This window comes from Chiloscyllium plagiosum, unplaced genomic scaffold (assembly GCF_037043375.1).
Source record: "Chiloscyllium plagiosum isolate Xiang-an unplaced genomic scaffold, Cpla_swu_hap1 HiC_scaffold_25, whole genome shotgun sequence".
NCBI lineage: Eukaryota > Metazoa > Chordata > Chondrichthyes > Orectolobiformes > Hemiscylliidae > Chiloscyllium > Chiloscyllium plagiosum.
Window position 1 is genome coordinate 3,379,151 of NW_028270163.1, and position 262,336 is coordinate 3,641,486.

At 47.4% G+C, this 262,336-nt stretch overlaps 3 protein-coding genes across 9 annotated transcripts; 1 reads left to right on the top strand and 2 right to left on the bottom strand.

Moving 5' to 3' along the window:
- Positions 1-7,503: 7,503 nt before the first annotated feature.
- LOC122561967 (protein HID1) lies at positions 7,504-136,568 on the top strand. Of its 6 annotated transcripts, XM_088000404.1 has the most exons (20): positions 7,505-7,865; positions 24,100-24,249; positions 32,441-32,611; positions 54,108-54,224; positions 58,037-58,143; positions 59,515-59,631; positions 68,482-68,704; positions 72,020-72,076; positions 76,322-76,462; positions 78,155-78,245; positions 88,899-89,050; positions 97,583-97,661; positions 103,299-103,463; positions 103,841-104,068; positions 105,109-105,248; positions 106,395-106,433; positions 117,282-117,365; positions 121,833-121,924; positions 134,716-134,874; positions 135,894-136,567. In XM_088000404.1, the coding sequence occupies exons 1-20, from the start codon at positions 7,800-7,802 to the stop codon at positions 135,955-135,957; spliced, it is 2,442 nt and encodes an 813-aa protein (XP_087856530.1). In that variant the 5' UTR covers positions 7,505-7,799; the 3' UTR covers positions 135,958-136,567. The 6 variants fall into 6 exon arrangements, with proteins under 6 accessions (XP_087856533.1, XP_087856534.1, XP_087856535.1 ...); XM_088000406.1 differs by lacking the exon at positions 59,515-59,631 and having other exon boundaries at positions 135,894-136,568; XM_088000405.1 differs by lacking the exon at positions 106,395-106,433.
- A 17,223-nt stretch (positions 136,569-153,791) lies between these two features.
- Positions 153,792-189,804, bottom strand: LOC122561909 (proton channel OTOP3-like). Of its 2 annotated transcripts, none has more exons than XM_043714236.2 (7): positions 189,642-189,804; positions 186,310-186,665; positions 183,182-183,318; positions 171,091-171,149; positions 164,032-164,162; positions 158,136-159,058; positions 153,792-154,207 (listed from the first exon to the last, which is right to left on the bottom strand). In XM_043714236.2, exons 2-7 carry the CDS (start codon positions 186,632-186,634, stop codon positions 154,037-154,039), a joined length of 1,746 nt encoding a protein of 581 aa, XP_043570171.2. In that variant the 5' UTR covers positions 186,635-186,665; positions 189,642-189,804; the 3' UTR covers positions 153,792-154,036. The 2 variants fall into 2 exon arrangements, with proteins under 2 accessions (XP_043570171.2, XP_043570170.2); XM_043714235.2 differs by having other exon boundaries at positions 186,310-186,668.
- Positions 189,805-205,808: 16,004 nt separating this feature from the next.
- On the bottom strand, positions 205,809-249,155 carry otop2 (otopetrin 2). The gene is made up of 6 exons (XM_043715211.2): positions 248,795-249,155; positions 247,323-247,459; positions 245,527-245,585; positions 239,092-239,219; positions 215,171-216,078; positions 205,809-205,979 (listed from the first exon to the last, which is right to left on the bottom strand). The coding sequence occupies exons 1-6, from the start codon at positions 249,153-249,155 to the stop codon at positions 205,809-205,811; spliced, it is 1,764 nt and encodes a 587-aa protein (XP_043571146.2).
- Between the last annotated feature and the right edge of the window lie 13,181 nt (positions 249,156-262,336).

The following is a 262,336-nucleotide window of genomic DNA, read 5'->3' on the forward strand; positions in this document are numbered from 1 at the left end:
GAGTGGAAAAGTGGCCATCTTTCAGAACATATCCTCCATAAGACTGAGGTCATCCAAACGTTTGCAGCTGTGTCTTAATTCACACCAAGCACCTAACCCTGTGCCCACTAATCAACATTGGTTCTTGATCAAATAATATCTAGATTTAAACATTTTCAAACTTGTTTTCAGATTCCTCCACAGCCTGGCTCCAGCCATCAGCCTGTCCACCCTCCAACATTTCTACACCCTGGTCCCTTGTGCATCCCCTATTTTAATCTGATATGGAGGTGTCGGTTTTGAACTGGGGTGGACAAAGTTAAAAATCACAAAACACCAGATTATTGTACAACAGGTTTATTTGGAAGCTTTCGGAGCACTGCTCCTTCGTCAGGTAGCTAGTGGGGCAGGATCATTGGACACGGAATTTATAGTAAAAGATCAATGTCATACAACCGATGTGCCTGGTGCCTCAGTGGTTAGCACTGCTACCTCACAGCGCCAGGAACCTGGATTTGATTCCACCCTTGGGCTGTGAGAGGGTTTGTGTATAGTGTGGGGTCACCTGCTGAGTGACATGAACCCAAGATCCCAGTTAAGGCCATCCTCATGGGTACCGAACTTGCTATCAGTCTCTGCTCGATGACTCTGTGTTGTGTATCCCGAAGTCTGTAAATGATACAACTGGGACAAAGTGAGGACTACAGATGCTGGAGATCAGAGTTGAGAGTGTGGTGCTGGAAAAGCACAGCAGGAACCTGATGAAGTGTTTATGCCAGAAACATTGATTCTCCTGCTCCTCAAATGCTTAAGTTATCTCAGGAATGTGACTTGAAAGAAGCTCTGAGATTTACATATGGTGAATTGAAACTTGCATCCCCATTCTAAGTGATTAAAGACTTAACAGCAATCTAGGCTTATTCAATAAATGGCATCAGTTGTATGACACTTTGATCTTTTACTATAAATTCTGTGTCCTATGATCCTGCCCCACTAGCTACCTGGTGAAGGAGCAGCACTATGAAAGCTTGCACTTCAAATAAACCTGTTGGACTATAACCTCGTGTTATGTGATTTTTAACTTTATATATTTAGTTCTTTTTAATTCTTTGCAAAGTAATGAGAATGAATTACATTTCATTTATCGCATTGGGGATGGGACATGACCTTGAAATGCTGTGGACATTTTTAAGTTCTCAGTCCAAAATGTGTTCTTAAAAGAGGACTGATACAGCTGAAATGACTACAGATATAAATTAAGTGGCTACCCAGAGAGAGAGAGAAAAAGAGAGAGAGAGAAAGAACTGTAGATTTTAACATCTACAGATGAAAAGAGAATGTCAAACAGCAGGTCTTCAAAACATGGAGGAGGCAAGCCAAAACAAACAGAACTGTCATCTCTCAGACTTACAAGGATAATGAGGAGCTGATAGTCCCTTGCTCAACAGCACACACTGCCACTGCACAACAAGAGCTTTCTAAGGCAGGCTATATACTTCATAGGGTCCCTACAGTGCAGAAAGAGGCCATTTGGCCCATTGAAGCTGCACCAGACTTCCAAAGAGCATCCCATCTCAAACTGTGCATTTACCATGGCTAATCCATCTAGCCTGCACTTCCCTGGAACACAAAGGGGCAATTTAGCATGGCCAATCTGCATAACCAACAGATCTTTGGACTGTGGGAGGAAACCCACATAGACATGGGGAAAACATGCAAACACAGACAGCTGCCTGAAGCTGGAATTGAACTTGGGTCCCTATGCTAACTGCTGAGCCACCATACCACCCTTTTATTTCCTTGAATATAAGTTGAGTGTAATCTAATCAAGGTGTTTCAGACAATAAAGTAATTTGGTAGGAAAAATAGAAAGCAACAGTTTCAGTGGAGAGTCAAGAACAAGGAAGATAACTTTAAAACTTGATCCAGGTCTTTCATGGTGATGTCACAGAGCACTTCTTCAAACAGGACAGGGTTGGAAATCTGAATCTTTCTCTGTTAAAAAAGTTACCAACAGTTAATGGACTAATTCAAAATGGAGATTCTTACAGTATTGTTAGGCAAGCGTATCTAAGGTTATAGAACTAAGTTGGGTAGATAGATTGGAATCCACACACAGGCTTGAAGGCTGAATGGCCTCACTTGTTACTGTGGAACTCCCCTGTCTCATTGGGTTCTCCTACCTATCTGCTGCTTCCCCTGTCCATGCTACCCTTAAGCTTATTCCCCCGTCTCTCTTTTTCCTTGATTTTCTCTCATTAACTTCACTATTTGCTTTCCCCCCTCTCATTCTCTCTCTCCTCCACCATCCTCTCCTACTCTTTCTTCCCAACAATCTTCTCTTCCTTGTTTGTCCTCTCACTCCTCCCCAGTCTCACTCAATCACTCCACTCACTCCACACTCGTCCACCCCCAATCATTCTTCTCATGTATTCCCCGGCCCATTCCCACGTTTTTTTGCCCCATCCCTCATATTCCTCCCCCTTCCATTCTCCACTCCTTCTTTCCCTAATATTCCCCTCCCTCCCTCATATTTCTCCCTGCTGCCCTCCTATTCCTCCTACATTCTACCCCTCCCTCCCTCAATCTCCCCCCATATTCCACACCTCCCTAATATTCCCCCCATTCATATTTATCCCTCCCTCCCTCATATGCCCTTCCTCCCTACATCATATTTCTCCTTCCCTCCATGCTCCCTCATATTTCTGCCCCTCTCCCTCATATTCCCCCCTCCCTCCATCATATTTCCCCCCTCATACATGCCTACTCCCTTCCTCACACTCCCCTCCCCCATATTCTGCCCCACCCTCATGTTTCCCCATCTCTGATATTTTCCCCTCCCTCCATCATATTTCTCCTTCCTTTCTTTGTATACCTCCTCATATTTCTCCCTGACATTTTTCTCCCTCTCACTTTCATATGCCTTCCTCCATCATACTTCCTCTCACTACCTCATGTTTCTCCCTCCCTCCTGCATATCTCCATCCTCTTTTGTATTCTGCCCTCTTTTACATTCTCTCCCTCCCTCCTATTCTTCCCCCTCAAATTCTCTCCCCTCCCTCATATTCCCCCATCCTTCCCTCATATTCACCCCACTCTCCTATTCTGCACCTCCCACCCTCCTATTTCCTCCTCCCCTCTCATATTCCATCCTTCCCCCATATGGTCTCACCTTCCTTCATATTCCCTTCATCATACTTCCTCCTCCATGTCATATTTCTTCCTCCCTCCCTCATATTCTCTTCCCCATATCCCTCCTCTCCCATATTCCCCCTTCGTCCCTTATATTTCCCCACCCCCTCTCATATTTTCCCCACCCTCATATTTCCGTGTTCCTCCCTGCCTCATATCCCCCTCCCTTATATTCTCTCCTCATATTCATCCACACCGACCCCCATATTTGTCCTCATATTCTGCATCTCACTCGTATTTCCACTTCCTTCATCATTTTTCCTTTCTCCCTCCCTCATATCCCCCCTTCTCCCTCATATTGCCCCCACCATCACAATTCACCCCTCAGATTCCTCCTCCCCATAGTTCCACTTCCCACCGCATATTCCACTCCCTTCCCCCCCTCATATTCCACACCCCCCATGTTTTCCCTCCCTCCATATTCCATCCCTCATGTTTCCCCCACCCTACATCTTATTTCTTCCTCTCTCATATTCGCCCAGTTCCTCCTACATATCTCCCCTTTGTCATATTCATCCTCACCTTCCTCACATACCCCTCAAATTTCTCCCCCGCATTTTCCTGTCTACTTCCACCATATGTCCCCCCTATAATTTCTCTCACTCCCTCATGAGTCCCCCTCCCTCATATTCCCACCCTCTTTCATATTCTACCCTCCCTCATATTCCTGGCCTCATAATTCCCCTGCCTCCCTCATATTTCCCGCTCTCACCCTCACATTCCCATCTTCCCTCCCTCATATTCTCACCTCGCTCCTATTTCCCCCTCCCACCCTCATATTTTCCCCCTTCCTCTCTCCTATTCCCCCTCCCTCGTATTCCTGTCCCTCATATGCCTCCCTCCCTCATAATCCCCTCTTCCTCCCACATATTTTCCTCCTCCCTCCCATCCCCTTCCCTCCCTCATTCCCCCACACTCCTCCCACATATTCTGTCTTTCCTCCCTCCCTCCCTCATATTCTCCACCTTATAATCCCCTCCTCCCTCCCATATTTTTCGTCCTGCCTCCCTCCTATTTCCCCATTCCCCTTTCCCTCATACTCCCCCCCCATATTCCATCCCCCTCCCTCCTAATCTTCCCTCCTCTTCTCCCCTCCCTCCCTCCCTCATATTCTCCCCCCCCCCACCCATAGGAAGGATATTGTCAAGCTGGAGAGGGTTCAGGAGAGATTTACCAGGATGTTGTCAGGTACGGGAAGTTTGAGTTATCAAGAAAGGCTGGGGCTTTTCTCACTAGAGCGTAGGAGGTTGAGGGGTGACCTTATAGAAGTTTATAAAATAATGAGAGGTATAGATAGAGCTTATGGTAATTGTCATTTCCCTGGAATGGGGGAACATTTTTAAGGTGACAGGAGAGAGATTTAAAAAAGACACGAGGGGCACATCTTTTTATACAGAGGGTGGTTCGAGTGTGGAATGAACTTCCAAACGAAGTGGTGGATGTGGACACAGTTACAACGTTGAAAAGACATTTGGGTGGATACATGAAAGGTTTGCAGTGATATGGGTCAGGAGCGGGCAGGTGGACAAGTTTAGTTTGGGAGATATTCAGCATGGACTGGATAGACCGAAGGGTCTGTTTCTGTGCTGTATGATTCTGTGATTCTATGACTCATATTCCACCCCCCCTCATATCCCCTTCATATTACACCTCTCTCCCTCATATCCCCCTTCATATTCCACCCCCCCACTCATATCCCCGTTCATATTCCACCCCCCCACTCATATCCCCCTTCATATTCCACCCCCCCATATCCCCTTCATATTACACCTCTCTTCCTCATATCCCCCTACATATTACACCTCTCTCCCTCATATCCCTGTTTATATTCCCCCCCATATACCCCCTCTTTTTCTCTCTCCCTCATATTTCCATCTCCTATATTCTCCCCCACCACCTATTCTCCTCCTCCTTCCTATCTCCCCCACCCACCCTATTTCCCTGATATGCCTTCTCTCTACTTCTTTTTCCTCACCCTTAATTATTCCACCCCTCTCATATTCCCCCATCCTATTTCCCCTCCTCTCTCCCTCACGTACCCCCCATATTCCTTCCCTCTATCCTCATATTCCCCCATATTCCCCATATCCCTCTGATACTCTCCCCCTCCCTTCCTCATATTCGCCCTTCCTCCCTGATGTTCCCCTTCCTCCCTCACTTTTCTCCCTCCCCATCTTCCTCCCTCCCTCATACCTCCACCCCTCCCTCCCATTCACCCCTCACATTCCTCCTCCCTCATATTCTGCCCCCTACCCCATCCAAAATGTACCAAGAGACCTTTGCACCTAAGATGGCACTATAAGCAGCAACTTGTACACTTTTCACTGTACTCATTTGAATACATGTGACAATAAAGTGTTGCAAAGTTGGGTAGAGAATTTGTAGATTGAGAGGCAGGAAGTTAGAATTTGGTGTTTGTAAAGTGCTGGGGGTGGAGGGAAAGCAATGCATGGTCCCTTTAAAAGATCATGTGCTTTTCCTGTGCTTTAGATTCAAAATGGATGTCTGTGAGCAGCAGCTCGAAAGTTTGCAAGTACACAGAGAGCACCCTCATTTGTATCGAAAGGCAAGCAGTTAGCAGGGCAAGCAACCGTTATTTTTTACCAAGACATCTGGCTTTTGAATGTAGCAAATCAATTTGAACCAGGTACTCAGGTACCAAAAACCTATTAAATTTAAGACTTATAGTTTTGATAACACAGGACCAATCCTATTGTAAGAAATATTGATATGTCATTACGGTAATAAAAAGAAGGGTCAGTTGGACAAAGACCTCAGAGCTAACGGCTGTCAGCTCTCCAGAGAGAATTGCTGGCTCTCACAGCCTCCTCTATGTCTCAGAGAAAGCATCATCCAAATAATAATGGAACCAACAGCACAACCATTTAACATTCCTAATCTAACCTAATCGAATTCCTGACAGAAGAATCAATGTAGAAGGCATGAACGTTGTGGAAGACACGTAACCTGGCTGTAATTCAGAGAGACTAAATTTATTTCTTTATATATGAGTGGGAATTATATTTATTGGAACAGCATACCATTGGAATCTTGCTTTATTCGGAAATTATTAGTAGTCAGTAGGAATTTATTTGGATTTGTTAATTGTTCAGTTAATTTGTTTACTGTTAGAATTAGATAAATAACTTGTTACTTGTTGATTTTAAAGTGAGTGTCAGAGATTTATTTTTATTTAACCAGTAGAAGTTGTTGAAAAGCAGGTTACATCACTTTTATACACGCCTTCTACAGATTATGGCATGAGGTGCTTTTCTTTGGGTGCCTGGTTTTAATTCATAGATCATAGAATCCCTACAGTATGGAAACAGGCCCTTCAGCCCAGCAAGTCCATACCGACCCTCTGAAGAGTAACCCATCCAGACCCATTCCCGTACCCTATATTTATCCCTGACTAATGCACCTAACCTACACATCCCTGAACACTATGGGCAATTTAGCATGGCCAATTCACCTAACCTGTACATCTTTGGACTGTGGGAGGGAACCGGAGCACCCGGAGGAAACCCACACAGACATGGGGAGAATGTACAAACTCCACACAGACGGTTGCCCGAGGCTGGAATCGAACCTGGGTCCCTGGCGCTGTGAGGCAGCAGTGCTAATCACTGAGCCACCGTGCCACCCTGAGAGTTCTCAGAGGGGCGTCAGCTTCCGCTTTGTAACAAAGGCTAATACAATTCATATTCCTCCCCTTTCTCATACTCTCCACTCCCTTCCTCATATACCCCCCATAGATTTTCCTCCCTCATATTCGTGGGTGGCACGGTGGGTGGGTGGCACGGTGGGTGGGTGGCACGGTGGCACAGTGGTTAGCACTGCTGCCTCACAGCGCCAGAGACCCGGGTGCAATTCCCGCCTCAGGCGACTGACTGTGTGGAGTTTGCACATTCTCCCCGTGTCTGCGTGGGTTTCCTCCGGGTGCTCCGGTTTCCTCCCACAGTCACAAAGATGTGCAGGTCAGGTGAATTGGCCATGCTAAATTGTCCGTAGTGTTAGATGTAGGGGAATGGGTATGGGTGGGTGCACTTCAGTGGGTCGGTGTGGACTTGTTGGGCCGAAGGGCCTGTTTCCACACTGTAAGTAATCTAATCTAATCTAATCTAATCTAATCTAATCTAATCTAATATTCCCCCCTCACATAGACCCCCGAACTCATTACCCCTTCCCACCGATTCCCTCTCTCCTCCCATTCCCCTCTTACCACCCTCTCTCTTCTCCCCATTCCACCGTCATCATACTCCACCCTCCCTAATCCCTCTCCTTTCCTTCTGCTTCTCTCTAATTCCCCCTCCACTCCTTCCCTCCACCCTATTCCCTCAAATCCTTCTCCTACCTCCCTCCAACCCACTCCGCCTCACTCCCTACTACCCTCCTCCCTATCTATTACCCCCTTCACTCTCTCTTCCCCACTCCATCCTATTCCCCATCCTTATTTTGTCCTCCCTATTCGCTCCACCCGAACTATCCTTCCCCTCCCCCCGAGTGTGTGGGGGCGGGGCGGCCTGCTCCTGGGCCTGGGCCTCTCCCTGTGTCCCTCCCTCTCCCTCTCTCTCTCCAGCTGCCGGTGTCACTCGGGCCGAGGCGGTGACGGTGGCGGTGGCGGGGCGATGGGGAGCAGCGACTCCAAGCTGCACTTCAGGAAGGCGGTGATCCAGCTCACCACCAAGACCCAGGTAGGCCCCCTCCCCTCCCCCGGCCCGGCCGCGGGACCCCGCTCCGTCCCCGTCCCCGTCCCCACACCGAGCCCGGGCCCGGAGGGAGGGAGGGGGCAGCCGCTTTCAGCCCGAGGCCGGGACAGGGACGGAGGCCCAGTGCCCATCCCCGAGCCCCCTCCATCCCTGTCCCCCCCCCCCCCTACCCCCGTACCCCCCCCCCCCCCGGTGATGGCTGTATCTGGGGGAGGGGGTCACTGTCAGTTCCCCCCCAACTCCATATCTTGGGGAGTCTCCTTTGGCACTTTCTGTCAGTCTGTTCTCCACCTGCTGGCACTAAGGAGTTTCCAAAACATCCTCTCAGCAGGGCCGCCCCAACCCCACTTCCTACAGTCACCCCAATCCCTGCAGTTACCCCAATCCCAGCCCCAATCCCAATCCCGAGTCACCCCAACCCCAACCCAATCCCTGCAGTTACCCCAATCCCAGCCTCAACTCCAATCCTGACAGTCACCCCAACCTCAACCCCAATCCCTGCAGTTACCCCAATCCTCACCCCAACCTCAACCCGAATCCCTACAGTCACCCTAACCTCAATCCCAGTCCCAGCCCCAACCCCAACCCTGATAGTCACCCCAACTTCAACCCCAACCGTCACCCCAACCCCAATCCCTGCAGTTACCCGAACCCCAATCCCAGTCCCAACTCCAACTCCAACCTCAACCCCAATCCCTGCAGTTACCCCAACCCCAATCCCAACCTCAATCCCTACAGTCACCCCAACCCAATCCCTGCAGTTACCCCAATCCCAGCCTCAACTCCAATCCTGACAGTCACCCCAACCCCAGCCCCAATCCAGACAGTCACCTCAACCCCAGCCCCAATCCTGACAGTCACCCCATCAGCCCAACCCCAATCCTAATCCCCCCAATCCCAACCCAATCCTACGGCCACCCCCAAACCCAATTCCTACGGCCATCCCAATCCTAACCCCACCAGTCACCCCAAGCGTCACCCCTGCAGATAGTCCAACCCCAATTACTGATGGGGGAAATCCCTCCTATGCCCTGTCTTTGTTTCTGGTTTAGTGTTATGTCAATGTGAATGGAGCAAGTGATAGCCTTGGTAATGGACTGAGTCAGAGCTGAAAATGTGTTGCTGGAAAAGCGCAGCAGGTCAGGCAGCATCCAAGGAACAGGAGAATCAAAGTTTCGGGCATGAGCCCTTCTTCAGGGCTCATGAAGAAGGGCTCATGCGCGAAACGTCGATTCTCCTGCTCCTTGGATGCTGCCTGACCTGCTGCGCTTTTCCAGCAATACATTTTCAGCTCTGATCTCCAGCAGCTGCAGTCCTCACTTTCTCCTAATGGACTGAGTCAGTAGGGTAGTGGGTTTGAAATGCAATCAAGAGACAGACCTCGTATGAGAGACTGGCGCACCACCACAGTACTGAGGGAATGCTACACTGTTAGAGGTCAGTCTTGTAGATGAGATGTTAAATTGAGGCCCCTGGAGGCAGATGTAAAAAAAAAATCCATGACATAATTTAATGACAAAGTGGAGGAGCCTGTATGGGACTGGGGTGGACAGAGTTAAAAATCTCTCAACGCCAGGTTATAGTCCAACAGGTTTATTTGGAAGCACTAGCTTTTGGAGCGCTGCTCCTTCATCAAGTGGTTATGGAACATATTCTGTGTCTTATTGGACTATAACCTGGTGTTGTGTGCTTTTTAATTTACTGACGAATAGGGGAGTTAATCTTGAACAAACAGATTATGAACATATTACTGTGGAACTTTGTTGTGTGCAAATTGGCTGCTGCTTCCTACAAGTGAGTAAACTTCAAAAGCATTCCATTGAGGACTTGCCTAGATTGTTCTTTCTTTAAACATTAACCTGCTTACCATTCTCTCTCTGTGTCACCTCAGAACCAGGAGTTTGCATCTTCTCCCTTGTATTTTGTGTTCAGATTGGGGGTGGAGAAAGCTCTTCTTAGGCATTGTCAAATCTTCCCAGTTGGTGACCTGCAGCACTTGCTGATGGAGACTATAACCTATTGCGTGCAGACCAATGCCAGTTTAGCAATCCTTTCAGATGTGGTGCGCAGATTCAGTTGATTTGCTGAAACTACATAAACCCTATTAATCATGTGTACACGCTGTGTGTAAACAAAGTATTCAACAAAGTTGTTACTGTGATATCTTAAGTAGTGGCTCTGGGAATTTTCACACTGTGGTCATTTAAATTGTGAAAAATACTCAGTGGCACAATACAGTTTTAGACATCCAGCAAACCTGGATGATGATTGGAGAGAACAGTTTGTGCAGTGGAACAGTGGGGTACAGTATTGGTGGGGATAGGACTGTCACTGTACAATGCTGGGGTACAGTACCGGTGGGGGCAGGTCTGTCACTACAACACTGGGGTACAGTACTGGTGGGGGCAGATTTGTCACTGTACAGCACTGGGGTACAGTATTGGTGGGGACAAGTCTGTCACTGTATAACACTGGCGTACAGTACTGGTGGGAGCAGGTCTGTCCCTGTATAACACTGGAGTACAGTACTGGTGGGGACAGGTCTGTCACTTTATAACACTGGCGTACAGTACTGGTGGGGACAGGTCTAACTGTATAACACGGGTACAGTACTGGTGGGGACAGGTCTGTAACTGTATAACACTGGCGTACAGTACTGGTGGGGACAGGTCTAACTGTATAACACGGGTACAGTACTGGTGGGGACAGGTCTGTAACTGTATAACACTGGGGTACAGTTCTGGTGGGGACAGGTCTGTCACTGTATAACACTGGGGTACAGTACTGGTGGGGCAGGTCTGTAACTGTATAACACTGGGGTACAGTACTGGTGGGGACAGGTCTGTCACTTTATAACACTGGCGTACAGTACTGGTGGGGACAGGTCTAACTGTATAACACGGGTACAGTACTGGTGGGGACAGGTCTGTAACTGTATAACACTGGGGTACAGTTCTGGTGGGGACAGGTCTGTCACTGTATAACACTGGGGTACAGTACTGGTGGGGGCAGGTCTGGCTGTACATTACAGTATGAAGTGTTACCAGTCTGTGTATTTGAAGTAGCAAATGATATGGGTCTAGTAGTTGACAAACTGAGACAGCGATAGGTGCAGACAGTGCTCTGGTCATGAAGTTAAGCCATGAAAATTCTCTGCTGGCTATGTGGTTGAATATTCATTTCATGGTCAGTAGGTCATGTCACAGTTGCAAACAATTTGATTCATCCTCAGATAATTTCATAGCTGTAGGTGAAGATGGTTGGTGAGGGAACAATACCTGTGGCAGGAACGACAGACAATGGCTTTCTCCTTCAGGAATATTTGATTGGAAGATATGTTTGCTCATCCAGTAGTGGATATGGGACAGGCAGTGTGTCAGACCCAAGGCAGCGGACATGTTGAGGGAGGTGATGAGGTGGAACTTTGCTGACCTGGTTGTGGCCTGCCTGTCCCAGTTAATCCTTAACTCCCTTGTTGATGAAAATTACGTTATGAAAACAATGGACAGACTGAGCTTGAAGAGAACGAGTGGGGAAATAAAAAGAAAACTAGACAAAGTTGCAAGCTCAGGGCTAGCCTGGAGAGAACATGAGAAAAAGTTTGGCAGTTTGGGAGAGTGGCAGTGGTAATTGATTGGATGATCTCATTTCATAAATTCCCATTTCCCAATTGTTGGAGAGGGACTGAAGGGGCAGGTAGAGTGGATTCAAAAAGACAGATTGCTATTGAGGAAAGAAGTGGCATTGTGTTTTGTTGTAAAACAGTGAAGACGTCAAACTGAAGTGTTCCTTGATTGGTCACTGTAAGTGTTAGCATTGCTGGTGTGAGAGAGCGCCCAGAAACCAATGTCAATTTGAACAAATCATGTGGCCGTGAAAGTAACCACAGCGAGAGGGAACCTTTCACTTAAAACATTCCCTGTGAGTTGGGAGCTTCAATGAATTTTTCCTTTTTTGTTTCCTCTGTGAAGTGTCAGAGGTTGACTCATTGTGTTAAAACACTTGATAAAATGTAAGGTTTTGATGAATGAGTAATCTGCTTGAATATTGTGGGGACATTATGTTTGCAGTACCCCTCCCTTGATAGGGAGTGAACTGAAAGTGATAATTTATCCTCTGAGGTTTTACTGATGTGATCAGGCCCCACCAGTCTCACCTAGAGTTCTCGGATTCAACTGATGAAGGATATTTACAGTAATTACTACATTATTTAATAATGTATAGATTGTTTATTAACTAACAGGCTCTAGCAAAGGGGAATGGTTAGAGATAGAAAGGGAATAAATGAGATGAATTAGGTGCTAATTATTACCTCAAAAGAAGGCATTTTTAAGTTAACTCCTTCTAATCCATGCCAGAATAAAGATTGAGAGCAAAACTCGGGGCATATCTGGTTTAGTTTCTCTCACAATTACGTCATCCCTCAACCACTATTAACTCAACTGAGCTCAGATAAATTGTCATGGACCTGAAATATAGGATATAAAGCACAGAAACAGGCCATTTGGCCCAACCAGTCCATGCCAGTATTTACACGAGCTTTTTTTAAAATCATTTAAGCCTGTCTAGAGAATCATCAGTTCCCTTCCTTCTCAAATTCTTGCTGTGCCATTTCCCACCTCCCAAAATACATCCATCCCACACTCAACCAACCTGTGGTACTGAATTCCACATTGCTCAAAGAGTAGTGGCATTCTTCTGCATTTCCTGGTTACTGTCTTATGTTAATGGCTTCTAGCTGGGCTCTTCTCCACAAGGAGAAACATTTGTTTGTGAAGTAACTCCACAGAGACCAGTATCGTGACAACAAGCCACCTTTTGTTTCTACCTCGAGTCCTTAACACTGATCCAGCCTAGCTCTGAGTGAATAGAACCTCGGACACTCATGTTTATCCAGGGCTCCCTGATTGGACTAAATTAAGAGCTCCAGTTAGGGAACTTGTATTCCATGAGGTCCACCTGGCTACCTCATTACAATCACTACAGTTTGTATCAATCCTGTTCACTCTGTGGCAGCCTTCTGTCTTATAAGACCCTGTTTTGTATCACAGTGGTCAGCTTTGTCTTAATCATAATCTGGTGTGCCTTCAGAGTCCCAGTCTGGCCTGGCACTTGATGCAGACAATGACAGTGGGCTGAGAGGATGCAGGATATCGGGGAGGCAATGGTGTTGCGGTAATGTCACTGGACTAGCAGTCTGGAACTCCAGGTCAATGCATGAGCTTGAATCACACGTTGACACATGGTGAAATTTGAACTCAAAAATCCTAATGGTAACCATGTTTGATTGTCATTTTTAAAACAAAAACTCCACTTAGTTCATTTCCCCCTTTTGGAGAAAGAAAACCTACTGTCCTTCCCAGGTCTGGTCTACCTGTGACTCCAGATCTACAATGTCGTTGAGTCTTAAGGATGGCCAATAAATGCTGGTCTAGACAGTGACGCCCCCATCCCATGAGGGAATAACCATTTTAATCTTGCCCTCCCATCCTTAAGAGGTTTAAAGTGGTGGGTGGGCTGCTTTCTATCAAGCTTCTTGAGTTTTGTTGAAGCTGCACTCTTCCAGATAAGTGGAAAGTACTTTTTTCATACTTCTGACTTGTGCCTTGTCGATGATGGACAGGCTTTGGGGAGTCAAGAGGTGAGCTACAAACTGCAGAATTTCCAGCTTCTCACCTGCTCTTGTAGCCACAGTGTTTGTGGCGGGTCCTATTCAGCATCTGATCAATGGTAATCCCCAGGACATGGATAGTAGGGAATCCAGCAAATGGTTATGTTCTCTTTCATTGAAGATGGTCACTGCCTGCTACTTCTGTAGCACGAATGGTACTTACCACAGAGGATGTTGTCCAGTTCTTACAGCCAGTTTTACTCTTGTTCTTAAATTGGGTCAAATGCTGCCCTGATGTTCCCTCACCTCTGGAGTTCAGCTCTTTGTGTCGAAGTTTGAGCCAAGACTGTAAAATGGGGGCAGGCATTGAGTGGCCCTGGAGCAACCCAAGGTTAGTGTCAGTGAGCAGATCATTGCCATGCAATTGGTGCTTGATAGCACTGTTAAATGTTCCATCCATCTCTTTGATAATTGAGAGGAGATTGATTGGGCAGTAATTGATTGGTTTGGATTTATCCTGCTTTTTCTGCACAGGACATACCTGGGCAGTTGTTGGGAAGATGCCAGTGTTATAGCTGTATTGGAATAACTTGACTAAGGGACGTAACTACTTCTGCGACACAAATATTCAGTACTCTTGCCAGAATGTTATCAGAGCCCATACCCATTGCAGTTTCCAATGCCTTCAGCTGTTTCTTGATCTTATGTGGAATGAATTGAAATGTTGAAGACTGGCACTTGTGTTGGTGGAAACCTCAGGGGGAGACTAAGATGGAGCGTCCTCATGATAATTCTGGCTGAAGGTTGGTGCAAATGCTTCAGCCTTGTCTTTTGCACTGGTGTTCAAGTGTGGCATTCCTACGGACGTCTGGGAATCACTGGCCCAAGACCGTCCAAAGTGGTGGATGATCATCTGGCAAGGCATCGAGCATCTCGAGACTTGCTGTTGGGAGAAAATGGAAGCCAGGCGAAAACAACGAAAGGAGTGTGCTGCCCCCCCCAATGCCCCACCCACCCCTTCCCGTGACCACAATATCTTCCTCAGAGCTTGTGATAGCTGTATCGGTCAGTACAGCCACCTTACAGAATCACCCTGAGAGTGGAAGAGATTCATCCACGTCACCGAGGGCCTGATAGGGACTAATGTTTTGAGCTCACCCATCACTGAGGATGGGGATATTTGTCAGCCGCCTCCTCTAGTGAATTGTTTATTTGTCCACGACCATTCATGACTGTGGCAGGACAACAGAGCTTAAGCCTAAACTGTTAGTTGTGGGATTGCTTAGCCATGTCTATCACTTGCTTCCTGGTCCATCTTGGACAAACGTTTCCTTCCATCAACAGTTTTTTGAAGAAGTGTTTTTGTCTGAGGTTTCTACTGTCATTTTTCTTTTGTCTTTGTCTTTCCCATAACCAGGATCAATCCGAAACTGTACCACTCCCTATCACCCTGTGTCAATGCAAGCTAATACAATTGCTCTATTCTCTTCTCATCCTTTATCAATCCCAAACTAATCCCTTCCCATTCTGTCCCCAAAGCTCTGCATTAATCCCAAACTAATTCCACTGGCCCTGTCCTCAACCAATAGCCCTTTGTTATTCTTAAACTAAGCCTGGGATTCTACTCTGTCTTCCCCCCATAGCCCTGCATCAATCCCAATCTATCCCACTGCCTACTTCCTCATTGTCAACTCACAGTCCTTATCGATCCTAAACTAACCTCACTTTCCTGTTCTCTTTCCAATAATTCCACTGCCCTATCAGTCTCCTCATGTCTCTGCCTCAATCCTAAAATGTTCACCAGGGTGCGATTAATTTTGATCTTGAGTTCAGTGTTGCTGACAACTATATTTATTCCCAGTAATCTTGAAAAGGTGATGGCAAGCCACTTTCCTGAATCACTGCAGGTAGGAGACTCGAGTGGTGACGATGAAGTCAGATTCCTGTCTGTGATGATTTGGATGTGAGAGTGTTTAAGCCGTTGCTGCTGTTGCCATCTGGGGTGGGGGAGGGAGACTGGTCCCCTTGCAAGGGAGATGTTGGTGAACTCACCCTGGCACGTAGCTGTGCTCTACCCTGTGGATAGTACACCTTATACCCACATTATTACCGGTGATAACGACGAGTCTGGTCTTAAGGTTGGCAGTTAAGCAAACTGCTTTTTAAAAATGTTTTAACGTGTTGAACATTATTGCAGCTGTATAAACATATTTTGCTGCTTGTAATCTGAACCTGAGGGGGTCAGGGGTCAAGCCGCATTGAGCAACTCGTCTCAGCCCTGTTTCTGTAGCCAGAAATTAAATGTAGCCAGGTCATTTATTTTCTCACTAAAAGTGACCCTCAAGATATTCATGGTGGGAACCTTTCCAGCGATAAGTCTCTTGAAGGTCAATGGTTGATTGTTGGCATTTGTCATGTTAAGACCATAAGTCACAGGAGCAGAAGTTAGGCCATTCAGCCCATCGAGTCTGCTCCACCATTCAATCGTGGCTGGTAAGTTTCTCAACCCCATTTCCCTTTTTCTCCCAATAACCTTTGATCCCCATGATACTCAAGAACCTGTCTATCTCAGTCTTAAATGTACTCAATGACCTGTCCTCCACAGCCTTCTATAGCATTGAATTCCATAGATTCACCACTCCTCAGCCTCAGTCTGAATGCTACCCAGCTTCTCTAGACCCTGTGCTATTTCTCTATTAAAGGGAAAACCTCTTTACACAGTGTGTGGTAGTGGCCTGGAACTCACTGCTCACAACTGGGTTGCAAGTGAAGAAAATTTAATGTGTGCAAAGAGAATTTGGAAATGCACTCAAGGGCGAAGGGGATAGCATGGGGGAATAAGGCTGACTGGATTGATGGGCTGAATGGTCTCCAGTGTCAGAATAACTATGATATATGAATGGGATTGGCCATTGTGTGATTGTCAGTGAACAGCTCTAGTTCTGACCTTCTGCTGAATAGAAAAGTTATTGCTTTACCAGCTAAGGATGTTTACACAGGACAATTCCCTGAGGAGCTTCAGCGCTCAGTGCTAGAAAAGGGAAAATCAGCCTTGGTTCCTGCTCTTGACCTCTCCACTGACGCCTGTTTGAAAGGGCATACCTGTTGCGTGTCATAATCTGGTTTAGATGTGATACCTCGTGAATTGAATAGTTGGATACACATGATTTGACATTCTAGTAATTCCTTTAACTGGTGATGTTAAGGTTTGACTGAGTGGAAACTCAACGCTTCACTGTGTGAGGCCTCATTGTGGGTAGTGGGTTATGAGAGGTGCCCACAACTGCTCCTGAAATGTAACCTCGTGAGAGTCAGGAGAGGTCCACAGAAGGAGCAAGAAAATGGAGGCATAAAGCAGCAGGGAGGGGTGCCCCTGTCAGGCTGTACAAGCAGTTTCTGCTGTGCCCCGCTGTGTAAAGGTGCTGTATTTCACACAGTCACAGCAAGTTGCTGGTGCTGTGTGTCAGCTGCTGTTTGGATTGATTGTGTAGTTCTGTGTCACAGACACTGGAGAGCGGAAGGCTGGATGTTATTTAATTAACATCTGTCCTCCTCTCATGACGCAAGGGAAAATTGTACTGTCCTGCCTGACCCTGCCACACATGAAGAGCCTCCCCACCCCCACCCTGGTCTTTATATTCATAAATAGAAGAATAATCCACATCCGAAACCTTGCTGAAATTGTCAGATTAGTTGTCCTGCTCAATCTCTGACCTTCTGCATTAATTTATGTTAGGTTTCTCTAGGTATTGGGTGAATGTCCTGGTGGGTCAGGATGTCTGCAGAGCGCCCCCTCCCCCTGTGGGTGAGGATATGTGAGGGTCTTGCCCCTCCCTCCAGTGGGTGAGGGTCATCTCCAGTGGGTGAGGGTACCCCCTCTCCCTCTCAGAACCAGGCTGTGGATGACACTGGGGAACAATTGACCATTATTCACAGTCCAGCCTGACTGGGCCTCCCAGCTCAGCCAAATGTTGTCATCATTCCTGACCCATGTGAGCAGACTGGGAGGTGAATGTGTTGTTCTGTTCTCCCTCCTCTCCAACACTGACATCAGTGAGAGGGCTTCTCTTGTCAAGTGAGTAACTGTTTAGGTTGCACAATGTGGTGCATTGATTTCTGCTTTGAATTTGCCCACATTGTGCCAGCTGTTTAGCAGCTGCTAGCTGTGTACGTTCTGTCGACTTGGGACAGTCAGTGGGGAGAAAGCTGTGTTTCCACGTGGGCAGCTTCAGAGTACAGCCACTCCATGACCAGAACATGAAGGTGGCTTGAGGTGTTTCTGAGTGCTGGCAGGTCACCTTCACACTGCTGATACCACCTTGTGAGTGGGTGATACCTGCTTTCTTAAGATGTGCAGTTGGATTTACCCACCAGCTTTGTGCTTGCTGATCTATGCAGGCTTGTGATCTGACAGTGCCTCAGTTTTCAAGTTCTCATCCACACATTCAAACTCCTCAAGGTCTCACCCCTTTATCATCTGCTTCAGTTCTGCAATCCTTTCAGATGTCTGTGCTCCCCCAGTCTGCTCTTTTGTGCCTCTGTAATGTTAATGACTATAACATGGCAGGCTACAGCCTGTCAGGTGTGAAGCTGTAGATCTGCCCGTTCTTCATCACTCCACCCAGATTTCCTTCAAGGTGCACCTTTAAAACCATGTTTTTGACCAAACTTGGTCATCTGTCCTTAAACCACCTAATGTGCCTTGGGGTCGCTCTGATAAAGCAAATTAGAATATTTTACGCCATTAAAGACTGGTGTAAGTCCAACTTATTTTTAAACCAGAAACATAACATTAATGATTGAAGCTCTCAGCAAATCCACACTTAGGACATGCTCAATACTGACCCAGTTTCTTCAGTGCTCTGGTTTCTTCCCACAATCTAAAGATGTGTGGGTTAGCTGTGTTGGCCATGCTAAATTGCCCATCGGGTTCAGGGATGTGTAGGTTAGGTGCATCAGGGGTAAATATAGGGTAGGGGGAATGGGTCTGGGTGGATTACTCTTTGGAGGTTCAGTGTTGACTAGTTGGGCCGAAGGGCCTGTTTCCACACTGTAGGGATTCTCTGACCCTCCCATGGGATGATAGAATGTTTATGTCACAGAACAAGGCTGTTCAGCCTGCTCCATCTGGACTGGCTCTCTCCAAGAGCAACTCACCCAGTCCTCCTGACTCAACTTTTCCCCCATAACCCTTTGCTTTTTAAAATCTTTTGATAACTGTTCACTGCTTTGATTGAATCTGCCTCTACTACTCTCTTAAGTAGTGCTTTCCTGATCCCAGCCACACTTTGAGTGGGTTTTTTTCTCGAGTTGCTCCAGCTTCTTTTGGTAGTTGCCTGAAATTTGTGTGCTTAGTTTTTTAACCTTCCGCCGTAGTGTCATGGTTTCTCCATACCTATTCTGTCAGAGAATCACTGAATCCCTGTGGTGGAGAAGCAAGCCATTTGGTCCATTTGAATCCACACAGACTCTCCAAACAGCATCCCACCCAGACCGGCCCCATATCCTGCATTTCCCATAGCTAATTCACCTCACCTACAGATTCTTGGACACTATGGACAATTTAGAATGGCCCATGCAAACATTGGGAGAATGTGAAAACTCCTGAAGGTAGAATGGAACCCAGGTCCCTGGCGCTGTGAGGCAGCAGTGCTAACCACTGAGCCACCTTGTGATGTTGGACACCTCTAACAAAATCCTTTGTGTGTCAGTCAGGACACAATCCTCATTCTTGGAAATATTCTTATGAATCCTCTGTGACCTCTCTATTGCCTTCATTGCGTCTTTCTGAAAATGTAGTGTTCTCGTCTGGATGCTGTACGCTAACTGAGTCTGAATCATTGTTTTGTATAGGTGTACTGTAACATCATTTGTGGTATTGAAAATGCAGAGTCAGGAAGAGATGGAGTGTTGAAGAGAGAGTGTTGGGAGAGATCCATGATCATGAGAAGAGGAGCAGGATGTTCTTCTGTGTATCCTGGCTCATATTTATCTTTCCAGCACATCATTAAACCAGATTATTTAGTAACTGTTATTGGATTATGTTTGTCGTTTTTCCTATATTAAAGCAGTGACTACACTTCCAAAAGCAATTAAGAATTGCTTATTGGCTGCATCTGTGGAACATCCTGTGATCATGCAAGACACTGTAAATAAAAATCTTTCTCTCATTGTTCAGTAACATCATAAAACAAATATACCAGTGGCATGGATTTTACAACAGTGTTAGGCCCTCTACTGTTGTGAATTTTTTGATTCCTACTGATTCTAGATGCAGATTTACTAAGATGAGCACTGAAACTAAACCCCTTCCTGGTGGCTTAGTGGTTAGCACTGCTTCCTCACAGTGCCAGGGACCCGGGTTCCATTCCAGCCTTGGGCGACTGACTGTGTGGAGTTTGTACATTCTCCCCGTGTCTGCGTGGGTTTCCTCCGAGTGCTCTGGTTTCCTCCCACAATCCAAGATGTGCAGGTCAGGTGAATTGGCCATGCTAAATTGCCCGTAGTGTTCAGGCATGTGCAGGTTAGGTGTGTTAGTCAGGGGTAAATGTAAGGTAGGGGGAATGGGTCTGGGTGAGTTACTCTTCGGAGGGTTGGTGTGGACTTGTTGGGCCGAAGGGCCTGTTTCCACACTGGAGGGACTCTAATTGTAATGTTATGTTGGGGATCAGCGATAAAGCCCGTCAGTCCCCTCTTCCCCATCCCTGTATTGTTCTGAATTGGGTGTTAATATGACAAAGCCTTGAGTAGGCCATTTGCTCCTTCAAGCCTGTTAGATCAGTAATCTCCGTGCTCATCTGGTTGCAGTGTCAACTCCACTTTTCAGTCTATCCCTCATAATCCTGACTCTGTCAAAAATCTAACGCCACCTTGTTTAAATTGACATTTTTCTTCTTGGGATGAGCCTTCCATCCCAGGGCTGAGGTGGGGGAGCATTCTCTGAAGTGCTTTGAAAGTAGTTTCAGGGATCTTGGGGTTGAAGTCCATAGCTCCCTGAAAGTATCCACTCAAATAGATAGGATGGTAAAGAAGGCATATAGCATGCTTGCCTTTATTGGTTGGGGCATTGAGTACAAGAGTCAGGATTATATGTTGCAGCTTTATAAGTCTTTGGTTCGGCCACACAAAGTATTGTGCTCTAATCTGGTTGCCACCTTATAGAAAGGATGGTTTTGGAGAGGGTGCAAAAGAGGTTTACCAGGATGCTGCCTGGATTAAAGGGTCTGAGCTGGAAGGAGAGGCTGGAAAGTCTCTGGTTATTTTCTCTGGAGTGGCAGAGGCTGAGGAGAGACTTGATAGAAGTCTGTAAAATTAGGCGGTGCATAGATAGGGTTGACAGTCAGAATCTTTTTCCCAAGGGGCATGCATTTAAGTTGAGAGGGGAAAGTGTTTTTTTAACACAGCGTGGTAGGAGTCTGGAATGCGCTGCCAGGGGTGGTGATGGAGGCACATACGATAGGGGCATTTAAGGGACTTTAGAGAAACACATGAATATGCAAGGAATGGAGGGGTATGGACCAAAGAGAGGGAAAAGAATTAGTTTAAGTTGGCATCTTGTTTGGCACAACATCATGGGGCGAAGGGCCCATCCCAACACTGTACATTTCAGTTTCTATGTTCTTACCTTTTTAAATAAGGAGACCAAAACAGTCCATGGTATTCTGGATGTAGTCTGGCCAATGGTCTGAACAGCTGCAGTAAAATTTCCTTCCTTGATGAAAAACAACAACATTCCATTTGTCTTTGTGAACACTTGTACGTATCTGCATAATAAACATTTGTGATTCATGTATTTGGGCACCCAGGTCCTTCTGAAAGAGTTCTGCAATTTCAATATATCCTGATTTTCTATTCTTTCTGCCAAAATGGACAACTTGAAATGTACCCGAGCTCTGCTCGATCTGCCAACTTTCTGACCAGTCACTGAACCTATCTGTGTCTCTTTGCAGTCTCTCTCTACCTCCTCTCAATAACTTACTTTCTGACCTTTATTTGTGTCGTCATCAAACTGAGGTACCATATACCCTGTAATTAGTTGCTCCATTCACATGCGCATTGTAGATTGTAAATAGTTCAGAAACAAGTGCTGACCCCTGTGGCACTCCACTAGAAGCAGCATGCCACCTTGAGAAAGGCCCACTTATCCCCACTGTCTGCTTCCCGTTGGCCAAACCAATCCTTATACCCTATTACCCCCTACATTAGATTTTAGGTTAGATTAGATTAGATTACTTACAGTGTGGAAACAGGCCCTTCAGCCCAACAAGTCCAGACCAACCCTCCGAAGAGCAACCCACCCAGACCCATTCCCCTACATTTACCCCTTCACCTAACACTACGGGCAATTTAGCATGGCCAATTCACCTAACCTGCACATCTTTGGACTGTGGGAGGAAACCGGAGCACCCGGAGGAAACCCACGCAGACACGGGGAGAATGTGCAAATTCCACACAGACAGTTGCCTGAGACGGGAATCGAACCCAGGTCTCTGGTGCTGTGAGGCAGCAGTGCTAACCACTGTGCCACCGATACATGATGTGCTCTTGAGCCTCACCACTTGAGGAGTCAACTTAACAAATATCTTTTCAAAATCCAAGTACCTTGTGAATATTGCTTTGTCAAAAGACTCTAATAGGTTAGTTATACACAACTTCCCTTTTGCAATGCCATGCTAACTTTGACTGATCAGGATTTGTTTTTTTAAAAATTCTACTATACCCACCTCGATAATGGATTATAGCATCTTCCCATTGACAAATATTAGACAAACTGATTAACAGTTTCTTTTTTCAGGTTCCCCCGTGCCTCCATTCTTGAATAAAGGCATTTAATTTGCAATTTTCTAATCCACTGGAATTCTTCCAGAATCAAAGGATTTTTGGAAGATTGGAACCTGTGCAGCTGCTATCTGTGCTGGCATTGCTTTTAAGATCCTAGGATGGGATTGACAGATTTTTGCATGATTATAAAGGCCATCAGGCCTGGGGGAGGTGTCAGCTTTTAGATCCAATTGCTTTCCTTGCACATTTTTCTCTGGTGTTGGTGATTATTTTAAGATCGTCCCTCCTTATCATCTTTGAAGTTTCGATTATCTTTGGGAGGTTTTTGGTGAATTAACAAGGTAAAGGATTACACAATGAATGGCAATACTCTGGATAGCACTGAGGATCAATGGAACCTTGGTGTGCATGCATGTGGAGCCTTGAAGTCATCAGAATAGGTGGTTAGGATGGTTACGAAGGCATATTGGGTACTTGCATTTATTGGTTGAGGCCTTGAATGCAAGAGCTGGGAGGTTATGAAGGAGCAGTGTAGAACATAGGTTAGTCCACAGCTGGAGTCCACTGGGAGTTTGCACATTCTCCCAGTGTCTGTGTAAGGCCTATGTTATGAACTTTGCACCCTAATCCTCTCCTCTTCTCCCTTTTTAAAACCTATCTCTCTGACCAGTTTGATTTTAGTCCCTGTTGTCATACCTCCTCTTTCAGGTTTCATCGGATTATATTTCCGTGAAGTGACTTAGGACATTGTGAAATGTTAAAGACAAAGTTGTTGCACAGCATTAGGTTGGGCATTGTTGGATTATTTTGGGAGTTTCTTTAGTAAAACCAGTCTTGTTCTGTGTCCAAGGAACTAATTTTAATTTTGAACTGCCTGGGAGGTGTGATTCTGAGAATGTATTGCATACTGCGGCAAATTTATGAAATTGTTTTCCGAAATAATGATGATCGCTGCACTCAAATTCCTCAGTTGGTTGGTGAGTGCAATTGGCTTTGAAACAAGGATCCATTCACAGCGAGTCCTGTTCATCCAGTATTCCTTGGGCAGGTTGACTTACACTGGCTTCTGGTTTAGCTCCGCCTCGATTTTAAGATTCTAATCCTTGCATCCCTTCGTGGCCTCACCCCTGTGCTTACCTTTTCCCAGTCCTCTGGGAACTCTGTGCTCTTTCACTTCTGAATTCTGGCAAGTCCCAAATTTTCAGTTTTGGGGGTCGTGCCTTCTGCTGCCTTGTCTGTAAACTCTGAGATTTGTGTCGCTAAATGTCACTGTTTGTCCAGATTCCTGTCCTTTGTTAAGGTGCTCCTTAATATTGACCTCTTTGACTAAGCCATCTTATTATCACCTTATTCTCCCCAGTGTCAGATTTTATTTGAAGATACTGTTGTGAAATGCCTTGGGAATTCTACTAAAGGAGTAATCTCCAAAACAAGTTATGTTCTTTATTCTTTGTTCATGGGAAGTGGGTGTTGCTGACTTGATCAGCATTTACTGCCAATTCCTAAAGGCCCAGAGGGCAGTTCAGAATGAACTGCGTTGCTGAGAGTCTGCAATCATATGTAGGTCAGAATGATGAATTTCATTCCTGAAAAGACATTGGTGAACCAGATGGTTTTTACAACAGTCATTGTGGATGCGATGAGCTCTTCAGTCCAGATTTTGTTGAATCCAAATTTCGCTAGCTGTATTGATGGGATCAGAACCCATACCTAAAAAATATTAACCTGGGTCTCTGGATCATGATTCAGTGGCATTACCTCCGGCTCCCCTGTTGAATGGTTCAGTTTGATGTTATTGTAACTCATGCTGTTTCTTGTATTTTGCAGCCAGTGGAAGCCACCGACGATGCATTCTGGGATCAGTTCTGGGCTGACACGGCTACATCCATCCAGGACGTGTTCACCTTGGTGCCAGCAGCTGAGATCCGAGCAGTCAGAGAGGAGTCACCCTCTAACTTAGCCACCCTGTGCTATAAGGTATGGAGACTATCTGTCCTTTCCTGTGAACTGTGAGCTCAATTGTCTGAGGAATGTTTGTCATGTGAGTCAAATTATTTCTCTTTTCTAGCACCCCTGTTGAGGAGATGTGCACCACAAGTTAGATGTAGAGTAAATCTCCCTCAACAATGTTCCCATGAAACACTCCCTGGGTAGGTACAGCATGGGGTTAGATATAGCTTTCTCTACATTGTCCCTGTCCTTGTGGTGTTAGATACAGATTAAAACTGCCTCAACACAGAATAAGATGAAGCTATGATATATTGTTTCCAGTATTGATTTAAATATTGACCCAGGAATTTTGTTGTATCTCGCATCAAGTTTTTAGAACAATCCCAATCGTATTGTTCTGGAGCATATGCCGTTAGCATTAGCATCCCAACTGGGTTGACAAAATCTCAATCTTAGCCAACACAGATATTTTTAAACCATTGTCTAAACCAGCCCTTGATTTAGAAAGATTGTGCATTTTAAATCTAATTAAAGTTGTTTGCAATGAATAGTTTCTAATCAACCCTTTCAGAGATGTTATGACATACCTCTGGAGTAGGTGGACTTGAATCCAGGTCTCTCAGTTCAGAGATAGGGACACTACCAAGAGGACCCCTGTGAGAGTCACTCCTCAACTGTGGGTGATAAGATTCAGCTAATGTCTGCAAGTCTCACTGAACTTTCAGTGAGAGAGAAGAAACAGTTTGTAGCTAATCAGCTGCAATATATTAATGATTTAGGAAATGAAACATGGTACATTTTATGACATCCTAAATGAGAATGGGATAAAGTGCAATCTTCAAATAAACATTAACTGCTGTTCGTTACTATCCCCTTTTATCGCTGAATCTGGAAGGACTTAGCGGTCATCAATTAAGAACAACATAATACCAATTGAAAGGGACTATTTGTCGGGTAGTGGTAGTGTCCCTACCTCTGAGCCAAGAGATCTAGGTTCAAGTCCTACCTGCTGTAAAGATGTGTCGTAACATCTCTGAGCAGGTTGATCAGAAAATTTTCTTTTTGACACTGATTGAAATTATATTTCTTGAACTGGCCTGTTCCTTCACCTGTACTGATATCGTACAGTCAGAAGCCGAGTTTATGCTCAGACTGGCGTATTAACAGAGTTTGAAGTTATCCCTGTTAGTTTACCAGTCTAGAAGACAGGCAGGCTTAGTATAATCCAGGACAAACGCGTACCTCACACTCTGTGTCACTGCACCGTGTTTGGAACATTGTTCAGTAATCGCCCCAGCTCCCAAATCCAGTACGTGAGCTTGCCCCGATCTGAACTGTCACCCAGCCAGGTCAGTTCCTTTCCCCAGTCACATTTGGGCTAGCAGGGTATGTCTGTAATTTCTTCCGTCCCCAAAAGTTGTGTGTATATTGGTGGCTGAATCAGCCGTCCAGTTTAAAGTCATTGGAAGCAGTGCATTCATAGGCTGAACAGGGATGAGGGCAGGCTATTGGCAGTACTGAGTGTTTTTAACAACACGTTGTTTTGTCTATTCTCTAGTATTTCAGTACAATGGTCAACAGAAACTAAAGTTTGGCTTAGTTGTAATTCCTCTTGTGTCTAAGTTCAAGTGGCACTTCAGCATATAATCTGAACCATTGCTCCCATACATGACTGAATGAGGTGACTCTGTTCAAAGTGGCATTCTTTAGATTTGAAGTGAATGTGTCTGCCTGTTAGAAGAGCTGATATTGTTCTGATGCTCTGACTAACGTGCCCCCTCCAAAGAATGCCACTGAAAAGCAGATGATTTGGTCATTTCAAAAAAAGAATCGTTCACAGGGTGTAGTCCATCTGGTCCAGGTGATTTATTTTTTTCCACCTTAAGACCTTTTAGTTTTCCCAACACCTTCTCCTTAGTGATGACCACTATATGTACCTCTGCTCCTTGATTCTCCTGAAGTTCTGGTATGCTGCTGATGTCTTCCACAGTATAAACTGATATAAAGTACCTATTCAGTTAGAGTCATAGAGATGCAAGCATGGAAACAGACTTGTCTATGCCGACCAGATATCCCACCTGCCAGCACCTGGCCCACATCCCTCCAAACCCTTCCTATTCATATATCCATCCAAATGCCTCTTAAATGTTGCAATTGTACCAGCCTCCACCACTTCCTCTGGCAGCTCATTCCATACCCATACCACTCTGTGTGTGAAAAAGTTGCCCCTTAGGTCTCTTTTATATCTTTCCCCTCTCACCCTAAACCTCTAGTTCTGGACTCCCGACCCCTTGGAAAAGACTTTGTCTATTTATTCTATCCATGCCACTCATAATTTTGTAAACCTCTATAAGGTCACCCCTCAGCCTCCGACGCTCCAGGGAAAACAGCCCCAGCCTGTTCAGCATCTCCTTATAGCTCAAATCCTCCAACCCTGGCAACATCCTTGTAAATCTTTTCTGAACCCTTTCAAGTTTCGCAACATCTTTCCGATAGGAAGGAGACCAGAATTGCATGCAACATTCCAACAGTGGCCTAACCAATGTCCTGTATAGCCGCAACATGACCTCCCAACTCCTGTACTCAATACTATGACTAATAAAAGAAAGCATACCAAACACCACCTTCACTATCCTATCTACCTGCGACTCCACTTTCAAGGAACTATGAACCTGTGCTCCAAGGTCTCTTTGTTCAGCAACACCCACTACCATTAAGTGTATAAGTCCTGCTAAGATTTGCTTTCCCAAAATGCAGCGCCTCGCATTTATCTAAATTATACTCCATCTGCACTTCTCAGCCCATTGGCCCATCTGGTCCAGATCCTGTTGTAAGCTGAGGTAACCCTCTTCGCTGTCCACTCCACCTCCAATTTTGGTGTCATCTGCAAACTTACTAACTATACCTCTTATGCTCGCATCCGAATCATTTAGGTAAATGACAAAAAGTAGAGGGCCCAGCACCGATCCTTGTGGCACTCCACTGGTCACAGGCCTCCAGTCTGAAAAACAACCCTCCACCACCACCCTCTGTCTTCTACCTTTGAGCCAGTTCTGTATCCAAATGGCTAGTTCTCCCTGTGTTCCGTAAGATCTAACCTTGCTAACCAGACTCCCATGGGGGAACCTTGTTGAATGCCTTACTGAAGTCCATATAGATCACATCTACTGCTCAGCCCTCATCAATCCTCTTTGTTACTTCTTCCTCCATCATTTCGTTATTCCCCATTACTACTTCACCAGCCTCCTTCCTGAAGAAGGGCTTATGCCCGAAACGTCGATTCTCCTGTTCCCTGGATGCTGCCTGACCTGCGCGCTTTTCCAGCAACACATTTTCAGCTCATTTTCTAGTGGTCCAGTGTCCACTCTTGTCCCCCTCTTCCCTTTTTAGATATATTAAAACAAAAACTCTTGCAATTTTGTTTACATCCCGAGTTAGCTTACTGTCATGTTACTCTCCTTCCTGACCATACAAAATCCTTTGTTATTCCATCGCGCTCCTAACTTTGTGACATCAGACTGCTCCACTTACCTACAACAGTGACCAGACTTTGGAGTATTGGGACTAATTGAAAAATCATGGTATGAATGCATATTCCACCTTTTTTTGAAAGTGGTGAGGTAAGTTTCCTACAGGCTACCTGATAGTTGCCTATCCTGCTGTGGATTGGCAGATCTTCTTTACTGACATTGGGCAAAGCCTTAAGTGTTTTGCCACACAGCCAGTGACACAAATCTGTACATCTCCTGTGAGTACAGCAGCCTGACAAAGACTACCCTGGCTTCCTCGTTCGTACTGAACCCATTTGCATTATTCCTTTCCATTGTGGTAAACATTGAAGTGCTTCTGACAGCTATATGTCACTTGAAGAATTGAACAGCTCTGAAGGAGGCCCTGAACTTATCATTTTCTTGCCTGCTTGTTTTAAGACCCATCCACTTAGTATCCCTCCTCTGCTCTTCACCCTTAGCTGTGCAAACTTCAAACATTTCCACTTCAAGCATTTATCTCATTCCCTTTGGGAGTTAGTGGGAACCCCCAGTGGGTTCCAAATCATAATTTGCTGGGACAATAAATGTTCCCTGTTTCTCCTGTACTTTTGTAAATTACTTTTGCATCTTTGTCCTCTGGCTGTTGCTCAAACTGCCAGTGAAAACGTTGTTTACTCTGTTAAAACCATTCATGTTTTTTTACCCCTCAATTTGTTCTTTCCTTAACTTTGTCTACTATTAAGGAGAACAATCCCAATTTCTCTACTGTCTCATTTCCTTGTCTCTGGTGTAAATGGAAATTCTTCTCTATATCCTCTTGTCTCAGTGTTCTGTGTTTTATGTCTTTGCTGATCATGTGATTTGTGTCTCCATGGCTGCCCCTCTCCATGGTGACCACTACATGGTTTGAAGAAACCACAGCTTTTCAGGAAATGGAAATGTTTTTGTGGAGTGTTTCCTTCCTCAGTCTAATCGGAGACCCCACTTACCGCAGATACAGTATGTTGCGGTTCTAAGAAAATGCTTGGGATAAATAATGTTGTCCAGTTTCCCATTAATAAATCAGTGATGACAATGTGCGAGTTACTTTACCAGTGAGTAATCCAGAGGCTTGCACTTGTCACTGACAGTGTTGAACACTGACCATATCAGTTTGTGTTTGATTCAAACAGAACATCAGGAAATATAAAGTTCTTCTCTTTAAAGTGACGGTGAAGCTGTACGGTTGTTGTAAAACCCAACTGTCCTAGGAATTTGCTTTGGAGAAGGAAGCCTAATGTACCACCCCAGCATGATTCATATGTGACTCCTATCCCATAGCAAGGTACCATAATAAGTAAATTAATAAATAACTCTGTATCAAATAAAGACCAGCACTTCAAGGTGAAAGCCCACCACAACCTTCTGCTGGCTTTATCAGCAACACATGCACGGCAAGAATGTACCCCAGTGTTATACAGTGACCAACCTGTCCTCACCAGTACTGTACCCCAGTGTTATACAGTGACTGACCTGTCCCCATCAGTACTGTACCCCAGTGTTATACAGTGACCGACCTGCCCCCACCAGTACTGTACCCCAGTGTTATACAGTGACCGACCTGCCCCCACCAGTACTGTACCCCAGTGTTATACAGTGACCAACCTGTCCTCACCAGTACTGTACCCCAGTGTTATACAGTGACAGACCTGTCCCCATCAGTACTGTACCCCAGTGTTATACAGTGACCGACCTGCCCCCATCGGTACTGTACCCCAGTGTTATACAGTGACCGACCTGCCCCCACCAGTACTGTACCCCAGTGTTATACAGTGACCGACCTGCCCCCACCAGTACTGTACCCCAGTGTTCTACAGTGACAGACCTGTCCCCATCAGTACTGTACCCCAGTGTTATACAGTGACCGACCTGACCCCACCAGTACTGTACCCCAGTGTTATACAGTGGCAGACCTGTCCCCACCAGTACTGTACCCCAGTGTTATACAGTGACAGACCTGTCCCCATCAGTACTGTACCCCAGTGTTCTACAGTGACAGACCTGTCCCCATCAGTACTGTACCCCAGTGTTATACAGTGACCGACCTGCCCCCATCAGTACTGTACCCCAGTGTTATACAGTGACCGACCTGCCCCCACCAGTACTGTACCCCAGTGTTATACAGTGACCGACCTGCCCCCACCAGTACTGTACCCCAGTGTTATACAGTGACCGACCTGTCCCCACCAGTACTGTACCCCAGTGTTATACAGTGACCGACCTGCCCCCACCAGTACTGTACCCCAGTGTTATACAGTGACCGACCTGCCCCCATCAGTACTGTACCCCAGTGTTCTACAGTGACAGACCTGTCCCCATCAGTACTGTACCCCAGTGTTATACAGTGACCGACCTGTCCCCACCAGTACTGTACCCCAGTGTTATACAGTGACAGACCTGTCCCCACCAGTACTGTACCCCAGTGTTATACAGTGGCAGACCTGTCCCCACCAGTACTGTACCCCAGTGTTATACAGTGACCGACCTGCCCCCACCAGTACTGTACCCCAGTGTTATACAGGGACAGACCTGTCCCCACCAGTACTGTACCCCAGTGTTATACAGGGACAGACCTGCCCCCACCAGTACTGTACCCCAGTGTTATACAGGGACAGACCTGTCCCCACCAGTACTGTACCCCAGTGTTATACAGGGACAGACCTGTCCCCACCGGTACTGTACCCCAGTGTTATACAGCGACAGACCTGCCCCCACCAGTACTGTACCCCAGTGTTATACAGCGACCGACCTGCCCCCACCAGTACTGTACCCCAGTGTTATACAGGGACAGACCTGTCCCCACCAGTACTGTACCCCAGTGTTATACAGGGACAGACCTGTCCCCACCGGTACTGTACCCCAGTGTTATACAGCGACAGACCTGCCCCCACCAGTACTGTACCCCAGTGTTATACAGTGGCAGACCTGTCCCCACCAGTACTGTACCCCAGTGTTATACAGTGACCGACCTGTCCCCACCAGTACTGTACCCCAGTGTTATACAGTGACCGACCTGCCCCCACCAGTACTGTACCCCAGTGTTATACAGGGACAGACCTGTCCCCACCAGTACTGTACCCCAGTGTTATACAGCGACAGACCTGCCCCCACCAGTACTGTACCCCAGTGTTATACAGTGACCGACCTGCCCTCACCGGTACTGTACCCCAGTGTTATACAGGGACAGACCTGTCCCCACCAGTACTGTACCCCAGTGTTATACAGCGACAGACCTGCCCCCACCAGTACTGTACCCCAGTGTTATACAGTGACAGACCTGTCCCCACAGTACTGTACCCCAATGTTATAGAGTGACAGACCTGCCCCCACCAGTACTGTACCCCAGTGTTATACAGTGGCAGACCTGTCCCCACCAGTACTGTACCCCAGTGTTATACAGTGACAGACCTGTCCCCACCAGTACTGTACCCCAGTGTTATACAGTGACAGACCTGCCCCCACCAGTACTGTACCCCAGTGTTATACAGTGGCAGACCTGCCCCCACAGTACTGTACCCCAGTGTTATACAGTGACAGACCTGTCCCCACAGTACTGTACCCCAGTGTTATACAGTGACAGACCTGTCCCCACCAGTACTGTATCCCAGTGTTATACAGTGACAGACCTGTCCCCACAGTACTGTACCCCAATGTTATAGAGTGACAGACCTGCCCCCACCAGTACTGTACCCCAGTGTTATACAGTGGCAGACCTGTCCCCACCAGTACTGTACCCCAGTGTTATACAGTGACAGACCTGTCCCCACCAGTACTGTACCCCAGTGTTATACAGGGACAGACCTGTCCCCACCAGTACTGTACCCCAGTGTTATACAGTGACAGACCTGTCCCCACCAGTACTGTACCCCAGTGTTATACAGTGGCAGACCTGTCCCCACCAGTACTGTACCCCAGTGTTATACAGGGACAGACCTGTCCCCACCAGTACTGTACCCCAGTGTTATACAGGGACAGACCTGTCCCCACCAGTACTGTACCCCAGTGTTATACAGGGACAGACCTGTCCCCACCGGTACTGTACCCCAGTGTTATACAGTGGCAGACCTGTCCCCATCAGTACTGTACCCCAGTGTTATACAGTGACAGACCTGTCCCCACCGGTACTGTACCCCAGTATTATACAGTGACAGACCTGTCCCCATCAGTACTGTACCCCAGTGTTATACAGGGACAGACCTGTCCCCACCGGTACTGTACCCCAGTGTTATACCGGGACAGACCTGCCCCCACAGTACTGTACCCCAGTGTTATACAGTGACAGACCTGTCCCCACCAGTACTGTACCCCAGTGTTATACAGTGACAGACCTGCCCCCACCGGTACTGTACCCCAGTGTTATACAGTGACAGACCTGTCCCCACCAGTACTGTACCCCAGTGTTATACAGGGACAGACCTGTCCCCACCGGTACTGTACCCCAGTGTTATACCGGGACAGACCTGCCCCCACAGTACTGTACCCCAGTGTTATACAGTGACAGACCTGTCCCCACCAGTACTGTACCCCAGTGTTATACAGGGACAGACCTGTCCCCACCAGTACTGTACCCCAGTGTTATACAGTGGCAGACCTGCCCCCACAGTACTGTACTCCAAAGTTATAGAGTGACTGGCCTGTCTCCACTCGTAATATGGGTTGTATAAATGTGTTTTTTCTGGTTCATCCAGGCAGTTGAGAAGTTGGTCCAAGGTGCTGAGTCGGGCTGTGCAAGTGACAAGGAGAAACAGATTATTATTAACTGCACTGAGCTGCTAACCCGCATCCTGCCTTACATCTTTGAGGATCCGGATTGGAGAGGCTTCTTCTGGTCAACAGTTCCCGGAGCAGGCCGTGCTGGGGTAAGGTCTATACCAGGTCCTTCCCTTACATTGCTTTGGAATTTTTCTCAGAACAGCCGATGCCAGTGCCTTTGTTTGGGCTTTTGCTGAGTTTTTATGACCAAGTGCGTTCATTATACATGCACAGTAAATCTACCATGGGACTTCTCAGCAAAGAATGATATTGAAGCAAGGAGGGAGAGACTGAGGGGAGATGACTGAAAGCTTGGTGGTATTGACATGCGTTTCTGGGTGGAGAGTGAGATGGTGAAGGGTCTGGAAATAATGTGACTGAGTCACATCCAGCAGCAGTTTGATTCTTCTTCCCCCTCCCCCTGTCCATAGTGCTGAGCATCAATTTAATCCTGAGTCTGCAGTGAGTAAGATCTAGCCTTACTCACCATTGTGAGCAGGATTAGAAAATCCACTGCCTGTTATGTCAAAGATCAATTTCTCTCCAGTCCAGTCTTTATTGATTGAAATTGGTTACCCTATGACCTTTGTGACCAAGTGAACCCTGTACATAGTAAGTGGGATCCAATCCAAAACCGTTGAAAACCAGGGAGCACCGACTGAAAAGGAGCCAGAGGCAACAGGAGGAGAAACCTTTTTTTTTTTAGCAATGAGCGGTTATGATTTGGAATGCCTACCTAATGGGAAAGTGGAAGCAGGAGGGTTCGAAAGGGAATTGCATAAATACCTGATTGAGAAGAGACTAGCAGGCTGTGGGATTAAATTAAATTGCTTTCTAAATGAGCCAACATGGTTTCAATCAGCTGAATTACTATATTTTGTGCCATCCTATTTGATAATTTTATTCTGATAGTTCGGCAAATCACTTCCTTAAAAGTAGCGTCAACAAGATGAGGGCGGAGGAGAGATTTGGGTGGATGATTGCAGAGTTTAATTTCAGATTGAGCAAGCAAGACACACACACAACCAAATTCATTCCTCGCTTGTGAAATACATCAGCTGAAAGTTTGTACCTAATGCACTGCTGAATTGGCTTAATGTTAAAGAGCCGCACCCTGTGTCTCACACACCCTGGGGCCTCAGGCAGACACAAGCAGCTAGCTCGGGCCTTGCCAAGATACTCCCTGAAAAGAAACCTTCCATTTTCAGGTTTGCCTTTACTCCACATTTTATCTGTTCAAATTGGGAATTATTTGCCAATTCCCAGTTATTCCTGGAATCTCCAAGAATCTTGAGACAACTGTTCAGGAACTTGGTTAGGTTGCAATGCTTGAAGCAGCCACTGCTATACTACTGACCAACTCTTATAAGATCCAAAACGCATTGCAGGGATTCCATGCAACAGGACTTGCATTCATACAAACAGATGTATCAATCCTCCCCTGCACCCTCCCCCAGACAGACAGACACACACACACACGCTGACATGCATGTGCACATGCACACCTTTACAAGCATGCATATACATACACATACACATAACCATACATGTAAGCATGTATATACCTGCGTGTGTACGTGCACATCCACCTGTCCCCCCCACAGACAAGCATACACATGCCTGCACACACATGCATGCACACGCAAACAAGTATGCATCTATCCCCATGCACATACCTACACACACAAACATACATATACCTGTCCCACCAAACACACATGCAGGCACACAGGCAAGTGTGTCTATATGTGTATATATCCCCTCTCTCACATACAAGCAAATATATATCCTGCCCAAACACAGGCGTGTACATGCCCCTTCCCCCAGATAAGTGTACATATTTCACCCCCCGCTTAAAACGCAGAGGCAAGCATGTACATATTCCCTCAAACACACGGGGACAGGCATGTACGTATTCCCCCCTTCCCCAACACACGGGACAGGCGTGTACGTATATCTCCCCCCCCCTTCCCCAACATGCGGGGACAGGCGTGTACGTATCTCTTTCCCCCTCCCTTCTCCTACACGTGGGGACAAGCGTTTGTGTCCCCCCCACCCCAACACGCTGGGACAGGTGTGTACGTGTCCGCCCTTCCCCAATACACGGGGACAGGTGTGTACGTGTCACCCCTTCCCCAACACGCAGGGACAGGCGTGTACGCATCTCTTTCTCCCCCTTCACCAACGCGCAGGGACAGGCGTGTACGTGTTCTCCCTTCCCCAACACTCGGGTACAGGCGTGTACTTATCTCCCCTCTCCCCCCCCCCCCCCCCAACACGCGGGGCAGGTATGTATGTATTCCCCCCCCCTTCCCCAACACGCGGGGACAGGCGTGTACGTGCTCCCCCTTCCCCAACATGCGGAGAGAGGCGTGTACATGTCCCCCTTCCCCCAACACGCGGGGACAGGCTTGTAGGTGTATCCCCCCCGCCCCAACACGCGGGGACAGGCGTGTACATATCTCTCCCCCCTTCCCCAACACGTGGGGACAGGCGTGAAGTTCCCCCCCTTCCCTAACACATGGGGACAGGCGTGTACCTATCTTCTCCCCCCCCCCCCCCCTTCCCCAACACGCGGGGACAGGCATGCACATGTCTCCACCCCCCACCCCAACACGTGGTGACAGGCGTGTACGTGTCTCTTCAACAACTCCCCAACACACGAGGACAGGCGTGTACGTGGCACCCTTCCCCAACACGCGGGGACAGGCGTGTACGCACCTTTTTCTCCCCCCCTCCCAACACGTGGGGACAGGTGTGTACATATCTCCCCTCCCAACACACGGGGCAGACGTATATCTATTCCCCCCTTCCCCAACACGCGGGGATAGGCGTGTACGTGTTCCCCCTTCCCCAACACGCGGGTACAGGCGTGTACGTATCTCCCCTCCTCCCCCCCCCCCCTCCCAACACGTGGGGACAGGTGTGTACATATCTCCCCTCCCAACACACGGGGCAGGCGTGTATCTATTCTCCCCCTTCCCTAACACGCGGGGACAGGCGTGTACGTGTTCCCCCTTCCCCAACACGCAGGGGGAGGCGTGTACATGTCTCACCTTACCCAGCATGGGGACAGGCGTGTACGTATCTCTTCTCTTCTCCCACCCCCCCCTTCCCCAACACCTGGGGACAGGTGTGTACGTATCCACCCTCCCCCTTCCCGAACACACCAAGACAGGCGTGTACGTATTCCCCCCTTCCCTAACACACGGGGACAGGTGTGTACGTATACCCCCCTTCCACAACACACCGGGACAGGTGTGTACGTATTCCCCCCCCATTCCACAACACGCAGGGACAGGTGTATACGTATTCCCCCTGTTCCACAACATGCGGGGACAGGTGTGTACGTATCCCCCCCTTCTCCAACACGTGGGGACAGGTGTGTACGTATTCCCCCCCCCCTTCCACAACACGCGGGGACATGTGTGTACGTATCCCTCCCTTCCACAACACGTGGGGACAGGTGTGTACGTATCCCCCCTTCCACAACACGTGGGGACAGGTGTGTACGTATCCCCCCTTCCACAACACGTGGGGACATGTGTGTACGTATCCCTCCCTTCCACAACACGTGGGGACAGGTATGTACGTATCCCCTCCTTTCACAACACGTGAGGACAGGTGTGTACGTATATCCCCTCCTTCTCCAACACGCGGGGACAGGTGTGTACGTATCCCGCCCCTTCTCCAACACGCGGGGACAGGTGTGTACGTATCCCCCCCCTTCTCCAACACGTGGGGACAGGTGTGTACGTATCCCCCCCCCTTCTCCAACACGCGGGGACAGGTGTGTACGTATCCCCCCCCTTTCACAACAGGCGGGACAGGTGTGTACGTATCCCGCCCCTTCTCCAACACGTGGGGACAGGTGTGTACGTATCCCCCCCCTTCTCCAACAGGCGGGGACAGGTGTGTACGTATCCCCTCCTTTCACAACACGCGGGGACAGGTGTGTACGTATTCCCCCCTTCCACAACACGCGGGGACAGGTGTGTACGTATTCCCCCCTTCCACAACACGCGGGGACAGGTTTGTACGTATACCCCCTCCTACTCCAACACGCGGGGACAGGCGTGTACGTATCCCCCCCTCCTTCTCCAACACGCGGGGACAGGTGTGTATGTATTCCCCCCTCCTTCTCCAACACGCGGGGACAGGTGTGTACGTATTCCCCCCTTCCACAACACGCGGGGACAGATGTGTACGTATACCCCCTCCTACTCCAACACGCGGGGACAGGTGTGTACGTATCCCCCCCCACCACAACACGCGGGGACAGGTGTGTACGTATTCCCCCCTTCCACAACACGCGGGGACAGGTGTGTACGTATTCCCCCCTTCCACAACACGCGGGGACAGGTGTGTACGTATTCCCCCCTTCCACAACACGCGGGGACAGGTGTGTACGTATACCCCCTCCTACTCCAGCACGCGGGGACAGGTGTGTACGTATCCCCCCCCTCCACAACACACGGGGACAGGTGTGTACGTATTCCCCCCTTCCACAACACGCGGGAACAGGTGTGTACGTATACCCCCTCCTACTCCAACACGCGGGGACAGGTGTGTACGTATCCCCCCCCTCCACAACACGCGGGGACAGGTGTGTACGTATTCCCCCCCTTCCACAATATGTGGGGGACAGGTGTGTAGGTATCCCCTCCTTCCACAACACGCGGGGACAGGTGTGTACGTATACCCCCTCCTACTCCAACACGCGGGGACAGGTGTGTACGTATCCCCCCCCTCCACAACACGCGGGGACAGGTGTGTACGTATTCCCCCCCTTCCACAATATGTGGGGGACAGGCGTATCCCCCCCTCCTTTTCCAACACGCGGGGACAGGTGTGTATGTATCCCCCCTTCCACAACACGCGGGGGGCAGGTGTGTACGTATCCCCTCCTTTCACAACACGCGGGGACAGGTGTGTACGTATTCCCCCCTTCCACAACACGCGGGGACAGGTGTGTACATATCCCCCCCCCTTCTCCAACACGCGGGGACAGGCGTGTACGTATCCCCCCCTCCTTCTCCAACACGCGGGGACAGGTGTGTACGTATCCCCTCCTTTCACAACACGCGGGGACAGGTGTGTACGTATCCCCCCCCCCTCCACAACACGCGGGGACAGGTGTGTACGTATCCCCTCCTTTCACAACACGCGGGGACAGGTGTGTACGTATTCCCCCCTTCCACAACACACGGGGACAGGTGTGTACGTATTCCACCCTTCCACAACACGCGGGGACAGGTGTGTACGTATACCCCCTCTTACTCCAACACGCGGGGACAGGTGTGTACGTATCCCCCCCTTGCACAACACGCGGGGGACAGGTGTGTACGTATTCCCCCCTTCCACAACACACGGGGACAGGTGTGTACGTATACACCCTCTTACTCCAACACACGGGGATCAGGTAGTGTACGTATTCTCCGCCCCCACCCCTTCTCCAACACCCGGGAACAGGCGTGTACGTATCCCCCCCTCCTTCTCCAACACGCGGGGACAGTCGTGTACGTATCCCCCCATCCTTCTCCAACAGACGGGGACAGGTGTGTATGTATTCCCCCCTCCTTCTCCAACACGTGGGGACAGGTGTGTACGTATCCCCCCCCCCTTCTCCAACACGCGGGGAGAGGTGTGTACGTATACCCCCTCCTACTCCAACACGCGGGGGACAGGTGTGTACGTATTCCCCCCTTTCACAACACGCGGGGACAGGTGTGTACGTATATCCCCTCCTACTCCAACACGCGGGGGACAGGTGTGTACGTATACCCCCCTTCCACAACACGCGGGGGGCAGGTGTGTACGTATCCCCTCCTTTCACAACACGCGGGGACAGGTGTGTACGTATTCCACCCCTCCACAACACGCGGGGACAGGTGTGTACGTATACCCCCCTTCCACAACACGCGGGGACAGGTGTGTACGTATCCCCCCCTTGCACAACACGCGGAGGACAGGTGTGTACGTATCCCCCCCTTGCACAACACGCGGGGGACAGGTGTGTACGTATCCCCTCCTTTCACAACACGCGGGTACAGGTGTGTAAGTATTCCCCCCTTCCACAACACACGGGGACAGGTGTGTACGTATACCCCCTCTTACTCCAACACACGGGGATCAGGTGGTGTACGTATTCCCCCCGCCCCTCCCCCACCCCTTCTCCAACACCCGGGAACAGGCGTGTACGTATCCCCCCCTCCTTCTCCAACACCCGGGAACAGGCGTGTACGTATCCCCCCCTCCTTCTCCAACACGCGGGGACAGGCGTGTACGTATCCCCCCATCCTTCTCCAACACGTGGGGACAGGTGTGTACGTATCCCCCCCCTTCCACAACACGCGGGGACAGGTGTGTACGTATCCCCCACCTTCCACAACACGTGGGGACAGGTGTGTACGTATCCCCTCCTTTCACAACACGCGTGGACATGTGTGTACGTATACCCGCTCCTACTCCAACACGCGGGGACAGGTGTGTACGTATTCCCCCCTTCCACAACACACGGGGACATGTGTGTACATATACCCGCTCCTAGTCCAACACGCGGGGACAGGTGTGTACGTATCCCCACCCTTCTCCAACACACGGGGACAGGTGTGTACGTATCCGCCCCTTCCACAACAGGTGGGGGACAGGTGTGTACGTATCCCCTCCTTCCACAACACGCGGGGACAGGTGTGTACGTATCCCCCCCTTCTCCAACACGCGGGGACAGGTGTGTACGTATTCCCCCCTTCCACAACACGCAGGGACAGGTGTGTACGTATCCCCCCCTTCTCCAACACGCGGGGACAGGTGTGTACGTATCCCCCCCCTTCTCCAACACGCGGGGACAGGTGTGTACGTATCCCCCCTTCCACATCACGTGTGGGACAAGTGTGTACATATCCCCTCCTTTCACAACACGCGGGGCAGGTGTGTACGTATTCCCCCCTTCCACAACACGCTGGGACAGGTGTGTATGTATACCCCCTCCTACTCCAACACGCGGGGACTGGTGTGTACGTATTCCCCCCTTCCACAACATGCGGGGACAGGTGTGTACGTATTCCCCACTTCCGCAACACGCGGGGACAGGTGTGTACGTATACCCCCTCCTACTCCAACACGCGTAGACAGGTGTGTACGTATCCCCCCCTTCCACAACACGCGGGGACAGGTGTGTACGTATCTCCCCCTTCCACAACACGCGGGGACAGGTGTGTATGCATCCCCCCCTTCCACAACACGCGGGTACAGGTATGTGCGTATCCCCACCCCTTGCACAACACGCGGGGGACACGTGTGTACGTATTCCCCCCTTCCACAACACGTGGGGACAGGTGTGTACGTATACCCCCCCCCACTCCAACACGCGGGGGACAGGTGTGTACGTATCACTCCTTTCTCCAACACGCGGGGACAGGTGTGTACATATCCCCCCCTTCCACAGCACGTGGGGGACAGGTGTGTACGTATCCCCTCCTTCCACAGCCCGCGCGGACTGGTGTGTACGTATACCCGCTCCTACTACAATACGCGGAGGACAGGTGTGTACGTATCCCCCCCCCCCCACTCTCTCCAACATGCGGGGACAGGCGTGTATGTATCCCCCCTCCTTCTCCAACAAGCGGGGACAGGTGTGTATGTATCCCCCCCTCCTTCTCCAACACGTGGGGACAGGTGTGTACGTATCCGCCCCTTCCACAACACGCGGGGGACAGGTGTGTACGTATCCGCCCCTTCCACAACACGCGGGGGACAGGTGTGTACGTATCCCCTCCTTTCACAACACGCGGGGACAGGTGTGTACGTTTTCCCCCCTTCCACAACACGCGGGGACAGGTGTGTACGTATACCCCCTCCTACTCCAACACGCGGGGGACAGGTGTGTACGTATCCACCCCTCCTTCTCCAACACGCGGGGACTGGCGTGTAAGTATCCCCCCCTCCTTCCACAACACGCGGGGACAGGTGTGTACGTATCCCCCCCTTCTCCAACACGCGGGGACAGGTGTGTACGTATTCCCCCCTTCCACAACACGCAGGGACAGGTGTGTACGTATCCCCCCCTTCTCCAACACGCGGGGACAGGTGTGTACGTATTCCCCCCCCTTCTCCAACACGCGGGGACAGGTGTGTACGTATCCCCCCTTCCACATCACGTGTGGGACAAGTGTGTACATATCCCCTCCTTTCACAACACGCGGGGCAGGTGTGTACGTATTCCCCCCTTCCACAACACGCTGGGACAGGTGTGTATGTATACCCCCTCCTACTCCAACACGCGGGGACTGGTGTGTACGTATTCCCCCCTTCCACAACATGCGGGGACAGGTGTGTACGTATTCCCCACTTCCGCAACACGCGGGGACAGGTGTGTACGTATCTCCCCCTTCCACAACACGCGGGGACAGGTGTGTATGCATCCCCCCCTTCCACAACACGCGGGTACAGGTATGTGCGTATCCCCACCCCTTGCACAACACGCGGGGGACACGTGTGTACGTATTCCCCCCTTCCACAACACGCGGGGACAGGTGTGTACGTATCCCCCCCCTTCCACAACACGCGGGGACAGGTGTGTACGTATCCCCTCCTTTCACAACACGCGGGGACAGGTGTGTACGTATTCCCCCGTTCCACAACACGCGGGGACAGGTGTGTACGTATACCCCCTCCTACTCCAACACGCGGGGGACAGGTGTGTACGTATCCACCCCTCCTTCTCTAACACGCGGGGACAGGCGTGTACGTATCCGCCCCTTCCACAACAGGCGGGGGACAGGTGTGTACGTATCCCCTCCTTTCACAACACGCGGGGACAGGTGTGTACGTATTCCCCCCTTCCACAACACGCGGGGACAGGTGTGTACGTATACCCCCTCCTACTCCAACACGCGGGGGACAGGTGTGTACGTATCCCCCCCTCCTTCTCCAACACGCGGGGACAGGTGTGTACGTATCCCCCCCCTTCTCCAACACGCGGGGACAGGTGTGTACGTATTCCCCACTTCCACAACACGCGGGGACAGGTGTGTACGTATCCCCCCCTTCTCTAACACGCGGGGACAGGTGTGTACGTATACCCCCTCCTACTCCAACATGCGGGGGACAGGTGTGTACGTATCCACCCCTCCTACTCCAACACGCGTGGACAGGTGTGTACGTATCTCCCCCTTCCACAACACGCGGGAACAGGTGTGTATGTATCCCCCCCTTCCACAACACGCGGGTACAGGTGTGTGCGTATCCCCACCCCTTGCACAACACGCGGGGGACACGTGTGTACGTATTCCCCCCTTCCACAACACGCGGGGACAGGTGTGTACGTATACCCCCCCCACTCCAACACGCGGGGGACAGGTGTGTACGTATCACTCCTTTCTCCAACACGCGGGGACAGGTGTGTACATATCCCCCCCTTCCACAGCACGTGGGGGACAGGTGTGTACGTATCCCCTCCTTCCACAACCCGCGGGGATTGGTGTGTACGTATACCCCCTCCTACTACAACACGCGGGGACAGGCGTGTATGTATCCCCCCTCCTTCTCCAACAAGCGGGGACAGGTGTGTATGTATCCCCCCCTCCTTCTCCAACACGTGGGGACAGGTGTGTACGTATCCGCCCCTTCCACAACACGCGGGGACAGGTGTGTACGTATCCGCCCCTTCCACAACACGCGGGGACAGGTGTGTACGTATCCCCGCCTTCTCCAACACGCGGGGACAGGTGTGTACGTATTCCCCCCTTCCACAACACGCGGGGACAGGTGTGTACGTATCCCCCCCTTCTCCAACACGCGGGGACAGGTGTGTACGTATCCCCCCTTCCACATCACGTGTGGGACAAGTGTGTACATATCCCCTCCTTTCACAACACGGGGGGCAGGTGTGTACGTTTTCCCCCCTTCCACAACACGCTGGGACAGGTGTGTATGTATACCCCCTCCTACTCCAACATGCGGGGACTGGTGTGTACGTATTCCCCCCCTTCCACAACATGCGGGGACAGATGTGTACGTATTCCCCACTTCCGCAACACGCGGGGACAGGTGTGTACGTATACCCCCTCCTACTCCAACACGCGTGGACAGGTGTGTACGTATCTCCCCCTTCCACAACACGCGGGAACAGGTGTGTATGTATCCCCCCCTTCCACAACACGCGGGTACAGGTGTGTGCGTATCCCCACCCCTTGCACAACACACGGGGGACACGTGTGTACGTATCCCCCCCTTCCACAGCACGTGGGGGACAGGTGTGTACGTATCCCCTCCTTCCACAACCCGCGGGGACTGGTGTGTACGTATACCCCCTCCTACTACAACACGCGGAGGACAGGTGTGTACGTATTCCCCCCCCACTCTCTCCAACATGCGGGGACAGGCGTGTATGTATCCCCCCTCCTTCTCCAACAAGCGGGGACAGGTGTGTATGTATCCCCCCTCCTTCTCCAACAAGCGGGGACAGGTGTGTATGTATCCCCCCTCCTTCTCCAACACGCGGGGACAGGTGTGTATGTGTCCCCCCCTCCTTCTCCAACACGCGGGGACAGGTGTGTACGTATCCCCCCCTTCCACAACAAGCGGGGACAGGTGTGTACGTGTCCCCCCCTTCTCCAACACGCGGGGACAGGTGTGTACGTATTCTCCCCCTTCCACAACAAGCGGGGACAGGTGTGTACGTATTCCCTCCCTTCCACAACAAGCGGGGACAGGTGTGTACGTATTCCCCCCCTTCCACAACACGCGGGGACAGGTGTGTACGTGTCCCCCCCTTCTCCAACACGCGGGGACAGGTGTGTACGTATACCCCCCCCTACCACAACATGCAGGGACAGGTGTGTATGTATTCCCCCCTTCCACAACACGCGGGGACAGGTGTGTACGTATACCCCCTCCTCCTCCAACACGCGGGGGACAGGTGTGTATGTATCCCCTCCTTTCACAACACGCGGCGACAGGTGTGTACGTATACCCCCCCCCCTTCTTCAACACGCGGGGACAGGTGTGTACGTATCCCCCCCTTGCACAACTCGCGGGGGGCAGGTGTGTACGTATACCCCCCCCTTCTCCAACACGCGGGGACAGGTGTGTACGTATTCCCCCCTTCCACAACACGCGGCGACAGGTGTGTACGTATACCCCCCCCTTCTCCAACACGCGGGGAAAGGTGTGTACGTATTCCCCCCTTCCACAACACATGGGGACAGGTGTGTACGTATACCCCCTCCTACTCCAACACGTGGGGGACAGGTATGTACGTATACCCCCCCCTTCTCCAACACGCGGGGACAGGGGTGTATGTATTCCCCCCTTCCACAACACATGGGGACAGGTGTGTACGTATACCCCCTCCTACTCCAACACGTGGGGGACAGGTGTGTACGTATCCCCCCCCTTCTCCAACACGCGGGGACAGGCGTGTACGTATCCCCCCCTCCTTCTCCAACACGCGTGGACAGGCGTGTATGTATCCCCCCTTCCACAACACGCGGGGGACAGGTGTGTACGTATCCCCCCCCCTTCTCCAACACGCGGGGACAGGCGTGTACGTATCCCCCCCTCCTCCAACATGCGGGGACAAGTGTGTATGTATTCCCCCCTCCTTCTCCAACGCGCGGGGATAGGTGTGTATGTATCCCCCCTTCCACAACACGCGGGGGACAGGTGTGTACGTATCCCCCCCCCCTTCTCCAACACGCGGGGACAGGTGTATACGTATACCCCCTCCTACTCCAACGCGCGGGGATAGGTGTGTACGTATCCCCCCCTTCCACAACACGCAGGGACAGGTGTATACGTATACCCCCTCCTACTCCAACGCGCGGGGATAGGTGTGTACGTATCCCCCCCTTCCACAACACGCAGGGACAGGTGTGTACGTATCCCCCCTTCCACGACACGCGGGAGACAGGTGTGTACGTATCCCCTCCTTTCTCAACATGCGGGGACAGGTGTGTACGTATTCCCCCCTTCCACAACACGCGGGGACAGGTGTGTACGTATACCCCCTCTTACTCCAACACGTGGGGGTCAGGTGTGTACGTATCCCCCCCTTCTCCAACACGCGGGGACAGGCGTGTACGTATCCCCCCCTCCTTCTCCAACACGCGGGGACAGGCGTGTATGTATCCCCCTCCTTCTCCATCACGCGGGGACAAGTGTGTATGTATCCCCATTCCTTCTCCAACACGTGGGGACAGGCATGTACGTACCTCACCCACCCCCTCCCCCTTCCCTAACATGCGGGGACAGGCATGTATGAATCTCTTTGTTCCCCCCCCCCCAGCCCCCTTCTTCCCCAACATGCGGGGACAGGTGTGTACGTATCTCCCCCACTTCCCCCAACACACGGCGGCGGGTGTGCGCGTATCGCTTCCCCCCCACCCTTCCCCCAGCACGCGGGGACGGGTGTGTGCGTATCGCTTCCCCCCCACCCTTCCCCAGCACGTGGGGACGGGTGTGTACGTCTCCTAGCCCCATCCCCCACCCCCATGCACATATAGGCGTGTATGTATCTCCCACACTCTCACATACAAAAACATCCATTTTCCTGTAGTTAAAATGAAGAGAGCCATGGTGTAAATTGAGAAAAGGTTTGTGTTTAAAGTAAAAAGCATGAAGAATGTCTGAAACATGATTTGACTGGCACTTTGAAATGCTTCGAAATCATGAACACCTCTGTTCAAATGCAAGCCTTTCTCATGCCTTAAATGAGTCATTAACAATAGGCATTGCGAACTACAATGCTGCTTATTGTGTGCAGTTCTCTGACAAATGTGCTTGTATCCCCTCACTGTTCTTGGAACAGTAAACATCTATAATCTTTCAACATTCTATAATCTTTGTGTTTCAGAATCTGATCAGCAGCTTGTGAAGAAACAGCAGACCCCCCTGTTGTAATAAGCTGCCTAGACTAACATACTTGATATAGCCATTGTGGAAACCTCAGCAAAAACCATCAGTGGGCTATTTACAGCATGACCCGATCATACCACGGAAATATTTTAAATCAAACCATTCAGATATGCTGTGACAGAGCACTGACTCCAAAGTTGGGACATTGCCACAGTGTCACAAGAACCCCTATTGAGATTCTGGATAGTCATTCGAAGCATGATGTCTCTTATCTCAGTGGCACCAATCTCAATAAGATACACCAAATATATACATCGAATTCAATAAGACTCGGGCATTCAGTTCAACTGGATCTACGCTAGTGTTTTACACTTGACAAGGGCTTCCCCCTAACCTATTTAATCTGAAGCCCTCAGTAGGACTGTCTGTGCCCTTGCTTTCTTTTAAATGCATCTCAACTATTTGCCTTAATGTCTTCATGTGGGAGAAAGTTCCAAATTCTCACCACCCTGTGAATTCTCCTGAATTCTATGTTGGATTCATTAGTGCCTGTTTTGAACTTTGTAACAAGTGGAATGATTTTATTTATCTGATCAAATGTCTTCATAACTTTAAAGACCTCTGTTAGATGACTCTTCCCTTTCACGAGAAATGAGACCCAACCTCTCGGTTTTAGTCTCTTGTACTCTCTCCAGTGCCTCCTTGTTTTTTCTGTCACATAGCGATCAGAACTGGCCAGCGTACTCCAAAGTCTAATCAAGCTTTGCAACAAGTTTAGCATAATTTATTCGCTTTGGAACAAAACCAGTAATTGCTGGCGGAACTCAGTAGGTCTGGCAGCATCTGTGGGAAAAAAGCAGAGTTAATGTTTTGAGTCCATTGACTCAGCAGCAGAACTGTATGTTTCTTAATGACAGCTGAAGTTAGCAGGGAATGGGTCGTCTGTGCTGAAAGCAGTCCATGCATTGTGGTAATTGGCCTCAGTGGGTGAGAATGGGTTGGCTGTGCTAAAATTAACCCATGTCACAACAGGACTGGGTGTGGGGTTAGTTTAAAAAAAAAGACATGGTGAATGTAATCAGGCTGTAGAGTTATTGAACTCCATGTTGAATGGTAGAAGCTGCAGGGTCCCCAAATGGGAAATGAAGTGTTGATCTTGTGCTTAGGCTTGCTGCAGCAGGTCTGTGACAGAAATGTTGGTGTGGGAACATGTGGGTGTTTCAAAGTGACAGGCGCCTGGAAGCTTGGGTTTTTTAAAAAATTGGGCACAACATAGGTATACCGCAGAGCGCTCACCAAGTCTGCGTTTCATCTCCCCACTGTGGAAGAGATCACATTGTGAGCAGCAAATGTAGATTAATTGAAAGAAGTACAGGTAAATCACTCCTTCACCTAGAAGGCCTGTCTGCAGCCTTGGAGACTGAGGAGGGAGGAGGTGAATGGGTGGGTGGTTACAGGTCAAGGTGCCATGCGGATGTGGGGAGGTGCTGGGAGTGGAGGAGGAATGGACCCAGCATGTCCTGGAGGAAATAGTCCCTGCACAGTGTTGACAAAGGAGAGGAAGGGGATAGGTGTCTGGTTGTAGCATCTCATTGGAGGGGATAAAATGGCAGCCTATAAACTTTTGGATGCGGAGTCTGGTGGGATGGAAGTGAGGATCGGGGGACCCTATCATTGCTGTGGGAGAGAACGGAATGGGTGTGGGCAGAAGTGCAGGAAATAGGTCAAGTATGGCTGAGAGACCTGTCAACCGTGATAGCAGGCAATCCTCAGTTGAGAAAAATAGGTGGATGTTTCTGTGGCCTCCCTGCAGAAGGTGGCATCATCAGAACAGATGCAACAGAGATGGAGAAACTGGGAGAATGGAATGGAATCCTTACAGGATGCGAGGTGTGAAGATGTATAGTCAAGATAACTGTGGAAGTCTATGGGTTTGTAGCGGATATAGGTGGCCATCCGATCCCCAGAAATGGAACCAAAGATATCAAGGCGTCGAAGGGAGAAGTCAAGGTGTGGGCTGGGTGGAAGTTAATTGATAAATATTTCCAGTTGGGAATGAGAGAGGGATGCACCGATGACCATGAGCCTTTGTCCTTTCACAAGAATATTTGATGTGGCTTTTATCAACTGCCTTCTTGAAATCTAAGTACAGATGATCCACTGGTTCCATTCATCCCCAACTTGTGTTACCTCCTCAGAACTCAAGGATGATCATCTCACCTCCACAAAACCGTGTTGACTGTTCCTGATTATCTTGAACTCTCCAAGTGTCCTCCTATACCCTCTTTAATAATAGCTTCAACCATTTTCCCCTATGACAGATGTTAAACTAGCCTCAGTTTTCTGTTTTCTGCCTCTCCCTTTTTGAATGAAGAAGTCACGTTTGTTCATTTGCATTGTGATGGGACCTTCCCTGAATCAGACAATGTTTGCAAAATTAAAACCAATGCATTAATTGTCATTGGTTTTGATAGACACGACTCACTCGACCTGAGGATGCAGGCCTTATCAAAACCTGAGCACGTGTCAGCCCACAGCTGCAGCAATTTACTTAGTACCATTGCTGGGTGATTGTGACTTTCCAGAGTTTCTCTTTGCCTGTCATTTCCTGATTTATCATTTCTACTGAGATGTTATGTATATTCTCTGTCGTGAAGACTGATGTGAATCGTGAATACTTTTATTAATTTCATGTGCCATTTCCTTACTTTCCTGAAAGGTTCAACACTCACTTTATTAACTTTTCTTGAAATATTTAGAGAAGCTCTTACTCTCTGTTTATATATTTATGGCTAGCTTGCACTCTTACTCGATTTATTTTCTCTTTGTTCAGTCTTGGATTGATTTTGCTGCTTTTTTTTGTATTCTGACCAATCTTCTGACCCTCCACCTGCCTTTACAACATTGTATCTTTCTCTTTTCATTTCATGCTCTCTTTCACTTTCCAAGTAATCACTAATGGTGGGTCTATGCCTTATTTCTTTCTTAGTTATTGGAGCATGTCTATTCTACGTATTCTGAAAAATCCCCTTAAATGTATGCCACTGTATCTCTATCAACTTATCTTTAGCAAATTCACTTCAGCCAGATGTCTTTTTATGACCTCATATTTGCCATTATTTAAATTTAGAATATTATCTTGGACCCGTTCCTCACTCCTTCATGGCTCAGTGGTTACCACTGCTGCCTCACAACACCTGGGTCCCAGGTTCGATTCCAGCCTCGGGTGACTGTCTGTGTGGAGTTTGCACATTCTCCCCATGTCTGTGTGGGTTCCCTCCGGGTGCTCTGGTTTCCTCCCACAGTTCAAAGATGTGCGGGTCAGGTGAATTGGCCATGCTAAATTGCTCATAGCGTAAGGTGCATTAGTCAGAGGGAAATGCGTCTGTGTGGGTTACTCTTTGGAGGGTTGGTGTGGACTGGTTGGGCAGAAGGGCCTGTTTCCACACTGTAGGGAATCTAATCTAATCTAATACTGAATGTAAAATTCAGTCATGGTATGTTTGCTGCTACCTAGGAGCATCTTGTCTTATTGCAAAATACCACAATACCTTGAAATTTCATGTAGGAGATCCTACAGTGCTCAGTAGCCTTAAGTGCTGGTTACTTCAGAATATTTTCACAGATTTAGTTTGCCTATGGTTGATTTTGAACTGATGAGAAAGTCACAGCAGAGAATGACCCACGATATTCAGGCAGCCAGCTACTGAAGAGCCTACTGCCTGTTACACAGAGTTCCGGGCAGCTAGCATTGGAGATAACAAGTCTTATCAGTCACAATACCATCATATTTTCAATGTTATTGCTCCTAATTGCGTGTGGGCACAAAGCCATTTGAAGTTATCCATTAACCAAGGTAAAATCCCAATCCCAAAAAGCACACATCCTGTATAGTTTGAAAACGCAGCTGGAATGTGTCTGAACACTTAGACTGCCATTGTCCTGGCCTGCAATTCGTATCAAGAGTAATTCCAAATGCTTTCACTTGCATAGTTTCAGTTTTAGGCCAAAAAGATCCTTCTCAAAAGAGTTCAAAGTTTCTGAACTTTCAAAGGATTTATTGCAAATCTTTTTAGTTAGGTGGTTACGAAAAACTGTCAGCAATGCTTCAGACTGTGTTTGAAGAGTGTGGAGACATGGAGCTCAGAACCTCAGACAAGGTGTTGGGTTGAGCTGGCTTTCAGTGATTACAGAGGTTCTGCTTTCTGTCTTGGATTGTGAGTTGCAGATAAACCTGTGTTATAGCTCTAATAGGAGGAATGGGCTGGTACTCAACTCCATCAGTCCCACCAAGATATAATTTGAAACACAAAAAAAAAGCTGAAGTACTGCTGGAAATCGGAAGCCAATATCAGAAATTGCTGAGAAAACTGAGCATCTGTGGAGAGAAAGCAGAGTTAGTGTTTCGGATTCAGTGACCTTTCATCACTGAATTGTCTAATTGATTCCCTCTCGTGTTACTTTTCAGAATGAAAGAGTTTTTTGCCAAGCTTCTTCAATTAACTTAAAATAGTTTATTATAAGCAAAACTTATTCTTTAAACAGAAGACACCCAAACTGTAATCTGGAAATAGAACTGTAACTCATTAAGGAAATTCTCACAATGTAAAAAGACAACGGTCTCTGCTGAGATGATTATTTTTTTAAAGGCAAAAAGGATGAAAAGCATCCCTGTCAGCCAAGGGTCTGAAGAAAAAAAAGATAGAATGTGATGACTTCCCACAACCCACCCGGACAAAGTTGAATTGCTGATAGCCTTAGATTTTCATTTTGGATTCAAATCGAGATTGATGCAAGACTTTGGAATGGCTCAGGTTTTTGAGGTTTATTAGGTAGTCAGCAATACTGGTATTTGAAACCTTTCTCAGGTTCCCAGGTACTTCTACTGAGGGAAGGAGAGACCTTTGCGGTATCCTTATTGATTACTCAGATCTGTAACAAAAAACCAAGTCCAGAAATAGTTTTGAGGCAACTATTTGCATAGTTCCTGATAGTCTTTTCAAAAACCATTTTTTTAGTAACAAAGCATCATAAACCTCATTTCTTATTTTTTTGAAAGCTTTGCTGGCCTTTTCTCCAAATTAAATTGATTTTCTGTAAACAACATCTGGCTTACAGCACGCATTAAAACTTTGACTTTGTTTCCAAAAATAAGCCTTATCAATGCTGGAAAATGTTGACACAGTTCAACTTCTGTCAGTTTTTCTCATAGTTTTTAAATATTAATGTGTATTTGCAATACATCGATATTGTAGTTCCCTACCCCCCCCTAATTGAATTGGAAAAGAAAGGTGAGGAGCCAATGGCATAATGGTAACTTCATTGGACTGCTAATGCAGAACCCCAGATTAATGTTCTGGGGACATGGGAGATAGTGTGATTTGAATTCAGTAATAAACTGAGCCAATGGCAACCACGTAATCACTGCGGATTGTTATAAAAACCCATCTGTTTTCCCAATGTCCTTTGGGGAAGAACATCTGTCATCCTTACCTGGTCTGGCTGACATGTAACTCCAGACCCACAGCAATGTGGCTAACTCTCAATTAGCCTCTGAACAATTAGGGATGGGCATTAAATCCTGACTTGTCCACACCACCCACATCCCAGGAATGAATGTAGATGTGCTTTCCGTTAATCACTGGATCGTTCCGTGCTCTGCAGCTGGTGATATACTTGTTGAAATAAAAACAAGATGTTGGAGATACTCAGCAGGTCTTGCTGCATCTATGGAAAGAGAAGTTTCATGTTTAATGTCAAGAGGAGGAAGGAAGCTTACATAAACATTGAGGTGGCAAGGATCAGACAGGGCTCTAGAGGGTTTACAAGGTAGCCAGGAAGGAACTGAAGAATAGTCTTAGAAGAGATAGAAGGGGCATGAAAAAGCTTTAGTGTGTAGGATTAAGGAAAACCCCAAGACATTCTACACTGAAGTAAGGAACAAGAGGATGGCAGAGTGGGGGTAGGGCTGATCAGGGATAGTGGAGGGAGCTTGCACCTGGAGTCGGAGTACGTGGGGGAGGTCCTTAATGATCACTTTACTTCAGTATTTACGACTGAGAGGGACCTTGACGCTTCTGAGGACAGCATGAAACAGGCTGATATGCTCAAACAGGGTTGATGTTAAGAAGAGGAGAAAGTGAGGTCTGCAGATGCTGGAGATCAAAGTTGAAACTTTATTGCTGGAACAGCACAGCAGGTCAGGCAGCATCCAGGGAACAGGAGATTCGACATTTCGGGCACAGGCCCTTCTTCAGGAATGATGTTAAGAAGATGAAAGTGCTGAAAATTTTGAAAGACATAAGGCTAGATAAATCCCCTGGGCCAGCCAGGATATATCCTACGTTGATACAGGAAGCGAGGGAAGAGATTGCTGTGCCTTTGGCGATGATCTTTGCTACCCACTGGAGTAGTGCCAGATGATGTGAGGGTGGAAAATGTTATTCCCTTGTTCAAAAAAGGAAATAGGGATAACTCTGGGAATCCCAGGTCAGTCAGTTGTACGTCGGTGGTGGGCAAATTATTGGAGGGGATTCTGAGAGACAGGATTTATGATTCCTTGGAAAACATAGTCTGCATGGCTTTGTGAGGGGCAGGTCATGCCTCACAAACCTTATTGAATTCTTTGAGGATGTGACAAAACATATGTTGATGAAGGTCGAGCGGTGGATATGGTGTACATGGATTTTAGCAAAGCATTTGATAAGGTTACCCAAAAAGTAAGGAGGCATGGGATACAGGGAAATCTGGCTGTCTGGATACAGAATTGGCTGGTCCATAGAAGACAGAGGGTGGTAGTTGATGGAAAGTATTCAGCCTGGAGCTCTGTGACCAGTGGTGTACTGCAAGGATCTGTTGTGGGACCTCTGCTGTTTGTGATTTTTGTAAATGACTTGGATGAGGAAGTGGAAGGGTGGGTTAGTAAGTTTGCAGATGACACGAAGGTTGATGGAGTTGTGGATAGTGTGGAGGGCTGTTGTAGGTTGCAGTGGGACATTGACAAGATGCAGAACTGGGCTGATAGGTGACAGATGGAGTTCAACCTGGAAACGTGTGAAGTGATTCACTTTGGAAGGTAGAATTTGAATGCAGAATACAGGGTACAAGGCAGGATTGTTGGTAGTGTAGAGGAACAGAGGGATCTTAGGGTCCATGTCCATAGATCTCTCAAAGTTGCTACCCACGTCGATAGGATTGTTAAGAAGGCATATGGTGTGTTGGCTTTAATTAGCAGGGGGATTAAGTTTAAGAACAATGAGATTATGCTGCAGTTCTGTCGAGCCCTGATTAGACCACATTTGGAATATTGTGTTCAGTTCTGGTCGCCTCATTATAGGAAGGATGTGGAAGTTTTAGAGAGGGTGCAGAGGAGATTTACCAGGATGCTGCCTGGACTGGAGGACATGTCTTATGAAGAAAGGCTTTTCTCATTGGAGCGAAGAGGATAGGAGGTGACTTGAGAGAGGTGTACAAGATGATGAGAGTAGATAGGCAGAGAGATTTTCCCAGGGTGGAAATGTCAATCATGAGGGGGCATAATTTTAAGGTGATTGGAGGAAGATTTAGGGGAGATGTCAAAGGTAGGTTCTTTACACAGAGAGTGCTGGGTGCATGGAATGCATTGCCAGTGGTGGTAGTAGAGTCAGATGTATTAGGGACATTTAAGCAACTCTTGGATAGGCACATGGATGATAATAAAATGAAGTTAGTCTGATCTTAGAGTAGGATAAAAGGTCAGCACAACATCGAGGGCTGAAGGGCCTGTACTGTGCTGTGTCCTTTGTCTGTTTTTCTGTCGACAGTTGCTACTGACCTGCTGGGTATTTCCAGTTTTATTTCAGATTTAACAACAGCTGCAATATTTTGCTTGAATGCTTTTTTGAAATGCAGTTTTTTTGGTGTGGACCATTTGGTGACTGGGAATGTCCAACAATCCAATGAGCTCCATCTGAGGGTTAACCTCCTCAGCCTATCAAGGCTGTCTGCAAATCATTCTCCTTAATACAACGAGAAACAGTCTGCCTACCATCCTCTAATTACTTGGAAATGGCCCTCTGGACACAGCGATTTCCACTCCATGTCGGAGGTGGAGGAAGCCGGACCAGCTTGTTGGCAGGATTCGGGAAGTGGTGATCTCAGGGTTATATAGATGGCCTTCAGTGGGGACAAGTTCTCTGAGAGGCGGGGGAGCTTTAACACCAAAGGTTCGGCGGTAACTAGGATCTTGGCCAAGTCCAGCTATCTTAGTACAAAGGAATTGGGCCATTCAGCCCATCAAGCCTGCTCCAACATTCAATTCGCTGATGGGTGCTGATTGTGCCACTTTCCTGTGCTACCCCCATATCCTGCATGGAAGAGAGTCATCCTCAACCCTGAAGGACTGTTTAAGAAGTAGCCAGTAGTACTCTCTCAATGAATGTCCTGAACATGATCAATGGTTGAGTTTCCACAGCCTCAGAGAATATTTAGTTTGTGGTATCAGAAGAAAGAGAAAGGAAAACCTGAATTTACAAAGCGAGGGCATCACAGAACACTTCCAGTCAATAATGCATGTCTCGAGGTGTAATCATCATTGCTATATTTAGGAGCCAAATAGATGTGCACCAACTTGCCATGGATGGTGCTGGTGCTTGTCCTTGGTTGGAGTGGGTTGATGGGAAGTTTGTTATCATGCCCATGAAGGCAATGGGGAATAACTTGTGTTGCAGTCTGTAATTGAGGTTTATCTGATCTCTCTGTATACAGGTTGACGAAGGGGATGATGAGAATGCCCGGCCTCTCGCTGAATCCCTCTTACTGGCCATCGCTGACCTTCTCTTCTGCCCAGACTTCACCGTCCAGAGTCACAGGAAGTCTGGGCCGGTAAGACACACTCAGCAGCTTCCCGCCACTTCATTATTGGAGTTAATTTTGTGTTTGTCAAAGTGAAGGATGTTAATATTGGAGAATGGCACTTTCTTCATCTCAGAAACTGCTGGAAAAGCTCAGCAGGTCTGGCAGCACCTGTGGAGAGATATCAGAGTTAACGTTTCTGAAGAAGCGTCACTGGACCTGAAGCATCAACGCTGATTTCTTTCCGCAAATGTTGCCAGACCTGTGGAGTTAGAACATAGAACATTACAGCACAGTACAGGCCCTTCAGCCCTCGATGTTGTGCCGTCCTGTAAAACCAATCTGAAGCCCATCTAACCTACACTGTTCCATTCTCATCCATATGCCTATCCAATGACCATTTGAATGACCTGTAAAGTTGGCGAGTCTATTACAATTGCAGGCAGTCCATTCCACGCTCCTATTACTCTCCAAGTAAAGAAACTACCTCTGACATCTGTCCTATATCTATGACCCCTCAATTTGGAGATATGGCCCCTCGTGCTAGCTATCACCATCTGAGGAAAAAGGTTCTCACTGTCCACCTATCTAACTGTCTGATTATCTTAAATGTCTCAATTAAGTCACCTTTCAACCACTTTCACTCCAATGGAAATAGCCTCAAGTCCCCAGCCTTTCCTCATAAGACCTTCCCTCCATACCAGGCAACATCCTAGTAAACCTCCTCTGAACCCTTTCCAAAGCTTCCACATCCTTCCTGTAATGCCGTGACCAGAACTGTACGCAATGCTCCAAGTGCGGCCGCACAGAGTTTGTACAGCTGCAGCATGACCTCATGGTTCTGCAACTCAGTCTCTCTACCAATAAAAGCTAACACACTGTTTGCCTTCATATCAACCCTATTAACCTGGGTGGCAACTTTGAGGGAACTATGTCCATGGACACTGAGGTCTCTCTGCTCATCTACGCTACCAAGAATCTTACCATTCGTCCAGTAGTCTGCATATCTGTTGCTCCTTCCAAAGTGAATCACCTCTCACTTTTCCGCATTAAACTCCATTGGCCACCTTTCCACCTAGCTCTGCAGCTTATCTATGTCCCTCTGTAAACTACAACATCCTTCGTCACTATCCACAGCTCTACTGACCTTAGTGTCATCTGCAAATTTACTATGCCCTCATCCAGTTCATTTATAAAAATTACAAACAGCAATGGCCCCAAAACAGATCCTTGCGGTACACCACTCGTAACTGAACTCCAGGATGAACATTTCCCATCAACCACCACTCTCTGTCTCTTTTCAGCTAGCCAATTTCTGATCCAAACTGCAAAATCACCCTCAATCCCATGCCTTCGTATTTTCCGCAGTAGCCTACCCATGGGGAAATCGTATCAAATGCCTTACAGAAGTCCATAAACACCACATCAACAGCTTACCCTCATCCACCTGTTTGGTCACCTTCACAAAGATCTCAATAAAGTTTGTGAGGTACAACCTACCCTTCACAAAACCGTGTTGACTATCCCTAATCAACTTATTCCTATTGAGATGATTATAAATCCTATCTAATGTAACTTTTGCCACCGCTTTACCCACAATTGAAGTCTTTCCAGCAATTTCTATATTTGTTTCTGTTTCTGATTTCCAGCATGGTTCTCGATCATTAATAGTCTTCACTTCCATTGACTCGTAAGTAGTGTGTTACAGGTCATTACCACGTGCACTCTTTAAAGAAAACATTCTTCATCACATCTCCTATTTCTCTCGCCCAAAACTTCACATTTGTGTGAACAAATGGAAACAGTTTTCCTTTACTTAAATCTGTCCTAAACTTGTATCAGTCGATCAACTCTCCACTCGATTCCTTTGCTCCAAGGAGAACAAGGAGAAGAAAGTGAGGACTACTGAAGAGCTTATGCTCAAAACATCGACTCTCCTGCTCCTCGGATGCTGCCTGACCGGCTGTGCTTTTCCAGCATCTCACTTTTTGACTCCAAGGAGAACAACCCATCCCTAGAACCATTCTTGTAAATCCTCTCCACCCTTTCAAGGATCGTCCTAAATTGTGGCAACTCGTGTGGTTTTGGCCTAACCAGAACTGTATAAAAATTCAACATAACTTCCTTACTTTTGCATGGAGAGTGAAAGATTTCTGGTGATGAATACCATCAAGGGATATGGAGACGGTCTGGCAATATAGGATTGAGGTAGATGATTTACTATCTAGAATGACAGAGCAAGCTCGTAGGCCTGAATGGCCACTTCTCTGATGTTCCCATGTACCCAATATACCTCCGATAATGAAGCCCAAGATTTCACACAGTTTGCTAACCAATTTCTCAGGGTGTCCTCTCACTTTCGAAAATGGATGCTCATGACCACTCAGATCTGTCTGTCCTTCCTACTTGCTGCCTGACCCAATCCCCTCTCCATGATGCATCAGCCTGCATTTCTGTGTATTCAATTCAATCTGCCACCTGCCTATCCATTCTCCAGGCCTGTCGTGTCCTGTTACAGTCAGTTAAAATTGTCCTCATTTCTGAATTTGAAATTGAGACATTGAAATTTTGTTTAATATTCCAATACCCAAGTCATTTATTGATATCAAAGAAGCACTGACCGTTTTAGAGCCCCACCATCCAGTATTCTGTAGTACCATACACCTCCCTGCAAACCAATACTTTATTACATTGGACACTGAACCCCCTATTCCTTGAGCTTCAGTTTTGTGAACCATCCTCTTCTGTGGAATATTGTCAAACGTTTCCTTAAAAGCCAAACTGACAACAATCACCACATGCCCTTCATCCACATTCTCTGTTTCATTAGGCATTTCAATTTGATTAATCACACAAGATCTGCATTTACAAATTTGTGCTGGCTCTCCTAAATTAACTCAGACTTCTCAAGACATTTCTTATATTTTTTTCTCAAAGATGATTGCCCCTTAAACCTTACCCACCACTGATGTAAACTGATTGACCTATGGTTACTCGGTAAGATCTTGCATCCCTTTCATGAATTCAAGTATCACATTTGCCAATTTCCAATTCTTTGGTACCTCCCCTGTATCTTGTGAAGATTAAGAAGATTATAACAAGCCTTTCCACTACCTCCATCTCCTTCAGCAAACTGCGAGCACCCACCCTAAACAGAGCAGCCTTTCCAGCACATTCTGCCTATCCATTTTCATGCCATCCATTACCTGTATGATCTCAGCTTCTAATGATATTTGCCAGCATCCTTTTTTTTGAGGTTCAACTGTGAATGAGAGTGGTGGGTGGCTGGAAAGGCTGCCTTTTGTTGTGCTTTGAGAGTCAGTGTTGTGACAGACTGCTTGTTCCTCCTTCCACCAATGTGCTGACTTTTGGTGGAATGATCCACTCATGCCTGCTGGCCACTAACTTATCACCATTTTCAGCCCATCGAAGGAAGCAGGCCACTTGCCCACTGGGAGGAACTCAGTTCTCCCAGCAGACACAACCACGCCCTCTGAATAGTGAACTGTTTTACTATCACCAGCGAGTCCTGACACCAAATGTCTTTGATGGGGACAGTGTAGAGGTAGCTTCACTCAGTATCTAATCTCGAGCTGTATCTGTCCTGAGTGTGTTTGGTGTGTGAAAGAAGATCTGTCTGTATCTAACCCTCTGCAATTGATAATTGATGCTGGCAGTGAGTGCTTGGTGTGATTAAAGGCCCCATTCGTGATATATTATACCCCACTGCCTGCTAAACCCAATACATTTCTGGTTGACGATGGTGGACAGAAGGAGAGTGTAGTGTGCTGGATGGTACAGGATGTCCCTGCTCACTTACTGGTTTTACTTATCCCCATCAGGAAACTGCTGAGGATCTGCACTGTATCGACAGCTGTGAGTACATCTGGGAGGCTGGGGTAGGATTTGCCCATTCTCCACCTCACAGCTACATCCACGACCTAAACAGGTGAGGACCCAGCTCCATGTAAAGGTGTGGGTATGATTTGACTGTGGCCCATCATTCACTTGGCCTTGGAATCTCCTGCAGGCAGTGCTCTGAGTGGGCCGTGACTGGATTTGACTGGAGGGGCGGGTAACTCGAGATGAAATAAAATGTAGGCACAAATCTAAATTCTTGTTCTGCTAGCTAATTTGGGGTTTGAGCAATTCACCTCTTGAGTCTCCAAAGCCTCTCCTCCATCTTAAAGGCACAATACTCTCCACTTCTCCAAATGGGTGCGATGCCAGTAACACTCGAGAAACTCAACTCCATCCAGAACAAAACAGCCCGTTTGATTGGAACTCCATCCACTGCCTTCAACTTTCATTTCTTCCACCTCCGATGCTCAGTAGCAGCAAGGTGTACCATCTACAAGATGCACTGCAGTAACTCATCAAGGCTCCTTAGACAGCACCTTCCAAGTCAGTGACCTCTACCTATCTAGAAGGACAAGGAAAGCAGATTGTTGGGAATGCTACCTGCAAATTCCTCTCCAAGTTGCTGACCATCCTGTCTTGGAACTCTGATGTCTTTCCTTAAATGTCACTGGAATTTTTTCCCCGAATAGCATTGGTCCATGTGGACTGCAGTGGTTCAAGGAGGCAACTCACCATCACCACCTCCAGGGATGGCAATGCATACTGGCCTTGTCAGTAACACCCAGGTCCCATGAAGAAATTTAAAAACAAAATTGGTTTTAAAATTTGAAACCCCTGTGGTGGGATTTGATATCACATTCTCTGGATTACTGCAATCTGAAAGATTCATTATAAAACAAAACATATCCGCAGGCATCGCTGTTCTGGTCTCCTCTGCAAAAGCCCATTAAACACTGGAGAGAGTGGTTTTCAAGTTTTTGAGAGGATGGGAAAGATTGAGAAGGCTCTTTTCCTTTGGGAAAGGGAAAGGCATGGTGTTTCCTATTTAGAGTCTTTATGACGAAGTAGTTCAATGTGGAGATGCTGTTTCCATTAGTAGAGTTCAGAATAAGAGGCATGAATATAAGTTAGATCAAATACAGAATTGAGGACTGATCTGAATATGGTCCTTGCTGTCGCAGTAGCCGATTGAGGCAGCGTATATACACAGAATGGGAGGCCTGTGCTGACAAGAGGGAGAATTGAGTGGATTAATACAGGACAGGGTGGGAAGAGGTGATTAAAATGGGAGTTCTGGGGTTTAGGCACCAGCCCAGACCTGTGAGCTGAAGGGCTGTTATTGTGCTCTAATTCTCTGGAAGGGTCATGGTGAACACTGGTGGGGTGAGTTGGGTGATTGAGGTATTAAAACTTGATACCCCTATCCCTCCTTCACCGCGCCTGTCTCTTGTTCCCACAGGACAGAGCTTCTGAAGCTGCTGCTGACTTGTTTCTCCGAGGCTGTGTATCTCCCACCCACCACCGAGGGAAACATTCTCAACCCCTGGGTCCAGTTCTTCTGCTCGACAGAGAACAGGTGAGGACCAGGTAGGAGAAGGAGCTATCCAAAGTGCTGTGGGGCTGCTGTGACATTTCTGGCTGCTGTGAGTGTCTTTATTGAGGTACTCTCCCACCCCCCTCTCCCACGACCCCTTTCTTGAAGCCTTCTCTGATCACGTTCCCATCCATATTTTTCAGATTGGTAGGGAGAGGGATTTCAGATCTGATTGTTCAGGAGTGAGTGTGCTGAGCTGGATAAAGGCCCCCCAGTTACAGCCCAGATTAGGTGGTGATACCCACTGAGAGTCTACTCCATTTGGAGGTTTTGAGAAGTTTGCCATGGCTCGCTTACCTTCATAAGATTTAGGTGCATCACCCCGGCAGACACACCGATGCTGTAATGACAGAGTTGGAGGTGCACTGTTGAAGGTGCCATCAGTTCGACGAGACATTAAACCAGAGGCATGTTTGTACTTTCAGGGAGTGCGGCATTCCAAGGAGTTTACTCCCACCAGCTTGAGGGGATTTAGGGATGGGCAATAGGTTTTATTCTCACATGTCCTCAAGTACAGAAGTCCGTGAGTACAGTGAAAAGTTTATAATGTTGCCTCCCGTGGCGCCATCTTAGATACAAAGTACATAGGTACAAATCTTAGATACAAAAAGTGGAAGAAAAAGGAAAAGTTGCTTTACCTAACAGTGATTCATAGAATAAGTTAGAAATAAGGCATAGTTAAAAGGATAAGCATTACAGTCCGATAAACAGATTACAGAAAAAAGTTACACCATACTAGATCAAGCGTTGGCCTAGTTTTGACGTCCACACCTTGTGAATAAATAAAGTGTGGCTGCACCAAGGACTCTTCGTGCAGTGCTATCCTGCTGTTGTAATGATTAACATCCTGTAAGGTTGAGTGAAATAGGAGTTGATGGGAAGGGTGAGGGCAGTAATAAATTAAAAATGCTATACATGAATGCACAAAGCATTAGAAATAAGATGGATGAGCTTGAGGCTCTTTTGGAAATTGGCAGATACGATATTGTGGGGATAACTGAGATGTGGCTTCAAGTGGACAGGGCCTGGGAAATGAATATTCAAGGCTACACGTGCTATCGTAAGGACAGACTGACGGGCAGAGGGGGTGGGGTGGCCTTGTTGGTAAGGGAGGATATTCAGTCCCTTGCGCGGGGGAACCTAGAGTCAGGGGATGTAGAGTCAGTATGGATAGAGCTGAGAAATTCTAAGGGTAAAAAGACCCTCTTGGGAGTTATCTACAGGCCCCCAAACAGTAGTCTGGATGTCGGATGTAAGTTGAATCAGGAGCTGAAATTGGCCTGTCGCAAAGATGTTACTACAGTTGTTATGGGGGATTTCAACATGCAGGTAGACTGGGAGAATCAGGATGGTATTGGGCCACAAGAAAGAGACTTTGTGGAGTGCCTCAGAGATGGATTCTTAGAACAGCTGGTGCTGGAGCCGACCAGGGAGAAGGCAATTCTGGATCTGGTATTGTGCAATGAACCAGAATTGGTCAGGGACCTCGAAGTGAAGGAGCCATTGGGAAGTAGTGACCATAATACAATAAGCTTCAATCTGCAATTTGAGAGGGAGAGGGTACAATCGGAAGTGACAATATTTCTGTTGAATAAAGGGAACTATGGAGCTATGAGGGAGGTGCTGGCCAAAGTTCAATGGTGCAATACCTTAGCAGGGATGACCGTGGAGGAACAATGGCGGATATTTCTGTGTATAATGCAGAAGTTGCAGGATCAGTTCATTCCAAAAAGGAAGAAAGATCCTATGAGGAGGCAGGGGTGGTCGTGGCTGACGAGGGAAGTTAAGAAACATTAAAGTTAAAAGAGAAAAAGTATAACATAGCAAAGATAAGTGGGAAAACTGAGGACTGGGAAGCTTTTAAAGAACAACAGAGGATTACTAAGAAGGAAATACGCAGAGAAAAAATGAGGTACGAAGGTAAACTGGCCAATAATATAAAGGAGGACAGTAAAAGTTTTTTTAGGTATGCGAAAGGCAAAAAAATGGTTAAGACAAAAATTGGGCCCTTGAAGACAGAACCAGGGGAATATATTACGGGGAACAAAGAAATGGCAGAAGAATTGAATTGGTACTTCAGATCTGTGTTCACTGGGGAAGACACAAGCAATCTCCCTGAGGTAACAGTGGCTGAAGGACCTGAACTGAAGGGAATTTATATTTGCCAGGAATTGGTGTTGGAGAGACTGTTAGGTCTGAAGGTTGATAAGTCCCCGGGGCCTGATTGTCTACATCCCAGGGTACTGAAGGAGGTGGCTTAAGAAATCGTGGATGCGTTGGTGATTATTTTCCAGAGTTCGATAGATTCAGGATCAGTTCCTGCGGATTGGAAGGTGGCTAATGTTGTACCACTTTTTAAGAAAGGTGGGAGAGAGAAAGCAGGAAATTATAGACCAGTTAGTCTGACCTCAGTGGTGGGAAAGATGCTGGAGTCTATTATAAAGAATGAAATTACGACACATCTGGATAGTAGTAACAGGATAGGTCAGAGTCAGCATGAATTTATGAAGGGGAAATCATGCTTGACTAATCTTCTGGAAATTTTGAGGATGTAACTCTGAAGATGGACAAGGGAGATCCAGTAGATGTAGTGTACCTGGACTTTCATAAAGCTTTTGATAAAGTCCCACATAGGAGGTTAGTGAGCAAAATTAGGGTGTATGGTATTGAAAGTTGGTTGGCTGATAGGAAACAAAGAGTAGTGATAAACGGCTCCATTTCGGAATGGCAGGCAGTGGCCAGTGGGGTACCGCAGGGATCAAAGTTGAAACTTTATTGCTGGAACAGCACAGCAGGTCAGGCAGCATCCAGGGAACAGGAGATTCGACGTTTCGGGCACAGGCCCTTCTTCAGGAAGGGCCTGTGCCCGAAACGTCGAATCTCCTGTTCCCTGGATGCTGCCTGACCTGCTGTGCTGTTCCAGCAATAAAGTTTCAACTTTGATCTTCAGCATCTGCAGACCTCACTTTCTCCTACCGCAGGGATCAGTGCTGGGACCGCAGCTTTTTACAATATATGTTAATGATATAGAAGATGGTATTAGCAATGACATTAGCAAATTTGCTGATGATTGTAAGCTGGGTGGCAGGATGAAATGTGATGAGGATGTTAGGAGATTACAGGGTGACCTGGACAAGTTAACATAGAACATAGAACATAGAAGAATACAGCGCAGTACAGGCCCTTTGGCCCTCGATGTTGCGCCGATCCAAGCCCACCTAACCTATACTAACCCACTATCCTCCATATACCTATCCAATGCCCGCTTAAATGCCCATAAAGAGGGAGAGTCCACCACTGCTACTGGCAGGGCATTCCATGAACTTACGACTCGCTGAGTGAAGAACCTACCCCTAACTTCAGTCCTATATCTACCCCCCCTTAATTTAAAGCTATGCCCCCTTGTAATACCCGACTCCATACGCGGGAAAAGGTTCACACTGTCAACCCTATCTAACCCCCTAATCATCTTGTACACCTCAATCAAGTCACCCCTAAACCTTCTTTTCTCTAATGAAAACAGCCCCAAGTGTCTCAGTCTTTCCTCATACGATCTTCCTTCCATACCAGGCAACATCCTGGTAAACCTCCTCTGCACCCGCTCCAGTGCCTCCACATCCTTCCTATAGTATGGCGACCAAAACTGCACACAATATCCCAGATGCGGCCGCACCAGAGTCTTATACAACTGCATCATGACCTCAGGACTCCGGAACTCAATTCCTATACCAATAAAAGCCAGTACGCCATATGCCTTCCTCACCGCACTATTTACCTGGGTGGCAACTTTCAGAGATCTGTGTACATGGACACCAAGATCCCTCTGCTCATCCACACTATCAAGTATCCGACCATTAGCCCCGTACCCCATCTTTTTGTTATTCTTCCCAAAGTGAATCACCTCACACTTAGCTACATTGAATTCCATTTGCCACCTTTCTGCCCAGCTCTGCAGCTTCTCTATATCCTGCTGTAACCTGCCACATCCTTCCTCACTGTCAACAACTCCTCCGACTTTCGTATCATCCGCAAACTTGCTCACCCAACCTTCTAACCCCTCTTCCAGGTCATTTATAAAAATGACAAACAGCAATGGTCCCAAAACAGATCCTTGCGGAACACCGCTAGTGACGGCACTCCATGAAGAAACTTTGCCATCAACTACTACCCTCTGTCTTCTTCCATCCAGCCAATTCCTAATCCAAACCTCCAACTCACCCTCAATGCCATATCTCCATATTTTCTGCAGTAGCCTACCATGGGGAACCTTATCAAACGCCTTACTAAAATCCATATATACCACATCTACCGCTTTCCCCTCATCAACCTCCTTCGTCACCTTTTCAAAGAATTCAATAAGGTTTGTGAGGCACGACCTGCCCTTCACAAAACCATGCTGACTATCCTTGATCACATTATTCCTATCCAGATGTGCATAAATCCTATCCCTTACAATTCTCTCTAAGACTTTGCCCACAACAGAAGTGAGACTCACCGGCCTATAGTTACTAGGGTTATCCCTACTCCCCTTTTTGAACAAGGGAACCACATTTGCTATCCTCCAGTCTTCTGGCACTACTCCAGTAGACAAAGAGGACATAAAAATCAAGGCCAATGGCTCTGCAATCTCCTCCCTTGCTTCCCAGAGAATCCTAGGATAAATGCCATCAGGCCCAGGGGACTTATCTATTTTCACCTTTTCCAGGATTTCCAACACCTCTTCTCTACATACCTCAAAGCCATCCATTCTACTTATTTGTGTCTCAGTATTCACATCGACAACAATGCCCTGTTCCTGAGTAAATACTGAAGAAAAGTATTCATTCAGTGTCTCCCCAATCTCTTCCGCCTCCACACGCAACTTCCCACTACTATCCTTGACTGGACCTATTCCTACCCTAGTCATTCTTTTATTCCTAACATACCTATAGAAAACCTTAGGGTTTTCCCTAATCCTACCGACTAAGGACCTTTCATGTCCCCTCCTTGCTGCTCTTAGCTCTCTCTTCAGGTCCTTCCTGGCTACCCTATAACTCTCAATCGCCCCAATTGAACCTTCACGTCTCATCTCACGCCGCCCTCTTCCATTTAACAAGGGATTCTAATTCCTTATTAAACCACGGCTCCCTCGCACGACCCTTTCCTCCCTGCCTGACAGGTACATAATTATCAAGGACACTCAATAGTTGCTCCTTGAACAAGCTCCACATATCATTTACACTATTGCCTTGGAGTCTACTTTTCCAAGCCACACATCCCAAGTCATGCCTCACCGCATCATAATTTCCCTGACCCCAGCTATAACTCTTGCCCTGTAGTACACACTTATCCCTCTCCATCACGAGAGTAAAAATCACCGAATTATGGTCACTATCCCCAAAGTGCTCACCTACCTCTAATTCTAACACCTGGCCTGGTTCGTTACCCAGAACCAAATCCAGTATGGCCTCACCTCTTGTAGGCCTGTCTACATATTGTGTCAGGAAACTCTCCTGCACACATTGAACAAACACTGACCCATCTAACGAACTTGAGCTATAGCTTTCCCAATCAATATCAGGAAAGTTAAAGTCCCCCATAACAACCACCCTATTACTGTCACTCATCTCCTGAATCACCTTCCCTATCCTTTCTTCAATGATTCTAGGACTATTAGGAGGCCTGTAAAAGACTCCTAACAGGGTGACCTCACCTTTCCTATTCCTAACCTCAGCCCAAACTACCTCAGATGGCAAGTCCTCATCCATCGTCCTTTCCACCACTGTAATACTATCTTTGACAAGCAATGCCACACCTCCCCCTCTTTTACCCCCACCTCTGACCCTACTAAAACATTTAAATCCAGGAACCTGCAACAGCCAATCCTGTCCCTGTTCTAGCCATGTCTCCGTAATAGCCACAACATCGAAGTCCCAGTTGCCAACCCACGCTGCAAGTTCACCTACCTTATTTCGTATACTTCTTGCATTGAAGTATACACACTTCAAGCCACTTTCCTGTTTACAGACACCCTCCTTGGAAATTGATGCCATGTTCCTAACCTCCCTACACTCCAGGCCCTGCACCCTGAAGCTACAATCTGGGTTCCCATGCCCCTGCAGAGTTAGTTTAAACCCCCCCCAAGAGCACTAGCAAACCTCCCCCCAAGGATACTGGTGCCCCTCAGGTTCAGGTGTAGACCATCCTGTTTATAGAGGTCCCACCGTCCCCAGAAAGAACCCCAGTTATCCAAAAAACGGAATCCCTCCCTCCTGCACCATCCCTGTAGCCACGCATTTAAGTGTTCTCTCTCCCTATTCCTCGACTCTCGATCACGTGGCACGGGTAACAAACCAGAGACAACAACTCTGTTCGTTCTAACTCTGAGCTTCCAACCTAGCTCCCTGAAAGCCTGTCTAACATCCTCGGCACTCCTCCTACCTATGTCGTTGGTGCCAATATGGACCACGACTTCGGGCTGCTCCTCCTCCCCCTCCAGGACCCGGAAAACACGATCAGAGACATCACGTACCCTTGCACCTGGGAGGCAACATACCAAACGTGAGTCTCTCTCGTTCCCACAAAACCGCCTATCTGTGCCCCTAACTATCGAGTCCCCAATTACTACTGCTCTGCTCTTCTTCACCCTTCCCTTCTGAGTAACGGGGACAGGCTCCGTGCCAGAGACCTGAGCCCCATTACTTACCCCTGGTAAGTCATCCCCCCCACAAGTATCCAAAACGGTATACTTGTTCTTGAGGGGAACGGCCGCAGGGGGTCCCTGCACTGGCTGCTTCCTCCCAGTCCCCCTCACTGTCACCCATCTATCTGCCATCTTTGGAGTTACTACTTCCCTATAACTCTGATCTATGACCCCCTCTGCCTCCTGAATGATCCGAAGTTCATCCAACTCCAGCTCCAGTTCCCTAACACGGTCTTGGAGGAGCTGGAGATGGGTGCACTTCCTGCAAGTGTAATCGGCAGGGACGTCGATGGCATCCCTCACCTCATACATGTTGCAGGAGGAACATTGCACTGCCTTCACTGCCATCCCTCTAAAGCTAACTTTTATTTAAAAAAAAAAAACTGGGTCTAAAGAATACAACAAGCAAAATTCAGCACTTACCTACTTACCACAACAGGTGTTATTATTAGGTTAGAGGAGGAGGGCGGGTGGGAGGCACTACCCGTGTAGGTGAGTGGTCAGATGCATGGCAGATGCAGTTTAATGTGGATAAATGTGTGGTTATCCACTTTGGTGGCAAGAACAGGAAGGCAGATTACTACCTAAATGGAATCAATTTAGGTAAAGGGGCAGTACAGAGAGATCTGGGTGTTCTTGTACACCAGTCAATGAAGGTAAGCATGCAGGTGCAGCAGGTAGTGAAGAAGGCTAATATTATGCTGGCCTTCATAACAAGAGGGATTGAGTGTAGAAGCAAAGAGATTCTTCTGCAGCTGTACTGGGCCCTGGTGAGACCACACCTGGAGTACTGTTGCAGTTCTGGTCTCCAAATTTGAGGAAAGACATTCTGGCTATTGAGGGAGTGCAATGTAGGTTCACGAGGTCAATTCCTGGAATGGCGGGACTATCTTACACTGAAAGACTGGAGAGACTGGGCTTGTATACCCTTGTGTTTAGAAGACTGAGAGGTGATCTGATTGAGACATATAAGATTATTAAAGGATTGGACACTCTGGAGGCAGGAAACATGTTTCCGCTGATGGGTGAGGACACAGCTTAAAAATACGGGGTAGACCATTTAGGACAGAGATGAGGAGAAACTTCTTCACCCAGAGAGTGGTGGCTGTGTGGAATGCTCTGCCCCAGAGGGCAGTGGATGCCCAGTCTCTGGATTCATTTAAGAAAGAGTTGGATAGAGCTCTCAAGGATAGTGGAATCAAGGGTTATGGAGATAAGGCAGGAACAGGATACTGATTAAGGATGATCAGCCATGATCATATTGAATGGTGGTGCAGGCTCGAAGGGCAGAATGGCCTACTCCTGCACCTATTGTTTATCCAATAGAACCATCTTGTCCCTGGTATTGTGTTTGACTGAATCCATGGGAGAGTTTTCCCCCTGAGTTTCTACCCACCTCTGATTTGCTAGTGCTTCTTGATCCTTCAGTTAGTCAAATGCTGCCTTACTATTAAGGGCAGCTACCCTCATCTCTCCCATTGTCCTTGTCTGAGTCATAACGGTCATGAGGGCCGAGAATTACTGAACAGAATCTTTGTGATAGTGTTACTTTTTGACTCTAACAGAACCGAATTTGTCACAGTACCTTGCATATTATCTTGCGAAAAGTGGCGACATTGTGCCTCGGATCGCCAGAGACTGGGTACAATTCCACCCTCAGGCCAGTGTCTGTGTGGAGTTTGCACGTTCTTCCTCCAGGTGCTCCGGTTTCCTCCCACTGTCCAAAGCTGTGCAGGTTAGGGTGGATTGGCTGTACTAAATTGTTGATAGTGTCCAGAGATGTACAGGCTCGGTGGGTTAGCTTTCGGAAATGTGGGCTTACAGGGATAGGGTAGAGGAAGTGGGTCTGGGTGAGATGCTGTCAGTGTGCTCCATGGGCTGAATAGCCTGCTTCCACACTGTAGGGATTCTGTAGATTATAAGTTAACAATAAGTATTGATTTGGACCCAGCCAGTGGTTACTGTCTGAACCTTGACCCTCTCAGACTCTCTGCAGTCATGTTTGATACTGACCCTCCAGGAACCAGTACTTGGTGCCTCTTCCTTTCTTCTGGTATGCTGCACTCTTTCTCACCTAGACACTCACTGTTTGCACAGTTAGGTATTCTCTCAACTCTCTAACTTGGCCATGGTTGATTGCTGTCTTTCAGACATGCACTGCCACTGTTTACCTCACTGCTGAACATTGTGTGTGCGTATGACCCTGTGGGATATGGCATCCCCTACAACCACCTCCTCTTCTCCGACTACAGGGAGCCCCTGGTGGAGGTGGCTGCCCAGGTCCTCATTGCGACACTGGACCACGATGCCTCAACCAGCCTCAGCCCATCTGTGGATGGGACCACAACAAGCACGGCCATGGATGATACAGAGGTAGGACATTCGGCACGAGCCCCTACTGCGATTGTTTCCTTCGTTATAATCTCATTGCTTCCAGTATGCACATTGTCAAGATTTGTAGGAAACTAGTGGGCTATTAGATTTTTGTTAATTTCAGTTACAGTGCGCTAATAGGCTGATTGATTTTTATTAATTTCAGTTACAGTGCACTAGTGGGCTGTTTGATTTTTATTAATTTCAGTTACAGTGCGCTAGTGGGCTGTTTGATTTTTATTAATTTCAGTTACAGTGCGCTAGTGGGCTGTTTGATTTTTGTTAATTTCAGTTACAGTGCGTTGGTGGGCTGTTTGATTTTTGTTAATTTCAGTTACAGTGCGCTAATGGCCTTTTTCATTTTTGTTAATTTCAGTTACAGTGCGTTGGTGGGCTGTTTGATTTTTATTAATTTCAGTTACAGTGTGTTGGTGGGCTGTTTGATTTTTGTTAATTTCAGTTACAGTGCGCTAATGGCCTTTTTCATTTTTGTTAATTTCAGTTACAGTGCGTTGGTGGGCTGTTTGATTTTTATTAATTTCAGTTACAGTGTGTTGGTGGGCTGTGAGATTTTTGTTAATTTCAGTTACAGTGCGTTGGTGGGCTGTTTGGTTTTTGTGAATTTCAGTTGCAGTGTGCTAGTGGGCTGTTTGATTTTTGTTAATTTCAGTTACAGTGCGTTGGTGGGCTGTTTGATTTTTTATTAATTTCAGTTACAGTGTGTTGGTGGGCTGTTTGATTTTTGTTAATTTCAGTTACAGTGCGTTGGTGGGCTGTTTGACTTTTGTTAATTTCAGTTACAGTGCGTTGGTGGGCTGTTTGATTTTTGTTAATTTCAGTTACAGTGTGTTGGTGGGCTGTTTGATTTTTGTTAATTTCAGTTACAGTGCGCTAGTGGGCTGTTTGGTTTTTGTTAATTTCAGTTACAGTGTGTTGGTGAGCTATTTGATTTTTGTTAATTTCAGTTACAGTGCGTTGGTGGGCTGTTTGATTTTTGTTAATTTCAGTTACAGTGCGTTGGTGGGCTGTTTGATTTTTGTTAATTTCAGTTACAGTGTGTTGGTGAGCTATTTGATTTTTGTTAATTTCAGTTACAGTGCGTTGGTGGGCTGTTTGATTTTTGTTAATTTCAGTTACAGTGCGTTGGTGGGCTGTTTGATTTTTGTTAATTTCAGTTACAGTGTGTTGGTGGGCTGTTTGATTTTTGTTAATTTCAGTTACAGTGCGTTGGTGGGCTGTTTGATTTTTGTTAATTTCAGTTACAGTGCGTTGGTGGGCTGTTTGGCTTTTGTTAATTTCAGTTGCAGTGTGTTGGTGGGCTGTTTGATTTTTGTTAATTTCAGTTACAGTGCGTTGGTGGGCTGTTTGATTTTTGTTAATTTCAGTTACAGTGTGTTGGTGGGCTGTTTGATTTTTGTTAATTTCAGTTACAGTGTGTTGGTGGGCTGTTTGATTTTTATTAATTTCAGTTACAGTGTGTTGGTGGGCTGTTTGATTTTTGTTAATTTCAGTTACAGTGTGTTGGTGGGCTGTTTGATTTTTGTTAATTTCAGTTACAGTGTGTTGGTGGGCTGTTTGATTTTTGTTAATTTCAGTTACAGTGTGTTGGTGGGCTGTTTGATTTTTGTTAATTTCAGTTACAGTGTGTTGGTGGGCTGTTTGATTTTTATTAATTTCAGTTACAGTGTGTTGGTGGGCTGTTTGATTTTTATTAATTTCAGTTACAGTGTGTTGGTGGGCTGTTTGATTTTTGTTAATTTCAGTTACAGTGTGTTGGTGGGCTGTTTGGTTTTTGTTAATTTCAGTTACAGTGCATTGGTGGGCTGTTTGATTTTTGTTAATTTCAGTTAGTGTGTTGGTGGGCTGTTTGGTTTTTGTTAATTTCAGTTACAGTGCGTTGGTGGGCTGTGAGATTTTTGTTAATTTCAGTTACAGTGTGTTGGTGGGCTGTGAGATTTTTGTTAATTTCAGTTACAGTGCGTTGGTGGGCTGTTTGATTTTTGTTAATTTCAGTTGCAGTGCGCTAATGGGCTGTTTGATTTTTGTTAATTTCAGGTTCTTTTGAAAGTGGTGCCTCCTTGAGCTGCTTTATTTTTGTTTTGATTATTTACATTTGTTCAATCTCTGCATAAGTGTATTTAGATGTCTGCAACATTTTAGTTTAAAATTCTCCTTTAAAATTTGGAATAAAGCTTTAGTGCCCCTAAGCTGCTGTTCTTATTTTTATTTGATTTGATTAAATTTAGGTTTGTGGGCAAAACATTCCCTGGCAATGTGTATAACGAGTGAGGGTGTGATTGTTTGAATGGTAATATAAGGTCTGTGGCAAATAAAAAAACAGCCTCCGCAAGGCATTCTAGTTGTGATGAATGTTTCTTTCATATGCTTACTAGTCTATAATGCTGCAGTCAGTTTCCCTCAGGGACCATCTACAAGGTCAGAAATTAGTACCACGTTGGTCAGTGCTCTCCCACAAAGTCATCAGGTAAGGAAGGTGAATTTAAGAGTCTTGGAAATGGGTACATATCCCTGAATACAGCATTAATTTCTTAAATGGTGAGGTGCTGAGAAATGGCAGGCTCTAAAGGGACTTGGGTGTCCTTGTTGGTGAGTCTTTGAAAGTTAACAGTTCGCAAATGAGAAGGCAGATGGTATGTTGGCTCTTAATTCAAGAGGATTTGAATATGGGAGTAAAAAATACTTCTCTGACTTATGCAGAGCCTTGGTGAGACTACACCTGGAGTAAGAGTCAAGCAGTGTGGTGCTGGAAAATCACAGCAGTCGATGTTTTGGGCCAAAGCTGTATTCAGGAATGTTCCTGATGAAGAGCCTGGTCTGCTGTGGTTATCGAGCACCACACCTTTTGACACTGATCTCAAACATCTGCAGTCCTCTGTTCTCCTACATCTGGAGTAAGATATGCAGATTTAGTCTCCCTACCTAAGGCAAAAGGTAGAGACTATAGAATGGGTTTACATTCTCTGATGTTTAGAAGAATGAAGTGATCCCACTCAAACGCACAATTCTTACAGAGGGCTTGACAGGATAGATACCGGGGTGGGGGGGAGGTGCACCCCATTGAGTAATGTGAATCTAGACTCAAAATAAGAGGCAGGTCATTAGCACTGAGATAAGGAGGTGTGTCTTAACACACAGGATGGTGAATCTTGGGAATTCAGTGACCTTGAGGGCTGTGTGCGCTCATCATTGATGTTTACAAGTGAGTTGGAGGGATGATTTAAATATAACAGACAGGATATTAGAATGGGCAGGGATATGGTGTTCACTGCAAACTGTTTCATTTATCTTTTACAGCCTCTTGGCCCAGAGAATCTGTTTGTCAACTACTTGTCTCGAATACATAGGGAGGAGGTAAGTTTCCTTCATTAGTCTGCATTAACAAGGAAAGCTTATTACACAGGAGGTGAGAGCTCTGTTGATGTAACACTGTGAGATGGACAAACTGATCTAACAGTGACCCAGTTAGTGCAGAGCCAGGTCTGAGCAAACTGAGCATCTTTAATTCAATTCAATGGAAGTGTGCAGTTTCAGGCGCATGTAACAAGGTCAGCCTTGGACAAAAAATGGCACCCCAAACGAAGGAGGAGGTATGAGAGTATGTAACTAAAGACTTGGCCAAAAGGGCAGAGAGGGAGGCAGAGGTTCGTGGAGGGAATTTGGAACTTAAGGCCTCAGTGGCTGAAGGCATAGGCATCAATGTTGTGGTGAGAGAGTTGGCAAAAAGCCAGAATGGGAGGCGAACGGAGCACAGAGAAGGGCTCAACGAGGTTATACCTCAATGGAGGCTTCAAGATATTGAGGGTCTGGGCTCAACGATGAGAATTTAAACGCTGGCACTTTGAAGGATCAAAGCCAGTTGTGGTCTGCCCGTTCAGAGATGAGTTTGGATACAGGCAGCTGAGTTTTTGGATCAAGTTACGTTTACAGAGAATAGAAAATGAGATGCTGAGTAGGAGAGCATTGTAATTGTAAAGTGAGGAAATAACAAATTCATACGTGAGGGTTCCAGCAGACAGCTGCTGAGGCAGAGCAGAGGTAGATGATGTTGAGATGGCAAACATACTAGTCATTGCTCGTGACATAATCTGATACTGGGTCACTCCCTTAGTGAATGGCAAAGTGGTTAACGATGGGTGTAGACACTGGAGCAGCAGTTTCATTAATCCTGACAATGTGTATCAGAAGCATCGAGTCACATTGCACTCCATCCCTCAAAAGATTGTACTGAGGATGTACACAGGTGAAATAGTACCTTTAAACTTCAGTGTGAATGTTCAGTTATACACTCAGTTTGAAGGTTTGTCTTGGTACATTACCAAAGGAAATTTTCCAGCTTATTGGGAAGAACGTGGTTGAAGAAAATCAAACTTAACTGGGCTGAAGTAAATTGCTCATCAGATTTGGAGTCTGATGTAACACATTCTAAATAAACAAGCCCATTGTTTTCAGTTGGAATCTGGGAAGCATGGAAAAGGTCTCTGTCAAATTGAAAATCAAGGATGAGAATCAAGTTTGAGATTTTGGAGAAGGTTTGAAGCTCGGGTTGTCGGTTTGCTCGCTGAGCTGGTGGGTTTGTTCTCAGGCGTTTCGTCACCATGTTCGGTAACATCATCAGTGAGTCTCCGGTGAAGCGCGAGTGTTCTGTCCCACTTGCTATTTATGTAGCTTAGTTTGTTGTATTGGGCGATATCATTTCAGGTTCTGTTTCTGAGAGGTGGGTAAATGGGGTCCATAACAATGTGTGTGTTAGCAGAGTTCTGGTCTGAATGCCAGGCGTCTAGGAATTCCCATGTGTGTCTTTGTTTAGCCTGTCCCAGGATGAATGTTTTGTCCCAGTTGAACTGGTGTCCCTCTTTGTCTGTGTGTATGGATACTAATGATAGTCAGTGCTCATGTATCCTGGTGGCTAGTTTCCTGCCCGTCTGCCCAGTGTAACGTTTGGTGCAGTCCTTGCAGGGTATTTTGTATATGACGTCTGTCCTGCAAGTTGTTGTTATGGGGTCCTTTAAGTTCATCAGGAGCTGTTTCGGTGTGGTGGTAGGTTTGTGGGCTACCATGATGCCTGGGGGCCGGAGTTGTCTCCTAGTTATCTCTGAAATGGCTTTGATGTATGCAGGGTGATAGAATCTCTGGGCGTGTGGTGTCTTCCTGTTTTGGTCCGTTGTGCAGGAATTAGTTACCCGATAAGTGCAGTCTGCCAATTTCTGCACAACAGACCAAAACAGGAAGACACCACATGCCCAGAGATTCTAGTCACCCTGCCATACATCAAAGACATTTCACAGATAACTAGGAGCCTACTCCAGCCCCTAGGTATCATGGTAGCCCACAAACCTACCACCACACTGAAACAGCTCCTGATGAATTTAGAGGACCCATACCCACAGAGTCTATACAAAATACCCTGCAAGGGTCACAACAAACATTACACAGGGCAGACGGGCAGGAAACTAGCCACCAGGATACATGAGCATCAACTATCACTGGTTCCCACACACACACAACAAAGAGGGACACTAGGATAGGCACACGAATAGGAGAGAGTTAGAGGAATATGGGCTAAATGCTGGCGAATGAGACAAGATCAGGATGTCTGGTTGGCACGGATGGGTTGAACCGAAGGGTCTGTTTGCGTACTGTGACTCTGACACTAATCTGCTCACTGGCGAATGTGAAATGAAGCAGAAAGGCTCCATCCTGGCTGGACAATCACAAAGTTAAACCAGAGGACAGGAGAAGATCAACTGCTGACATTGATGACCAACAAATCAGTGCTTCCTTAAAAGTTAATCTCTTCTGGTACGTTTCAAACAAGTTCTCCAGAATAAGAAAGCTGCTGGAGGAAGCAGCAGCACTCGATGCTGTGAGTTTACTCAGCTCGATGCTCCTTTAGCATGGAGAAAGGGGAGTGTGTTGCTGCATTCCAGTGACCAGGATGGTGTTAAAAAAACAACTGGGTTGTGTTGCTGAACTGTCGATCTGTAATTGCAATGGGAAACTGTGGAAGAGTATTTAACCGTCACTCAGTACATCAACAAACCACAATTGCCATTAAAGTGAAAGCAAGGCCTGGGGCCTTCATGAAATCTTGGATGTCATTGTTGGGAAGGCAGAGGAATCGTGTGTGAGATATCCAAGGCCAAAGTCAATCCTATCTGGCAAAAGGAGCTTTTGGTTCAGATGACAAATATAGACTACTACCTGCTAGAAAATCATGCTGTTTTCTAGTACATGACCTGAATAAAAGTGATGCTGGGTTGTATACTTGTGATATAGGCATCGATGGAGCAAGTGATAAGATCACCATCTAAGATCTAAACATTGGAAAACAGCTGAAGAGCAAAGGGATTAAAGAAGGCAGGGACATATCTTTTGAATGCATATGTTCTCATAGAAGTGTTGATGAATATTACTGGACTGTAATTAGGCTGTTCGTGGAAGGCAGTGAACAAATTGGCCGAAATTACATCCTTAACCTTAGGAAAATGGCTCTTCCAGATACTGGCAGAGTAATTTTCCATGTGTGAAATCTCAGCTCTAAAGCTTCCTCAGTGGTGAAAAAAACCCAGAAATTGCAAAGCAGTTGAAGAACTTGTTGGCGATAGAAGCTGAAGAAATTGCACTGAGCCTGTGAAACCTCTAAGACTGAATTTTCAGTGAAGTGGTTTAACTATAACAAAATTAGAGTCCTACATATGAAATATATCAACAAGGAACTGTAAACAAATTGATAATGTATCAGGTTCCATGCAAAATGATCAAGTCATCACACTACAGTATTGACCTCAGGTTCCTAAGATCGATGTTCTGCACAGGCCTAGGAGGGAAAGAATATTAGAGAGAATGCTGCAAGTTATGACAAAGGGCATAGAAGAGTGTACGTGTGAAACACAGACTTCTAAAACCGGAGCCACTGGTGTTCACCCTATTGCCTGTTATGTTCCTTGTACTGGTGTTCCCACTGACCCCTGTGATGTTCCCTGTACTGAATTTTCCATAAAACCATTCATTTTGTCACACAAGTGCTTTGCTCCAGATTAAATTTGGATGGGCCACAGCTGTGGCCATTCAAGATTGAGTTAAAGTGGTAATAGAGCTCCACTAAAGATGCTATTATATGATTACGTGTTGAAGCTGTTAGTCTGTGGCAGCAAGAGCAAGCGACAGGAGACAATGCTGGCACCAGTGTGAGGGATAATGCAGAGGACAGCAGGTCAGGCAGCATCCGAGGAGCAGGAGATTCAACATTTCAGGCAAAAGCCCTTCATCAGGAATATCCTAGTGTACAGGATATCACTGTGTATAGTTTTGACAGAAAACAGTACAGAAACCAGCACAGGGCACACAGTAGAAAGTACAGCATCAGAACAAGTTGAAGGCAGATGCATATGGAACTGTGCACATTATGAGCACTCACTTTGAACTTTATATGTGAACTGTCAGTGTTGTATAAATATGGGATAGGTGACATTATTACATAATGGTGTAATAAAGTGCATACTGATGGAGTCTGTCTGGGAATTACTCTGATGCAGTCAGTCTGTGACTGAAAGATTGAATGATTGTGAATGATTGTATTTGTTTTTGGCTTCGCAGGATTTCCAGTTTATTCTGAAAGGTCTGGCTCGTTTGCTAAACAACCCACTGCTCCAGACCTACTTGCCCAATTCCACCAAGAAAATCCAGTTCCATCAGGAGCTTCTGGTTCTCTTCTGGAAACTCTGTGATTTCAACAAGGTAGGAGCCCATCCCTGGCACAGGCACAGAAACTAGGGGAGGGGACACTGCGTGAGACTGGGGGGGAGGCAGGGAGTACTGGGGGGGGGGGGCAATGAGTGAGACTGGGGGGAGACGTGGGGGGCACTGAGTGTGACTGGGGGTACTGAGTGAGACTGGGGGTACTGAGTGAGACTGGGGGTGCGCGGGGGCAATGGGTGAGACTGGGGGGACGCGGAGGGGTACTGAGTACGACTGGGGGAGTGCGGGGGGCAATGAGTGAGACTGGGGGTGTGTGGGGGGCAATGTGTGAGACTGGAGGGGGTGCGGGGGATACTAAGTGAGATTGGGGTGTCATGGGGGGGAACGCGGGGGGCACTGAATGAGATTGGGAGGAACGCGGGGGGCACTGAATGAGATTGGGAGGGGTGGTGTGTGGGGCACTGAGCGAGACTTGGGGAACACTGAGTAAGACTGGGGGGGCATGCGGGGCTTTGAGGGAGACTAGGGGACGCTGAGCGGGACTGGGGATCATGGAGGGTTCTGAACAAGACTGGGGGTCACGGACTGGCCCTGAGCGAGACTGGTGGTCACGGGGGGGGGGGGGGGCCTGAGCGAGGCTGGGGTTCACGGGCGGGGGAGACCTGAACGAGGCTGGGGGGGGTCACGAGATGCCCTGAATGAGACTGGGTGTCGCGGGGAGGCCCCGAATGAGACGGGGTCATGGGGGGGGGCTCTGAGCATGCCTGGGGGGCGGGGAGCACTAAGTGAGACTAGGGGAGGGGCGGGGGGCCCCTGAGCGAGACTGGGAGTCACGGGGGGTCCCCTGAATTAGACTGGGGGTCACGGGGGGTCCCCTGAGTGAGACTGGGGGTCATGGGGGGCCCTGTGCGAGACTGGGGGTCACGAGGGGTCCCTGAGTGAGACCGGGGGGACCCTGTGCAAGGCCAGGGTCATGGGGGGGGTCCCTGAGCGAGACCGGGGGGACCCTGTGCGAGACCGGGGGTCACGGGGGGTCCCTGAGCGAGACCGGGGATCACGGGGGGGGGGGGTGGATGGGGGCTCCGAGCGAGAGTGGGGATCACGGGAGGCTCTGAGTGAGACTGGGAGTCACGGGGGGCTCTGTGTGAGCCGGGGGTGCGGGGAGCACTAAGTGAGACTGGGGGACGGGGTGGGGGAGGCCCTGAACGAGACACGGGATCACGGGGGGGGCCCAGAGCGAGACTGGGGGTCACCGGGGGTCCCTGAGCGAGACTGGGGGTCACGGGGGGGGCCCTGAGTGAGACTGGGGATGGTGGGGGGGCTCTGAGCGAGACTGGGGGTCACCGGGGGGCCCTGAGCAAGACTGGGGGTCACCGGGGGGCCCTGAGCGAGACTGGGGGTCACCGGGGGGCCCTGAGCGAGACTGGGGGTCACGGGGGGGCCCCAGAGCGAGACTGGGGGTCACGGGTGGCCCCAGAGCGAGACTGGGGGTCTGGGGGGGGGCGGCCCTGAGTGAGACTGGGGGTCATGGGGGGGTCCCTGAGTGAGACTGGGGGTCACTGAGTGAGACTCTGGCACAGTTTGGGGGTCACTGAGTGAGGCCGGGTCAGGGAGGGGGGGGCACAGACTGTGACAAGGGGACCCTGAGTGAGACTAGGGGAGAGACTGTTCAAGTGGTTTAATTTTCTAAAGTCTGCCATTCGATAATTCTCCTGGATTTTCCTTTTGCAGAAATTCCTTTTCTATGCCCTGAAGAGCAGTGATGTCCTGGATATCTTGGTGCCCATCCTGTACTATCTGAATGATGCGCGAGCTGACCAATGTAAGCTCTCCTCTGGCCTGTTCTCCACAACCTGCAGTGCTCTCTCACTACCAGTCTCCAGAGTAGCTTGAGGTGAAAGGGTAAAGCCTCCCATGGGAACTCTCCGGTTTGGGTGAAGTAGTGAGTGCCGAGGCGTTTTGGGAAGTAGCACTGGGTGGCTGTCAGGGTTTACTCTGGATGCTGCAACCATCCTGAGATGACACTGTCTTGCTAGTCTAACTGGTGTTGTTCATAGAACATAGAACAGTACAGCACAGATCAGGCCCTTCAGCCTACGATGTTGTGCCGACCATTGATCCTTATGTAAGGTAAACCTAATGTACAAACCTTCAAATTTCCGTGACCATATGCATGTCCAGCAGTCTCTTAAATATCCCCAATGACCTCGCTTCCACAACTGCTGCTGGCAACGCATTCCATGCTCTCACAACTCTCTGCGTAAAGAACCCACCTCTGACATCTCCTCTATACTTTCTGCTCAACAGCTTAAAACTATGACCCCTCGTGTTAACAATTTCTGCCCTGGGAAAAAGTCTCTGGCTATCGACTCTATCTATGCCTCTCATTATCTTGTACACCTCAATTAGGTCACCACTCTTCCTTCTTTTTCCCAATGAAAGAAGTCCGAGCTCAGTCAACCTAACTGTTAAACTTGTCGTTGTGGAAATAATTCTTATATAAGGGTATGTGATACTAGACTAATGTTCCAGACGCCTGGGATTAAATCTGATGATGGCAGCTGGAAAATTTACCTTGATCTGCTATGACTTGTTTTTTGGTGAGTTCAGGCCTGTGGGCGGCACGGTGGCATAGTGGTTAGCACTGCTGCTTCACAGCGCCAGAGACCTGGGTTCAATTCCCGCCTCAGGCGACTGACTGTGTGGAGTTTGCACATTCTCCCCGTGTCTGTGTGGGTTTCCTCCGGTTTCCTCCCACAGTCCAAAAGATGTGCAGGTTAGGGGGAATTGGCCATGCTAAATTGCCCGTAGTGTTAGGTGTAGGGGAATGGATCTGGGTGGGTTTCGCTTCGGCGGGTCGGTGTGGACTTGTTGGGCAGAAGGGCCTGTTTCCACACTGTAAGTAATCTAATCTAATAATGTGATTGAGTTTTAGCTTCTGTCTGAAATAGTTTCGCCAACGATTTGATTTTTCTAAAGGCAGCTTATCCACTTTCTCATGTCCGTCCAGAACCCCATGAGTAATAAAAGAAGTGAAGCTGGGGGTGCAGAGGGTTTATTAAGTGAGACTGGGGATGTGGGGCATTGAGCAAGACTGGGGGTGTGGTGACGAACTGAGGGAGCCTGGGGACATGTGATTGAACATTTTGGTTTGTGGAGGGGTGTGGCCTGATCTTACACTGATCTGGCATGGATTCCACGTTGGCATCCTGCCAATCCCACTGAGCCCAACTCGGCCTCAGGAATCTACAATCTTTTATCTCTGTGTTGGAGCTGGGCAGCTGCACACAAGGGTCATGTGGCTGACAGATCCAATACAGCAGGCATAGGGAGAGTCCGGATTGCAGGGACATACCTAGAAGTGACTTTGCAGAGGGCTGTGTCAATATTTAAAAGCTCAGTAGTAATGGCTGGACCAGGTGCATTGAATTAGTTTGTTCACTGCGCCTTAGTCGGTAGCATTCCTGCCTCCGAATGTGTAAGTTCCAGGCTCAAATCCTGCTCTCGCCTTTGAGCCAAGGCTGACACTAGGGTGCAGTGCAGTGCTGCGGGAGCCTGGATGAGTGTTAAACCAGAGTTCTTAAATCTTTTCACATCTTGGAAAGGGGACAGATTTCATTTTTTTTTCTTACTTAGTGAGTGGTTTAGTGCAACAGTAAACACGAAACTCAAACCAGAAAACAATTCCAAGGGAATAACTTGATCAATTAAAGGTGTATTAATAAGAGTGATCCTTGAAAAGTGCCAAGCAGTTGCGTGAACTAGTGAAACCTTTTGTTGCCATTTCAGTTCAGAAACAGAACTAATTAGAGAGAAACTAGGCCCCAAACCCTGGTCATCAGAGAAGTGGGAGGAAAGTGGGGATGATTTAAGGTTTGGGTTTAACTAACATTGACCTTACATTTGCCTCCAGAGGAGCATTCTTCAAGCTGGCCTCTGGGTTTCATACAAAAGGGGGGGTTAGAAGTGGGTTGCCTTTCAGCCTTGGATTTCCTCCTCTCCCAAACTGTTTTGTGGTGAGGGAGAACAAGAGGGGTAAGGTGGGAGTGTGTGAGCCTCACTCAGTCTCAGAGGTCTCTCGTGTGTTCTCAGCCTCACTCACTCATTTCTCTCTCTCTCTTTCTTTCTCTCTCTATCTCTCATTCTTGGTTTCTCTTGTGCACACCCACATTCTATCTTTCATTGCCTCACATCCCTTACATTCACTCCTCCTCTTTTCTTCACATCTGTTGTTATGCCCGCACAATCTCTGTCACGCCTTAATTCCCACCCTCCACATGCACTCCTCCAGCAGAGTTTCCTAACAACCATATTCTTTGACTCACTTACACCAACTTAGTCTCTCATTGCCACATTCCTTCAGATCCACATGCTCTCAATCCCTCACTTCCACACACACACACACACTTGCTTTCTCTCATTTCCTCTCTCTCTCTCAAGTGCGTGCACACCCAGGCACACTCACTCACTCACTCAGAACACACAGAGAACACAGAACATTACAGCGCAGTACAAGCCCTTCAGCCCTCTGTTGCACTGACCTGTGAAACTGATCTGAAGCCCATCTAACCTACACTATTCCATTCTCATCCATGTGTTTATCCAATGACTACTTAAGTGCACCTAAGGTTGGAGAGTCTACTACTGTTACAGGCCGGGCATTCCACCGCCCCTACTGCTGTCTGAATAAAGAACCTACCTATGCCATCTGTCCTATATCTATCACCCCTCAATTTAAAGCTATGTCCCCTTGTGCTAGCCATCACCATCTGAGGAAAAAGGCTCTCACTGTCCACCCTATCTAACCCTCTGATTATCTTGTATGTCTGTGTTAAATCTCGCTCTCTTTCAGTCCTTCCCTCTGTCTCCCTCTGTCTCCCTCTGTCTCCCTCTGTCTCCCTCTGTCTCCCTCTGTCTCCCTCTGTCTCCCTCTGTCTCCCTCTGTCTCCCTCTGTCTCCCTCTGTCTCCCTCTGTCTCACACACCCCTTGTCTCTCTCATTCCCTCTCATAAACAGTGAGGCTTCGGAGGGTCCGCTATGCTATTTTGATTGTAGTTCTTGAGGGGCCAATGATGCTGTGGGGAGGAGAGAGAATGTCCTCCTTGACCTGCTCCCAGCTCACTGGCTTATCCCCTCACCCATTGTGTTTCTTGTGGTCCCTTTCCAGAGGACTCAGTGTCACTCCTGATATCCAGGCCTCAGGCTGAATGAAGGGAGGGAGCCTCACAGAATTCAATGCTCTCGCAGTCAGAGGCTGTTTTGAAAGGGCAGAAATGAATTGACCTCCGACTGCATAATCATCTCCTTGCAGCATCTCCCACATGTATGTAAGTGTATTTGGTGGCTGGTTGTGAGCTGGATAGGATCCATGATGGGCTGCCTGTTTACTGAGACTGCATTAAACCAACTGTCTATTCCTGTAGATGTAAAATCTCCCATAGTAATATTGTGAAGGCAGGCAGAGAGGTTGTCTCAGTCTCCTGCCCCTGGCCCTAGGTGGTCATCACAGAATTAGATTATCTTGGTGTTTTCACATTGTTAGCTGCAATCACAAATGTGGATTATCATCCGTGAAGCTGTCACAACAGGGCAAAACGATCTCCAGTGCACCACCGGAACAACTCTCAGCGGCAGACTGGCTTTGTCCCAACCAGTACTGTGTCCCACTGTTATACAGTGACAGATCAGTCTCTACCAGTACTGTACCCCAGTGTTATACAGCGACAGACCTGCCCCCACCAGTACTGTACCCCAGTGTTATACAGCGACAGACCTGCCCCCACCAGTACTGTACCCCAGTGTTATACAGTGACAGATCAGTCTCCACCAGTACTGTACCCCAGTGTTATACAGTGACAGACCTGTCCCCATCAGTACTGTGCCCCAGTGTTATACAGTGACAGACCTGTCCCCATCAGTACTGTGCCCCAGTGTTATACAGTGACAGACCTGTCCCCATCAGTACTGTACCCCAGTGTTATACAGTGACAGACCTGTCCCCACCAGTACTGTACCCCAGTGTTATACAGTGACAGACCTGTCCCCATCAGTACTGTACCCCAGTGTTATACACTGACAGACCTGTCCCCATCAGTACTGTACCCCAGTGTTATACACTGACAGACCTGTCCCCATCAGTACTGTACCTCAGTGTTATACACTGACAGACATGTCCCCACCAGTACTGTACCCCAGTGTTATACAGCGACAGACCTGTCCCCACCAGTACTGTGCCCCAGTGTTATACAGTGACAGACCTGTCCCCATCAGTACTGTACCCCAGTGTTATACACTGACAGACCTGTCCCCATCAGTACTGTACCCCAGTGTTACACAGTGACAGATTTGCCCCCACCAGTACTGTACTATGTCCCAGTGTTATACAGCGACAGACCTGTCCCCATCCGTACTGTACCCCAGTGTTACACAGTGACAGATTTGCCCCCACCAGTACTGTACCCCAGTGTTATACAGCGACAGACCTGCCCCCACCAGTACTGTACCCCAGTGTTATGCAGCGACAGACCTGCCCCCACCAGTACTGTACCCCAGTGTTATACAGCGACAGACCTGCCCCCACCAGTACTGTACCCCAGTGTTATGCAGTGACAGATCAGTCTCCACCAGTACTGTACCCCAGTGTTATGCAGTGACAGATCAGTCTCCACCAGTACTGTACCCCAGTGTTATACAGCGACAGACCTGTCCCCACCAGTACTGTACCCCAGTGTTATGCAGTGACAGATCAGTCTCCACCAGTACTGTACCCCAGTGTTATACAGGGACAGACCTGTCCCCACCAGTACTGTACCCCAGTGTTATGCAGTGACAGATCAGTCTCCACCAGTACTGTACCCCAGTGTTATACAGTGACAGGGAGGAGAAAGTGAGGACTGCAGATGCTGGAGTACCAGAGTTGAAAAATGTGTTGCTGGAAAAGCGCAGCAGGCCAGGCAGCATCCGAGGAGCAGGAGAATCAATGTTTCGGGCATAAGCCCTTCTTCAGGAATGGGTTGTACGTTTTTGGAATTGGTCCTCCTGGGAGCAGATGCGGCGGAGGAGAAGGATTGGGAATATGGGATGGCGTTTTTACAGGGGGCAGGGTGGGAGGAGGTGTAATCTAGGTAGCTGTGGGAGTCTGTCTGTTTCCACTACCGAACAACTCAGATGGCCTCCTTCTTCAAAGACCGCAATTTCCCCTCCGACATGGTCGATGACACTCTCCACCGCATCTCCTCCACTTGCCGCACCTCTGTCCTTGAACCCCGCCCGTCCAATTGCCACCAGGACAGAACACCACTGGTCCTCGCCTACCACCCCACCAACCTCCAGATACATCGTATCATCCTCTGTCATTTCCGCCACCTCCAGACAGACCCCACCACCAGGGATATATATTTCCCTCCCCTCCCCTATCAGCGTTCCAAAACCGCGACTCCCTCGTCAGGTCCACACCCCCCACCAACCCAACCTCCACTCCCGGCACATTGGCCTGCAACTGCAAGAAGTGCAAAACTTGCGCCCACACCTCCCCCCTCACTTCCCTCCAAGGCCCCAAGGGATCCTTCTATATCCAATGCAAATTCACCTGCACCTCCACACACATCATTTACTGTATCCGTTGCACCCGATGTGGTCTCCTCTACATTGGAGAGACAGGCCGCCTACTTTGGAACATTTCAGGGAACACCTCTGGGACACCCGGACCAACCAACCCAACCGCCTCGTGACTGAACTTCCCCTCCTACTCCGCCAATGACATGCAGGTCTTTGGCCGCCTCCATCGCCAGACCCTGGCCACACGACGCCTGGAGGAAGAGCACCTCATCTTCCGCCTAGAAATCCTCCAACCACAAGGGATGAATGTAGATTTCTCCAGCTTCCTCATTTCCCCTCCCCCCACCTTATCTCAGTCCCAACCCTCGGATTCAGCACCGCCCTCTTGACCTGCAATCTTCTTCCTGACCTCTCCGCCCCCACCCCCTCTCCAGCCGATCAACCTCACCCTCACCTTTTTCCCCTATCGTATTCCCAGCGCCCCTCCCCCAAATTCCCTCCCCACTACCTTTTATCTCAGCCCGCTTGGCATACCAGACTTATTCCTGAAGAAGATGGAAATGTGTTGCTGGAGAAGCGCAGCAGGTCAGGCAGCATCTAGGGAACAGGAGAATCGACGTTTCGGGCATTAGCCCTTCTTCAGGCTAATGCCCGAAACGTCGATTCTCCTGTTCCCTAGATGCTGCCTGACCTGCTGCGCTTCTCCAGCAACACATTTCCATCTCTGATCTCCAGCATCTGCAGACCTCATTTTCTATTCCTGAAGAAGGGCTTATGCCCGAAACGTTGATTCTCCTGCTCCTCGGATGCTGCCTGGCCTGCTGTGTTTATACAGTGACAGAGCTGTCCGCACCAGTACTGTACCCCAGTGTTATGCAGTGACAGAGCTGTCCCCACCAGTACTGTACCCCAGTGTTATGCAGTGACAGACCTGTCCCCACCAATACTGTACCCCAGTGTTATACAGCGACAGACCTGCCCCCAGCAGTACTGTACCCCAGTGTTATGCAGTGACAGACCTGTCCCCACCAGTACTGTACCCCAGTGTTATACAGCGACAGACCTGCCCCCAGCAGTACTGTACCCCAGTGTTATGCAGTGACAGACCTGTCCCCACAAATACAGTACCCCAGCGTTATACAGCAACAGACCTGTCCCCACCAGTACTGTACCCCAGTGTTATACAGCGACGGACCTGCCCCCAGCAGTACTGTACCCCAGTGTTATGCAGTGACAGATCTGTCCCCACCAGTACTGTACTCCAGTGTTATACAGCAACAGACCTGCCCCCACCAGTACTGTACCCCAGTGTTATGCAGCGACAGACCTGTCCCCACCAGTACTGTACCCCAGTGTTATATAGCGACAGACCTGCCCCCACCAGTACTGTACCCCAGTGTTATACAGTGACAGACCTGTCCCCACCGGTACTGTACCCCAGTGTTATACAGTGACAGACCTGTCCCCACCGGTACTGTACCCCAGTGTTATACAGTGACAGACCTGTCCCCACCAATACTGTACCCCAGTGTTATACAGCAACAGACCTGTCCCCACCAGTACTGTACCCCAGTGTTATGCAGCGACAGACCTGCCCCCACCAGTACTGTACCCCAGTGTTATACAGGGACAGACGTGTCCCCACCAGTACTGTACCCCAGTGTTATACAGTGACAGACCTGCCCCCAGCAGTACTGTACCCCAGTGTTATGCAGTGACAGACCTGTCCCCACCAGTACTGTACCCCAGTGTTATACAGTGATAGACCTGTCCCCAGCAGTACTGTACCCCAGTGTTATACAGTGACAGACCTGTCCCCACCGGTACTGTACCCCAGTGTTATACAGTGACAGACCTTTCCACCATAGCAGTACTGTACCCCAGTGTTATGCAGTGACAGACCTGTCCCCACCAGTACTGTACCCCAGTGTTATACAGTGATAGACCTGTCCCCAGCAGTACTGTACCCCAGTGTTATGCAGTGACAGACCTGTCCCCACCAGTACTGTACCCCAGTGTTATACAGTGACAGACCTGCCCCCAGCAGTACTGTACCCCAGTGTTATGCAGTGACAGACCTGTCCCCACCAGTACTGTACCCCAGTGTTATACAGTGATAGACCTGTCCCCACCAGTACTGTACCCCAGTGTTATACAGTGATAGACCTGTCCCCAGCAGTACTGTACCCCAGTGTTATACAGTGACAGACCTGTCCCCACCGGTACTGTACCCCAGTGTTATACAGTGACAGACCTGCCCCCAGCAGTACTGTACCCCAGTGTTATGCAGTGACAGACCTGTCCCCACCAGTACTGTACCCCAGTGTTATACAGTGATAGACCTGTCCCCACCAGTACTGTACCCCAGTGTTATGCAGTGACAGACCTGTCCCCACCAGTACTGTACCCCAGTGTTATACAGTGATAGACCTGTCCCCAGCAGTATTGCCTTGTCATGCTATGAAGCTCAATATTGTCTCCAGAAACCAATCTGTCCTTGACAGAAGCTGGAACACATATGAACATACAAGTTTGGAGCAGGAGTAGACCATTCAGCCCCTTGAGCTTGCTTCTTCAGAAATGACTGATCTCTTTTGTTAGTTGAGAAACTATCTGCCTGTACCTTAAATGTCTTCATCAGTCCTGCCTTTACAGCCCTCTGTGGAGTATAGTTCTAAATACTCACCACCCTGAGAGTAAAGAATCCTTTTTTCTTTCTGAAGTGGGAGACCTGTTATTTTTAAACACCGTCCCCTAATTCTGGTCATTTGCACATTCTCCCCGTGTCTACGTGTGTTTCCTCCGGGTGCTCTGGTTTCCTCCCACAGTCCAAAGATGTGCAGGCCAGGTAGATTGGCCATGCTAAATTGCTATAGTGTTAGGTCAATTAGTCAGAGGGGAATGGGTCTGGGTGGGTTACTCTTTGGAGGGTCGGTGTTGGACTGGTTGGGCCGAAGGGCCTGTTTCCACACTGTAGGGAATCTAATCTAATCAAAATGATCCTGCAGCATCCACCTTGTTTGGTCATTCACAATCTTATATGTCTTATAAGGTCACCTCGCATTCTTTGAGCCAGTACCTTCCAGCTTGTTTAACATTTCCTCATAACTAGGAGAAAGTGAGGACTGCAGATGCTTGAGATCAGGGTCGAGAGTGTGGTGCTGGAGAAGGAGAATCGACGTTTCGAGCAGAAGCCCTTCATCAGGAATTCCTGAGGAGCAGGATGCTGCCTGACCCGCTGTGCTTTTCCCACACCACACTCGCGACTCATTTCCTCATAACTCCCCTGCCCCGCTATCAATTGAGTGAACCTTTTCTGAACTGCGTCTCACGCCTTTATATTCTTTTCTAAATCAAAACTGTGCACAGCACTCCAGATGTGACCGCACCAATACTTGACACATACGCAGCAAACCATCCTTACTTTTATATTCCATTCCCCTTGCGATAAACATTAACATTCCATTTGACTTCCTGTAATCTCTTGCTCTATCTGCAGAACAAAGTTTTGTGATTCATGTACCAGGGCTCCCAGATCCCTTGGTCCCTCTGAGTTCTGCCACCTCTCCTCATTTAACTGATATGCTGTTCGTCTATTCATTCTGTCAAAGCTCACATTTTCTCAGATTACACTTACATTTGCCAATTTTTTACCTATTCATTTAACTTCTCCATATCTCTTTGCTGACTCTTTATGCCCCCTTCACAGTTTAGTACCTACCTATCACCAGCAAATGTAGCTCCCATAAATTCATTTTCTTCATCCAAGTCATTTAATATGAACAAGGAATAGTTGAAGCTCCTGCAGTGATCCCTGCAGGATTTCACTCATTACAGCTCCTCATGTTGAGATGAGGCGGCTGCAAATATTTGCCAAAAGTAACATCCATGTCACATGTATGAAAATACAAAATGTAGGAAATCATTAGCTCTGTGGAGAACCAGAATGTTTCTGGGCCAGGATCTTTCAGCTGATATAAGATTAACTCTGTTTTTCTCTCCACAGATGACTCCCTCACTTGCATTTTGTGATTTTATTTGAGATTTGTAGATTTTATATTAGTACAGTAGCACCTCAACTTACGAACTTAATCTGTTCCGGGACCCAGTTCGCCAACTGAATCAATTTTTTCCCATTGTTCGGATAGAGTAAGAATGCTTGGACGTAGCAACGAACGCTGTTCACAGCGCACGCGCCAAAGACGAACTGAGTGAGATCACGCGGGGCCTGAGAGCTTTTGCGTTCAACAAGCGCATAGCAAAGCAGAACAATGAAACCACGTGGTCGCACACGGGCTTTTTGCGTTCAAACCTACGTTCGTACCTTGAATTTCGTACGTACGTTGAAGCAAAGTTTTACGTACAATCCTGTTCGTAAACCGATTTGTTTGTGAACAGGGTTGTTCGAATGTTGAGGTGCTACTGTATAACCGTCATGGGCTGTAGTCAGTGTGAGTCAGTGCTTAAGGAATTCTGCAGTCGTTTGAAGATCATGTTCTGTGCTAAGTAAATATTGATCATGGAACAGGTCTGGCCAGTTCTTGTTGGACTGGAGCATTGACACAAAATACTATGAAATCAGACACAAGACTTGCTTAGATTTATTTTAAACATTACCTCACTGAGTGAACTTTAAATCTGCAATGTCTGATAACTACGATGTGAGACTGATGAAGCAGAGTAAGAGCCAGAGAACGCAGTGTGGGACAAGTGGAACAAGAGGGATCAGGTGCTAGAGCAGCCAGTGGAGGAGTAGTGTCTGGCCAGCAGCTAGAACATGCCTTTGCTGCCACATGGAAGAAGCGCTGGGAGGGCAGCTCTGGAAAAACTGGAGAGTTTGCTACATTCTTTGTCAGAAAAGCTGGTGAACACACGAAAAGACAGAAATGTGACCGTTGCTTTTCCTTTTGTCTTGCAGCTCGGGTGGGATTGATGCACATTGGGGTCTTCATCCTCCTGCTTCTCAGTGGAGAGCGCAACTTTGGTGTCCGACTGAACAAGCCGTACTCGGTCCGTGTGCCTATGGACATCCCAGTGTTCACTGGAACCCATGCTGATCTCCTTATCATTGTAAGCTTGCTCAGTGTGATGATAGAGTGGTTATGGTACTGCATTAGTAATCCAGAGAACGTGAGGTTAAATCTTACACAGGTAGTTTGAGAATCTGAATCCTGTTTAAAAAATTTGCAAATGGAAAAGAAGGAACATATTTCATAGAATCCCTACAGTGTGGAAACAAGCCATTTGGCCCTACAAGTCCACACCGATCCTCAGAAGACCATCCCACCCAGACCCATTCCCCTACTACTCTACATTTACCCCTAATTAATGCACCTAACCTACACATCGCTGTGGGCAATTTTAGCATGGCCAATTCACCTAAACTGCACATCTTTGGATTGTGGGAGGGACCTGGAGCACTCCGAGGAAACCCATGCAGACACGGGGAGAATGTGCAAACTCCACACAGACAGTCACCCGAGGCTGAAATTGAACCCGGGTCCCAGGCACTGTGAGGCAGCAGTGCTAACCACTGAGCCACCGTTTCTCTAGCACATTTCACAAGTCTCAGATATCCCAAATTGTTTTCCTGTCAACGGAGTATCTTTGAAATGGAGGTTACTGTTGTAATGCAGCAAAGTAAACAAACTATGCACAGCAACATCTCTCAAATCCCGAATGATCTCTCTTTGTGACATGAGCCAAAATGTAACCGTTGGCCAAGGCACGCCATATCAGAGACAGGTCAGACCAGGAGCAGCTCACCGAAACCTTTGTCTGTGCTAACCATGGAAAGGCCATCCAGCCTAATCCCACTTGCCCATGCTTGCTCCATACTCCTGTAGGTTACAGCATTTCAAGGCCATGTTAGATTATATTTTTAAGCGGGATTGGAATTTCTGCCTCTGCCATCCTTTCAGGCTCCCAGTTTCTCCACAACCCCTCTTTAATCACCCACCAATTACCTTCAATCGCTGTCCCCTCCACTCTTAGAGCAAACTGACCCTTCAGTCCAACGCATCCATGCTGACTTGAAATCCTAAATTAATCTGGTCCCATTTTCCAGCATTTGGCCCATACCCCCAAACCCATCCTATTCATATACCCATCCAGTTGCCTTTTAAGTGCTATAATTGTACCAGCCTCCACCACTTTCCTTGGCAGCTCATTCCATACCTGTACCACCCTCTGTGTGAAAAAGTTACCCCTTAGGTCTCTTTTATGTCGTTCCCCTCTCACCTTAAGCCTATGCCCTCTAGTTTAGGGCTCCCCTACCCTCTGACAAAGACCTGGGCTATTTACCCTATCCTTGCCTGTACCTATTTTTCTTTTACACTTTTGTTAAAGCTTTCCTCAGCCTCGTTTGGACCAAAGCGAGCATCCTGAATCTATCCCATCTTTCCTGGTAACCATCATTCTCCAGCCCTGGCAATAATCTCACAAATGAAAAAAAAAACAAAGGATAATACAGCACAGGAACAGGCCCTTCGGCCCACCAAAATGTCTGCCTAAATTAAAATCTTTTTGTCTCTATGTTGTCTGTAAACTCATGTTTTCTGCATATCCATATTATCTGTGCAGGATCCTGTTAAAGCAGCTATGGTATCTGCCTCCACTAGCTCCTTTGGCAGTGTTTGCCAAGCACTTCTATATACAAGAAAAACCCTTGCCTCTCACATCTCTTTAACCTCATTCCTTTTCTCCTTAAATTTAAGTCCCCTAGTAACTGATTTAGATTAGATTAGATTAGATTAGATTAGATTACTTACAGGGTGGAAACAGGCCCTTCGGCCCAACAAGTCCACACCGACTTGTCGAAGCGCAACCCACCCAGACCCATTCCTCTACATTTACCCCTTCACCTTACACTGCGGGCAGTTTAGCATGGCCAATTCAACTAACCTGCACATTTTTGGACTGTGGGAGGAAACTATTTCCACTCTGGGAAAATCCCGTCTGTACTCACTCTAATATGGTCACATTTACCTTGTAATGCGGTGACCAGAACGGGCTGTAGTAATCTAGCTGTCGGCTAACTGATGTTTTATCTGTTTCTGTTCTTACTCCTCTGCTCTTACTTTCAATGCCTAAACATTTAAAGGAAACTATGTCCCACGATCTGTTACCTTGACCGGTTTGTGGATATTCACTCCAAGGTCCCTCCGTTTCTTCACACATCTGAGCGTTTACCACGGATTCCCTTGTCCTGTTTTCTCTTCATAAGTGGATGCCTTAACACTTCAAAATGAATTTCATTCTGCAATTATTCTGTCTCTTTGACCAATGCATTTATGTCTGTCAACCATCCATCATCTTTCTTCCTCACTATCAATCACATAACCAATTTTCATATCACAATAGACAATAGGTGCAGGAGTAGGCCATTCTGCCCTTCGAGCCTGCATCACCATTCAATCTGATCATGGCTGATCACCTGCAAACTTCTTAAACATCCCTTCTACATTTAACTTAGAACCCTGATGTTCAGGATTACATGAGTAATTTGCCCTTCAGAATGCTATTGAAACAGTCTTTGAGTCACAGAAACACCCATTAACTATTATGTTTTTGCTTCTTGCCATTGAGCCGATTTTGGCTGCAATTTTCCATTTTGGTTTCTTGGAGTTTAATTTTCTGACCAGTTTGCCATGTCAGGTACATTGTGAAAAGTCTCTGGAGATTACACCTGACTACCCTCATTGACTCCCCTTATTACCTCCTTTAAAAAAAGGTTCGGGGGCATAGTCAGAAACAACCTTGCCTTATCAGACTGGCTATCTTTGGTTAATCCATGCCCTTTCTGAATTACCAGTGATTCTGTCCTCTCAATCTTTTTCCCAATAGCTTTCCCACCCCGGAAGTTTGGTTGATCTGTGATTTACTTGGTGTTGTGATTCCCCTCAGAGAACATAACTTATTTTTCAAAAAGAGAATAATTTCACGGATGGAAAGAATTGTGCAACAAGATTTCACACTTTCAGATTTTCGCTCCACCAAACAAACTAAATCAACATCGACTCAATGTAACTTCGGAAATAAGAGTTGAAATAATAGAAAATATATCGTGATCAACTAATTAACACAGTTCATGGTGCACTCTCAGCAGATATGTAGCCTTGTATTTAAAGATGGTCAATGCTCCTGGCTACTAGCCAGTTTGCCTTCTCCCTGTAACACCAGCCAATATCTTCATGGAAGTCCCTTCACCCACTTTCTTAAATATAATCAGTTGACTTTCAGCACCAATATGTACTGACTGAAAAGATTTGTGTATTTGTATTGACATAGATAGAAACAGGCTATTTGGCCCAACCAGTCTGTGCTGGCATTAATACTGCACTCCAGTCTCTTCCATCTTTCTTCCTCTATTCTCTTCTCCCTCTGTGGTTAGCACTGCTGCCTCACAGCGCCAGAGACTCGGGTTCAATTCCCGCCTCAGGCGACTGTCTGTGTGGAGTTTGCACATTCTCCCTGTGTCTGCATGGGTTTCCTCCGGGTGCTCCAGTTTCCTCCCACAGTCCAAAAATGTGCAGGTCAGGTGAATTGGCCATGCTAAATTGCCCATAGTGTTAGGTGAAGGGGTAAATGTTGGGGAATGAGTTGCGCTTTGGCGGGTTCGGTGTGGACTTGTTGGGCCGAAGGGCCTGTTTCCACACTGTAGGGAATCTAATCTAAAAAAAATCCTTGTACGGTTTCCCATTGAGTCTGTCAATATCATTCATTTAACCACTCTCTGTGGTAACAACTTTCACGTTGTCACTGCACTCTGGCTAAAGAAATTTCTTCTCAATTCCCTAAAATTGAAAGCAAGATCCTGTAGATGCTGTAGTATCTACCAGGTTTGGCAGCATCTGTGAACCTCTCCCTGAGGTAAAGTCACACCAGACTCTATATTAACTCTGTTTCTCTCTCCCCGGTTTCTGACAGCCCTGCTGATATCTTCAGGATTCCTTGTTTGATTTCTTGGTCTCTCTCTTATTGTAATTGTCCTTAGATATAGCGTTTCCCACACAGGGAAACATTTTCTCAAACTCACTTTATCATTTTGAAGAATTCAGTTAGGTTTCCGCACAGCCTTTTTTCTTCAAGAGAATAGGGGCCCAACCTGTACGGCCTCCTGAATTAAGAATCTGCCCTCTAGATTCCTTTTGCACTGATTTTATATTTGTTTCCATTAATAAGGTTGACTTGCCCAACTATCATAACATCCCTGCTTACAGCTGTAATTGTTCCTTTAACCAATATTGTAACTCCCTCCATTCTTATTTCTGAAGTATCTGTCTGAAAAACCTGTAATCAGGAAGTCTGAGCTGTCCTTGCAGCCTTCGTTTAAGCTACGTTTCAATGTTGGCTTTAATGTCACACTCCTAATTTCCTGTCTTCCATTTCAGCTTTGCTCCCCTTCCCTCCAAATTTACATGAAGGTTTTCATTGTCCTTCCAAACTAATTCAAGCAACCCCTGCCCTCCAACAGCAACAACAATGGCCCGAGCAAACATCCCCACCACAGTATGGCCCTGGTGACGTGTATCTCCTCCAGTTATACAGCTCCCATTTTCTCAGAATGGGTCCGAATATTGCAATAATATGACGCTGTCTCTCCTGCACAGCCTGTCTGTTTTGTTGTTTCATTGCTCTATATCCATCATCACTAATGCATGGAACCAAGAGCAGTCTGAGGTTGACTGCTTTTGTGGTCCTTATTACTAATTTCTGTACTAGGTCCATGCTATCTCTCTGTCCTAGTCCCCTAGCTACTGGATACCCTCTGCTTTTGCCTATACATTTGTAGGAGCGGGTTTGCTGGCTGGGCATTTATTGTTTGTCCCTAATTGCCCTGGAATAGGTGATGGTGAGCTGCATTCTCATCCAAATCATTGATACAGATAGCAAACAGCATTCTTGGATGTAAATATATCCACAATATTCCGATGGAGGGAGTTCCAGGATTTTGACCCAGTGACACTGAAGAAATGGAGATATATTTCCAAGTCAGGATGGTGAATGACTTTGAGGGGAACTTGCAGGGGATGGTGTTCTTATAACATTCTATAGTAGAGAAGAGGCCCTTCAGCCCATTGAGTCTGCACTGACAAGAAGTTGGTCTAATTCTACACAATTCCCACTTTCCAGTGCTTGGCCCATAACCCAAATGTTGTGACATTTCAAGCGCTCATCTAAGAACTTTTTAAACGTTGTGAGATTACCTACCTTAACTACCTTCCCTGGTGGTGTATACCTACGACCCTCTGGATGAAAAATATTTTCCTCAAATCCCCTCTAAACATCCTGCCTTTTACTTGACTTCAGGTGATCCTTCGAATAAGGGGAACAGTTGCTTCCTATCTATCCTATCCTTGCCCCTCATAATCTTAAATACCTCAATCAGGTCCCCGCTCAGCCTAAAGAAGACAATCTGAGCTTATTCAACCTTTCTTTATTGCTAAAGTGCTCCATCTCAGGCAATCTCCTGGTAAATCTCCTTTTCACCCCTTCAGTGTAATCACATCCTTCCTTCTAGTGCGGAGACCAGAACTGCACACATTACTTCAGCTGGGACCAAACCAAACCCTATATAACATAACCTCCCCACTCTTGTAATCCATGCTACGACTGATGAAGTCAAGTGTCCTGTATGCCTCCTCAAACCCCTGTTAGCCTGTCATGCCACATTCATAAATCCATGAATAAGCACCCCAAGATTCCCCAGTTTTTCTAAGTTTCCTGATGTCCTGTCATTCATTGAGGATTCCCTTTTCTTCTTGTTTCTTCCAAGTGCATCACCTCTCACCTTTCAAGGTTCATTTCCATCTGCCACTGATAGAGACATAGAGTCCGACAGCACGGAGACAGGCCAAAATGTCCTGCACTTGGCCCATATCCTTCTGATCTTTTCCTATCCATGTATTTGTCCAAATGCCTTTTAAATGTTGTTAATGTACCTGCCTCAACCATTTCCGCTGGCAGCTCATTCCATATGTGTACCACCCTCTGTACCCCTCAAGTTCCCTGTTGTTTCCCCTATAACCTTAAACTGATGCCCTGTAGTCCTTGATTCCCCAACCATGGGGAAAAAGACTGAGTGTATTCACCCTATCCATGCCCCTCATGATCTTATACACTTCTATAACATATCCTGTCAGTCTCCTATGCTCTAAAGAAAAAGTCCTAGCATGTCCAACCTCTCCCTATAACTCAGACCGCTAAGTCCTGGCAATATTCTGGTAAATTTCTTCTGCACTCATTTCAGTTTAGTAACATACTTCCTATAGCTAGGCGACCAAAACTCCAAGTGCAGCCTCACCAACGTCCTGTATAACTGCAACATAACTTCCCAACTTCTATCCTCAATACCCTGACTGATGAAGGCCAGTGGTGCCAAAAACCATCTTCACTGCCCTGTCTACCTCTGACTCCACTTTCAGAGAACTGTGCACCTGAACTCCAAGGTCTCTCTGTTCCACTACACTCCTTCAGGCCCCACCATTCACCATGAAACTCCTACCTTGATTTGACTTTCCAAAATGCAAGCCCTCACCCTTATCTATATTAAACACTATTTGCCATTTCTCAGCCCATTTCCCCAGCTGATCAAGGTCCTGCTGCAACTTCTGATAAACTTCCTCACTGTCCATGATACCACCCATTTTAGTGTCATCTGCTAATCATACCTTATACATTCTCATCCAAATCATTGATATAGATAACAAACTGCAGTGGGCCCAGCACCAAGCCTTGAGGCACTCCACTAGTCACAGATCTCCAGTCTGACAGCATCCTTCCACTATTACCCTCTGCTTCCTTCCATCAAGCCAATTGTGTATCCAATTTGCCAGCTCCCCCTGGATTCCATGCAATCTAACCTTCCAGAACAGCCTGCCATCGAGAACCTTATCAAAGGCCTTACTGAAATCCATATCGACTATGTCTACCACCCTGCCCTCGTCAACCTTCCTGGTCACTTCATCGAAGAGGCTCTAATAAATTTGGGAGGCATGATCTCCCACACACAAAGCCATGCTGACTACTCCTGATCAAATCCTGTCTTTCCAAATACATGTATATCTTATCTCTCAGAACCTTCTCAGGTAACTCACCTACTACAGATGTTAAGCTTACCAATCTATGATCTGTCCAGTCTATCTAATAAACCATCTTCCTCATTGTCATCCACCTGGCAAGCCTGTATATGATCTGCAAACTTATCAACCATACCCGCCCTCCTGCCATGTTCTTCTACACTGTTTATATATATCATGAGCAATAAGGGGCCCAGCATTAATTCCTCTGGTTCACGACAGCGTGCTGGGCTCCAGTGACACCATCAGCCTTCCCTTGCCATCCTCTAGCTCAGTCTCAGGAGACAATGTTGGATCAAAATTGTCATCGAAACATTTGGTCACCTCGAAAAGTTCAGTGAAATATGTTAGGGTATGAATTCCCTCTGATGAAGCAATGCTGCCTCCCTGATCAAACCTTGCCTCTTCAGATGGAGATCAGTTCTCTCAGAATGTTTTCCAATAGTTTTCCTAGCATTGATGTGAGATTCAGTCATCTGTAATTCCCTGGTTTGTCACTACCACCCTTGATGTAAAATGGAACTATATGAATTGCCCTGGCAATCTCCCTACCATCTCAGATGGTAGTGGTTTTGGAAGGGGCTAAGTAAGGAGTCTCAGTGAGTTTGTGTTCTGTCTCTGCCCTTATTGTATAGTGCTGCCATGCCCTTCCTTTTGCCTCTCCTGCCCATTGGGTCCACTTGGTGAAATTCCAGTTAATACTGGCAGTGCCACAGACTTTTCCATTATTCAAAAACTTTAAACTTCCGTCTGTCTGTTCGGTGTTGGAAGTGATTCCGTGACATAAACACGAACACTATTTCTCATAATGTTTCCTGGTGTCCTGGCCAACATTACTCCCTCAAACTAAACTCAAAAGCATCAGATTATCTGGTCATTTATCTTATTGGATTTTGTGGGATCTTGCTGTGTGTAAATTGGTGCTGAGTGTTCTACATTCCATCAGTGACTACACTCCCCAGGAGTTGCATGAGCTGCAAATGCTTTTGGATGCCCTGAGAGGCCAATAAAGGTGCTATATCAATGAAATAATTTCCTTTGAAATAATTAAATATATTACATTGAACCAACAGTAACAGGCCATTCAGCCCCGCTGTTCTATACTTATGTACTCTTTGCAGCTGTCTTCTATCCTAATTCTCTTCTGGTCTTATCTGCATTTCCCCCATATAGCAGAAAGTTAATGTAGCAGAAAGTTAGTTCAGAAAGGAAGGAAAAGATTGACGTTCATAAGAGTGATGAGGTCAGAGTTGGAAAGGGTGGGGTTTGAGTGGGCTCAGTGAGTGCAGGAGAATAACAGCGAATCGTTTCTGATGATCAGCGGAACACTGGGAGAAGGGGAGGAGCAGAGAGACGTGATGTGGAATCAGAGGAGCTTGAGAATTTGCAGGTTCCCGACTTCCACGGTGAAGATTTTACCTTTAAGGGGGGGTTTCATGTCACGGGCAATGATGATGTAAGAGGGAATGGGCAGGGGCAGTTTCTATCAGAGTCCGCTTGACTGATCTTTCCTTTGTGACAGGTGTTTCACAAGATTATTACCAGTGGGCACCAGCGACTCCAGCCACTGTTCGACTGTTTGCTTACGATCGTTGTCAACGGTATGTCTGCATAAAGCTCCTTGCATTCCAGTTTGCTGGTTGGGTCACCCAATGTAATGTGAGCTGAAAATGTGTTGCTGGAAAAGCGCAGCAGGTCAGGCAGCATCCAAGGAACAGGAGAATCGACGTTTCGGACATAAGCCCTTAAACGTCGATTCTCCTGTTCCCTGGATGCTACCTGACCTGCTGCGCTTTTCCAGCAACACATTTTCAGCTCTGATCTCCAGCATCTGCAGTCCTCACTTTCTCCTCAATGTAATGTGAGCCCTACTTACAGATATTTGCTATCTAACCAGCTGGGGCTCAGTGGGCAGCACTCCAGGTTCTGAGTTCAATTCCCACTCCAGAGGCACTCCTAGCACAGGACTGAGAGAGTGCTGCACCATCAGAGGTTGGGAGAAACATTAAACAGTCTGCCCTCCCATGTGAACATGGAAGAGCCTGTTTGGGAGAAGGGTAGGGCGTTATACTCAGTGTCTTGACCCATATTTACCTCAAGCAGGACCAAAATAAATGATTATCAGTCACTATCAGATAAATGCTTCTGGGATTCTGATGTCACCTATTTGGCTGCTGGCTTTTTCCAGCATTGCAACAATGATTATACTTTGAAAGTACCTTGTCATTTGCAATGTGCTTTCAGACCACAGTGGGCATGAGAAGTGCGATGTAAATGCAAACTCTTTCTCCTCCCATCAGGATATATTCTTCTAACCTGATGAACTTTATTCCCTCCTTTATGATTTGTTGTCTTATTGATCGAAGACTTTATCTGGAGAGAAATCAAACCTATCGAAGTAGGCTTTAGGGGCAGGAGTATTCCATTTAGCCTCCTGAGTTTGCTCTACCATTCAATAAGAGCCTAGGGGATCTTAAAGTAAGCTCAAATCCACCTCCGCTGAATAACCTTCTATCCCATTGGTTTACAAGAATATATCCACTTCTGCCTTAAAACTATACAAAGACTCTGCTTTCTTTGCCTTTTCGGGGAGCCTTTCCAACAACTCTCAAACCTCTTGAGGGGTGTTTTTTTTTTACTTCAGCTCTTATTTTTAAATAGTGACCCCAGGTTCCTCTATACAAACAAGCATCCCTTCCACATCCATTGTCAAGACCATTCAGAATCCTATATGTTTCAATAAAATCCCCCCTTAATCCTATAAACACCAGTGAACACAGGCTCAGCTTATCCTAGCTTCCTCAGAGGCGAAGGTACCCATTCCCAGCATTAATCCAGTAGACCTGCTCTGAACTGCTTCCAGTTCTTTAAGGAGACAAATGCTGTGCACAGTACTCCCAGATGTTGTGTCACCAGTGCTCTGCAAAATGGAAGCATAATCTCTCTATTTTTGGTTTTAATTCCTTGTACAATAAATGATAATATTCTATTGGCTTTCCTAATTACTTGCTTTACCTGCATACTAGCCTTTTGTGATCCATGTAGTAGGATTCCCAGATCCTTCTGCAGGACTGATTAGGGATAGTCAACATGGCTTTGTGCATGGGAAATCATGTTTCAATAACTTGATTGAATTTTTTGGAGAAGTAACAAAGAGGATTAATGCAGGAGGAGTGGTACATGTGATCTATATAGACTTCATTAAGGCACTCGGCAAGGTTCCTCATGGGAGACTGATTAGCAAGCTTAGATCTCACGGAATACAGGGAGAGCTAGCCATTTGGATACAGAACTGGCTCAAAGGTAGAAGACAGAGGGTGGTGGTGGAGGTTTACTTTTCAGACTGGGGGCCTTGACCAGCGATGTGCCACAAGGATCAGTGCTGGGTCCATTGTGTTTTGTCATTTATATAATTGATTTGGATGTGAGCACAGGAAATATGGACCAGATGGGCCAGTAGGCTGAGAAGTGGCAGATGGAGTTTAATTCAGATAAATGCGAGGTGCTGCATTTTGGGAAAGCAAATCTTAGCAGGACTTATACACTTAATGGTAAGGTCCTAGGGAGTGTTGCTGAACAAAGAGACTCTGGAGTGCAGGTTCATAGCTCCTTGAAAGTGGAGTCGCAGGTAGATAGGATAGTGAAGGCGGCGTTTGGTATGCTTTCCTTTATTGGTCAGAGTATTGAGTACAGGAGTTGGGAGGTCATGTTGCGGCTGTACAGGACATTGGTTGGAATATTATGTGCAATTCTGGTCTCTCGCCTATAGGGAGGATGTTGTGAAACTTGAAAGTGTTCAGAAACGATTTACAAGGATGTTGCCAGGGTTGGAGGTTTTGAGCTACAGGGAGAGGCTGAATAGGTTAGGGCTGTTTTCTCTGGAGCATTGGAGGCTGAGGGGTGACATCATAGAGGTTTACAAATTCATGAGGAGCATGGATAGGATAAATAGACAAAGCTTTTTCCCTGGAGTCGGGGAGTCCATAACTAGAGGGCATAGGTTTAGGGTGAGAGGGGAAAGATATAAAGAGACCTAAGGGGCAACCTTTTCACGCAGAGGGTGGTACGTGTATGGAATGAGCTGCCAGAGGATGTGGTGGAGGCTGGTACAATTGCAACATTTAAGAGGCATTTGAATGGGTATATGAATAGGAAGGGTTTGGAGGGTTATGGGCCGGGTGCTGGCAGGTGGGACTAGATTGGGTCAGCATGGACAAGTTTGGACTGAAGGGTCTGTTGTAGCTTGGCAGTCTCTCAGTGTTTAGATAATATACTTTTTTTTTATTCTTTATGACCAAAATGTTCCTAATGTATTCTGTAGTTAGAAGGGCAATTCACTGGCAGCGCGGTGTCTTGGAAACTGGGACACGAGGGTCAGTGCTGCCTGAGCATTGTCCTCTGCGCTGAAGTGAATTGATAGAACGGGGAAGACACATTTCCAGCACACACCTCTGTGTTTCAGCTCAGCTCATAAATTGAAGGGTGGATTTTATGAATCAGTGAAGTTGGAATGTCATACAGATTCACAGACTGCCCACTAGGTGGTGCTGAGTGAACATGGTGTAGCTTGTGGAGTCACATTCAGCTGGAAATGAGGATGTGCTGGAAAATCCTTAATTCCCAACATAAAGTGAACAGTGAAACCAGCATAAAGCCTGCACGTGCTCCACAATACTGCTATTCTCAGTCAGCATCAATTCAAAGAAGTAATTTAATGACCAGTAATCAGTATCACTACATTGACTCTTCTGAATGTATCTATTCCCAACCAATACTTTCTCACAGTATAGTTCACATGACGTCGCAATTTACCTGTGCTCACTCTGTTGAAATGAAGACTTATTGTTGCCCTTCCTAGTGTCACTCAGAATTCCCACAAACTGCAGTCTTCTGCCCCTGATGGCTTTCAAACCTGAGATCACAGCCCATGCCACTCACCCGGCCTCCCCCTTATTCCTGCCCTTTGTTGTGAATCATTTATACCCTGCACTGTGTGAGTTGAATGTGGTTGGGGACTGGGGAAGTCTGGGTGGAGTTGGGCCACTTAGCCCAAACTGGGTGGAGTTGGTTTGAATGTTTTCTGCAACAACCCCCTCACCACCTCCAGAATAAACCCATTTCCCTGCCTGTCCAATGTCATTGTGCAAGCCTAAACACAGGGTGACAGCAGGCTGATCCACATCAGGAGCTTCACACCCACCTTGGCCAGCTCTCCTCAGCTTCCATCGAGGCTGGTGTCCATGTGGGTGTGGCATTGACTCAATGAAAGCTGTGTTTTGGTCTTGTCCTTCACTATCGAGGGGAATTGAGGCCTCTTGCAGCTCCTCGGTGACTGCCCTTTCTGAGTTAAGGTTGGATATTGAACCTGGACTTTGTGGATGGTGCATTTATCTGCGGATCATTGCACTTTGTCCATCGCCACGGAGACCGCTCCTGTTTTGTTTGTTCTGTTTGAGAGGGCGAAAGTAATTACCAGGATTAAAATAAATGACATCTGCAACTGCAGGACTAAATTCCTAAAGTTAACTTGATTGCTGATAATCTTTGCTTTGGCCTGTTTTGTTTGGTGGGATTATGAGGAGGCATGTATGGTGAGGCAGGGGACTGTTGGGTTGGGTCAGTCCGCACTCTGTGATTATGTAAGTTGGGTGATAGTGAGTTCGCCTGACCTGCTGCGCTTTTCCAGCAACACATTTTCAGCTCTGATAGTGAGTTTGCACCCAGTTTGACATTGTCTGCTCTGCCCTTCTCTTCACTGTTGTGGAGGGAAATGGCTTGTTCACTATTGCTTATTTTAAACGATTATTCCATGACACGGTTGACCCTGTACCTTCTCGATCACCCACCCAATTCAGCAAAGGACCTTCTCACTGAATTGCTTACATTTCATGTCCACTGCTGAGTGTCCAATTTAATAATTTTGTTTTCCATTAATCTATTGTCGAACCTCTATGAAGGGTGATAGCAGTAACCAAGGGGATGAGTGAGGCTGCACAATAAGTGGCAGTGGTGTCAAACTCGAGCGGATAAAACCCCTGTATCCTGTGGAGGGATGGCAGCCCACCCTGGAGGGGGGTGGGGCTGCACCATCAGTGTGAATGGTGGGGGGGGTTAAGACTGCACCAACAGAGATCAACTTTACAACAAAATGAACTCTCTAATATTTGTCAGATGTTTTGCAGCATTTTACATCCGGGAAGCTGCTTCCAATCACTTGAGAATATCATCAGCTTTCTTTCTGCTGTCAGATAGAGATGGCAGTGACACCATAAAATGTAGGAGCAGAATTTAGGCCAATTAGCCCATCAAATCTGCTCCAGCGTTAAGTAATAGCTGAGGTATTCCTCAACTCCATTCTCCTGCCTTCTGTAATCCTTTATCCCCTTCCTGATCAAGAACCTATCTATTGACCACCCCCTGGCTGAGGAAATTCTTCCTCCTGTCAGTTTGAAAGGGTCACTTCTTCACTCTGAGGCTGTGTTCTCAGATCAGTGTCTCCATACCCACTCTATCCAGGCCTCTCCATATTCTGTAAGATTTAGTGAGACCCCCTTCATCCTTCTAAACTCCATTGAGCACAAGCCCAGACCTCAACTCATTCCCCATATGGCAAGCCCCTTCCACCCCGGGATTACTCTTGTAAACCTCCTGTGGACTACCTCCAACACAAGCACATCCTTCCTGAGATACTGGGTCCCGAATTGCTCACAATATTCCAAATTCGGTCTGATCACGTAGTATACAACCTCAGCATCGCTGCTCTTTTATTCTTGAAATGGATGCTACCATTGTACTGACTTGCTAACTACCAGCTGAATCTGCAGGAATCCTGAACTAGGAATTTCAAATCCCCTTGTGCTTCAGATTCTGAACCTTTTCCCCATTTTAGAAAACAGTCCGTGCCTCTATTTGTCCAACCAAGGTGGATAATCTCTCGCATTCCCACATTGTATTCCATCTGCCCACTCTCCTAGCCTGTCCAAGTCCTTCTGCAGCCTCCCTGCTTCCTCAACACCACCTCCTCCAACTATCTGTGTGTCATCTACTGTTCACAGGATGCTCTCCCTTGGAATATATATGGCTTTAGACCAACAACAAATAACGTTGGCACTTAACTGCCCTCTGAACTGCTGTCTGAATTAGCTTCACGAGTCACACAGTTATATCAAACGGCTGTTAGTGGCTGGCTTGGAATGAGTTGCATCAATTCACTCAGCATTTTCTGTTTGTAATTGTAGTCTCTCCCTATCTGAAGAGCTTGTCAATGGTTGCTGCAAACAAGTTACTGCATCTACTAGAAGCCTTCTCAACAACATGGTTCCTGTTCACAGCATCTCAGAACCATCATCTAGTCTTCTTCCTCCTTGAGGTCTTCAATAATATCATCCAGTACCAGTTTGATGGTAAGGATCACCTGGGCATTGACTCCTACTATGTACAAGTTGTAAGTTAATCTCGTGGTGATGGAATCTCCATTAATTTATGGCAGGTTAAAGATACACCGGAGTAATGGGAGAGATATTGTCAGGTTTGAGTTGAAGTGTATTCTTGGCCCAGTACAAAGGGAGCTTTACTCTGTACCTATCTCTGGAATGTATATATCATGGGAGTGTTTGATGGGGGCAGTATGGGGGGAATATTACTCTGTATCTAACCATGTGCAGTTCCTGATTTGTGGGTGTTTGGGTACAATGTTCAGAGAACTTTACTTCCAGTTTAAAAGTGTAATGGAGTTTTGCTCTGGATCTAACCCCGTGCTGATCACTTGTTCTCTTTCCAGGGAATTCAAACTTGGTGTATGCCATCATTCGGAAACGCAATGTGTTCCACCAATTGGCCAATCTCCCGACAGACCCTGCTGCCATCCAGAAAGCCCTGCAGAAGAAGAAGAAATCAACTGAGCCGATCTCACGGACCAATTCACAGGAAGGAGTGTCCATGGAAGGATCCCGGCCTGCTGCTCCAGCAGAGCCTGGCACGTTGAAAACCAGTCTCATTGCAACTCCAGGTACAGTCTGATCGCTGTCCCGGGTGCGGTCCCTGATCGCTGTCCCAGGTGCGGTCCCTGATCTCTGTCCCGGGTGCGGTCCCTGATCGCTGTCCCAGGTGCGGTCCCTGATCTCTGTCCCAGGTGCGGTCCCTGATCTCTGTCCCAGGTGCGGTCCCTGATCGCTGTCCCGGGTGCGGTCCCTGATCTCTGTCCCAGGTGCGGTCCCTGATCGCTGTCCCGGGTGCGGTCCCTGATCGCTGTCCCGGGTGCGGTCCCTGATCGCTGTCCCGGGTGCGGTCCCTGATCGCTGTCCCGGGTGCGGTCCCTGATCGCTGTCCCGGGTGCGGTCCCTGATCGCTGTCCCGGGTGCGGTCCCTGATCGCTGTCCCAGGTGCGGTCCCTGATCTCTGTCCCAGGTGCGGTCCCTGATCGCTGTCCCGGGTGCGGTCCCTGATCGCTGTCCCGGGTGCGGTCCCTGATCGCTGTCCCGGGTGCGGTCCCTGATCGCTGTCCCGGGTGCGGTCCCTGATCGCTGTCCCGGGTGCGGTCCCTGATCGCTGTCCCGGGTGCGGTCCCTGATCGCTGTCCCGGGTGCGGTCCCTGATCGCTGTCCCGGGTGCGGTCCCTGATCGCTGTCCCGGGTGCGGTCCCTGATCGCTGTCCCGGGTGCGGTCCCTGATCGCTGTCCCGGGTGCGGTCTGATCGCTGTCCCGAGTGCGGTCCCTGATCGCTGTCCCGGGTGCGGTCCCTGATCGCTGTCCCGGGTACAGTCTGATCGCTGTCCCAGGTGCGGTCCCTGATCGCTGTCCCAGGTGCGGTCTCTGATCACTGTCCCAGGTGCGGTCCCTGATCACTGTCCCAGGTACAGTCTGATCGCTGTCCCGGGTGCGGTCCCTGATCGCTGTCCCGGGTGCGGTCCCTGACCCTGCCCCGGGTGCGGTCCCCTCTCTCCGGCCGGTCAGTGTTTAACCCCATGTCTCCTGATGGTCAGTGTCCTTTTCTCCTGGGGTTGATGTTTTAGCGATAACTGAACCTGCCTCTTGTCTCTATCTGTGCAGGAATAGATAAGCTGACGGAGAAATCGCAGGTGTCAGAAGATGGAACACTGAGCCGTGTGGATCAAAGCCAGGCTCAGCCTGCCAGCCCGGCTGAGAACTGTCCAGCACCGTTAGCCAGTGACACTGAGGCTTCAAGTGCGGTAAGTGAGTCACATCAACAGCCAACAACGTCCTTCTCCATCTCTGTTGGAGGAGCTGAATTCCATTGAAACCTGTGTGCCTTGTGATAGAGGCCTCTTTATCATCTTGATGAACAGGATTATTCAGTTTGAGAGTCAGGAGAATTGTGCTGGACACTGGAAGGAATTGGACCTGCTTTAATTGATTAATTAATAGTCAGAACGTGAGTGTAAGTGGCAGAGGCAGCATTTCTCCATCCATGCCAACCTTCCCTGGTACCATGATGGTGGGCCTCCTCCTTTAGCTCACACAGTGATTTCAGAGGGTACATCCAGTATATCAGGGAGACGGTGGCATTGTGGTAATCTCACTAGACTGGTCATCCAGAGGCCTTGGCTAATGCTACAGGGACATGTGTTCAAATGCAAACACAGCAGCTGATGGAATTGAAATCCATCAGCTAAATTTGGAATATAATGCTCATCTTGGTAACGGTGACAGGTTTTACAAAACCTATCTCGTTCAGTAATGCCCCTTTAGGAAGGGAAACCTGCTATTTAATGGTCTGGCCTAGATAACCCTAGACCACTGCAATGTGACCATTAGCTGCTGTCTGAAATGGCTGAACAAGCCACTCAGCTCAAGGGCCATTACGAATGGACAGCAAAGTGACAGTGGCACCCACATCCCATGAAAGATTTTTTAAAAATAAAGTGACCTGCAGGTTTAGCAGCTTTAGTAATTTTCTTCCTTTAGCCTTTGGATTTCACTCATGAGATCCCAGGGAACAACTTGAGATTATGAAGAATTTTTCACTTTTTTTTCATGAGGTTCTGCTTCCTGCAATATTACCATTTTCCTCTTAATAGATGACTATATTGTTTTAGGTTCTGCTAAAACTTAGTGTCCCTGATGCAGTAATAGTGTTTATACCTCATCTAAACATCAACTTAAAAAACAGTCCTTTAAGGTGTGAAACATGGTGGAGAAAAGGAATTAAGTCTCTGAAATCATCCTCTGAATCAGTTGTTCCAGAAAAGGGATGGGGAAAGAGAGAGAGATTGAAAATGGTCAGAGTGTTGGAAAGGTCTGTTTGTCTTGCATTCTATAATGTATGTTGTGGAGAGATCCAATTATAAAATAATCTGTTCTCCTTCTACTGCTAGGTGGATGCTCTTGCTGCCACTACCTGCAGAACTGTCTGGGTAAGATGTGATTATGTCTCCATAGATTAGTTTCTCCACACCATTCCCTCCATAGGATTTTAGTTTGCTGATGTTGTACTTACTCCCCTCATTCAGTGGCTAAAGTGCAGGTAGATATTGAGTGTGGTGGTTACACCACTGGATCAAGCATTCCGAGGCCTGGATTTCTGCTCCATAGTCTGACTTGAAACTCCAGACTCCTCCACGGGGGATTTAACTTCAATTAATATGTTTTTTTCATTCTTGTATGAGATGTAGATATCACTGGTATTTGTCACTTTTTTTATGGCATTTATTATCCATATTTAAGTGTCCTTGAACTGTGCTATTTTGGAGGGCTGTTAATAGTCCACATTACTGTGGGTTTGAAGTCATATATAGGCCAGACCAAGTAAGGCTGGCAGATTTCCTTCCCTGAAGGCCAAATGGGTTTTTACAGCAGTAAAACAACAGTAGGTCTGTGTTTTCCATTATGCTAATTTTTAATTTCAGATCCTATTGAATTCAGATGTCACCATCTGCCATGATGGGTTTTGAGTCCAAGTCCCGAGAACCCTATGAAACCCCTCTGGTCACAGATCTCCAGTCTGAAAAACAACCCTCCACCACCACCCTCTGCCTCTTGCCATCAAGTCAAGTTAGCATCGGATTGGCAAGCTCTCCCTGAATCCCATGAGATCTAACAGCTAATGAAGAGCTGTATCAGTCTGCCTTATGTGTTGTGTAGCTGGTAGACACTGATTAAAGAAAAAATGAAGTGGAATTGGGAACAGCTGTGATTCCTGCCGATATTGAATAGCCTGTGGGCTTATGACAAGTGGCCTCTTGGCTAGGCATGGGTTTACCAGCTTGGATCCTGGGTTGGAGCTGCAGGAGGGCCCCTAAGGGATTTCTTGAATGGTAAGAGTCTGTTTGCGGGACAGAATGGTCTGGTCAGAACTCTCTCTCACTCTTCAAATACTCTCAATCTATTCGGTGGGAACTCTGAGCTATGAAATACAGTCCCTCATTATCTCTGCATCATATTTTACAGCGACACCAATGTTTTATCTTGTATATTCCCATTACACAGCTTGAATCTAGACAGCTAGTGCATGCTTTTTAACCCCGAGTATCACTCCCTCTCTTCTTTCTGATCTACTGCTGTGTTGGAGGGGAAAGAGATGAGGGATAAATGAAAGAGCTTGTATTTACATCGCACCCTTCCCACCTTAAGGGCACCCCAAAGCACTTTACAACCAGTGAATTATGTTTGACCTGTGGTCACTGTTGAAATGTTGGAATGTGATAGCCAGTTTGTTCACAGCAAGCTGCCACAAGTTCTCGATCTGATAATGATCAGATAATCTGATTTGGTGATGTGATTGAGGCATCATTATTGACCAGGACATCGCTGTTAACCTCCCTGCTTGGTTCTGAAGTAGTGCAGTGAAACCATTTACGGTATATTGACCAGAAAGTAAGAAGGTTTAATGTTTCTTCTAAAAGACAGCGCCTCTGGTAAGGCAGCAGTTCCTCAGTACTGTACTATGTTAGTCTGGATTCTGCATTTGGCCACAACAACGTTCCAGCTGACGTGCTGAGGATCTGTGTTGCACAATCAGCTGTTCCTTTAGACAAGTTGTTTTAGTGAAATCTACCCAGCAATGTGGAAATTTGCCCAGGTACGTCCTGCCTACTAAAAGCAGGACAAATTCCCTCTGGACACTTACAGTCCCATCGGTCTAATTTCAATGATTACCATAGTAATGGAAGTGGTTATCGATAATGTCATGAGCAACACCTACTTAACACTGCCCTGCTCACTGACACTATATTTGTAAAGAGATGAATTCCAGAAGTGTGGTGAGAATGGCTGCCTTTAACATCAAGGTTATGATTGCTCTAGTGTAGGACCAAAACCCTCAGTGAAACTCGAGTCAATGGAATGTTATGGGAAATTCTACACCGGTTGGAGTCCTCTCCAAAGAAAGAATGGATGTGGTTAATGGAGGTTAGTTATCTTCAGCTTCAGGACTTTAGAGCATCATAGAATCCCCACAGTGTGGAAACAGGCCATTTGGCCCAACAAGTTCCTCCAAAGAGTAACTCCCTTAGACTCATTCCCCTACCTTATTACTCTACGTTTACCCCAGACTAATGCATCTAACCTACACATCCCTGAACACTATGGACAATTTAGCATGGCCAACTCACCTAAACTGCACATCTTTGGATTGTGGGAGGAAACCGGAGCACCTGGAGGAAACCCAAGCAGACACGGGGAGAATGTGCAAACTCCACACAGACAGTCACCTGAGGCCAGAATTGAACCTGAGTCCCTAGAGCTGTGAGGCAGTAGAGCTGACTACTGAGCCCTACTCTGCAGGAGTTCCTCAAGTAGTGACCTAGACCCATCCATCTTTAGTAGCTTCATCAATGTCCTTCTCTCCATTAGAAGGGCAGAGGTGGAGATGTTTGTTGACAATTGTGCAACGTACAGCACCATTTGTGATTGCTCAGATACTGAAACAATCTGCACACACAAAACAGATCATGGACAAATTGAAGCTTGCTCTGATAAATAGAGAATACTCTTGCCACGCAAGTGCGAGGCAATGACCATCTCTAACATGTGAAAATCTATCCATAACTTCTTGACATTCAATGACACTACCATCATTGAATTCCCCGTTAACAACATTCTGCGGGTTACCATTGACTAGAAACTGCCCTGGAACAGCCATGTAAGCAATGTGGCTATAAGAGCAGGTCAGAGGTTAGGAATACTACAGCAGGTAGCTGACCTCATGACTCCCCAATGCTTGTCCACCATTTATAAGGCTCAGGTCAGAAGTGTGATAGAATATTACCAACTTGCCTGGATGTCTGCAGATCTAAGCTTGATACCATCAAGAGAAAAGCAGCCCACTTGATTGGCACCACCTCCACCATCTGAAACATTCATTCCCTCCTGTATTGCCACACAGTTCCTCAGGAGAGTGTCCCAGGTCCAACCTCCTACAGCTGCTTCATCAGTGATCTTTCCTCCATAAAATTTAGGAGCTCCCTACCTAAGGACATTGTGGACCTACCTACAGTGCATGGACAAAAGCAGTTCAGCAAGACAGCTCAAGGGATTTAGAGATGGCAATAAATGGTGACCTCGTCAATAATGTCCACATCCAGTGATAAGGAAAAGTCTGAGTATTCACTCCTTAATATTGAGTCTTTAACACGTGCTCGTGCCAATGCTCAGTGCTGTGAATGTTGCCACAGCTTCCATTTCATGCAGAGAAACAAACACACCCTATGCCAGTTACATGCACAAATGGTGACAGGCCTGTAAATATTTTCTTTTTCTCTTGACTGTGTGACAGGTCCAGGTGAAAGTTACCTGCTTTTTTGTGTGACTTTCTTCTACGTTTCTGACCCACAGTGAGGGCCAAACCAGTGGGACAAGTCTCTGACTTGCAGCTTTAACTGTCTGTGTGCTGTGAGTGAGGATGACTTACATCCCAACTACTGGACCTATGTTAGCAAAGGGTCTTTGTGCTTCCTTACAACTCAATCTAAATAGATTCCAGCACACTGTTTTCTGGGTTGAATGACAAAGTGTTACAAATTACTTACAGCACAAAACCCAGCTGGTCTCTGCTGGAGTTACTGCTCTGTATTGGCCTCCTCCCAACTTTGTCTCACCCCATCAACAATGCCTTCTAATCTTGAGTATTGCTGGAAAACGACACATTTAGTCAAAGCTTTCTCACCTTGCACTCGTCCGGCCAGTTCTTGGAAAATAACCTCTGTATAATACTGGTTAGTTGACAAGTGTACTCTGATTGGTAGAGGCATTCTAATGGAAAAATGGGGTCAGTTAAATAATGATTGACAGTTCACTACAAAGCTTTGTTTAAATTTCAACTGGGCAGGCTGACTCTGATTGGCCAAGACATTGCCTTAATGAGTTAAAGCAGGCACAATGAATGTGCATTTTCTTGCTGTCTGGAAAGGACAGGAACCTTTATGTTAATATATTAGATCTCCCGGTATGTTCAAATACAGTATGTTCAGTGCAGCCCAACTGACAATGTTAAATTGGTTATCAGTGCAACTCAGCATAGATTTCAACTCAATTCCATTTCTCATTGATATTCTAATGATTTGTCCTGATGAGTGCAAGACAAAAAGCTTTGACAAAACGTATGCATTGTTAGTAGTGCTGAAGTTGTATTCTATCTATTAGACTACCCTTCTAATCCTTAATTGGTTCACCTAGTTTATCCAGCTTTCCCTGGAATATATCTGTGCTATTTGCCTCATCTACTCCCATGCCACACTCTAAAACATTCTCTGAATGAAGATATTTCTCTTGGATTTATGAATAAATATTTTCTATTTGAGCCCTCCCACTCACATCCATCTTGACTGCATCACTCATCCATCATGACCATATTATTGTATTCAAGACAGGAATTATAGGTCTCTGTGGATAATGTGATAAAGTGATCTAACAAACGTGAATAGAATGTTTTACTAGAGTAATCTGATGTTCTAGGTGTGTTGAGTACAATCAATATTGAATTGTATTGCAGCAAGAGTTCAGTCCTCAGGACTAATGCACTACTGAATAGGGAGTGTTGAACGGAGAGAAACTGCATGCCAAGGTTAAAAAGCAACATAAATCTCATTCGAATTGAGAAGAAAAATGTAGCAGCTTTCTAAAAACAATTGTATAAACAGCTCCAGATTACAACAGCATTAGGTGGAGAATAGGACTCAGTCAGCCACTGACGGAAATGGATGGCAGAAGTGGAGAATAAACTACTTCTATCTGAGTGCTGGTTTTAAAATGAAAAGCATCAACTGCCCCTCCATCCAGCGTAGTCATCTCCTAAAGCCTGCGTTTCCATTTAGTTCGATAAACCAGAGGTGATTTTGTGCATGCCTCATTAACTTGATCAAGTTCATTTTGAGGAGGTAACAGCAATGATTGATGAGGGAAAGGCAATTGATGTTATCTACATGGAATTCAGTAAAGCCTTTGAGAAGGTCCCTCATGGCAGACTGGTACAAAAGGTGAAGTCACATGGTATCGGGGTGAGCTGGCAAGATGGATGCAGAACTGGCTTAGTCATAGAAGACAGAGGATAGTGGTGGAAGGATGCTTTTCGAAATGGAGGGTTGTGACTAGTGGTGTTACACAGGGATCAGTACTGGGACCTCTGTGTTCATGGTCTACATCAGTGATTTGGAGGAAAACATAGCTTGTCTAATTAGTAAGTTTGAGGCTGTTATAAAGATTGGTGGTGATGCAGATAATGAGGAGGATTGTCAGAGCATACAGTATAGATCAGTTGGAGTAATGGGCAGGAAAATGGTAGATGGACTTTAGTCCAGACAAATGTAAGATGATGCAGTTTGGAAGATCATAGACTGAATGGCAGAACCCTTAAGAGTATTGATGTGCAGAGGGTGTGCAGGTCCACAGATCACTGCAGCTCAGGTAGGTAAGGTAGTAAAAAAAGGCCTATGGTATGCTTGCCTTCATTGAAGGGGCATCTAGTATAAGGATAGGCAAATTACGCTGCAGCTTCATAAAACTTTAGTTAAGCCACACTTGGAATATTGCGTACAGTTCTGGTCACCACACTACCAGAAGGACGTGGATGCTTTGGAGATGGTACAGGAAAGGTTTATCAGGATGTCGCCTGGTATGGGGGATTTTAGCTATGAAGGTTTTCTTTCAGTGGAATGCAGGAGGTTGAGGGGCGACCTAATAGAAGTTTATAAGATTGTGAATGGCATGAATAGAGTGGAAAATATGAGGCTTTTTCTAAGGTGGACTGGTCAATTAGAAGGGAACACAGGTTCAAGGTGCGAGGGGGAAAGTCTAAAAGTGATGTTCAAGGCAAAGCATGGAGAGTGTCTGGAATGCTGTGCTAGAGGTGGTAGTGGAAGCAGACACAATAGCAGCATTCAAGAAACACCTGGAAGAATATATGAATAGGAAGAGATTAGAGGGTTACGGATCCTGTAAGTGAGCAGTTTTAGTATGGAAGGGCAAAATGTGTCAGCATAGGCTTGGAGGGCTGAAGGGCCTGTTCCTCTGCTGTCATGTTCTTTGTCCTTTGTGATGTACTTTGCAAGAAGTAGCAAGACAATAGGAAGCTTAGAGGAACTGAGGAATCTAGGGGTACTTGTCCACAAATTCCTGAAGGTGGCAAAACAGTTTAATAGGGTATTTAAGATGGCACAAGGGATGCCTGCGTTATCAGTCAAGGTATAGATTATAAAAGCAGGGAGTTTATGTTGGAGTTGTAGCTGGAATACTGTATCGGAAGGATTTAACTGCACTGTGGTGAGTGCAGAGGAGATTGACCAGGATGCTAAACTAAAACAAAGTACTGCGGATGTTGGATACCTGAAACAGAAATTGCTGGAGAGACTCAGCAGATCTGGAAGCATCTGTGGAGAGAAAGCAGACTTAACACTCTGAAGAAGGGTCTTTGGACTCAAAACATTAACTCTAGTTTCTCTCTTCACAGATGTTGCTAGACCTGCTGAGCTTCTCCAGCAATTTCTGCTTTTGTTTCACCCGACTGTTGCCTGAGGTGGAGTATTTCAGCGATGAAGAGAGGCTGGATAAGCTCAGGTTGTTTCCTTTGGGACAGAGAGGATGAGGGGGTCCTGATAGAGGGGTATAAAATGATGAGGGGTTTGGACAAGATCAATAGAATATATAACTCTGTTCCCCTTGGTTGAAAGATCAATGACACCGAGACATCATTTTTAAAGTGAAAAAGCAGGAGATTCAGAGGGGATTTGAGGAAAAGCTTTTTCACCCCAGAGAGTGGTGGAGGTCTAGTACTTAGATGAGCACTTGAAGTGTCATAACATGTGAGGCTATAGATCTAGTGTGGGAAAGTGGGACTGGTGTTTGCGGTACAGACTCAATGGGTCAAAGGGCCTCATCTTGTACCGTAGGATTCTGTGCTAGATTATGATTAATCTGTATCTCAACTTGTTACCTGTCACAACCCTCATACTCTGACCCAACACACATCTCCAGTTCCAATTGATTCCCAACATGCCGAGCCTTTTGTGGGGGGTGGGGTGGGGGGAGAAAGAGTTCCAGATTTCTAATGTTCACATCGTAATGACATCCTTCCAGACATCACCTTTATTAAATTGCTTATTAAATGTCTGACAGCCAATTCATAAAGGAGGAGTCCAGCAATCCATTTTTACTCAGTTTAGTATTTAGTCAGAAAGCGAAACATTGTAAATATATAACTCTGTGACAGAAGTCCTTTGGAATACTGTGCAGTGCCCTTCCTGAGGGCCGGAGTCCTGAGCTGAAGTCCCACATCAGGAGTTGGCTGGCAAGTGTTAACGTGGCCACTCAGGCTGACTATCCATTTGTAAATCATTTCAACAGAACAGTGGCAGGTGGTAAAAGCAGGAGAGATTCCTAGTCACCCATGTGATGGAAGAAAAGTTGGAGCCTTGACCATCACAATCTAACCTACGGGATGAATGTACAAGTGTATGTTGTCATAGCAACCCAATGCCTTATAATGCAAGTTGGTGTCAACAACATGGGGATTGCACTGTAATCCATTTGGGGTGGATTCAGGACCTATCTTTTTCCCAGCAGAGAACTCAATGTGAATAAATGACTCTTTACATGTTAATTTACTTATTCTTGCAGGTTCAAGTCCCACCTGCTCCAGTGATATGTAATAACATCTCTGAACAAGTTGATTAGAAATATCTAAACTGCTTCCTTGTTCTGGACTTGCCAGGAAAATAGCTTTTCTGGGCCGTCAAATCCTTTCATAATATTGAACTCGTGAATCCGATCGCTTCTCCATTTTTAAAAAATTCGAACAAGTGGAGACGCAATTTCAGCAGTCTGTCCACTGAGCGAGTTAACAGTTTGGAAACTTCACATAAACTCTATTTCCAAATGTTGTAGCACAGGGCTTTTTGTTTCTTGCATGGGGTGTGGGCATTACGAACAATAACTACATTTGATGCCCAATCCAAATTTTTCAAACACTGAGCAGCTTGCGAGGGCTATTTAAGAAGGCAATTAAGAGTCGATCACAAACAATAGATCTGGAGTCATATGAAGGCCAGACGAGGTAAGGACAGCAGATTTCTTCCCTGAAGGGTACTAGTGAGCCTCATGGGTTTTTACAGCAGTTAGCAAAGATCACCATTAGGCAAGCATTTTAATTCCAGATCTTATTGAATTCAAATTTCCCAATCCTACCAGGCAAGGATTCAAACCCATACCTGGAGAAAATTAACCTCTGGGTTCTAGATGACTAATGCAGTGATATCACCACCACTTCCCCACCTCCTCAGTGTCCTCTGACTGGGCGTGCAGTACACAAGGTAATGCAGTTCCAATAAATTTTCATTATTAATTATATCAGAAAACCTGTGAAGTTTTGTTAATAAACCTGCCACTTGTCACAGTTTGTACAAGAGTGAGATCTTTATGACGTACCCCAGAGGAGTTTGTAGCAGGTTTTACAATGAGAAAGCTATTTAATTGTGTAACAGGCTGGCAGCAATAAAGGATCTTGAACCCTCTGTGTACTCCCTGGTACAAACATGTGGAGTCAGATTCTCAGTCCCAGCATGGAGCCACTCCGACCAGGAATGTAGGCTGAAAGGCTTTTGCCTGAAACGTCGATTTCGAAGCTCCTTGGATGCTGCCTGAACTGCTGTGCTCTTCCACTAATCCAGGCTGGGAATTCTAGCCCAACACAAGGCTTTGGTACTGGAAATGTGATTGTGCCAACTGATTTGTGAGAGATCCAGTACATCCAAATTAGACACATGTTTAGAAGTCTGACTCAGTGCTACTGAATAACATTGGACTATTGGTGGGGACAGGTCTGTCCCTGTATAACACGGGGGTACAGTACTGGTGGGGACAGGTCTGTCCCTGTATAACACGGGGGTACAGTACTGGTGGGACAGGTCTGTCCCTGTATAACACTGGGGTACAGTACTGGTGGGGACAGGTCTGTCGCTGTATAACACTGGGGTACAGTACTGGTGGGGACAGATCTGTCGCTGTATAACACTGGGGTACAGTACTGGTGGGGACAGATCTGTCGCTGTATAACACTGGGGTACAGTACTGGTGGGGACAGATCTGTCCCTGTATAACACGGGGGTACAGTACTGGTGGGGACAGATCTGTCGCTGTATAACACTGGGGTACAGTACTGGTGGGGACAGATCTGTCGCTGTATAACACTGGGGTACAGTACTGGTGGGGACAGGTCTGTCACTGTATAACGCTGGGGTACAGTACTGGTGGGGACAGGTCTGTCACTGTATAACGCTGGGGTACAGTACTGGTGGGGACAGGTCTGTCACTGTATAACACTGGGGTACAGTACTGGTGGGGACAGGTCTGTCGCTGTATAACACTGGGGTACAGTACTGGTGGGGACAGATCTGTCGCTGTATAACACTGGGGTACAGTACTGGTGGGGACAGATCTGTCGCTGTATAACACTGGGGTACAGTACTGGTGGGGACAGATCTGTCGCTGTATAACACTGGGGTACAGTACTGGTGGGGACAGATCTGTCGCTGTATAACACTGGGGTACAGTACTGGTGGGGACAGATCTGTCGCTGTATAACACTGGGGTACAGTACTGGGGTACAGTACAGTACCTGTCATTTTAGAACACTGGGCTATGGTACTGGTGGGGTTTACTTGTCAATACTCACTGTAAATCCACCCATAGGTTGTTCATCCCATTCCTTGTGATGTTTGTGCATCACTTGAACAGCTGTGTCATACACCTAGTTTGGTCAGATTCCACCCCCTCCACCAACAGCCTTCAACCCACACACTGCCTCAGGGAAGATTAATAACTCCCAGAGCTGAGAGATCTGTTCACTGCCAACTTGTTTAAGGTTGGGCCTGTGCTTTTCACAGACCACATTGTTCACAAACAGCCATAAACATAAATTCTTAACAGATGGTCCTTATTGTATTTTATACACACAACGATCCCTGTGTCAGGACCCAATGATCATCATCCTCTGTTGTTGTTTGTGGTGGTGGATTAATAGTTGAAACAAAGGAACAGCCTGCATTCCAAAGCTGCTTTAATGACCATTGAACACCCCTCAGCCAATTAAATACACCTGAAATATCGTTGGTATGATTGTGTGAGAAAAATTGTGACCATTTTAAACACAGCAAGCTTCCAAAACCCACAGTGGGGTTAATGCCAAAGTAGATACTAATTGAATGATGTTGATTGATGGGTGCAATTAGCCAAGACACCAGGAGAACTCCCCTGCTGTCAACTTACTTCAGAGTGTTTTATATCCATCTGTGAGGGCAGCCAGGGGCCTGGTTTAACATCCCATTCGGAAAAATAAGATAGTGCAGCCTAGACTAGGTCCCAGTCCAGGTCTGTGCTCACTTCAAGGTACCTTTTACAGTCAGTACACAGGCTCACACCAGGCCTCAACCTTACAGCTCATTGTACAGCCAGCTCATCGTGAGCACATTCTCATGATTGTAAAAGAGAGTTGTGTCAGATTTATTGTTGCTGGATCTCTTATTCCTTGGTTGACTTATTAACTGAAACATTCTGGATCATTCCTGATGAAGGGCTTTTGCCCGAAACGTCGATTTTGCCTGTCCTCGGATGCTGCCTGAATTGCTGTGCTCTTCCTGCACCACTAATCCAGATTCTGGATCATGAACCCATTCTCAGTATGAAAAGTGAATCCTTTAATTGTTGACATGTCCGTCACCTGTTCCGCTCTGTTTTGCCTGCTGTGTAACTTGCTCGGTACTTTTACTTCTGTTTAGGAGGCGATGCCACGAAATCCAGAAAGGAGGAGGAAACCATCCAGTCTCTCATCAGCAAGTCACTGGGTCCCAAGCCCTGATTGGGTGAGTAGCCAATGGACTCCGAACCCTGATTGGCCAATGAACATGGAGTCCTGACTGGGCGAGTGGGCACTGGGCCCTGACTGGGTGAGTGGACAGTGGGCACTGGGCCCTGACTGGGCGAGTGGGCACTGGGCCCTGACTGGGCGAGTTGCCAGTGGGCACTGGGTCCTGACTGGGTGAGTGGGCACTGGGCCCTGACTGGGCGAGTGGTCAGTGGGCACTGGGCCCTGACTGGGCGAGTGGCCAGTGGGCACTGGGCCCTGACTGGGTGAGTGGCCAGTGGGCACTGGGCCCTGACTGGGTGAGTGGCCAGTGGGCACTGGGCCCTGACTGGGTGAGTGGCCAGTGGGCACTGGGTCCTGACTGGGTGAGTGGCCAATGGGCACTGGGCCCTGACTGGGCGAGTGCGGACTGGGCCCTGACTGGGCAAGTGGCCAGTGGGCACTGGGCCCTGACTGGGCAAATGGGCACTGGGCCCTGACTGGGCGAGTGGCCAGTGGGCACTGGGCCCTGACTGGGCGAGTGGCCAGTGGGCACTGGGCCCTGACTGGGTGAGTGGCCGGTGGGCGCTGGGCCCTGACTGGGCGAGTGGCCGGTGGGCACTGGGCCCTGACTGGGCCAGTGGCCAGTGGGGCACTGGGCCCTGACTGGGCGAGTGGCCAGTGGGCACTGGGCCCCGACTGGGCAAGTGGCCAGTGGGCACTGGGCCCTGACTGGGCGAGTGGCCAGTGCGCTCTCTGCTCTTACTGAACTGCTTATGGACTATTCCATTGTGAGGGAGTGTCTTGGAGAAGTTGCTGTCTTGTACTCTCCCAAATTCCCCATGACCACACTTTCAGTGAGTCACTGACCAGCCGTCAGGTCATGACCCCCCTAACTGACCCACTCCTCTGAGAAGTCCTGGTGGTGGCCAACTGACGCATCTCTGATTGTTTTCCTTGATGTAAACTTACATTTCAACACGTGGTCATGATTCAACCTGTGACCTCTTTGCTCCGTCTGGCTCAGTACAGTAGAATTATGTTCAGTGAATGTTTACAATGAGGGACTTCCCCATTTTACATACAGCCCAGGCCGAGAGGATATCACTGATGGAATTTCCTAGTCCTGTCATCGATGGAGCTGAGTTAGAGCAAAAGATGGGAGGGAGTGAGGGGATGCAGGACAAAGTTTGTCCTCTGCAGTAAGAGAGAGTGTTTACACAGTGAGGAAGTGAATCTCACATCCCAGAAATGTTCCAGGTGATCGTTAAAACTGTTCCCGAATCTATCCAGTGAGCCCAAACCCTGTGTGAGTATTGAACATGACTGTGATCCTGCCAGGTACACTCATTGCCTGAGCTCATCTGTGAAGCCTGGGCACTAGATGCAGCTGTCAAGACAGTGGATTTCTCTGAGCCTGTGTTAGCACCAGGGATCCGGAAGGCAGGGATCAGGTTGCTGTGTGGCTGGCTTTAATCTGTGGCTTCGGTTTAGGGTCTGCATGATCACAGTTTCTATAACATTCTCTTTAACATATGTCCTGTGGGCTGGTAGTCAGTGAGTGATACTTACCTAACACAGTGCTGTTTGTTAATAATTTACTTGCTTAATGAGTCACTGGGCTTGATTGCTCTTTTTGTTGGAACTACATGATTCCAACAGGAAAGTCTGCACCATCGTTTGGTAAATCAGAGTTTCCAGAGACGGTAAATACCATTTGACTTGAGAGACTAATTTTGTATACCACCCCGTCATAACCTCGCCAGCTCCTCATTATCCCTCTATCACCTCCCCATATCCCTTACCCTCATACACACAATTCCACATATTACTCTCCCTCACCCACCTTCCTCCTCATATCTCTTGCCCTCATCTATCCATCTTACCTTCCATTACCCCCCTCACCATATCCCTCATTGGCCACCTCACAATCTATTGCCTGCCCTCCATACCCCTCACCATCTATTGTCCACCCCTCCATACCCCTCACTTTCTAATGCCTGTCCCTCCATATCCCTCACCCTCTATTGCCCGCCCCCTCCATATCTCTCAATCTCTATTGCCCACCCCTCCATATCCCTCATCCTCTATTGCCCGCCCCTCCATATCCCTCACCATCTATTGCCTACCCCTCCATATCCCTCACCATCTATTGCCTACCCCTCCATATCCCTCACCCTCTATTGCCCGCCCCCTCCATATCCCTCACCCTCCATTTCCCACCCCTCCATATCCTTCACTTACTCACTTCAACCTCTATTATCCACCTTACCATGTCCATTGGGCCGACCTACCTGCCTCACCACTCTTCTATGTCTCCACTTTCCCACCATATTCCTCACATTCTTCCCACCATATCCTCTCACCACACGCCACAAACCGTCATTGTTGAGAAATCTATTTAATTGCCCATTGACGACTCCTGCCTGCCACTGCCCTTGCCTGATCATATGGTCTCCAGCGCTGGTGAGGGAACTGCACTTGGATTCCATGGGAAAATGACTGCATCTGAAATAAAAACAAAGTGCTGAAAATACTCCCAGATCTTGCAGTGTGTGTGGCGAGAAGAACCGAGTTAATGTTTTAGACTAATGAGCTGGAACGGCGAAGGATGAGGGGTGACTTGATAGAGGTTTATAAGATGATCAGGGGAATAGATAGAGTAGACTTTTTCCCCGGGTACAACAGAGTGTTACAAGGGGACATAAATTTAAGGTGAAGGGTGGAAGGTATAGGGGGGATGTCAGGGGTATGTTCTTTATCCTGAGAGTGGTGGGGGCATGGAATGCGCTGCCTGTGGGAGTGGCAGAGTCAGAATCATTGGTGACCTTTAAGTGGCAATTGGATAGGTACATGGATGGGTGCTTAAGCTAGGACAAATGTTTGGCACAACATCATGGGCCGAAGGGCCTGTTCTGTGCTGTATTGTTCTATGTAGCTGTTGGAGATTTAATTCCAGACAGTACCAGAGGGTTGTGTGGCCTGCCTCACTGTTTCACTTACTCACTCACTGCTTAGTCACTTTACTGATTCTGCAGAGCGACAGTTTTCCTGCAGTGTTGGAAACACAGTAACGTTCTTGGCTGGAGATGATTAGTTTGATTTTTAGCGGTGGGATGACACAGCGGGTTTGGCGGGACTTCAGTCCTGAGGTCTTGTTTGAGCCCAGCCCATTGCACACCCCACACTATCAGTGAGATCAAATCTCCGACACAAAACAGACACAAAATAGCCCCCACTCTCCCTGATTACTAGTCTCAGTGTGAGGCAGTGTACCAGAGTGAGGACTGATTTTCCATCTTTATTCTTGATAGAAATCTCCCGACAAGTCACAGATGAAATTATAGCAACGTTACACAAATGCAAACTCATTCACTTTCTTAGTTTCCCTCTCCCATTCTCTCTCACACTCTCCTACTCTCTCTCAAACTTGCCATCACTCTTTTGCAATCGCTTGCTCTTTCATTCTCTTACCCTCTCTTGCACTCACTCTTGCTCGCACTCTCACTGTCCTATTTTCTCACTCATACTGATGCTCTCCTGAGCTTGCTCGCTCACTCACTCACTGTTTGACACTCTCACTTGCTCTGACACTTGCTCTCATTTTTGTAGTCATTCTCACTCGCACTGGCACTCGTTTTCTCTCTCCCTCTCCGTTTCCCTCTCTCCCTCTGCGTCTCTCTCTCTCTCTCTCCCTCTCTCTCCCCCTTCTGCATCTCTCTCTCTCTTTCCCCCTCTCCCCCCCACCCCTCCTGCATCCCTCTCGCTCTCTCCCTCTCTCTCTCTCCCCCCCTTCTGCATCTCTCTCTCTCTTCCCCCCTCCCCCCACCCCTCCTGCATCCCTCTCTCTCTCTCTCTCTCTCCCCTCCAGGTAAAAGAATTTTCTGTGTTGATCTCAAGTGTCAGCCACAAATCAATGTACTAAAGCAGCCTCAATGCTGAACAGCACTCCCACCTTTTGGATTGTACTGTTGTGTGTCGGTTGGGAAAACATTAATGTGCTGAGGCTGTGTAAATGAAAGTATGATGGCGATTTCTGTTGTTTGTCTTTTATTTACTGAAGCAAATGCAATACATCACACTTTGCACACCTGGGCTCCCAGATATCCTCAATGGCCCAGACGGGCCTAGTTTTGAGTCTGAGGCAGGGCACTGGGGAAGATTTGGAAGAGTTTCAGTGTAAATGAGCCTGATGTATGATTGAATCGTCAGTGGCCTTGCCAGCCCCAGCTGAATGAATGCTGTATAGTCCAGGTTGGGTTGAAGTGAGGGTCTGTGTGTGTGCCCTGTGAAATGCTGAGTCACTAGCTGTTAATTTCTAACCATTCCAAGTCTGCTTTGACCTTGTTGCTGATGTTTTTGTCAAATAGTCCCATGTCTGGGGTTTTAACCTGTCAGAGTTTGCTGTGTTCTTTAATTGTCTGTGCATGTCTGCCCTTGCATGGTACTAACCCAGCGCTCACTGTGTGTGACCTTTGACCTGCAGGTGATATCATGGAAATCAAAACTGCCCCTCCAAACAATCATGCGCCTGTTACAGGTTCTGGTCCCACAAGTGGAGAAGATCTGCATTGACAAGTAAGCATGTGAACTAACAACTTCGGCTGCAGGCCAGGCTTTGCCGAGCTTCTTCTACTCAACCATACAAATAGAAAATCCCTGTTTGTCAGGAGTTATCAGTGTGAATGTCCCTTAGTCTCAGGCCAAACTAAAACAGTTTGAATTCATTAGTCTTGTTAAAATCTCTTCGAATCTCTTGGCAGCCATTTGCTTTCATGTTAACATGGTGGTAACCCTCATTCTGAGATTCTTTCCCCAGTTTGCCAATCTTCTTGGTAAAATGACAGAAAGCTAGCAGCTTCCCTGCACGCTCTGTATTAAAACCACAAGGGAGCCAGATTACCTGGAGGTGCGGCTAATGGCTGAGGCAGCACCAGGTATGAGCGTGAAAACTGCCTGCTTCCTGCTTTGGCTCTTGGTTAATGTGGAGGGTGCTCATTCCAGCTCCACCAATGATCTGATTTGCTCTGGCTGGGCTCAGGGTCCCCAGTTATTTTTGGGGGAGTTGAGATGGATAGTCTCACTGCTGATCCCACCCTCACCACCACACCCTTTCTCATAGACATGTTCTACCCTTGTCCAAGGAGGTACCTAGACTGCATTCCCATTGGAAGGGGATGTACTCCAAGGGGTTGAAGTGTCAATAGTTTTGGAGCAAGAGGAGACGAATCAACTTGAGGTAGCTTGAGGAAATCCGACTCCGAGTTGATGCCTGAACTTTGAAGACTGCCGTAAATCAGAGAAAGGGAGAATCTCCTGGGCACTGTTTCAGGAGGCAGTCACACCCTTAGATTAACTATTTCCAATTTGTTTAGTGGTTGGGGACAGAAGGGTGTGACTATGAGTGAGGCAGGTAGAGGGATCCAGGAGGTAATCCTGAAGGAGCCTCAACCCTTAAGCTTTTCTGCTACCAGGTTTGAGATGCTTGCTCCCTGTGTAGGTGAGAGTGGGGGCTGTAGGGAGGATGAGTAAACTGACCATAGCACCGTGGGGCAGGGAGCCATTCAAGAGAGGGGAGAAAAGAGAAACGCAGTTGTAATCAGGGATAGTACAGTCAGAGGAATAGACACTGTTCTGTGTGGCCCGGATCGAGAGTCCCGGGTTTGCTCTCTGGTGCCCAGGCTCAGGATATCTGATCCGGGCTGCAGAGGAACCTGGAGTGGGAGGGAGGGGAAAGATCCAGTTACCATGGCCCACGTAGGTACCAGCGATATGGGGAGAAAGAGGAAAGAGGCATTGCTGAAGTGATATAAGCAGCTAGGGGCTAAATTAAAAAGCAGCATCTCAAAGATAATAATCTCTGGAGTGCTACCTGAGCTACAATTGGCACAAGGTCAACAAGATTAAAGAGGTAAACGCCTGGTTCAAGGATTGGTGTGGGAGAAATGGGTTCAAATTCATGGACATTGGCAAAGGACGGAGCTGTTCTGATGGAATGGGCTCCACCTGAATCATTAAAATGACACCAGAGTCCTGGCCAATCACATAACTAGAGCTGGAGAGAGGACTTTAAGCGACATAGTGGGGATGGATTCAATTGCATGGAAAACTGTAAAATCAAAGGGAAAGGAGAAGGTAAGATTGGTGATTAGTGATGGGGTGGATTGTTGGTAGAAAATAAAAGGAAGAGCCAGAATGTGTGAATGTCATATTGTCCCAAAGAGGTAGAAAAGTGTAGGGAAACTTGATAAAAGAACAAATGTAAAGGCTTTGTATCTTAATGCATGAAGCATTCAGAATGAGGTAGACAGACTAATGGTGCAAATTGGGGTAAATGGATACGATCTCGTCATCATTATGGTTACAAGGAGATCAAAACCGGAAACTTAACCTTCAGGGCTATTTGACCTTTCAGAGAGACAGGAGGGTTGGGAATAGTGGTGGGCTGGCACTGTTGATAAATAAAATGAGGATAGTTGTGAGCGATGATCTGGGCTTGGATGTTGACTCCATTTGGGTTAAGGTAGAAATCAGCAAGGGAAAGAAGACTTTGGGAGGAGTAGTGCACAAACCCCCAAACGGGAGCCAGTCTGTGGGAAAGGTGATAAATCTACGAGTAATTGGAGTATGTGAAAAGAACAGAGCAATAATTATGGTGGCTTTATCTTCATTTTGATTGGGTTAGTCAAACTGGAAGGGTAGTTACAACATCAAATTCAGAAGGCCAGCTTCTGAGCAAAATGTCATGGAGTAAGTCAGGGAACAGGCTATTCTGCTTCTGGTAATGGGTTTTGAGGCAAATTCAATAAATGATCTCCAGGTAGGAAATAGTTACTATTACATAATAAAATTTGCTTTTCAGTTTGAGTAAGAAGCTTGGGTCGGGAAAAACTGTTTAACTTAAAAAAGAATTCCAATAAATTGAGGATAGAGTTAGCTAAAATAGCCTTGGCAGATAGATGGGCAGGAATGACGGTGGCAAACAATTAAGAAGGTAATCCATGGCTTTAAGTAAAAATGCATCCCAATAATGAGGGAAGATTCTAAGAGAGGGATAAACTAATCATGGGAAATTAAGGAGAATATTAAATTTAAAAGAAAAAGCATATGAAAAGACCAAAGTCAGTGAGTCCTGAACACGAGGGTAAATTCAGAATCCATCGAAGGAAGTTGCAAAAGATGATCAGGAGAGGGAAAATAATCTGAGAGGTCAAATTAGCCAGATAAATAAAAATATTAGCAAGAAATATAAAACAAAATTTAAACAGCTAAAAAAGGAACAATGTGTTATGGAGAAAATAAAGAGAACCACCAGGAGATGCAGAGAGTTCTTCAAGAAGTAGGTCTTTTATTTGCAAAATAAACCGTGACACTGAGAAAGCAGATTCTCGAATGCCCCCGAACCTCAGGGTCCGTGGATTTTTATATCTGTTTTTATCATGTTTCTGTTAGCTTATCAGCATGTCCACCTGTCATGATAGATATTTAGCTGTTCCATCTGTTACAATAGTCTCCTGTCTCAAGCTGACTCTACTAACTATTAATTAGATATTTTAATGTAATGTCCCAATATTTACAGTCCTAATCCTGTCATAATAACACTTAACAGAGAAACTTGTTTTATTACTTGTGTTATCTCATCTCGCCATAGTGACCTTTCAGCCTTAACCTTACTTTGCTAATTAGTGTAAAAATGTTCCATTATGGTTATCCCATCCTGCCCCTGCCTTCCACAGGTTGCTAGTGGTCTTCATGCTTTAACCCTTCCCATGCTTTCATGCTCTTTATTTTCCATATTCCCCCCTTTGAGACCTACTGGTCTCACCCAGAGAAAGAAGACAATAAGCTCAGCCTCTCTTGTGCCCAATACAAACAATGTAGGTCCCAACATGGACTAAATAATTTTCGGAGTCTGAGACTTAAAGGGTTCTTCCTCTATTCCTGGGCTCCCTTGGGCCAAAAGCCTGTCCTCTAATAACCAGAACAGGAAAAAAGACCCAAGATTCCTCACTAAGACCCGCGCGTTCTTCAAAAGTATCATTGACGTCCCCACATGGACATATTCCTTGCACTGTGGGGTAGAGCAGTGGGGTTTCATCAGAGGAGTAAGCACTTCCTGGGGTAGCTGATATGACCACAAATTGCCATGTAGTAATGCGAACTAAAAAGGATTTAATAAAAGGTAAAGTACAACAAAAGATGAAGGCAACAACAAGCAAAACTGTACCTACAATAAGACCAATCTTGACAAACCATGCTCCCCAAGACCCAAATATATCATTCAGCCAATCAAAAGCCTGATGACCAAACCCTGCATTGTCTTTTAGCTCCCGTCTTAGATTCTTTAGTTTTTCCATTGCTTTAGTAAAAGATCCCCCAGGCTAGTGGTGTTAGGTATAAAGGTACAGCAATGTTCCCCAAACATCACACAAACCCTGCCTTTTTCTGCCAGTACCCAATCTAAGGCTGTTTTGCCATGTCATTTTGGTAGTCAAATCCAATTGTTCTCCCAAGGCGACAAGGGCATCGTCAGTATAATTAATAAATCTCTGGTTGTAATAAATGTAATTAATCCATTCAGCATTCTTGCTAACCCCTATCACTGGGATGAGAGCTTCCCAGCCCATGGCAATCTCATTGCGAGCCCTAAACTAATTAGGAATACCTCCTGGCTATCCTATGCTATCAATCCGAATTGTTGGATCAGGGACACACCGTCGCTTAGTTTGGCGCAAAGCTGACTGTGACGTTGTATCAAGCTGCGTGTGTGGTGATATAACTATCTCGTGCAGGAGCATTACACCGGCACAGCTGCCACTCTAGTCAGTGGGCAGCGTCAGGTGCAACCCTCCTTTCTTACCACACAGGCCACCAAGTATCTGCCAGTGGGACGCTTGAGAATTTAAAACAGCCCCAAATGTGGTGTCCACCTCGAGGTCAATCGTATTCCTGCAAAGATCCTTAAAATAGCTGACTGGTGTGGAGCCATTTCGCTTAAAGCATTCAAAACTCAACCCCGTATCCTGAAAGCAACCACTGAACGTGTAATTAGTCTTACTGGTGGAAAGCAGGGTACTATAGCAACACCACTGTTGGAGTTGCTGCCTGCCCACGTCATCCTGCTGATAGAACATAGAGCCTTGAAATAGGAGGCACCAAAAGGGGCAATGGGATTGCCTGGATCATCTGGATTAAGAGGTTGGCTAGAGTGCTGCAAATGCCATTGAGTACAGGTGGTCACGTTATCAGGCATATGGACAACATAGTATGAGGAGGTTGCCTTAGTACACAAAAAACAGTCCTGTCTCACCATCATTACAGTGATATAGTTTGCCCATTGATACCAGTTATTGTCACGGGCGTGTACCCATGTTAGGACAGCAAGGTCTGCACTTCTAATACGTCTTTGCCTCCCAGCCTGAGCAACCCTGGCATTACCAGTCCAGGTCTGCCAAGTTAATGGTCTCCAAGTCTGAGTATACAGGCCTGACATCCGAGAGGGGACTATCATGGGCATCCCCCATGTCTTCCCCATCCCCACTGCCAGGAGAACGATGCACCACATCTAGAATGATCAGTATCCCCAAGAACTTCACCTGTACCTTGTTCGGAACCCTGCTGAGGGGTACTAGCCTCCTGTGTGTCCTGCCCGTGTCCAAGTTCCTCGGCCTCAGCTCCACTTACCTCAGTGTTAGAGTTAGTTGTGCTGGTGGGAGAGTACAATGATGAAGGTGGTACCATATGTGTCGTCCTTCCACTTGGATGGCGGTAGGTGATGCCTTAGTCACTACGAAAGGTCCCTCTCTCCTCGGCTCATTCCAGTGTCTTCGAAAAACCTGAACGTACACCTAATCCCTGGGTTTAATAGGTCCTTCTTCGTTGACAGGTGTCGGTTCCCTTTGTGTTTCCTGCAGCTGGATAGTCTCACGTATCATAGTTAGCTGCTGCATGTATTGCTTACGTTCCAAGCTTAACCGCTCCAAGCTAGGCCCTTCATATGGCCTTTCCACCTGGGCACTGGCATAGATCTACCTGTGAGCATCTCATCGGTGTTAGGTTGGTCATGCGATAACTCATTAGCGCCAGTGGCAGCGCATCAACCCAATTAAGGTTAGTGTTTGCGCAGATCTTGTTTAATTTGGCTTCAATGTCCCATTATTCCTTTCCACCATACCCCGGGACTGGGGATGATACACGCACCCAAACCTCTGTTCGATCCTCAAAGACTGCAGCACCAACTTAACTACTTTCTGAATGAAGGTAGACCCGTTGTCTGAACTAATTTCCGATGGTATACCAAACCTTGGGATAACGTCATTCGTCAGAAATTTCACTACTGTTCCAGCTCCTGGTTTCAACCTTATTTCCACTGGGCTAGCTGATTTCACTCTCCCCAGATCTGTATCATGCTCTGACTAAAAAGTGGCTGGTAATGCATCCAATGGCTCATTACCACGTGGATCATCTTCCTCCACTGTCACTGACATGCTCCAATGGGGTGTTACCTTGACTTCTTTCGGGTTCCTGTCAAGTTGCAGCATGCTAGGATTTTAATATAGCTGCAATCCCTGGATTCCCAAACCCTTGTCATGAGCATATACCATTCCCTGACAGGATCTATGGCCAGGCATGTAGAATCAAAGTCTTTAGATTGATATCCCTTATTTACCAGTAAGGTTACATGTGGTGCGGTGCCTGGTACTCTATCCCACTTTTCCAGGAACACATTTCTCTCTATTTGCAGGATCACTCCCTGCTCCCCTAATACTATTGCTTCACTTCTCAAATGTTGTGGAGCGGTGACTTCCTGCTGTCACTGCCTCTCTAACACCTCATCCTGAAACTCATCAAATATCACTGTACAGTGCAGCTCAGACTTTAGTCAACATTGTCAACACTTCTGCTTCCCACATCCCCCAAATGTCTTGACTATCACTTGCTATATCCCCTATCCAATAAACATAAACATCTTTAACTTCTCGCATCATTAATTGTGTATTGGCCTTTTCTACAACCAAACCCTGCTGTGTGCATTCCAATCTTACCTCTAACTGTGGTAAATCATCCCTACCTAACAAGTTGATTGGCATCTCTTTAGACAGTAATATTGGCAGAACTACCTCCCTACCTTCCATTTCTAATCTTACTGGAGCTGTAGAACATAGAACAATACAGCACAGAACAGGCCCTTCGGCCCGCGATGTTGTGCCGAACATTTGTCCTAGCTTAAGCACCTAACCATGCACCTATCCAATTGCCGCTTAAGGTCACCAATGATTCTGACTCTGCCACTCCCACAGGCAGCGCATTCCATGCCCCCACCACTCTCTGGGTAAAGAACCTACCCCTGACATCTCCCCTATACCTTCCACCCTTCACCTTAAATTTATGTTCTCTTGTAGCACTCTGTTGTACCCGGGGAAAAAGTTTCTGACTGTCTACTCTATCTATTCCCCTGATCATCTTATAAACCACTAACAAGTCACCCCTCATCCTTCGCCGTTCCAATGAGAAAAGGCCTAGCACTCTCAACCTATCCTCGTACGACCTATTCTCCATTCCAGGCAACATCCTGGTAAATCTCCTCTGCATCCTCTTCAAAGCTTCCACATCTTTCCTAAAGTGAGGCGACCAGAACTGCACACAGTACTCCAAATGTGGCCTTACCAAGGTCCTGTACAGCTGCAACATCACCTCATGACTCTTGAATTCAATCCCTCTGCTAATGAACGCTAATACACCATAGGCCTTCTTACAAGCTCTATCCACCTGTGTGGCAACTTTCAAAGATCTATGAACATAGACCCCAAGATCCCTCTGTTCCTCCACCTCACTAAGAGCCCTACCGTTAACCCTGTATTCCGCATTCTTATTTGACCTTCCAAAATAGGCAACCTCACACTTGACAGGGTTGAACTCCATCTGCCACTCCTCAGCCCAGCTCTGCATCATATCTAAGTCTCTTTGCAGCCGACAACAGCCCTCCTCACTGTCCACAACTCCTCCAATCTTCGTATCGTCTGCAAATTTACTGACCCACCCTTCGACTCCCTCTTCCAAGTCATTAATAAAAATTACAAACAGCAGAGGACCTAGAACTGATCCCTGCGGAACTCCACTTGTAACTGGGCTCTAGGCTGAATATTTACAATCTACCACCACTCTCTGACTTCGACTGGTTAGCCAGTTCTCTATCCAACTGGCCAAATTTCCCACTATCCCATGCCTCCTGACTTTCCGCATAAGCCTACCATGGGGAACCTTATCAAATGCCTTACTAAAATCCATGTACACTACATCCACTGCTTTACCCTCATCCACATGCTTGGTCACCTCCTCAAAGAATTCAATAAGACTTGTAAGGCAAGACCTACCCTTCACAAATCCGTGCTGGCTGTCCCTAATCAAGCAGTGTCTTTCCAGATACTCATAAATCCTATCCCTCAGTACCCTTTCCATTACTTTGCCTACCACCGAAGTAAGACTAACTGGCCTGTAATTCCCGGGGTTATCCCTATTCCCTTTTTTGAACAGGGGCACAACATTCGCCACTCTCCAGTCCCTTGGTACCACCCCCATTGACAGTGAAGACGAAAAGATCATTGCCAACGGTTCTGCAATTTCCTCTCTTGCTTCCCACATAATCCTAGCATGTATCCTGTCAGGCCCAGGGGACTTGTCTATCCTCAAGTTGTTCAAAATGCCCAACACATCTTCCTTCCTAACAAGTATCTCCTCTAGCTTATCAGTCCGTGCTATTGGGTGGCCTATAGTAAACATCCAACAAGGTGACTGCTCCTTTCCTATTTCTGACTTCAGCCCATACTACCTCCAAAGGCAGATCCCCCTCGAACTGCCTTTCTGCAGCCGTTATACCATTTCTAATTAGCAACGCCACCCCCCCCCTCCTTTTTTACCACCCTCCCTAATCTTACTGAAACATCTGTAACCAGGAACCTCCAACAACCATTCCTGTCCCTCTTCTATCCACGTTTCCGTGATGGCCACAACATCGTAGTCCCAGGTACCGATCCACGCCTTAAGTTCACCCACCTTATTTCTGATAATCCTTGCGTTGAAGTATACAGACTTGAACCCATCTCTGTGTCCGCAAGTATTCCCTGTCAGTGCTACCTTCTCCACAGCCTCCCTACATTCTTGGACATCCTGAAAAACAGCTAACCTACTTGCTGGACTACAAGTTCAGATCCAATCCCCCTGCCAAACTAGTTTAAACCCCCCCCCGAAGAGTGCTAGCAAACCTACACGTGTAGTATCTCGGGTTCCTTCTCCACTCAAACTTCTTACCTTCCCAGAAGCCTCTGTTGACGACTTCCGGGTTCCCGCTCCTAGTTGGGAAAAAAACACAGACTGCGAAAAGAAAAACGTTAATTTAAACTGGTCTCCGCTTACCTTCCGGCTCCCTTCTCTGTGCGCCCGCTGTAGCACTGAGCTCTTCAACAATACGGTCCCTCTCATTTGTAAATACTGAAGAAAAGTACTCATTCAAGACCTCTCCTATCTCTTCCGACTCGATACACAGTCTCCCACTACTGTCCTTGATCAGATCTGCCCAGGATCTGAGGAGCATAAATTGGGAGCATAGGTTGTCAGGGAAGGATGTCATGGAAATGTGGAACTTTTTCAAGGAACAGATACGACGTGTCCTTGATATGTATGTACCTGTCAGGCAGGAAAGAGATGGTCATGTGAGGGAACCTTGGTTGACGAGGGAGGTTGAATGTCTTGTAAGGAGGAAGAAGGAAGCTTACATAAGGTTGAGGCAACAAGAGCGTTGGAGGGGTACAGGATAGCCAGAAGGGAGCTGAAGAAAGGGATTAGGAGAGCTAAGAGCTGTAAATCGGTTTAACTGTGATTTCCCTGAGAACCCTACAGTTTTAACAAATTTACTTGACATAGGAAGGTGAGAAGCATACCGCGGCTGTACACAAGTGTATGTAGCTCCAGTATCTAGCATCATTGGTGTCCGCGACCCTTCTATATTAACTTGTATTACTGGTTCTTGATCAGCTTCCCATGCTACTACAGGGTAGTGCCCCTTCCCACCCAGGTTCTCAGGGCATCCCTAAAACATCCCATACGGGTTAACAGGTCCTCCTGGGCCTGTAGGTGTCTGGGAAGTGGCCACTCGGGATTCCTGCTGTCCAGGCCCGCTGTAAGGCAGAGGGCCCGGTCCAATAAGGGCAATTCCTCCTAAAGTGGCCTGGTTGATTAGATATTTTAATGTCATGTCCCAAATATTTACGGTCCCAATCCTGTCATAATAACACTTAACAGAGAAACTTGCTTTATTACTTGTGTTATCTCATCTCGCCATAGTGACCTTTCAACCTTAACCTTACTCTGCTAATTGGTGTAAGAATGTTCCACTATGGCTATCCCATCCTGCCCCTGCCTTCCACAGAACACAGATTCCCAGTGGTCTTCATGCTTTAACCCTTCCCATGCTTTCATGCTCTTTATTTTCCATAAGAGGTCAAAGTGATCATAAGTGTCTTAGAAAATGAATCTAGGGAGACAGTTTTGGGGAATAAGGAAATAGCAGAGGAGTTAATCAGATATTTTGCATCAGTCTTTACTTTGAGCATCTCATTAATACTGAAGAATAGGGGAAGGAATTAAATACCATCAACATCCACCAATAAAGCAGAACTAGGAAAACTAAAGGCAGAGAAGCTCCCTGGCTCTGATGACCAGCACTCGAGAATCCTAATGACTTGGAGACATTATTGGTTATAATTTTCCAAAAGGCTTGGGATTCTGGAGAAGTAGCAGAGGATTAGAAAATGTGACACCCCGATTCAAAAAGGGAGGGAGGCCGGTTAGATTAACATCTATCATTGGAAACAATTATTAAGGAAGGAATAGCAGAATATTTGGGAAATCATGTCATCAAGCAGAATCAGCATGGCTTCATGAAAGAAAATTGTGTCTGACTATTTTATGAGAGATTTTTGAGGAAGTCTCAACCAGAGTGGATAGAGAGAAACCGGTAGATTTGTTGTATTTGGACTTACAGAAAGCATTCAGTCAGGTGCCTAACAAAGGGGTAAGTCATGAGATGCAAGCCCATGGTGGTGCAGGTAGTGTATCAGCATGGATAGGGAATTAGGAGAAAGTGACGACTGCAGATGTTGGGGATCATAGTCACGAAACGCACAGCAGGTCAGGCAGCATCCGAGGAGCAGGAGAATCGATGTTTCAGGCAAAAGCTCTTCATCAGGATTGAGAAATCAGGATCGAGAATTGGCAAACGAGAAAGAAACAGCAAGTTTTTGTAAAGGGGTTTTTGTTTCAGATTGGTGACCTGTAACCAGTGGGATTCCACAGGGATCAGTGTGGGACATAACTGTTTATGATATTTTTAGTGACTTGGAGGAAGGAAGTGAACGTACTTTAGCCAGTTTTGCAGATGACACAAAAAGATGGACACATAAGTTGGCAAATGGAGTATAACGTGGGAAAAAGCAAAATTGTTCATTTCGGAAGCGAGAACAAAAGAACAAAATATTCTTTAAATGTAATGAAACTGCAGAAAGCTGCACTGCAAAGGGACTTGGAGGTACTTGTGTATGAAACATAGAAAGCTAGCACGCAGGGACAGGAAGACTCATGGAATGGAGTATAAGATTAGGAAAGTCTTACTGCAACTGTACAATGTTTAGTGAGACCACATCTGCAATTATGTGGGCAGATTTGGTCCCCTTATTTAAAGAAAGATATTATTTAATTGGAGGCAGTTCAGAGAATGGTCCCTCAGATGATGCCCACAATGGAGGAATTCTCTTACCAGCAAAGGCCAAACAGGTTGGGACTCTACTCCCTGGAGTTTAGAAGAATGAGAGGTGATCTCATTGAAACGTATATGATTCTTAACGGGCTTGACAGGGTAAATGCTGAGAGGATGTTTCCCCTCATGGTAGAATCTAGGACCAGAATTAGAGGGTGCTAATTTAATATTGAGATAGAGTCATGGAGATGTACAGCACAGAACCAGACCATGGGTCCAACCCGTCCATGCTGACCAGATATCCTCAATTAATCTGGTTGTATTTGCCAGCATTTGGCCCATATCCCTCTAAACCCTTCCATCCAGATGCCTCTTAAATGTTGCAATTGTACCAGCTTCCATCACATCCTCTGGCAGCTCATTCCATACACGTACCACCCTCTGCGTGAAAAGGTTGCCCCTTAGGTCCCTTTTAAATCTTTCCCCTCTCACCTTAAACCTATGCCCTCTAGCTTTGGACTCCCCTATCCTGGGTAAAAGACCGTGTCTGTCTGTATCCCTCATGATTTTGTAAACCTCTATGAGGTCACCCCTCAACCTCCGACGCTCCAGAGAAACAATCCCAGCCTATTCAGCCTCTCTCTATAGCTCAAACCCTCCAACCCTGGCAACATCCTTGTAAATCTTTTCTGAACCCTTCATGAAATGATATTTTCATGAAGGGTCTGTTTCAGTGCTGTGCATCTCTATAACTCTAAATAATTTGTGAAGGCATAGATTCTGAAAGGGCTGGCAGTAAGGAAAAGGTGGCCAATCACCTTTCCTCCTTTCAAAGGATATTTTAAGTGTTTAAACACGTTTTAGTCCAATGAAATATTGCATAGGATATTTTTGTTTTAAGTTGAGAATGAGTTTTTTGTTTTTTTTTTCTGAGGTAATTCAGGTTTGCATATTTAGTTTCACATGGATTGTACAGTGGGATAGAAGTTTATTACTGAGATTCTCGTTGGTCAGTAGTGTCACTGAGTAACCTTTCTCCCAGTGCCCAGTACAGTACTGTGATTGTAGATAGACTGGCATTAATCCGGCTTCTTCACTCAGTGCTCTGTGTCATTGACTGTACCTGCACTGCTATTAATTCCTTCATGTGACTAAAGGTGAGTGACTTTAAGGGGGATGCTGTGCACCATTCCTCTGGAAACAGGGGAGGGGTCTGTCCAGCTCCATGTTCCTAATCACGAAAGTTAAAGCTGTGATTATCGAGTGTAGGCAGTTTTGGGATCAGCTGCAGTATTCTTTCAGGATAACTAGTCTGTCTGAGATTAGCAAAACAGGAAGAAGCCATTTAGCCCTTTGAACCATTCTCTCCATTTAGTTAGACCAAGGCTGAGCTGAATCTCAACTCCTTTTGCCTGCCTCTGATTTATAATCCTTGACATTATTTTTAATAAAACGGTCAGTCCAGTTTAGATATTTTATCATCGATGGACCACCCTTGGAGCTGTATTCTGGGCATAAGGAGGTAGGGAGGAATGGCTGACATTGCAGGGTAAGTTAACACTGCTACTAAAATCTGCAAACAGTCGCTAAGCTGTGACCTGTGCCTGTTTGAATGCAGAGGTTTGACCGATGAGTCGGAGATCCTGAAGTTTCTACAGCATGGCACCCTGGTGGGATTGCTCCCTGTGCCCCATCCCATCCTCATCCGCAAATACCAAGCCAATGCTGGCACTGCCATGTGGTTCCGCACGTACATGTGGGGCGTCATTTACCTGAGGTGAGCAGTTCCTTACCGTCCAATGTGTTGTCTTTTCAAGGAGCAGTTTGTGTGGATCTCTCAGACAGAGGTCACCAATGTGACTGCACTTCAGCCTCTTGCTGTCCTCCCTGCAGCCACATGCAGGTTTGGTGGAACACTTTAACAACTTGTATTTCCTCTTTGCATAAGTTTATAGAGAATACAGCAACACGGAAACAGGCCATTCAGCCCAACCAGTCAATGCTCCTTCCTCTTTTCCTCATTTGAATCCATCATCGTGACCATTTATTCCTTTCTCCCTCATTTGCTAATCTCGTTTCCCCTCAAATCCATGTGTATTATTCATCTCAGCCCAGTCCCTGTGAGAATGGGTTCCACTCTCTCCCCACATTCTGGGTGAAGTGGTCCCTTTTGAATTCCTGATTGGATTTCTTGGTCCCTATCTGAGATTGAGCACCTCCTCTCCAGAGGAGGGAAGATTCTCTTTGTCCACTTTGGTAAAAATCTTCCAAGATTTTAGGTCACCCTTCCCTTATGAAAGAGAGGGGAGAGCCAGCTTTGTCAGCCCTTCCCAGAAACCTGTTCCCAGAGTTATTACTGTATTACATCTCTGTACCCTCACTATCACTTTTAAGCAGAATTGCACCCCGGTTTGATGCAGGCTTAGCATAAAGCTTTACTTTTCAATTCTATCCTATTGGATATAAAGCCTCCTGTTTGTTTTTTTGTAAATGACTTTGCTAAACTGTGGCACCACTTTAATTCTCTGGTGTCTCTACCTGACCTGGCGGACTTGCACATTCCAGATAACAAGTGGCTGCCTTATTCTTCCTCCCAAAATATACTGCCCTTATCTTGAACTGTTCTCATCTTCATTTGTCAGTGATTAGCATGTTAGCCTGGTCTGTTTGTGAACCCTGATGAGACTTTCAGCTCGGCCTGTGAATATGACAGCAGCCTCCCAGTTTTCCAGTCGCCGTCTGGTCTCTCACATCAGTGGGTTACACTCACCCGGACTTTTCTGTTTGTTTCCATAGGAACGTTGACCCACCCATCTGGTATGACACTGATGTGAAGCTGTTTGAAATTCAGCGAGTTTGAGGCGGGAAGCTGGAAAACTCTGGCCAAATTACTTTCACTTTAATTCTCTGTCTGACAGCTGGTATCTGCACCCCTTTACCTAAACTGATGTAACATGTCCTTTCACATGGTTTGTGTATCCCCTGATAGGACTAAGGGCAGACCGCTTCCTCACTGAGCCAGATCCTCACCAACTCCCCCCCTGTCACTGTCTACATAGTCAGGTCTAACCTGACCAGGCTGTCCTGTTCCCATACTGCTCTGTCTGCAGGGCTTCAGTCTGGGGCAGTTCCTTCACTGAGTGATAGGTAACTGTTCACTCTACAACTCTCCACTGGCTCCGGTAATAAAGCAGCAGCTACACTGACTCGCTCGGGGAGCGGCTGCTACTATTGTACAGGTTTCCCTGAGCGAGGGTGACTCACCCTCTCCCCTGACCCGCCTGCCCTCCCGGTGTCTCTCCCCTGACCCCCCCTCCCCGCCCTCCAGGTCTCTCTCTCCTGACCCTCCCCGCTGTCCCGATGTCTCTCCCCTGACCCCCCTGCCACTCCTGGTCCCTCTCCCCTGAACCCCTAAACCCCCCCCGCCCTCCAGGTCTCTCTCCCCTGACCCTCCCGCCCTCCCGGTGTTTCTCTCTCTCTCTCCCCTGACCCTCCCGCCCTCCCGGTGTCTCTCTCTCTCTCTCCTGACCCCCCCGCCCTCCCGGTGTTTCTCTCTCTCTCTCCCCTGACCCCCCACCCTCCCGGTGTCTATCTCTCTCCCCTGAACCCCCTAAACCCACACCGCCCTCCAGGTCTCTCTCCCCTGACCCCACGCCCTCCCGGTGTCTCTCTCTCTCTCTCCCCTGACCCCACGCCCTCCCGGTGTCTCTCTCTCTCCCCTGACCCTCCCACCCTCCTGGTGTTTCTCTCTCTCTCTCCCCTGACCCCCCGCCCTCCCGGTGTCTCTCTCTCTCTCTCTCCCCTGACCCTCCCGCCCTCCCGGTGTCTCTCTCTCTCTCCCCTGACCCCCCGCCCTCCCGGTGTCTCTCTCTCTCTCTCCCCTGACCCCCCGCCCTCCCGGTGTCTCTCTCTCTCTCCCCTGACCCCCCGCCCTCCCGGTGTCTCTCTCTCTCTCCCCTGACCCCCCGCCCTCCCGGTGTCTCTCTCTCTCTCTCCCCTGACCCCCTGCCCTCCCGGTGTTTCTCTCTCTCTCCCCTGACCCCCCGCCCTCCCGGTGTCTCTCTCTCTCTCTCCCCTGACCCCCTGCCCTCCCGGTGTCTCTCTCTCTCTCTCCCCTGACCCCCCGCCCTCCCGGTGTCTCTCTCTCTCTCTCCTGACCCCCCGCCCTCCCGGTGTCTCTCTCTCTCTCCCCTGACCCCCCGCCCTCCCGGTGTCTCTCTCTCTCTCTCCCCTGACCCCCCGCCCTCCCGGTGTCTCTCTCTCTCTCTCCTGACCCCCCCGCCCTCCCGGTGTCTCTCTCTCTCTCCCCTGACCCCCCCGCCCTCCCGGTGTCTCTCTCTCTCTCTCCTGACCCCCCCGCCCTCCCGGTGTCTCTCTCTCTCTCTCCCCTGACCCCCCGCCCTCCCGGTGTCTCTCTCTCTCTCTCCTGACCCCCCCGCCCTCCCGGTGTCTCTCTCTCTCTCTCTCTCCTGACCCCCCCGCCCTCCCGGTGTCTCTCTCTCTCTCTCCCCTGACCCCCCACCCTCCCGGTGTCTATCTCTCTCCCCTGAACCCCCTAAACCCACCCCGCCCTCCAGGTCTCTCTCCCCTGACCCCCCCGCCCTCCCGGTGTCTCTCTCCCCTGACCTCCCGCCCTCCCGGTGTCTCTCTCCCCTGACCCCCCCGCCCTCCCGGTGTCTCTCTCCCCTGACCTCCCGCCCTCCAGTGTGGGAGTGTCCCCTGTACAGGGGGGTATCTGTGAAGGAGTGGGTCAGTGTGTGAGTGTCAATAGGAAAGCAATCTCCGCTGGTTGTCTTGGTCAGATTGTTACAGTAGTCAGCGTTGCTCCCAGTCTGTCCTCCTCTTTTCCTCTCTGCACCATCTACATTCCTCAGACACTACACTCCTCTGACTGGTGGCTGTGACATTTGAAATGTGTTGTGTAAGTCACATTTTGAACTGGTTGAGTTTGCCACAGCTCCATTCCTGTCACAGTTACATTACTGTTGTTCATATATTGAATGTCTCCATTTATAACACTGGTTGATGTCGATGTTAAATATTGAGTGTTTACTACTGAAGTTCGGTAAACCGTTTGTACTACAGGCTGTTACTAGGTTGCCTCAGTTTAATGGTAGTATAGGAATATCACATTGCATCATGTGCACTTTGCGTCCACACTGTACCTCCTGTGAGCCTTACTGCTGCTCCCAGCCCTGCTTACACCCAGCAGTTTATCTGTTTGTCTGTCACCTCTGACCCCTGTTTCTCCTCTCACACACCACTGACTCCACACCATATCTTCCAGCTATTAAAACTGTCAAGCAGGGAGGATATCTTTTAGTCTGTCTGATAGATAATGCATTCAGTTGTACATTACTGCATGTTCTAATCTCTCTAAAGGTTGGTTCGTTACATTCACCAACGTTATGTTGTAAACAAACACAAAATATTGAGTATTTTAGCAGCTTGAGTGGACATTAATCATAAGGGAAGCCAATCAGCCTCTTTGAAAGAGCAAACCAGTCATTCTCACTCTGCAAGTTTCTTCTTTTCAATGCCTTTTAGAAATCATTTAAAAAATGTTGTTATTAACCCTCCAGACAGCACCTCCATCATCATAGTATGGTTCATCTCCACTTGAGTTTTTATTGTGTAAATGATCTTCACAATTAGTTCAAATATTTAAGATCCTTTTGTTGCTAAGGTCCTAGTGATGTTCTGCTTTTTGTTGTTGTATTCTGTTAGTCTGTGTACAAACCACAACCACTAACTGTAATGTTTTAAAAAACACTGAGAACTTTATTAATTATTAAAGACCCAGAAAAGGTTGCGTTCTGACCTTGAATGTACCCTGTATTGAATGTTTCCTTTCCCATATCATTTGCGAACTCTTCCACGGGTGTTTAGGCTTATCAGAAGTTGATAATCTTAAGTGCATTGACCTGGGAATTTGCTCTCTACAGCTCAGGGTGAAAACATTGCCTGGTGAGTCTGTGTCATACACATTCAGAAAGTCCGATGTTTCATCCTCACTGTTAATTGGGGCAGGATGTGGTTACTGGCTGCTGGGTCAAGAGCCATGTATTGGGCAGTTTAATCCCAGCAAAAGCCAACCCTGTCATATTGTAGAGGAAGCTTCACTCTCTATCTAACTCCGTGCTGTTCCTGTCCTGGGAGTGTTTGGTAGGGACAGTGTAGAGGGAGCTCTACTCTGTATCTAACCCAATGCTGTCCCTGTCCCGGGAGTGTTTGATGGGGGACAGTGTAGAGAGAGCTTTACTCTGTATCTAACCCAGTGCTGTCCCTGTCCTGGGAGTGTTTGATGGGGACAGTGTAGAGGGAACTCTACTGTGTATCTAATCCCGTGCTGCCCCTGTCCCGGGAGTGTTTGATGGGTACAGTGTAGAGAGAGCTTTACTCTGTATCTAGCCCTGTGCTGTCCCTGCCCTGGGAGTGTTTGATGGGGACCATGTAGAGAGAGCTTTACTCTATCTAACCCCGTGCTGTCCCCGTCCTGGGAGTGTTTGATGGGGACAGTGTAGAGGGAGCTTTACTCTGTATCTAACACCATGCTGTCCTTGTCCTGGAAGTATTTGATGGGGACGGTGTAGAGGGAGCTTTACTCTGTAACCCTGTGCTGTTCCTGTCCTGGAAGTATTTGATGGGGACGGTGTAGAGGGAGCTTTACTCTGTATGTAACTCCATGTTCTAAGTGTCCTGGGAGTATTTCATACTGTGACTGGGTGCCTGGGATGGTTAACACTAGCATCCTTCACATAACGAGCAGGAATGTTGAATGTTTTGGAAATATTTTGACTTGGGGTCAGTTTGTGCTCTGTTCCTTGCATTGTTCAGGAGTGTTTGAACAGACTGTCCTGCATTGAGTGGGTTGTTCCCTGATGGACTCCCTGATATTAACACACATGTAATAGCACTTTAGAAAGTACTTGGTTGTTGTAACAGACGGAAACTTAATGGGGAAAGAGTCTCTGCAGGTAACTTTTTTTCAAATGTACTTACCTGTAGAGTTACTTTTCCCTTTAAGGACCCAGTATCTACCAATCTGTGTAGTTTTAATTGTCAAGTTACACAATTATTATTTATATTGTCTCTGAAGTGATGGTATTTGTATTCTTTATGTGTATTGTTTTCACACTGTTCTCATTATTTAAAAAGAAAAATAAATTCTTCAAAGAGCGTAGCTGAGCAAGGCTGCAGGTTTGTTCCTTGGGGTGGGTTGTATTCAATAAGGTTTGGTTAGTAAGACAGCCACTTGCACTGCTCTCTTGAGCTGACCAGCTTCCAGAACTAGAATGTGCTTTTGCAGTGTTGCCTCTGGCCTAAAGAGGGCAGTGTGCTGCTCTTGGTTCCCATCTGGTGACTTCCTCCTGAAAGGAGTGAAAGTGTGGATACCCTGAAGCCACATGACCGAATGTTTCACTGAGGGATGCTGTGGGGCGCTGCACAGGAAAGGCAGCTTATTACATCAATGGAGGTTGTAATCCTACTCAAATGGTATACCTGACATATGCTTCCTTCTTTTTCTTAAGAAATTGAGGGTTTGGTTAAGAAAAAGAAGGAAGCATATGTCAGGTATAGACAGGATAGTTCGAGTGAATCCTTAGAAGAGTATAAAGGCAGTAGGAGTATACTTAAGAGGGAAATCAGGAGGGCAAAAAGGGGACATGAGGTAGCTTTGGCAAATAGAATTAAGGAGAGTCCAAAGGGTTTTTACAAATATATTAAGGACAAAAGGGTAACGAGGGAGAGAATAGGGCCCCTCAAAGATCAGCAAGGAGGCCTTTGTGTGAAGCCACAGAAAATGAGGGAGATACTAAATGAATATTTTGCGTCGGTATTTTCTGTGGAAGAGGATATGGAAGATATAGACTGTAGGGAAATAGATGGTGACATCTTGCAAAATGTCCAGATTACAGAGGAGGAAGTGCTGGATGTCTTGAAACGGGTAAAGGTGGATAAATCCCCAGGACCTGATCAGGTGTACCCGAGAACTCTGTGGGAAGCTAGAGAAGTGATTGCTGGGCCTCTTGCTGAGATATTTGTATCATCGATAGTCACAGGTGAGGTGCCGGAAGACTGGAGATTGGCTAACGTGGTGCCACTGTTTAAGAAAGTTGGTAAGGACAAGTCAGGGAACTATAGACCAGTGAGCCTGGTGTCGGTGGTGGGCAAGTTGGAGGGAATCCTGAGGGACAGGATGTACATGTATTTGGAAAGGCAAGGACTGATTTGGGATAGTCAACATGGTTTTGTGCGTGGGAAATCATGTCCCACAAACTTGATTGAGTTTTTTGAAGAAGTAACAAAGAAGATTGATGAGGGCAGAGCAGTAGATGTGCACTATATGGACTTCAGTAAGGCGTACAACACGGTTCCCCATGGGAGACTGATTAGCAAGGTTAGATCTCATGGAATACAGGGAGAACTAGCATTTGGATAAAGAACTGGCTCAAAGGTAGAAGTCAGAGGGTGATGGTGGAGGGTTGTTTTTCAGACTGGAGGCCTGTGACCAGTGGAGTGCCACAAGGATCAGTGCTGGGCCCTCTACTTTTTGTCATTTACATAAATGATTTGGATGCGAGCATAAGAGGTATAGTTAGTAAGTTTGCAGATGACACCAAAATTGGAGGTGTAGTGGACAGCGAAGAGGGTTACCTCAGATTACAACAGAATCTGGACCAGATGGGCCAATGGGCTGAGAAGTGGCAAATAGAGTTTAATTCAGATAAATGCGAGGTGCTGCATTTTGGGAAAGCAAATCTTAGCAGGACTTATACACTTAATGGTAAGGTCCTAGGGAGTGTTGCTGAACAAAGAGACCTTGGAGTGCAGGTTCATAGCTCCTTGAAAGTGGAGTCGCAGGTAGATAGGATAGTGAAGAAGGTGTTTGGTATGCTTTCCTTTATTGGTCAGAGTATTGAGTACAGGAGTTGGGAGGTCATGTTGCGGCTGTACAGGACATTGGTTAGGCCACTGTTGGAATATTGGGTGCAATTCTGGTCTCCTTCCTATTGGAAAGATGTTGTGAAACTTGAAAGGGTTCAGAAAAGATTTACAAGGATATTGCCAGGGTTGGAGGGTCTGAGCTACAGGGAGAGGCTGAACAGGCTGGGGCTGTTTTCCCTGGAGCTTTGGAGGCTGAGGGGTGACCTTATAGAGGTTTACAAAATTATGAGGGGCATGGATAGGATAAATAGACAAAGTCTTTTCCCTGGTGTCGAGGAGTCCAGAACTAGAGGGCATAGGTTTAGGGTGAGAGGGGAAAGATATGCAAGAGACCTAAGGGGCGACTTTTTCACGCAGAGGGTGGTACGTGTATGGAATGAGCTGCCAGAGGAAGTGGTGGAGGCTGGTACAATTGCAACATTTAAGAGGGATTTGGATGGGTATATGAATAGGAAGGGTTTGGAGGGATATGGGTCGGGTGCTGGCAGGTGGGACTAGATAGGGTTGGGATATCTGGTCGGCATGAACGGGTTGGACCGAAGGGTCTGTTTCCATGCTGTACATCTCTATGATTCTATGAGCTATGTTGAGTTGGTCACATTCTTGGGAATAATGTTGGTCTGTGCCCCATTCAAATAATGAAATAACTGGTACTGGATGTTGGATCTCTAGGTTATCAGATCTGAAGACTCTGTCGTAGGCAGCCATGGTTATGGAAGGGGTGTGTGATTGGCAGTTCCTCTTGGGTCAGACGCAACACTGAGCAGGGCAACAGTCTGGCTTGTCTTCAGACAGGCAGCCGTGAGCGTGACAATGGCTCAGGGATGGAGTGTGTGACAGGCACTCAAAGCAACACCTCCAAGGCTGTGGTTTTAGATTAGATTAGATTACAGTGTAGAAACAGGCCCTTTGGCCCAACAAGTCCACACCGACCCGCCGAAGCGAAACCCACCCATACCCCTACATTTACCCCTTACCTAACACTACGGGCAATTTAGCATGGCCAATTCACCTGACCCTGCACATCTTTTGGACTGTGGGAGGAAACCGGAGCACCCGGAGGAAACCCACGCAGACACTGGGAGAACGTGCAAACTCCACACAGTCAGTCGCCTGAGGCGGGAATTGAACCCGGGTCTCAGGCGCTGTGAGGCAGCAGTGCTAACCACTGTGCCACCGTGCCTCTCCACTACTGGTGAGAGGCAGTATTGGTTTTAATGGGGACTTCAGAAATATAGGAGTGGGTGTAAGGTAGCAAGTCAGTAGCTGCAGAATGATCATGATGAGTAAAGGACTCAAAAGCAAAAAGAGAGCTGAGAATTTGAAGGTCAGTGTTAGCGTGAGGGACAGTTGTTATGTTGGAATGGCCACCGAAAGAGGTGGTGGGTAGAGAAGGAATGAGCAGAGACGCCTTTTCTGCTATTCATGATGGTAGTGGCAAAACTACGGGAGATGGTGAGGCCAAGGGAGTAGCTGTGAATATAGATTAGAGACAGAAGAGCAGAGGAAAATTGTAATCACCAACGATGAGAAGCTGCTTGGAGCAGAAACTGAGGGAAGGGAGATATCTGAATGAGAAGCTTGTCATGCACAGTGAGTGCGTTACCAGATACGGCAGCAAGGAGTGGGACAGGGTAAGGTGCTGAAAGGGTAAAGGGTCCCACAGGGCTGGCTAATCATACCAGAGTGTGGCTGAGAGTGAAGAAACTGCATTCACCAACTGTGGTAGCTTACAGCTCAGTTGTGTTGTGATGCAAGAGTTAATTTACTTCAACAAGGGAAAATATACTTGGATAAACAGAATTAGATTTGAAAAAATATTATTAGAAATATTAACAAACGTGAGGAAACAAAGAAATATGATGATCCTATTTTAAAATCTACTCTCCCACCAAACAGTCTCTGCGTGACTAAACAAGCCCTTTCAAATACAACTTCATAGCATTACGCCCCTCCCCCAACCGATGGTCCAGAGCGTGGAGGGAGGATCTGGCTCGCTGGATCTCTCCAGTGCTTCCTGTTGCCCAGAGTGCACAGAGCTGGAAGATTATGGAAGGAGCAGGTCAGAGCTCCATGCGGCATCACTGAGAGATGAATTCACTGCTCTGTCTTGGGAAGGGAAATGGCTACCTGGATGGGCAGCTCCTATGACAGGAGGTCACAAAGTCTTCCTGATCTGATTGGACGAGCTTGAGGGGTTAATGCAGTTTAGTGAGTGCGAGTTACCAGCTGGTGCTTCCCCTTGACAACACGGTCTCCCCACCCTCTCCTCCCACCCTCCCCTCCCTTGATAAACCTTCCACACGGTGAGAAAAGCAGGAAAGATTCACCTTGGCCAATTACTGCCCGTTGTGCCAACTTCTAACCTCCTCTTGACACTGAATGATATAACATTAGAGGCTGGTGCCACCACCAACACCAATTCGCAAATACACAATCCCCTTCAAGTTACCTTTCCATAAGATATTGGAGCAAATGCTGGCCATTCACCAAAATAATGAGTTTATCTGACAATCCTGAGCTCCCAATCTTCCACATTTTCCCCATTGCCCTTGATTCCCTGACCGATTAGAGATCTGTACAGCTCAGCCTGTTGAGTCACACGCCACTCTGACTCAACACTCATTGGTGTGCCTTCAGGTTGCTACTTCATACCTCTGGAACCCAGGACCTGACAGAAGGTATACAGTATCCTCAGCTTTATTAATAAGGCCTGAGAGTAGGGAGGCTGCGTTGAACTGGTTTAAGATGCTTGTTTGGTTCTACATTGTGTTCAGTTCTGGGCACCAGACTTTCAGAAGTATGTGAAGGGGATACAGGATAGTTTCTGGGATGGGAACTTTAGTTATGAAGACAGATCCGAGAGGCTGGGAGCTGTTGACGCTTGGAGAAGGGAATCTGATGGAGGTTTTCAAAATCATGAGATCTGTGGATAGAGTAGTTGGGTTGAAACTGTTTCCATTGACAAAAAGAATCGAGAATGAAACGGCAAAGATTTGAAATAATTGGTGAAGAAGTAGTTACATGCAAACATCTTCACCCAGTGAGTGGTTTGGGTCTGGAATTCCCTGCCTGAAACTGGGATCAAGTGAAACATTTAAAAAGGGAACGAGACTGTGATCTGCAAAGGAGGAAAGGTCAGGGTTACAGGTGAGAAGTGGAGGGATGGCATTGCTTCAGAGATCTGCTCTGCTGCGGACCTGAGTCAGTTCAGGAAATCCCAGATTTGTGTCCGGACACATTGGGGCAGCTGATGAGGGCTATAATCTGTCAGCCTGTGCCTCAGAGAGGGAGAGACTATTGTTACAGTGACTCCAATGGGAAGGTAAACATGCTGTATCTGTGGGTAAGCTGCTAACATGTTTTCACCACCCCCCACCCCGGTAAATAGTCAGGAGATGTTCACTGGACATTCACTGTCGTGTGTCATATAACGACAGAGGGTGCCTGGGGATGATGGAGTGGAACAGTTGCGTGATAAACATCTGCACCTTTACAAACTGGGCAAAGATGATTTATCTCTGGTCCAGAAGTGCCTTGATTTTTAAAATTCTCTTTCCCCATGCTCGAATCTCTCGTTTTCTCTTCCCCACCCCCTGTGCTGCCTCATGTCAACATTTAGATGGCAACTTGGTAAGGCACTTCTCAAACCTTGCTGACAGTGTGATACTGGGACAGCCGGCTGGCAGCTTGGGTCAGAACTGGTGAGGCGGAGAGAGAGAAAGAGAGGGAGGTACAGAGGCTTAGCCAGCTGCACACGGAACTCTCAGTCTGGAGTGACCAAAATAAGGAAACGTGACAGATTGCTGAGTTGGAGGCATGCAGAGATTTCAGAGAGGTGCAGCATGGAGGAGTTTAGAGTTACAGGAAGCATTTGAAAAGGAGGGTGTGTTTTTTAAGAGTTTAACTGGGAGCCAGTGCCAATCAGCGAGGTGGGTGACGAGGGAACAAGGCTTTGTATAAGACTAGTGGCTGCAGGAGTCTGAGAGAATTTATAAAAAACATAGTGTTGTAAACCAGCCATGAGTGTGTTGGAACAGTGGAATTCAGAGATGACAAAAACACAAAGGGGATTTCAGCAGGAAATACTCCAAGGTAGAGTTTAACTGTTGTTATAGAGATAGAAACAGGCAGCCAGTCCTGATGGTTTAACGTGTGGATGAAAGCTCAAGTACAACAGGATCAAATTCAGCATCAACGTGAACGGATTGGTTCAACCTCAGGCTGTTCTGAGGAAGATCAATGTTACATTTAGTTCAGGACAGAATAAGGAAATGTTGACCCTAACTACTCGCCGTATGAAAATGTTTTATTCGGTCATGAGTTGAAATATATCCCCTATCAGTCTTGTTCCTTTTACAGCAGGAACAACTTCTCCCTGTCTACTCTGTCCAGCTGACTCTCAAATTTGAAAACCTCCATCAAATCTCCAAGGGAAACAGACTCAACTTCTTCAAGCCATCCTCATTCCATTCTTGTAGAATAGCTTCTGTGTACACTCTCTCTCTCTATCTCTCTCTCTGTCTCTCCCTCTCTCTATCTCTCTCTCTGTCTCTCCCTCTCTCTCTCTCTCTCTCACACACCTTTCCTATAATATGGCACCCACAACTCATTCACAATATTCCAAGTATTGATGGCTAACAGGTTCAACATCACCTTGTTCTGGTACTCTGTGCCCCTATGAAGCTGAGAACACTGGATACTTTGAGCTGCTCTGTCCACCTGTCCTGTCACCTTCAATGGTCTGCACACATACAGCCCCACACCCCTTGCTCCTGTATCCCCTTTAGAATGTCGCCCCAAGTTTTAAAAATTCTTTCACTAAATGTTTCCCAGTCTCGAATTATCCCAAATACCATGCAGAGTGGTCATTGTTATTACAGGCAACAAAGCAAGCAATTAACAGACAGCAAACCTCCATAAGCAGCAGTGTGAATTAGCATGTAGGTCAGGGGTGTTTATTCTGGGCGAGATATTAACTGGGGCTCTGCGCAGACCTTCCTGTGAGTTTAAAAAATATACACTGTTGAACCTTTAACAAACCAATGTCAGAAATCAGATTAACGTCTCATTGACAGTGTCACACCCCGACAGTGCTGCACCCCGACAGTGCTGCACCCCGACAGTGCTGCACCCCGACCGTGTCGCACCCCGACAGTGCTGCACCCCGACAGTGCTGCACCCCGACAGTGCTGCACCCCGACAGTGCTGCACCCCGACAGTGCTGCACCCCGACAGTGCTGCACCCCGACAGTGCCGCACCCCGACAGTGCTGCACCCCGACAGTGCCGCACCCCGACAGTGCTGCACCCCGACAGTGCTGCACCCCGACAGTGCCGCACCCCGACAGTGCTGCACCCGGACCGTGTCGCACCCCGACCGTGTCGCACCCGGACCGTGTCGCACCCGGACCGTGTCGCACCCGGACCGTGTCGCACCCGGACCGTGTCGCACCCGGACCGTGTCGCACCCGGACCGTGTCGCACCCGGACCGTGTCGCACCCGGACCGTGTCGCACCCGGACCGTGTCGCACCCGGACCGTGTCGCACCCGGACCGTGTCGCACCCGGACCGTGTCGCACCCGGACCGTGTCGCACCCGGACCGTGTCGCACCCGGACCGTGTCGCACCCGGACCGTGTCGCACCCGGACCGTGTCGCACCCGGACCGTGTCGCACCCGGACCGTGTCGCACCCGGACCGTGTCGCACCCGGACCGTGTCGCACCCGGACCGTGTCGCACCCGGACCGTGTCGCACCCGGACCGTGTCGCACCCGGACCGTGTCGCACCCGGACCGTGTCGCACCCGGACCGTGTCGCACCCGGACCGTGTCGCACCCGGACCGTGTCGCACCCGGACCGTGTCGCACCCGGACCGTGTCGCACCCGGACCGTGTCGCACCCGGACCGTGTCGCACCCGGACCGTGTCGCACCCGGACCGTGTCGCACCCGGACCGTGTCGCACCCGGACCGTGTCGCACCCGGACCGTGTCGCACCCGGACCGTGTCGCACCCGGACCGTGTCGCACCCGGACCGTGTCGCACCCGGACCGTGTCGCACCCGGACACTGCTACACACCGACCGTGTCACACCCGGACAGTGCTGCACCCCGACCGCGTCACACCCGGACACTGCTGCACCCCGCCCGCGTCACACCCGGACACTGCTGCACCCCGACCGCGTCACACCCGGACACTGCTGCACCCCGACCGCGTCACACCCGGACACTGCTGCACCCCGACCGCGTCACACCCGGACACTGCTACACACCGACTGGGTCACACCCGGACACTGCTGCACCCCGACCGCGTCACACCCGGACACTGCTACACACCGACTGGGTCACACCCGGACACTGCTGCACCCCGACCGCGTCACACCCGGACACTGCTACACACCGACCTTGTCACACCCGGACACTGCTGCACCCCGACCCTGTCGCACTCGGACACTGCTTCACGCGGACAGTGCTGCACCCCGACCGTGTCACACCCGGACACTGCTGCACACCGACCGTGTCACACCCGGACACTGCTGCACACCGACCGTGTCACACCCGGACACTGCTGCACCCCGACCGTGTCACACCCGGACACTGCTGCACCCCGACCGTGTCACACCCGGACACTGCTGCACCCCGACCGTGTCACACCCGGACACTGCTGCACCCCGACCGTGTCACACCCGGACACTGCTGCACCCCGACCGTGTCACACCCGGACACTGCTGCACCCCGACCGTGTCACACCCGGACACTGCTGCACCCCGACCGTGTCACACCCGGACACTGCTGCACCCCGACCGTGTCACACCCGGACACTGCTGCACCCCGACCGTGTCACACCCGGACACTGCTGCACCCCGACCGTGTCACACCCGGACACTGCTGCACCCCGACCGTGTCACACCCGGACACTGCTACACCCCGACCGTGTCACACCCGGACACTGCTACACCCCGACCGTGTCACACCCGGACACTGCTACACCCCGACCGTGTCACACCCGGACACTGCTACACCCCGACCGTGTCACACCCGGACACTGCTACACCCCGACCCTGTCACACCCGGACACTGCTACACCCCGACCCTGTCACACCCGGACACTGCTACACCCCGACCGTGTCACACCCGGACACTGCTTCACGCGGACAGTGCTACACACCGACCGTGTCACACCCGGACACTGCTGCACCCCGACCGTGTCACACCCGGACACTGCTGCACCCCGACCGTGTCACACCCGGAGACTGCTACACACCGATCGTGTCACACCCGGACACTGCTACACCCCGACCCTGTCACACCCGGACACTGCTACACACCGACCTTGTCACACCCGGACACTGCTACACCCCGACCGTGTCACACCCGGACACTGCTGCACACCGACCGTGTCACACCCGGACACTGCTGCACACCGACCGTGTCACACCCGGACACTGTTGCACCCCGACCGTGTCACACCCGGACACTGCTACACACCGACCGTGTCACACCCGGACACTGCTACACCCCGACCGCGTCACACCCGGACACTGCTACACACCGACCGCGTCACACCCGGACACTGCTACACCCCGACCGCGTCACACCCGGACACTGCTACACCCCGACCGCGTCACACCCGGACACTGCTACACCCCGACCGCGTCACACCCGGACACTGCTACACCCCGACCCTGTCACACCCGGACACTGCTACACCCCGACCCTGTCACACCCGGACACTGCTACACCCCGACCGTGTCACACCCGGACACTGCTTCACGCGGACAGTGCTACACACCGACCGTGTCACACCCGGACACTGCTGCACCCCGACCGTGTCACACCCGGACACTGCTGCACCCCGACCGTGTCACACCCGGAGACTGCTACACACCGATCGTGTCACACCCGGACACTGCTACACCCCGACCCTGTCACACCCGGACACTGCTACACACCGACCTTGTCACACCCGGACACTGCTACACCCCGACCGTGTCACACCCGGACACTGCTGCACACCGACCGTGTCACACCCGGACACTGCTGCACACCGACCGTGTCACACCCGGACACTGTTGCACCCCGACCGTGTCACACCCGGACACTGCTACACACCGACCGTGTCACACCCGGACACTGCTACACCCCGACCGCGTCACACCCGGACACTGCTACACACCGACCGCGTCACACCCGGACACTGCTACACCCCGACCGCGTCACACCCGGACACTGCTACACCCCGACCGCGTCACACCCGGACACTGCTACACCCCGACCGCGTCACACCCGGACACTGCTACACCCCGACCCTGTCACACCCGGACACTGCTACACCCCGACCGTGTCACACCCGGACACTGCGACACCCCGACCGTGTCACACCGACCTTGTCACACCCGGACACTGCTACACCCCGACCCTGTCACACCCGGACACTGCTTCACGCGGACAGTGCTACACACCGACCGTGTCACACCCGGACACTGCTACACCCCGACCGTGTCACACCCGGACACTGCTGCACCCCGACCGTGTCACACCCGGAGACTGCTACACACCGATCGTGTCACACCCGGACACTGCTACACCCCGACCCTGTCACACCCGGACACTGCTACACACCGACCCTGTCACACCCGGACACTGCTACACCCCGACCGTGTCACACCCGGACACTGCTACACACCGACCGTGTCACACCCGGACACTGCTGCACACCGACCGTGTCACACCCGGACACTGTTGCACCCCGACCGTGTCACACCCGGACACTGCTACACCCCGACCGCGTCACACCCGGACACTGCTACACACCGACCGCGTCACACCCGGACAGTGCTGCACCCCGACCGCGTCACACCCGGACACTGCTACACACCGACCGTGTCACACCCGGACACTGCTACACCCCGACCACGTCACACCCGGACACTGCTACACACCGACCGTATCACACCCGCACACTGCTACACCCCGACCGTGTCACACCCGGACACTGCTACACACCGACCGTGTCACACCCGGACACTGCTACACCCCGACCACGTCACACCCGGACACTGCTACACCCCGACCGTGTCACACCCGGACACTGCTACACCCCGACTGAGTCACACCCAGAGACTGCTACACCCCGACCGCGTCACACCCGGACACTGCTGCACCCCGACCGCGTCACACCCGGACACTGCTGCACCCCGACCGCGTCACACCCGGACACTGCTACACCCCGACCGCGTCACACCCGGACACTGCTACACCCCGACCGCGTCACACCCGGACACTGCTACACCCCGACCGTGTCACACCCGGACACTGCTACACCCCGACCGCGTCACACCCGGACACTGCTACACCCCGACCGCGTCACACCCGGACACTGCTACACCCCGACCGCGTCACACCCGGACACTGCTACACACCGACCGCGTCACACCCGGACACTGCTGCACCCCGACCGTGTCACACCCGGACACTGCTGCACCCCGACCGTGTCACACCCTGACACTGCTACACCCCGACCGTGTCACACCCGGACACTGCTACACCCCGACCGTGTCACACCCGGACACTGCTACACCCCGACCGTTTCACACCCGGACACTGCTACACCCCGACCGTGTCACACCCGGACACTGGTTCACGCGGACCGTGCTACACACCGACCGTGTCACACCCGGACACTGCTGCACCCCGACCCTGTCACACCCGGACACTGCTGCACCCCGACCGTGTCACACCCGGACACTGCTGCACCCCGACCGTGTCACACCCGGACACTGCTACACCCCGACCACGTCACACCTGGACACTGCTACACCCCGACCGTGTCACACCCGGACACTGCTACACCCCGACCGTGTCACACCTGGACACTGCTACACCCCGACCGTGTCACACCCGGACACTGCTACACCCCGACCGTGTCACACCCTGACACTGCTACACCCCGACCTTGTCACACCCGGACACTGCTGCACCCCGACCCTGTCACACCCGGACACTGCTTCACGCGGACAGTGCTACACGCGGACAGTGCTACACACCGACCGTGTCACACCCGGACACTGCTACACCCCGACCGTGTCACACCCGGACACTGCTGCACCCCGACCGTGTCACACCCGGACACTGCTACACACCGACCGTGTCACACCCGGACACTGCTACACACCGACCGTGTCACACCCGGACACTGCTACACACCGACCGTGTCACACCCGGACACTGCTACACCCCGACCGTGTCACACCCGGACACTGCTACACTCCGACCGTGTCACACCCGGACACTGCTACACACCGACCGTGTCACACCCGGACACTGCTGCACCCCGACCGTGTCACACCCGGACACTGCTGCACCCCGACCGTGTCACACCCGGACACTGCTACACCCCGACCGTGTCACACCCGGACACTGCTACACCCCGACCGTGTCACACCCGGACACTGCTACACCCGACCACGTCACACCCGGACACTGCTACACCCCGACCGTGTCACACCCGGACACTGCTACACCCCGACCGTGTCACACCCGGACACTGCTACACCCCGACCGTGTCACACCCTGACACTGCTACACCCCGACCTTGTCACACCCTGACACTGCTACACCCCGACCGCGTCCCACCCCGACCGCGTCCCACCCCGACCGTGTCCCACCCCGACCGTGTCGCACCTGGACAGTGCTACACCGGGTCAATGGGGTCCTTGGATGGAGCTATACTTGCTCAGTGCTACACCCTGGCAGTACTGCAGTCATTCAGTGAAATATTGCCCTGTATTGTTTGACCCCCGTACTTGGCATGGATACAGTGACTTTCTGGTTGAGAAGTGAGTGTTGTCCTTGGCTGAACCACAGCTCCGAGTCTGAGGCACCACTTCCCAGTGCCCGGGTCCCAGTACCTGTTAACCTGGTTGCTCAGTGCAGTTCCTGTTATTGTGCTTCAGTTCACTGTCAGTTAGATCTGAAAGACATAAGGGGCCATCACCACATCAGACACCATCAACTGCACACTGACACTGTGTGCCACCTGTCCACTCTAACAGGACCACAGCCTGAGTCGAAGAGTGTGGTGCTGGAAAAGTGCAGCAGGTCAGGTAACATCCGAGGAGCAGGAGAATCGAAGTTTCTGGCATAAGCCCTTCATCAGGAAATGTCGATTCTCTTGTTCCTCAGATGCTCCCTGACCAGCTGTGCTTTTCCAGCACCACACTATCGACTCTGATCTCCAGCACTCGCAGCCCTCACTTTCTCCCAGGACCGGATCCTGCACTGAGGAAACTGTTCTCCTCTTAAACATGAGAGTTTCTGTCCTGGTGTTGTAAAATTCACCATAAACCAACTTGCACAGACAACACTCGCAGCATCATGCCCTGCTGTTCTCTCCCTGTCAGCTAAAGCTTTGGCTCTGTTACTCAGCAGGTTTGAGTTCAGACAAATGTCAGTTACTGAGTAGGATCAGTGACTTTTGATGATGGGGTGACCTTGAGTAGCTTGTTAATATTTCAAAAAGCCATTGGCGTGATTAATGTCGTTCACGTCTCGCCCTCAAGCTGATTTCTGCCTCTCCCATTATCGGGCTCTCGAACTGTGCCCTGTGTTCATCTCTCTGTTTTGTTTGAGAGAGATTTATGCTGTTCTTTGCTGACTTACCTGTCATGTGCAATGAGTGATTGGACATTGCATTTGGAGTATCAAACATTAACATACAATGAGGTTTATGCAGCATGATTGCACAGAAAAAGACTTTTATTTTAAATTTGTTCTCTCTTCATCACTCCAATTTCTAAGCTGCTTTCCTGGATCCTCCTTCTACCCGAGATCTATAGGAGCTTCAGCAAATGCACTGGATTTCCAACAGGGTCCCAAATCCAGAGTTCTCCCCAGTCCTGTCCATTCATCAAAATCAGCTTCCAGAGCCTACTATTCCTAATCGGTGCAATAATCAGGCAGTGACCTTTCTTCAGGAGCAGACGGGCGGATCAGGCAGTCAGATAAATTTCCAGGAGGTTACCGGCAGAATGCATTCTGTAAAAAACTCCCAAAGGCAGCCCAAAATTCAGGATGGCAAACCAGACGGAAAATCCATAGAAATGTTTCTCAAGACCATTTTCAAACTGGGGGTGAGCTCCGAATGCTGGCATAACCCAGAGCTGGAAATGAATAAAATACAGTCACTCACCCTCTCGGGTCAGATCAGCCCTGACATCCAAACCAAGACTTAGTTATTACTGCTTAGTTAGTTATTATTGATTGTAGTGACAGAAAAACATATTGAATTCAACACGGGGTAAACCAAATGGTTTCAGTCCAAGGGATCTCTGCTTCTAGGACAGGTCATTGAGTCCACTGAGACAGAATGGACATGAATGTTTAATGGGGACAGTGTAGAGGGAGCTTTACTCTGTATCTAACCCTGTGCTGTCCCTGGCCTGGGCGTGTATGATGGGGACAGTGTAGAGGGAGCTTTACTCTGTATCTAACCCTGTGCTGTCCCTGGCCTGGGCGTGTATGATGGGGACAGTGTAGAGGGAGCTTTACTCTGTATCTAACCCTGTGCTGTCCCTGGCCTGGGCGTGTATGATGGGGACAGTGTATAGGGAGCTTTACTCTGTATCTAACCCTGTGCTGTCCCTGGCCTGGGCGTGTATGATGGGGACAGTGTTGAGGGAGCTTTACACTGTATCTAACCGTATGCTCATACAGTCATTGAGAATACTTGCTGTGCATAGAACATTGAACTTTTCTAGAATGGTTTCAGCTGATGGAAAGCATTTTAGGAAATAATCTGAAATGCTTAAGGAAAATACATTAAGCAAAAAAGATAGATCTCTGGGTTATTGAAGAAGGAAAGTGAGAACAGGGAGCTGCAGGCCAGCTAGCTTGGCATTAATTGCTAGAGAAGTGTTGGTATCTGCTATTAAGGAAGTCCTAACTGTATGTTTCAGAATTCAGAGTCTGATCAAACAAAGTGCAAAAGGGAAATCATGTTTAATCTTTTTTCAGGGTTTCTGAGGATGTAACTCATCAGATAGAGGGGAGCCAGTCGATGTAATATACTTAGATTTCAAAAGCCAAACCATAAAGCGTTCCATGGAAAGTTAATACATAAGAACAGGATCCATGGAGTTGTCATGGATAGAGAATTGATTAATGGACAGGAAGCAGAAAGTAGGGCTAACTGCAGCATTGTCCACCTGACGGACAGGGATTAGTGAAAGGGTGAGTGTTGGGGCCTCAGTCTCTTTGTAGTTCTGTTATTGTCTACGATATGGAGACAGGAGGAGATGTAACTGCTTATGACCTCCAACTCAGTTGGGACATGAATCATACGGAGATCACCGTGAAACTGTGAAGTGAGTACCAGATGAAGTGAGTGGTTAATATATTGGCAGGTGGGGTACAATGTGGGGAAGTCAGAGTTTATTCACTTTGGTTGTAGCAATAGAGAACCAGATTAGTTTTAAAAGACATGTGAAACTTGTAAACGTTGATGTTTGAAGGGTCTTGGGTTTATTCATACAAGGAATACAGAAAGAGAGTATCCAGGTACTGCAGTTGTTGGGAAGGGAAATGGCATATTGACCTTTATTGCGAGTGGATTAAAGGAATAAAGAAGTCTAGCTACAATTTGTTAGAGTTTTGGTGAGATCACACCCAGAATCCTGTGTGTAGTTTTGCTCTCATATTTAAGGTAAGGATGTAGTTGTGTTGGAGGTGGTAAACAGAAGGATCACACATTAGACCCTGGAATGAGGGGTTGTCCTGTGATGAGAGGCTGATATTCTCAGGTCGGTATTCTCTGGAGTTTGGAAGAATGAAAGGTGATCTCAGGGAAACATTTGAAAGGGTTTGGAAAGGGCTTGACAGGATAGACCCTGAGAAATTGTCTCTCCCCGACTGGGGTATCTAGAACAGAGAGGGACAAGTCTCAGGATAAGGACAGATCATTTAGGACTGAGTTGAGGAGAAATTTATTAGATTAGATTAGAATAGATTCCCTACAGTGTGGAAACAGACCCTTCGGCCCAACAAGTCCACACCGACCCTCCGAAGAGTAACTAACCAGACCCACTTCCCTCTGACTAATGACAATTTAGCATGGCCAATTCATCTGACCTGCACATCTTTGGATTGTGGGAGGAAACCGGAGCACCTGGAGGAAACCCGCACAGACACGGGGAGAATGTGCAAACTCCACACAGACAGTGGCCCGAGAGTGGAATCAAACCCAGGTCTCTGGTGCTGTGAGGCAGCAATACTAACCACTGAGTCACTGTGTCGCCCAAAAGATTATGAATATTTGCAATTCCGAACTCCAGAGGGTTGTGGACTGAATATAAGTTAGGTTTAGGTGAGTAATCTCTCAGGGGATTGAGGGATATGGAAAGGAGGCAGGTATGTGAATTGAAATTGTTGATCCAATTGTACTGAATGGGGAGCAGGTCAAGGGAGATCATGGTTTACACCTACTCCTATATTTTCATGTTTCCAGCTTTAAGAGTGTTTGGCAGGGCAGTGTCTCTAACCTATAACAGGTTAGATACAAGAAAACAAGCAATTGGATAATTAACACAATGAAGAGAAAGGGTGCAAAGTAGAACAACCTTGGAGCTCGAATACATAATAATCCTTTAGTGATAGCAGTGTAGATTTTTTAGGCTTTAGAAAGATGGATATAACAAGCAAGAATAGATGCAATGATAAGTTAGTTCAATAGCATGAGTTAGGCACACCCCCCGCCCCCCGCCCAATAGAGAGAGTACAGTGAAGATTGCCCAGTTTTCATTGGAGCAGAGAGGGTAAGAGGATGTTTAACTGAGTGTTCACATTGTGAAGGGTTTGCACAGAATCGCCAGCGGAAGATTGTGGGCTCAGTGTCGAGGGGGTGTAAATTCTAAAATGGTCATAAAGACCCAACAGAGTTAGCAAACATCTCTTTAGCACAGGGCCATTGGATGGACAGAGTGCTTTGCCACAGGGAGTGGTTAGGACAGAGATTCCTGCAACATCTCTGGGATAACAAACAGAGGGCAACACAGCACTGGAGGGAGAAAAGGGCAGTTTACTGTTTCAAAGAGCCAGCACAGTCATGAGATGCTGAGAGATTTGAGTAGTACATTAAACATCTAAACAAATAAAGACATCAGATCAAACTGCCTTAATTATTGATTGAGTGGCTGGTATTATTGTGAGGATAAAATCCCTACTGTGTAGAAACAGGCCCTTTGGCCCAACATATCCACACTGAGCCATTCCCCTACCTTATTGCTCAACATTTGCCCCTGACTAATGCACTTAACCTACACACTCCTGAAAACTATGGGCAATTTCCCATGGCCAATCCACCTGACCTCAACATTTTTGGACTGTGGGAGGAAACTGGAGCACGTGCAAACTCCATATTTTTACTGTTTCGATAATCTTGCTAATTGCAAAAGGACATGATGGATGTGGAAAGTGTTCACATTGCACATCCTCGGGACAGCCTAATGCCCATGCATAATGTACACAGCATGATCCTACAAAGACCATACTTGGCATTTTAATTTAATGTGCTTGCATTTAGTCAACCCAATGAAATCGCTGCCAGATTTTGCTTTACTCAGCTTCATTGGAAAGTAACTGAAAGAGCTGATGCGATCTCGACATTTCCCATGGAGTGAGTTAGGCAAGATGACCTCAAAAGAGATGACTGTCCTGTTTTAGTGACATTTGGGTAAATGAGAGAGAGAGAGAACCTCCTGCCTTTCATAGCGTCATAGAAATGTACAGCACGGAAACAGACCCTTCAGTCCAACCCTTCCATGCTGACCAGATATCCCAACCCAATCTAGTCCCACCTGCCAGCACTCGAACCATATCCCTCCAAACTCTTCCTATTCATAGTGGCAAGGGATCTCTTATATTGGCTCTCAGACTGACATCTACCCAAAAGCCAGCCCTCCCACCGCTGTCCCTCAGATAGTCAGCCTGGGCTAAAGGTGGAATGAGCATTCAGTAAGGCATTGAGTCCCGTGGAACTGTCTGGCTGCTAAACACAAGAGCGGGAACATTGTAAAGAAACCAAAGGGAACTTACAATGAGGTTGGACATGAGCATAAACATGGAGATCTCCTTCAGGAATTTCCGTCTCCAGTTGAATTTGTTGTCCATTTGGAGGCACACTTGGGAAGTTCTCCTCAAGTCCAGGCTGGAGAAGCAGTTTGGTGCTCTATTAGGATCGCTTGAGTTGTCTTGTTCCTTTGTGTTTGTGTTGAATGTTGCTGGTGGGGTGGGATCATGGACACCATGAGCTGCCTCTAGAACCAGTGTTTCCTGCTGAGGGTCAGCGATGAGGTCCTTCTCATCCCTCTCTCCAGAGTTTGTAGCCAGCTCCTGTGTGGCATGTGGTCTATGGAGACTCTGGATAATGAAGAGGTTCTGCAGCACATGCTCAATGATAATCAGCGTGGAGTAGGTCAGATTGAGAACGTCGAGGGGCAGCCGCAGAGAGCTGAATGCAATGGCCACAATGGAGAAGTAAGAGATACAGAGCTGGCCGAGAGCAGCTACCTGTAACAGGACCACATCCAAACTACGAGTAGGATTCTCATTGGTGTCAACCCCACTCTCCTCCCATCTGTGCACGGCTGCAGCAGCCAGAGAGCACAGCGACATGACCGAGAGGAGAACAATGTGGTAACCGTAGAACAGCTCAAAGGGTTTGAGCTGTGTGGGATCTGTGGAGATCTTGACCTGGTACAGGATGAAGATACACAGTCCAATGATTATGGTTACACATCCCAACGTTGGCCCCCAAACGATGCTGTGACCTCTGAACTTGTGCTTTGGGTGGATCACGTGCCCATCGATGGTCCTCCCGATATTGGTCCACATGATGTAAAGCATGGTGGAGGCAATAAGGCAGTACTCAATGTTAAATGGGTACATCAGAACCACACCCTTCTGAAAAATAGTGCACAGTTCACTCTGACAGCCGTGGCGTGTAATATTCGTGTCATCTGTAAAATTAAAATCACATTTGGTGAGTTGAACGACAGGAAATATTTTGGTACCCACTGTCTGTGTCGAGTTACCTTGAAGATATGATCTCCTCTGGTCTTTACACAACACAACAGCTGCCTCCTACTTCACTTAATCTCACCAAATCAACATGTCCTCTTTGTTTCTCCCTCACGACTTTGTCCAGCTCCTTCCTCAACTCTGTCCTTGGGCCTCTACGGTTTGTAAATTTTATTAATGACTTGGATGAGGGGACTGAAGGATGGGTCAGCAAGTTTGCAGATGACACAAAGGTTGGAGGTGTTGTTGACAGTATAGAGGGCTATTGTAGGCTGCAGCGGGACATTGACAAGATGCAGAGATGGGCTGAGAGGTGGCAGATGGAGTTCAACCTGGATAAATGCAAGGTGATGCATTTTGGAAGGTCGAATTTGAAAGCTGAGTACAGGATTAAGGATAGGATTCTTGGCAGTGTGGAGGCACAGAGGGATCTTGGTGTGCAGGTACATAGATCCCTTAAAATGGCCACCCAAGTGGACAGGGTTGTTAAGAAAGCATATGGTGTTTTGGCTTTCATTAACAGGGGGATTGAGTTTTAAGAGTCGTGAGATCTTGTTGCAGCTCTATAAAACTTTGGTTAGACCGCACTTGGAATACTGCGTCCAGTTCTGGTCACCCTATTATAGGAAAGATGTGGATGCTTTGGAGCGGGTTCAGAGGAGGTTTACCAGGATGCTGCCTGGACTGGAGGGCTTATCTTATGAAGAGAGGTTGACTGAGCTCGGACTTTTTTCATTGGAGAAAAGGAGGAGGAGAGGGGTCCTAATTGAGGTATACAAGATAATGAGAGGCATAGATAGAGTCGATAGTCAGAGACTATTTCCCAGGGCAGAAATGGCTAACACGAGGGGTCATAGTTTTAAGCTGGATGGAGGAAAGTATAGAGGGGATGTCAGAGGCGGGTTCTTTACACAGAGAGTTGTGAGAGCATGGAATGCGTTGCCAGCAGCAGTTGTGGAAGCAAGGTCATTGGGGACATTTAAGAGACTGCTGAACATGCATATGGTCACAGAAATTTGAGGGTGCATACATGAGGATCAAAGGTCGGCACAACATCGTGGGCTGAAGGGCCTATTCTGTGCTATACTGTTCTATGTTCTATATTCCACCCAGATTATTTGCTCAAGTTTCTCCCTGTGTTAGTGAGCTTCACTTTCTGACCATGTTCTGAGTAAAGAGGTTTCTCTCAAATTAGCCTCACCATTGTACATTTGACTTCTCTTCTCCTGTGCCATCACCTTTTCTCTCATTTAATCTCCCCAATTAGAGACCTTCCCTCTTCCCTTCTCCCCCCCCGCTCCCCAGTTTTCCCCTCTGTGTTCACTTTAAAACTCTGTCACTTTGCAAACTCAATTTCCCAAATTCTAATGAAAGATCGTCAACCTGAAACCTTATCTCTGTTTCTCTCTCCTGACCAAATGAGAATTTCTAGTATTTTCTGTTTTGTGTCATTTTTCACTACATTACAAACCTGCAACATGGCCTCCAATGTTTATTATCGGGGTGGGGGCGGGGGTGCAGCTGCCATGTCAATTAATATCTTTTCATGGTGCAGAGTTTTCTTTGTTCATTCATGGGATGAGGGCATCACTGGTTAGGCCAGCATTTATTCCCCATTCCCTAATTGTCCAAAGGGCAACCACCTTGCTGTGGGTCTGGAGTCCCATGTAGGCTGGACCAGGTAAGGATGACAGTTTCCTTCCCTAAAGGACATTACTGAACCAGATGGGGCTTTCTGACAACAAGCAATGGTTTCACAGTCATCACTAGGGTCTTATTTCCAGATTTTAATTGAATTTGAATTCTACCATCTGCCACTGTAGGATTTGAGCCCAGGTCCCGAGAACATTACTCTGAATTAACAGTCCAGTGATAACGTCACTAGGTCACCACCTCCCTGTGTGGTTTATAGGTGGGAGTTGGTATTCTGAAATGTCCTCTGAAAACCTTGGTTAGCTTTCACATGTATGCTGGCCATTATCAACTCTACCAATAAGCAACCCCCCTTTCTCCAACTCCGACAGTGCGCAATGCTGCTAACAGCTTATCTGACATCCCAGAGCTGGTTGAATCATAGAATCTCTATAGTGTGGGAACAAGCCATTTGGCCCAACAAGCCTACATCAACCCTCCAAAGAGTAACCCCACCCAGATCCGTTCCCCTGCCCTATTACTTTACATTTCCCCCTGACTAATGCACCTAACCTACACATCCCTGAACACTATGAGCAATTTAGCATGGCCAATCCGCCCTAATCTGCACAATTTTGGACTGGGGGAGGAAACCCACGCAGACACGGGGAGAATGTGTAAACTCCACACACTTGCCCGAGGCTGGAATTGAACCCGGGTCTCTGGTGCTGTGAGGCAGCAGTGCTAACCACTGAGCCACCATACCACCTGTTGTTGAGCAAAAACATTCAGCAATAAATGTTGGGAACATTGAAGCCATTGTTTTTAGTCTTCCACCAACTCCATCCCTCATGCTACCGATGGTCTGTGATGAAGTCGGTTGTTTCGGAGTTGTGGCATCATATTTGACCCAGAGATGAGTTTCCATCCTCAGCTCTGCACCACTCAGACTATCTGAATCCACCTCTATGACATTATCCATCAGCACCCTCATCTTAGCTCACATGGGGCTGAACCTCTCATTCACATCTTTGTTAGCTCCAGGTTTGCTTCTTGTCCTGCTACTGAAAAATCAAAGCCCACTCTGTCTACTCCTGACCCTATTTCTTATGTTCTTACGTTCCACAAATTGAGTTGTTACACATATGAAACACGACCAGTTTAGTCTCTAGAATGATTAATGTGACTCCTATCTAAGATGAAAGGGAGCCACTCCAGGTTTTATTAATGAACAAGAAAGCCAAAACACATTGATTATGACAAACATAGCCTTTAACTTGGTGAAACTGATGATTAATTCTGAACATCGGAGCAAGGGGCAGGGCCATTTGACCCTTCGAGCCTGCTCCATATTTAACCTCAACTCAACTTTCCTGAATTCTGAATGTAGGTTTGCTTGCTGAGCTGGAAGGTTCATTTCCAGATGTTTCGTCACCCTACAAAGTAACATCTTCAGTGGGCCTCAGGTGAAGTAATGCTGATAATTCCTGCTTTCTGTTGATGTGTTTAGGTTTCTTTGAGTTGGTGATGTCATTTCCTGTGGTGAAGCCACTTCCTGAATACCCCCGATAATCTTTGCACAATCTTTAATCTTTTTATCACCTACCAGAGTGGTGAACCTTATGAGTAGCTCAGTTAGTAGATTAGATTAGATTAGATTAGATTACAGCGTGGAAACAGGCCCTTTGGCCCAACAAGTCCACACCGACCTGCCGAAGCGCAACCCACCCATGCCCCTACATTTACCCCTTACCTAAAACTACAGGCAATTTAGCATGGCCAATTCACCTGACCCTGCACATCTTTGGACTGTGGGAGGAAACCGGAGCCCCCGGAGGAAACCCACGCAGACACGGGGAGAACGTGCAAACTCCACACAGTCAGTCGCCTGAGCGGGAATTGAACCCGGGTCTCAGGCGCTGTGAGGCAGCAGTGCTAACCACTGTGCCACCGTGCCGCCCAAAAGTAGCTTGTGGAGTTTGAGATCCACTCCAGAGTGTTGAACCTATGACCTAGGCTGGTATCCCCAGTGGAGCACGGAAGGGGTGCTGCACTGTTGCTGGTGCATCTTTTGATTGAGACACTAACCCAAAGTCCTGGGACCCCTCGTCAACATGAAAGGTCCCATGTCATGATTTGAAAGAAGAATGATGGATGTCTCTCCATTGCTTTGGCCAATATTTATCCCTTGAATGATATCGTGAGCAGTGTGGTCATTCTTTGTTGTGTTGTGGGAACTGCCTGTCCATAAACTGTCAGCTGTTTCTCCTACACTTCACGAGTGACTACACTTCAACAAGCACTTCATCAGCTGAGATGTTGTGAGGTGTTTGCCATGTAAATTCATGGAGTTGTAGAAATTCACAGCGTCGGAGGGGGATATTTGGCCCATCATACCCTTACTGACTGACATAAGCATGTAGCTTATCTCACTGTCCAGCTCCTGGTCTACACCTTGAGTGAGTGTTGAAGAGTTTCTTAATTCTTTCCGATGGTTTTTGCCTCTGCCGCTGCTTTGGCAGCAGGTCTCAGACACCCACCAACCACTGGGTGATAAACAATCCTCTCAAATTCCCTCTCAAGCTCTTGCCTAGTCTATGCCCTCTGTTTAGAGATCTTTAAGGGGGGTTAGAATAGTTAAGTGGTTGTTTTTCTCCAGCACAATCTTAATGGGCTGGAAGGCCGTTTGTATGTGCTGTTGACCTCAATGACTCCATGACCTCTCATGAGTGACCTATCTATTATATCTCGTTTTATACATTGCAATTAAATCTCCTCTCAGCCTTCTTAATGTCTAACCTAGCAATTCTAGCCTATCCAGTCTTTCATCATAACTATCATTCTCGAGTCCAGAGAGCATCAATGAAGTCTCCTCTGTCCTCTCTCACATCTTTCCTGTATTGTGTCAACTGGAACAGTGCCCTAGCTGCAGCCTAACAGCTCCAGCATTATCTCCTGAGTCCACATTATCCAGCTACCTTCGATGACCTTTGGATGCATTCCCCGAGGTCTCTTTACATTCCACAGAGAGTGGCCTCATCCTTGTGTCCCTGTTGCTATGAAGCTGAGGAACTCAATATCCGCAGCCTTTTCCCCTGGCTTTGCCAATAGCTGATATACAATGTCTTCACTTCACAGCCTGCACAGTGTCACCTGTCCCAGGGAAGTAACTAACGGGACAGAAAAACCACTCTCTTGTTTTACAAAACCAAACTGCTGAGAAATGGAAAGCGAGGAATGGGTGTGTTGTGGCTTGTTGGATCTCCAGAAACAAAATTACCTTGATGCTGTGTTCTGCTCCCATTGTGTGTGGTTTGCTCCTTGACCTCCAACTCCATGTGAATTGAATCATCAGTCACTGCATTCATCCATAGCACCAGGTCTGTCGCCAGGGTCAACATGAGCCCACACCTACAGCAAGGTGAAGAAACAAGGAGTCTCACATGAACGTATTTAATGGGATGTTGGTATGCACCAGTCCAACAATATCTCATTGTGGAGAGAGCGGTGCTGGAAAAACACAGCAGGTCAGGCAGCATCCGAGGAGCAGGAGATTCGACGTTTCGGGCACAGGCCCTTCTTCAGGAATGAGCAGAGAGTGTTCAGCAGGAGAAGATAAAAGGTAGGGAGGAGGGACTTGGAGGAGGGGAGGATAGGTATCACATTTCCAACTCCCCTCCTCCACGTCCCTCCTCCCTACCTTTTATCTTCTCCTGCTGAACACTCTCTGCTCATTCCTGAAGAAGGGCCTGTGCCCGAAACGTCGAATCTCCTGTTCCCTGGATGCTGCCTGACCTGCTGTGCTGTTCCAGCAATAAAGTTTCAACTTTGATCTCCAGCATCTGCAGACCTCACTTTCTCCTTCTCTTTGACCAGTCTGTCTCAAACTCAAACCCTCAGTGAGATATCTTAGCCACTGTAGCAAGCTACATCCCAGATAGAAAACGGACGTGGGAGTCTATTAAATAATGCTTTTCTCAACTGAGGGGTTTATCATCATTTAGTCATAGAGTCATACAGCACGGAAACAGACCCTTCGGTCCAACCAGTCCATGCTGAACCTAATCCCAAACTAAGTCAGTCCCACCTCCCCGTTCCTGGCCTATATCCCTCCAAACCTTCCCTATCCATGTCCTTATCCAAATGTCTTTTCAATGTTGTAACTGTACCCACATCCACCACTTCCTCAGGAAGGTCATTCCATAAGCAAACCATCCTCTGTGTAAAACAGTTGCCTTTCAAATCTTTTTTAAATCTCTCTCCTCTCACCTTAAAAATGTGCCCCCTCATCTTGAAATCCCCCACCCTAGGGTAAAGACAACTGCCATTAACTCTATCTATACCGCTTGTTATTTTATAAACTTCTATCAGGTCACCTCTCAATCTCCTACACTCCAGTGGAAAAGGCCCCAGCCTATCCAGCCCTTCTCCATAACTCAAACCTTCCATACCCGGCAACATCCTGGTAAATCTCTGCCGAAACTTCTCCAGCCTAATTATGTCCTTCCTATAAGTGGATGATCAGAACTGGACACAGTACTGTCGAACCTCAACATAACGTCCCAACTCCTATACTCAAACAACTGAGCAATGAAGCAAGCGTACTAAATGCCTTTTTAACCACCCTGTCAGTATTTAAGTTCTGAGAGATAGGATTTACATGCGTTTGGAGAGACAAGGACTGACGAGGGAATGCCAGCATGGCTTTGTGTGTGAGAAATTGTTTCTCATAAACTTGAACATCCTTAGACAAACTGGTTGTAAACATATCAGATGTGGGGAGATCCTGTTTGATGGGGAAAGGGGGTGAGGAGATGGTGGAAGGGCAGTCATTTGGCAGGACCTCCTGGAAGACATCTAAATACAAGCTGCCAGTATCCGCCTCACCAATTACACTGAGTACACTCTGGATGCTATGCTTATGTAGCTTTACTGTGGAGCTGTTTAAAACAATGGTACTTGCGACAGGAGTCATGCTAGCCAGGCTGCCATTTATTGCCTATCCCTAATTGCCCTGGAAAAGGTGAACTGCTGCTGTGGGTTGACCCACAATGCCCCTCGAGAGGGAATCCAGTCACACTGAAGGAATAGCAGTATATTTCCAAGGCAGGATGGTGAGAGGCTTGGAGGGGAACTTGCAGGAGGTGGTGTTCCTCTGTATCTCCTGCCCTTGTCCTTCTCGATGGAAATGATCGTGGGTTTGGAAGGTGCTGTCTAAGGAGCCTTGGTGAATTCTGTAGTGTATCTTGTAGACAGTACACACTGCTGCTATTGAGTGTTAGTGCGGAGGGAGTGGATGATTGTGGATGTGGTGCTAATCAAGTGGGCTGCTTTCTTCTGGATGGTGTCAAGCTTCTTGATCGTTGTTGGTGCTGTATTCATCCAGACAAGTTCCATCACACTACTGACTTGTGCCTTGTAGATGGTGGACAGGATTTAGGGAGTTACTTGCTGTGGTATTCCTAGCCTCTGACCTGCTCTTGTAGCCACTGCATTTATGTGGTGAATCCAGTTGAGGTGGTCAATGGTAAGCCATGAATGTTGATTGTGGAGGATTCAGTGATGGTAACACTATTGAATATCAAGGAGTGGTGGTTAGATTGTCTCTTACTGGTGATGGTCATAGCCTGGCATTTGTGTGGTGTGAATGTTACTTGCCACTTGTCAGCCTGAGCCTGGAATTGTCCAGATCTTGTTGCATTTGAACATGGACTGCTTCAGTGTCTGAGGAGTTGCGAATGGTGCTGAGCATGTTAGCTCATGATTGCAGAATCCCCACGTCTGACCTTGTGATGGAGGGAAGGTCATTGATGAAGCAGCTGTCGATGGTTGGGCCGAGGACACTACCCTGAGGAACTCCTGCAGAGATGTCCTGGAGCTGAGATGACTGACCTCCAACAACCACAACCATCTTCCTATGTGCCAGGTGTGAGTTCAACCAGTGGAGAGATTGCCCCCTGATACCCATGGATTCCAGTTTTGCCAGGGCTCCTTGATGTCACACTCAGTTGAATGCAGCCTTGATGTCAAGGGCTGTCCCTCTCCCCTCCCCTGGGGGATTCAGCTGCACTGTCCATGTTTGAACCGAGGCTGTAATGAGGTCAGGAGCTGAGTGACCCTGGTGGACCCCAAACTGGGCATCACTGAGCAGGTTATTGCTGAGCGGGTTCTGCCTGATAGCCCTGTTACTGACACCTTCCATCACTTTACTGATGATCAACAGTAGACTGATGTGGCAGTAATTGACTGGGTTAGATTTGTCCTGCTTTTTGTGTACAACACATAACTTGGGCAATTATCAGGTAGATGCCAGTGTTATAACTGCACTGGAACAGCTGGCTGGGGGAGCAGCAAGTTCAGGAGCACAAGTCTTCAGTCCCATCGCCAGAATATTGTCAGGGCAAATATCCAGTGCCTCCAAATGTTCCCTGACATCACGTGGAGTGAATCAAATTGGCTGGAGACTGGTATCTGTGACGCTGGGGACCACTGGAGGAGGCTGTGATGGATCACCCACTCGGCACTTCTGGCTGAAGATTGCTGTGAATAGTTCAACCTTATCTTTTATCCGCTGTACTGGGCTCGCCCATTGCTGAAGATGGGGATATCCGTGGAATCTTCTCCTCCCCAGTTAGTTGTCCACCACCGTTCACGACTGGATGTGGCAGGACTGCAGAGCTTAGATCTGATTCGTTGGTAGTGGGATCACTTTGCTGTGTAGCCAAATGCTTTCAGTGTTTAACACCTATGTAAACATTTTGTAACTTCACGAGGTTGGGTTTTAGCTCGGCCTGGAGCTGCTCCTGGCAACCCACCTTCCATCCCCATCAATCACCAGAGCTGCTTGCCCTGCCCAGTGGGAATGATCAAGTGGGGATTGCTGTATACCCACATGGAGGGATCTAAAAGGGGTCAATACTGACCATGAGACTGTCACATGGAGGGAGGCAAGCCCTTTTCTTAATGTACAGTCTGGTCTTACAACAGGTTACAGCAACACAAACCACATCTCGTTTACTCCATAAAACTTACAATGGCTCAGTGGTTAGCACAGCTGCCTCACAGCACCAGGGTCTCAGGTTCAATTCCAGCCTCGGGTGACTGTCTGTGTGGAGTTTGCACATTCTCCCCGTGTCTGCGTGGGTTTCCTCCCACAGTCCAAAGATGTGCAGGTCAGGTGAATTGGCCATGCTAAATTGCGCGTAGTGTTAGGTCAATTAGTCAGAGGGAAATGGGTCTGGGTGGGTTACTCTTCGGAGGGTCGGTGTGGACCCGTTGGGCCGAAGGTAAAGACAATGACTGCAGATGCTGAAAACCAGATTCTGGATTAGTGGTGCTGGAAGAGCACAGCAGTTCAGGCAGCATCCAAGGACAGGCAAAATCCGAGGACAGGCCTGTTTCCACACTGTAGGGAATCTAATCTAATCTCAGCCAACCTGACGTATTCGAGACCACATATCTCGATGAAACAAAGAGCAGGGCCGCAGCCTGGTGATCAGCAGAAGAAGGGAAATGAATGCTGCAGACAGCAAACCCTAAAACCTCCACAGAAAGCACAAAACACTGCTGCAAGTCAGAAACAAAAACAGAAACTGTTGGAAAAGCTCAGCAGGGCTGGCAGCATCTGTGGAGAGAAATCAGAGTTAACATCTCAGGTCCAGTGACCATTCCTCAGGACTGATGGCAACTGGGAAATGTTCTTAAGCCGAAGATAGGATGGGACGGGGGTGGGGGAGGAGTAAACGATAGAACTCAATGAGAAGGAAAAACACTTGGACAATTGAATGGCTAGAGACCAGCCAAGGAGAGTGAATGGCTGCTGTTGGGAACTGTTAGTAGTTGACAGTGGGCCATGTGCAGTAGCAGTCCATGTAATGCCAAGGCCTGTTTTGTGGGGTGGAGGAAAGGCACTCAGGCCCTAAAGTTATTGAACTCAATATTGAGTCCAGAAGGCGGCAGGGTCCCCACGTGGAAAGTGAGGTGCTGTTCTTTCAGCTTGTGCTGAGCTTCAGTGGAACACTGCAGCAAACCTGAGATCGAGGTGTTAGCCAGGGAACAGGGTGGGGTGTTAAAGTGGAAAGCAGCTGTAAGCTCAGGGTCTTTTTTTGCAGACAGAACGTAGGTGTTCTGCAAAGCAGTCACCCAGTTGACATTTTGTTTCCCCCAATATAGAGGAGACCACCCTAAAAACTCTTTTGGCAACACTCAACGCTAAAGAATATTTCAAAGGATGACAGAGTGCAATTCAGAGCTGGCCAAAGAAACTTTTCCAGCTTGGTGAGATCAGCCTGCCCCAGAAAGTCACATTGATCCTGGCTGGGTGAGGGTGAAGGCATGTGAAGATGGGATTTATTAAAATTGTGGAGAACAAGGCGTACCTCAAGTGGTACCAAGTGAAGTTTAGGACTAATTCTCCTCCATGGGGCGGCATGGTGGCTCAGTGGTTAGCACTGTTGCATCAGGGTCCCAGGTTCAATTCCAGCCTCGGGCGACTGTCTGTGTGGAGTTTGCGCATTCTCCTTCTGTTCATTCCACACACAAACCAGCCTCTGTGTAAAGAAATTGTCCCTCATGTCTTTTTTAAATCTTCCTCCTCTCACCTTAAAATATGCTCCCTTGTCTTGAAATCCTCCAGCTTCGGGAAAAGACACCTGACAATCACCTTATCAATGCCCCTCATGATCTTATAAACCTCCATAAGATCACCCCTCAACCTCCTCTGCTCCAGTGAAAAAAGTCCCACCATACCCAGCTTCTTCTTGTACCTCTACCTTCCATAGCTGGCAACATCCTGGTAAATCTGTCCTGAGCCTTCACCAGTTTAATAATACCCTTCCTGGAGTCAAAAAGGATGAATAAATTCTCTATTTATTCAGGGTGTCGCCAAGGCAGAGGCACTGTGACAGGGTAATAACCAGACCGAGGATGGGGGAGGAGAGCTGGCCGGGATAATAACCAGACTGAGGGTGGGGAGGGGAGCTGTCCGGGATAACACTGGAGGAGAGGCTGTATGAGGGAGGGGACACAGGGAATGGAAACAAGCTGTTTTCAGTGATGCAAGAGTTTGAAATTAAGAGGGTGACAGTTGAAGATTGATTACAACAGGATGGACAGCATTACAACGCTTTTTTACACAGAGGGTTGTGAGGTTATGGATTAGTGTGTGGAAGCTGTGATCGCATTAATATTCAACAAGAGGTTGGGCAGGTGGGGGTGGTCCCCTCTGCTCGTTCTGTCCAGTTTTATATTGTTTTTGTAGGAGGTGAGCGGGTCACGCTGGATTCCATCTTCACCCGCGGGATCAGCGTTCCTGTCTCCTTCCCCCTTTCACTCTCTCTCACATACACACACACACACCGAAACACACACTCACTCTCACACACAGACACACACCTCCTCTAGCTCTATGCTCCTTTGAAGTCTTTCTCTGCTGTTCTTTCATTCAGATCTCCTGTGAACTTTGCCCCACCAGGAGTGACCTTGTCTTTCATTAGCCCTGTTTTTACATCTCTCTGCTTCTCCAGTAAATTACATGGGATTATGTAGGATGTGTGGCAGAGAAATAGGCCATTCAGCCCATCCAGTTCATGCTGGTGTTTATGCTCCCACTGAGCCTCCTCCCATCTTTCCTCATCTAACTCTACCACTGTCACTCTCTGAGGCCTTCTTTCACATATCCTTTCTCCGTTTCCCCTTCAATTCATTGATACTACTTACTTCAGCTACTCTCTTACTGGTGGCTCAGTGATGAGCACTGCTACCTCACAGCACCAGGGATCTGGGGTCGATTCCAGCCTTGGGCAAGTGTCTGTGTGGAGTTTGCAATATTCTCCTTGCATCTGCGTGGGTTTCCTCTGAATGCTCTGGTTTCCCCCCACAGTCCAAAGATGTGCAGGTTAGGTGGATTGGCCATGGGAAATTATCCATAGTATCCAGGGATGTCTAGGCTGAGTGGGTAAGCCAAGGGAAATGCAGGGTTAAAGGGATGGGGTGGGTCTGCAATGCTCATTGGAGGGTCAGTGTAGACTCGATGGGCTGAACAGCCTGTTCCCATGCTGTAGGATTCTCTGATACTTGTGGGAGTGAGTTACACTTTCTTCCTGCTCTCTGGAAGTGGATTCTTTTGGATTTTTTATTTAATATTGACCCACAGTAGAAAATATTCCCTCCACATCCACTCGATCAAAACCTTTCATCATTTTAAAGACCTTAATTAAACCAAGATCATTTGTTGTGAGGCCCTTAGAGTCAGTGGGCAAGCTCCAGTTCTGGCTCCAACTGGAAGCCCAGTTCCAATCTACTCCTCATTGAACACGTCAGTCAGAGAGACAGGTCTTACCTGGTGACATTACGGTATGTATGGAAGCAATCTTTCGAGTGAAACCACAAGATGTAGGTCTGAAAATAATAGAGAAATAGAAGAGATTTTCAACTGGGTTTCAACCATTCTTGAATAAGTAGCTAAATCTCTTGAGAAACGTAGCAGTTGAGTCCAGTGACCTTTGTCAGAACTCTGTTTCTCTCTCCTCAGATGCTGCCAGACCTACTGAGTTTCTCCAGCACTTTCTGTTATTGTTTGATTCACATCTCCAGCATCCACAGTTCTTTAGTTTTAGCTAAATTTCCCCTTGGATTCTCTTGCGTATTGATTTGTAACTTGACTGAGGGATGTTTCAGTTGCCTTCTGTCTGATTGGATGACTGAAGAGATGGAGATAAGCCAGTCTTGTTGTGACTGCCGTGGGAAACTGGGCCTGTTGTAGGCTTCTCGTACTGAGCGATCTCAGCCTGCTCAGGTAGATAAGCCCAGCTACTGGAGCTGCTGCTATTGCTGTCCCGGTGTAGAATAAAGTGCAAATAATTCCCTTGACTGATCCCCTGACCTCCAGCTGGAATGTGGATACGGAGAATTGGGCAGCGACTGAGGGGAACATCAGGTTGCCATGGTGACAGCCCATTCATAATCTCAGAATTTGCAGATGGCGCCAACTGGGCTGTGATGGACAGAGAATCACACTGAAATAAATAACGTTAATACCATTTGTGCTATGGCCCTGAAATCAATAGAGGTAGAGTTTTGATGAATATGCAGATGAGTCTCTGAGGTAACTGAGGAATGAAGGCTGCAATTTAGAGCCGAGATGTTCCTGCAAGAGGTTCATAAGAAAAAGCGAACACAGTACTGGGAGGTGTCATTTCTCAAGGGAGTTAAAAACCAGAGAGTTCATGTTAACCTCGTGTAGCACACTTGGGTGCAGCACACTTCAGACCACTGGGCAGGTCAGTGTTCAGAATTATGTTCAGAAAGTTATTCAGCCCATCATATCTGCACCAGCTCTCTGAGCATTTTGACTCAGTATCATTCTTCTGCCTCTCCCCATAACCCTGCACATTGTTTCCATTGAAGTAACCATCCACAGCCCCTCTGTAACCATCCTCAGTTGAACCTGCCTCCATCATATTTCCAAGCAGTCTGTTCCAGATCCTAACTACCCACCATGTGAAAAAAAAACTACGTCCGCAGGTCACTTTAAATCTCTGGTCTCTCGTTCTTGAACATTTTATTACTGGGAACAATTTCTTCTTATCTGCTCTGTCCAGCCTACTCCTCATTTTGACACCGTCTATCAGATCTCCTCCTAGCCTTCTTCTGTCCCTGGAATTATTCTTATAAATTGCTTCAGGATGTGTTCACATCCTCCCTATAATGTGTTCAGAACTGTATGCAATACTGAGGTCTAACGAGTCTCTTGTGTAAGTTAAGTACCACCTCGTGCTCTATGCTCCTGTTAATAAAGGAGCTAACACCAGGTCCTTTGCTAACTGCTCCCTTCACCTGTCCTGCTGCCTTCAATGATCTGTGCACACATCAACCCAGGTCCCTGCTCCTGTACTCCCTTTAGAATTGTACCCCCCCTGATTTTATATTATCTTCCTATGTTCTTCCGAGGGCAACTCCAGACATTTCTCTGTATTGAACTTCATCTGCCACCTATCCACTCCCTCCACCACCTCGTCAATGTCCTTTTGGAGTTCACACACTGTTCTCTGAATTTATAATTCTTCCAAGTTCCATGTCATCTGCAAATTCTGAAGACCCAGATCATTAGTGCACATCGGGAAAACCAAACCTTCTCAATATTGGGAATTCCACTACAAATCTTCCTCCAGACCAAAAACTATCCCTTAGCCTCGACTGGCTGTTTCCTCTCCCTCAGCCAGTCCTGTACACATGTTGTTTCTGTCTCCCTGATTCCGTGACCTGCGTCTTTCCTCACAAGTCTGTTGTGTGACACTGTATCAAACACTTTCTGGAAGTCCATGTAAACCACATCAACAGTATTATGTTCATCAAGCCTTTCCTCTACCTCTTCAAAACATTTTCCTTTTAGAAATCTGCAACGAATCTTCCCAACTGACACACTTTTTCCATTAACTATTAATTCTATCCCAAAGAACTATTCCTGGAAGCCTCTCCATACCATAGATAATTGAATGTATAAACTAGTTTCACTGGTTGGGACTTCTGGAACTAGGGGCATAATCTGGGAATTAGGGCTAATCAGTACAGGAGAGAGATTAGGAAACACCTCTATACACAAAGGGTAGGAGATGTGAGGAACTCTCTTCCACAAACAGCAGTGGTTGTTGGATCAGTTATTAGTTTTAAGTCTGAGGTAAATCTATTTTTTTCGCAATGGTATGAAGGGATGTGGGCCGAAGGCAGACCACAGAGCAGCCACCATCTTGTTAAATGGTGGAACAGGCTCAAGGGGCTGAATGGCCTCCTCCTGTTCCTCCGTTCCAATGAAGGCACTGGTGAAGATACAAATCATTTACCAGAATGAGAGTAAAACCGAGAGCTTAAAACCCAACAGGAAAGATGCTGGTTCTGTTCACATGAGCACAGAGACGATTGAGGACTAACTGGATAGATACCTTGAACATGGCAGATGTAAAGTGTATGTTGTCATTTGCTGGAGAGACCAGCACCAAAGGCCATAGATAGACCATGGACTAATAAAGTGTCACTATGACAGGGAATGGTTGAGATGGAAAATACAGATATATTCAAGGGGGTGTTAGATAAGCTCTTAAGGGTTATAATGAGAGTTAGAGTAAGAGTCAGGGTTAGGGTGAGGGATAGTGTTAGGGTTAATATGAAAGTTGGGTTAGTAGAGCAAGAGTTAGGGTTAGGGTTTGAGATAGGGTTAGGATGAGGCTGAGGGAGAGAATTAAGGTTAGTGTGAACCTTGCGGTTGGCATGAGGGCTTAGGGTTAGAGTAAGGGTGAGGGTGAGCATTAGGGTTAGGATTAGAATCAGGGTTAGGGTTGGGCTGAGCATGAGACTTAGGTATAGAGTTATGGCTACCTTTAGGATAGTGTTGTGATCACGGTCAGGATAAGAATGACGGTTAGGTTTAGGGATAAGATTAGAGTTAGGGTTAGGTTTAGAATGAGGTTGAGAGCTGTGTTTAGGGTTAGGGATAAGGCAAAAGGATAGGGTTAGGATGAGGGTTAAGGTTAAGGTTAGGATTATAATTAGTGTTAGGGACGACTGAAGGTTGGTGGCATGGTTATGGTATTGTTAGGGTTGGCGTTAGGGTTAGGGTAAGGCTTAAAGTTAGAGATAGGATTAGGATGAGGGTTAGAAATAGGTTTAGGTTAGGATATGGGTTAGAGTTAGGATTAGAGTTAGTGTGAGGGTGAAGTTGAGGATGTGGGTGTGGGTGAGTGAGATGATGAGGGTACGGGATATAGTTAAGATTTGGGTAAAGTTTAGCATTAATGTTCGGGTTAGGGTATGGGTTGATGTTCGGGTTAGGGTTAGGGCTGCCTTGAGGATTGAGGTGAGGGTCTGGGCTAGGGTCTGGGTTAGACATATGCTTGGGGTTAGGGCTGGCGTTAGGGTTAGGATTAGGGTGAGGATGAGGTTTGGGGTTAGAGTTGGGGCTAAGGATAGAGGTAAAGTTAGATTTAGAGTGCAGCTGAAAATTAGGGATGGGTTTAGGGTTAGACCTAGAATTAAGATTAGGTTTAGAGTGTGACTGAGAGTTAGGGTTAGCGTTAGGGATAGGATATGGGAGACTGGATATGGCTAGCATAAGGATGAAAGTTCAGGTAAGGATTAAGGGTGAGAGGTATTGTTAGGGTCACAATGAAGGTGAGGGTTAGTATTAGAGCGATGGTTGAGTTAGGGTAGGATGAGGGTGAGAGTTAGGGCTTGGGGTAGGGTCAGCGTAGAGTTAGGGATATGGTTGGGTTAAAGTTAGGTTGAGGGTGCGGATGAGGGATTTGGTCATCTTGAGAGTTAAGGTTAGGTGTAGGGTTAGAGTTAGGTTTAGGTTGAATGTGAGGGTTAGGGTTAGGCTTGGGGTTGAGGTTAGCTTGATACTTAGGGTTCGGTTTAAGATCACCTTAGGATCAGGCTGAGGGAGCAGTTTAAGGCATGGTTTTGTTTTAGAGTTGAGGTTAGGATGAGGTTTAGGGTAAGTATGAGTTAGGGTGAGGGTAAGGCTGAGCGTGAGGGTTATAGTTAGGATTAAAGTGAGGTTGAGTGTCAATGTTAGAGGTGGAGTGAGGGGGAGGGGGAGGGGGAGGATTGGGTTAAGGGTGAGGGTTAGGGGTAGGGTTAAGATTTGGGTTCAAGTTAAGTTTTGCGTTAGGGTTAGGGTGAGGGTTAGGGTTAGGGTTAGCTTAGGGTTAGAGTGATGGTAAGGGTAATATATAGGGTTAGGTTTCGTGCGAGGGTTAGGAGTAGGGTTAGGGTGCGAATTGGGTTAGGGTTAGGATTGGGAAAGGGTGAGGGTTAGGGTAGGGTTAGGGTTCAAGTCAGTGTTAGGTGAGGGTTAGGTTTAGAATTAGGATTAGGGTTAGGGCGAAAGTGAGGTTTTGGATTAGGGTTAGGGTGAGGGTTATGGTAAGGGTGAGGGTTAGAGTGAGGGTTAGGGTTAGAGTGAGGGTTAGAGTGAGGGTTAGGGTTAGGGTGAGGGTTGGATTGAGGGTTAGATTGAGGGTTAGATTGAGGGTTAGGATTAGGGTGAGGGATAGGGTGAGGGATAGGGTGAGGGACAGGGTGAGGGATAGGGTGAGGGATAGGGTGAGGGTTAGTGTTAGCATTAGGGGGAGGTTTAGGGTTCGAATTAGAGTATGGGTTTGAATTAGGGTTAGGGTTAGAGTCAGGGCTAGTGTGAGAGTGAGATTTTGGGTTAGGGTTAAGGAAAGGGGATATCAGGGTTTGGGTGAAGGTAAGGGTTCGGGTGAGGTTTAGGGTGAGGGTTAGGTGAGGATTAGGTGAGGGTTTACTTTAGGGGTCGGGGTTAGGGTTAGGGATAGGGCTAGGGTTAGGGTGAGGGTTAGGGTGATATATAGGGTTAAGGTTATGTTTAGGATTAGGTTAGAATCGGTGAGGGTTAGCATGAGGGTTAGGGTGAGAGTTGTGGATTAGGATTAGGGTTACGTTTAATTTTAGGGCGAGGTTTAGGGTTGGGTTTAGGCATAGGGTTAGGGTTAGTTTGAGGGTTAGGGTTAGGGTTAAGTTTAGGGTTAGGTCAGGGTTAGGGTCAGGGTTATAGGGTTAGTGTTAAGGTTAGGGTTAGGGTAAAGGTGTGAGTAAACGTTTGTGTTATGCTTAGGGTTAGGAATGGGGTTTGGGTTTGGGTTGATATTTTGGTGAGACTTAGGTTTTGGCTTCGGGTTAGGGTTAGATTGTGTATTAGGGTTAACATTCGGGTTAGGGTTAGGTTTAGGGCTGTGGTTAGGATTAGGGTGGGGGTGGGGATGGGGTTGTGGGTGAGGGTTAGGGTCCGAGTTAGGGTTATGTTTAGGATTGGGTTAGCGTTCGGGTGAGGGTTAAGATTAGGTCAGAGTTAGGGCTATGGCTAGTGTTAGGATTAGGGTGAGGTTAAGGTTAGGGTTAGGATTAGGGTTAGGGTTAGAATTAGAGTATGGGTAGAGTCAGGGTTAGGGTTAGAGTCAGGGTTCGTGAGAGAGAGAGGTTTTGGGTTAGATTTAAGGAAAAAGGATGTCATTAGGGTGAGAGGGTTAGGGTTAAAGTTAGGGGTAGGGTTAGGGTGTGAGTAAGTGTTAGTGTTATGCTTAAGGTTAGGAATGGGGTTAGGGTTTGGGTTGGTGTTTTGGTGAGACTTAGGTTTTGGCTTCGGGTTAGGGTTAGATTGTGTATTAGGGTTAGCATTCAGGTGATGGTTAGGGTTAGGTTTAGGGCTGTGGTTAGGGTAAGGATTAGGGTGAGGGTTTACTTTAGGGTTGGGTGGGGGCTAGGGTGAGGGTTAGAGTGAGGGTTAGGTTTAGTTTAGGGTTAGGGCTAGGGCTAGGGCTAGGGCTAGGGCTAGGGCGAGGGCGAGGGCGAGGGCGAGGGCGAGTGTTGGGTTGTGTGTTAGGGTTACGGTCAGGGTTAGGGTTAGAGTCACGTTTAGGATTGGGTAAGGGTTAGGGTGAGGGTTAAGGTTAGGTCAGAGTTAGGACAAGGGCTAGGGCTAGGGTCGTGTGAGAGAGAGGTTTTGGCTTAGGTTTAAGGAACGAGGATGTCATTAGGTTGAGAGGGTTAGGGTTAGGGTGTGGGTGAGGATCAGGGTGTTGGTGAGGGTTAGGGAGAGGGTTGGTTGTGGGTTAGGTTTAGGGTTATGGTTAGGGTCTGGGTGAGGATTAGGGTGTTGGTGAGGGTTAGGGAGAAAGCTGGGTGTGGCTGAGGGTTAGGGAGAAGGTTCAGGTTAGAATTATGGTTGGGGTTAGGGTGAGGGTGAGGGTCAGGGTCAGGATTAGATTAGGGTTCGTGTTAGTCTTAGGGTTAAGGTTAGGATTAGGGTTACGTTAGGGTTAGGCTGTAGGTTGGAGTTAGGTTTAGGCTCAGAGTGAGTGTGATAGGGTTAGGGTTAGGGTTAGATTCAGGGTTAGGGTTAGGTTCAGGGTGATAGGGTTAGCATTAGGTCTATGGTTAGGGTGAGGATCAGGATGAGTGTTTGGGTTAGGGTTAGGTAAGGGTAAGTGTGAGGGTTAGGGTTAGGCTGATGGTTTGAGTTGGGGGAGGGTTAGGGTTAGGGTGTTAGTGAGGATTTGGGTGTTGGTAAGGGTTAGGGAGAGGGTTGGGTGTGGGTGAGGGTTAGGGTGAGGTTTAGGGTTCGGGTTTGGGTTAGGGTGAAGGTTAGGGTTAAGTTTAGGGCAAGGACGAGGTTAGAATTAGGGTGAGGGTTAGAGTTAGGTCAGAGTAGAGCTACCTAGAGCTATGGTTAGTGCTTGGATTAGGGTGAGGTTTAGGTTACGGTTAGAGTCAAGGTTAGAATTAGAGTATGGGTGCAAGTCAGCATTAGGGTTAGAGTCATGGCTAGGGTTAGGGTTAGGGTTAGGGTTAGGGTGTGGGCAAGGATTAGGGTTAGGGTTAGGGTTAGGGAGAAGGTTCGGGATAGGGTTAGGGTTGGGGTTAGGATGCGGGTTAGGTTAGCGTTCGGGTTAGGCTCAGGGTGAGTGTGGTAGGGTTAGGGTTAGGGTAAGGGTGTGAGTTAGCATTAGGGTTATGCTTAGGGTTAGGAATGGGGTTAGGGTTTGGGTTAGTGTTTTGGTGAGACTTAGGTTTTGGGGGTGGGTAAGGGTGTGGGCTAGGGCTAGGGCTGGGATGAGAGTTAGGATTAGGGTTAGGGTTAGGGTTAGGGTTAGGGTTAGGGTAAGGTTGAGATTAGAGTCAGGGTTGGTGTTTAGATTAGGTTCAATGTGAGGGTTGAGGTGTGTTGGTATTAGTGTTAGGGTTATGGTTAAGGTTAGACATTATCATTAGGGTTATGTTCATTTGAGGGTTAGGTTTATGGCTAAGGTTAGAATCGGGTTTAGGGTGAGAGTGAGGGTGAGGGTTAGAGTTGGGTTGGGGCAAAGGATAGCATGATGTGAAAACGTTATGGTTGGGGTTATGGTTAGGATTAGAGTTAGGGTGTGGCTGATTGTGAGGTTGTGGATTAGAGTTAGGGCTAAGATTAGGGTTAATGTGAGTGAGTGTTAGGTTTAGGATTTGGGTTATAGTTAGGGTTAAGGTTAGATTTAGGGGCAGGTTAAGGATGAGTGTTAGGATTAGAGTGAGGGCAAGGATGAGCATGAAGGATGAGGTAAGGCTTGGGGTTTGGGTCAGGGTCAGAGTTATTGTTCTGGTTAGTGTTGTGGTTAGGTTTAGTCAGCGTTAGTGTTTGGATTAGGTTGAGGGTGAGATTGAAGGTGAGGGTTTCAGGTATGGGTAAGACTCTGGGCTAGGGTTTGGGTTAGGGTCAGGGTTACGAACAAATTGAGGGTAAGGGTAAGAGGGTTAGGGTTAGGTTTTAAGGTTAGTGTTAGGTAATGTGTGATTAAGAAGCAGTCTAATAAGGGTTAAATTTACACATGCTTTTGCAAAAGCAGGTGTGATTGAAACTAAGGAAATCGGCCTGAAGCAAACATTCAAACAGACAAACAGCCTGTCACCTAGACCTTGTGGTTAGTGTATGGAGAACAACTTGTGAGTGTGTCACAGGGACGACCATGTAAACATGTATACAAAGTATGGTTAAAGCTGTTATGCAGAAGTCTCAACTCGCAACGATGTGGGGGGGTGGGGTGGGAGGTGGGGAAGGGGGAGGGGAAGGGGAAGGAGGAGGAAGGGGGAGAAGTGGGGGGAAGGGGTTGGGGTTAGTATGGGTTAGGGTTTGAATAATGATGTAGTTGAAAGTTAGGGTTCGGGTTTGGGTGAGGATTAGGGCTAGGGTTATGTTCAGGGTGAGGGTGAGGAGGAGGTCTGGTTTAGGATTATTTTTTCGGTTAGGGTTAGGGTTAGGGTAAGGTTTTGAGTTAGGATAAAGGTGAGGGAATGGTTAGAATGTGGGTCAGCGTTAGGGTTGTGGTCAGTGTTCGGTTTCGGGTTGGGGTCGGGGTTCAGATTAGGCTTCGGTTAAAGGTTTTGGTGAGGGTTGGGGTATGGGAAAGGATTCGGTTTATGGTTAGCATGAGGTTTGTGGTGAATGTTAGGGTTAGAGTTGAGCCAGAGTTTGCTTTAGTTTCAGGGTGAGGGTGAGTGGTAGGCCTGGGTTGAATTAGGGTTAGAACATAGAATGTCGAGCAGTGCAGCATGAGAATGGGCCCTTCGGCCTGCAATGTTGTACCGAACATAACATCAAATATAAATAATCCCTTCTGCCTGCCCTTGGTCCATATCCCTCCGTCCTTTACGTGCTTATGTGCTTATCTAAAAGTCCCTTAAATGCCCCTATTGTATTTGCCTCCATAACCACTTCTGGCAGTGTATTCCAGACTCCTACCATGCTCTGGGTGAAAAACCCTTGCCCCTCACATCTCCTTTGGACATTCCCCCATTACGTCTGCCCCCTGATGTTAGACATTTCAACTCGGGGAAGAGATTCTGACTGTCAACCCTATCTATTCATCTCTTAATTTTTCTATCAAGTCGCTGCTCCAGAGAAAACAACCAAGTAATTCCAGCCTCTCCTTATCGCTTATATCCCCCCCAATCCAGGCAGCATCCTGGTAAACCTCTTCTGCACCCTCTCCAAAGCCTCGACATCCTTCCTGTAATGTGGTGAGCAGAATTGAATGCAATACCCCAAGTGCAGCCTAACCAAAAGTCTTGCAAAGCTGCAACTTGACATCCTGACTCATGTACTGAACTCCCTGACCAATAAAAGCAAGCATTCCATACTACACTATCTACTTGTGTGATCACTTTCAGGGAGCTATAGATGTGAACCCCAAGATCTCTCTGGACATCAATGCTGTCAGAGTCCTGCCATTAACTGTATACTTTTCCTTAATGTTTGATCTCCTGAAATGCAGCATCTCACACTTACTCGGATTAAACTCCATCTGCCATTCCTCTGCCTATATCTGCAACTGATCTATATCCCACTGTATCGTTTGACATCCTGCTATACTATCCACCACTCCACCAATCTTTGTATCATCTGCAAACTTACTAACCCACCCGTCTACATTTTCATCCAAGTCATTTACATACATATCACAAACAACAGTGGTCTCAGTATGGATTTCTGTGGAAGACCACTAGTCATGGACCTTCAGACTGAAAAACAACCTTCCACCACTACTCTTTCCCTTCTATGAGCAAGCCAATTCTGAATCCACATAGCCAGGTCACCGTGGGTCCCATGCAGCACAATTTTCTGGATGAACTTACCATGAGGGACCTTGTCGAAAGCCTTACTAAAATCCATGTAGACAGTATCCACTCTCATTGATCTCTCATTGACCACCTCTGTCATCTCCTCAAAAATTCAATCAAATGTAAGACATTTATAAGTAAGACATGTCCTGCCCTGCACACAGGCATGCTGACTGACCCTAATTAGACCATGTTTTTTCAAATGCACATAAATCCAATTCCTAAGAATTCTCTCCAATAACTTTCCAACTACTGATATCAGACTCACCAGTCTATAGTTTCCTGGATTATCCCTATTCCCCTTCTTGAATAGAGGAACATTACCTATTCGCCAATCTTCTGGGACCTCTCCAGTGACTAATGAAGATTCAAAGACCTTGGTCAAGGCCCCAGTAATTCTCTCTCTTGCCTCTCTCAGTAACCTGGCGTAGATACCATCAGACCCTGGGAACTTATCCACCTTAATGTTCTTCAAGAGACCCAACACCACTTCTTTTTTCATCTCAAAATGTCATAGCATATTAGCATGCTTCACACAAATTTCACTATCCTCCATATTCTTCTCCTGGGTGAATATGACACAAATTAGGATCTCATCCACATCCTCTGCCTCCAAGTAAAAGTTTCCTCCTTTATCCTCAATTGGTCCTACCTTGTCCCGAGTTATCTTGCTGTTTGTAATGTATGTAAAAAATGCCTTGGGATTCTCTGTGACCCTACTAACCAAGGTCACTTCATGGCACCTTCTTGCTCTCCTAATTCCCTGCTTGAGTTCCTTCCTGCTTTCTTTATATTCCTCATGAGCGCTATCCGATTTTAGCTTCCTAAACCCTACATATGCTGCTTTTTCTCTTTTGACTATATTCACAACCTCCCTCATTATCCACGGGTCCCTTACCCTGCCATCCTTGTCCTTCCTCCTTACTGGAACATGTCGGTTCTGAACTCTCTTCAGCAGGTCTTTAAACAATTCCCACATATCAAATGTGGATTTGCCTGGTAACAGCTCCTCCCAATTAACACCCCTAGCTCCTGCCTAACACAGTTGTAATTTGCCCACCCCCAATTTAGTGCCTTCCTGCGAGGTCCTGACTTACCCTTCTTCATAGCTATCTTCGTGGTGATTGCTTCCAAAATGCCCTCTTATCGAAAGGTCAGTCACCTGGCCAGCCAATACAAGGTCCAGTTTGGCCCCTCCTTTAGTCGGGCTATCCACATACTGTCCCAACACCCTTGGATGCACTTAACACATTCTGCCCCATCTAAGCCTCTTGAACTAAGGGAGTCCCAGTCAATATTGCCTTGGTTAAAGTCACCCACTATGACAAGTTCATTTTTTACTGCATCTTTCCATAATCTGTCTATATTTTTTTCCCAATGCTTTGCTGGCTACTGAGGGGCCATAATCCTATCAGAGTAATGGTGCCATCTTAGTTTTGAGCTCTATCCATGTTGCCTCAGTGGATGACCCCTCCAGTATACCCTCTCTGAGTGCATCTGTGATGTTCTCCCTGATTAGTAATGCAACTTTTCCACCTCTTTTACCTTCTTCTCCATATCATCTAAAACAACGAAACTCTAGAACGTTGAGCAGCCAGTCCTGTCCTTGTCTCAACCAAGTTTCTGTAATAGCCACAACATCATAGTCCCATGTACTGATCCAGACTCGAAACACATCTGCCTTACCTACAATACTCCTGGTGTTGAGTGGATGGGGGTGAGGGTGAAACATAGGCACAGGGTTAAGGTCAATGTCAGGGTTGGTGCTCAGATTAGGGTGGGGATGAGGATGACGGTTATGGTTAGGGTAGGGTTTAGGGTGACACTATCATTTCTAAGTTACACTATCATTCCAGTGAATTAATTTGTATAGTCCCCAGGGCTTCTATGTCTAGCTAATATCAGTTTTGGGGAAACATCTAGAAACAATTATTTGTTCCACAATATCTTGATCATCCAGAGTAACTCCTTGGTTTAAATTTGAACAAGCATTAGTAGTTAACTGTCAGTCATCATCTAAATGGTGCATTCTCCATGGCAATACTTGTACTAAGCAGAGTCCACTCTTCAGCCAATCAACACTCTTTTTATACAGAGTAAAACTGCTTTTCTTCATTTCAGTGGTATTCTTGTGAATTGTCTGATGAATTGTGAATTAGCCCTATCAGTCCTCACTTTCTCTTAATTGGCCTAATGTGTGCAAATTGAAAAACTTCCAAAAACCGGCTTTTGTTCAGCAACAGCAAAACTGGCTCACGACTCACCTGTGCACTGATGAAGACGGCTTCCACAATGGGATAAACCACTTTCATTGTATCGGCACTATCAATGTTCTGAAGGTAATAGCCGGCCTTGAAAGTATCGAGCACAACACTGCAGACCCCGAACAGCACCACTGCTCCTGAAATCAGACCAAGAATGCAACTGATTCCTGCAGCTCTGATGGGCACAATATCGAGACGTTGTTAACCATGGTCAAATCAGCGAGCCCCAACAATTCCATTACTCCAGTCAGAAATAAGAAACTTTCATTTCATCATAACCGCAATTGCTCATTGCCATGTCAAATTTTAATCCCATCAAGTATTTACTAAATGAAGGATGCTACATCGAAACAGAAGACTGTGGATTTAAATTCAGTGGATGACAGGAGAGAGAGAGAAACCCTGGAATGTCACATGTGATGTCAAGTAAAACTTCAAGGAATTGAGTTTAAAAGGGAGAAACATACTGCAAACTGAACTGTACTCCTCTAGGAATTATTTCAGACTGAGATTTATTTTGGCAGAAACGACAGCATTCTGGGTGAGATGTTTTGTGGTTTCTCCTTACAATAATAAATAAGGAAAGGAGTTAAGAACCAATTCACCCGTGCTCTGTGGATGCTCATGGGAGGAAGGCTGTCTATGAACTGATATGCTCATAGATACAAGAGGGTTCAAGTAGTGTACTCATGCATGAGCCTGGGTTTGAGTGCTGGAGGGCTGTGAGGATCATAGTCACTAATCACCCCTGCATTGCAAGCAAAGGACTATTTCACTCTGAGCTTGAGAACCCAGGGCATGAAGATACAGTTCAGAGAAGTTTCAACCAATCTGCAAAGCCATGTCTCTCAACATTGTCTGCTCAATGTCCATTCTCCAACCATCTATTTTTCACAAATGACCCAGAGACTGAACTGTGCATGTTTTAACTTCACTTTTGGATTGACTCCTTTATTCTAAGCTGTATGTTTGTGTATAGTATTATTATTACTGCTTGCATTTACTAACTAATAAACCTACTCTTGGGTTAATTAAGGAAAACCTGGTTAAATTGTTCCTTTAAAACATCTGTTTATTTGTGTTTGAGAGAAGAGTATCCACACGGGATTCATGTAAATGTAACTTAACCTCATTGCACCCAACCAAGGGGGCTGATGGCGAAAGCATGGGAACCTGTTCAACTCTCCTCAGCTGGGAATTTAGTGTTTTGAGGTGTCCCGTCTGGAACCCTTAACGAATTGGGAAAATTGGCCAGGACCAGCTGTAACATTTCTAATGTGACCTTCACTCCCTCAGGGTTTCACAGCATAGTCATTGTCAGAAACACAGCAACCAATTTGCCGCAGCTAGTTCCACAACAGTAATGTGAACAGATCATCTGTTTTGGAGACATTAATTGATAAATACAATGAGGACACCAGGGAGATCTTCCCTGGCACAGTGGCTCAGTTGTTAACACTGTGGCCTCACAGCGCCAGGGACCTGAGTTCAATTTCAGCCTCAGGCAACAGTCTGTGTGAAGTTTGCACATTCTCCTCGTGTCTGCGTGGGTTTCCTCCTGGTGCTCTGGTTTCATCCCACAATCCAAAGATATGCAGGTTAGGGTAGATTGGTCATGCCTAATTGCCCATGGGACCCATGGCTTAGTGAGTTAGCCAGGGGAAATGCAGGGTAAGAGGGATAGGGTAGGAGTGTACGTCTGTGTAGGATGTTCTTTGAAGGGTCGGTGTGGACCCAATGGGCTGAATGGCCTCCTTCCATAATGTAGGGATGCTATGATCTTCTTCAAACCTTACATGCCAATTTGCTCCTAACTTGCTGTACGTTCTGTTCACCATGACTAAGGCTGCCATCTTGGTGACATTGCCTGATCTTGCCCTCCCACTCCTTGCTGCAGCTTAGCTGCTGCTGAAACTCTCACCCTTATCTCTATCACCTCTGGATTTGAACGTTTTAACTTTAGATTCCTGATCTTCTTTACAAATCCCTGCACTGATTGGCTTCCTATAATTCTGAAACTCTCCAATAGCTCAACAGTCATCTAATTCCTGTCTCTTTTCCAACCGGCCTTTTTCTTGCACCATCATTGTTGGCTGCGTGTTTGATTATCAGGTTCCCAAACTTTAATGATGTGACATTTTTTAAATCACTGTCTTATTAGGAAATGAAAGAAAAAAATAAACAGGCTGCTGATGTCAAGGAGAGTTTAAAAAATTCACTGTTCTAATGGTTTTAATCACTGTTCATTGACACTTGCAAATGTCCTGATTTCCAGAGTATTAAAGTTATTTCAGCAAAGGGTTCTGAGATCACAGTTTGATTGACGGTTCAAACAGGCTTCTAAAGGATTAGCTGTGTTTAATGTAGGGTAATGAATAAAAGTTTCTTTTTATAAGAGGTTAACCACTTGAAATCTGCAAGGTTTAAAAGGTTTTGATCTTCTGCTAATGGTAATACAGTCATTTCATCTCAGTGCTCTAGTTGAGGTCTGCCCAGGGTGGGTAATGGGTGAATTTGCATCGTGTGTGTAAGGGATAGATTGACAAGAGGCTTTAAAGGCCATAGGTGGGTGGGGAATGTGAATTGGTAATAAGTTGCTGTGGAGGTTGGAGGTGACGTGGGGACTGTGTGGAGTTGCAGTGATGGATGGGGCTGGAGACTCCAGAATGGAGCCACCCTACTGGGCCAAAGACCCAGAAAAGTGAGGGGGAGCCTTTGAACCAGCCCAGAGGGAGTTGGGGGTGATGAATGTTGTTCGGTCTCCATGGGGATGTGGGGAGGACAATGACTATTTCTGGAATCCGTCCAGGTGGAGTTGAAAATGCCGTGATCTTACCATCATCAAGCAAAGCCTGGACACCTCACAGGGGTGTATTTCAGTCTTGGCAAGTAGAACCCGAGGAAGGGGCATTTATCCCTCGCTGAACCCTCCTCTCTTCGCGTATTTCAACAAAGCACAAGCTGCCAGTATTTCTCATCACTTTGTGCCCTTCCTCACTGAGCTCTCTCCTTTGTTCCTCACTGTTTCTCCAGTCCTTCACTGAGATCTACACCCCTACAGCACAATCCTGCAGAAAACCCCATGTGGATATTGTCGACTGCTAACAGGCTATAACCTCATCGCTCACCCCGCAGCCAGATGGCACCGGCGTGGTGATCCTGGTGAGGAACAAAGTGGGTCATGGATTTATGGAACGTCATCCAGCCGACAGCCAGGGCACTGAGGACTATGAGGAGGATCAGGACATGGGTCCCTGGCACAGCAGCACTATTGAAGACAGCACTGAGCGTGATGGCAGTTCCCAGGAACACAATGTTCATGGCCAGGAGGCCAGACAGGAGCTTGCTGCTTTTCTCAGCTGCTGGCCTGGCCTGGCAGGCTGCCTCACTCCCCACCATCACCTCATCGGGCAGGCTTGTTTCTGTTGTTCCGGCTTCCTCTTTTCCAGCCATTTTCTGAGCTTCCTCACACTCCGAGCAGCTGCTTCTGGAAGAGAGAAAAGGCTGAGTACTGGATAATGACTAGGGCTGGGGTGGCGGGATATACAAAGAGTGGTCATTAATAACAGGGTGTCCTTTTATCACTGAGTCATAGAGTCATACAGCATGAAAACAGATCCTTCAGTCCAACCAATCCACGGTAAGCATAATCCCAAATTAAACTCGCCCTACATGCCTGCACTTGCCTGTATCTCTCCAAACATATCTTATTTATGTACTTACCTTCATGTCTTTTAAACATTGTAATTGTACCTGCATCTACCACTCAGCTGGATATTCATTCCACACACAAACTACTCCCTGTGTCAACAAAATGCCCCTCATGTGTTCCTTACATTTTTCTCCTCTCAGCTTAAAAATATGCCCCCAGTTTTGAACACCCCAATCCTAGTGGAAAAAGCACCAGCTATTCATCTTACCCTTCCTGATTTTATAGACCTATAAAAGGGGACCCTTCAACCTCCTACCCTCTATTGGAAACAGTTCCAGCCTCTCCTTATTGATTAGATTCCCTACAGTGTGGAAACAGGCCCTTCAGCCCAACAAGTCCACACTGGCCCTCTGAAGAGTGACCCACCCAGACCCATTTCCCTCTGACTAATGCACCCCTGAACACTATGGGCAATTTAGCATGACCAATTCACCTGACCCTCACAGCTTTGGACTGTGGGAGGAAACCGGTGCACCCGGAGGAAACCCACACAATGTGCAAACTCCACACAGACAGTTTCCTGAGGCTGGAATTGAACCTGGGACCCCCAGGTGTTGTGAGGCAGCAGTGCTAACTACTGAGCCACCCTACTCAAACTCCCAGAGACTGAATCCCTCACATGAGCAAATGAATCCTATTCAAAGTTTGAGAGAAGATTTGTAGCTTGGGTGCTCGTTGTTGTGGTTCTGTTTGCCGAGCTGGGAATTTGTGTTGCAGACGTTTCATCCCCTGTCTAGGTGACATCCTCAGTGCTTGGGAGCCTCCTGTGAAGCGCTTCTGTGATCTTTCCTCCGGCATTTGTAGTGGTTTGAATCTGCCGCTTCTGGTTGTCAGTTCCAGCTGTCCGTTGCAGTGGTCGGTATATTGGGACCAGGTCGATGTGCTTATTGATTGAATCTGTGGATGAGTGCCATGCCTCTAGGAATTCCCTGGCTGTTCTCTGTTTGGCTTGTCCTATAATAGTAGTGTTGTCCCAGTTGAATTCATGTTGCTTGTCATCTGCGTGTGTGGCTACTAAGGATAGTTGGTCGTGTCGTTTCGTGGCTAGTTGGTGTTCATGGATGCGGATCGTTAGCTGTCTTCCTGTTTGTCCTATGTAGTGTTTTGTGCAGTCCTTGCTGTACACTACATTGGTTTTGCTCATGCTGGGTATCGGGTCCTTCGTTCTGGTGAGTTGTTGTCTGAGAGTGGCTGTTGGTTTGTGTGCCGTTATGAGTCCTAGTGGTCGCAGTAGTCTGGCTGTCAGTTCAGAAATGCTCTTGATGTATGGTAGTGTGGCTAGTCCTTTGGGTTGCGGCATGTCCTCGTTCCATTGACAATATACCTGGACCCAATATACTGGCCACTGCAACAGACAGCTGGAACTGACAACCGGAAGCGGCAGAGACAAACCACTATAAATGCCGGAGGAAACATCACAGAAGCACTTCACAGGAGGCTCCCAAGCACTGAGGATGTCACCTAGACAGGGGACGAAATGTCTGCAACACAAATTCCCAGCTCGGCGAACACAACCACAACAATGAATCCTATGCAGCTCTCTTTAGCAACTGGCCATTCAGCCCATCAAGTCTATTCTGCTGATCCATGGCTGAACAATTCTATTGACTCTCCTTTAGGAATGCAAGAGTGTGGAGTGGGAGTTGCCCCTTTGCTTGCAACAAAAAGCTGTCCATTTCAGCCTTAAACCAGCAGGAGTCCCCCAGTGCACATGGGTTTTCTAGGGGGCGCTGCTCCAGATCTCCATTACTTTCATGTAAGGAAATTTCTGCTAACATCACCTCCTCCCTTCCCTCAACGGCGTACTCTCATTTTAAAAGTCTGCTCCCCTCACCCGCCTTGGACACTCTCCATCGGACCAAATAGCTTCTCCTTCTCTTCCCTGTGGAATCCTCCTAACATTTCCAACACTGCCTTCAGATCCTCCCTCAGCCTCTTTCACTGAAGGAGCAGAAGCCAAGCAGGAGTAGTCTGTCCTGGACTAGTTCCCAGTAACTCCTTACCCAAGGGCTTCCATCCTGCAGCATGGGGTGGAATAGGGAGTGCTGGAAGGAGAGAACTGGAGGGAGAGGAGGGAAGAGAGGATAGGAGAGTGATATGGACTTAACTCCATTCTTCAACCCCCTGGACTGTCCAACCATTCAGATCATGCATCCTATTCCCATTTATCCACCTTTATTCCATATTCCTTGTCAATTTCCTGTAACAAGTACCCTTGAGTCTCCATGGTAGACCTTTTGATTGACCTCAGCTTTGATGAGAGATTTCACAGCGACACTGTGTCTGTGTTGAGCAAGGCAGTGCCTCACTTGTCCTGTTCTCCATCCCACAGTCAACACTCTTTTAAAAGCCCACTTCAGTGCACAGCTTCTTGGCTGCTGATCACTAACCCAGACTGAGGATCAAGATCTTTCAGACTGACTGTGTGAATGAGCTGGTAAATTGGAGAGGGGAGCAGGGAATTTAAATCCTGTGACTCATCACGTTCCAGAACAGAGAATCAATCATTTCCAATGACACTGACTGGTCAGCAATAATCTCATAAAAAAAAAACCACAATAAATCCAGCACACACTGACAGCTCTCAACAGACTCTAACCACGGTAGAAATTACTCGCGAACTAGCGTGAAGCCTTTCTGCTGCGTATGTGAAGGGAGTGGACATTAATTATTCACTGGAAGGTAACTTTTGTTTTTCTGAACAGAAACAAATCACCGTGCTTACCTGTCTCCATAGACCATACTAACCTGGGTGTGTCGCAGGAGAATGCTCCTTAACTCTGTCCAGATAAAAAGGAGTGCTATTCAGGAGTCAATCAGTGAATAGAGTTGTAGCTGTAACAATTGCCTGTCACAACATGACAAGTTTCAGTCAACGAACCTGTTTCTCTGCAGCAGAGAGCCACTGGGAGCTCCACTGAAGAATAGGATCTTCCTGACCTCCCTGCTGTGCCCGCCCCACTGCCTGCTCTCCCACCCAATCCTGGCAATTCATTCCCCCTTTCTCAGGCTACAGTCCATCCCCCACACTGCCCTCTGCTCCGATAATTTAAAAATGTATAAAATAATAGTTGGGTAGAATGATTACACACCGTGTCGGTAATAAAACTACTGCTATCACCGCGTGGGTCAATCAGCTGAAGCTAAGCTGCTGATTGTATGCAGGTTTGCAACATCGGGCTGTGTTTTATGGGGTCTGACATCCGGCCTTGGCTACTGATCTCAAGGTCCCATACACCAAGTGTGTTAATCACCTCTTCAGTGCCAACATCTAAAATCCTCAGAATGTTTACACTGAGAGGCCATTCAGTCCCTTGAATCTGTTCCTCATTCAGTGAGATCAAGGCAGTGCTGTGCGTCAGCTCCATCCTTCATTATAAATCCTTTGGTAATATTGGTTAAAACAAAATTTATCAACTTCATGAATTAAACACCAACGTCCATTGTTTTCTTAGAGTTGTACAGCACAGAAACCAACCCTTCAGTCCAACTCATCCATGCCGAGCAGATATCCTAAATTGACATAGTCCCATTTGCCAGTACTTGGCCCATATCCTTCCAAGGAGAAAGTGAGGTCTGCAGATGCTGGAGATCAAAGTTGAAACTTTATTGCTGGAACAGCACAGCAGGTCAGGCAGCATCCAGGGAACAGGAGATTCGACGTTTCGGGCACAGGCCCTTCTTCAGGAATGTCATTCCTGAAGAAGGGCCTGTGCCCGAAACGTCGAATCTCCTGTTCCCTGGATGCTGCCTGACCTGCTGTGCTGTTCCAGCAATAAAGTTTCAACCATATCCTTCCAAACCCTTCCTATTCATATACCCATCCAGATGCCTTTTAAATGTTGTAATTATACCAGCCTCCACCTGGCAGCTCATTCCATACATGCACCACCCTCTGCAACAAAAGTTTGCCCCTCAGTTCCCTTAAATCTTTTCCCTTTCACCTTAAACATATGCCCTCTAGTTTGAGACTCTGCTATGCTGGGTAAAGTCCTTATCTATTTAGCCTTTCCATGCCCCTCATGATTTTATCAAATTGGAAGAGCTCCAAATTCCTACTGGGGTTAATGCAAAGATGTATTTTCTAAACTTTCTCTTGAATAATCTGACTCTGATGTTACATTCATTTCTGCGTCCAAGACTCTCACGTTGGCTGAATTAGTTTCTCTCTATCCCTCTCGTTCATTCCTTTCTAAACCTGACACACTTGCAGATAGTGAGGCCTGCAGATGCTGGAAAGCCAGAATTGATAAGGTGTGGACTTGGAAAGAGCACAGCAGGTTAAACAGCATCAGACGAGCAGGAGAGTCGATGGTATGGGCAGGACCCTCTATCAGGGTGCCCAAAACATCCAGTACGGTTACAACACTGGCACCTCCACAACAAGGTGGATAATTGCCCTGATATATCCGGTACATAAAAATCAGGACAAACCCAACCCAGCCAATTGCCATCCCATCAGTCTACTCTTAATCATTAGTAAAGTGATGGAAGATATAATCAATAGTGCTATCGCGCAGCACCGGCTCAGCAATAACCTCCTCAGTGATGCCCAGTTTGAACTGCACCAGGGCCACTCAGCTCCTGACCCCATTCCAGCCTCGGTTCAAACATGGACAGTGCAGCTGAATCCCCCAGGGGAGGGGAGAGGGACAGCCCTTGACATCAAGGCTGCATTTGACTGAGCGTGACATCAAGGAACCCTGGCAAAACAGGAATCAATGGGTATCAGGGGGCAAACTCTGCACTGATTGGAGTCATACATGACACATAGGAAGATGGTTGTGGATATTGAGGTCAGTCATCTCAGCCCCAGGACATATCTGCAGGAGTGCCTCAGGATAGTGTCTTAGGCCCAACCATCTTCAGCTGCTTCATCGATGACCTTCCCTCCATCGTAAGGTCCAAAGTGGGGATGTTCGCTGATACTGATTGCACAATGTTCAGCACCATTCATGGTTCCTCAGATCCTCAGATAACTCAAACAGTCCAGGCTTAGGATGATAGGTTTCAAGTAGCATTTGGATTGCAGGAAATGGGCCAAACCAACTAAGAGAGAATCTGGCTAGATTCAATGTCCAGTAGTGTTACCGTCACCACCAACAAAAGCCATGGGGGTTATCAGTGACTAGAAACTGGATCTGTTTCCTATCTACAATGGCTACAGCAGCAGGTCAGAGCTGGGGATTCATGGTATCTGTTACCGACCCTAGTTGCCCTGGAATTGAGCATCTTGCTCAGCCGTTCCAGAGAACAATTAGGGGGCAACCCATTTCTGTGTTCTGGAGTCAAGTGGAGACTGGGCTGTGTAAGAATATCAGACTCCCTCTCTAAACGGCATTAGTGAATCAGATGGATTCATACAACAATGGCTGTCAGTTGTCATGGTAACCATCACAGTTTGAGTTTGAAGCTCCTTAGCTCAGGCCTGTCACTTACTAACCTGGTGACATAGTTATTGTGTCTCCATCTCTCTGAAGCAGACTGATTGACAAAGTTAGAAAGTTTATCTTTCCTTCTTCATTAAATCAGGGCAACATTTGCAATTCTCCAGTCCTCCAGCACCAAAACATCAGAGTTTCCCCAAGCAATTGAGGAAGACTCCTATCTGGACTGGATTTTTAAAATGTTTAATGGCTGTAACACTCTTTTAAATATCCTTCTTTTTAATGTTTATTAAATGTTTTGAAGTTCTCTTTTATGGGAAACATGGTGGCTCAGTGGTTAGCACTGCTGTCTCATAGCACCAGGGTCCTAGGTTCAATTCCAGCCTTGGGTGACTGTCTGTGTGGAGTTTGCACGTTCTCCCCGTGTTTGCGTGGGTTTCCTCCAGGTGCTCTGGTTTCCTCCCACAGTCCAAAGATGTGCAGGTCTTGTGGGTTAGCCATGCTTAAATTGTCCCATAGTGATAAGGGATGTGTAGGTTTGGTGCATTGGTCTGGGTGGGTTACTCTTTGGAGGGTTGATGTGGCCTGTTTCCACACTGTAGGAAATCTATGATGTTGCTCATTATTTTTCTCTTATATTCTTCCTTAGTCCTTCTTGTATCTTGATTCAATTTTCTCTGAATTCCCTTTGGTCTTGAACTGAATTCTGTAGTTGACTTTTGGCATCAACCTCCTTTTTCTGTTTTACTTACTGTACAATTCCCCAATGTGCTTCCTTGTACTTTGCTTTATAACCAATGCCGTCTCTCTCCTGAAGGCCTGCCATTTCTCATTCCCTATTTTCCTGACCGACATTGTTTCCAATCCACCTGAGCTGGACACCTTGTCACTTCCTGAAACGATCAGCCGTCCATTTTGCATGCTTAATTGTTCTTTCTCTTCCCATAAAGGCTTTAAACCGGATGAGATGATCACTATTGTCCAGCTGCTTTATTTGCTCAGCTTCATCCTCCAGAATCCAGTCCTGCTTAGTTTCTCAATGGATAAGAAAATTGAGAAACTTTTCCTGTAATATTTTAGTATCTATTCACCTTTGAATATCAAAGGGTGGTATTTAGATTATCTTTTATTGGTTGTAGTCTGGCCTTTTTGTGGCACAAGTGTTACTTGCTATTTGTCAGCTCAAGCCTGGATATTGACCAGATCTTGCATTTGAACATGGACTGCTTCAGTACCTAAGGAGTCAGGAATGGTGCTGAACATTGTGCAATCATCAGCGAACATTCTGTCCTTATGATGGAGAGATGGTCATTGATGAAGTAGCTATAGGGATTCTGTTAAATGAATTCTATGATGGTTGGGCTAGGACACTTTTCTAAGGAACTCCAGCAGACGTGGCCTGGAGCAGAGACCTCCAAGAACCACAATCATCTTGCCCATCTTTCACATGATACCATGAGACTTCATGGGGTCTAGAGTCAATGTCAAGGACTTCCAGGGCAACATCCAGCTGACTGTATACCACTGTGCCACCACTCTGCCAATGGGACAGGACATACCCAGTAATGGTATACCACTGTGTCACCACTCTGCCAATGGGACAGGACATACCCAGTAATGGTGATGGTGGGGTGTCTGGAACAATGTAAGGTATGATTCCATGAACATGGCTATGTCAGGCAGTTGTTTCACTAGTCTGTGAGACAGCTCTCCCGATGTTGGCACTAGCCTCTAGATGTTAGTGAGGAGGACTTTGCAGGATTGACGGAGCTGTTTCTGCCGCTGTCTTTTCCGGTGCCTGGATTGATGCCAAGTGATCTGTTCAGTTTAATTTCTTTGAGACTTTGTGGTAATTGGTACAAATGACCAGCTTGCTAAGCCTTTTCAGAGGGCAACTGGGAGTCAACCACATTACTGTGGGTCTGGAGTCACATGTAGATCAGACCATGGCAGACCATGAAGAATATTAGTGAATCAGTTGGGTTTTTACAACAATCAACAATGGTTTCATGGTCATCAATAGATTTTTAATTCCAGATTTTTAAAATAGAATCCAAATTCACCATCTGCCATGGCTTTATTAACTGTTCTGTCCATCTGTCCTGCCACATTCAATGATCCGTGCCCTATACCTCAGGCCCTAGCGCTCCTGTGCCTCCTTTAGAATGGTTCTGTCTATTTGATATTGGCCTTCAATGTCTTTCTGACCAAAGTGTATCACCTCACAGTATCCTCAGGTGCCACTTATCTACCCACTCCACCAACCTGTCAATGGTCCTTTTGGCATTCCACACTGTTCTCCTCACATTTACAATTCTTCCAAGGTTAGTGCCATTTGAAGGCTTTGACATTGTCCCTTACACACCAAGATCCACATCATTAAGGTATATCAGAGAAAGCAAGGCTCCCAATGCTGACCTCTCAACTACCTACCCCCAGCTCCATCCCCCTCCCATTTACCTCTCCATCCTCGGGGCTCCCAGCCTCATTCCTGATGAAGGGCTCCGGCCCGAAACATTGATTTTCCTGCTCCTTGGATGCTGCCTGACTTGCTGTGCTTTTCCAGCACCACACTCTCAACTCCCAATGCTGACCCTCCCAGAACTCCACGACAAGCCAGAGAATCATCCCTGGTTCAGTGGATAGGGCAGGAGGGCATACCAGGAGAAGTCAAGATTTGAATGGTGCTGGAAAAGTACAGCAGATCAGGCAGCATCCTGGAGCAGGGAAATCGACATTTCGAGCAAAAGCCCTTCACCAGGAGCAGTACCAGGTATACCTAAAAATGAGGTGTCAACCTTGTGAAGCTACCAAATGGGACTACTTGCATGCCAGACAGACCTCCTCACTCCCCAAAGCCTGTCCACTATAAGGCACAAGTCAGGAGTGTGATATCATGAGCAGTACTGTACCAGAAGAACTTGGCTCAGGGAGTGGCGATTGCTGGAGCACAAGTCTTCAGTACTATTGCCAGAATGTTGTCCGGGCCCATAGTCTTTGCAGTATCTAGTGTCTCCAAATATTCCTTGGTATGACGTGAAAGGAATCGAATTGGCTGAAGTTTTGTACCTATGATGCTGAGGACCAATGGCCAAGATGGATTATCCACTCAGCACATCTGGCTGAAGATTGCTGTGAATGCGTCAGCCTTATCTTTTACACTGATGTGAGAATGGGGATAATTGATTTGGATGATCCTCCATGATCAGAATGAGTAACAGAACAGCCTCAAAGGGCCAAGTGGCCAAATCTTGTTCCGATGTTTGATCTTTCTAGAACAAGAGGTGATCATATATGTCTATGTATAAGACTGTGAGGGAACTGGAATGAGTAGTCACCTACAGAATATTTCCTTTTGTGGGTGAGATTGGATCTGGGCAAAACAGTTTAAGATTTAAACGTTCCTCAAGGAGGACTGTTTTCTCTTAGAGGGATGTTAGTGTGTGGATTCTCTTCCCGAGATGGAATGGAAGCTTGGTCTTCACATTTATTCAGTCTGAGTTACAGAGATGACTGATTGACAAGGGAGCTCAGGGGTGTGGGCTGCAGACAAGAAAATGGAGCTGACACCGCCATCATATTAGCCCTGGGCCTATTGAATGATGGGATAGGCTCAAGGCTGAATGGCATATCCCTGCTCCTGGACTCTATGTTCGTATTCTCTCCAGCACAAAGACCAACTCCTTCCACTTCCACCTTGGTCTCCACGTCAGCTCCATCATTGCTGAAGCATTCATTTGTCTCATCCTTATTTAGTGATTAAAAAGATTGAGTATTTGCCCATGTGTCTTCCACCCTCTAGTAATGTAAACAGAGGTTCGACACAGAGTAAATGTTCCCATCATACCATTCCAAATCTGGGTAACTCATGGTGCAGTGAATTTGTGGGATACTTGCTGATTGAAATTCTTTTTTCCAATTTCTTTTTAAGTTTTCTTTGCAGAATATGTCAGCTACCAATTCTGTGTTGGCATTTAGCCGTTAATGAAGGTGCCATCTCCTTTGAGCTGAATTCACAGCAATGTCATCAACTTGGGGGTGAACTTGCAAAAGAAATGTGAAAAACAGACAAATAACAACAATAATGGCTGCTGCCTCAGGCTTGTCTTGAACTGTTCGAAAATAGTTAGCTGGTGCACTTTGTTTCCAAATTAATATTTAAAAACTGTGCCCAACTGATTAGAGGAACCATAAAATACCTTAATTGATGCAGAGATACCAACACAACAAATAACTTCAAGGATCGATATTGAGAATGCACTTGGAGACACAGCTCTCGCCAAGCCCTAAAGCTAGGACTAAACTTTGACCCAAACTATTCATTTTCTGCTATGGCAAAGAAGAGAAATATTTGCATTTATACAGCGCTTCTCAGGTCCATCAGATGTTTCAAAGTGTGTTATCGCCAATGAGACTCAGCAGTAGGAGCCTCTCAGTACTAGATTTCAAGATGGCAGTGCTATAGGGCTCCTGAGCTGGAGCTCAACCACTCAAAACGTCAGTTTCTTTTTTTATATTCTATTGTGTCTTTTTTCCCACTTATCTCTCAGCCTTGGATGGCATCGGTGGTGACAAGTTGAGGCCCAACACAGTCTGATGGTGGCAGAATCGGAGGCCAAGACAAAATGGCACCAAAACATGGTGGCATGGTTCTGCAATGGCAGTGTGGTGAGGGGACGCAAGGTAGGCAGACTGCTTCATGATGATGATGGAAGAGCCCAGAACCAGGCCCATGCCTTAGCAAGGACTGCAATGGTGATCTTTTAACTTTGTTTCTTTATTTTCCCACTTTATAACTAAGATTTTGTACCTTGCTACCTTTGTACCAGAGAATGGTGACTTTGTACACTTTCCACTGTACTCCTGTATCTCTGTACTTGAGTACGTGTCACAATAAAATCTAATCCTAATTCTTATTGCACTTAATTTACACTCAGCATCTCTCACAAACAACAAAGTGATCCTGACTAGCCAATCTGCTTTTTGTTTCTGATAGTGTTTAAGGGATAAATATTGCCTTGGATACAAGGGATACTTCTCGGTGCAATTGTCCTGAGTAATGCCCTGAGACGTCATGCATGATAGGATAGTGAAGATGGTGTTTGGGATGCTTTCCTTTATTAGTCAATGCATTGAGTATAGGAGTTTGGAGGTCACGTTACAGCTGCTCTGGACATTGGTTTGGCTGCTTTTGGAATATTGCGTTCAATTCTAGTCTCCCTGCTTTCAGAAGAATGTCATGAAACTTGAAAAGATTCAGAAAGGATTTACAAGAATGTTGCCAGGTTTGGAGGGTTTGAGCTATAGGGAGAGGCTGAATAGGCCGGGGCTGTTTTCCCTGGAGCATCAGAGGCTGAGGGGTGACCTTATAGAAGTATATAAAATCATGAGGAACATGGATAGGGTAAATAGGCAAGCTTTTTTCCCCAGGGTCAGGGAGTCCAAAACTAGAGGGCATAGGTTTAAAATGAGAGGGAAAAGATTTAAAAGGGACCTAAGGGGCAACTTTTTCACACAGAGGGTGGTACGTGTATGGAATGAGCTGCCAGAGGAAGTGCTGGAGGCTGGGTACAATTACAACATTTAAAAGTCATCTAGATGAGTATATGAATAGGAAGGGTTTGGAGGGATATCGGCCAAATAATGGCAAATGGCACTAGATTGGGTTGGGATATCTGGTCAGCATGGATGAGTTGGACCGAAGGGTCTGTTTCCGTGCTGTACAGCTCTGACTCTGAGTGTAAAAAGAGGCATTTGTCTCACATAACAATATAGTTTATTGCATCGTAACACAATGTAAAGTTTAGTGTAATGATTGGGGCTATAAGAAGCACACTCAGTCCTCTTAGGAGCATGTGTAGATCTCAGCCAACACAGTGCAAAGACTATTTAACACCATCTGATGGGGTGGAGCGCTCTGTCACACAAATGTGAATTCCTTCAGAACTACCAGCCTGCACACTATTCGTGTCCACTGTTGTGTTTTGGGTGCAGTGCTGAGGGAGTGCTGCATTGCCAAGGTGCTGATGTTCAGGCGAAACGTTCAGTCACAGCTGAGTCTGAATCCTGGGAGGTTGTAAAACATCTCATGGGTGCTATTCAAACTAGAGCAACAAGAGGTTTCTGCCCCAGGATCCTGGCCTGTTGCATCAATGTAATTAAAACAAACAATCACATTTCTGTTGACGGGATCTTGCTGTGCACAAATTGGCTACATATTGGCTTCCCAATACTATAATAGTGGCAACATGTCAAAAATGTACACTGTTGTTTGTGAATTGCTGTGGAACATCCAAAAGGTGTGATATAAATGTGAACCTTCCTTTCCAGAGTGCAACCCCTGGTGAGAGATCACCAGATTTCATGGGATAATAATCAACTGCCAAGTGCAAGAGACAGAGGGTCCAGTTATAGCAGAGATCAGAGATGTGTCATTCCGTTTTGGAATGTGTGATTCGTGCTGAGCATACCAGGATTCTGAGTCCTTGAGCTTCCAACCCTGCTCCCTTCTGAGATCAGTCAGTGCTATTCCTAACCAATAGGACAGGTTTTGAAACCAGATCCTGACTCACATCCAACAACGAAGAGACGCTGCAATATGGCATTTTAAAAACAAGATTTATTTCACAAAGAAATGATGGTTACAGTTAAAAACCCTTTACATTATTTTGCTCATTATATTATGGTGTCTTCATAACTAATTATTTTGTAGACTTAAGTTTGAAGATTTGTGGAAATCAGGATTTGTTTTAAAAATGAGGTCAATGAAAGACAGTGGATTTTTTTTTTAAGTAAGGCATTTCTTGGAAGTCACATGCCTCATTATAGCAGCTTGTTTATTGAGTTTATGAAGTAGTGTTTCCAAGTTTGTTTGGATTTTTCAGTTAGTAGCCAGACCAGGAAAGGGTGAAAGCTTCCCAGCTCAGCTCTCCTGATTCTGAAAAAAAAACCCTTTTGATGTTGTTCAGTATTGCACCGTGGTTCCATCTGAACCCTGACTGTCCCTCTGATGAGCAGTACAGGGTTTCCATATGAAGATTTATTGGCTAAGATCACAGAGACAGCTACATCCATTGACTCATCTACACATCCCAGATTGACAACTGTCTGAACATTCCACACTGCCTTTCTTTGTCTTCAAGAACTAAGATTTATTGGGCAGATCTGTTTATTTTCTTCCAAAAGTGAATCATTGCAAAGAAAAATCAGTTAGCTACCCTTTACCCATTTTATTTGTGAGGGAGTGTCTGGAGTTAATTGAAGGTAAACATTTATATTTTCGTATCATAAATAGTTAATCACTTTGCACCTTCACCGATTACATTTTGTTTTATAATCAATAAACACTTTGGAATTTATGAAATAAATCTCCTAGAGTCCCTACAGCCATTCAAGTGCCCACTAACCTTCTAAACAGCATCCCACCTAGACCCATCCCCCTATCCCATTTCTGTAACCCTGCATTCCCCATTGCTAATCCACCAAGCCTATACATTTCTGGACACAATGGATCAATCTAGCATAGCCAATCCACCAAACTGGCCCATCTTTGGACTGTGGGAGGAAACCAGAACATCCAGAGGAAACCCATACTGACACAGGGAGAACGTGCAAACTCCACACAATCACCTCAGGGTAGGATTGAACCTGGGTTCCTGGCACTGTGTGACAGCAATGCTAACCACTGAGCCATTGTCCCACCCTACATAGCTCTTTCAATGTTTAATAGAGAGAAATCAGAGGATTGGCCATTTTGGGAATTGGGTGAAAGAATTAAATTGGCGTTGTGACATTTGGAGTATTGGGATTGGAGTGAATCAGTGCTTCATCTCCAACCTCGACCATAATAATTATCACTGCTGGGCTGAAATTATTCTCTTTAGAATTTGACAGCTAACCTTTTCCTCTGTGTGTTGTGTTCAGCTTGTGACAGGTCCACACAGTGCATTGTTTAAATTGTTCAAGGGCATCGGTACGACAGGACACATAATGGATCAGCGGTCAGTCAGCATTTATTCAACCTGGCGCCTTTTCCCTCAATGAGCATACTGTACACAAGAGGTGAATGGCTGGGGACAGTAAGGGGTGGGACTGTACAACATTTCACTCTGTTCTGCTCAAACCTGCCAAGGGTTTGGTGACGAGGGAGGGATGATAGCCCAGGAGAAATACATTAGTTCTGCTGTAATCAAATAATCAAGACTGGAGAGACTGGAATCAGTTACTGCCAGCTACACAGTCTGGACTCCTCTCAGACGGGTTTGACTGGCCAGTTGCTGTTGACCTCTGTGACTGGGTCCATTCTGGGACAGTGGTGATTGGTGGAACTATTGAACCATGAGGGGAATCATTGTCAGGCTCCATCCTGTCCTCAATAAGGCTAACAGAGAGTGTGGGAGCAGCAGGAATTCTGTTTATCCAGCTGCTCTGGTTATTTACAGTAAGATGGCGGTGGAGTAGGGCTTTGAGACCGGGGCTCATCTGCTCCATCTGTTTTTCTCTTCAATTTTTTAAAAATGTTTTTCTCTCTTTTCTCATTTCTTTTATCTTTTTGTTTTTAATTACCTCTTGTTGAAAAGCTTGATTGCAGCGATGACATCGTTGGCAGTGAGTGGGCCTAGCAGCATGGATTCGTGACAGCAGTGTTGGAAACGAGTTTGGGTTGCCGGTGGCTTCTATGTTGTTGAGATGGTCCCAGTGGCAATTCATTACATGCAACAATGGCTTCCCAGTGGCATCCACGGCTGGCACGGCAAAAGGGACATGTGCCTGCCCAACAGGCCTGTGGCTCATGGCAGAGCACTTAACAAAAAGGACTCTAACGTTGGACCCCATTTTTTCTTTATTTCTTTAGCCTTTTTTTGCCTTCATGTTCTATGTTTCGGTTTATTTTTCTGTGTTTTGAGATGGCGCCGGACAGTGGCGAATCTGCACACAGCAATTATGATTTTTGTAAATGACTTGGATGAGGAAGTGGAAGGGTGGGTTAGTAAGTTTGCTGATGACACAATGGTTGGTGGAGTGGTGGGTAGTGTGGAGGGCTGTTGTAGGTTGCAGTGGGACATTGACAAGATGCAGAACTGGGCTGAGAAGTGGCAGATGGAGTTCAACCTGGAAAAATGTGAAGTGATTCATTTTGGAAGGTCAAATTAGAATGTAGAATACAAGTTAAAGGCAGGATTCTTAGTAGTTTGGAGGAACAGAGGGATCTTGGGGTCCATGTTCATAGATCCCTCAAAGTTGCCACCCAGGTTGATAGGGTTGTTAAGAAGGCATATGATATGTTGGCTTTCATTAGGGAATTGAGCTTAAGAGCTGCGAGGTTATGCTGCAGCTCTATAGAGCCCTGGTTAGACCACACTTGAAATATTGTGTTCCGTTCTGGTTGCCTCATTATACGAAGGACGTGAAAGCTTTAGAGAGGGTGCAGAGGAGATTTATCAGGATGCTGCCTGGACTGGAGGGCATGTCTTTTGAAGAACGGTTGAGGGAGTTAGAGCTTTTCTCATGGAAGTGAAGAAGGGTGAGGTTCAGGGTGAGAGGGGAAAGGTATAAAAGAGACCTAAGGGGCAACTTTTCATTCAGAGGGTGGTACGTGTATGGAATGAGCTGCCAGAGGAAATGGTGGAGGCTGGTACAATTGCAACTTTTAAAAGGCATCTGGGTGGGTATATGAACAGTAAGGGATTGGAGGATATGGGCCAAGTGCTGGTAAATGGGACTAGATTAGGTTAGGATAACTGGTTGGCATGGATGAGTTGGACCAAAAGGTCTGTTTTTGTGCTGCACATCTCTATGATAGAGGTGTACAAGCTGATGAGAGGCACAGGTAGAATGGATAGTCAGAGACTTTTTCGCAGAGTGGAAATCACGAGGGGGCATAATTTTAAGGTGATTGGAGGAAGATTTAGGGAAGATGTCAGAGGCAGGTTCATTGCACAGAGGGTGGTGGGTGTGTGGAATACACTGCTAGCGGTGATAGTAGAGTTAGAGACATTAGGGACATTTAAGTTTGGAGAAGCACATGAAAGATAGTACAATGTAGGGCATGTGGGTTAGTTTGATCTTAGACTAGGATAAAAGGTTGGCACAACATCAAGGGCCAAGGGACCAGTACTGTGCTGTACTGTTCTATGTTCCAGGTTCTAATAAATAAATCAAATCAATCTCTGATCATTATCATTGGTAGTCACAGGTGAGGTGCTGGAAGACTGGAGGTTGGCAAACGTGGTGCCACTGTTTAAGAAGGGCGGTAAAGACAAGCCAGGGAACTAAAGACCGGTGAGCCTGACCTTGGTGGTGGGCAAGTTGTTGGAGGGTATCCTGAGGGACAGGATGTACATGTATTTGGAAAGGCAAGGACTGATTGGGGATAGTCAACATGGCTTTGTGTGTGGGAAATCATGTCTCACAAACTTGATTGAGTTTTTTGAAGAAGTAACAAAGAAGATTGATGAGGACATAGTAGTAGATGTGATCTATATGGACTTCAGTAAGGCATTTGACAAGGTTTCCCATGGGAGACTGGTTAGCAAGATTAGATCTCATGGAATACAGGGAGAACTAGCCATTTAGATAAAGAACTGGCTCAAAGGTAGAAGACAGAGGGTGGTGGTGGAGAGTTGTTTTTCAGACTGGAGGCCTGTGACCAGTGGAGTGCCACAAGGATCGGTGCTGGGCCCTCTACCTTTTGTCATTTACATAAATGATTTGGATGCGAGCGTAAAAGGTACAGTTAGTAAGTTTGCAGATTACACCAAAATTGGAGGTGTAGTGGACAGTGAAGAGGGTTACCTCAGATTACAACAGGATCTGGACCAGATAGGCCAATGGGCTGAGAAGTGGCAAATAGAGTTTAATTCAGATAAATGCGAGGTGCTGCATTTTGGGAAAGCAAATCTTAGCAGGACTTATACACTTAATGGTAAGGTCCTAGGGAGTGTTGCTGAACAAAGAGACCTTGGAGTGCAGGTTCATAGCTCCTTGAAAGTGGAGTCGCAGGTAGATAGGATAGTGAAGAAGGTGTTTGGTATGCTTTCCTTTATTGGTCAGAGTTGGGAGGAGTTGGGAGGTCATGTTGCGGCTGTACAGGACATTGGTTAGGCCACTGTTGGGATATGGCGTGCAATTCTGTCTCCTTCCTATCGGAAAGATGTTGTGAAACTTGAAAGGGTTCAGAAAAGATTTACAAGGATATTGCCAGGGTTGAAGGATCTGAGCAGAGAAAGAGAAAATGAGGTCTGCAGATGCTGGAGATCAGAGATGGAAATATGTTGCTGGAGAAGCGCAGCAGGTCAGGCAGCATCTAGGGAACAGGAGAATCGACGTTTCGGGCATTAGCCCTTCTTCAGGAATGAGGAAAGTTTGTCCAGCAGGCTAAGATAAAAGATAGGGAGGAGGGACTTGGGGGAGGGGCGTCGGAAATGTGATAGGTGGAAAAAGGTCAAGGTGAGGGTGATAGGACAGATTGGGGTGGGGGCGGAGAGGTCGGGAAGAAGATTGCAGGTTAGGGAGGCGGTGCTGAATTTGATGGATTTGACTGAGACAGGCTGGGGGGAGGGGAAATGAGGAAACTGGTGAAATCCGAGTTCATCCCTTGTGGTTGGAGGGTTCCTAGCCGGAAGATGAGGCGTTCTTCCTCCAACCGTCGTTTCGCTGTGGTCTGACGATGGAGGAGTCCAAAGACCTGCATATCCTTGGTGGAGTGGGAGGGGGAATTGAAATGTTGAGCTACAGGGTGGTTGGGTTGGTTGGTCCGGGTGTCCCAGAGGTGTTCTCTGAAACGCTCCGCAAGTAGGCGGCCTGTCTCCCCAATATAGAGGAGGCCACATCGGGTACAGAGGATGCAATAGATGATATGTGGAGGTACAGGTGAATCTGTGGCGGATATGGAAGTTTCCTTTGGGGCCTTGGAGGGAGGTGAGAGGGGAGGTGTGGGCGCAAGTCTTGCACCTCCTGCGGTTGCAGGGGAAGGTGCCGGGAGTGGATCTGACGAGGGAGTCACGGAGGGAGTGGTCTTTACGGAATGCTGATAGGGGAGGGGAGGGAAATATATCCTTGGTGGTGGGGTCCGTTTGGAGGTGGCGGAAATGACGGCGGATGATGCGCTGTACATGGAGGTTAGTGGGGTGGTAGGTGAGGACCAGTGGGGTTCTGTTCTGGTGGCGGTTGGAGGGGCGGGGTTCAAGGGCGGAGGATCGGGAAGTGGAAGAGATGCGGTGGAGGGCATCGTCGATCACGTCGGGGGGGAAATTGCGGTCCTTGAAGAAGGAGGCCATCTGGGATGTGCGTTTTTGGAACTGGTCCTCCTGGGACCAGATGCGGCGGAGTCGAAGGAATTGGGAGAATGGGATGGCGTTTTTGCAGGGGGCAGGATGGGAGGAGCTACAGGGAGAAGCTGAACAGGCTGGGGCTGTTTTCCCTGGAGCATCGGAAGCTGAGGAGTGACCTTATAGAGGTTTATGAAATCATGAGGCACATGGATGGGGTAAATAGACAAAGTCTTTTCCCTGGGGTTGGGGGAATCAGAACTAGAGGGCATAGGTTTAGGGTGAGAGGGGAAAGATATAAAAGAGATCTAAGGGGCAACCTTTTCACATGGAAGGTGGTACGTGTATAGAATGAGCTGCCAGAGGATGTGGTGGAGGCTGGTACAATTGCAACATTTAAAAGACATCTGGATGGGTATATGAATAGGAAGGGTTTACAGGAATATGGGCCGGTGCTGGCAAATGGGACTAGATTAGGTTAGGATAACTGGTCAGTATGGACAAGTTGGACTGAAGGGTCTGTTTCCATGCTGTTCATCTCTATAACTCTAAATCCTGCTGTCAGAAGTAATGTGTTTTGGTATGTTGGCCTTTGTAGTAAGAGGATTTGAGTACAGGTGCAGGGATGTTTTGTCACAATTGTACAGGGCCTTGGTGAGACCACACCTGGAGTATTGTGTGTAGTTTCGGTCTCTCTATCTCGGGAAGGATATTCTGGCTATGGACAGAGTGCAACAAAGCTTCACCAGGCTGGTTCCTGAGACAGCAGGCCTGACATCTGAAGAGAGACGGGATCAGTTAGCATGATATTCACTGGAGTTTAGAAGAGTAAGGTTCCTAGAAGCCTACAAAAGTCTAACGGGAGGAGACAGAGTGAATCCAAAATGGGTGGTCCTAATGAGTGGGGTGTCCAGAACCAGGGGTCACACTCTCAGGATACAAGGTCTCGTTTAGGACTGAGATGTGGAGACCTGGAGCCTGTGGTATTGTCTGCTACAGAAAAGGATTGAGGCTGAAACACCGAATGTTTTCACGAAGGGGCTCGATACAGCTGTTTGGGCTGAAGGGACAGGAGAGAGTGGGGAGAGAGCGGGAACAGCGAGTTGGTTTATCAGCCATGGTCTTACTGAGTGGCAGACCAGGCTCGAAGGGCCGAATGGCCTGCTTCTATTTTCGAGGTTGCTGAGTCATGGTTTTTCCAACTGCCTGTGGTTTGGCGCCGGGTTAGAGGGTGAGCTGAACATGGTCTGGTATCTGTTTTAGGATATGAGGTAGACCTCGAGTAGACAGGCAGTTGAGTGCATCCTGTAGAATATTCCCAAAGGAAGGCCAATATTGACTACAGTTGCCCAGATTTGGAAGCCGTAAAAACTTTCTTCAAGACCGTTAGCAAAATGCGGTCGAGCCCCAAAAGCCGGCATGATCCAGAACTAAGGAGAGAAAGTCAAAATTTCAAAATCCTGCTAAACCTCAGATAAAGAAGTCAAGGACAGTCAGCCCCCTCATCAATCTCTCTCTCTCTCTCTCTAACCCATTGTAACCTGCATCCTTACATTACTGCAGATAAAACTCAAATTAATGGATTTCCTTCAGGAAGCAACTTGCATTTATACAGCCTTTTCAAAATCATAAAACGTCCCAAAGAGCCAATCAGATGCACAGAGACAGCAAGCCACTGAAGGATACCAGAGTGAGGTCAAGTTTGACCAGAGAGGGTGCTGAAGGGAATCAGAGAGAGGGAGTGAAGCAGAGAGGTTTAGGGACGGAATTCCACAGCTCCAGAACTCTGAGAGTTGAAGGAAGGTTTGCTGGTAGAGGGGTGAGGGAAGTGGGAAATGGATTAGAGGTTCAGATTTCAAATGCTGCAGAGACCTTGGAAGATATTAGAGAGACATGGAGGGATGAGGCCATGTTGAAAATACATGCAAACCAGGAACGAGAGGAGACCATTGAGCCCTTTGACCCTGCTCTGCTATTCAATATGAGCATGGCTGATCTGATTGGAACCTTAATTCGCATTCCCATTTTCCCTGAGAACCTTTCAGCTCCTTGTGTATCAAGATCTATTCCACCTCTATCTTACAAATATCAAGGACACAGGAAAGAGTTCAAAAGATTCATGACCCTCTGCCTAATCTCGATTGTAAATGGGCAGTCCCTGGTTTTTTAATAGGTGACTCCTAGTTCTAGATCCTCCCAGAAGAGCAAACCTCCTCTCCACATCCACCTGTCACATCTAACTCTTCCAACCTCCAGCAGGTACAAGAGTAGTCACTTCAACCTTTCTGCGCGTATTTGTCTAATAAACCTTCTCTGAACTATTTCCAACGCATTAACATCTCTCAATACGTACACTGACCAATGCTGTACACAGGATTCCAGACACAGTCTCAGCAACACCCTGCATAACTGAAGCATATCCTCCCTACTCCTGCATCCAATTCCCCTCACATTAACCACAACCTTCCTGATTACTTGCTGCACCTGCACATGAACCTCCTGTGATTCATGCACCAGGATAAACCTGTTTGAATCTCAGAACGTTATGGTCTTTTAACCTCTCACCATTTAGATAATATGCTTCTTTTTCCATTCTTTCTGCCAGCGTGGGCCATATTTCCCAGATGCCCATGTGGTACTCCATTTGCCAGATCTTTGCCCATTCACGAACCTATCCACATCCTTTTGCAGGTTCCTTCAGTCCTCTTCACTACACGGGTTTCCAACCATTCTTGGTGTCATCAGCACACTTAACTCCATACCTTCAATTACCTCATCATTCCTGGAAATTGTAAAGAGTTCAGGCCCCAGCACCAGTATCTGTGCCACGCCACTCTTCATAGCTCACTCATCTGAAAAAGACCCATTTATTCCGACTCTCTGCTTCCTGTTAGCTGGCCAATCTTTTGTCCATGCTAATATGTTACACATGACCTTTTAATTTCTCTAATAACCTCTGATGTAATACCAAGGCATAAGCCCTTCCTGAAGAAGGGCTTATGCCCGAAACGTCGATTCTCCTGTTCCCTGGATGCTGCCTGACCTGCTGCGCTTTTCCAGCAACACATTTCCAGCTCTGATGTAATACCTTCTGGAATGCCTTCTGGAATTCTAAATGCAAGATATTGGCTAATCCCTATTTATCAACAACACAAGTTTCTTTGTCAAAGGACTCCAATAAACCAGTTAAATGTGATTTTCCTTTGACGAAACCATGATGACTTTGCCAGATTTACTCGAGTCTTTCGGTGTAGTCTTGTATATTAGCTTCAAGTGTTTCCCTATGATGGACATTAAGCTAACTGGCCTGGAGCTTCCTGCTTTCTGTCTCCTTCCCCTTTTATATGAATAACTTCCATTTGCTACCTTCAATCGAAATGAATATTTTCTGCATCAACTGTCTCAGGAGCTTCATCTTAAAAGACCGGAGAGATCCATCAGACACAGGCACTTGGCAGCTCCAGTAATTTACCTTCTCTGGTCATTGTGAATTTGTTGCTCCCTCACTTTCATTTTCTGATTTATTGCTGCTTCTGGAATGTTACAGAAGAGTACAGCTGACCCTTTAGCCCACCATATCTGTGCCGACCATGATGCTATTCTAATCTAATCCCATTTGCCTCTACATGGTCCATATCCCTATATTCTCTGCCTGTTTATGTCTCTGCTGAAATGTCATCATAAACATTGCTATCGCATCTGCTTCTAACCAGCCCCCCAGCAAGAACATTCCAGCCACCTACCATTTTCTCTGCAAAAAAAACTTACCTCACACATCTCCCTTGAACTTTCCCCTCTCACCTTAAACCTATGCCCCCTAATATTTAACATTTCCACTCTGGGAAAAATACTCTGACTATCCACCTTCTCATCATTTTTTATACATCTAACAGGTCATCCCTCAGCCTCCAACACTCATGTGTAAACAATCCAAGTTTGTCCAACCCCTCTAATCCTGGCAATATCCTGGTTAAACCCTGTCTGAAGCTTCTGCATCCTTCCCATAGCGTGGTGACCAGAACTGCAGGCAATAGTGATGACTGTTAAATAATACATCTTCAATTCATCAGCCGTTTCCCGATTTTCCATGAATAACTCCCCAGACTCACTTTCCAAAGTGATCAATACCTTATCGTGTTACCTCACAAATCAGTTTGTGTCTTTTTCATCGAGTTCCATGGTGGGCTTCTGTGTAATGGAGTCATTAGCTACAATCACAGAGTTTTCCCAGTAACCATCCTGGTCCCATAAACACAGTGGAAACATGAGAGTTTTAAAGTATATAGACCTCATGGTGGCTTGCATAGAATCTGACAGAGACCTGGAATGCGTCGTAGAGATGATCACAGATTTGTTGCTCATTGATGGGTGGACTCAGTTACTTTGGCCCTCTCAGTGAGATATGTGCAGTCCATCGCCCCCTGCAGTTGGGGGCAGGCAGCTACGTTACTGAACCTTACCGTCTGGGCCTTAGCACTGACCCCATCACTGGGGAAACGAGATGAAGTGATCTGGCATAAATGGCTCACAATCTTGATACATTTGTGGGTGGTCTATTGAGAGATCCCGGAGGGGCTCCCCCAGTGGCTCCCTGGAATGAGCCAGTCACATAACAGTCCAACAGCAACAGGGAAAGAATGGCCACCCATTTCATGGTTTGCAGCATCAGGCACAGCTCAGTTACTGTATCCTGGGACATCCACAGCCAGTGCTGACATTGTCCCTCGTTCAGCAGAAGGAAATAGCCCTGAGGATAAAAGCCTCTGACCTTCCAGTGCCTCCAGCACCTCCTGAGGGGCCCTTCAGCAAAGACCCCTTCATGTTGAGGCTGCTCAGGTTCTGCTGGAGGTTACTGCCATTCTGGGCTTGCTGCTGCATTACAGTGAGAGATGCTAGTGCAATGCAAAGTGTAGCATGGCCTTGCAGATATAGACTGTAAATGGATCAGTGCCATGATGGTGCAGTGAGGCTGGCACATGGTGGATGCCAGTGTCCATGGACATGGAGTATGCATGCGCGATCCCTGCTCATGGAACAGACCCTGAGACATTGGTCTTGATGTCCAAGATGGCGACCTAAGAAGCAAGTGGCAACCTGGAGTCTTTGATCTTGGGGATTCTGAGCAAGCGTCCTATGTGGTAGGTGGTGGAATGGGAGGCTGCAGGTCAATGAGGTATGGTTTATTAAGCTGTTAACAAATGATAATCCATGTTAATCAGCATCTCGCCACTCACCAGTGAGAATTCCGTCTCTATATCCAACATGTATTTGGAAATTGGGACTCTTTGCTCTTGACATTGAGGAGGTCCTCTTTGAACATCTTGCCTGATTTTTCAAAATTCCTTGCCATGACTGATATCATTCAGGGCCTGGGAAATTTTCTCCCCTTGCATTTCAAATATTTGTAGAAACTCTGACCATCTCTTTTTATATTTCTAACTGACTTTCTCTTATATTCTAATTCTTCCCTATTGTCATTTTTGCTGTTATTGGGTCATAGAGCCATACAGCATAGAAACAGACCCTTCCAACCAGTCCATGCTGAACATAATCAAAAACTAAACTAGTCCCACTCTGCCTGCTCCTGGCCCATATCCCTCCAACCCTTTCCTATTCATGTGCTTATCTAAATGTCCTTTAAATGTTCTAATTGTACCCAGATCCACCACTTCCTCAGGAGGTTCAATGTATGTGAACTTCCCTCTGTGTTAAAAATTTGCTCCTCATGTCTTTTTAAAATCTCTGTCCTCACACTTTAAAAATGTGCCCCTTTGTCATGAAATCCCCCACTCTTGGAAAAACACAGCCACCATTAACTCTATCTATATGTCTCATTATTTTATAAACTTCTCTAAGGTCACCTCTGAGCCACCTATGCTCCAGTGACAAAGTTCTTTATATTCGGTCTAGTTTCTGACCTGCCATCTGTCTTTTCATGATTCTAAGCTTTTGCTTTAAGTTTCAAATTACTTTTAACCTTTCCAACTAACCACAAATGGTGGATGGTTCCATTTGAATTGTCCTTACTTGTTCGAATGTATTTATTCTGTATTTCTGAACAATCCCTTTAAAATAAGCCTCTGTATCTTTATTGAATTATTCTTTAGAACATTTCATTTTGTTAGTTTTGCTTTCATGCCTTAGTAATAAGCCTTATTTAGGTTTAACATACTCATCTTGGACCTACTCTTCTCTCCCTCAAAGCAAAATTTTAATTGTGTTATCACTCCTCCTACCGAGAGGCACCTTCTCTGTGAGATCATTAATTAATTCTATCTCATTATACAATATTAGCTGGAGTGCAGCTTGCTCACTGGTCAGTCCCAGAATGGGATGTCCTCAGAAATTAAAATCCCCTGATTATTGCTATATCTTTCTGATAAGCTCCCATAATTTCTTCCTTTATACCCCATGCCACCCCTCACTGGGGTAACATGCTGGAAATCAAGTCTCACTAACCCCAGAGTCTTCACAAAAGTTACAATTTTATATCAATGTGCATAAAGTCCCTATTGTACCTGACAGACTCAGGTTGACAGACTGTATGGACCAGGTTTCTGTATGAACCAGAAACTATTACAAATAAATAGATTTTAGCTACAGTAATGAAAAGGATTGATGAGGACAGAGCAGTAGATGTGATCTATATGGACTTCAGTAAGGCGTTCGACAAGGTTCCCCATGGGAGACTGATTAGCAAGGTTAGATCTCATGGAATACAGGGAGAACTAGCCATTTGGATACAGAACTGGCTCAAAGGTAGAAGACAGAGGGTGGTGGTGGAGGGTTGTTTTTCAGACTGGAGGCCTGTGACCAGTGGAGTGCCACAAGGATCGGTGCTGGGTCCTCTACTTTTTGTCATTTACATAAATGATTTGGATGCGAGCATAAGAGGTACAGTTAGTAAGTTTGCAGATGACACCAAAATTGGAGGTGTTGTGGACAGTCAAGAATTTTACCTCAAAGTACAGTGGAATCTTGATGAGATGGGCCAATGGGCTGAGGAGAGGCAGATGGAGTTTAACTTAGATAAATGTGAAGTGCTGCATTTTGGAAAGGCAAATCAGGGCAGGACCGATACAATTAATGGTAAGGTCCTGGGGAGTTTTTAAATTCATTTTGTGGGATTTGAGCATCGCTGGCCAGCATTTATTACCCCGCCCCTAGTTGCCCTTGAGAAAGTGGTGGTGAGCTGCCTTCTTGAACCACTACGTCGACCTGCTGTGGGTTGACCCACAATGCCATTAGGGAGGGAATTCCAGGATTTTGACCCAGTGACAGTGAAGGAACACCAACATATTTCCAAGTCAGGATTGTGAGTGGCTTGAAGGGGAACTCAAAGGTGATGGTGTTTCTACATGCCTGCCACCCTGTCCTTCTAGATGGAAGTGGTTGTGGGCTTGAAAGGTGCTGTCTGAAGATCTTTGGTGAAGTTCTGCAGTGCATCTTGGAGACAGCACACACTGCTGCTACTGAGCATCAGAGGTGGAGGGAGTGGATGCTTGTGGATACAGTGCCAATCAAGCGGGCTGCTTTGTCATGGATGGTATTATACAATAGAATTAGTACACTGTGGAAACAGGCCATTCGGCCTAACAAGTCCACACCGACCCTCCAAAGACCATCCCACCAAGATCCATTCCCCTAATTTTCCTCTGACTAATGCACATAACCTACACATCCCTGAACACTACGGGCAATTTAGCATGGCCAATTCACCTAACCTGCACATCCATGGATTGTGGGAGGAAACTGGAGCACCCGGAGGAAACCTACACAGACACGAGGAGAATGTGCAAACTCCACACAGACTGTCACCCGAGGCTGGAATTGAACCCGGGACTCTGGCGCTGTGAGGCAGCAGTGCTAACCAGTGTTGTTGAGGCTGTACTCATCCAGGCAAATGTGGAGTATTCCATCACATTCCTGACTTGTGCCTTGTCAAGATGTGGACAGGCTTTGGGGAGTCAGGAGGTGAGTTATTTGCCTCAGTATTCCTTACCTCAGAAGTGTCCTTGTAGCCACTGCATTGTGCAATCATCAGTGAACATCCCCACTTCTGACCTTACAATGGAGGGAAGGTCATTGATGAAGCAGCTATAGATGGTTGGGCCTAAGACACTACCCTGAGGAACTCCTGCAGAGATGTCCTGGGACTGAGATGATTGACTTCCAAAAACAATGACCATCTTCCTATATGTCAGGTCTGACTCTAACCAGCGGAGAGTTTGCCCTCTGATACACATTGATTCCAGCTTTGCTAGGCTCCTTGATGCCACACTCGGTTGAATGTAGCCTTGACTTCAAAGGGCTGTCCCTCTCCTCTCCCCTCTGGAATTCAGCTGCACTGACCATGTTTGAACCAAGGCTGTAATGAGGTCAGGAGCTGAGTGGCCCTGGTGAAACCCAAACCGGACATCACTGAGCAGGTTATTGCTGAGCAGGTGCTGCTTGATAGCCCTGTTGATGATATCTTCATTTTAGTGATGTTTGAGAGTAGACTGATGGGACGGTAATTGAGTGTTGTTGCACAATAGAGACCTTAGAGTTCAGTTTCTTAGCTCCTTGAAAGTAAAGTTGCAGGTCGGCAGGACAGTGAAGAAGGCCATTGGTATGCTTGTCTTTATTGGTTGGTACATTGTGTTGCAGCTGTACAGGATATTGGTTAGGCCGCCTTTGGAATACTGCGTTCAGTTCTGGTCTCCCTGCAATAGGAAGTATGTTGTGAAGCTTGAAAGGGTTCAGAAAAGATTTACAAGAATGTTGCCAGGGTTTGAGCTAAAGAGAGAGGCTGAATAGGCTGGGGCTGATTTCTCTGGAGCGTCAGAGGCTGAGCGTTGACCTGATAGAGATTTATAAAATCATAAGGGGCATGGAGAGGATGAATAACCAAGGTCTTTTCCCCAGGGTAGCAGAGTCCAAAGCTAAAGGGCATAGGGTTAAGGTGAGAGGGAAAAGGTTTAAAAGGGACCTCAGGAGCAACGTTTTCACACAGAGGGTGGTGCATGTATGAAATGATCTGCCAGAGGAAGTGGTGGAGGCTGGTACAATTACACCATTTAAAAGACATATGGATGGTTTATGAATAGGAAGGGTTTGGAGGAATATGGACCGAATGCTTGTAAATGAGACCAGATTTAGTTAGGAAAACTGGTTGGCATAGAGGAGTTGGATCGAAAGGTCTATTTCCATGCTGTACAGCTCTATGACTCTAAGCCTCCACAGGTAAATTATTATGAACAGTTAATGTATAGCTACTGGTTAAAATGGTAACTCCTTCATATACTCACTGTCCTATCCATGTATCAGACCAATATAGATGACAAGGCATTGGTGTTATGGCTGGAGGGAGAAAAGCCGTGAGAAGGCAGTTTAATGGTCCCTGTTGACAGGGGTCACTGAGTTGATCCTTTTGGTTTGTCAGGAAAGTGCTCCTCAATATTCCTATCCGAGGATTTTCACTTGATGGAGGAGGCACAGAGCAACTGGTTCACAACTTATAAAGTCTCTGACTTATTGGTTAAAAGCAGCAGCTGATAGTAACTGGTGAGAGAAAATAAATTGGTTTCTTCAGCCCCTTTGGGTATTTTCTACTTCAGAGAGCCATACCACCTCCCCTTCTGGATGTCCAAAGGCTTCTGGTCATATCATGCAGATGAACAGGTTGGTCAGTAAGCTAGGAGCCAATTGTATCACTGTTAGCAGGCAGTCATTGTCATACACAGCTAGTCACAACTCCACAACCGAGTCAGCTGCTAACATCAGCCAAATCTCACTTTGCACGCACACTCAGTGCCAGCCTGTTTGCAACCAACCGCGCCCACTGCTTCAACAAAGTGGCAGTGTAAACACCACTCACAATGAATTCCACTAACTTGCTTTTAAAAGCTGCAGCAACCTCTCCCATAATTCCTGTTTTTTAAAACATATCTTTGCCCATTTCAGTTCACAAGCATGAACACGAAAAAATCAAAAGATACGGTCTTTCCATCCATCATACAAATGTACTTCCTGTTAAGAGGAGTGCACATCACAACTTTGATGTATCATTTCTAACCAAACACTTCCTGTTTTCCAGAGTTTAGGTAATCCATTTCTACAGTGCTAATCCCATCATTAATGAACAGAGCCATCCCTCTACCTTTCCCTACCTTCCCGTCCTTCCTAAATGTCCTGTACCCTTCAGTAACTAGAACTCCCTTCCCTAACAAAGCTACTAAGGGTCTACAGAAAACATCACAGCCAAGGCTGATCGATCTTATTTGGGTAAGGCATATTGGATCAAAGATTGAGGAGTTGGATCAGTCATGACCTTGTTAAATTGCGAATTGGTTGGAAGGGCTGACTGGCCTCTCCCTGGCCTTGTGTTCCTCTAAATCTATGTTGAAAAGGAGGAGACACTGGAAAGGGCTCAAACATTTCATTCAGATAGCTGTGCTTCAGAGACACCCCCACCAAAAACAAATTGACCAGTCACTCATCTCAATGACCACTCATCTCAATAATCACTTATAAGATGTTGCTAACTCTTAGCCTGTCAGCTCTATGACAGTGACCACACTTTGGAAGCAAAGTCATTGATTCTCTTGATGTTGTAAAAAGCTCAAGCACTCAAACTTACAATGACATTGGACAAGAGTAAAAATGCAGACACCTCCTTCAGGATCCATCGTTTGGAGCTGAGCCTGTTGGCAGGGACAGAGAGCTGATCTTCCTGAGTTTGGGATGTACTCTCCAGGTGGCTTGAACCAGTTTCTTGATGAACAGTGATTCCGGTTGGGTTGGAGCTAGTTTGGGAAAGGGGATTCTGGATGCAAAATTCCATGGCATCCCCAGCGAGGCAATGGGTACTATTCACAATGGCAAGACCCTCACTGTTAGAATTCCTGACATCAGGGTGACTCCCCTCTGCAAATGGTTTCCTACTTAAACCTTCAGTGATGAAGGCGTTCTGCAGAATGTGTTGGGAGATGGTGAGGACAGAGAAGAGCAGGTTCAGGGCACTCAGCAGCCCGAAGGGTTGGATAGATACAATCGCCACCAGGCTGAAGTAGGAGATCAGAAACTGGCCCAACGCTGCCCAAAGCAAGAGTGCCAAGTCCAGATGCCTGGCTGGGCTCTTGTCACTGTTACTGCCCCTTCGGTCAAATCGGTGCACGCAGCAGCCCACCAAGGCAACGATGGTGGTCAGAGCAAGAGCCACAATGTTAAAGAGGTAGTAAGCAGTCAGAGCCCAGCTCTCTCCTCCTTCATCCGTCACTTCCACCTCGTAGAGAATGAAGATTGCCAGACCAATCAGGATCTCAGCAGTCCCAAGGCTTGGGCCTAGCAAGAGGCCATGGAAATGGAGTTGGTGATGGGCCAGATGCTCCTGTTCCCCGATCGACCTGCCCACGTTCTTCCACATCACACCAAGCATGGTGGAGGCGAACAGACTGTACTCAATGTTGAAAGGGTATAAGTAGTAATAACCAGTCTGGAAGATGAGGCAGATATTGGTGGAGCAGAGACATCCCTCATCCACAACACCTTAAAGAGCAAAAGGAGACATTGTTTTCAGTAAACAGCTTCTGTATTCACAGAGGAGAGAAGAAGCTGGGGTTTTCAGTTGGGGGTTAAGGTTCTAGAATGCGTTAAGAATAAGAAGAAGGAGTTATTTGACATTTTAACAGGCATACGGGTGCACAAATCCCCAGGGCTGGATGAGATGTATCCCAGGCTGCTATGGGAGGCAAGGGAGGAAATTGCTGGGGCCCTGGCAGAGTTTTTAAATATTTCACTGGTCACAGGTGAAGTGCTGGATGACTGGAGGATAGCTAATGTGGTCCTTTGTTCAAGGAGAGCAGCAGGGATAGGCCAGGGGGTTACAGACCTGTTAGTCTGACATCAGTGGGAATTATGGGAAAGCATTCTGAAGGACAGGATTAATCAATACTTGGAAAGGCAGGACTCAATCAGGTATAGTCAGTACAGATTTATTAGAGGGAGATCCAGTCTGACAAATTGACTTTTTTGAAAAGGTGACTAAATATGATGATGAGGATATGTAGTTGATATGGTTTACATAGTCTCAGTAAGGCTTTTGACAAGGTCCCACATGGAAGGCTGATCCCAAAGGTAAGAGCCAATGGGATCCAAGGCAAATTGGCAAACTGAATTCAAAATTAGCTTGCAGATAGGAGGCAAAGGGTAATGGTGAAGGGTTATGTACCACAGAGTTTAGTGCTGGGACCCATGCTGTTTGTTATGTATATTAATAACGTGGATGTGAATGTAGAAAGTATACTTAGTAATTTTGCAAATGTAATAAAAATTGATGATGTTGATAACAAGGAGGATGGTCTCAGGCTACAATCTGATATTGATCAGCTGGTAAATTGGGTAGACAAATGGCAGATGGAATTCAATCTGGACAAGTGTGACATATTTTGGGAGGTTTAGTAAAGGCAGGAAATACACAAGGAGTGGTAGGTGCCTGTGGAGTACTGAGGAACAAAGGGACCTTGGTGTACAAGTTCACCGATCCCTGAAAGTGCCAGCGCAGTCAGACGGGCAGGTGAAAATTGCATGTAGGATGTTTGCCTTCATTAGCTGGGGCATAGAATATTGGAGCAAGGAAGTTTTGTTCCCACTTCATAAAACACTGGTGAGGCCACGGTTGGAACACTATGTGCAATTCTCGGAAGGACGTAATTGTATTGGTGAGCATGCAGAGGAGATTCACCAGCATGTTGTCTGGGATGGCAAGTCTCCGCTATGAGGAGAAACTGGATCAGCTGGGTTTGTTTTCCTCGGAGCAGAGGGAATACTGATTGAAGTATAAAACTTACGAGAGGCACAGACAGGGTAGATTGTGAGAATCTCATCCCCATGTCTAAGACCAGAGGGTATAGGTTTAAGGGGAGGGACAAGTGGTTTGGAAGAGATCTGAGAGAGTTTCTTCACCCAGACAGTGGTAGAAATATAGAACGTGCTGTCCGAGAGGATGCAGGATGCAGGTACTTTCACAATATTTCAGAATCATCTGGATAAATAGTTAAAATATCAGGTCATGGACCAAGTGAGGGTCAATGAGATGAGTGATTATTTTTTATTAGTTTACAGGATGAGGGCGTCGCTGTCTAGGCACCATTTATTGCCCAGTGAGCAGTTACATGACAAACACATTGCTGTGCGTCTGGAGTCATGTGTAGGCTGGACTGGGTAAGGATGGCAGATCCTTTCCTGAAAGGATCTGCCATCCTTGGGCGGCACGGTGGCACAGTGGTTAGCACTGCTGCCTCACAGCACCGGAGACCCGGGTTCAATTCCCGACTCAGGCGACTGACTGTGTGGAGTTTGCACCTTCTCCCCGTGTCTGCGTGGGTTTCCTCCGGGTGCTCCGGTTTCCTCCCACAGTCCAAAGATGTGCAGGTCAGGTGAATTGGCCATGCTAAATTGCCCATAGTGTTAGGGTAAAGGGGTAAATGTAGGGGTATTAGTGGGTTGCGCTTCGGCGGGTCGGTGTGGACTTGTTGGGCCGAAGGGCCTGTTTCCACACTGTAATGTAATCTAATCTAATCTAATCTAAAGGGGCATTCTTGAGTCACACAGGCTTTTCCAACAATGTTTTCATGGTCACCATCAGACTCTGAATTCCAGATTTTTCCCTTTTATGGAATTCAATTTCCGCCAAATGCCACGCCAGCATTCAAACCCAGGTCCCCTGAACATGAGCTGTGTTTCTGGATTAATAGTCCAGCGATGATCCCACTAGGCCATCACTTCCTCCACGGGAGTATGATGTTTGTTGGTCAGCATTGACATTGCAGGCCAAAAGTTCTGTTTCTATGCTGTACGACACTATGACTTTTTGACTCCAGTACTAGTGGGGGCAGGTCTGTCACTGTATAACACTGGGGTACAGTACTGATGGGGTCAGGTCTGTCACTGTATAACACTGGGGTACAGCACTGGTAGGGACAGGTCTGTCACTGTATAACACTGGGGTACAGTATGGTTGGAAGCAGGGTAAAAACAATGACTGCAGATGCTGGAAACCAGATTCTGGATCAGTGGTGCTGGAAGAGCACAGCAATTCAGGCAGCATCCGAGGACAGGCAAAATCGACGTTTCGGGCAAAAGCCCTTCATCAGGAATAAAGGCAGAGAGCCTGAAGCGTGGAGAGATAAGCTAGAGGAGGGTGGGGGTGGGGAGAGAGTGGCATAGAGTACAATAGGTCAGTGGGGAAGGAGATGAAGGTGATAGGTCAGGGAGGAGAGGGTGGAGTGGATAGGTGGAAAAGGAGCTGGGCAGGTCGGACAAGTCCGGACAGGTCAGGGGATCGAGTTGCGGGAGGTTAGAAGCTAGGATGAAGTGGGGGAAGGGGAAATGAGGAAACTGTTGAAATCCACATTGATGCCCTGGGGTTGAAGTGTTCCGAGGCGGAAGAACCCAAACACTTCAACCCCAGGGCATCAATGTGGATTTCAACAGTTTCCTCATTTCCCCTTCCCCCACCTCATCCTAGCTTCTAACCACCGCAACTCGATCCCCTGACCTGTCCGGACTTGTCCGACCTGCCCAGCTCCTTTTCCACCTATCCACTCCACCCTCTCCTCCCTGACCTATCACCTTCATCTCCTTCCCCACTGACCTATTGTACTCTATGCCACTCTCTCCCCACCCCCACCCTCCTCTAGCTTATCTCTCCACGCTTCAGGCTCTCTGCCTTTATTCCTGATGAAGGGCTTTTGCCCGAAACGTCGATTTTGCCTGTCCTCGGATGCTGCCTGAATGGTTGGAAGCAGGTCTGTCACTGTATAACACTGGGGTACAGTATGGGTGGAAGCATGTCTTTCACTGTATAAAACTCGGGTACACTACTGATGGGGGCAGGTCTGTCCCTGTATAACACTGGGGTACAGTATGGGTGAAAGCAGGTCTGTCACTGTATAACACTGGGGTACAGTACTGATGGGGGCAGGTCTGTCACCGTACAAGACTGGGGTACAGTATGGGTGTGAGCAGGTCTGTCCCTTTATAACACTGGGGTACAGTAATGGTGGGGACAGATCTGTCCCTGTATAACACTGGGGTACAGTACTGATGAGGACAGGTCTGTCAGTGTATAACCCTGGGGTACAGTACTGGTGGGGACAGGTATAACACTGGGGTACAGTACTGGTGGGGACAGGTCTGTCACTGTATTACACTGGGGTACAGTACTGGTGGGGACAGGTCTGTCCCTGTATAACACGGGTACAGTACTGGTGGGGACAGGTCTGTCGCTGTATAACACTGGTGTACAGTATAGGTGGGGACAGGTCAGTCCCTGTATAACACTGGGGTACAGTACTGATGAGGACAGGTCTGTCAGTGTATAACCCTGGGGTACAGTACTGGTGGGGACAGGTATAACACTGGGGTACAGTACTGGTGGGGACAGGTCGCTCCCTGTATAACACGGGTACAGTACTGGTGGGGACAGGTCTGTCGCTGTATAACACTGGTGTACAGTAAGGGTGGGGACAGGTCAGTCACTGTATAACACTGGGGTACAGTACTGGTGGGGACAGGTCTGTCCCTTTATAACATTGGGGTACAGTACTAGTGGGGACAGGTCTGTCACTATACAACACTGGGGTACAGTACTGGTGGGGACCGGTCTGTCCCTGTGTAGCCCTGGTGTACAGTACTGGTGGGGATAGGTCTGTCACTGTATAACACTGGGGTACTGTCCTGGTGGGGACAGGTCTGTTGCTGTATAACACTGGGATACAGTACTGGTGGGGACAGGTCTGTTGCTGTATAACACTGGGATACAGTACTGGTGGGGACAGGTCTGTCACTGTATAACACTGGGGTACAGTACTGGTGGGGACAGGTCTGTCACTGTATAACACTGGGGTACAGTACTGGTGGGGACAGGTCTGTCACTGTATAACACTGGGGTACAGTACTGATGGGGACAGGTCTGTCACTGTATAACACTGGGGTACAGTATGGGTGGGGACAGGTCAGTCACTGTATAACACTGGGGTACAGTACTGGTGGGGACAGGTCTGTCACTGTATTAACTGGGGTACAGTACTGGTGGGGACAGGTCTGTCCCTTTATAATATTTGGGTACAGTACTAGTGGGGACAGGTCTGTCACTACATAATACTGGGGTACAGTACTGGTGGGGACTGGTCTGTCCCTGTGTAGCCCTGGTGTACAGTACTGGTGGGGACAGGTCTGTCTCTGTATAACACTAGGATACAGTACTGGTGGGAACAGGTCTGTCACTGTCTAACACTGGGGTACTGTCCTGGTGGGGACATGTCTGTTGCTGTATAACACTGGGATACAGTACTGGTGGGGACAGGTCTGTCACTGTATAACACTGGGGTACAGTATGGGTGAAAGCAGGTCTGTTGCTGTATAACACTGGGGTACAGTACTGATGGGGACAGGTCTGTCACTATATAACACTGGGGTACAGTAATGGTGGGGACAGATCTGTCCCTGTATAACGCTGGGGTACAGTACTGATGAGGACAGGTCTGTCAGTGTATAACCCTGGGGTACAGTACTGGTGGGGACAGGTATAACACTGGGGTACAGTACTGATGGGGACAGGTCTGTCCCTGTATAACACGGGTACAGTACTGGTGGGGACAGGTCTGTCGCTGTATAACACTGGTGTACAGTATAGGTGGGGACAGGTCTGTCCCTGTATAACACTGGAGTACAGTACTGGTGGGGACAGGTATAACACTGGGGTACAGTACTGGTGGGGACAGGTCTGTCACTGTATTACACTGGGGTACAGTACTGGTGGGGACAGGTCGGTCCCTGTATAACACGGGTACAGTACTGGTGGGGACAGGTCTGTCGCTGTATAACACTGGTGTACAGTATGGGTGGGGACAGGTCAGTCACTGTATAACACTGGGGTACAGTACTAGTGGGGACAGGTCTGTCACTATATAACACTGGGGTACAGTACTGGTGGGGACCGGTCGGTCCCTGTGTAGCCCTGGTGTACAGTACTGGTGGGGACAGGTCCGTCACTGTATAACACTGGGGTACAGTATTTTATGGGGACAGGACTGTCACTGTATAATACTGGGGCACAGTACTGGAAGGGAAAGGTCTGTCGCTGTATAACACTGGGGTACACTACTGGTGGAGACAGGTTAGTCACTGTATAACACTGGGGTACAGTCCTGGTGGGGACAGGTCTGTCGCTGTATAACCCTGGGGTACAGTACTGATGGGGACAGGTCCGTCACTGTATAACACTGGGGCGCAGTACTGGTGGGGACGGGTCTATCGCTGTATAACACTGGGGTACAGTATTTTATGGGGACAGGACTGTCACTGTATAACACTGGGGCACAGTACTGGTGGGGACAGGTCTGTCGCTGTATAACACTGGGGTACACTACTGGTGGGGACAGGTGAGTCACTGTATAACACTGGGGTACAGTCCTGGTGAGGACAGCTCTGTCGCTGTATAACCCTGGGGTACAGTACTGATGGGGACAGGTCCGTCACTGTGTAACACTGGGGTACAGTATTTTATGGGGACAGGACTGTCACTGTATAACACTGGGGCGCAGTACTGGTGGAGACAGGTCTGTCACTGTATAACACTGGGGTACAGTACTGATGGGGACAGGTTAGTCACTGTATAACACTGGGGTGCAGTACTTGTGGGGACAGGTCTGTCACTGTATAACAATGGGGTACAGTACTGGTAGGGACAGGTCTGTCACTGTATAACACTGGGGTACAGTACTGTTGGGGACAGGTCTGTCACTGTATAACACTGGGGTACAGTATTGGTGGGGACAGGTCTGTCCCTTTATAACAGTGGGGTACAGTACTGGTGGTGACAGGTCTGTTGCTGTATAACACTGGGGTACAGTATTGGTGGGGACAGGTCTGTCCCTTTATAACAGTGGGGTACAGTACTGGTGGTGACAGGTCTGTTGCTGTATAACACTGGGGTACAGTACTGATGGGGACAGGTCTGTCACTGTATAACACTGGGGTGCAGTATTTTATGGGGACAGGACTGTCACTGTATAACACTGGGGCTCAGTACTGGTGGGGACAGGTCTGTTGCTGTATAACACTGGGATACAGTCCTGGTGGGGACAGGTCTGCCACAGTATAACACTGGGATACAGTCCTGGTGGGGACAGATCTGTCACTGTATAACACTGGGGTACAGTATTGGTGGGGACAGGTCATTCACTGTATAACACTGGGGTACAGTAATGGTGGGGGCCGGTCTGTCGCTGTATAACACTGGGGTACACTACTGGTGGGGACAGGTGAGTCACTGTATAACACTGGGGTACAGTCCTGGTGAGGACAGCTCTGTCGCTGTATAACCCTGGGGTACAGTACTGATGGGGACAGGTCCGTCACTGTGTAACACTGGGGTACAGTATTTTATGGGGACAGGACTGTCACTGTATAACACTGGGGCACAGTACTGGAGGGGACAGCTCTGTCGCTGTATAACCCTGGGGTACAGTATTTTATGGGGACAGGACTGTCACTGTATAACACTGGGGTACAGTACTGGTGGGGACAGGTCTGTCACTGTTTTACACTCGGGTACAGTACTGGTGGTGACAGGTCTGTCACTGTATAACACTGGGGTGCAGTACTTGTGGGGACAGGTCTGTCACTGTATAACAATGGGGTACAGTACTGATGGGGACAGGTCTGTCACTGTATAACACTGGGGTACATTATTTTATGGGGACAGGACTGTCACTGTATAACACTTGGGTTCAGTACTGGTGGGGACAGGTCTGTTGCTGTATAACACTGGGATACAGTCCTGGTGGGGACAGGTCTGTCACAGTATAACACTGGGATACAGTCCTGGTGAGGACAGGTCTGTCACTGTATAACACTGGGTTACAGTATTGGTGGGGACAGGTCATTCACTGTATAACACTGGGATACAGTACTGGTGGGGACAGGTCTGTCACTGGATAACACTGGGGTACAGTAATGGTGGGGGCAGATCTGTCGCTGTATAACACTGCTGTATCGTATTGGTGGGGACAGGTCTGTCACTGTTTTACACTCGGGTACAGTATTGGTGGGGACAGGTCAGTCACTGTATATCATTGGGATACAATACTGGTGGGGATAGGTCTGTCACTGTATAACACTGGGTACATTGCTGATGGGGACAGGTCTGTAACTGTATAACAGTGGGATCCAGTACTGGTGAGGACTGTTCTATTGCTATATAACACTGGGGAACGGTACTGGTGGGGACAGGTCAGTCACTGTATAACACTGGGGAGCAGTACTGGTGGGGACAGGTCTGTCGCTGTATAACACTGGGGTACAGTACTGGTGGGGACAGGTCTGTCACTGGGTAACACTGGGGTATCGTATTGGTGGGGACAGGTCTGTCGCTGTTTTACACTCGGGTACAGTACTTGTGGGGACAGGTCTGTCACAGTATAACACTGGGGTACAGTATTGGTGGGGACAGGTCAGTCCCTGTATAACATTGCAATACAGCACTAACAGGGACATGTCTGTCACTGGGGCAGGTCTGTGTCTGCGTAACACTGGGGTACAGTACTGATGGGGACAGGTCAGTCACTGTATAACACTGGGGTACAGTAGTGGTGGGGACAGGTCTGTTGCTGTATAACACTGAGGTACAATACTGGTGGGGACAGGTCTGTCACTGTATAACACTGGGGTACAGTACTGATGGGGACAGGTCTGTCACTGTATAACACTGGGGTACAGTACTGGTGGGGACAGGTCTGTCACTGTATAACACTGGGGTACAGTACTGATGGGGACAGGTCTGTCACTGTATAACAGTGGGATCCAGTACTGGTGAGGACTGTTCTATTGCTATATAACACTGGGATACAGTACTAGTGTGGACAGGTCAGTCACTGTATAACACTGGGGAACGGTACTGGTGGGGACAGGTCTGTGACTGTATAACACTGGGGTGCAGTACTGGTGGGGACTGTTCTATTGCTGTATAACACAGGGATACAGTACTAGTGGGGAGAGGTCTGTCACTGTATAACAATGTGGTAGTGTACTGGTGGGGACAGGTCTGTCTGTGTATAACACTGGGGTACAGTACTGGTGGGGAAAGGTCAGTCACTGTATAACAGTGGGGTACAATACTGGTGGGGACAGGTCAGTCACTGTATAACAGTGGGGTACAGTACTGGTGGGGACAGGTCTGTCACTATGTAACCCTGGGGTACAGTACTGGTGGGGACGGTCAGTCACTGTATAACACTGTGGTACAGTACTGGTGGGACAGGTCTGTTGGTGTATAACAATGGGGTACTGTACTAATGGGGACATGTCCGTCACTGTATAACACTGGGGTACAGTATTGGTGGGGACAGGTCTGTCACTGTATAACACTGGGGTACAGTACTGGTGGGGACCGGTCTGTCACTGTATAACACTGGGGTACAGTATTGGCGGGGACAGGTCTGTTGCTGTATAACACTGGGGTACAGTACTGGTGGGGACAGGTCTGTCACTGTATAACACTGGGGTACAGTACTGGTGGGGACAGGTCTGTCACTGTATAACACTGAGGTACAATACTGGTGGGGACAGGTCTGTTGCTGTATAACACTGGGGTACAGTACTGATGGGGACAGGTCTGTCACTGTACAACACTGGGGTACAGTATTGGTGGGGACAGGTCTGTCACTGTATAACACTGGGGTACAGTACTGGTGGGGACCGGTCTGTCACTGTATAACACTGGGGTACAGTATTGGCGGGGACAGGTCTGTTGCTGTCTAACACTGGGATACGATACTGCTGGGAAAATTCTGTCACTATATAACAGTGGGATCCAGTACTGGTGGGGAATGTTCTATTGCTATATAATACTGGGATACAGTACTAGTGGGGACAGGTCTGTCACTGTATAACACTGGGGTGAGGTACTGGTTGGGGCAGGTCTGTCTCTGTGTAACACTGGAGTACAATACTGGTGGGGACAGGTCTGTCACTGTATAACACTGGGGTACAGTACTGGTGGGGACAGGTCTGTCACTGTATAACACTGGGATACAATACTGATGGAGGTAGGTCTGTCACTGTTTAACAGTGGGGTATAGTATTGGTGGGGACATACCTGTCACTGTATACCACTGGTGTACAGTATTGGTGGGGACAGGATAGTCACTGTTGAATACTGGGGTACAGTACTGTCGGGGACAGGTGTGTTGCTTTATAATACTGGCGTACAGTACTGATGGAGACAGGTCTGTCACTGTATACCACTGGGGTACAGTACTGGTGGGGGCAGGTCTGTTGCTGTATAACACTGGGGTACAGTATTGGCGGGGACAGGTCTGTCACTGAATAACACTGGGGAACGTTACTGGTGGGGACAGGTCAGTCACTGTATAACACTGGGGTGCAGTACTGGTGGGGACAGGTCTGTGACTGTATAACACTGGGGTGCAGTACTGGTGGGGACTCTTCTATTGCTATATAACACTGGGATACAGTACTAGTGGGGACAGGTCTGTCACTGTATAACACTGGCGTACAGTACTGGTGGGGACAGGTCTGTCACAGTATAACACTGGTGGGGACAGGTCTGTGACTGTATTACACTGGGGTGCAGTACTAGTGGGGAGATGTCAGTCACTGTATAACAATGTGGTAGAGTACTGGTGGGGACAAGTCTGTCTGTGTATAACACTGGGGTACAGTGCTGGTGGGGACAGGTCTGTCTGTGTATAACACTGGGGTACAGTACTGGTGGGGAAAGGTCAGTCACCGTATAACAGTGGGGTACAGTACTGGTGGGGACAGGTCTGTCACTGTATAACAGTGGGATACAGTACTGGTGGGGACAGGTCTGTCACTGTATAACCCTGGGGTACAGTACTGGTGGGGACAGGTCCGTCACTGTGTAACACTGGGGTACACTACTGGTGGGGACAGGTGAGTCACTGTATAACACTGGAGTACAGTCCTGGTGAGGACAGCTCTGTCGCTGTATAACCCTGGGGCACAGTAATGATGGGGACAGGTCCGTCACTGTGTAACACTGGGGTACAGTATTTTATGGGGACAGGACTGTCACTGTATAACACTGGGGCACAGTACTGGAGGGGACAGCTCTGTCGCTGTATAACCCTGGGGTACAGTATTTTATGGGGACAGGACTGTCACTGTATAACACTGGGGTACAGTACTGATGGGGACAGGTTAGTCACTGTATAACACTGGGGTGCAGTACTTGTGGGGACAGGTCTGTCACTGTATAACAATGGGGTACAGTACTGGTAGGGACAGGTCTGTCACTTTATAACACTGGGGTACAGTACTGTTGGGGACAGGTCTGTTGCTGTATAACACTGGGGTACAGTATTGGTGGGGACAGGTCAGTCACTGTATAACAGTGGGGTACAGTACTGGTGGTGACAGGTCTGTTGCTGTATAACACTGGGGTACAGTACTGATGGGGACAGGTCTGTGACTGTATAACACTGGGGTACAGTACTGGTGGGGACAGGTCAGTCACTGTATAACACTGGGGTACAGTACTGGTGGGGACAGGTCTGTCCCTGTATAACACTGGGGTGCAGTACTGGTGGGGACAGGTCTGTGACTGTATAACACTGGGGTGCAGTACTGGTGGGGACAGGTCTGTCCCTGTATAACACTGGGGTACAGTACTGGTGGGGACAGGTCTGTGACTGTATAACACTGGGGTGCAGTACTGGTGGGGACAGGTCTGTCCCTGTATAACACTGGGGTACAGTACTGGTGGGGACAGGTCTGTGACTGTCTAACACTGGGGTGCAGTACTGGTGGGGACAGGTCTGTCCCTGTATAACACTGGGGTGCAGTACTGGTGGGGACAGTTCTATTGCTATATAACACTGGGATACAGTACTAGTGGGGAGAGGTCAGTCACTGTAAAACAATGTGGTAGAGTACTGGTGGGGACAAGTCTGTCTGTGTATAACACTGGGGTACAGTACTGGTGGGGACAGGTCTGTCTGTGTATAACACTGGGGTACAGTACTGGTGGGGAAAGGTCAGTCACCGTATAACAGTGGGGTACAGTACTGGTGGGGACAGGTCTGTCACTGTATAACAGTGGGGTACAGTACTGGTGGGGACAGGTCTGTCACTGTATAACCCTGGGGTACAGTACTGGTAGGGACAGGTCTGTCACTGTATAACAGTGGGGTACAGTACTGGTGGGGACAGGTCTATCACTGTATAGCCCTGGGGTTCAGTACTGGTGTGGACAGGTCCGTCACTGTGTAATACTGGGGTACACTACTGGTGGGGACAGGTCTGTCACTGTATAACACTAGGGTGCAGTATTTTATGGGGACAGGACTGTCACTGTATAACACTGGGGTTCAGTACTGGTGGGGACAGGTCTGTTGCTGTATAACACTGGGATACAGTCCTGGTGGGGACAGGTCTGTCATAGTATAACACTGGGATACAGTCCTGGTCGGGACAGGTCTGTCACTGTATAACACTGGGGTACAGTACTGATGGGGACAGGTCAGTCAATATATAACACTGGGGTGCAGTACTTGTGGGGACAGGTCTGTCACTGTATAACAATGGGGTACAGTACTGGTAGGGACAGGTCTGTCACTGTATAACACTGGGGTACAGTACTGTTGGGGACAGGTCTGTTGCTGTATAACACTGGGGTACAGTATTGGTGGGGACAGGTCTGTCCCTTTATAACAGTGGGGTACAGTACTGGTGGTGACAGGTCTGTTGCTGTATAACACTGGGGTACAGTACTGATGGGGACAGGTCTGTCACTGTATAACACTGGGGTGCAGTATTTTATGGGGACAGGACTGTCACTGTATAACACTGGGGTTCAGTACTGGTGGGGACAGGTCTGTTGCGGTATAACACTGGGATACAGTCCTGGTGGGGACAGGTCTGCCACAGTATAACACTGGGATACAGTCCTGGTGGGGACAGATCTGTCACTGTATAACACTGGGGTACAGTATTGGTGGGGACAGGTCATTCACTGTATAACACTGGGGTACAGTACTGGTGGGGACAGGTCTGTTGCTGTATAACACTGGGGTACAGTACTGGTGGGGACAGGTCTGTCACTGGATAAGACTGGGGTACAGTAATGGTGGGGGCAGGTCTGTCGCTGTATAACACTGGGGTACACAACTGGTGGGGACAGGTCCGTCACTGTGTAACACTGGGGTACAGTATTGTATGGGGACAGGACTGTCACTGTATAACACTGGGGCACAGTACTGGTGGAGACAGGTCTGTCACTGTATAACACTGGGGTACAGTACTGATGGGGACAGGTTAGTCACTGTATAACACTGAGGTGCAGTACTTGTGGGGACAGGTCTGTCACTGTATAACAATGGGGTACAGTACTGGTAGGGACAGGTCTGTCACTGTATAACACTGGGGTACAGTACTGTTGGGGACAGGTCTGTTGCTGTATAACACTGGGGTACAGTATTGGTGGGGACAGGTCTGTCACTTTATAACAGTGGGGTACAGTACTGGTGGTGACAGGTCTGTTGCTGTATAACACTGGGGTACAGTACTGATGGGGACAGGTCTGTCACTGTATAACACTGGGGTGCAGTATTTTATGGGGACAGGACTGTCACTGTATAACACTGGGGTTCAGTACTGGTGGGGACAGGTCTGTTGCTGTATAACACTGGGATCCAGTCCTGGTGGGGACAGGTCTGTCACAGTATAACACTGGGATACAGTCCTGGTGGGGACAGGTCTGTCACTGTATAACACTGGGGTACAGTACTGATGGGGACAGGTCATTCACTGTATAACACTGGGGTGCAGTACTGGTGGGGACAGGTCTTTGACTGTATAACACTGGGGTGCAGTACTGGTGGGGACTCTTCTATTGCTATATAACACTGGGATACAGTACTAGTGGGGACAGGTCTGTCACTGTATAACACTGGCGTACAGTACTTGTGGGGACAGGTCTGTCACAGTATAACACTGGTGGGGACAGGTCTGTGACTGTATAACACTGGGGTGCAGTACTAGTGGGGAGATGTCAGTCACTGTATAACAATGTGGTAGAGTACTGGTGGGGACAAGTCTGTCTGTGTATAACACTGGGGTACAGTGCTGGTGGGGACAGGTCTGTCTGTGTATAACACTGGGGTACAGTACTGGTGGGGAAAGGTCAGTCACCGTATAACAGTGGGGTACAGTACTGGTGGGGACAGGTCTGTCACTGTATAACAGTGGGATACAGTACTGGTGGGGACAGGTCTGTCACTGTATAACACTGGGGTACAGTACTGGTGGGGACAGGTCCGTCACTGTGTAACACTGGGGTACACTACTGGTGCGGACAGGTGAGTCACTGTATAACACTGGGGTACAGTCCTGGTGAGGACAGCTCTGTCGCTGTATAACCCTGGGGTACAGTAATGATGGGGACAGGTCCGTCACTGTGTAACACGGGGGTACAGTATTTTATGGGGACAGGACTGTCACTGTATAACACTGGGGCACAGTACTGGAGGGGACAGCTCTGTCGCTGTATAACCCTGGGGTACAGTATTTTATGGGGACAGGACTGTCACTGTATAACACTGGGGTACAGTACTGATGGGGACAGGTTAGTCACTGTATAACACTGGGGTGCAGTACTTGTGGGGACAGGTCTGTCACTGTATAACAATGGGGTACAGTACTGGTAGGGACAGGTCTGTCACTGTATAACACTGGGGTACAGTACTGTTGGGGACAGGTCTGTTGCTGTATAACACTGGGGTACAGTATTGGTGGGGACAGGTCTGTCCCTTTATAACAGTGGGGTACAGTACTGGTGGTGACAGGTCTGTTGCTGTATAACACTGGGGTACAGTACTGATGGGGACAGGTCTGTCACTGTATAACACTGGGGTGCAGTATTTTATGGGGACAGGACTGTCACTGTATAACACTGGGATCCAGTCCTGGTGGGGACAGGTCTGTCACAGTATAACACTGGGATACAGTCCTGGTGGGGACAGGTCTGTCACTGTATAACACTGGGGTACAGTACTGATGGGGACAGGTCAGTCAATATATAACACTGGGGTGCAGTACTTGTGGGGACAGGTCTGTCACTGTATAACAATGGGGTACAGTACTGGTAGGGACAGGTCTGTCACTGTATAACACTGGGGTACAGTACTGTTGGGGACAGGTCTGTTGCTGTATAACACTGGGGTACAGTATTGGTGGGGACAGGTCTGTCCCTTTATAACAGTGGGGTACAGTACTGGTGGGGACAGGACTGTCACTGTATAACACTGGTGTACAGTACTGGTGGGGACAGGTCTGTCCCTGTATAACACTGGGGTACAGTACTGGTGGGGACAGGTCCGTCACTGTATAACACTGGGGTACAGTACTGGTGGGGACACATCTGTTCCTGTATAACACTGGGGTACAGTACTGGTGGGGACAGGTCTGTTGCTGTTTAACACTGGGGTACAAAACTGGTGGGGACAGGTCTGTCACTGTGTAACACTGGGGTACAGTATTGGTGGGGACAGGTCTGTTGGTGTATAACACTGGGGTACAGTACTGGTGGGGACAGGTCTGTCACTGGATAACACTGGGGTACAGTAATGGTGGGGGCAGGTCTGTCGCTGTATAACACTGGGGTACACTACTGGTGGGGACAGGTGAGTCACTGTATAACACTGGGGTACAATCCTGGTGAGGACAGCTCTGTCGCTGTATAACCCTGGGGTACAGTACTGATGGGGACAGGTCCGTCACTGTGTAACACTGGGGTACAGTATTTTATGGGGACAGGACTGTCACTGTATAACACTGGGGCACAGTACTGGAGGGGACAGCTCTGTCGCTGTATAACCCTGGGGTACAGTATTTTATGGGGACAGGACTGTCACTGTATAACACTGGTGTACAGTACTGGTGGGGACAGGTCTGTCCCTGTATAACACTGGGGTACAGTACTGGTGGGGACAGGTCCGTCACTGTCTAACACTGGGGTACAGTACTGGTGGGGACAGGTCTGTCACTGTGTAACACTGGGGTACAGTATTGGTGGGGACAGGTCTGTTGGTGTATAACACTGGGGTACAGTACTGATGGGGACAGATCTGTCACTGTATAACACTGGGGTACAGTACTGGTGGTGACAGGTCTGTCCTTGTATAACACTGGGGTACAATCCTGGTGAAGACTCGTCTGTCACTGTATAACACTGGGGTACAGTATTGGTGGGGACAGGTCCGTTACTGTATAAGACTGGGGTACAGAACTGGTGCGGACAGGTCTGTCACTGTATAACAGTGGGATAAGGTACTGGTGGGGAATGTTCTATTGCTATATAACACTGGGAAGTAGTACTCGTGGGAACAGGTCTGTCACTGTATAACAGTGGGATAAGATACTGGTGGGGAATGTTCTATTGCTATATAACACTGGGAAGTAGTACTCGTGGGAACAGGTCTGTCACTGTATAACAGTGGGATAAGGTACTGGTGGGGAATGTTCTATTGCTATATAACACTGGGAAGCAGTACTAGTGGGGACAGGTCTGTTACTGTATAACACTGGGGTACAGTACCGGTGGGGACAGGTATGTCCCTGTATAACACTGGGGTACAGTACTGGTGGGGACACGTCTGTCACTGTATAACACTGGGGTATCATACTGGTGGGGACAGGTCTGTCACTGCTTTACACTCGGGTACAGTATTGGTGGGGACATTTCAGTCACTGTATAACACTGGGGTACAGTACTGATGGGGACATGTCAGTCACTGTATAACACTGGGGTACAGTACTGATGGGGACATGTCAGTCACTGTCTAACACTGGGGTACATTACGGGTGGGGATAGGTCTGTCACTATATAACTCTGGGGTACAGTACTGATGGGGACGGTCAGTCATTGTATAACACTGTGGTACAGTACTGTTGGGGACAGGTCTGTTGCTGTATAACACTGGGGTACAGTACTGGTGCGGACAGGTCTGGCACTGTATAACACTGGGGTGCAGTATTGGTGGGAACTGTTCTATTGCTATATAACTCTGGGATACAGTACTAGTGGGGACAGGTCAGTCACTGTATAACACGGGGGTACAGTACTGGTGGGGACAGGTCTGTCACTCTATCACACTGGGGTACAGTACTGGTGGGGACAGGTCTGTTGCTGTATAACACTGGGTTACAATACTGCTGGGAAAAAGTCTGTCACTGTATAACACTGGTGTACAGTACTGATGGAAGCAGGTCAGTCCCTGTATGACACTGGGGTACAGTAATGGTGGGGACAGGTCTGTCATTGTATAACACTGTGGTACAGTACAGGCGGGGACAGGTCTGTTGCTATATAACACTGGGAAACTGTACTAGTGGGGACAGATCAGTCACTGTATAACACGGGTGTACAGTGTTTGTGGGGACAGGTTCGTCACTGTTTAATACTGGGGTACAGTACTGGTGGGGACAGGTCTGTCACTGTTTTACACTGGGGGACAGTACTGGTGGGGACATGTCGGTCCCTGTATAACACTGGGGTGCAGTACTGGTGGGGACAGGTCTGTCCCTGTACAACACTGGCGTTCAGTACTTGAGGGGACAGGTCTGTCACAGTATCACACTGGGGTCAGTATTGGTGGGGACAGGTATAACATTGCAATACAGCACTAACAGGGACATGCCTGTCACTGTATAACCCTGGGGTGACGTACTGGTTGGGGCAGATCTATCTCTGTGTAACACTGGGGTACAATACTGATGGGGACAGGTCTATTGCTGTATAACACTGGGGTACAGTACTGATGGGGACAGGTCTGTTGCTGTATAACACTGGGGCACAGTACTGGTGGGGACAGGTCTGTCACTGTATAACAGTGGGAGCCAGTACTGGTAGGGACAGGTCTGTCACTGTATAACACTGGGGTACAGTACTGGTAGGGACAGGTCTGTCACTGTATAACACTGGGGTACAGTACTGGCGGGGACAGGTCTGTTGCTGTATAACACTGGGATACAATACTGCTGGGAAAATGTCTGTCACTGTTTAACACTGGGGTACAGTACTGATGGGGACAAGACAGTCACTGTATAACACTGGGGTACAGTACTGGTGGGGACAGGTCTGTCACTGTATAACACTGGGGTACAGTATTGATGGGGACACGTCTGTTGCTGTATAACACTAGGATCCAATACTGGTGGGGAGAGGTCGGTCACTGTGTAACACTGGGATACAGTACTGATGGAGGCAGGTCTGTCACTGTGTAACAGTGGGGTATAGTATTGGTGGGGACATACCTGTCACTGTATAACACTGGTGTACAGTATTAGTGGGGACAGGATAGTCACTGTTTAATACTGGGTACAGTACTGGTGGGGACAGGTGTGTTGCTTTATAACACTGGGGTACAGTACTGTTGGGGACAGGTCTGTCAATGTATAACATTGGGGAACAGTACTGGTGGGGACAGGTCAGTCTGTGTATAACACTAGTGTACAGTACTGGTGGGGACAGGTCAGTCACTGTATAACCCTGGGGTACAGTACTGATGGGGACAGGTCTGTTGGTGGAAAACACTAGGGTACAGTACTGATGGGGACAGGTCTGTCACTGTATAACACTGGGGTAGAGTACTGGTGGGGACAGGTCAGTCACTGTATAACACTGGTGTACAGTACTGGTGGGGACAGGTCTGTCACTGTATAACACTGGGGTACAGTACTGGTGGGGACAGGTCAGTAAATGTATAACACTGGGATACAGTACTGGTGGGGACAGGTCTGTTGCTGTATAACACTGGGGTACAGTACTGATGGGGACAGGTCTGTCACTGTATAACACTCGGGTACAGTAGTGGTGGGGACAGGTCTGTTGGTGGAAAACACTAGGGTACAGTACTGATGGGGACAGATCTGTCACTGTATAACACTGGGGTACAGTACTGGTGTCGACAGGTCTGTCACTGTATAACACTGGGGTACAGTACTGGTAGGGACAGGTCAGTCACTGTATAACACTGTGGTAGAGTACTGGTGGGGACAGGTCAGTCACTGTATAACAGTGGGGTACAGTACTGGTGGGGACAGGTCTGTCACTGTATAACACTGGGGTACAGTACTGGTGAAGACTGGTCTGTCACTGTATAACACTGGGGTACAGTACTGGTGGGGACACGTCTGTTGCTGTATAACACTGGGGTACAGTACTGGTGGGGACAGGTCTGTCACTGTATAATACTGGTGTACAATACTGGCAAAGACTGGTCTGTCACTGTATAACACTGGGGTACAGTACTGGTGGGGACAGGTCTGTTGGTGGAAAACACTAGGGTACAGTACTGATGGGGACAGGTCTGTCACTGTATAACACTGGGTTACAGTACTGGTGGGGACATGTCGGTTGCTGTATAACACTAGGGTACAATACTGGTAAAGACTGGTCTGTTACTGTATAACACTGGGGTACAGTACTGGTGGCGACAGGTCTGTCACTGTATAACACTGGGGTACAGTACTGATGGGGACAGGTCAGTAAATGTATAACACTGGGATACAGTACTGGTGGGGACAGGTCTGTCACTGTATAACACTGGTGTACAGTACTGGTGGGGACAGGTCTGTCACTGTATAACACTGGTGTACAGTACTGGTGTGGACAGGTCTGTCACTGTATAACAGTGGGATCCAGTACTGGTGGGGACTGTTCTATTGCTATATAACACTGGGGTACAGTACTGGTGGGGACATACCTGTCACTGTATAACACTGGTGTACAGTACTGGTGGGGACAGGTCTGTCCCTGTATAACACTGGTGTACAGTATTGGTGGGGACAGGATAGTCACTGTTTAATACAGGGGTACACTACTGGTGGGGACAGGTGTGTTGCTTTATAACACTGGGGTACAGTACTGTTGGGGACAGGTCTGTCACTGTATAACATTGGGGTACAGTACTGGTGGGGACAGGTCTGTCCCTGTATAACACTGGGGAACAGTACTGGTGGGGACAGATCTGTCTGTGTATAACACTGGTGTACAGTACTGGTGGGGACAGGTCAGTCACTGTATAACCCTGGGGTACAGTATTGGTGGACACAGGTCAGTAAATGTATAACACTGGGATACAGTACTGGTGGGGACAGGTCTGTGTGTGTATAACACTAGGGTACAGTACTGATGGGGACAGGTCTGTCACTGTATAACACTGGGGTACAGTACTGATGGGGACAGGTCTGTCACTGTATAACACTGGGGCACAGTACTGGTGGGGACAGGTCTGTCACTGTATAACACTGGGGTACAGTACTGGTGGGGACACGTCTGTTGCTGTATAACACTGGGGTACAATACTGGTGGGGACACGACTGTTGCTGTATAACACTGGGGTACAGTACTGATGGGGACGGGTCTGTCACTGAATAACATTGGGATGCAGTACTGGTGGGGAATGTTCTATTGCTATATAACACTGGGATACAGTACTAGTGGGGACAGGTCAGTCACTGTATAACACTGGGGTACAGTACTGGTGGGGACAGGTCTGTCACTGTATAACACTGGGGTACAGTACTGGTGGGGACAGGTCTGTCACTGTATAACACTGGGGTACAGTACTGGTGGGGACAGGTCTGTAACTGTATAACACTGGGGTACAGTCTTTGTGGGGACAGGTTAGTCTCTGTTTAATACTGTGGTACAGTACTGGTGGGGACAGGTCTGTCACTGTATAACACTGGGGTACAGTACTGGTGGGGTCAGGTCGGTCCCTGTATAACACTGAGGTACAGTACTGGGGGGGACAGGTCTGTCCCTGTATAACACTGGGGTACAGTACTGGTGGGGACTGGTCTGTCCCTGTACAACACTGGAGTTCAGTACTTGTGGGCACAGGTCTGTCACAGTATCACACTGGGGTACAGTATTGGTGGGGACAGGTCAGTCCCTGCATAACATTGCAATACAGCACTAACAGGGACATGTCTGTCACTGTATAACCCTGGGGTACAGTACTGGTGGGTTCAGGTCAGTAAATGTATAACACTGGGATACAGTACTGGTGGGGACAGGTCTGTTGGTGTATAACACTAGGGTACAGTACTGATGGGGACAGGTCTGTCACTGTATAACACTGAGGTACAGTACTGGTGGGGACACGTCTGTTGCTGTATAACACTGGGGTACAGTACTGATGTGGATAGGTCTGTCTGTGTAGAACACTGTGGTACAGTACTGGTGCGGACTGGTCTGTCACTCTATAACACTGGCATATAGTACAGGTGGGGACATACCTGTCACTGTATAACACTGGTGTACAGTATTGGTGGGGACAGATTAGTCACTATTTAATACTGGGGTACAGTTCTTGTGGGGACAGATGTGTTGCTTTATAACACCGGGGTACGCTACTGGTGGGGACAGGTCTGTCAGTGTATAACACTGGAGTACAGTACTGGTGGGGACAGGTCTGTCAGTGTATAACACTGGAGTACAGTACTGGTGGGGACAGGACTGTCATTGTATAACACTGGGGTACAGTACTGGTGAAGACTCGTCTGTCACTGTATAACACTGGGGTACAGTACTGATGGGGACAGGTCGTTACTGTATAACACTGGTCATACAGTACTGGTGGGGACAGGTCTGTCCCTGTATAACACTGAGGTACAGTACTGGGGTGGACAGGTCTGTCCCTGTATAACACTGGGGTACAGTACTGGTGGGGACTGGTCTGTCCCTGTACAACACTGGAGTTCAGTACTTGTGGGCACAGGTCTGTCACAGTATCACACTGGGGTACAGTATTGGTGGGGACAGGTCAGTCCCTGCATAACATTGCAATACAGCACTAACAGGGACATGTCTGTCACTGTATAACACTGGGGTGAGGCACTGGTTGATGCAGGTCTGTCTCTGTGTAACACTGGAGTACAATACTGATGGGGACAGGTCTATTGCTGTATAACACTGGGGTAAAGTACTGATGGGGACAGGTCCGTCACTGTATAACAGTGGGATTCAGTACTGGTGGGGACTGTTCTATTGCTATATAACACTGGGATACAGTACTAGTGGGGACAGGTCAGTCACTGTATAACACTGGGGTTCAGTACTGGTGGGCACAGGTCAGTCTGTGTATAACACTGGGGTACAGTACTGGTGGGGACAGGTCTGTCACTGTATAACACTGGGGTACAGTACTGGTGGGGACAGGTCAGTAAATGTATAACACTGGGATACAGTACTGGTGGGGACAGGTCTGTTGGTGTATAACACTAGGGTACAGTACTGATGGGGACAGGTCTGTCACTGTATAACACTGAGGTACAGTACTGGTGGGGACACGTCTGTTGCTGTATAACACTGGGGTACAATACTGGTGGGGACACGTCTGTTGCTGTATAACACTGGGGTACAGTACTGGTGGGGACAGGTCTGTCACTGTATAACACTGGGGTACAGTACTGGTGCGGACAGGTCTGTCAATGTATAACACTGGGGTATAGTATTGGTGGGGACTGCTCTGTCACTGTACAACACTAAGGTACACTACTGATGGGGACAGGTCTGTCACTGTGTAACACTGGGGTACAGTACTGGTGGGGGCAGGTCTGTCTCTGTGTAACACTTGGGTACAGTATTGGTGGGGACAGGTCTGTCTCTATGTAACATTGGGGTTCAGTACTGGTGGGGACATGGTCTGTCTCTGTGTAACACTGGGGTACAGTACTGGTGGGGGCAGGTCTGTCTCTGTGTAACACTGGAGTACTGTACTGGTGGGGACAGGTCTGTCACTGTATAACACTGGAGTACCGTACTGGTGGGGACAGGTCTGTCACTGTATAACACTGGGGTACAGTACTGGTGGGGACAGGTCTGTCCCTTTATAACACTGAGGTACAGTACTGGTGGGGACAGGTCTGTCCCTTTATTACACTGGGGTATAGTAATGGTGGGGGCAGGTCTGTCTCTGTGTAACACTGGGGTAGAGTACTGGTGGGGACAGATCTGTCTCTGTATAACACTGGGGTATAGTACTGGTGGGTACAGGTCTGTCTCTGTATAACATTGGGTTACAGTACTGGTGGGGACAGGTCTGTCTCTGTATAACACTGGGGTACTGTACTGATGGGATTCACTACTAATTATTATTGTCAATGATCTCTGCCAATGAGCATTCTACTGACCTCAATTCCAGTCCGACCACTGTCAGCTTCATCATGTGAATGCATTGAGTCAACAGATGGATACACCTGGGAACTAATCCAACTCAATGCCCACCCTAGGAATGCCTTTTCGAGACTCCTTTGTGTCTCGCCCCATGCTGTCATAGTCCTGGGAGTGTTTGACTGGGGACAGTGTAGAGGAAGGTTTACTCTGTATCTAACCCTGTGCTGTCCGTGTCCTGGGAGTATTTGATGGGAACAGTGCTGTCCCTGTCCTGTAGACACTGAGGAGCGATGAGCTTTCATTGCTGTGGGGGTGGGTGGGACAGTTACCTGTCTGGGTGTGACTCCTGTTCTCATGATGTTTCTCACCCGCTGGCCCGGTCTGATGCAGAGACTCTTCTGTCACAGCTTCCATCCACAGCAACAAGTTACAGACCAAGGACAGAGCCAACCCAAACCTGCAAAAAACACACTTGTGAGGATTATCATAACCTGGGCAGAGAATGCACTGCACACTGGGACACGAAGGTGAAGCGAAGATATGGATTTACAATTGTATTTGGAGAGGAATATCTCACTGGGCTACATCAAGAATATGAAGGAAGATTTCAGCAACGTTGGGGAGATTGGACTCAGTGAGAAAAGGTTAGTTAATATTCTGAGTTTTGAAGACAGTTTAATAAAGGATATAAGTTCTAGAGGTTGCTTTATCCTGTCCACTTTAAACTATTGTAAGGGCCTGTCAGGTGAGATTACTTTTGAGCTCAGAGTCAGACTCACAAAGAGCATGTAGCAGGGGTGCTGCTGGGTGTGGGCTGCTGGAAGGGCTGGGGTCGGTAGGAGATTGCAGATTATGGGATGATTCACAGCTGTGGAACAGACTGAACACAAGGTGGGGCTTCAACATCTGATTGCAGAATCCAGGGTGGCCTGTGGCCACGGTGTAACATACCTCCTATTAACAAACTCAAGGACAGATAGTGATTATCTCCTGCTCCTGGGTGGGTGAGTGAGTGACAGTGAGTGAGTGAGAGTGAGAGTGTGTGAGTGAGTGAGTGAGCGAGTGAGTGATAGTGAGCAATTGAGTGAGAGTTAGTGAATGTGTGAGAGTGGGTGTGTGAGAGTGAGTGAGTGAGTGAGAGTTAGTGAAAGTGAGTCAGTGAGTGTGAGTGAACGAGTGAGTGAGTGAGTGACCATTGCCTAATATGAAACTGGGAGATGTGGAGACTGAACTGTCTGCCTAATGTAATGTCTAAGTTTGGTGTTTCTGATCAATGTGGGCAGGACCTACCCAACCAAAGCCTTGCTGCTGACTCCTGACCATATCATGGTCGTGATTAAACTACTCCATGGGCTGATCAGCTCAGGCTTTCTCCCAATCCAAACCAACAGAATGGAGCAAGTGAGGCCTTAGCCATTGTCCCAGAGAGGATTCCCAATCAGAAACAACAAGGTGAGAGAATTCTTCCCTGGCCTCCAGCAGCTTTATTTCACTTGCCCCTGAACCACCCTGAGGGTTCATTGTCAGTTCTTCAGCCAGTGAATGTTCTGATCTGAGGTAGCTTCATTCTGGACTCAATATCACCTTCTGGAGTGACCCTTCACTGCTGACACAGCACAGGCCCTTCGGTCACCATGTCTGTACTGATCATGACATCATTCTAAACTAATCCCTGCACGTATTCTGTATCCCTTTATTCACTTCCTGTTCTTGTGTCTGTCTAAATGTCTCTTGTGTCTGTCTAAAAAGCCCGACGTTGACCTCCTATTTTCAAACACCATCAACTTTCAACACATGGATGATTCATTGAGTCTTTGTCTTGAAATCCACCCCAACCTGACATTGTACAGCCCAAAGCTGCATGGTTTCCAACACGTGGTCAATGTGTTTCTCTCCTTGCCTGTCCTCTGTTGTATTTGATGGTTTATCCTCCAATGACCTGGTTTCTCCCAGACTCTCATCACTCGCCTGCTCTGATCCTTCTCTATGCCGATGACCTCGTCCAAGAAGCCTTACTACTGTCTGGGCCTTCCACTTATACCCTTAGTGCACACATTCAGTCCTCATTCAGATGATCCACTCATCAGCTTACTGTTCAAGTGGTCAATGAGAATGGTGCGGTGCTGGGTGGGGGAGGGGTTCAGATTCCCGGGTCGTTAGGATTGGTTTTTGTGGGCAGGTGAGACCAGGTCAAACTGGACATGTTACCACTGGGCAGGACCGGGACTGCTGGCCTGGTATTTGCTAGCCTGATTGGGGAGGATTTAAACTAACTTGGCAGGGGATGGGAATCTATACAAGGAATCAGCAGACGGGGGCAAGAACAGAAGACACGAAGGGAAATAAGTGAAGCGACACACAGAGGTCTCAAAGGCCAGAACCAAACAAGGCCACAGTAAATAAATAGCTGGAACGGGAGAGGAACCTTAAAAAATCATGCTTTGTGCCTGAGTGCATGGAGTACTCGAAACAATGTGGATGAATTAATCACAGAAATAGATATAAACAGGTATGGAATAGTTGGGAATTACCGAGACATGGCTGCAGGATGACCAGAGATGGGAACTGAACATCTCGGGGTATTCAGTATTTGGGAAGGACAGACTAAAAGGAAAAGGCGGTGGAGTTGCATTACTGGTTAAAGAAAATATAAACACAATATTGTGTTTATATATCAGCACAGACAATGTCCAATCAGTGTGAGAAGTGAGAAATACCAAGGGACAAAAAACATTAGTGAGGGTGGTATATAGATACCTAAACATGAGGATGTTGGGAATGGCATTAATCAGGAAATCAGAGACGTATGGGGTAACAGAACATCTGTAATTATGGGTGACTTTAATCTGCATACAGACTGTGCAAATCAACTCGGTCACAATACCATAGAGGAGGAACTCTTAGAGTGTATATGGGATGGTTTTCTGCACCAATATGTTGAGGAACCAACTAGAGAACAGGTCATCTTAGACTGGATGTGATGCAGAAAGAAAGGAATAAATTGGTAATGTTGCTGACAGAGATCTCTTGGGGATGAGCGACCATAATATGACAGGATTCTTTATCAGGATGGAGAGGGAGGTAGTTGATTCTGAGACCTGGGCCCTGAACCTTAATAAGGGTAATGACGATGGTATGAGGTGTGAGTGGACTATGGTTTGGGAGATTATTGAAAGGAATGACAACAGGTTGGCAATGGCAAATATTCAAAGAGAGAATGGATCAATTAAAATATTGTTTATTCCTGTCTGGTGCAAAAGTGCAAAGAGAACATTGGCCAAACCACGACTTATGAAGGTAGCTGAAAGGAAAACAATAGAGCTGAAGCTTGGGAACAGTTTAGAAGTCGGCAAAGGAGGACCATGGGATTGACTAAGGAGGGAAAATAGAATATGAAAGGAAGCTTGCAAGGAATGTTAGAGACAACTGTAAAAGTTTCAACAAGGTACACAAAGAAAAAAGATTGGTGAAAACTAATGTAGATCCCTTACAGTCAGAAACAGGGAACTTTACAATGAAGAACAAAGAAATGGCCGCCAAAGTAAATTCGTGGTTTACTCCCTGCCTTCATGATGGAGATCTCAAATAACATAGCAGAAATGATGGGAAAGTAGGGTTTAGTGAGAAGGAGGAACAACCAAATCTGCCTTAGTAGAGAAATGGTGTTGGATGGGATTGAGGGCTGATAATCCACAGTGCCTGATAACCCAAATCCCAGAGTACATCAGTAGTCAACTTCTGAGGTTCTTCAGACTCTGGAACAGTCCCTGCAGATTGAAGGGCAGCTAATGTAACCTTACTATTTAAAAAAGGAGGTAGAGAGAAACCAGGAAATTATAGATCAGCGAGTCTGAAATCGGTACTGGGGAAGATGCTAGAGTCCATTTTCAAGGATTTTATAGCGATGCACTTAGAAAACAGTGATAGAACCAGACGCAGTCAGCCTGGATTTACAAAGGGAAAATCATGAAGCAGTTGGTTAGCTCTCTGAGCTGTTGGGCTACTGTGCAGATGTTTCATTACCATGCTGGGTAACATCATCATCAATGTGACCTCCATGAAGTGCTGTTGTTCTGTCCCTTTTGCTTTTTTTTAATGCACGATAACCCTAGCATTTCAGCAAGCTAACCAACTACCTCATCCCCAACCTGAGCTACAGATCTTCATGAAAACCTTAAGGGAAAATCATATTGATTAATCTAGTTTCATTGAGGACGCAACTAGTATAATTGATCAGAGGAGCCAGAGGCTGTGGCTTGTTTGGATTCTTAGAAGGCTTTCCACAAAGTTCCACATGAGTATTCAATGTGTGAAATTAAAGCCATAAGGTTGGGGATAGGGTATTGCGATGGATAGAAAATTGGTTCGCAGGCAGGAAACAAAGACTGGGAATAAATGGGTCTTTTTCCAAATCATTAGATTCCCTACAGTGTGGAAACAGGCTCTTCGGCCCAACAAGTCCACACTAACTGTGTGAAGAATAACCCGCCCAGATCCATTTCCCCTCTGACTAATGCACTTAAACTATGGGCAATTTAGCATGGTCAATTCACTGCACATCTTTGGACTGTGTGAGGAAACCAGAGCACCCAGAGGAAACCCATGCAGACACAGGGAGAACGTGCAAACTCCACACAGACAGTCACCCGAGGCTGGAATCAAACCCAGGTCCCTGGCGCTGTGAGGCAGCAGTGCTAACCACTGAACCACCAGGCCACCCATTCTAAAGATTAAAGGGCAGGTGATAGGCAATGACGAGTAGTGTACTGCAGAGATCGGTACCAGGAACCCCAGCTAGCCACAGTATCTGTTAATGATTTAGTGAACTGTGACAAGTTGACAGCGGCGTTGCAGCACAGTTTGGACAGGCTGGATGAGTGGCCAAATATGTGGTAAACATAATATAATGTGGATAAATGATATAGACTCTGGGAGCAAAAACAGGAAGGCAGATTATTTAAATTGCTGTAAATGTTCAATAAGATCTGGGTGTCCTTGCGCGCCAGTCGCTGAAAGTAAGGGTGCAGGTCCAGCAGGCAGTGAAGACAGCAAATTGTATGTTGGCCTTCCCAGCGAGAGTACAGAAACAAGGATATCTTACTGCAACTGTACAGGAAATTGATGAGGCCACAGCTGGAATACTGTGAGCAATGTAGGTCTCCTTATCGGAGGAAGGATGTCCCTGCTGTAGAGGGAGGGCAGCAAAGGTTTACCTAATTGATTCCTGGGATGGCAGGACTGGTGTGTGAGGACAGACTGTGTTGGTTGGGATTATATTCACTCAAATTTAAACTCGGAGGACTAGACATGGTTAATGCAGGAAGGATGCTCCCAGTGGTGGGGGAGACTAGAGCCAGGGGTCATTGCTTTACGATAAAGAGGTAAATCTTTTAGGACAGTGATGAGGAGAAATTTCTTCACCCATGGAATTCACTATTCCAGGAACACGATGTGTTTTCAATACAAAGATAGATGTACCTTGTGTGGCTAAAGCGTTCAAGGGTTAAGGGGGAGGGCGGGATTAGGATATTGAGCTCGATGATCAGCCATGACCATATTGAATGGCGGAGCAGGCGTGAGGGGATGGATGAGCCTACCCCAGCTCCTCTCCTCTATGTTTCTATGCTTTTTGTGTCTTTGTTTCTATTGCTTTCATCTTAAAAGAGGAATGCAGCCTCCCCAAGTCTAACCCACCGCACCACTGCCTCCTTGAGAAACAGTCTGTACAAGTGCCCATTGTCCAAGTTCAGTGGATCTGAGGAAAGATCCGAAAGGTAATCTCTGTTTCGCTTTCTATCCACATTGCCAAACCTGCTGAGCTTTTCCAGCATTTTGCTATTTCCATTTCAGATTTCCAGTATCTGCACATATTTTGCTTTTGGGTTCTCATTGACCTCTGACCTCTGACCACTGACCTCCTATGGAATCCCTATGTCATTTACATGGCCAATTCATCCCCAGGAAAGTTTAATTTGCTCTTTCTAATGTCAATCCTCAACTTTCTCCTGAACCATTCTTAACTCTCCCTAAAGGCCAAATTTATCCTGATAAACACCTCATTTAAAACACCTTTCCCATCCTCTTTAATTTGGTATTGTCCTGTACTGTGCTCTTAACCCTTGACTCTTGACCCTGCACCTACCTGACTCATCATACAACTGTCCTGGGAGAGACAGAAAGACACAGTTCTCCAAGTCGGCAACACCAATTACAAACTTGGAACTATTCATTCATAATCCACTTCCACTACTCACTAAACATCATCAATGTAAAACTTTACCTCTCAACCATCTTATTTTATATCCCTCAGAAAATGGAAATGGCCATTCAGCCCCTCAAACCTGTTCCTTTATTCAGTTAGGTGATCCTCTTATCTGCCTTTGCCCCATATCCCTGGATACCCAATGGAAACCCAAGATTCCAGTCTTGAAAGTTCCAAATCCCATCATTCATAAGTCTCCCGATTTCCAGATTTCCACTCTTCAGCAATAATTACTACTTCCCTCCTCTAACATGGGGATTGTGGCCCCTCATTTTGGATCCCCCCCCCGACCAGCGGTTTGGTCAACCTCCATGTGCAGGAAGGTCGGGGATTCCTGAGATAAAGGGTGGAGCTTTTGAGATCTCCCTGGTCATCAGCCAATGGCCTGGCAAAGATGGCTGCATTCTATCCCAAAGACCAATCATTGGTCGCCCCCTACAGGCTGACATTGTTTCCTTCGGAAACTGGGGGAACAGCTGAACTTAAAGGAAGCAAAACTCACCTTGTGACATCCTGATGGAGTTGAATGCAGTCTTTGGAATGGGCCCATAGGAAGTAAGACTAGATTAGGGAACAAAAAGAAAAACTTGCATTGATTTTGCACCTTTCATGACCTCAAGACTTTCTACTGGGCAATTAAGTGCTTTTTTAAAGTGTAGCCACTGCTGTAATGTAAGAAAATGTAAGTTTCGGTACAGCAAAGAGCAATGTGATAACAGCCAGAGAATTTATTTTGGTTATGACAATCAGGACATTGTATATAGCTACATTATAATCCAAAATAATTTACATTTGCAATCAACTCCACACTTTGATGTGAGAGCTTTATTTCAGCTAAACCACAGGCCATAAAACTCACTGTACTGATTACCTTCACTGGTATCCAGACTGTATGCTTTATTCCACCAGTAAATCACTATGGTACCCTTTTATCTATTAACCACCAGCAGTAAATCACTCATGTTTTCCAGTTGGTTAATTTATATGCAAAGCCCATTAAGGGCAATGCAGACCATCAGAATCATAGAATCCCTACAGTCCGGAAGCAGGCCATTCTGCCCATCAAGTCCACTCCAATTAGATTAGATTAGATTACATTACAGTGTGGAAACAGTCCCTTCAGCCCAGCAAGTCCACACCGACCCGCCGAAGCGCAACCCACCCATTCCCCTACATTTACCCCTTCACCTAACACTAGGGGCAATTTAGCACGGCCAATTCACCTGACCTGCACATCTTTGGACTGCGGGAGGAAACTGGAGCACCCGGAGGAAACCCACGCAGACACGGGGAGAACGTGCAAACTCCACACAGTCAGTCGCCTGAGGCGGGAATTGAACCCGGGTCTCTGGCGCTGTGAGGCAGCAGTGCTAACCAATGGGCTGCCAGGCAGTGAGAGAGAGAAAAGGAGAGAGGGAAGGGGCTAAATCACAATGCAGTTAGCTGGGGAAATAAAACACTCTGCTTCCTCATAGTGTCCACATCTCTCTAAAGGCATTGAGAGTATTGATGGACACTCCAAGGACACTGGGGCAGTGTATCTGTGGAACAGGTGCTGAGAGTCAGGAACTGCAACCCCCTGGACCTGTTAACAACCAATCTGGCCAGGCCCACTGATTCCAAGCTCCCCATATTTCTACAGCTGGCTTAAACCCAACAAACCCTTCATGAATATGTCCATCTTCCAATCAGTCTCAGCGGTTCATCAAACCACACTAGACAATGACAAACTATCCCAATCTTCAAAACTCCATCGGTTGTTTTACATCCCCCTGAGAGAGACAGACTTTAACATCTCAGCCAACTGTGCAGAACGCCCACACGCTGCAGGCAAGTGTCAGGCTGAGGTGATGGAGCTGAAATCCTGGAGTGGCACTTGAACCTGCAAACTCACAGATCAAGAGCAATCAGTGTTGGCCCTTTCCATAGCGCACAAAACGTCGATGCAGAGCAACAGGGAAGGAATTTCACAGGAATTACCCACCTCCCACCCCCTCACCACCATCCATCTGCAGGGGAGCGTCAGCGCTAGGGTAGTGATCTCTGTTACAGGTCTGACACGGTTCCCTGCTGGGGGCACGGATCAGTCCATCTGTCACAGGTCAAACAGAAATAGCTGGAGAAACTCAGCAGGTCTGGCAGCGTCTGCAGAGAGAGAAACAGGTCCAGTGACCTATCAGGAGAACTCTGCTTTCTCTTTCTCTCTCTGCCAAGTTTCTCCAGCTATCTCTGCTTTTGTTTCAGATTTCCAGTATCTGTTTTACTTTAGATCAGCTCACAGATCAGCAAATCACTCACCTGCATGAACGTGAACAGGAGCTGAGTGATGGGGAACAGAAATTTAATGGGATGCTCACAGCCTTTAAACCCAGCAACGTGGACAATCTTGAAGACATCAAGCAGCAAACTGCAAGCTCCAAAAAGCAGCAAGCCTCCTGTAAACCAGAACACAGACCGGAGGCTCAGGGACCGAGACCAACGTCAAACATTGCCGGTGCCAACGATCTCAAAGTAAACCCAGCCTGCTAGAAACAATCAGCGAGTCAGGCAGAGTCTGCAGAAAGAGAGAAACTTGGCTGGGGTGGCTCAGTGGTTAGCTCTGCTGCCTCACAGCGCCAGGGACCTGGGTTCGATCCCAGCCTCAGGAGTCTGTGTGGAGTTTGCACATTCTCCCTGTGTCTGCGTGGGTTTCCTCCGGGTGCTCCGGTTTCCTCCCACAGTCCAAAGATGTGCAGGTTAGGTGAATTGGCCATGCTAAATTGCCCGTAGGTTAGGTGCATTAGTCAGAGGGAAATGGGTCTGGGTGGGTTACTCTTCAGAGGGTCGGTGTGGACTGGTTGGGCCGAAGGGCCTGTTTCCACTCTGAAGGGATTCTAATGTTTCAGGTAGATGAGACTTCATGCCTTGTCTAATGGAACCTGGGTTCACACTCTGTAGAGTTTTAGTAATGGGCTCGGCCGACATTGTTCATTCCTCCAGGCAACAGGCTTCCACCCGGAGCACCTCTGGGGTTGGGGAGGCCAGGTAGGGAGAAGGATTGAAGAGCACTTACATCTGGGCTTGACTGGACCCGATCCCTGGGATGTTGTTGGACGTGAGGGTGAATGGGGCATTTGACCTCTCGCTCCAACGTTGCTTCGTGGATTGACTTTCCAACTCGGGGCGGAGAATTCTTCCAGGTGATATGGCACAGGAAGATCCCGAGGGAAGGCAGTGAGAGAGGCCTTGTTTCTAGCCTGGGGAAGGGGCAGAGTCCTTGGATCCATCAGTCAGGCCCAATGATCAGTCACCATTGGAGACCATCCCCCTGCCTCTCCCCCAGCCCCTCTCAATGTGGGAGTGGGAGGGAGCAGGACGAGAATTCCAAACTGTGCAATGGACCTGAAAGGTGCAGGTGGAGAGGGGAGCTCAAGGGCAGGCGAACGTGTGGAGACTATTGTTCTCGGTATTTTATGTAACTTTATAGATATTTGGTTTGCTTTAAATTGATTTGGTTTATTATTGTTGCATATACTGAGATACAGTGAAAAGTATGGTTTTGTGTGCTATCCAGACAGATCATAGCTTACACAAGTACATCCGGGTAATAGAACAGAGTGCAGGTTACAGTATTACAGCTACAGAGAAGGTGTAGAGAGAGATCAACTCTAACATAGGAGAGATCCATTCTTAAGTCTGATAACACCTTATCAATGGGACTACATATGTGTGGACCTTCTCAGTAATTGTCAGAGAGTGAAGATTTTATTAAAGAAGTTGTTTTTTCATACCTCTCAGCCACACTGGCCCAGCATGGGGGTCCTCAGAAACAATAACTCCATTCTGCCGAGCAGTACACAAAACGTAGAACAGCATCCAACCAACAACGAGGCCCATCACGACAGTGAGTGATAGCAGCACCTCAGTGTGCCCCACTGGCACCTCACTGAAAGCCCCTGCACAGATCAGAGCTGTGCCCAGACAGAGGGCATTGACAGCCACTGGGCCAGAGAGCAGCCTGGAGCCTGGTCTGGGCTCCTCCAGGGCCCCCCTTCGCACTGACTCGGGGGAGTTAGGGCCCTTCCCCCGTCCGTATTCCACTTCCAGATGTGAGGTCACTGCCTCATTGGTCAGCACACTGGCATCGATCATTTCCGCAGCGAGACTGAGGAGATTCTGAAATATTAACAGACAGAAAGAAGTCTCAGCCACAGGAACAGGCACCAACTGTTTTCTAACAGGCCAGCACCTCCCTCACAGCAGGACGGTCACCTTCAGCCCCTGCTCAGCGTAATATACACTGGATCTTCCTATCTCAACGATAGCCCCAATCCATTCTCATCCCTCAGTCCATTCTAACGTATCCCCCAGCCCATTCCCACCAGACCTGCCAGTCACACTGTTACAGAGAGGTCTAAGCTGTCATCACTACTTCGAGTCCTGGTGTTGTTGAACGAATGACTTACCCCTAGGAAGTGAGTGGCTGTTTAGTCTGTGTCAGTGTTCCCGCTGACTCAAAATTAGCAGAGTATCTACACAGGGCAGTGTGACATATTTATAGACAGAACCTCTGCAAATCACAGCAAAACACAATAATTGTCATAAACATTGACTATGCGATGGGACTGAAAGTTCTGGGACTTTGTGAAATTTGCAGGATGTTGCAATCATGCCAAGTGATTTATAACCATATCTATCAAAGACAACATCCAATAGGTGGTCAAGATGAGAGATATAACTGCAATTGAGCAGAGAGGGACTGGCTTTTCAAAAGTTCAAAGAAGAGAGAGCTTTAACAAAAGGTCTGTGATAACACAGCATTTTCTATCCAGCGTTTGTCATTTGCTGCTGACGTAAATTAACAGGTAAATTATAGCATTACAAATCACAAGCAAAATGAGTTAATGTTCCCTTCCATCAAAATCAAACACTCCCAGGGCAGGGACAGCATATGGGTTTAGATAAGGAGTGAAGCTCCCTCTACATTTTCCCCCATCAAACACTCCCAGGACAGGGACTGCGCAGGGTTAGATACAGAGTAAAGCGCTCTCTACACTGTCCTCATCAAGCTCTCCCAGGACAGGGACGGCACAGAGTTAAATAAAGTGAAAAGCTACCTCTACTCTTTTAAATTGAAAGTAAACTCCTCTCTGCCACATTCCTACAGATACTCCCAGAAGAGCACAGATCAAGAGGCAGATGGCCCCCTCACAGTGAGCCCCTTCTCCAGGCTGAGGTGCACGAGTTACTCACTGCCTTCCTGATAGCTTGGATGCAGTGACGATAGGGGGGACGTTGACTGTCCCTTGCCGATGGCCACAACGTATTGCTTGATAGGAACTCAAGGATGGGCGTTAACACTGCCCCCCCATGCTGGTTGGTCAGCATGGAGAAAGGTGACAAGATCCCCGGAGGTACAGGAGCTGCAGAAGATGCAACACATGCCCCCACCCACCTCTAACCAAAGTAGGTTCGGCTGGGCCTTGTCTCTGAGGTTGACGATGATAATCCTGGAGTTTTCTTTCCACTCGAGTGCCACCCTCACTCCCTTTATAAATGGTTCAGTCTCATCAGGCAATAGTTGCCTCTCAGCCCCCACCACCTCATCAGAAACTAGCCCCAGGTCCCGGGCCTTCAGGTGATTCATGCTGCTGGTTGCTTCGATCATTAAGTGCCTAATGCTGACTGGATCCCGATGTGGATAGTACCAGCAGCAGCAGGAGAGGCTCCCAGATCCCACACCTCGTGGGAGCAGGTGAGGCTCCAAGCTCCATGTCCCAGCAAGCAGCAACAGCAGCAGAGTAAAGTCTCCTTTACTCTTTTACACTGAAAGTAAAGCTCGCTCTACACTGACCCATCAAACACTCCCAGGACAGGGGGAGTACAGGGTTAGATACAGTGTAAAGCTCCCTCTACACTGTCCCCCCTCCATCAAACACTCCCAGGACAGGGGGAGAACAGGGTTAGATACAGAGTAAAGCTCCCTCTACATTGACCCCATCAAACACTCCCAGGGCAGGGGCAACACGGGGTTAGATCCAGAGTAAAGCTCCCTCTACATTGACCCCATGAAACACTCCCAGGGCAGCGACAGCACAGGGTTAGATACAGAGTAAAGCTTCCTCTATACTGACCCCATCAAATACTCCCAGGACATTACATTCCCTACAGTATGGAAACAGGTCCTTTGGCCCAACAAGTCCACACCGACCCTCTGAAGAGTAATCCACCCAGACCCATTCCCCTACCCTATATTTACCTCTGACTAATGCACCTAACACTACGGACAATTTAGCATGGCCAATTCACCTGACCTGCACATCTTTGGACTGTGGGAGGAAACCGGAGCACCCGGAGGAAACCCACGCAGACAGGGGGAGAATGTGCAAACTCCACACAGAGAGTCCCCCAAGACTGGAATCCGACCCAGGTCCCTGGTGCTGTGAGGCAGCAGTGCTAACCACTGAGCCACCATGCCATCCCAACGACATGTAGGAGTCTTTGAAAGATCAATAGACCAGAGTTCAGTACTGAGACACAACAAATGCTGGAGATCATAACAGGTTCAGACAGCGTCCATGGAGAGAAAGCAAGCTAGGGTTTAGGGTCTAGATGATGCTGTCTGACCCCGTTGTGATCTCCAGCATTTGTTGTTTCTCAGTACAGTTTCCAGCATCTGCAGTTCAGAGTTCAGCACTGGCACATTCCTATGAAGCTGAAAGATACTGATGGTAAAATTCAGGAACTTTGGATGACAAGAGGTATTGAGAGTCAAAACGAAAAAGGGAATTATTGGAAGGTTTAAGAAATCAAAATCAAACAAAGTCCTTGAGGGGGTTAAAGGAAGCAGAAAAGAACTTAAACAAGACATTAAGGAGGCAAGGGGGGCTATGAAATGAACATGGCAAATAGGATGAAGGAAAACCTCAAGGCTGTATATTTGGAGCAAGAGGGGGTTAAGGAAAGGGTAAGCCCACTTAAGGACAAAGGAGGGAATCTATATGTGGAGCTGGAGGAAGTGGCTAAGGTTCTGAATGAGTACTGTACATTGATATTCACCAAGTAGAATAACATGAATGTTGGTAAGATTAGAGAGAGATATGTTAATATTCTGGGAGATGTTGATATTAAGAAGGAGGAGGTGTTGGGTGTCTTCAAAACATTAAGGTAGTTAAGTCCCCAGGGACTGATGGGATACTGAGGGAAGCAAGGGAGGAGATTGCTGGGCCTTGACAGAGACCTTTGTATTCTCTTTAGCCACTGGTGAGGTCCCAGAAGGCTGGAGAATAGCCAATGTTGTTCCTTTGTTTAAGAAGGGCAACAGGGATAATCTGGGAAATGATGGGCCAGTGTTAGGATTTACTTGCATTTGGAAAATAATGGACTTATTAAGGCTCATCAGCATGGCCTTGTGATTGAGTTTCTTGAAGAAGTGACAAAGATGATTGAGGGTAGGGCAATGAATGTTGTCTACATGTACTTCACTCAGCATTTGACAAGATCCCTAATGCTAGGCTGTTCCAGAAAGTTAAGTCACATGGGATCCAAGGTGAGTTGGTAAATTGGATGCAAAATTGACTTGATAGTAGGGCACAGAGGGTAATGTGGAGGGATGCTTTTCTGACTGGAAGCCTTTGACCAATGGTGTTCCACATGGATCAGTACTGGGACCTATGTTACTGTATATACATTTATAAATGATTTGGATGAAAATGTTAGTAAGTTCACAGATGACACGAATATTGGTGGAATTGTCATTAGTGAGGAAGGTTATCAAAGAATATAGATCTGTTGGAAAGTTGGGCAGAGTAATGGCAGATGGAGTTTAATCCAGCCAAGTGTGAGGTAATGCATATTGAGAGGTCAAATGCAAGAGGAATGTATAGAGTAAATGGCAGGACGCTTAAGAGCTTAATATATAAATAGGCATCATGGGTCCAAGTCCATAATTCCCTGATGGTGGAAACACAAGTGGATAAAGTAATTGTAATGAGGTCAGACAAATTAACACATAGAATATGAGTTTCCTGATTGGGGCTGTTAATTTGGTCCAGTCAGGGAGCCCTGGCTGACAGATAGAGATCCTGACAACCTGAGAGCTGGCTCTGAAGAGGCAGTCCTAAAGTCAAAGACTTTTCATGTGTAAATAAAGGGTGATTTGGTGATGTGAGGTACAGGCCTCTGCGGAGCTATGTCAGTGGTTAAAAAAAAGCATGCGGCATACTTGCCTTCATTGGCCAGGACATTGAGTATAAAAGTTGGCAAGTTATATTACAGCTGTATAAGACTTTTGGTAGGTCATATTTGGAGTAGAGTCATAGTCAGAGAGTCATACAACTTGGAAACAGATCCTTTGGCCCAACCAGTCTACACTGACCATGTTCCCAAACTAAACTAGTCCCACTTGCCTGTGTTTGGCCCATATCCTATTCATGAACTTATCCAAATGTCTTTTAAACATAACCTGCATCCATCACTTTCTCTGGCATTTCATTCCACACACCAAACACTCTCTGTGTAAAAGAATTGTCCCTCATGTGCTTTTTAATTCATTCGCCTCTTACCTTAAAACTATGCCTCCTAGTTTTGAAGTCCCCCACCCTGGGGAAAACACCTTTGTTATTCACTTTATCTATGCCCCTCAGACCTTTATAAACTTCAATAAGGTCACCCCTCAACCTCCTGTGCTCCAGTGAAAAAGTCCCAGTCTTTAGTCTATTTTAAATCTCAAACCCTCCATTCCTGGTAACATTCTGGTAAATCTTTTTCTGAGCCCTCTCCAGTTTAACAATATCCTTCCTCTCGCAGGGCGACCAGAACTCCACATAGTACACCAGAAGAGGCCTCATCAACATCCTGTACAACCTCACCATAATGTCCCAACTCCTGCACTCAAAAGGTCTGAGCAATGAAGGCAAGCACGCTAAATGCCTTCTTAAGCACCTATCTACATGTGATGCAAGTTTCAAAGAATTATGTCCCTGAACGCATGGATCTCTCCGTTCTACAACACTACTTAGGGCCCAGACCATGAATTGTCTAAGTCCCACCCTTGTCTATTTTACCAAAACACAATACCTCACATTTACCCAAATTACACTCCATCTGCCTCTCCTCAGCTCATTAACCTAATTGATCAAGATCTCTTCACTGTTCACTACGCCACCAATTTTGGTACCATCTGCAAACTTATTAGCTATGCCTCCTAAATTCTCAATCAGAACGTTTATTTCAATGACCAACAAAAGTAGACCCAGCATCGAAACCTGTGGAACACAAGCCTGTGGTCCTGGGCCTCCAATCCAAAAAGCAACCCTCCACCCTTTTAAAAGAAAGTTGTAAACATGAAAAAACCAAGACCTCCCCCCACCCACCCCCCCCCCGCCACCGATACTGCACCCACTCCCAGGACAGGGACAACACCTGTTGAAATACAGAACAAAGCTTATCCTACTCTTTCAAAACAGAAAATAAACCTGACATTGTTAAACAAAAGTAAAGGCACTATTACTCTTGTGAGAAAACCAAACAAATAAATAAACAAATGGCTCACCCTTGATTCCGTCCGTCCCCACCAACCTCTTTTAGGTAGGAACCACAGGGGCCAAAATTGAAATAAACTCACACAAAATCAAGGAAAACAAATAAATGAACAACCAAATAGATCAATCCCCTCTGTTCCATTCCTATTGAACACCCCGGGGCAGGAACAATAACGGTTTAATATCCAGAGGGAGGTTCCCTGCTTGTTTCAACTAAAGTTAAAATTCCTCTCACACCAATCCCCGTTGAACGCATCCAGGACAGAGACAATATGGCATTAAAACAAAATCGGAATAAAGGAAAAATAAAGCAGCCTTCTTCCCAGGGCACCAAACTGAAAGCAAACATAAGAACTAGAACATAAGACCTCGGAGCAGGAGTAGGCCGCCTGGCCCCTCGAGCCTGCTCCACCATTCAATATGATCATGGCTGATCTTATCGTGGACTCAGCTCTACTTACTCACCCTCTAAGTGTATCCCTTAATTTCTTTATTGTTAAAAAAAACTATCTTAGCTTTAAAAACATTTACTGAAGTAGCGTCAACTACTTCAGTGGGCAGGGAATTCCACAGATTCCCAACCCTCTGGGTGAAGAAGTTCCTCCTCAATTCAGTCCTAAATCTGCTCCCCCTAATCTTGAGGAAGTGCCCTCTTGTCCTAGTTTCACCTGCCAGTGGAAACATCCTCTCTGCTGCTATCTCATCTATTCCCTTCATAATTTGATATGTTTCTGTAAGAACCCACCTCATTTTTCTAAATTCCAATAAATATAATCCCAGACTACTCAGTCTCCCCTCATAAGCCAACCCCCTCAACTCTGGAATCAACCTAGTGAATCTCCTCTGCACCCCCTCCAGTGCCAGTACATCCTTTCTCAAGTAAGGAGACCAAAACTGCACACAGTACTCCAGGTATGGCCTCACCAGCGCCCTGTACAGCTGCAGCATAACCTCTCTGCTTTTAAACTCAATCCCTTTAGCAATGAAGGACAAAATTCCATATGCCTTCCTAATTACCTGTTTAACCTGCAGGCCAACCTTCTGTGGTTCATGCACACGGACACGCAGGTCCCTCTGCATAGCAGCGTGCTGCAACATTTTACCGTTTAAGTAATACTCCTTTTTACTGTTACTCCTACCAAAATGGATGACTTCACATTTATTAACATTGTATTCCATCTGCTAGGCCTTTGTCCATTCACTGAAAGTATCTATGTTCCTCTGCAAAGTCTCCCAGTTCTCTGCACACTTTGCTCTGCCACTCTTCTTAGTGTCATCTGCAAACTTTGACATGCTACACGTGGTCCCCAACTCCAAATCATCTCTATATATATTGTGAATAATTGTGGTCCCAACACTGATCCCTGAGGCATACCACTAGTTACTGATTGCCAACCAGAATAGCACTCATTTATCCCCACTCTTTGCTTCCTGTTAGTCAACCAAACCCTATCCATGCTAATACTCTACTCCTAACACCATGTATCCTTATCTTATGTAGCAGCCTCTTGTGCGCCACCTTGTCAAAGGCCTTTTGGAAATCTTGGTACACCACATCCACTGGGTCCTCATTGTCCACCATGCTCATAATGTCTTCATAGAATTCCAAAAGATTTGTCAAACTTATACCTGCCCTTCACGATCCCATGCTGTGTCTGCCCAATGGGTTAATTTCTATTGTGATGCCTTGCTATTTCTTCCTTGATAATAGGCTCAAATATCTTCCCCACAACAGAAGTTAAAGCTAACCACTCTATAATTCCCCATCTTTTATCTACCTCCCTTTTTATACAGTGGCATCACATTTTCTGTTTTCCAATCTGCAGGGACTACCCCAGAGTCCAGTGAATTCTGGAACATTACCACAAGTGCCCTTGCTATTTCTTCCACCATCTCTTTTAGTACCCTGGGATGGATTCCATCAGGGCCAGGAGACTTGTCTATCCTTAGCTCCATTAGCTTGCCCAACTCTACCTCTTTTGTGATAATGATCGTTTCCAGGTCCTCACCTGCCTTAGCCTCCTTGTCAGTTACTGGCATGTTATTAGTGTCCTCCGCGGTGAAGACCAGCACAAAATACAATGTCTCAGCCATTTTATCATGTCGCATAATTAAATGCCCCTTCTCATCATCTAAAGGACCAACGTTTACTTTAGCCACTCTTTCATTTTATATGGTTATAGAAACTTTTGCTATCTGTCTTTATATTCTGTGCTAGTTTTTTTTCTCATGTTCTGTTTTACTTTTCTGTATAGATCTTCTTGTGGCTTTCTGTTGACCTTTAACATTTTCTCAATCTTCTAGTTTCCTGCTGTTCTTGGCCACTTTGTAAACCTTCTCTTTCAATTTGATAGCCTCCCTTATTTCCTTAGACACCCATGGCAGATTCCCCCTTTTCTTACAGTCCTTCCTCTACATTGGAATATACTTTGCTGAGCACTTTGAAAAATTGCTTTGAAAGTCCTCCACTGTTTGTCAACTGTCTCACCATAAAATCGTTGTTTCCAGGCTACTTTAGCCAAATCCTCCCTCATTCTATTGTAGTCTCCCTTGTTTAAACGTAAGACCCTAGTATTGGATTTTATCTTCACACTGTCCATCTGTATTCTAAATGCAAGCATACTGTCATCACTTCTTCTAAGAGGATCCTGGCACGGTGGCACAGTGGTTGCACTGCTGCCTCACAGCGCCAGAGACCCGGGTTAAATTCCCGACTCAGGCGACTGACTGTGTGGAGTTTGCACATTCTCCCTGTGTCTGTGTGGGTTTCCTCCGGGTGCTCCGGTTTCCTCCCATAGTCCAAAGATGTGCAGGTCAGGTGAATTGGCCATGCTAAATTGCCTGTAGTGTTAGGTAAAGGGGTAAATGTAGGGGAATGGGTGGGTTACGCTTCGGCGGGTCGGTGTGGACTTGTTGGGCTGAAGGGCCTGTTTCCACACTGTAAGTAATCTAATCTAACTCTGAAGTCATTAATTATTCCTGCCTCATTATACAGGACCAGATCTAGGATAGCTTGCTCTCTCATTGGTTCCATTATATACTCTTCAAGAAAACTTATCATGAATACACTCATCAAACTCTGACACCTCCCTCCCCTTCCTGGACCTCTCCATCTCCATTAATGATGACCGACTTGACACTGACATTTTTTACAAACCCACCGACTCCCACAGCTACCTGGATTACACCTCTTCCCACCCTACCTCTTGCAAAAATGCCATCCCGTATTCCCAATTCCTCCGCCTCCGCCGTATCTGCTCCCAGGAGGGCCAGTTCCACCATAGAACACACCAGATGGCCTCCTTCTTTAGAGACCGCAATTTCCCTTCCCACGTGGTTAAAGATGCCCTCCAACGCATCTCGTCCACATCCCGTACCTCCGCCCTCAGACCCCACACCTTCAACCGTAACAAGGACAGAACGCCCCTGGTGCTCACCTTCCACCCTACCAACCTTCGCATAAACCAAATCATCTGCTGACATTTCCATCACCTCCAAACAGACCCCACCACCAGGGATATATTTCCCTCCCCACCCCTTTCCACCTTCCGCAAAGACCGTTCCCTCCATGACTACCTGGTCAGGTCCACGCCCCCCTACAACCCACCCTCCCATCTTGGCACCTTCCCCTGCCACCGCAGGAATGTAAAACCTGCATCCACACCTCCTCTCTCACCTCCATCCAAGGCCCTAAAGGAGCCTTCCACATCCATCAAGTTTTACCTGCACATCCACCAATATCATTTATCGTATCTGTTGCTCCCGATGCGGTCTCCTCTACATTGGGGAGACTGGGCGCCTCCTAGCAGAGCGTTTTAGGGAACATCTCTGGGACACCCACACCAATCAACCACACCACCCTGTGGCCCAACATTTCAACTCCCCCTCCCACTCTGCCGAGGACATGGAGGCCCTGGGCCTCCTTCACCGCCGCTCCCTCACCACCAGACGCCTGGAGGAAGAACGCCTCATCTTCCGCCTTGGAACACTTCAACCCCAGGGCATCAATGTGGACTTCAACAGTTTCCTCATTTCCCCTTCCTCCACCTCACCCCAGTTCCAAACTTCCAGCTCAGCATCGTCCCCATGACTTGTCCTACCTGCCTATCTCCTTTTCCACCTATCCACTCCACCCTCTCCTCCCTGACCTATCACCTTCATCCCCTCCCCCACTCATCCATTGTACTCTATGCTACTTTCTCCCCACCCCCACCCTCCTCTAGCTTATCTCTCCACGCTTCAGGCTCACTGCCTTTATTCCTGATGAAGGGCTTTTACCCGAAATGTGATTTTACTGCTCCTCGGATGCTGCCTGAACTGCTGTGCTTTTCCAGCACCGCTAATCCAGAATCTGGTTTCCAGCATCTGCAGTCATTGTTTTTACCTAAACTCCTCCTCAAGGCCACCCTGGCACTGCTGGTCCAACCAATCTTTATGTAGATTAAAATCCCCCAAGATAATTGCCATACCATTTTTACAGGCATTAGTTATTTCTTTGTTTCTTGCCCGCCCTAATGTGATGTTATTATTTGGTGGTCTTTAGACTACGCTTATCAGTGACTTTTTCTTAGAATTTCTAATGTCCACCCAAATGGATTCACCTTATTCTCCATAGAACCTAGATCATCTCTCAGCACTGTCCTGATGTTGTCCTTGAGCTACAGCACCTACATTGCCTTCCTGTCTGTCCTTCCGAATAGTCTGATACCCCTGGATATTTAACTGCCAGTCGTGACCACCCTGTAACTATATCTCCGTAATGGCTAATAAATCAAATTCATTCGCGATGATTTGTGCAGGTAACTCGTCGACCTTGTTAAGGATGCTACGAGCATTCAGGTAAAGTGCTCTTTATGCTAGCCTTCTTATCCTCATGATACCAACATCTCGAATAATATCTCCTGAGTTATCCTTCCTTTTTATTTCTTATATACTTGTACTTAATCCCTTCTGCACACATGCTAACCTGTTACATACCTTTTTATTTACCATCATACTTCTTGTCATTTTCCCTTCCCTTCCCCATGACTCACAAGTTTAAAGTCCTAGTGACCACCCTGTTTATCCTTTTCGCTACAACACTGGTTCCAGATTGGTTCAGGTGGAGACCGTCCCATTGGTACAGATTCCCCTGGTTCCGAAACTGATGCCAATGCCCCATGAAGTGGAACCCCTCTTTCCCACACCACTCGCTTAGCCACATGTTTACTTCCCTACTTTTCTTATCCCTAAGCCAATTTGCACGTGGCTCAGGCAGTAAGCAGGAGATTATGACCCTCGAGGACCTTATTTTCGTTCCTAGTGCTTGATAATCTCCAAACAGGTCCTCCTTCCCAGCCTTGCCTATGTTATTGTCCCAATGTGCACCACAACAACTAGATCCTCCCCCTCCCGCTCCAATATCCTTTCAAGCCGGTCAGAGATGTCCTGCACTCTGGCGCCGGGCAGGCAACACACCTTGTGGGTCTCCCGATCCGTCTCACAAAGGATACTACCTGTCCCCTAATTATAGAATCCCCTGTAACTACCATTTGTAGTATGCAAACTCAAAAGGCAAAACAGAAACCTATACTGTCGAAACTATGAAATAAAACAAAATATCTTTATCCAGGTTATTGCACTCCAGCTCCTGTGACACCCAGTGGCCTTGCAAGGTCCCACTGTGCCAGTGAGAGCCACATGCTCCCTCTCCAGGGGCACCCGGGCATGAACGTAACCGTGAAAGAGGGACAGTCAGGAGCAATAAGCCCCTCTTCGACCTGCTGCCTGGACCCGGTAATGGCCACGCCCAGGAGTAAAGCCATGAAAAACTCAAAGACTCAAGCCCTTTGAATCAGGTATCTGTAGATCAGGAGTGTGGGGTTGAAGTGCAACCAAAGTTTTAGCTGCAGCCCCCTTCAAAAAACTAAGAAGGGGCCGCAGACGAGCACGCTTGACGTACAAGTGGAAGACCATCTCCTCCAGGTCACAGAACGTGGTTTGGTCTGGTACCCGGTAAACTTGCTCAGTCGCCGGTTGCTTCGAGACCACCATGCCCAGCACTCTCCACCCCAGATCCCTGCTAGTGGAGGGCAAAACATTACGCCAAGGCATGTTGGGGCAGTGGGTGAAGATGGAGAATGTGCAGCATCAATCCGTACAAATCAAGGCTCTGTGCTGTTTGAACAGGCACCCAGAGGATATCCCTGAGACAGCTCAGATTGTGGAGCACCACGTCACGGGGAAGGGTCCACAGCACGGAGCCAATGTCAAGTTCTGGATGGAAGAGAGGTCAGTTCACCCGGAAGCCCACCGCGCGTCTGTGCCGCCTGGAGGGAATGAGAGGTGTCTGGGCTGAGTGCCTTCTCCGTCAGGCTCTTGATGGCTCAGATCACAAACCCAAGGAAAAACAACCCTCCTCCACCACCCTCTGCCTCTCACTGAAAAGCCAATTTTGTATCCAATCGTCAAGCTCAGCCTGAATCCCATGTGATCTAAGCTGACAAATCAGTCTACAGAAGCTGGTCAAAGGCTTTATTAAAGTCCACGCAGACGACGTCTACCATTCTGCCCTCATTGATCATCTTGGTTTCCTCATTACAAAATGTAATCAAGTTTGTGAGACATGATCTCCCTCGCACAAAGCCATGCTAACTACCCCTACTCATTCCTTGCCTCTCCAAGTGGATGTAAATCCTATCTTTCAGAATTCCCTCCAACAACTTACCCACCACCGATGTCGGACTCACAGGTCTATAGCTCCCGGGCCTCTCCTCACAGTCTTTCTTAAATGAAGGCACAACATCAGCCTCCAGTCCTTCATGGTTATATATGAGACAAATATTTCTGCATGGAAACCCCAAACTTTCCTCCCTAACTTCCCACAACATCCTGGGGTACATTTGATCAGGTCGAGGAGATTTATCTGTCTTTATATTTTCTAATATCGCCAGTACTTCCTCTTCTGAAATGTGAAATGTATATAAAGCATCAGTGTTTATTTCCCTGAGTTCCCTAGCCTCCATTTCTTTCCGTCTAGTAAAAACTGACACATAATTTTCACTTAATATCTCTCCCATCTCCTGAGATCTAACTCAAAGGCAGCCTCTTTGATCTTTAAGGAGCCCTAGTCTCTCTCTGGTTGCTTTCTTGCCCTTACTGTGGGCGGCACGGTGCCACAGTGGTTAGCACTGTTGCCTCACAGCACCAGAGACCCGGGTTCAATTCCCGCCTCAGGCGACTGACTGTGTGGAGTTTGCACGTTCTCCCCGTGTCTGCGTGGGTTTCCTCCAGGTGCTCCGGTTTCCTCCCACAGTCCAAAGATGTGCAGGTCAGGTGAATTGGCCATGCTGAATTGCCCGTAGTGTTAGGTAAGGGGTAAATGTAGGGGTATGGGTGAGTTGCCCTTCGGCGGGTCGGTGTGGACTTGTTGGGCCGAAGGGCCTATTTCCACACTGTAATTAATCTAATCTAATCTATAGAATCCTTTTGGGTGATCTTTAACCTTATCTCCAAAAGGCTCTCGTATCCCCTCTTTGCCTTCCTTCTTAAGAATGCCCCTACAATGTTTACTCTCTTCAAGAGATTCAGTTGGTCCCAAGTGTCTACATCCAATGTATGATTTTTTTTTATTAGAACAAAGAATAAAGAACACGACAGCACAGGAACAGGCCCTTCGGCCCTCTAAGCCTGTGCCGACACATTTTGCCATTCCATATTAAAACTGTCTTCACTTACAAGATCCATATCCCTCTATTCCCTTCCCATCAATGTCTTCGTCCAGGTGCTTCTCCAATGCTGCCATTGTGTCTG

Coding starts and splice junctions, on each gene's coding strand:
- LOC122561967 (XM_088000404.1), top strand. CDS start 7,800: ATGGGGAGCAGCGACTCCAAGCTGCACTTCAGGAAGGCGGTGATCCAG. Junction 58,144..59,514: donor TACATCCACGACCTAAACAG/GTGAGGACCCAG, acceptor TTGTTCCCACAG/GACAGAGCTTCTGAAGCTGC. Junction 105,249..106,394: donor ACACTGAGGCTTCAAGTGCG/GTAAGTGAGTCA, acceptor TTCTACTGCTAG/GTGGATGCTCTTGCTGCCAC.
- LOC122561909 (XM_043714236.2), bottom strand. CDS start 186,634: ATGGCTGGAAAAGAGGAAGCCGGAACAACAGAAACAAGCCTGCCCGAT. Junction 159,059..164,031: donor GAGCAGAACACAGCATCAAG/GTAATTTTGTTT, acceptor TTAATTTTACAG/ATGACACGAATATTACACGC. Junction 154,208..158,135: donor TGCTCATGTCCAACCTCATT/GTAAGTTCCCTT, acceptor ATTCATTTCCAG/CTCTGGGTTATGCCAGCATT.
- otop2 (XM_043715211.2), bottom strand. CDS start 249,155: ATGATCGATGCCAGTGTGCTGACCAATGAGGCAGTGACCTCACATCTG. Junction 216,079..239,091: donor CAGGAGTCACACCCAGACAG/GTAACTGTCCCA, acceptor TTGCTCTTTAAG/GTGTTGTGGATGAGGGATGT. Junction 205,980..215,170: donor TACTCTTGTCCAATGTCATT/GTAAGTTTGAGT, acceptor TTCTCTCCTTAG/TTCTGGATCATGCCGGCTTT.